The following is a 240727-nucleotide window of genomic DNA, read 5'->3' as shown; positions in this document are numbered from 1 at the left end:
TAGTGAACAACAACAAGGGTTCATTTCTCCCACACCCTGCAAGTCCATTACAAGTTAGCTGCACCTCTACTCCTCGTGGTCCTCCCTCCAAGTCCCAGGCTGATGGAGCAGCCTCTGTCTATTTGGGATGTTGTCAGTCATAAAGGTGGACACAAAAGCGATTATGGCAAACCATGTACTGTCTCCTACAATTTCTGCTCACAGAAGTGGAATACATTACTTCACATTTCATTGACCAGAGGAAGTCATGTGACCAAGCCTGATTCAAAATAGGCTGGGGCAGGGAGGAGCAGCAAACATTAAGTGAGTTTATAATATAATCTGCCATACAAGGTGAAGCAGAATTTAGGGATGAGCTCAAAGCCTGCATTTCATGTAACAGTCAAAGTTCACACAAGATTTGATCTTTCCTTCCCAGAAGAAAGTTGACTCCCTTAACAGCATCAGCTGGACCAATTCCTGGCTGTGGAAGCAGCATCCATCACAAAGTGTTTTCATAGTAAATGAACAGTAAACATTCCACTGCGGGGTGAGAGGGGGACACACTATATTGCCACATACCATAGGCACTACTGTGTGGCTGTTGAGTTCTTCTGGCTAGTTAGAATTGTGGTGTGCTGTAAGTATAAAATATGCACCAAATTTCAAAGCCTTAGAAAAAATGTGAATAATGTTTTTCACATTTCTCCTCAACAACAACAAATAAAATATAATTGCACCTTGAAAGAATAATATTTTGGATATATTGAGCTATTAATATACTAAATAAAGTGTATTAATAAAATTAATTTCACCTTTTTTTTTTTTGAGATGGAGTCTCACTCTGTTGTCCAGGCTGGAGTACAGTGGCACGATCTTGGGTGACTGCAACCTCCACCTCCTAGGTTCAAGTGATTCTCTTGCCTCAGCCTTCTGAGTAGCTGGGATTACAGGCGCCTGCCACCACGCCTGTCTAATTTTTTTGTATTTTTGTAGAGACAGGGTGTCACCATGTTGGCCAGACTGATTTTGAACTCTTGTCCTAAATGATCTGCCCACCTCGGACTCTCAAAGTGCTAGGATTACAGACGTGAGCCACCATGCTTGGCCCTCACCTTTTTATTATTATATTCTTTCACTTTTTAAAAGTGTGGTCCCTAGAAAACTTAAAATTATATATGCAGCTCACATTATATTTTTATTGGACTGTGCTTTCCGAAAATGTAAGACCTTTTTCCTCTCCTTATGTGAAATAAAGGAGAGAAAGATCTCAGTGGTGTTAACAGCATAACTCCTAGTCCTCTTACTCTGTACTGCTTTGGTATGTTTTAGAATGCTTCTATGAAACTACTGCCAAAAACACCATTGGTGTTTTGGGAAGTTCAGGTGTAGTAGGACCCAGGGAGGGAAGAGTACCTGCCGGGAGACTGGCCAATACTGAGAACAAAGTGGAGACCACCACCCTTCCTTTTGTGAATTATTAAGTAAGGATGAATACTTGCCAGCAGATGAATTACTGGAGAGAGATTAACATTCACCAGTAGTGTGAGGCCCCATAGCTTCTCTGATCTCTCTAACCAGAGAATATTAAGAGGTATACCCATTCTGGTTCCAGAAGGAAAAGCCTTCTACAACTGGCTTACATGAGTAAGGGAAGATTATAATTAGATTTGTATGGAGAATGTATGGTGCCAAGGCAGGGGTAGCCAAGAAAGATCCAGTTGGGGAGTGGTAGAGAAAACAATTAGGAGAATATTGTAATGGTCCACGTGAGATGTTGGAAGTTTGAACTAGAGTGTTAATGGTGTTGATCTTTTCAAAATGATAGACATTATGTGTCTATCATTTTCAAAAAACAACTATTCAGCTCTATCAATTGCAGGTCTCTATCAGCCACCATTATTTTCTTTTTACAGGCAAGCAAGAGTTGTTTGTACTCATTGTCTCAGCTTCCTCTCCACCCACCACTCCAGTTCAATATGAACTAGCTTCTGTCTTCATCATTTTATCAAAACATTTCTTGGCAAGGTTATCAGTGACTTGCATTTCACTGACATTGACTAAATGTAATGTCCACATTTAGTCCTATTTTGTTTGATGAAATATAACATTTGACAACATTGTTCACATTTTTTTCTTCAAACACTTTTTTCCCACTATTCTTATTGTATCACAATCTTCTTGGGTTTTTTTTACCCTCGATTTTTCTGGACACTCTAAAGTATCCTTAAACTTCAACTAACTTCTCGTGGATGTGCCTTGGAATTCCATTGTTGGTCCTTTTTTCAATCTAAACATGATCCCCAACCTATCTTATCTGTTTTTAATATTTCAACTCCTATATCCATGCTGGTGTTTTCCAAAGGACATTATTTAGATGTCTTCTAGGCATCTCAAATCGGTCTCCAAAACTAAACTCATTATCTTCACTAACCAATTTTGCCCCTTTCCTGTGACATGTAAGTCACAGAAAGCCATCATCATCCAATTGCTAAAGTCAAAAATCTAGGTATCATCCTTTTTTTACCACTATCCAATCAATATCCCAATTACTATCTATTGAGTCTTCCTCCTAGGCATACCTAGAATCTATTCATTGTCATTCAACCCAGATGATACACTGCAGCCAAAGAATTCCATTAAAGCACCTCTAATTATGTAAACCCTTGTTGGCTCCCTATTTCCTAGGCTAAAGTACAAATTTATTAATGTAATACTTAATTGAAATTAACTATGTTTTATGGTATTAAGCACTGTTCTCAAATCTTTACATTTATTTATTCTCACAATTTAGCATTCCCAGTTTACAGCTGAGGAATTTAAGGCTTCAAGTTGCCCAAGTGTATAGAATGAGTCAATGGTGGGAGAGAGATTCAAGATGGCCGATTAACAGCAGCTCAGGATTGTAGCTCCCAGTAAAAGTGCAGAGAGTGAGTGGACGCCACACTTTCAGATGAATTTTTGTTGCCCACGGACCAGGAGATTCCTGGCAGAGGAGCCCTGCAGGTCACCAGCACGACTCTTTTGGCCGGTGCAGCTGTTTTGCCAGCACCCCGGCGCAGCAGTTCTCAGTACGGAGTATACGAGACTGGGTGCCCTTTTAGTTGGCGTTTGGAGCTCTGGAAAGGCAGAGTCACCCATTCAACTGATTGAAGGGGGGGACGGAAGTGGGGGGCCAGACCGGGAGATTTCTAGGCAGAAAAGTGCCACGAATCTCAATGCTGCTGTTTCAGCTGGCGCAGTACCCCCACAAACAAACAGCAATTGGAAGCACTGAAGATTGAGAGTTTCACAGTAAGCACAGCTGAACCCGGGAAGGTCCAGCTCTGTGGGGGAGGGGTGTCTGCCAAAGGAAACTAAGAAACAGAAAGAAATTTCATCACCAACAAGCTGGACGTCTATTCAGAGACCCAATCTGAAAGTCAGCAATTACAAAGACGACAGGTGGGTAAATCCACAAAGATGGGAAGAAACCAGCGCAAAAAGGCTGAAAATACCCTAAATCAGAATGTCTCTCCTCCTATAGGGGATCGCAGCTCCTCATGCAATCATGAAACGGAATAAGGCCTGATGGAGAATGAGTGTGATGAATGACAGAATCAGGTTTCAGAAAGTGGATAATAAGAAACTTCTGTGAGCTAAAAGAACATGTTCTAACCAAATGCAAAGAAACTAAGTACCTTGAAAAAAGGTTTGACGAAATGCTAATGAGAATAGACAATTTAGAGAGAATATAAGTGAATTAATAGAGCTGAAAAACACAATACAAGAACTTCATGAAGTATGCACAAGTTTTAACAGTCGAATTGATCAAGCAGAAGAAAGGATATCAGAGGTCGAAGACCAACTTAATGAAATAAAATGAGAAGACAGGTTAGAGAAAAAAGGCTAAAAAGGAATGAGCAAAGTCTTCGAGAAATATGGGACTATGTGAAAAGACCTAGTCTATGTTTGATAGGTGTACCTGAATGTGATGAAGAGAATGAATCCAACCTGGAAAATATTCTTCAGGATATTATCCAGGAAAACTTTCCCAATCTAGCAAAGCAGGACAATACTCAATTCCAGGTAATACAGAGAATACCACAAAGATATTCCTCAAGAAGAGCAACAAGGCACATAATTGTTAGATTCACCAGGGTTGAAATGAAGGAGAAAATACTAAGGGCAGCAAGAGAGAAAGGTCAGGTTACCCTCAAAGGGAAGCCTCTCAGACTCACAGCAGATCTCTCAGCAGAAACCCTACAAGCCAGAAGAGAGTGAGGGCCAGTATTCAACATTCTTAAAGAAAAAAACTTTCAACCCAGAATTTCAGATCCAGCCAAACTAAGCTTTATAAGTGAAGGAAAAATAAAATTTTTTGCGAACAAGCAAGTACTCAGAGATTTCATCACCACCAGGCCTGCTTTACAAGAGCTTCTGAAAGAAGCATTACACATAGAAAGGAACAACTAGTATCAGCCATTCCAAAAACATATCAAAAGGTAAAGAGCATCAACATAATGAAGAATTTACGTCAACTAATGGGCAAAACAGCCAGCTAGACTCAAATGGCAGTATTAAACTCATATATATCAATATCAATCCCAAATTTAAATGGACTAAATGCCCCAACCAAAAGAAACAGACAGGCAAATTGGATAAAAAGCCAAAACCCATCAGTATGCTGCATCCAGACCCATCTCACATGCAAGGATACACAGACTCAAAACAAAGGGATGCAGGAAGATTTACCAATCAAATGGAGAGAGAGAGAAAAAAAAAGCAGGAGTTGCAATTCTCGCCTCTGATAAAATAGACTTTAAAGCAACAAAGACCAAAAGGGGCAAAGAAGGACATTACATAATGGTAAAAAGATCAGTGTAACAAGAAGAGCTAATGATCCTAAATATATACATACCCAATACAGGAGCACCCAGATACATCAGGCAAGTTCTTAATGACTTACAGAGACTTAGACTCCCACATAATAATAGTGGGAGACTTTGTCAATATTAGATAATGAGACAGAAAATTAACAAGGATATCCAGGACTTGAACTCAGACTTGAAATAAGTAAACTTAATAAACATTTACAGAACTCTCCACCCCAAATCCACAAAACACACATTTTTCTCAGTATCACATCACACCTATTCTAAAAGTGACCACAAAATTGGAAGTAAATCCCTCCTCAGCAATTGCATAGCATTTCACAGGTTTAAATGAAATATTGGTTGGCTGCTTGTTACTTTCCTCCCTTATTTCTTCCTGTCTCCATTGTTAAGCACATTTATTGGCATAAAAGAGGTTTTTAATACCCATTTTTCGACTGCATTCTAGCCTGGGCAACAGAGCAAGTTTCCTGTTCTCTCTCCCTCTTTCTCTTCCTCTTTCTTTCTCTCTTTTATTCTTTTTTTCTTTCTTCTTCTTCCTTTCTTTCTTTTTCCTCAAAAAAAAAAAAAAAAGAACGAGTCAATGGCAGAGATTGAACTCAGGTTCAATTGAATCAACACCACATCCTTAATCACATGCTTTCTTACATCTTTCATTAATTGACACCTGCTTAGCGCTTCAGCTTCTCCCATTCTCCACTTTTTACATTACACAATGGTGCCATACTATATATCTGCAATTCCCAGAAAAGTACTGCATTATGCAATAGACAAACTGGTATATGATATGCTAAAGAAATCACCAACACAGAGGCATGAATATATTTTTAGACTATTTATTATTTTGTAAATGATGAGAACATGGGAAAAATCAGAAAGACTTCCCTACATGTAATTTTATAGTTTGCATTAATTTTATTTTGAATTTCAAGTGGGAAAGCACCATAATATCTTGGTGCATAGAGCATGTAAATTCCTTAATCTGTTTCTACAAACAAGTCATGGTGTCCTAAATTTTATTCTTTGCACAAAGAGCCCCTTTGTTTTAGAACATTTACCATGCCCAACCCTATCCTTCATCTAACTCCAGGACTTATCTTAAAAATCACTTTCTTGGCCGGGCGTGGTGGCTCACGCCTATAATCCCAGCACTTTTGGAGGCCGAGGTGGGTGGATCACGAGGTCAAGAGATCGAGACCATCCTGGTCAATGAGGTGAAACCCCATCTCTACTAAAAATACAAAAATTAGCTGGGCATGGTGGTGTGTGCCTGTAATCCCAGCTACTCAGGAGGCTGAGGAAGGAGAATTGCTTGAACCCAGGAGGCGGAGGTTGTGGTGAGCCAAGATCGCGCCATTGCATTCCAGCCTGGGTAACGAGCAAAACTCCGTCTTGAAAAAAAAAAAATCGCTTTCTCCAGGAAACCTTCCCTGACTGGGCTGAGTGTTCACGGTGTTTATCCCTGTTACCATTATATCACATTGCATTATTAACAGATTAGGTTCCTTTAAGGCAAAAGCTTTTTTTCACCCACTGTTTTATTCCCCAAATCTAACATAGAATAGATAATACTTTTTAAAATAGTCATTCATCACTTTTTTCCTGTATTATAATTATCATGCTTGAAATGTTGATTGACATTTGTCTGACTCTCAAGGTGTCATGATGTGAATTACTATTCCACAAGAAAAGTTATTTTTTTAAAAAATGGGTTTTCTTTGACATTTGTAACTCTCCCAAAGAAAGAGGAAAAAATAAAATGAACTAGTTAAAAAAAAAAAAAAAGAATTACAGGCTTTTTGTTTGTTTTGTATTTTAAAGAGCTAGAAAGGTAGAGGAGGCCAAAAGCCATTTTACTCATATATCCAGGCACTTGGTAAATTTCTACAGTAATGTCCTCTCTCGCAGTTTGTTCACACTTCCCGTATTCAGGGCTTTGTGTAGTTTCTACTCACACTGATTCTGGATTTGTCCAAGTGACTTGCTTTACTAGTGTGATTAAGGTAAATATGATGAGTTAAAAATAAATGTGATGCAAACAACTCGAAAAGTGCTTGAATGCTGAGGCTGCCATGTGATGAAGTTCCAGTAAGATCCAGCCTGACAACCACCAGGCATGTGAGTAAGACCATCCTAAACCAACCATCTTGCACAGCCAGTGCAAACCAAAAGAACTCCCCATCAACTCACAGAATGGTGAGAAAGAATAAATGTTTTTAATCCACTAAGCTTGGGGTAGTGAACATTGATATAATGCCTAACAAACACACACTGAGAGACTCATGACCTCTACTGACATATATTTTTCTTATAACACAGCTTGAACTTTCATTCCATCATTCATTCAATGAATATCCATGGTCAATTTACTTATAAAAAAGAAATTATTTTTAGAAAAATGAAATGAAAGTAACTCACTGCATCAAAGGAAATGCTGAACAGGCTCCCAAGGCAACAGGAAGCATCAAATCTCTAGAAATCATAGCTGCCAAAACTTGTCCATTCGTGGACTTTTTCTATAGAATGCTCCTGCATTCAGCTGACTCAATAACAATCACCCACCCTGGGTATTGAGATACAAATTATCAGGATAGAGAATCTAATTGACTTTGCTTGAGTATATGCCTATCACTTTGAGTAAGGAAGAGGGATTTATTACAAATAGAAGTTGGGCGATCACTTGGCATGCTAAAAGTTGTGACTTTAATAAAGATAGTACTTAAACAAGAACCAGATTCTAACTCCTTTTCTTCAATAAACTAATAACTTTTTTGCATGTAATTTTCCAGAAGGTAGATATTAATTTATGTTAATTGGAGAGCTGTATGTTTAAAAGACAAATCCAAATAACAAACAAACATACAAATACACAAAACACCCTAACAAAACCTAGTGCAAATTATCATTATATAAGACCCTCTGGGAGCTGAAAAACCAAAAATGATCTTATGAGGTCTTGCATGGGTTTTTCCATCAATTTCAGGTTCTTTAGATACAAATAAATGTGATGCAAACAACTTGAAAAGTGCTTGAATGCTGAGGCTGCCATGTGATGAAGTCCCAGTAAGATCCAGCCTGACAACCACCAGGCATGTGAGTGAGACCATCTTAAACCAACCATCTTGCACAGCCAGTGCAAACCAAAAGAACTCCCCATCAACTCACAGAATGGTGAGAAAGAATAAATGTTTTTAAGCCACTAAGCTTGGGGTAGTGAACATTGATATAATGCCTAATGTGTTCTATTTCCTCTGAGTTTCCCTATCCCCTACAGCCTCTACTCCCCTCTTCCTCTTGAGAGCTCTTCTGATACTTAACTGACCAGCTACTTCTTTATATGAATTTATTGCCAAGTAAATTTTAATCTGCTTTAGATAAGAATTCAGATTTTATTTTTTGTATCCTTTTATATAATTAGTATTTTATTCAATAACTGTTTAAAATTATAAAAACTGAATAGGAGTTTAAGGATAACCTAGTTCAGTATCTTCATATTTACAGATGACAGAATTGGGATCTGGACATATGCAAATACTTTTCCAATGAAGTCAACTGTAAAGGTAATAGAAGAAACAATTTACCTGCTGTAAGATCCAGGGCCAGATTCAATTCCAGCTTTGTTAATTGACAGAATGCAATAGCTATTTAATTTAAAATAGGCTGAAAGAAAACACTAAAATAAAAAAAAAAAACACAAAAGGGAGATATTAAATTACATTATTATTTATGCATTAGTTCATTTTTTCAATATTTGTACTATATATACATGAATGTATCAACAAAAAATTAAAATGTATCTCTAACAAAGGATACAAATGATGGATACATATGGCCTTGGACATTTTGGTAATTATGATTTGGTAGGTATGAGAGGCAAAATGCACAAGGCTGTTGGTACACCTCCTTTTTTTAGTATATTTTTCTATTAAAGTTAGAAGAAGGTTTTAAAAGGTTTATTGATGGCCCAAAGGCATGAATACAAGAAATGTTGGCCACTATTTGTTCTTTCTCATGAAAAATATTTAAACTGAAAAGGAAATACATTATTACACAAGATTCGTTGTTCTTTCATTTTCTCAAATAATGGATGTCTTTAAAACCTTTTCACCTTTTATTGGCTTCGTTTTATTTTTTGGCAATAAGATATATATATATAGAGGAGATTCTTGAAAAACGGCAACTTAGACATAACTCCCTTTTCCTCTCCTTCAACTCTGACATTTGCCTCCCTTGAGCCAAATCCTTGCCAAGTCCTATAGGAAGCTAGGAGAAGGTGGGACCTTGACCTCTGTTGGGGACCCTACTATGGGAAGTTGGTCCACGACTTGCTCCCCCATGGACTAAGTAAACAAGTGAAGAACAGTGGTGTTGGTAGTTTCTGAACCTCCTTAATCCTGAATAGAGTTTGGTTTTCACAGATCTCTGGAAAGACACCCTCCCTTCAACAATGTTGGTATAGCAACATATGAGAGAGTCTGAGATTTCATTTACTCCCAAAAGTCCAAGAAGTTTAGTGGGGATAATGAGTCAGCGCTGCTTATATTAGTTATCTATTGCCACCTAATGAATTACTCCAAACCTTAGGGCTTTAAAGCAACAAACATTTATTACATCACAGTTTCTGTGTGTTAAGGATTTTAGGAGCTGCTTAGCTAAGAGGTTCTGCCTCAAAATCTCCTGTGAAGTTGCAGTCAAGATATGTGCTGTGACCCCAATCATTTGAAGCCCTGTCTGGGACAGGAAAATCTGGGTGCAAAATGGCAGTTGCAGGAGTCCTCATCCACATCATGTGGGGCCTCTTCATAGGTATTTGAGTGTTCTCATGGCATAGCCACTGGCTTTCCCCAAAGCAAGCAGTCCAAGAAAGAGCAAGACAGAGACCACACTGTCTTTTATGAATCAGCCTTGGAAGTCTAACATGGTTACTTCCACCATATTCATTAGTTGTTGGGTACAGTTCACATTCATGGGGAGGAAAATCAGGGCCTGTCTTTAGATAGTAGATGTAAAACAGAATTTGTGGACATACTTTAAAATCATAGCACTACTCTTGATGCTGGGCAAGTACTATGTCAGTGAATTCCCAGGAGTCTCACAGAGAATTGACTGCCCACCTATACTTCCTTTGGGGGTAGAGACTCCAGTAGTGTGCTAGTTAATGTTCAACCAGCAGCTTTCTAGAAAACAAAATGTATAGATGCATATATATATTTTACTGATATGAAGAATGTATAGCACAGAATTTTAAAACAGTAAAATATAAATATTATTTATTGTAAATTCCATGTAACCAACTGTTTTTCACAAAAGGTTTTAGTTTATTTTCCCCAAATGCTTGTGGTTGGTAACATTTTCTTTTCTGCTTTTTTTTTTTTTTTTTTTGAGACAGTCTCACTCTGTTGCCAGGCTGGAGTGCAGTGGCATGATCTCAGCTCACTGCAACTTCTGTCTCCCTTGTTCAAGGGGTTCTCCTGCCTCAGCCTCCCAGGTAGCTGGGATTACAGGCACATGCCACCACGCCCAGCTAATTTTTGTATTTTTAGTAGAGATGGGGTTTCACCATGTTGGCCAGGAAGATCTCAATCTCCTGACCTCATGATCTGCCTGCCTTGGCCTCCCAAAGTGCTGAGATTGCAGGCATGTGACACCGTGCCTGGCCCAATCGGTAACATTTTCTATATCACTTAAAAAAAAAAAAAAATCCTCATTAATTTCCTCCAAGTTTCATGCCTTTCTGAAGAGGCAGATGTCTTATGCTGAGAATCCCTTCCTGTGCCACCCATCCCCTGAAAAGAATCCCTTTACCGTGACCTTGTCTTCCTACAACACAACAGGTCTGATTTTATCCACCATTGGATTAATATATACATATCCACATCTTCTATGAGCAAATTTTCCCTCTCTTCATTTTAGTAGGTTTCTATCCACATTGGAAAGTTAATAGAGATGTGAGTCTGATCTTATTTGTTACTCAAAAAATCTTATTTCTCACCAGATTCAGACTTAGAAGTAGAAGCTCGCAAAGAGAAAAGTCTGCGTCTCTTCGCAGTTTGTTCCTGGCGCCTCTTCTCTTTAGCCTCCTTCATTCTCTTGGCCAAAAGTTTAGCATATCCTGCAGCCTGTTCCTTATTGTTCTCAGTAGCTGCTTCTTCGGAGCAATATGCCGCCGTTTGTGCACAGGACACTTGGAAGTAACAAAACGCTGAATCTTGGGTGCTTTGGTACTAAGTTTTCTACCTTCTTTGTTTAAGGGCTTTCTTACAACATACTGGTGGACATCATCTTCTTTAGAAAGATTGAAACGTTCGCAGATTCTGCTAGCTCTTGTGGGCCCCATGCGACGAGGCACCGTGGTATCAGTCCAGGAATATCCTTCTCTCCTTTTTTTACAATAACCAAGTTGAGAATGCTCACAGTGGCATCCACAGTGCAACCACGAATTGATTTTCTCTTTCTTTCTCCACTTCTCTTTGGTCTGTAACAGGAATGCCCCTTACTCAGTAGCAGGTGGACACGGCCATGGGTCCAGACACCCTGCTTCACGGGGAAACCTTGTTTGTCGTTCCCACCCTGATTCGGACCATGTAACCCTTCCATTCTTCACCCAGAGCATCAGCATCAACTTCTTTGGCCATATGCTTCTCATAAAAAGTAAGAAGTTTGCGTTCGTCTTCCACTTCAATGAGTTTCTGGCAGCCAGTGCCTGGGAAATTGTTCAGCTTCCTCTTGAAGCAGCTGAACCCCTCCGAGGTGCCACGGAAAAGAGGTCTATGTCACATTTTTATGTCCAGACAATCAATGAAACAGTTAAAAAGCCCAGCCTTGTAGCATTTTCCAGTTCCATTGTGTAAATGGCCCCCCCACAGTGTATTACAAGTTACCACTATGATATCATAGAATGCAGAATTGGAAGGAGATTCATAGGAGCACCCCATTATACAATATGTTCACCATACAAATGCAATTGTAAATTACCTGAGGAGCATAATAATAATAAAATGAAGTTAAATAATTAGGAAATGATGATTTTGAAAACTGCATTGTTTTTAATATAAGTAATGTAATTTTAAGTTTATATGTCAGCTTTAATAAAATCTATTTTTCACAACTGGCTTGAAGAATTCTTGAAAAATTAACAATCAGCTCTCATAAACTAGTGACAACTGGGTTCACCCCTGACATCTTTGCCTTCTACCACATGTGGAATTCCCAATATTTCAACAATCAAAATTGAGCTTGTGAACCAATCAAGAAAAATAACATCTTATGTTAGAGACAGCAATTTGAGAGAGGAATGTCAGTCAAAAGAAACAAGGGGAAATTAGAACTTGTAAAAGAGAGATGAAAATTTGAATTGGTTTTTTAAAGGCATCCTGAAGCAGATTTAAGTACAACACCAAAAGTTAAATTTAGTAGATAAACAGAAGGATGAGTTGATCACCACTGAGACACAAATCAATGATCTTGAAGATAAAAACAAATCATAAAAATAAAAATATCTTGAAATTTTGGAAAGTACATCATAAATCAATGCATCAGAGATTGTCATGACAAAAAAATTTATACTCAGAATTATATGTCACTGTTTACTATGCAAATATTTTCTATTTCTCCTAGCTTCCAAATATGCATATGGGCCAGATGCAGTGGCTCATGCCTGTAATCCCAACACTTTGGGAAGTTGAACTGGGCAGATCACTTGAGACCAATAGTTTGAGACCAGCCTGGCCTGCATGGCAAAACTTCATCTCTATTAAAAAATACAAAATAATTAGCTGGGCGTGGTGGTACATACACCCAGCTATTCTGGAGGCTGAGGCAAGAGAATCACCTGGGTTCAGGTGATTCTGCATTCTACATTGGGCTCTGTCTCAAAAACAAACAAAGTCTATGGTATTTTTAATGAACTAAATATTATCATGCTAACACAACACATAGGTTTTATGATTAAGGCAATTCAAAACTCATAATAAATATTAAAACTAAAATCCTCCTATACCTATTGAGGGGCATGCAGAAACTTTTCCTGTTCAACACACTTACATGGCACTATTTAGGGATATACCAAATGGCTCAGACACATAATGAAAACGACTTTAACACTTATATTAAAATGCTAATCTTACTTTCAAATATTAGTGGAATATTAGTATAATTTAACTTTTATAAAATTAGGGAAACTGCAGTTTAAAACTATTCTCCTTAATATTAGCAAATCGAATTCATGGCTTGTACCATGTGCCACTTTTGTTTCCAAATAAACAAAATGTACCTTGATATGCCACTACAGAGCCAGCAGAGGGAGCTCATACATTTTTGTTGTTTACAACTTAATAAAGAAAATTTTCTTTTAAAAGCTACTGTGTTATCTGGAACAGAAAACCAAACACTCCATGTTCTCATTTATAAGTGAGAGTTGAACAATGAAAACACATGTACATAGGGAGGGGACCATCACACACCAGAGCCTGTCGGAGGGTGGGGCGGGGGGTAGGGGAGGAATAGCATTAGGAAAAATACCTAATGTAGATGACGGATTGATGGGTGCAGCCAACTGCCATAGCCTGTATACCTGTGTAAGACACCTGCACGTTCTGTGCATGTATCCCAGAACTTAAAGTATAAAAATAAAAATAAAAAAATACAAGCTACTGTGTTATAACCAATGAGCACCAAGAAAAAAGAAAAAAAAGCTACTGGATTCTGAAAAATAATGTAGTAATTATTTAAATAATAAAAATACATTAGTAAACAAAAAGAACTCCATACTTTAGGTTGAAATGATAAATTTAATTCTAAATAAAAAGATACTATTTATTTTATGTAAAAATGCCAATTAAAATGATATTCTTTGAAGTTATTTCTCTTTTACTATAATTTTTTTAAAGACAGGGTGTCACTCTGTCACCCAGGCTGAAGTGCAGTGGTGTGAGCTCACTGCAGCCTCAAACTCCTGAACTAAAGCAATCCTCCTGCCTCAGCTTTCCAAGAAGCTAGAACTACAGGTGCATGCCACTATGCCTGGTTCATTTTTAAACTTTTTTGTAGAGACAGAGTCTTGCTTTGTTGCCCAGACTTGTCTCAAACTCTTGGCTTCAAGCAATCCTCCCACTTCAGCCTCCTGAGTTGTTGGGGTTACACATGTGAGCCACTGCACTCATCTGCACTCAGCTATTCAATTTATTTTCCTAATAGCCTTTACTTCAAAAACAAATTTTTGTAACAGATTTCTGGAGTAAACTAAAATGGAAACCTTCCAGCTACAAGCATAAAACATAATATATAAAAAATGACAAAGATGACACACTTCAAATTTAATTCTTACACATAAAATTAAATACATAATTTAAACATATTCCCATTCACTCAATTTTCAGGCCCTCCACAGACACAGATAAACACCATTATTAGTTTCTTATGTATACTTTCAGAATTTCTTTATGAATATACAGACATATAGGAAAATAAATCTTATTCTAATTTGTTTTTTCTTATGCAAAAATAGCATATCATACACATTATTCTGTATCTTGCTCTCTTTACTAACATATCTTGGAAACCTTTGCGTATGTCTACAGTAGAGGCTTTACACCTTTTTTTAGATATGTGTAGTTTACAGCAAGCAAACTATAAGAATACATAATAGGTCGGGCGCGGTGGGTCATGCCTATAATCCCAGCACTTTGGGAGGCCGAGACGGGTGGATCACAAGGTCAAGAGATGGAGACCATCCTGGTCACCATGGTGAAACCCCATGTCTACTAAAAATACAAAAATTAGCTGGGCATGGTGGCACGCGCCTGTAGTCCCAGCTACTTGGGAGGCTGAGGCAGGAGAATCGCTTGAACTCAGGAGGCGGAGGTTGCAGTGAGCCGAGATCGTGCCATTGCACTCCAGCCTGGGTAACAAGAGTGAAACTCCGTCTCAAAAAAAAAAAAAAAAAAAAATACATAATAATTAATTTAGCCATTCTCATTTAATAAATTGTTTGAGTTGTTTCCAATCATTTTCAATTTCTTCAAAATGACCTTATATATATTTGCCATTTTCTACATGTGAAGACTATGTGTCTGAAAGATAAAGTCCCAAAAGTGGGATTGCTAGGTAAAGGAACATAAGCATTTGTAATAATGATGGATATTGCCAAATTACTTACTATGAAAGGTCTAGCTACTTATATTCCCTCAGGAGCAATATGTCTATTTCCTCACAATATTTCCAACTGAGTCTTATCTAACTTTTGATGTTTGCCAGTCTGATAGATAAAATATGTATCCTCTAAGTACAATGTACTATTCTTATTATGAATTGAACATCTTTTAAATGTGTCAAAGCCATTTATATTTCCTTTCTGTTAACTTTCTGCTCATATTTTTTGCTCACTTTTGGGATACTTTCCTAGTAAATTTGCAGAAGACCTTTATTGAGTAGGGAGATTACCCTTTGTGATATGTGTTGACACTTTGTTTAGTCATTTGTCTTATGGTATTTATTTGGCATGAAAAAGTTTTCATATTTATGTAGCCAAATTTATCAATTTTCCTTAATGCCTTTTAGATTTGGGGATGATAGAAAAGCCAACCCCACTCCTATAGTATAAAGAATTTTCCCATGTTTTCTTCTAGTATTTTCATGTTTTTTAAATTTTTCATTGAAATATTTAGATTTGGACTTTACTCACAAAGTACAGTGTGAGTTAAGGATCCAATTCTGTTTTTCCAAATGGTTACCAAAATGTTCCATTACCACCTATGTCAAATAGTAAATTTTCTTATGATTTTGATTCTATTTATTTACTTTTTACTCTGATTATTGGTGCCAAATAATATGTTTTATTACTCTGTAATTCTGGACCCTCCTCATTGCTTTTCCTTTTCAGAGTTTTCCTGGCTATTGGACTGTTTAATTTTCCATATGAGTTTTAGGATCAAGCTGTGTATTGAAAACAAAGTTATTTGTTATTTGCTTTTCATAAATATTTTAAATAAAATTTGTAAAAACGTATATATATAATACTAATTCTTGCTTTTCGATTTTTAAATGGCTTTCAGAAGCAGTTTACAGTTGTTTATATTGCACTTTTTCATTTTAATTTTTTGTTCCTATTATAAATTGGATTTTTAAAATTATATATTATGTATATGAGAAAGCTCTTTATTTTCTACCTCACTACCCTCCTGAATTTTTCTATTTTTAAATTTTCTACGTACTAATAGTAATACTAAGAGTGATAGCTTTAAATTCTTTCCAATTTTGTATCTCAACTTTATTTCTCTTGCATTATTTCTTTTTTCAGTAGCTAGACTACAATAATAATTATAGCAATGAGAGTTTGCAGACTTGTCTTGTCCCTGGCTTTAGTGAGAAATGCTTGTAAAGTTTGATCATAATTATGATGCTAACTTTTGGACATATATAGGTATAATTTTCATTGAAAAGAAATATCAATGTTTTTTTTTTTTTTTTGAGACGGAGTTTCGCTCTTGTTACCCAGGCTGGAGTGCAATGGTGCGATCTCGGCTCACTGCAACCTCCTCCTCCTGGGTTCAGGCAATTCTCCAGCCTCAGCCTCCTGAGTAGCTGGGATTACAGGCACACGCCACCATGCCCAGCTAATTTTTTGTATTTTTAGTAGAGACGGGGTTTCACCATGTTGACCAGGATGGTCTCGATCTCTTGACCTCGTGATCCACCCGCCTCGGCCTCCCAAAGAGCCACCGCGCCCGGCGAAATATCAATGTATTTATATTTCATTAAAATTTTTTCAATAATAAGTAGTTGTTGAATTTTGCCAAATGCCTGTTCACCATCTGTGGAGGTCATTATATGATTCAGGATTATATGATTTTCACTGTGTATGTATTAATATTACTATATGTACTAATAAAGATCTGTGAAAGTTGTCAGAATCAAAATGGAGTTATTTATGTTAAAAATCCTGACAAATGGAGCCAGGGAAGGCCATGAAGGGAGGGTTGTCATGCATGAATGCCTGAAAACAGTAACAAGAACTATCACAAAAGACTGCAAAAACCACAACCTTGCACAAAGGGCATTGCAGCCTTACACACAAAAAAATCCTTTTTCGAGGTCGTCTGCCTAGCAACTGCCTATCCAGTCTCAGACTGGTGTCACTCTTGTTATTGATCCTTGTAGCCAAAGATAACTATCTCAAAACAATTACTTAATCCTCCTCATTTTTCCTTAAAAAAAAAAAACTTTTCCTTTTGTTAACTCCTTGAATATACACATAGTTTACTGTGGCACATGTATTCCCATTGCAATATCCATTCACAAACAAATATCATTTTATAAAGAGAGCCTCTCTCTGTGTTATTTAGGTTGACAACTCTAATATTGAAGTTTTCCTGCATTATTGAAATAAATCCCAAATCGTGATAGTTTATTTTTTTATTGCCATGCTGGGTTCTCTGATATCATGTGTTTAATATTTTTTGCACCAATATTCAAATAGATCAGTATACAGGTTTCTCTGCATGTTTTTCAGATAGTGAATCACTATTTACTCACTTTATAAAAGTGAACTCAGCAATTTTTTTTTCCTCTTGCTCTGGAACATTTTAAAGCAGCACTGGAATTATATGATCTTGAAAGGTTTAGTTACATTCCCCTAGAGCTGTCTGGATCTGGGCCTTTTGAAGAGTTAGGTCTTTACTTACTCTATTTCTCCTACAGTAGTTGATCTCTTTAAAAGTTTGCTGTCTTCAGAGTTTAGCTTTCATCAATAATTTTTCTAGAAAATTATACTTCTATTTTAGTTTTTCTAATATTTTGGTGCAGTTTTAAGCAAGCTAGTCTCATGATTCTAAGTTCTTCTGTTTCTTATTTTCCTCTTTATTTTGTATTCTTTTTCTTGATTATCTTAGCTAGTTTATTTAACTGATTTTTCAAATTACTAACTCTATAATTGTATTCTTGAGCTCTACTTTTTCCTTTAGATTTCTCACTAAATTTTGTCTTTATCTGTGTTAATTCCTTTCTTTTGCTTTCCTTTGCTTATTTTGTAATTCCTTGTCAATCTTTTGAGTAAGACACATGATTCACTTGTTTTCATTTTTATTCCTATAACTATTAATGCTAGAAATGTTTCTTCTTGGAATTGCTTGAGAAAATTGTTTTAAAATCCTAGTTAAGGCCAGATGCGGTGGCTCACGCCTGTAATCCCAGCACTTTGGGAGGCTGAGGCAGGTAGATCACAAGGTCAGGAGATCAAGACCATCCTGGCTAACACAGTGAAACCCCGTCTCTACTAAAAATGCAAAAAATTAGCTGAGCATGGTGGCACATGCCTGTAGTCCCAGCTAGTTGAGAGGCTGAGGCAGGAGAATCGCTTGATCCTGGGAGGCAGAGGTTGCAGTTAGCCAAGATCACACCACTGCACTCCAGCCTGGGTGACAGAGTAGACTCATTCTCAAAAAAAAAAAAAGAAAGAAAAATCCTAGTTAAGCTTGCAACAAAGAAAATACTATCCAAATAGTAACAGAAATGAAAAAGAAAATTCAAATCAGAGCCACAAGCTGAGGCTTCTGCCAGTCATGGTTGGGAGGGGGGAACATCTCATAAGTAGAAACCTCAAGCCTTTACTTATGTAGGTTTTTAGTCTTTATTTATACTATTTGTGTGTATGTATTATGAAAACTCATTCCAAAAAACTAAGCTAAAACTAGGTTGGTGATACATCTGGCCTGGATACTTCCAACATTTGAAAATCAGGACACAATGGAATTCCAACAGAGAAAATGTGTTCCAACCAGGATTGCCTCCTAGTTTAAAAAATTACCTTGCTATAAATACAATAGAGATTTAAAACAGCATAAAAAGAATCTTACCTCATGCCAAGATATTTGAAAATTTAGGTGAAAAGGACAATTTCCTAGAAAAACTAATAAGGAAAAATTAGAATTCTGAATAGAATTAGAACTGGCTAAAGGATTGAGTTCGTAATTAGAAATCTACCTACCAACTTACTCTCTGTGACACAAATGCAATTTATCCAATATCCACTTTATCATCGATAAACTTCCATGGTAATGGAATGTTTAGCTGAGCACATTACATTTAATAAGTGTGACAAAAGAGTGAATAAGTCACTATGATATGTAGTAGAATAGTTTTGTTGTTGTCATTAACATGAGTTCCTTATTTGTTTACAGTATGTCTTTATAAAATTTACATATAGTGACATGCACAGATCTTAAGTGCACTATTCCATGAGTTTGAACAAATGACTAACCTGAGAAAGAAAATATAGAAAAATACCATCACCACAAAGTTGCCTCATGTTCTTTTCAGAGTGAATGCCCACCCCTCCACCCAGAGACAACCACTGTTCTAGCACTATGTAAATAGAATCATAGAGCATGTACTCTTTTGCATAAGCTTTCTTTCACTCAGCATTGTTTTAGAGATTTATCCATGTTGTTGTATATATCTGTATCGCATTCATTTTTATTTTTGAGTAGTATTCCATTGCATGAATATACCAACATTTTATCCATGCTCTTTTTGATACTGTTTTGTTTAAAGGATTAAGAATAAAGCTGCTACAGGCATTCTTGTACATGTCTATTTCCAGATACACATTTTTATTTCTTTGCAGCAAAGTTTAGCTTATATTTATGTAAAAATATGTGTATTTCTTATTTTTGAAGGATCTTTTCCATGGATATAAGTTCATAGATTTACAGTACTTTTCTTTCAGCCCTTTAAAAATGTTGTACCACTGTCTTTTGGGTCTCAATTGTTTTTGAAGAAAAGTTGGCAGTCACTCATATCATGGTTCTTCTGTATGTGGTGTGTCATTTTACTCTGACTGCATTCAATATCTTTCTCTTTGATTTGCAGCAATTTGATTATATTATTTTCTTCATATTTTTCTAGTTGGATTGTCTGAGGTTCTTGATTTCGTTCATTTATGTTTTTTTTTTTAATTCTTTTTTTTTTTCTTTTTTTTTTAATTTTTTATTGGATTACAGGTTTTGGGGTACATGAGCAGAGCATGCAAGACAGTTGCGTAGCTACACACATGGCAGTGTGCTTTGCTTTTCTTCTCCCCTTCACCCACATTTGGCATTTCTCCCCAGGCTATCCCTCCCCACCTCCCCCTCCCACTGGCCCTCCCCTTTTCCCCCCAATAGACCCCAGTGTTTAGTACTCCCCTTTCTGTGTCCATGTGTTCTCATTTTTCATCACCCACCTATGAGTGAGAATATGCGGTGTTTCATTTTCTGTTCTTGTGTCAGTTTGCTGAGGATGATGTTCTCCAGATTCATCCACGTCCCTACAAACGACACAAACTCATCATTTCTGATTGCTGCATAATATTCCATGGTGTATATGTGCCACATTTTTCCAATCCAGTCTATTGTCAATGGGCATTTGGGTTGATTCCAGGTCTTTGCTATTGTAAACAGTGCTGCAATGAACATTCGTGTACATGTGTCCTTATAGTAGAATGATTTATAGTCTTTTGGATATATACCCAGTAATGGGATTGCTGGGTCAAATGGAATTTCTATTTCTAAGGCCTTGAGGAATCGCCACACTGTCTTCCACAATGGTTGAACTAATTTACACTCCCACCAACAGTGTAAAAGTGTTCCTTTTTCTCCACATCCTCTCCAGCATCTGTTGTCTCCAGATTTTTTAATGATTGCCATTCTAACTGGCGTGAGATAGTATCTCAATGTGGTTTTGATTTGCATCTCTCTGATGACCAGTGACGATGAGCATTTTTTCATATGATTGTTGGCCTCATATATGTCTTCTTTCGTAAAGTATCTGTTCATATCCTTTGCCCACTTTTGAATGGGCTTGTTTGTTTTTTTCCTGTAAATCTGCTTGAGTTGTTTGTAAATTCTGGATATCAGCCCTTTGTCAGATGGGTAGACTGCGAAAATTTTTTCCCATTCTGTTGGTTGCCGATCCACTCTAGTGACTGTTTCTTTTGCCGTGCAGAAGCTGTGGAGTTTCATTAGGTCCCATTTGTCTATTTTGGCTTTTGTTGCCAATGCTTTTGGTGTTTTGTTCATGAAGTCCTTGCCTACTCCTATGTCCTGGATAGTTTTGCCTAGATTTCCTTCTAGGGTTTTTATGGTGCCAGGTCTTATGTTTGAGTCTTTAATCCACTGGAGTTAATTTTAGTGTAAGGTGTCAGGAAGGGGTCCAGTTTCTGCTTTCTGCACATGGCTAGCCAGTTTTCCCAACACCATTTGTTAAACATGGAATCCTTGCCCCATTGCTTGTTTTTGTCAGGTTTATCAAAGATTGTATAGTTGTATGTATGTTGTGTTGCCTCCGGTGCCTCTGTTTTGTTCCATTGGTCTATATCTCTGTTTTGGTACCAGTACCATGCTGTTTTGATTACTGTAGCCTTGTAGTATAGTTTGAAATCCGGTAGTGTGATGCCCCCCGCTGTGTTCTTTTTGCTTAGAATTGACTTGGCTATGCGGGCTCTCTTTTGGTTCCATATGAAGTTCATGGTGGTTTTTTCCAGTTCTGTGAAGAAAGTCAATGGTAGCTTGATGGGGATAGCGTTGATTCTGTAAATTACTTTGGGCAGTATAGCCATTTTCACGATATTAATTCTTCCTAACCATGAACATGGAATGTTTCTCCATCTGTTTGTGTCCTCTCTGATTTCGTTGAGCAGTGGTTTGTAGTTCTCCTTGAAGAGGTCTCTTACATTCCTTGTGAGTTGTATTCCAAAGTATTTTATTCTTTTTGTAGCAATTGCGAATGGCAGTTCGCTCTTGATTTGGCTTTCTTTAAGTCTGTTATTGGTGTAGACGAATGCTTGTGATTTTTGCACATTGATTTTATATCCTGAGACTTCGCTGAAGTTGTTTATCAGTTTCAGGAGTTTTTGGGCTGAGGCGATGGGGTCTTCTAGGTATACTATCATGTCGTCTGCAAATAGAGACAATTTGGCTTCCACCTTTCCTATTTGAATACCCTTTATTTCTTTTTCTTGCCTGATTGCTCTGGCTAGAACTTCCAGTACTATATTGAATAGGAGTGGTGAGAGAGGGCATCCTTGTCTAGTGCCAGATTTCAAAGGGAATGCTTCCAGTTTTTGCCCATTCAGTATGATATTGGCTGTTGGTTTGTCATAAATAGCTTTTATTACTTTGAGATACGTTCCATCAATACCGAGTTTATTGAGGTCATTTATGTTTTTAACAAATGATTAAGTCCAATGTTTTTTTGGGTTTATACCCCACTTGCTCCTCTTTCTAGTAACCTAATTTATGTATATTAGATTTTTTTTTAATTGTCTCACAGGACCCCAAGGGATTTTTTTTAGTTTAATTTCCATCGTTAGTAGATAATTTTGATTGCTGTATCCTCAAGTTAAGTGACTCTTTCATAATCTCTAAATGGCTGTTAAGCCCACACCATTATTTTTTTAATTGCAGATATTATTTTTTAGTTTTTTTCTCTGATATTTCCTTTTTTCAATCACTATGAGCATATGTTCTCTTATATCCTTGAGCACAGCATAATAGCTGCTTTAAAATCCTCTGCTAATCCCAACATCTGAATCATCACATGGTTGGTCTTCATTGTCTTTTCTTATAAGAATGGGCCATATGTAGTAATTTTCTATGTGTTATAAAAATCACATTGTAGAGACTTTGGATTCTATCATATTTCTTGGAAGATTATAGAATTTTTAAATTAATAAACTTTATTTTTTACAGCAGAATTGATCAGAAAGTTCAGACTTACATATACTCCTGTCCCCACACATACACGATCTCCCCAACTATGGACATTCACACAACATCGGAATATTTGTTATAATTGAACTTATACTGACACATTGTTATCATCCAAAATGTATAGTTTACACTAGAACTCACTTTTGGTGTTGTACATTCTATGGATTTTGACAAATATATAATGACATCTATTCACCATTGTAGTATCATACAGAATAGTTTCACTGCTCTAAAAATCTTCTGTGTTCTGTCAATTTATCTTTCCCTCTCTGCAGCTTTTGGCAACCATTGATCTTTTTTGCTGTCTCTAATTTTGCCTGTCTCAGAGAGTCATATATTTGGAATCATACAGTATATAGCCTTGTCAGATTGGCTTCTCTCACTTAGTAATATGCATTTAAGGTTTCTCTATGTCTTTCGATGACTTGATAGCTCATTTCTTTCTAGTGCTGTACCTCATCTGTTGCCACTTTTTTCCTTAAAAGTTGACTTATATCTAGCTTCTTCCTGATTTTAGTTACTCTCCAGTTCATTCAGGTTTTGTTTATTAAGCAATTTTAAAAATCAGAATGTATATTGAATGGTTATTCTGATGTCAGTGTAGATAATGGAGTTTAGTGAAAAAGATTAGATACAGGAAGCCCCAAGTAACTGGCTAAATGATAATGGCCTGAAATGGGACAATAATAACATAACCAGGTCAAAAGCTAAGGATATCTACAAGCTCATTTTGGCAAAGTTTTGTGATTCTAAGCTGCTGTGATTCTAAATTGACCTATCCAAATTTTTTGTCAGAATATGGAAAAAATGAGATTAAAAAGTTGTAGTAGTGGCCAGCATTATTGATTGCTTTTCACCTACAATTCATAAATGAAGAAAAAAATAAAAAGAAATGCCTATCATCCTAAGTAAAGATATTCTTATACAATTTTTCCTTATATTACAGCTACATGATATCAACCAAAGTATTTCAGGAGGTACCACTGATGTCTGATTGCAGGGAGGTATCACATTAGCTAGAAATTTTGTCAGCTACTAGAAAGAGACCTAACTACAATGACTTAAATGCCTAATAGTTTATTATTTTACATTTAAAAAGTTCAGAAATGGGTGAATATGGAGTTCCATGAAGATAATAGAAATTTAGGCCTTTCTATCTTTCTACCATGCCTTTCTTAATACATGCCTTTCATCTTCAAGGTCATAAGATGGCGAGTGGAATTGCAACTGATGGCAGTGGTGGCCCAGCTGGAGTGGCTGCTGCCATGACGCTGGCTGGAGTAGGGGAGGCGCAGCCATGGCTGCAGGCTCCCCAGAGCTGGCAGGAGCCAGCAACATGCAGAAGCCCCACCCACTTGTGAGTCAGCAGGGTGGGAGCTTTGTGCTCCCCAGTGCAGCTGTGGACCTGGGTATCTCTGCACTCTTGGGGGTGGGAAGCTCCTCTACCCTCACAGGCTTGGAAGTGCCTGCTCCTGCTGCCTGGCCTTTCCCCACTCCTGGTGCCTGCTCCAATTTTGGAGCAAGGTTGTGACCTAGCCCAGGTATTATCGTGACTTGGCTGCATGTGTGTGCACTTTGAGCAGTGCTGATACCAGGCCCCTGCCATTCTGGCTTCCTCTGGACTTTGGGCTCCTACAAGCATGAAAGGAAGAGGGTTACGGGCAGCTCAGTATGGGCTGTAGGCACCCCTAAGCATGAACAGCATCTGCTGTTCATGGATGGCAGGTTGACAGCAGCAGGAGGAGGGCAGGCTCCTGGGAGGAAAGGGGCAGGTTCCTGGTGAAGCCCTATTTTCAAGCCAGGGATGGTCTGAAGCCTGGGGGCCTGGCTGCGACTTCTGTGAACTGGAGTGAGAATTTATGGTACATGCCCACCTATGGACCAATTAGCATGCACTTTTTCCCCTCCGAAGCCCATACAAACTTCGGACTACACCAGAGTTGGCAGATGATGGAACAACCTGCCTGTGGAGAGGAGCTATCCACTGAGGGTCTCCACTGAGCTGTTTTGGCAGGGAGTAAAGCACCTTTTTGCCTTGCTCATTCTCCAGCTGTCTGCATACCTAATTCTTCCTGAAGGCAGACAAGAACTAGGGAACCGTTAACGGCAGGATTAAAAGAGCTGTAATACAAACAGAGCTGAAACATGCCCCTCCTCTCACCATGTTGTGGGTGATGAGGAGAGAAGAGAGAAGAGCAGAGCTGTGGCCCTTTGGGGAGCCCAGACCTAGGGTTTCTCTGAGCCAGGGCTGTGACAACCCCTCTTTGGGGTTCTGTGGTTCCTGGCATCTCCAAGTTTCCAGGTGCCACTGTGTTCCCCTTGTCCAGAAGCAGGTGCCTGCTGCAAAAGCCATGTGCAGTGTTTCATCCAGCTGCAGCCTTGCACAGAGCTGGCACCTATGCCAGTGCCTGGAGCTGCCTGCCCTGCTGCAGCAGCCAATGTTCCTGGGTGTGCAGAGTGGCTAAACCCCACACTTGCTCGCCCACACACCCCTTGCCACTCTGTGCCTGGCTCACACTTGTCAGATGTGGGATCTGGGCTGGTAGTGCGAGCTGAGAGCAGCCTGCCAGGCCGAGTGGGTGGATGAGCCCAATGGGCACAAGTAATATTCAGGCAGAAGGCACTGCTAGCCACAGAGGTTTCTGGCTGCTGCAGCGACACCTTAAGGATCCCATGACGCAACCATTATATGTTCATTCCAGGCAGAAATAAGAAGAAGGGCAAGGAGCAAATGGACTCATCTGGGCTTCTGTTAATAAGAGCTTTCTAATAAATCCCATCCTATAACTTCTGCTTATATCTCTTTGGCCTGTATCTAGTTACATGGTCATGCCTATCTATGAAAGAGGCTGTAAAGTGCATTTTTAAAGTGGGGACCATTGACATCTTGAATAAAACTTATGTTACTGAGAATAAAGGGGAAAATGGAATTGAATAAGCAACGAGCTATCTCTACCACACACACCAAATGATTTTAGTCAGAGCTCCATTAACAAACTTAAGTGAAAAGAGAGGGAGACAGAGGAGGAGGCAGGAGGGCAGAAGAGAAGAAAGAAATATTAGCAAACCTCAGTTATCTCTATACAGGCATACCCAAATCAAGGTGTTTAAATAATCATTAAATAAAAGGAAACTGCTTCCTTTTATTCCTCATCTCTGCTTTCAACAGGGTTCGAAACAGGTTTAGACATATTCCTTTCTCATGTTAGGGAGACAGCTGCTAGAAAGACCAGGCTTCCATTTTTTCAGTTTAGCAATCCCAGTGGAAAGAGATCACCAATTTCTTAATAATTTTGGTATGAGTTATGAGTGGGACTCATGACTCTTGGTATCACATTTCATTTCTTTAGATAGGCCATGTGCTGCTTTCATTGGTCATACCCGTTTCATGGACCCCCATCCCCCTGGGTCAGTCCCAATTATATCAGATCAACTAAGTTGGAAGAGGCATGGTTCCCTAAAAGAAACTCAGCATGCTGATGCCAGAAAAAGGTGAATAGATGGCAGGAAGGCAAAAATAGTATGCCTGATGCAGAGGGTAAAAACTTAGAAGAAAAAAATTATAATTTAGGCACTTCCAGTCTAGAAACGAAAAGGCAAACTAGGAAACATGTTGGAGATTTAATACATTCCTTGTATGATTTTCTGTTGTCTTTAATAATATTCAATGATACATTATCCACAGGAGAAAAATATACCACAAGCCAAATGCTGGTAATACTCTGAATTTTCTGAAAAGCCTTTACAGTTCTAAAACAACCACTGAAATACCAAGAAGCGGATTTGCATAATCACACTATTTTTAGTGATATTTATTTGTGGCAACTACTTTAATACCTAAATCATGAAGATTCAGAGAGATGCACAATCATAAGTTAATCCTGTCAACACCCTGTAATATAAGCTCTCGGGAAAAGATTATGAGGAGAATAGGGCACAAAGCAATGACGTGGTTTTTTCCAAGGTCATGAATTGAATCAGTAGCCAACCAAAGCTGCTGACTCCCAAAATACATGACTCATTCTTTTCCACATTTTCCATACCTTATTTTAGTTTATCACAACGATTGGTCTTTCTTAGCATTTTTTTGTAGGTGATTGGCAGAAAATAAAAATGGCCATATGTTTGAAACTCAGCATCATATGCCCTAGGGAAATAATAAACAAAACAGAGAGCAAAATACTCAAATAAAGAAGCAAAACAGGGGCACATCAAAAAAAAGTCTACGGAGAAAACTTACCCCAGTAGCTAAAGAAAATTGATAGTAGAATATAAATTGAGATATCAGAACTCACAGTGTTCAGTATGACAGTGGGTACACTTAAGACTAACTGCATTTTTTTCTCAGTTAACATAATTTCATACTTACAGAAGTTTCAAGAACTGTACAAAGAATTCCAGAAGAATCTTTATCCAAATTCCCCAAATGTTAACTTTTATTTCTTCTCCTTCTCCTCCTTCTCTCTCTCTCTAAACACACACACACACACACACACACACACACACACAAATATATCTTCTTAGCCATTTAAAAGTAAGTTATAGACATTTTTCCAAAGAAGACACAAAAATGGCCAATAGGTGCTCAACCCTACTAATAATAAAGGAAATACAAATTGAAACTACTATGTGTTATCACCTCACACCCATAAAGATGGCTGTTATCAAAAAGACAAGAGATAATAAGGGTATGAACAAAAGGAAACCCTGGCACACAGTTGGTGGGAATGAAGATTGGCAAAGCCATTACAAAAAACAGTGAGAGGTTCCTAAATAAAAATAGAACTACCATATGACCAAGCAATTCCTCTTCTGTGTATACACCCAAAGGAGATGACATCACCATCTCATAAAGATACCTGCACTCTAATGTTTATGGCAGCATTAGTTGCAATGGTCAAGATATGAAAACAATCTATGTGTCTATTGACAAATGAATAGATAACAAAAATGTGTGTGTATATGTATGCATACACACACATGCATGCACACACACATACAGGAATATTATTTGGCTTTAAAAAAGGGAGAGCCTACCACTTTCCACAATTTGGAACAACCTGAAGAACATTATGTTAAGTAAGTAAGCATAAACAACATTATGTTAAGTAAATATTTTATGACCTCACTTACATGTGGAATTTTTTTTAAAAAAGACCTCAGGCCAGGCACAGTGCCTCACGCTGGTAATCCCATCACCTTGGGAGGCTGAGGTGGGCAGATCATGAGGTGAGGTGATCAAGACCATCCTGGCTAACATGGTGAAAACCCGTCTGTACTGAAAATACAAAAAATTAGCCATGCATGGTGGCGCACACCTGTAGTCCCAGCTACTCGGGAGACTGAGGCAGAAAAATCACTTGAACATGGGAGGCAGAGGTTGCAGAGCCAAGATTGCGCCACTGCACTCCAGCCTGGGCGACAGAGCAGACTCCATCTCAAAAAAAAAGAAAAAAAAAAAAAAAGACCTCAAATACACACAGCTAGAAAATGAAACAGTAGTTACCACGGCATGGGAGGCAAAGTGAAGAAGAAATGGGGAGATGTATGTCAGAAGATACCAAACAGAAGATACGTAGGATGAACAAGTCTAGAGATCTAATGTACAACATGAGGAGTGAAGTCAATAAAATTATATTGCATTATAAATTTTTTTCTTTCTTTTTTTTTTGAGACAGAGTCTCTCGCTGTTGCCACGTGCCAGGCTGGAGTGCAGTGGTGCGATCTCGGCTCACTGCAACCTCCACCTCCCGGGTTCAAGCAATTCTCCTGCCTCAGCCTCCTGAGTAGCTGGGCCTACAGGTGCGCGCCACCACGCCCAGCTAACTTTTAGTAGAGACAGGGTTTTTTAGTAGACACAGGGTTTCACCATGTTGGCCAGGATGGTCGCGATCTCCTGACCTTGTGATCCGCCCGCCTTGGCCTCCCAAAGTGCTGGGATTACAGGCATGAGCCACCACGCCCGGCTGTATTATAATTTTTTAACTAAGTAGATCTTAGCTGCTCTTACCATGAAAACAGAAACTATGTGAGATAATAGATATGTTAATCAGATTCATCAAAGTAACCATTTTACTTACTATATGTATACCATAACATGTTGTAACTCTTAAATAAATACCATAAAATTTATTTTTTAAAAGATAAATTGTAGGTAGAATGACTTTTTCCTGCTGTACACTTCAGTGTGTATTGCCTAAAACCAAGAACATTTTCTTACATCACAGTGTAATTATAAAAATTAGAAAATTAACTCTCATATAATACTATTACTTAGTATACAGTCTTTATTTCTTTACTTGCCAATATTATGGAATTCCTGAGGCTTTCTTTATAGAAAGTCTTTTGTGTATTTCATGAAGCTGGCTTTTTTTTTTTTTTGAGATGGAGTCTCACTCTGTTGCCAGGCAGGAGTGTAGTGCACCATCTTGGCTCACTGCAACCTCCACCTCCCAGGTTGAAGCAATTCTCCTGTCTCAGCCTCCCGAGTAGCTGGGACCACAGACACGTGCCACCACACCCAGCTAATTTTTGTATTTTTAGTAGAGACAGGGTTTCATGTTGGCCAGTATGGTCTCAATCTCTTGACCTGGTGATCCGCCTGCCTCCCAAAGTGTTGGGATTACAGGAATGAGCAACTGCGCCCAGCAGTTTTTTTTTTTTTTTAATCTCATGGTGTTGCCCAGTAGCTGGAACCACAGGCAGGTGTGATCATGCCTGGCTAATTAAAAAAATTTTTTTTTGTAGAGACAAGATCTTGCCATGTTGCCCAAGCTGGTCTTAAACTCCTGGGCTCAAGTGGTCCTCCCATCCTGGCCTCACCAAACTGCTCGGATTACAGGCATGAGTCATGGTGCCCACTTAAGCTGATGTTTTTTAGAGTATGGGACAATTATTTTACACACTATTCTTCACATTGGGGTTTGTCTGATGTTTTCTCCTGATTAGATGCAAGTTACATATTTTTGGCAGGAACACCACAGAAGTGATGCTGTGGTCTTCTCAGTACACCATCTTAGATGGCATTTGTTGTTAATTTGTCCTATTATTGGTGATGCTAACCTTGACCATTTGGCTAAGTTCATGCCTGTCATGTTTCTGCACTTTAACATTATTTTACCCATTATAATTAATAAATGCCTCATGGAAAGATATTTTGAGACTATGTAACTAACCAGTTACTCCTCAAACACTTTCACACTAGTTTTTGTATCCATTGATGAGTCCTGCCTGAATCAATTAGAATGAGTATTTTTAGATTTTATTTATACATAATATTTGTACATATTTATAGTGTACACGTGTAATATTTTGATACATGCATAGAATGTATAATGATCAATTCAAGGTATTTAGGATATCCACCACCTTGAACATTTATCATATATTTTGTGTTTAGAAATATTTCAAATCTTCTAGATATTTTGAAACATACAGTTTATTGTTGTTAATTATAGTCAAACTACCATACTATCAAACACTGAACATGTTTCTTCTAACTGCAGGTTTGTAACCATTAACCTAGAATTAGTATTTTTAAATTATTTTTGTTTCTAAAATGTCATGCTATAGTAAGTGTCAGCACTGTTCCAGAATTTTTATTATAGACTCACTTTTATAATATCCTAGATGGAATACAATTTCAATATGCCTAATAATGAGGTAAAGCCCATAAATGGGCATGCACAATCTGGCTGCAGAGATGAAAATGTTCTAAAGGTGACTTATGGTAATGGTTGTACCTCTTGATAAAGTTATTACAATTATAGAATTTTATACAAGAAATGGGTAAATTTTATAATATATATTTTGTTAAAGGTATAAAAATAGGGAAAAATTGGGTTGAAAATAATAGAATCATTTATGTGAAAACATAAAAGCAAAGGCCAGTGAATGTCATTATTTACACAGATAGAAAATAATTTATACTTAACCAGGGTTTCTTAATTTTCTTTTATATCATGGCAGTCTGCTAAAGCCAATGTGCCCCTATTAAGAAAATGTTTGAAATATATATGTGAAATATATAAGAAACATATAAGATTACAAGAAAAATCAGTTGAAAAAACTACAATTTTTTTTTTCACTTTTCTACTCTTTTTTTTTTTTAATTTTTTATTGGATTTTAGGTTTTGGGGTACATGAGCAGAGCATGCAAGACAGTTGCGTAGGTACGCACATGGCAGTGTGCTTTGCTTTGCTTCTCCCCTTCACCCACATTGGCATTTCTCCTCAGGCTATCCCTCTCCACCTCCCCCTCCCACTGGCCCTCCCCTTTTCCCCCCAATAGACCCCAGTGTTTAGTACTCCCCTTTCTGTGTCCATGTGTTCTCATTTTTCATCACCCACCTATGAGTGAGAATATGCAGTGTTTCATTTTCTGTTCTTGTGTCAGTTTGCTGAGGATGACGTTCTCCAGATTCATCCATGTCCCTACAAACGACACAAACTCATCATTTCTGATTGCTGCATAATATTCCATGGTGTATATGTGCCACATTTTCCTAATCCAGTCTATCATCAATGGGCATTTGGGTTGATTCCAGGTCTTTGCTATTGTAAACAGTGCTGCAATGAACATTCGTGTACATGTGTCCTTATAGTAGAATGATTTATAGTCTTTTGGATATATACCCAGTAATGGGATTGCTGGGTCAAATGGAATTTCTATTTCTAAGGCCTTGAGGAATCGCCACACTGTCTTCCACAATGGTTGAACTAATTTACACTCCCACCAACAGTGTAAAAGTGTTCCTTTTTCTCCACATCCTCTCCAGCATCTGTTGTCTCCAGATTTTTTAATGATCGCCATTCTAACTGGCGTGAGATGGTATCTCAGTGTGGTTTTGATTTGCATCTCTCTGATGACCAGTGACGATGAGCATTTTTTCATATGATTGTTGGCCTCATATATGTCTTCTTTCGTAAAGTGTCTGTTCATATCCTTTGCCCACTTTTGAATGGGCTTGTTTTTTTCCTGTAAATCTGTTTGAGTTCTTTGTCAATTCTGGATATCAGCCCTTTGTCAGATGGGTAAACTGCAAAAATTTTTTCCCATTCTGTTGGTTGCCGATTCACTCTAGTGACTGCTTCTTTTGCCGTGCAGAAGCTGTGGAGTTTCATTAGGTCCCATTTGTCTATTTTGGCTTTTGTTGCCAATGCTTTTGGTGTTTTGTTCATGAAGTCCTTGCCTACTCCTATGTCCTGGATAGTTTTGCCTAGATTTCCTTCTAGGGTTTTTATCGCGCCAGGTCTTATGTTTAAGTCTTTAATCTATCCGGAGTTAATTTTAGTGTAAGGTGTCAGGAAGGGGTCCAGTTTCTGCTTTCTGCACATGGCTAGACAGTTTTCCCAACACCATTTGTTAAACAGGGAATCCTTTCCCCATTGCTGTTTTTTGTCAGGTTTATCAAAGATTGTATAGTTGTAGATGTGTTGTGTTGCCTCTGATGTCTCTGTTTTGTTCCATTGGTCTATATCTCTGTTTTGGTACCAGTACCATGCTGTTTTGATTACTGTAGCCTTGTAGTATAGTTTGAAATCCGGTAGTGTGATGCCCCCCGCTGTGTTCTTTTTGCTTAGAATTGACTTGGCTATGCGGGCTCTCTTTTGGTTCCATATGAAGTTCATGGTGGTTTTTTCCAGTTCTGTGGAGAAATACAATTTTTTTTTGAGAAAGAGTTTCACTCCTGATGCCCAGGCTGGAGTGCAGTGGTGTGATCTTGGCTCACTGCAACCTTTGCCTCCCAGGTTCAAGCAATTCTCCTGCTTCAGCCTCCCCAGTAACTGGGATTATAAGTGTGTGCCACCATGCCCAGCTAATTTTTATTTTTTTATTTTTTAGAGATGGGGTTTCACCATGTTGGTCAGGCAGGTCTCGAATTTCTGACCTTGTGATCTGCCCACCCTGGCCTCCCAGAGTGCTGGGATCACAGGTGTGAGCTGCCATGCCCGATCCATTTTTGTAGTTTTAGTAAAGATGGGTTTTCACCAGGTTGGCCAGGCTGGTCTTGAACTCCTGATCTCAGGTGATCCACCCACCTAGGACTCCCAAAATGCTCGGATTACATGTGTGAGCCACCGTGTCTAGCCCTAAAGTATTTTTATAAGATAGCAAAATATGAGCTTTTAAAATGTATTAAATAACAATAGGTTTAAAATATTGGCAAGTCAAAGTTAAATTTTATTTTTACAACATTCATCAGTGTGAGGCAGTTGTTGCTAAGCATGAATAAGAATAGACTTTGATAAGGCAATGTGCATGTCATGTAAAAAGCCAGTTGACTTCTAGCTTCTGCTTTTGGTATTTTTAGTTCAATTACTGATAATCTAGATTCTTTTTTTATTTTTTTGACGGGGTCTTGCTCTGTTACCAAGACTGGAGTATAGTGATGCGATCATGGCTCACTGCAGCCTCTGCCTCTTGGGATCAAGCCATCCTCCTACTCAGCTTCCCAAGTATCTGGGACTACAGGAGTGTGCCACAAAGCCTGGCTAATTTTTGTATTTTTGGTAGAGATAGGATTTTGCCATGTTGGTCAGACTGGTCTCAAACTCCTGGCCTCAGGCAATCCACCCAGTTTGGCCTTCCAAAGCACTGGGATTACAGGTATAAGCTACCATATCTGGCTTCCTGATTCTTAAAAATATATTACCATAAATGTAATTAAAGTTTCCATAGTTGGCTTAACAAGAATGGACAGGTTCCGTCAAGAAATACTGTCTTAGTCAGTTTGGACTGCTATAGCAAATTACCACAGACTAAGTGATGTTAACAACAGAAACATATTTCTCCCAGTTCAGGAGGCTGGAAGTCCAAGACCAGGGTTCCAGCATGGTCAGGTTCTGGTGAGGGTCCTGGTCTGCATTGCAGACCACTGACTTCTTCATGTATTCTCACATGGTGGAGAACAGAGAGAGAGGAAGAATATTCTCTCCTGTATTTTTATAAGGCCACTACTCCCATTCGTGAGTGCTCAACCCTCATGACCTAGTTACCTCCCTAAAGACCCACCTCCTAAAACCATCACAATGGGGGTTATTATTTCAACATATACATTTTTTGGATGGGACACAAATATTCAGCCCATTGTAAAAATAAAAATTCTCCAAATGTATTGAGTTAAACTTCTGTCATGCAGTTATACAGCTTTACCATTTGCAGGCTCAGCATTGCATTCTGGTTGGCCAGCTCCAGTGTATGACAAGAAGACCGAGATCTAATGCACTGGTGCATTCACTGTGATAGAAAAGTACCTGTAATATCTATTGGTGGCAAGGTCATAGGGACTAAGATTCTTGCCAGCATTCATACCTGAAGGATTTTCTACATTTCAGTTAATTGTTACTGAAAATAAAGATGTAATTTTTTTCTCATTCAATTTCAAGGACCCTCTGAATTCTATCCATGTAGACCTATGTACATCCAAGGACTCCAGGTTAAGAATTCCTGATATAAACAGATAAATTATGACTCTTATATTTTAGCTATTTGATATAGTTATAGAATCCTTAAAGACAGCAAAAAATATACCTATAAAGCCAGGACATTTTAAGAAAAAAGAAAAATTCCTAGTTTTGTCTATGTCAATTCTAAAGCTTTGAAAATAGAATCCCCACTCAGTTTTTTTCAAGATACTACTGCATAAAGTGTGGTCAAATACTTAATGCTGTTTAAAAAAAAATGGTGACGAGATACCTCTTTCAGCTCTTCCACTTCTAGGCATTATTCCAGCCCTAGGGTTTTTCTGCCTTGTCACTTGGGATAGAAAGAAATTGATCTTTTGTTTCTTATTCTTATATCCAGTTTGGGGCTCTATTATTATTAGTTTTTGCATTTTCATATAAACTTTGATGCTGAATTCTTAAACTTATTGTAGGAAGAAGTCATCCAGTTACCTGTTCGTGAGCGGTTATTATTTTCCTATCACAACACTTAGTCCCAAATATGTTATCTAGTCCTTTAGTTCTCTGAAACACATTAGAGATAAGATTTCTGTTACCTATATATTGATCAAAAGTTTCTGGAAGTAAACAGGAATTACAATATAATAAAAATTATATTTGCTGTAAATGAGATTTGTGCTTTAATCCAAATTATGCCAAACTGGTGCTTCTAGGGCTGCTTCTGAGCCTCAGTTGTCCTTACGTGAAAAAGGAATGATAACTTCTTATACAATCTCTATGGTACTTTCTACCTGTAAAAGTTAGTAAGTCATTATCATATCTAACACAGTCATCTAGTGGAGTGGTCCCCAACCTTATTGACACCAGGAAGCGGTTTTGTGGAAGACAATTTTTCCACAGACCAAAATAGTGGGAATGGTTGCAGTATGATTCAAGCGCATTACATTTATTGTGCACTTTATTTCTATTATTATTACATTGTAATATAATGAAACAATTATACAATTTACCATAATGTAGAATCAGTCGATGCCCTGAGCTTGTTTTCCTGAACCTAGATGGTTCTATCTGGGGGTGATGGGAGACAGTGACAGATTACCAGGCACTAGATTATCAAAAGGAGTGGGCAACCTAGATCCCTTGCATGAGCAATTCCCAATAAGGTTTGCACTCCTAGGAGAATCTAATGCTGCTGCTGATCGAGAGGAGGCAGAACTCAGGCTAGGTAATGTGAGCGACGGGGAGTGGCTGTAAATACAGATGAAGCCTGCCACTCACCTCCTGCTGTGCAGCCCAGTATTGGTCCATGGCCTGGGAATTGGAGACCCCCTGATCTAGTGGACACTGTTGGTGCCCACTCCCCTAGCCTTGGCTTATTCCTTAGCTGTTGTCAGTGCTTGCTGTAAACAATTCACAACTGTCTCCATCTCAGGAGAATTTGTCTCTTCTCAGTACAACAGGAAACTAGAGCAGTCACACCTTTAAGGATTATAACCCCATCAAATAATTGACTGACATGAGGCACAAAAGGTGACCCTCTTCCCTGAAGGTGGTCACCCTGAAGGTGACTCTCTTCCCTGAAAGGGCTTTCATGGGACCAGCCTGAAAGCTGTGTTCTAATGAGACTATATTCTTGCTAAGCTTTTTCATCCTGTACTCTCCTGACTCCCACCCCAACTTCTCCTGAGAACATTTTTCCAATTAATCACTTAAATAAGAATCCCCATTTTGGGTTGGGTACAGTGGCTTACACCTGTAATCCTAGCACTTTGGGAGGCCAAGGCAGGCAGTTCACTTGAGCCCAGGAGTTCGAGACAAGCCTGGCCAATGTAGTGAAACCCCGTCCTACTAAAAATACAAAAATTAGCCAGGCATGGTGGAACATGTCTGTAATCCCAGCCAACTAGGGAGGCTGAGGCAGGAGAATTGCAACTAGGGAGGCTAAGGCAGGAGAATTGCTTGAACCTGGGAGGCGGAGGTTGCAGTGAGCTGAGATTAAGCCACTGTACTCCAGCCTGGGCAACAGAGCAAGACTCAATCTCAAAAAAAAAAAGAAGAATCCCCATCTCACGCTCTGCTACTAGGGAACTTAATGTTGATAATATCTTCCCACAGGCATTTATCAAATATTTGCGGACTAACTGAATGAACGAATGAATGAATGGAGTTAATCCTTTTAAAATTAATTGTGAAAGGTAGAGGGACAACCTAAGATTGCTTCATATTCAGCAATAAGTACATGTTGGGGATATTTCTTAGCAAGTACTATAAATAAACATGTCTGTAAATCTGCCTCGGTCCCTTTATGATAAAATTAATTAGTTCATTTACAGGAGTTCCACCCAAATGCTTATTTAATACTCACCAGAGAATGGGCTAACTCTAATCACGGGCTCAAGTAATAAAAGTAATGAACTCAGTATTTAGGGAGGAAAGCAAAACTGACTGCTCATATTCCCAGAGTTTAGCATCTTTAATTAATTATTTATTCCTAATATAAGGGGGTACATTATCAACTTATTAGCAGTACAGTATTAAGAATGTATGAGAAAACAATACACTAAGTGCCCAAAAGTGAGGCTAACTTTCAATTATTCAGTGATAGAGATGAGTAATGTAGATGAGTGGGTTGGAACAGATTATACAGCTTGTTCCAATCCACAGAGAACAGACAAAACTCTCATTTACTAACATATCTTCTTTTAAGTAATACCCCAGGTTTTTATTTCTTTTTTTGTTTTAAATTGATAAAAGCAGCTGTGTAAGCTTTAAAACTTCTTACTGGAGAAAAATTATCTGTAATTACTCCTCAGAACAATAACAAATACCAGAGCCATTCCTGTTTTATAAGAACAGAAAAATCCTGGCTACTGCAGATGGGAAGATAGGTCCATGGGTGCTTGGGCCCTGTTCTCTATTCGGTTCTAGTTATCAATCCTCTGACCCCAAATTATTATTTTTCAGTGGGCGTTCAGTTGGTAATAACCACCTGTTTGGAAATTACTGGGACATTCTCAGTTAAAGGCAGTATAAGTTTCACTATTTTTGCTTTTGTATTTCTTGTGATAGCACAGTTGAACTGAAAAAAAAATCTTGTTTTTCACTAATACTTTTTCTGTAAATAAACTGTATATACATGTTATTGAGGGATTTTATGTATTAGAGTTCAAACAAACACTATCAGATGTATTTTAGCCATCACAAAGGAAAAAAAATCTTCAATTTTCTCATCTGTTTATTAGTAAATATAAAATCTACAAAAGTGGTCTTCAACCCCAATAAATATGAATATGCTAAATGTGAGTGAAACAATCATTTCTTAAAACATTTGTGTTTCTCACAGTGTGTAGGCATTTTCAACATAGGTTGAGAAAAATGTCAAAAACTCCTTGTACTAGTTTGCTATGGCTGTCGTAACAAAGTAACACAGATTGACCCTTAAACAAGAGAAATGTATTTCTCACAGTTCTGGAGGCTAGAAGCCCAAGATCAAGGTGTCCACAGGGTTGGCTGGGTTCTTCTGTGGCCTCTCCTTGGGTTACAGATGGTCACTTTCTCACTATGTCTTCACCTGGTCTTTCTTCTCTGGTGTATGTGCACACGTCTGTCACCTAACCTCCTTTTAAAAAATGTAAGAACATTATTCACACTGGATTAGAGCTCACCCATATGACCTTATTTCAGTTACCTCTTTAAAGGCCCTATTGCTACAGTCACATTCTAGGATACTGGGGCTTAGGGCTTCAATATATGAATTTTAGGGGCAGACACATTCAGTACATAATATTTCTTTATGTTGGTCTTATAGTTTTGACTTTTATCAAGTTTATATGCTAAAAGAAAATAAAAATAAGTACAAATTATTTTAAGAGATATGAATTATAAAATCATCCTTTCTCTAGCTATTGTTTGGAAAATTGTATATACTAAATATGATTCAGTAGTTGTTATAAGCTATATTAGCATTCCATCTGGGTAAAAGCAAATATTAATGAGGCTGATGAGATAAACTGAGCTTTCATTTCCTAAATTCTCCATAAAAATAGAATATAGAACTCTCCGATTAAAATAAATCTGGGTTTTTTCTCTTTTAGAATGGACACATTTAATAATGTTTGAAACAGGTATTTAGAATGACAATATATCATGTGTTTCATAAACGAGTAAGATAATTATATTTTCAGCATAAATATAGATTTATAAATATAATAAATCATATTTCAGCCTAAATATTAAGCATTACCAAATCAAAACTACATTGAGATACCATCTCATGCCAGTTAGAATGGCGATCATTAAAAAATCTGGAGACAACAGATGCTGGAGAGGATGTGGAGAAATAGGAACACTTTTACAGTGTTGGTGGGAGTGTAAATTAGTTCAACCATTGTGGAAGACAGTGTGGCAACTCCTCAAAGACTTAGAAATAGAAATTCCATTTGACCCAGCAATCCCATTACTGGGTATATATCCAAAGGACTATAAATAGTTCTACTATAAGGACACATACACACGAATGTTCATTGCAGCACAGTTTACAATAGCAAAGACCTGGAATACCAACCCAAATGCCCATCGATGATAGACTGGATAGGGAAATGTGGCACATATACACCATGGAATATTATGCAGCAATCAAAAACGATGGGTTCATGTCCTTTATAGGGACATGGATGAACCTGGAAACCATCATTCTCAGCAAACTGATGCAAGAACAGAAAATCAAACACCACGTGTTCTCACTCATAGACGGGTGTTGAACAATGAGAACACATGGACACAGCGAGGGGAGCATCACACACTGGGGTCTGCTGGGGGGAAATAGGGGAGGGACAGCGGGGGGGTAGGGAGTTGGGGAGAAATAGCATGAGGAGAAATGCCAGATATAGGTGCTGGGGAGGAAGGCAGCAAATCACACTGCCAGGTGTATCTATGCAACAATCTTGCATGTTCTTCAGATGTACCAAAAACCTAAAATGCAATAAAAAAAGAAAAAATATTAAGCATTACTATTAAATATTAAATATAAAATAGAATAATAAATATTGAATTATTAAAAGTACATTGTGATATTAGTGAGAACAATCCTGGAAGTGTTTTCACAGGACTAAGTTTTATTGTTGTAATTATAATAAAAGCCACTTCATTTATATGAGAAACTTTCACCTTATAACTAGTGAAAAAATAAAATGTTAGGATGAACTAGGTAGAAGGTTTGGTGTTCTTTTGTAAACAAAAAAGATTAGGATCATCGGAAGTTAATGTCATAACATTTTGGGAAAAAGGAAAGAAGGGAAATATTTGTCTATGTATTATATATGCAAATATGTGATTTGTGTCATCTATTAGAAAAAGATTTTATACCAACTTTATAAAATATGAATATCTTATCCATGGTTTTGGGTTATTACATCAGGTGAAGAGGCTCAGACAGTTGATATTTTTCCTGAAAGTAAGGGAAATATAGATAGGATAATTGAAGAAGGACATAGATATCAATTACAGCCTCATGGCCTATTCCAGAAACAAGGACTGTAGAGGCTTTGCATATTTTCTGTTTGCTTGGTATATGTATGCATTTATTTTAATATATTAGTGATTTTCTTCTTTTTCTTTCATTTAATATTTTACATACAAGTTTCTGAAGGCAACATTTACAATTTAGCCTTTAGATAACAGAGTATTTGGTGGGACTTTGAATGACAATAACCCTTAGAATAGTGTGTCCTGTCATTTTGGGAAGGTTAGAACTTCGCAAGTATGAAGGATAGCTACATCTGGTTAGATGGAAAACTTGAGTAGTTTTGTTGTTGAGTAGAAGTCTAAATGTGTGTAGAAAAGTGTATGTGGAAGCTAAGAAGCCAAAGAGTGGGCTGTACAGTTATCAGTTTATTATCTCTCAGCACCAAATGCACCATTCTTTGCCCTGTTTTATGGTACTGCCGCTGGACTCAACAGTTCCCACTTGCCTGCTAGGGGAATGTTAGACTGTGCCAGTAGGGGACACTGGTGTAACCATGCCAGGCAATAGCAGCAGGAAGACTCTTCCCTTCCAGATTCCAGTCCTTAAATAGTATTATTCAGAGCAGGAGACCAGTAGCCAGCCGTGCAGATGAGCTCTTGTAGTACCCTAAGGCCAAGATCTCTTTACCAGAAGCCACTCTGAGCAGCACTATTGTGCTCACTTCTTTTGGCAACTGTGAGTCTTTTTTTTTTTTTTTTTTTGAGACAGAGTCTCGCTCTGTCTCCCAAGCTGGAGTGCAACGGTGTGATCTCAGCTCACTGTAACCTCTGCCTCCCGCGTACCAGTGATTCTCCCACTCCAGCTTTCTGAATAGCTGTGATCACAGGCGTCCGCCACCAAACCCAGCTAATTTTTTTTTTTTTTTTTTTTTTTTTTGTAGAGACAGGGTTTTATCACGTTGGTTGGGCTGGTCTCAAACTCCTGACCTCAGGTGATCTGCCCACCTCTGCCTCCCGAAGTGCTGGGATTACAGGCGTGAGCCACCACATCTGGCCTGAAAGCCTCTTCTAGAGACTAGAATCAACTTCCACTCTGGCAACCTCATTCACCACCAGCAGGCTGTACCTTAGGATGCAGCTCCCTGTCTGAAGAATCAGAATCTCAGCCTGGTCTCAGGAGGCAGCCTTCTCTTGGCACTCAGTTCCTTTGTTGTCTGTGTTTTCACAGGCAAGAGGTTGGTAGTAGCAACAGTATCTGCTGTTTTACACCTGATACTTCTGTATTCCTTTTGCCCATGTTCACAGATTGCCACCTTGGACTAACAAGTTTTTATATTAAACTTTAGCTTTTAAATAACTGCTGTGGTCCTGTTTCCTGCCTGGACCCTGGCTCATAAACCCCATGAAAAGGAAATCACATACATTTTTTTCCCAAGTAAACTGTCTTTTGCTCATTTGATTTATTAGGATAAAAATACAGGTCCTAAATCAGATTGCATTTTGTTTTATAGTGTATAGCTTTTTCTCTAAGCTCCTGTCTCCAGCAGAAGAAGATATGCTATGAAACCTGACTTTATCTATTATGAAATACACAATAGGAACCTTGATACTTGAATTAGCATTAAGATTTATGAAATATTATTGTAAATAATTGCCAAAGTCATAATACAATAGCTGGAGTGAAAATTGATGATGGTTCATAAATTTTACTGGTCAATAAAATTTGACGCAGCAAGTTCACTAAATTTTTATACAAATGAATCAGCAGCAAGTTCACTGAATTTTCTCTTTTTAGGTCTTTTATTTTCAGAACTATAAAATGCACTGTAACTCTCAGCGGTTAGGAAAAAACGGGCATTTTTGTGTGCGGCAGATCTTTTTAGCAAAAGGATTTGTAATTGATCCATGTCTAAATGCAAGGCAAAGATTTTGGATAGCTTTTTTAAAAAGAAAAAAACCAAAAACAATTTTCACATATAACAGGGCAGAAACTGGCATTGGAATTACACTGAGCTCCCTAATCCTATTAAAACAAGCTGCAAACTCTAGCTGATTCTCTAGGGAACCAGTTGTCTAACTTCAGTGTGCACTAGAATCACCTAGTTAGCTTATCAAGTCACAGATTTCTAGTTTAAACCCTGTTTCTAATTCAGTAGAATTTTCACTCCTACCATATTTTCATGTAATGCTTGTCCAGGATCCGAACTTTAAGAACCAATGTTTTAGAGCAAGAGTTAATCTTCTCCCATTTTCACCCTTTCCTCCTATTTGATCCCAAACTGTTTGCATGTGTTATTATTTTCCTGGGATCTGTATTTTTGGTAGCACATTCTGTCTTCAATGTCTGCAACTCTTTTTCTAGTATTTTTGAAACTTGGCAATTTTTTTATTTTTCTTTTCTTAATCATCTGGCCTAAACATCTCTCATTGCTATAGGCTTTCCGCTGCCTGCTTCAATCCCCAATGTCATGTTGCACTAACTTTCATTGTAGCCCCTTAGTCAATGTCCCTCTTCTCCTTCTCTCCTCCCAACATTCCCTCTGCAAGCACACAGACACACTTTCTAATGCCAGTAATGAATGGTAGAAGCGGGATTTGGAGCGATTAGGATGTGTTGATCTTTTCAAATTAATCCATGCTGAGAACTAGAAGACCTTGAAGCATTCTTTAATAATCTGATTTAGAATCTTCCTTGGGAAATGTCTGGAATGATCTTCTTATCTCTTTTGAATGTTAGATAATCTTTATTTTATTCCTGCCCTGCATCCATCTTTCACAGCCCCTCAAGCACACCGATACACACATAAGTTCTTATTAACATCACTTTGTTTTCCTTACCCTGCTTAATCTATCCTGAAATGTTCTATTCATCTCTGAGATTCGTCTTAATTAAGCATTGCCATTTCTAAGAATCCCTCCTAGATGCCCTTGTCCCATTGGTATAGATAATATGCATCTGGCAACTGACATGGACTTTATGCAAGTTAGCAGACTTCATTTAGATTACTGATATGCTCTTTGCAACCTGTTTTTTTGTGACTTTCTACTCTTGACTAATATTAATTTCAAGATTGTTCATTAAAAGATTTTTCTTCTTTTTTTGGAAAACATGAGAATAAGTATTAAGGAGTATCCTTTCCCTGTGTCAGCACACCACTGACTCTCATTTGGGAACCATCCTGTGTTCAGGTTTTTGCCATGAGACTCAATTGTTAAAAACTGGTTTGCAACATTTCTTCCTTGTTTAGACTTGATACTTTTTTCCTGACCACCATGGTTCTGCTGCTTTTCCTCACTTCCTGTTTGTGACCTCATCTTTGCCTCTTGGCCCAGTGACTGACATGGCTCTTCTAGTACTAACTAGAGGATTATATCTGCCTGTATGTGCCCACACTGAGTAAGCCCTATTCCTGGGACCATAGTTTAGGGTGACAAATTAGTCTCACATAAATTGGCTTAAAGAATATTACCTGTCAGTACTCTAACATATATATGTTATACATTTGATTGTGTAACTTCCAGTGATATATTTTCAACAAAGAATAACAAGATATGAGAATAAAGGCGTTTTCTCAACAAGTTCCATGAGAGAATTAGGTCTTATTGCACTAATGCATCCATGATATACAAAGAATTAACTTCTATCCTATATGTCTGGAATGGTATTAGTTATATAACCATCTTGGGCTAATAGAAAAATTTGTTACCCAAATCATTTTTTATGTTGTGTAGCTCAGATGAGCAGAGAATGTGGCTTCTCGAGTACTCCAGAGGTCATGTGTTTAGGCGGTGCTACAGTCTGAAGGTTTGTGTCCCCTAAAATTCATATGTTGAACACTAATCACAAAGGTGATGATTATAAGAGGGTAGGGCTTTTAGGAAGTTGTTAATGCCTTTATAAAAGATACCTCAGAAACCTGCGTTGCCCCATCCCTCATGCAAGGACACAGAGAGAAGATGCCATCTATGACCCAGAAAGTGAGCTGGCACCTGAGTCTTGGTCTTCTCAGCCTCCAAAACTGTGAGAAATAAATTGCTGTTGCTTTTGAGTCACTCAGTCTAAGGTATCTTGTTATAGCAGCCCGAATGGATGAAGACAGTTGGTAGTAATAGTTTTGTAATTGTCCATAGGAATGTTGTGTCACATCTAAGAAAGTGCCCCATTAGAGCAGAGGAATATTTAAGCTTAAGCTTTAGGATCCCTCACTTGCATGAGCCTTTCCCAAGGCCTTGGGAGAGGTCACAGAAATGTTGAACTTGTCAGTTTTTATTTCTTGTCAAGTAGGGCTCTCCTAAGTAGGGCTCTCCCAACAAACTGTATGAGGCTTTATATGGCATCTAAACCAGTCTTAAGCAAACTATGTTATCTGGATCATCACCCCAGTTCTAGGTACAGTTTTTAAATGTCATAGACACAATCTTGCTACATGGCCCATAAAAATGATTGCCCTTATCCATGTACATTGGCACTGCAATCATTTCTCATTGGTAGTATTCAACAATGACCAGCCTGCAAACGTGTTCAAGGGGTGGCTGGCTGGGACCAACCACATGCACATGCCAGCCTTGAGAATGCATATTTGATTTCTCTCTTGAAGTTCGTCTTCCTCCCTCCCTTTTACCTTCCTTTTTTCTTTTCTTCCTTCCTTCCTGTTGTCAAATGTAACAGAAAAGGAAGAAGAGAGGAAAAGAGGGAATGAAAGAGGCAAGCAGGAAGAAAAGAAACAATTTGCTATGTATAGTATTTAAAAATTAACCTCAGTTCATTATTTAGGCAGGTGGTATCCAAAGACTCCTAGGATTGCCTTAGTTATGTGCTTTTTATTTTCACTATGTATACGTGTGTGTGTGTTTGTGTGTGTGTATACATAATACAACTATGAAGTTTTGAAAGTGAGATTACCAAAAAGTACACTCTGAATCACATTGTTTCTTTTGATATTTCCCCATTCACTCTCCCACTCACATGTAGGCTAAATCAATAACCCCTGAGCATAGAGCATCTACTTAGCATCTACTCAGTATTAGTGTGATTACTGTGCCATTTGAATTATATAATGAGAAATGTATTTCTGTAGTTTTTAACTCTCTTGAATTATATAATAGTCTTATTCTTTTTCCTCTGATCTTTACAAATTTCCTAAATTTAAGAATATAAACTTCAAAATGAAATGACAAAAATGTATGGCCGGGCGCGGTGGCTCAAGCCTGTAATCCCAGCACTTTGGGAGGCCGAGGCATGTGGATCACGAGGTCAAGAGATAGAGACCATCCTGGTCAACATGGTGAAACCGCGTCTCTACTAAAAATATGAAAAATTAGCTGGGCATGGTGGTGCGTGCCTGTAATCTCAGCTACTCAGGAGGCCGAGGCAGGAGAATTGCCTGAACCCAGGAGGCAGAGGTTGCAGTGAGCCGAGATCGCGCCATTGCACTCCAGCCTGGGTAACAAGAGTGAAACGTCATCTCAAAAAAAAAAAAGAAATGACAAAAATGTAAGCTCCTTAATGCGTCTCTCTTATATCATCGTCCATTCTCACCTTCAGACTTTATATTCCAACACAAGTGGGCTGCTCATACTTTTCTAGCCCAGTTGTTTCCTAGGGATGAGTTAACTGCATAGCAAAGGCACATCTTCTATATCCCATCCATCTATGTTCTCCACTGTATGGGGGGTTAAATTGCTAACTGGCATGCCAAGAATTGTGACTCATGAAATATTGGCAAGGGGGTTTTCAATTCTAAAAGGTGGGGGATATTTAACTATGATAAAATATTTAAACTATAACAATAAAATAAAACAAAGAAACAAATATGCTAGGATTAAATTCTTAAGTAAAACAAGTCAAATTTTGCTTGTTCTTACTTATAAGTGGGAACTAAATAATGTGTACTCATGGACATAGAGCATGGAGTAACAGATCTTAGAGATCTGGAAGGGTGGGAGACTGGAAGAGAGATGATGGGTGAGAAATTACTTAGTGGACACAATGTACATTATTCAGGTGATCATTACACTAAAAGCCCAGATTTCACCACTACGCAATAGATCGGTGTAATGGAACTGCACTTGTACCCCTTAAATTTATATAAATTTTTTTAAATATTACTTACTGTTGCATAAAGTACATATTACTTACAAAAAATATTACTTACTGTTGCATAAAGATTGAATGCTTCAAGTTTGCTTGCACTGTCAATACTACTCATTCCAGAAAAGATAGTGTATGTAAAGCTAGGAATAAACAGGTTCTAAACAAGACTCCTAGGATTGTGGCTCTTTATCTTGTTTTGGACTGACGACATTATTGGGAAATATAATCTTGACTGTCCCATAGGAAATAAGATCATCCTGCGCTATTTTTTCCCTAATGGAAAGTAAATATTTTATCTGAAGCAGAATAGAATGTCAATCTTATTTAAATGGTATGCAAAATGAATTTATTGGTTTTAGAGCACTATAGCTTATGCTCAAATAAATAGAAAAAGTACTACAAGAGAAATGACATTTAAAAGGTCACTAAAGAGAAAAGAAGATGAGTCAGACACCACCTCAGCAGAGCTGAAAATTGGGGCAATTCCCCAGAACTCTGTGTGTGGGAGATGGTGGCGGAGAATGTTACCACGAAGCTAAGAAGCCCCTAGTAACAACAGGACGGTGACTCAGGTCAGTGAGTCTTTTCAACAAGAGAGGAAGTAGCTCAGCCACTGCGAAAGAGAGACCTGAGATATGCATCTACATCCATCGTCTTCAAAGGAAAAGGTTAGACTGCTTCTCTCTTATTCTCCTTAAACAACACTCCAGTTGCCACTAATCTTCATGTTAATGCAATTCCACCTATATAAAAACTATAGTTGATTAGCTGGAATGAAGCATGAGTCTGTGATGTTTGTCCCAGCTCAAGCTGGTCTAGAACTTCATAAAGGGAAATTAATACAGCTAGATCATTTGGGGGAAGAGAAAGAGAGAGATACTAATCATGTTTAACTTTATGGTTGATAAGGTACAAACAGTTTTGCCTACTTTTCTGTTCTTTTAAAACAGATATGAAAAAAATTTTAAAAAATGAAAAAAAAACCAGATATGAAAACAAAACAAAACTAAACCCTAAACAAACTACAGAGTGTCAGATTTGCCCAGTTATAAGAGTCATAAACAGGAAACTGAGGAAAATTATTCAGTGGGATGAAGTTTGTGAATCTCAATTATTATTGTGCTTTTAGGTGTCTTGAAACTGAGAAAACTGAGCAAACATCTATTATCTCTCTTACATTGTTGGGACTCAGGACATACCATCCCAAAATATGACTGGAGGAGAAAAGAATATGCCATGCCAAAATATGCTTCTTTGGCATATTTTGAGCTGGTTATTTTGAGAATCTGCAGACACAGGAGTAGCTCTGAAAAGCTCCCCTCGTGTTAGAGAAATTTACATCTATAAAACAATCTAAGTTATCAAAAGTATTTGTATCAGGAAGAGGGCTGCTCTAAACAACTTTTATTACTTGATAGACTTCTATCTGCATAACAAGACAAACTTCATTTACCACACATTTTCCCCCATCACCCTCCCGTAACTTGGTGCCTCCTCCCACAAGAAGCCCCAGGATGCTATATAAGCTTCAATCATCTGGCCTTTCTTTGAGTCTCATGTGTTTTGTGGGGTTTCCATGCATATGCACAAAACTAAAATGGTTTTTCTTCTGTTAATCTGTCTTATGGCAAGTTAATTTATAGCCCAGCCAAAGAACCTACAAGAATGGAGGGGAGCCATTTTTCTCTCCTCTACAAAGCTGTCTGAATTATTTCTGAAGCTAAGGAATCCTGCAGCCAGAAAATTGGAAGACAAACTGAAATCTAACTGGATCATTTGGTATTGGTGAGAGCCCAGTACTAAGAAAATAATCTTATTTGGTTAGAAATAATTGTCCAGTCCATTAGAGTATCTAAGACCTTTTGTTACCTAATCTATAGATTTGACTTATATCTAAATGAAAAACATATCATTATTTTATTCCATAGCATTAAACAAGCACAGTCCTGAAGCCACTTTGAGAACTAAGAAGTCTGATCCTGTTATTACTGGTATCTTCATAGAAAGTGTTTTAGTGTATTAAGTCCTCAGATTTCTCTGAAGAAGGATGCCAACCATCTTTTCCTAACCTGACCCCAAATATTGATATCCTGGCATATACCTTTCCTTCCACAAGATATTGCATCCATAAAAAACAAAGACAAACACAGGATAAAATGAAAAATAACAAGGAAGAGCTCTTAGAAATTACAAGTATAATAGATAAATAAAACTTTTCATAGAAGAGATTAAAGTTAAGAAAATCTCCCAGAGAATCAGGAGAAAAAAACAAAAAAGCATTAGTAGAGAAAGTATAATAGATTCTAATGATCAAACTGTAAGAATGTATGAAGTAAGAGGTGTCCAGAAAAGGAGAAGAAAATTCTTGAAACTGAGGCTATGAGCCTGCAGATTAAAAGGACACTGATATCAGCAGAGTAAATTTTAAAAGATCCATACCAAGGTATACTGTCGTGAAATCTCAGAACATCAAAGATGAACAAATCTTAAAAGTGACTTTAAAATTAGTCCACATGAAAGGGAATAGAAATCCACATGGTATCAGACTTGCTAGCAGCAATTTAGCATCCTAGAGGACGCTAGAGGAAAATGAAGCCATACTTCAAATGTTTGTGAGACAATTATTTTATCCTAGAAAATTAATGGTCAAATATGAGGTTAAATAAAGACATCCCAAGACACATAATTCAAACATATAACTTTTGTAGGAAACAACTGGAGAATATATACCAACAGAAGAGAGAGTATCCATGACAGAGGACTTCAGGGTCCATAAGAAGGAAGCGATCCAATGCAGGCAGGAGGCAAAGGACAGTACCGCGTAATAGCGAAAGAACAACCGGCAAGACCACTATGTAACAAACTAGAAATCAATAACTCAAGATTGGAGTAGGAGGACCGGGAAGAGCCTCCAGGAAAAAACAGAATTGACAGATTATCTGCTATATCTGAGTACTTGAAAAATATTGATAAGTATTTGAGAGATGTGATGGAGCATGTATAAAAATGTTTTGAGAAATTGAGAAATCAGGCAGTTATTAATGCTAAGAAATGATAAAATGTGGCAATTATTATCACTAGGAAAATCAGCGTTTTATTGAAAAAATCTTGGCTCTGAAAGGTCAACATTTACTAATCATAAAAATGTCAATACTGAATATTGACATAACTAAAAATACCAAAGATGGGATATGTCTTATTCATTTCTTCATAATCAGCTTCTATTAACAAGCAAGGTTCATAATAAATGCTCAATAACAGTTTCACAAATGAATGATCTATTAAACACTGTAAAATCTTCTTTGTTTTCTGTCACTAAAAATGTTATTCCTTCTGCTTCTGAGAAGTATTGAATTAACTATCGGGAGAGTGAGAGATATAAAGAAAGTAGGGTTGGTGGTATAAGACATGTACATTTGTATTTATTATTAATCAAATATTGATAATTAAAATTGAAATTGATAAACAAGACATACCAGTATAAGCAGATTGTTTGGAAATATGGAGGCAAATACCAAAACAACCCTGTAGGAGTTGTGTCATTCAAAAGACCACCGTGGTGGTCTAAATAGTAGAAAGAAGAGCTTTACAAGCAGTATCAATTTGCAATCCAGGAAGAGATAGTCTCCGGCATGTACTAAATAAATGTGGTCTCTCTTTGAGGAGGAAAGGGCTGGTTTGTTTTTGATGCCTCACAGCGCTCATATTACACAATATAGTCAAATATATTTAGCAGGTTTGGGGGAAAAGCTATACATATCTATGAGAGGAGCCAAGCACATGTGCACCAGGTAAACATATATGTAACATACATCCCATATTGACTTTGAGTGGAGTTTTAGCATTAAAATGAAGTTTGGCTGTTTATGTCAAAAGGTGAACTATTAGACACAAAGACAGTTTGTGCTCAGCCTCTAAGCTGGCTGAAACTGGATCAAGGTTTACAGTTTCTTATTAGAAAATACTGTTTGTTAGGCCAGTCCTCTGTCCAGTCAGTGTTGTAGTGGTGTGTGTTGTAAATCGTAGTTAGGAGGGGTCTGATAGGAGCTATATGGAATTTAACAAGAATGTGGTTCTTCTTGTAGCCCTAGGAATTTAGAAATCTGCCATGCCAGAGGGCTCTGAATCGTCTACCCACAGGTAACTTTCATTTCCTTAACCTTAGAGTCCATCTTAGTTGATAAAGGGGCATTTATTTTGGCCTCTCAGATCACAGTTGAAAATACTTTCATCTGGGGAATGAGATGGAATTGGGCAAGAGATTACAGGAGTACTATAATTTCAAAATTGTTACTACATTACTTCACTAAGAGTTCTCTCTCTCTCTCTCTCTCTCTTTCTCTCTCTCTCTCAGACACACACCCCTCTGAATTAAGACTTTGAGTATACAAATGTGTCTTGACAAGAGAGAAAACCAAGAATACAGACTAATTTTTATTTTTATTGTAATTGACTTTATGGACCCCACTGACTTGTCAGATGAGAGAGTTAATTCCAGTACATTGTAAGCTCTCTGAAACAGAGCTTGTTGGCTTAAGGTTGGAATGGGACTGGGGTTAGAGATGTTGGAGTGCTTTCAGTGGAAGATCACAAGCCAAGATGCCTGAAGAGGGAAGCAGAAGCACATAACCAGACCTGCCACTAGTCCAAAGAGTGTCCCTGTGCAAATTAGGGACAAAAAAAAATTCCCTTTTTCAAGATATTTTACTGCCAGCAGCCAAATAATCATGGTCATAAATACCAAAATTCAGTGAAGACAATGGATGTGAACAGATCTCCCCAGAATCCAGCATTGCATAACCCTGCAAAACTGTATGCAATCGCCCTGCCTATAACTAAAGATGGGGATAAGACTGATGAGGGTTGTGAGGGCCCTGAAGAAAAACTTTCTCTATCTCATAATTTGCTTAAGATTATTAAAGGAGAATTTTAGGGATAGTCAGTAGATTTTTTTTTTTTTAACTTTTCCTATGGTGCTGAGGTCAATGCTAGTGATATAAGAAATATTTCCTAACCATTCTCTCCCCTAAACCAGGAGCTACAATAATGGGACAAGTGTCTTATTCATTTCTACATAATCAACTTACACTAACAAGTAAGGCTCATTAAAAATACTCGGTGACATTTTGACAAATGAATGACTGATCTATTAAACATTGTAAAATGCGCTTTGCTTTCTGTCACTGAAAATATTATTCCTTCCACCTCTGAGAAGTTAAGACCCAGGGCTCTTGTGGAAACCTGTCTGGGTTTGAGGTCAACACCATCACCTGCTAGTGATATAGCCATGAGGAAGTTACTTAACATTCCTAAGACTCAGTTTCTCATATGAAAGATAACTAAATATAATATCTACTTTATGGAGTTATTGTGATGAATAAATGAAATAATCTTTAGAAAGTATGTCAGAGATTGGCACACAGTAAGCACTCAATAAGCTTTACAGTTATTACTAAGCCAAGCAATACTCATCTTTTAAAATATTTACCATTAACAGCTGTATCAGTTGGGACTTACATTTGGTAGCTATAACAAACAACAAAAATAACATGATCTTTAACTGTTTTTATCTCAAGTAAAATAAATTTGCAGGTTAATGGGTCTGTACCCCATTGGATGGTGCCATACATATCAGAGACCCAGCCTCTTCTTATATTCCTACTGTGTAATTTATAGCATGCTTCTGTCTTCAAGGTTTTCTCATGGTCCAAGGTGGTTGCTGTAGCTCCAGCCACCATGTTTGAGTTCCAGGTAAGAAGCAAGGGAAGAGGGCAAAAGTAACAAAGAGTTTGTGCAATCTGGCTATGCTTCTCTAAGAAGGTTTTCTGGAAATTTTATGTTCCTGTGAAAAGGAGTAGTTTAGCTGATCATATTGCTACCTAGTAAGAAGAGAATCAATATTGGCTTGACAGCTTGTCTCTTTCATAACTGTAAATTAGGACTCTAACATTGCCATCACAATGATGGTTTAATTGATCAAAGCATGACTCCAAAGTTAAGTTATTTTTGTTTTTTTCCCTGTGAAAGATACGCCAAAGCCAACAGAGTGCAGGTTTCCTTAAAGTTTTTTCGTATGAGGGCAATTAACTTTAAGGTACAAAACTAAGATTTTTGAGTTCTGAAAGTAAAACAGGTTGCCAGTCATTTATGTTTTGCATTTAGCACACAAATACGTACAATATATATGTATTTTGTCATTCTGTAAGTTCATGGATCATAGGATATCTCCAAATTGTACAATATATATAAGGAATGAAGCCAGACTATATATAAGGATCAACTCTTTCATGTAATCATTTAAAAATTATATTACTAATAATTAGCCTAGAAAAAATATAATCTGATAATTAACATACCTTTACCCATGAGAATATTCTAAGAACTAAAATGTGATAGACAATAAAATATGAAAAGCATACCTTTTCCTCTATATCTCCTTTACCTCTCTTACATAAAAAAGAGATAATTTAAGTCATGAAGATGAGGGTTTTTTGGAGAGAAATATTATAATTCTCCTATGAGAATTAAAGCTTAATGATAAACACAGAGATATCATGGGCTTGAAGGACTTCAGCACGGTCAAGGCAGATTGGGATAGGAAATGCTGATTTCTGGGGTCAGAGGTGAAGGTGTATGTCTTGGGAAATGAGACAGAAACAGGAGGAAAGATGCAGCTGAGCTTTCATGATCTAATTAGTCCTGATTGTGTTTGTTGCCTTGTTATGAGTGTGTGCTCATGGCCCTGTCTGCTACCAGCAGTGAATCATGCTTACAAACAAATAAACATTAATAAATAAAGATGATTGGCACAGTAAACTCCAACTTTAAGTATTAAGTCATAATCCTCACACCTAATTTTTCAAATTCTCCTATAAAGTTGCCAGATAAAATATGGCATGCTCAGTTAAATTTGAATTTCAAATAACTACGGAATTTTTTTTTTAGTTTATGTCTGCAGTATTGCATAGAATATACTTATACTAAAAAATTATTCATCGTTTATTTGAAATTTAAATTTAGCTGGTGAACTGAATTTTTATCTGCTAAATTGGGTGAACTTACATGAAGAATATCACACAATTGTGCTCACTGGTAGCAGAACTAATATAAAGTTTCTTACCTGAATAGGACATTACCCAATCGTGTTTTTTTTTTCTCTCTCTGCCTTTTTTCCTTTTTTTTTTTTAATTGTACTTTAGGCTCTGGGGTACATGTGCAGATCATGCAGGATTGTTGTCTAGGTACATATATGGCAAGGTGGTTTCATCTTCATCACCCCATCACCACCTTCATCCCCCCATCACCTGTATCTGGTATTTCTTCCCACCCTATCCCTCCCTACCCTACCCACTCCCCACTGTCCCTCTCCTAGCCCTGCCAGCTGACTGCAGTGTGTGATGCTCCCCTCCCTGTGTCCATGTGTTCTCATTGTTTCGACATCTGCCTATGAGTGAGAACATGCGGTGTTTTGTTTTCTGTACTTCTGTCAGTTTGCTGAGAATGATGGTTTCCAGATTCATCCATGTCCCTATGAAGGACATGAACTTATTTTTTTTATGGCTGTGTAGTATTCCATGTTGTATATGTGCCACATTTTCTTTATCCAGTTTATTGTTGTTGGACATTTGGATTGGTTCCAAGTCTTTGCTATTGTAAAGGTGTGCATGTGTCTTTATAATAGAACAATTTGTAATTCTTTTGGCTATATACCCAGTAATGGAATTGCTGGGTCAAATGGAATTTCTATTTCTAGGTCCTTGAGGAATTGCCACACTGTCTTCCACAATGGTTGAACTAATTTACACTCCCACCAACAGTGTAAAAGTGTTCCTATTCTCAACATCCTCTCCAGTATCTGCTGTCTCCAGATTTTTTAATGATCGCCATTTTAACTGGCGTGAGATGGTATCTCAATGTAGTTTTGATTTGCATTTCTCTAATGACCAGTGATGACAAGCACTTTTTTATATGTTTGTTGGCTTCATATGTGTCTTCTTTTGAAAAGTGTCTGTTCATATCCTTCTCCCACTTTTGAATGGGTTTTTATCCAATTTGCCAGTCTGTGTCTTTTGATTGGGGAATTTAGTCCATTTACATTTAATTTTAATATTGTTATGTGTGAATTTGATCCTGCCATTTTGTTACTGGTTGGTTGTTTTGCCCTTTGGTTGGTGTAATTTCTTCATTGCATCATTGGTCTTTACCATTTGGTTCTTTTTTTGCAGTGGCTGGAACTGGTTTTTCTTTTCTGTATTTAGTATTTCCTTCAGGAGATCTTGTAGGGGAGGTCTGGTAGTGACAAAATCTCTCAGCAATTGCTTGTCCATAAAGGATTTTATTTCTCCTTCACTTATGAAGCTTAGTTTGGCTGGATATAAAATTCTGGGTTGAAAGTTCTTTTCTTTAAGGATGTTGAATATTGGCCCCCACTCTCTTCTGGCTTATAGGGTTTCTGCTGAGAGATCCACTGTGAGTCTGATGGGCTTCCTTTCGTGGGTGACCCGACCTCTCTCTCTGGTTGCCCTTAGCATTTTTTCCTTCATTTCAACCCTGGTGAATCTGATGATTATGTACCTTGGGGTTGTTCTTATAGAGGAGTATCGTTGTGGTGTTCTCTGTATTTCCTGTATTTGAATATTGGCCTGCCTTGCTAGACTGGGGAAGTTCTCCTGGATAATATCCTGAAGAGTGTTTTCCAGCTTGGATTCATTCTCCTTGTCTTGTTCTGATATACTAATCAAGTATAAATTAGATCTTTTCACATAATCCCATATTTCTTGGAGGCTTTCTTCATGTCTTTTCAGTCTTTTTTCTCTTTGCTTGCCTTCTCGTTTTATTTCATTGAGTTGATCTTCAATCTCTGATATCCTTTCTTCTGCTTGATCTATTCAGCTATTGAAATTGTGTATGCTTCATGAAGTTCTTGTGCTGTGTTTTTCAGCTCACTCAAGTCGTTCATGTTCTTCTCTAAGCTGGTTATTCTAGTTAGCATTTTGTCTAACCTTTTTTAGCGTCTTTGCATTGGTTAGAACATGTTCCTTTAACTCAGATAAGTTTGTTATTACCCACCTTCTGAAGCCTGCTTCTGTCAATTCATCAAATTCATTCTCCATCCTGCTTTGTTCCCTTGCTGGTGAGGAGTTGTGATCTCATGGTAGGGGAAAGCCTTTCTGGTTTTTGATGTTTTCATCCTTCTTGTACTGGTTTCTTACCATCTTGTTGAATTTATATAGGGTTGATCTCCAGTAGCTGCTTGGGGAGGCAGCCCTTCCTTTGTCTGCCTGCAGAGGTGCTAATGGGCTGCCTCGGATGCAGTGCAGGTGCTGCGTATTTTTCCTGGGTCTTATATTTGCTCAGGAATATTAGGCTGGCTTCTGCAATGGTGGCTGCCCTTCCCCCACTGCTAATCTCATTCGTTCCTGGTCGCTCTCTAACTGAGGCTCTGGGTGCGAAACTCTGAAGTGAGAGTTTTTTTAGCCTGCTAGGCTTTGTGTGGGGAGACACGTCCTGCCATATGGCCTGTTTCCCTGCATTCGGTTCCCCTTCTTTCTGGGGGGCAGGTAGCTCTGTCCTGCTGGCTTTTTGGCTTTCCCAGTGTCAGCCAGTGCTTCTACCTAGATCTATGCTGACAGCCCCGGTGCAGGCCGAAGTTGCTGTTCTGCCCGGTTCAGGCAGCTCGCTGAGGCTTTACAGCAAGGTAAAGATCTCCTGTTCTGTGGGTTCTAGAGGTCTCAGGTGGAGTGTTGTATCTGAACCAAAGTCTCAGAGAGGGAGATTCCCCCAGTCTTCTGGTCAGTTGCACACACCACCCGGGTGGGGCAGTGCCCCACCTTGCCTCAACTTGCCCTATTTGGTTTATACCCACTGTCCAACCAGACCCACAAAATAAACCTGGTACCTCATTTGGAACTGTGGAGACCACCTGGCTTCTGCATCTTTCTCACTGGGAGCTGTGTTCCAGAGATGCCTCTTCCTTTTTTTTTTAAGAGACAGAGATCTTGCTATGCTGCTCCAGCTGGACTCAAACGCTTGGCCTTAAGAGATCCTTCTTGCCTCAGGCTCTGGAGTAGCTGGGACTACAGGCATGTGCCACTCTGCTGGCTTAGCAATAGCACTTTCATCTCTCTTTTATGAGCTCCCATCTCATCTTCTCCATGACCTTTATAGTTTTCTCAAACATCTTAGCTTTCTCAGAAAAAAGAAAAGGGGAAGCGGGGTGAGCTTAAGTAGAATTCCTTCAGCCTGCTCCCAATCCCTCTCTCCTCAAATGTCTATGCCTGTTTTCCTATCTCTGAGTCATTTGTTCTTGTCTCAGATTTGAAATCCTCTTACTGTTGAAAATCTTCCTCTTGCATGGATCCCAGAAACTCAGCTACTCAGGGTTCTAGCTCCACCTCCAACTTCTCACTCCCTGCTGCTTCTCTTTCTTTGGCACATGAACAATCCAGGCTCTTTGATGGATTGTTCAACCAAAGGCCCTCTTGGCTTACTGTCACCTTCTCCCCTTTTTTTGGACACTCAAGCTCTTTGAGAAGCAGTCTGCACTGGTGGGTCTCAAACCTGACTAATCATCAGCATTACCTTGGAAATTGTATTTAAACTATTCATTCAAGATCTCTCTCCAGACCTACTAAATCTCAGGGTAGAACCCTCCTAGCCTAGCCAGTTGTACCTCTTCAATCCATTTGGGCTCTGTCTCTACCTTTGAGTGCCCGCTGGCTCTGCCTGTGGCCCAGGCAGGCATGACTCCTGCTAAGGAGATTGTAGCTCTCGTTCAGTTGCCCTACATGCCTTATGTGCCTCTACTCTCCTGCAACACATTTCCAACTGATCCTCAATTTAAATGTCATAAATTCATACATCTTGTCACATTCCTAATTTGAGTCCTTAAAGAATTTCTCTTTGCCTTCAGGATAAAATCCAAATTCCTTAGCATGCCAAACAGAGCTCCTATTTATGTCGCCACTCCTAACTATGCACCCCAATCATTCACCACTCTTCCCACCCCACAAGAATACTTAATCACCTGCAATTTCTCCAGGCACTGTGGCTTCTCACTTTCCAGGTTTTACTTGTACAACATCAAAGCTGCTTCTACTTGGAACACCTTTAGTCCGTCTCTTAAACCCACTCCTTCTTATCTTTTAAGACACAGGAATTACTCATATGCCTGTCTGCTCCTACTACCAGTAGTGAGCTCCTTGAGAACAGACAAGGTATCTGATTCATTTTTGTGGCCCTCACTGTATACCACAAGGTCATAACATTTAATAGATTGTTGTAGGTGCTTATTAAAAGAATTCTGAGAGGAACCACGGAATGATAACATTAAAATATATTTGAAGCCAACAAGTTATTTCTGAGGGAAGAAGTGTTGGAACGTAAATTAAAATTTCAAAAGGTTACTAAAACTTAGGATATAGATTTAGTAGTGGACAGGATTTCAGAGTTCATATAATCAATTTTACAAATGCTTGTACTTTAAAATATATATATATATATATAAAATGTAACTCAGGGCAGGGTGCAGTGGCTCACACCTATAATCCCAGCACTTTGGGAGGCTGAGGCGGGCAGATCATCTGAGGTCAGGAGTTCGAGATCAGCCTGGCTAACATGGTAAAACCCCATTTCTACTAAAAAAACAAACATTATCCAGGCACGGTGGTGGGTGCCTGTAATTCCAGCTACTCCAGAGGCTGAGGCAGGAGAATTGTTTGAACTTGAGAGGCAGAGGCTACAGTGAGCCTAGATGGCATCATTGCACTCCAGCCTGGGCAACAGAGTGAGACTCCGTCTCAAAAAAAAAAAAAAAAAATGTGGCCGGGTGTGGTGGCTCACGCCTGTAATCCCAGCACTTTGGGAGGCCGAGGCAGGTGGATCCTGAGGTCAAGAGATCAAGACCATCCTGGTCAACATGGTGAAACCCTGTCTCTACTAAAAATACAAAAAATTAGCTGGGCATGGCGGCGCATGCCGATAATCTCAGCTACTCAGGAGGCTGAGGCAGGAGAATTGCTTGAACCCAGGAGGCAGAGGTTGCAGTGAGCCGAGATTGTGCCATTGCACTCCAGTCTGGGTAATAAAAGCAAAACTCCATCTCAAAAAAAAAAAAAAAATGTAACTCAGGTTTACACATACACCTCATTACAAACAACTAGGAGTGTATTTAACTGTTTCCTGTTTTGTTTTGTACCCTTGGCTCTCTCACCTTTCCTCTGTTTATCTTCATCTTTCCTTTAAGTCCTACAATGGCTACGAAATTTTCCTTTTTTAAAAAAAGGTTTACTTTAAGTTCTGGGATACATGTGCAGAACGTGCAGGTTTGTTACATAGGTATACATGTGCATAGTGGTTTGCTGCACCTATCAACCTGTCATCTTGTCATCTAGATTTTAAGTCCCAAATGCATTAGGTATTTGTCTAATGCTCTCCCTTCCCTTGCCCTCGACCCCCTGACAGGCCTTGGTATGTGATGTTCCCCTCCTTGTGTCCATGTGTCGTCATTGTTCAACTTCCACTTATGAGTGAGAATATGTGGTGCTTGGTTTTCTGTTCCTCTGTTAGTTTGCTGAAAATGATGGCTTCCAGCTTCATCTATGTCCCTTCAAAGGACAAGAACTCATTCTTTTTCATGGCTGCATAGCATTCCATGGTGTATATATGCCACGTTTTCTTTATCCAGTCTATCATTGATAGGCAGTTGGGTTGGTGCCAAGTCTTTGCTATTGTAAACAGTACTGCAATAAACATACGTGTGCATGTGTCTTTAAAGTAGAATGATTTATAATCCTTCGGGTATATACCCAGTAATGGGATAGCTGGGATGGCTGGGTCAAATGGTATTTCTGGTTCTAGATCCTTGAGAAATCATCACACTGTCTTCCACAATGGTTGCACTAATTTACACTCCCACCAACAGTGTAAAAGCATTCCTATTTCTCCACATCCTCACCAGCATCTGTTGTTTCCTGACTTAAATAATTGCCATTCTGACTGGCAGGAGATGGTATCTCATTCTGGTTGATTTGCATTTCTCTAATGACTAGTGATGGTGACCTTTTATCATGTTATTGACTGCAAAAATGTCTTCTTTTGAGACGTGTCTGTTCATATCCTTCATCAACGTTTTGATGGAGTTGTTTTTTCTTGTAAATTTGTTTAAGTTCCTTATAGATACCAGATAGTAGACCTTTGTCAGGTGGGTAGATTGCAAACATTTTCTCCCATTCTGTAGGTTGCCTGTTCACTCTGATGATAGTTTCTTTTGCCATACAGAAACTCTTTAGTTTAATTAGATTACATTTGTCAATTTTGGCTTTTGCTGCAATTGTTTTTGGTGTTTCAGTCATGAAGTCTTTGCCTATGCCTATGTCCTAAATGGTATTGCCTAGGTTTTCTTCTAGGGTTTTTATGGTTTTGGGTTTTACATTTAAGTCTTTAATCTATCTTGAGTTAATTTTTGTATAAGGTGTTAGAAAGGTGTCCAGCTTCAGTTTTCTGCATATGGCTAGCCAGTTTTCTCAGCACCACTTATTAAATAGGGAATCCTTTCCATATTGCTTATTTTTGTCAGGTTTGTCAAAGAGCAGATGGTTGTTGATGTGTGGTGTTATTTCTGAGGTCTCTGTTCTGTTCCATTGGTCTATATATCTATTTTTGTACCAGAACCATGCTGTTTTGGCTACTGGGCTAGCAAATTTTCCAATGCATCTAGTAACTCCAACTAGTAACCTTGATTCAAATGATAATATGCTTGTCTATTTGCCTCTATGCTAAATAGGTCAAATGTTTCACAATCCATTGTCCAGCTCTTCCTTCTGGGCTGGGAGTAGGATGTTTCAACAGGGTAAAACAGTATATTTCCTCCTACCTGTGCAAGACATTTATCATCCACCTTTTATGTTTTCACAGTCATTTTTACTATTAATATCTCTATATTAACTAGAAGTTATTAAATATTGAAGCAAAAATGATGTAAACAATATTATCATTTTCTTCAAGGTATACAGGGATTACTTGTATATGGTGTATGTATGCTGGATTTGCAAACACATGTGCAAAATATTAATCTATCTTGTATCAACCTTTATGCACAAGATTTGTCTTCTGTTGCAAATAGGATAGCATTGTTTTTTTCCTCCAATTATTTTTAATGTGGTAATTCACATAACACAAAATTTATCATCTTAACTATTTTTAAGTGTACTGCTCAATAGTATTAGGTACATTCATATTATTGTACAACTGTCATCACCATCCATCTCAGAACTCCTTTCATCTTGCAAAACAGAAACGCTACTCATTAAATAATAACTCTCCATCTTCCCTACCCTACAGCCCCTGGCAACCACGCTTTTACTTTCTGTCTCTATGATTTTGACTAAGTACCTCATATAAGTGGAATCATTTGTCTGTAATCGAATTATTTCACTTATGATCTTGTTCTCAGTGTTCATCCATCTTGTAGCATGTCACAGAATTTCCTTCTAAGTAATATTGTTATAGTATATACCACATTTTGCTTCATTCATCCATGAAAGACACTCATTTTTTCCCCATATTTTAGCTATTTTGAATAATACTACTATGAATATGGGTGTACAAATATCTCTTCTAGACCCTGCTTTCATTTTGGGGGGAAATATTCCCAAAAGTTATTAATAAATTGCTAGATTATATGGTATTTCTATTATTCAGTTACTGAGAAATGGCCATATATTTCCACAATGGCTGTACCATTTTGCATTCCCAACAACAATGCACAAGTATTCTAATTTCTCCAAATCCTTGTTAATGCTTGTTATTTTTGTTTTTTTTTCATTTGTTATCCTAATAGGTGTGAGGGGGTGATTTGTTTTTATTATTAGAATTATTTTGCCTAAATTGATTAACTGGGTAGCTTAAAGTACTTTTGTTTCTACTGATAATTTTTTTGGTTTGCTTCTGAAGCTTTTTGTCGTTGTTAGCAAATGATAGATAAAACATACTGCTTTCATTTCCTGAGTACTGATCTATAGTGTTTCTTTTTTCTCCCTTCAACTTTTAAGTTCCAGATCATCAGATCATCAGTGACCCTAAATTGATGACATAATCACAGTTACTTCCCAACCTTGAAATTTTGTGGGTAGAGTCAGAAAAACTAAGTGTTTTTGTTTTTTAAAAAAGTCACAATTAATGACTATATATTTGATAATATTAAGAATTACTATTTATGCCTTTTTAAGCTATGTTAATGCATATTGTGATTATGTTTAAAAATGTCCTTACATTTTAATGATATGTGCTGTCTTAGTTTGGGCTGTGTAAGAAAGTACCATACACTGAGTGGTTTAAACCAGCAGTCTCCAACCTTTTTGGCACTAGGGACCAGTTTCATGGAAGACAACGTTTTCACAGACAGTGGCAGGTGAGGAGATGGCTGGGGATGAAACTGTTCCACCTCAGATCATCCCAGCACCAGCATTAGATTCTCATAAGGAATGTGAAACCTAGATCTTTTGCATGCACAGTTAACAATATGGTTTGTGATCTTACGAGAATCTAATGCCACCTCTGATCTTACCAGGAGGCAGAGTTCAGGTGGTAATACTCACTTGCCCACTGCTCATCTCAGGCTATGTGGTCCGGTTCCTAACAGGCCATGGACCAGTACGAGTACAAGGCCTAGGGTTTGGGGTCCCTGGTTTAAACAACATATATTTATTTCTCATGGTTCCGGAGGCTGGAAATACAAAATCAGACTGCCAGCTTGGTTGGGTTCTGGTGAGGGCACTCTTCCTGGTTCCAGACTTTTCATTATATTATCACATGGCAGAAAGAAAGTAAAAGAGCTGTCTAGGGCTCCTTTGATAAGGGCACTAATCCAATTCATGAGAGCTCAGCCATGATCTAATCACCTCTCAAAGGTCTCAGTTCCTAATATCACCACACTTGGCATTAGGATATCAGCATAGGAATTCTGGGTAGGCACAACTATTCAGATGATAATGTAAACTAAAATATTTACAGACAAAATAACATCGTATCTCAGATATGCAGTGGAGGGTAGAGGGTGAGAAGAGGGAGGTTATAGATGAAACAAGGTTGGTCATCAATCAATAAATGTTGAAACTGAGTGATAGATTCATGGAGGTTTATTATGCTGGTCTTTCTACTTCTGGACAAATTATAATTTTTTTTTTTTCAAACGGAGTCTTGGTCTGTCACCCAGGCTGGAGTGCAGTGGCGTGAGCTTGGTTGACTGCAACCTCTGTTTCCTGAGTTCAAGTGATTCTCCTGCCTCAGCCTCCTGAGTAGCTGGGGCAAATTATAATTTTTAATTTTAAAGACTGTTTTTTAAAAAGCCGTATTTAATCTGTTTAATTATTACGTATTTGAAAAGATCACATTGGTGAGTATATTGAGAGCTGTTTTTCACTTAATGCAGAAAAGAAAAATGTAAAATAAGAGCTGTATATTATATTCAGATATTGCTTTTCTTGTATTTTATTCTTACCCATAGATGATTGATCATTCTCAAATGATATTAAGTTTGGATCATACTAGTAACAATTTTTTCCTCTTCCCTGCCTCTCCCTCCTTCTTTCTTTCCTTCCCTCCTTCCTTCCTTCCCTCCCTCCCTCCCTCTCTGTTTTCCTTCCTTCCTTCTTCCTTCCCTCTCTCCCTCCTTCCTTCCTTCCTTTCCCAGGATAGACTTGAACTCTGGGCTTAAGCAATTCTTCCGCTCTGCCTCCCAAGTAGCTGGGACTACTGGTGTGCACCACCATGCCTATCTAGAAACAATTTTTAACGTCTAAATATTGCATAATGAGTTGCATAAAGTTGTGGCAAAAACAAACTACTCTTGAATTGATGCATAATCCAAGCATGCCACTCTCTGGCTATAGATACAGTACAGTTCTGTACAATAGAACTTTCTGCAATGATGGAAATGTACTGTATCTACTCTAATACGGTAGCCACTAATCACATATGGCTCTTGAACTGACCAGTGTAACCAAGTGGCTAATACAAGTGTTGAGTAGCTAATGCAACTGGGAAATGAATATTTAAATTTACTGTTTATTATTTATATGTTTAAGCACTTTTCTTTAGAAGATTTGACAAATTATGTTTTTCAGTTAAGATTTGCATCCCTTTGACATTTGAAAAATAACATCACATCCTTCAGATACTGAGCGTCCTTTATCCTCAGAACTGAAATCAGGCAACCTTCTTATATGGTGATCTTATTGTTGATGTCATAATATGCTGCCAATGGTGAAGCAGTGTACTGACATAAGACTGTGTTAAACAAATGAGGCCTGGTTTCTGTTATGAAAGAAAGAAAGCAAATGCTCATTAACATGTTAAGAAGCTCTGGATGTGTAGGAGACATTGCTCTTTCCTAATATTTTACACAAACAGACACACACACCACAGACACACATATACTCCCCCCTTCTTACACAATAATCACATATTAGTCAGTCAAGGGATACCTGTCATAACAGCCCTATACTCAGTGACAGTCCTGCTTTTCTATGGCTTACAGAGTAAAAAGGAGATAACAACATAGAAAGTCCTGCTTTAGTATGGTCAAAGAACAGCCTTCCATATCCAAGGTAAAACAAAGATTACTTTAATAACTTATGAGTTAGTCCAAGTTCAAAAATGAATTCCCTAAAGCAAAATGGCTAGTGATTTGCTCACATTTGTTGCCTGTTACCAAACAAAGGAAAAATGAAAATGCTAAATAAAAATATTGTTAGGACTGAGATGCAGCTTATCAGAATTCAGATCTTTTTCAAGCATTTACTGGTGACACCATCATATATAACTATATATTTTATATACAGCTGATAGGAAAACTTAAATTTAGAAAATTCATTTAAATTTTTAAGCTAACTCTCTGGTACTTCCTTTCTTTCTCCTGTTCCTTCCTCTATCTTTTATCTTTATTATATAGATACCGTATTAGTCTGCTCTATTTAAGTAAACAGGGAATGTCAGCTTTCTGTATCAACTTGGCTAGATTATAGCCCCAATTATTCAAACACTGACATAGGCATTGTGGTGATTTAATAGATGTAATTAAAGTCTTTAATCAGTTGACTTTAAGTAAAGAAGATTATCCTCAATAATCTGGGTGGGTCTGATTGAGTCAGTTAAGAGCAGAACTGAGGATTCCCTGAGGAAGAAGAAATTCTGCCTGTAGACAGCAGCTTCAGCTCCAACCCTAGAGTTCCAGGGTCTGCCCAGTGGATTCTGGATTTGCCAACCTAGCCCACACAATTGTGTAAGCCAATTCCTTGCAATAAATCTCGTAGGATATGTCTTCTGCTGACTCTGTTTCTCTAGCTGAATATTGACTGATAAAGAGTTTTATTTCAAATTCTTCCAACATACTGGAGGAGAATAAAGAGAGGGAAAAGAAGTAGATATTTGATTGTAAAATTGCTCACTTAGATGTCTTCTCTAAAATTATAGAGCTGAACAGATGACAGGAATCTCAGAACCAGTTACATAAGAAACACTATGTGAAGGTAAACTGACGTTCAACCCTACAAACTGATTAAAAGATACACATACATGATACAAGATAAAGAGATAAAACTGGAGTCATTATTGTGCTAATTTTCATTGATAAGTGAAAAGCAATAGTTTCTTATATTTTCTAAAGTGTACTTTAAACTTTAATGTCCAGAAAATGATTGCTAGTGAATTTTCATTAGATAAATTTTCAGATAATGTAATTTTACCTCTTTCTAGTCATTCTACAGGTAAATATACAAAAACCATACATATTCCAAATGCAGTTAATTATTATTAAGATCTGTGATGACAGTAATCATCAATAGCTACCTTGAGTAGTTCTATGTAGTAGAGAAAGTGATAAAAAACTAAAAATCAGTGAAGTAGTAAGAAAAATTTGGAACATTTGCCTACCTGTGATTTAGGCCTGTGTAGATGGCTTTCTGTAAGCAATGGCATGTCTTATTGCACTTTAACTGGTGGGAATCCCAACGAAGAATCCTGGCATTTGGGTGTACAGCTCAATATATCTGATGATATAAGAAAGAGGATGATGAATATTAAGTTGCTAGATCGCATCTGGAGGGAATGGCCCTGCTTCTGGGAAGGTGGGAGGGATTCCCAATGAGAAGCATGTCCCAGGCAAAGAGGTCCCCATGACCTCTATATAGCATCACCCTATAGAACAACATTGAAGTCATTCTTAGTAGAAAGGCTTACAGATACATTACATCCACATGAGAAAATGTTAACAATGTCGAGTACTGAGGGTTATTCTGAAGATGAAACATCAACCGTGTAAAATGATAGTTGTAACTATTTAACACAATTTTGATAACGCTGCTCTATCACTATACATCTTGGTACTTGTCTTAGTTGGGTTCTCCGGGATGCAGATGCTGATAGAAAGTTTTAAGTGCAAGAGATTCACTGGGGCGGAACATCTGTGAAAAGAAAAAGAATTGGGCAGGGGGAGCTGTCACAATATGCTGCAGAGCTGGAAAAGTCTCTGCCAGCTTCACGGGGAACTCTGAAACAAAATTTGTCCCTTAAAGGGCTTCAATGTCTCGCAAAAACAGCCAGAGCCTTGCGCAACTGCCTTGCTCAGTCAGTGGCTGGGTGCCACCCTGAAAATAGCACCTCCTTAGGTTGAAAGCTGAGGGAGACTCTGACAAAGCTACCAAATGGAAGTTGTCTGCCAGCCACATTCCTTCCAGCTGGGCAGAGTGTGCTTTCTTGAAAGGGGATCTGGGCAGCTTATCTCCATGTCTGCCCCAGTACTGCAGAGCAGCACTAGTAAAATTTTGGTTGGCTGTGTGTTTGGAGATGAAAATTGATCAGGCCAGAATGAGAGGTGTTAGTGAAGTACGCTAAAATTCTACACTTCTAGTGAAGTGCACTAAAAACTACAGGAGGTAGTTTATGTGCGGCACCACCACAAATTCCTTAGATAAGTAGAGTTGTCACCATAATACCAGGGATTGAAAATATTATTGGATGTTGCCCAAGGTCTGTAAAATGGTAAAGAATATTGTTATTCCTATTGCATCCCAAGTAAGTTCCTCCTAGAGGGACAACTCAGTGACTCTGCCTGTAATGGTCCATTATAGGTCACATGGGCTTAGTTGTAAAGTGAGCAAAAGAAGCTCAGAACGGCTCTTTTGGGGATGATGAATAAGAACCATTATTTTATATAGATCAGGAAGGTGGGAATTAAAGAAGTTAGACTGGCTCTTTGTGATACATTACTACCTTTTTACGTCTTCTGCACGTTTCACAGTAGTGGTGGCCAGGAAGAGGAAAGAGACAAGGACTCTTGTCCTCTTTTCTTTCTTGGGCACATTATGCTGTCTATAAGCTTAATATAGTGCTTAATATGGTAGAGGCTCTGATGTCTGTCACCACCTACTAGTGATCTGGCATTAGACTAGTTGAGGAAACTCTTTGTGGTTTATTTTCCTTCATCATCTGTTAACCTAGGAGTGCAATTTTGCCTATATCATGAAGTTACGATGAGGATAAAATAATAGATGCATAGTACTGGCTTAGAAAGGGCTCTATACTATTAAGCTGTTGTTCTACTTCTCTTTTCCCTCTTTCTCTTCCTCATTAAAAATATTATTTCCTGTTGAAATTGTTACTCCACTAGATTAGCAAAACATTCAGAGAATCTGGGAGGAGGGTAAAATAGAATCTGTTACTCTATCAGGATTCAAGATGTCTGTTTTTGGTCAGTCTTTGACTTTTACTGTTATGTTCTCAGTGCTGAGTTGGGTGTAAAAAATTGTCTCTGCTCTGAGCAGCAGTCTATTTGAGAAACAAATGAATACATAAATGATTAATGAAAACACATATGCATATAAAATTCAGTGCTAAATAATTCTTATAGACCGTAAGTGATATAGGGATCTAATTTCATTTTGCTGACACTGGCTGTTGTTTTGGTTATCAAGAAGCAATACCATTTGGAGTGAAATTGTGAGAATGAGCACTTATACCAGTAATATCAATAAAATGGCATATGTTTATTGGCTTAGAAACTAAAATACATTAAGATAAAAACAAGGCAAGTTTAAAAATATTTAAGTATGAGATATTAATGCCTTGTCAGCACAGTAATGCTCTCTATTATTAGACATGTCAAAATGGCACAAATAGGAAGAGTTGATGAAGATTTTAAAAAGAACTATGAGGAAGGCTTACATTTTTAGTTGGCAATCTATCAAAGAGTTTCTGTCTTTATCCTATCTTGCTATTTTAACCAGCTGATTAGGCTCACCCAGTGGCAGTATTCATTCCAAGCATCTCCTCTGGACATTCATGAAGGAAATAAATGGGGTTCCAGATCCCTTTTCTTCCCTTCGAAGGCTCTGCTGTAAGGTCATTTAGGGAAAAAGTGGCGTTATCTTAAACACATAGCCGGGCCACATCAAGCAACATCATAGTTTTTGGGTATAGAAAGTTGGTCTTTGAGTTAAAAGGTACTTTTTGCTGCCCTGTCATACTCTTCTACTTACTAGAGAAATATGCTTTATACCCTGTGTGAGAAACACATATAGTATGTCATGCGTGGTTAACCAGACTATGAGATACTATTAACAATGCTCCCAAGTGATTCCTTGCTGTTAAATCCATTGGAATTATTATTACCACAAAATAATTCTATCTGATTTCATTACTTTCTTCTAAAGTCCTCCAAAGTAACCTAGAACTCTAGAGACCTCTGAGAGTTGTCTGGAGGCCTCTTTCTTTGAGAGTTGTCTGGTGAGTCCATTGGATTCTTTTTTTTTTTGAGACGGAGTTTCGCTCTTGTTACCCAGGCTGGAGTGCAATGGTGCAATCTCGGCTCACCGCAACCTCCGCCTCCTGGGTTCAGGCAATTCTCCTGCCTCAGCCTCCCAAGTAGCTGGGATTACAGGCACACGCCACCATGCCCAGCTAATTTTTTGTATTTTTAGTAGAGACGGGGTTTCACCATGCTGACCAGGATGGTCTCGATCTCTTAGCCTCGTGATCCACCCGCCTCAGCCTCCCAAAATGCTGGGATTACAGGCTTGAGCCACCGCGCCCGGCCCATTGGATTCTTAAATCTCTTATTACCAAAAAGTGGAAAAAAGAGTTTAAAAAGTAACCAAAGAGCTGGTGCCTGTAGTCTTAGCTACTCCAGAGGCTGAGGCAGGTGAATAGCTTGAGCAGAGGAGTTCAAGGCTGCAGTGAGCCACGATTGCAACTGTGAACACCCACTGCACTGGAGTCTGGGCAACACAGTGAGACCCCATTTCTAAAAAAAACAACAAACAAAACCAAAAATTCCACAGAGGAATTTCAGAGCAGTGGAAACACTCTGTAGGATACTATTATGATGGATACCTGTCATTACACATTTGTCCTAACTCAAGGAATATACAAGACCCTGAGTTAACCCTGAGGTGAACTATGGACTTCGAGTGATGATGACGTATCAATGTGGGTTCATAGTGTAATACATGTACTACTTTAGTGGGGGGCGGTGATAATGGGGGCGCGGCGTTTATGCTTGTGTAGGAGCAAAGTCAATATGGGATATCTCTGTAACTTCTCAATTTTGCTGTTAACTAGAATTGCTCTATATTAAAAATAGTCTTAAAAAATCCCTTACCTCACGAATGATTTTGAATGATCGTTTTAGGAATGTCCTAGAGATGAATCTCTTCGCCACGTTCTAGGCTGGGTGAGTAATACAAGGAAGTGTCGGGTACCCGGGTGACCTGTCCTCAGGTGTTCTAGGAACGCGTCCCATCCCTGTCAGCTTCTGTCTCTATATGGTGAGAAAGCGCACTGGCTCGTGCCTGCGCGAAACTCGCGCACACCAAAAAGACCAATCAAGGACGGGTCATTCCTCCTCCCACGCGCCTTTTGCGACCGCCCACTCGACAGGTTGACAATCTAGACCGCTCCCCCGGACTTGCCTCACTTTTCCATTTCCACCTACCCAGCTTCACCCTCCCACTGGCAGCGCGGATGGGACGCCGGCGGAGCCACCGAGTCTGCGCGAGCTGTCCGAGCATGCTCAATAGCGCGCGCGGCGTCCCGGAGCTCCTCCGGGGAACCGCGACCGACGCGGAGGTCTCGGCGGCCGCTGCCGAAGCCACAGGAAGTGAAGCGCTTCCGCCTGGAGACCGAGGCGGCAGGAACAGAGGCGGAAGGGGTCCTGCGGCAACGACGTTGTCGGCGGGGGTGGCCGAGGGAGCTGAGCACCGAGGAGACTCGCCCGCTCGGAAGCCGGATCCGGAGCCGGGCAGGATGGATCACCACCAGCCGGGGACTGGGCGCTACCAGGTGGTGAGTTCCCGGCCTCCTGTGCCTTCCGGGACTACTTCCAGCCGCGGCGTCCCGGGAGTCCCTTTCCTCAGGTTATTCCTGGAGGAAACGCTCTGGCTTTTTTTTTTTTTTTGTCTTCTGGCTGGAGCGGCTTCATTCGCCTCTCCTGCGCACCTCTGCTTAGGACTCCTTCGAGACCCTCCCTCTCGCCCCAAGTCTCCTCCTAGCTCCTCACCCGCACCCTTAGCCCCTTGTGTGACACCCTTCCCCCTCACACCTTACAACTTATATGTTTTAATTTCTCACTTTATCATTTTCTTATTCTCTGACTCAGTCACTCCTGAGACATTCTAGTCGATTGTCTACAGGAAATGGGGCTGACTTCAAATACCTGCGCAGAAGGTGATCGCTGTCCTAAATGGGGTGGGTGGGTGAGTGGGTGAAGGTGTAAGTACTGCGTAGGGTGGGATGTGGGTTTGGCAGAAATGTGGGTTAGGAATTATGGATCCGTAGGGAAAGACGAGCCGTAAGGCTGATCCTGTCTCTTGCTCGTTAACCTTGTCATTTTGTCCTTTTCCATTATGTTAGTATTAAAAATGACTATATATTTTTTTGTAATCCCCCCTCCCGTCCTTTTTTGGCTACAGGGGAAACAGAGGTAGGTTTTAGTAGAACAAATTCTAATCTTGTTTTGAAAAATTATTTTTTGTTAAATATAAGGTTTTCCAGCTTAACTGTATAAATTTGGGTAACTGTATTGAAAAAAGTGAAATGTGTTCCTCTATATTTTCAGTGTCAATTTTAAAATATATTTTTCTTGGTGTATTCTGGTGGTGACGTCGGAGATTACTGTTCTAAACCTTACTTAAAAATGGAATGAGCAATAGTTGACTGTGTGGTTGTAGCTAGGTAGCGTGTCATTCCACAAACTTTCAGCCCATTTACTTAGGGAAGAGGAGAAAATCAATACATAGCACGGTTTGTGCAGTTTATGGTTTATAAAATTTTACAGATTTAGATGTATTAGTTCTAGGTTTCAACTTTCAAATCTGTTTGCACATGTAAGATTTAGTTATAAAAGTCACGACTTTCTATTAATAAGTACATTTTGGCAAATATAAAGAACACTGTAAAATGAGATTCTAGTGTATGTAATTTTGCGTTTTTTGTAACATGAAAGCTCATGAGGCTTCCATTTTCAACTGGTTTGCATTCTTTACAACCTCCAAAAGGTCCATATTCTAAATTCTTTGAAAATTGTCAGCTTTTCTCAGAACAACGTGGGAAATACTGTTTCTCCCAGTGTGGAAAGCATTTTTTAGGTTGTCAGTGTACACCCTTTTGATGATTTGAAAGGCATTTCTAGGCATGGAAATGTTAGCAAAAATAAAATGATATAGATAAATATTGAGTAATATTAGCAGTGGAACTTGTTTCATTTTTCTAATCTTTCTATTAGATTCGAAACATCAACCATATTCTCCATAAGTCACTACTCAAAACACTATTTATGTAGCTCTCAGTTTTAAGATACTAGTTTTTCCTGCAACTCCTTTCAAAATAAATGAACATATTTTATTGCTGCTCCTTCCCTCGTTTTTTTCCAAACTGACTATGTGTCCTACATAGACTCTGAATGTTCTTGAGAACAGAGGACAAAAATCAATTCTAAAGATAATGCCTCCCAGTCCCTCTAAAGATAATACTTTAGGTAGGACGTGGATTTGTTTTCCTTGTAATGCAAAAGTGTTAGAGTTACAAAAGTTACATAGTCATTTAATCTAGTATAACTACTCTTGGTTTTGTGTATAATGGCTTGATTAATAACATTTAAGTATATGTCAGAGAAGCAGTTGAACTGACATTTTTGGTAGACTATTTAAACTAGGGATCAACCCAGCTCTGGCTTATATGATGAACACAACTATTTTGTGGTTACCTTTAGCTCAGTTTTGGGGGAAACTCTGGAATGATTAGTAAACTGGAACAGTAAACAACTTGAGTTGTTGAATGTTAAGGGTTGACTAAATCAGGAGATAGGCAAGTATATTTAGGAGTGAGATGGTATGCAGTGTTAACTTTTCACTTATTTAAAGAGTTTCAATGCAGCTTTTCTTACTGGAAAGCTAGCAGTGATGCCCAGGGTCATCAGAATGAGCTACTACCATTAGCCAATATATAGCCTTTATCTAGAAACTGCTTATTCTGTGATCTTTCCCTTGATTGTTAAAAAGTCCCAACATTTATTAAGTAAATCAGTAGATAACAGTTTAGAGCTATAAAAATTCTTGGTTGTTACTCATTAATTTCAGAAAAAGCCAGGTATAATATGTAATTTTATTGTGTTGTGTGAAATTCAGTTTTGTTAGTAAATGAGCAGTGTTGCCAACTGTGACGAAGTTGACTTGGCTTGCAGCTGCTAGACCACATTCTAACTTTGATGTTCTCATTTTATTTTATTATTTATTTATTTTTTGAGACTGAGTATCTTGCTCAGGCTAGAGAGCAGTGGTGTGATCTCAGCTCGCTGCAACATCCACCTCCTGGGTTCAAGCGATTCTCCTGCCTGAGCCTCTTGAGTAGCTGGGACTACAGTTGTGCTCCACCACGCCTGGCTAATTTTTGTGTTTTTAGTAGAGACGGGGTTTCACCATGTTGGCTAGGCTGGTCTTGCACTCTTGACCTTAAATGATCTGTCCCCCTCAGCTTCTTAAAGTGCTGGGATTACAGGCATGAGCCATGGAGCCCAGCTGAAGTTTTCTATTTTATGGACTGTATTTAAGGATTATGGGCTGGGCAAGTTGTCTCACACCTGTAATTCCAGCACTTTGGGAGGCCAAGGTGAGTGGATCTCACGAGGTTAGGCGATCAAGACCAGCCTGACCAACATGGTAAAACCCCGTCTCTACTAAAAATACAACAATTAGCTGGGCATGGTGGCGGGTGCTTGTATTCCCAGCTACTCAGGAGGCCGAGGCAGGAGAATTGCTTGAACGAGGGAGTGGGGGTTGCAGTGAGCCGAGGTTGTGCCTCTGCACTCTAGCCTGGTGACAGAGCAAGACTCTTGCCTCAAAATAAAAAGGATTATGTACCTGTACCAAGCTGACTTCTAAGATTGTACCTGTAGCAAGCTAACTATTTGGTGTACAAGTTAAATTGGCATTGTTGATTGTAGCAGTCATTTCCTGAACTGTATTTCAGAATGATGATAATAAGTGTAACTGAAAGATTTATAAGACATTAGCACATTAAAACATATATTAGCATATTAAAACAATGAATAATTCTGGAGTAAGGAAAGTGATTTGGATTTGTTTAACCAAGCTCTTCCTAATCTTTGTTTGGTTTTGTTCTTTGTTTTTAAAATTTTAAGATTATGTTAACATTTCCAAAATATTTTCTATGGAACATAATTTGAAGTATTTATTCTGCAAAGATCTGAGTTATTTGCTCTTATATCTGGGGAATTAGACTTGCCTTTGATAAATCAGCTGGGAAAGAGGCTTGACTATTAATGGGTAAAAATCCCACAGGTTTTAAAAACATCTGGGCTTATATATTAGATTGTGCTGTTTGCAGTTTGTGAGACCTTGGCTTACTTTACATCTCAGTTTCCTCATATTAGTACCTCCCTGACTAGGATTATTATGAGAAATAATATAATATATGTAAAACATATAAAGACTGATACATGATAAATAAGTACCCTTTTTTTTTTTTTTTTTTGAGACAGAGTTTTGCTCTTGTTACCCAGGCTGGAGTGCAATGGCGCGATCTCGGCTCACCACAACCTCCGCCTCCTGGGATCAGGCAATTCTTCTGCCTCAGCCTCCCGAGTAGCTGGGTTACAGGCACATGCCATCATGCCCAGCCAATTTTTGTATTTTTAGTAGGGGTTTCACCTTGTTGACCAGGATGGTCTCTATCTGTTGACCTTGTGATCCACCCTTCTCGGCCTCCCAAAGTGGTGGGATTACAGGCGTGAGCCACTGCGCCCAGCCTTTAAGTACCCGTTTTACAAGTTAATACGAGTGTGTTAATGTTTCACTGGTTGCTGGCAGAAAAGAGGAGACCTCCAGGTCACAGGCAGATCATTACTCATGGCACAGCAAGCAGCATGAACATCAGCATATTTTTGTAGGTTTTCCTGGCTACCAAATCCCACAAAGAGGCTGGGTGTCCATATGGATGTGTGCAGTGGGTTTGCATCACAGCTGAGGAACTCAGAAACTCAGAACCAAGGGTACAGCTTTTTTTTTAAAAAAGCAAGCAGCAAATATCTTTTTGTTTGTTTGTTTGTTTGTTTTTTGAGACAGAGTCTCACTCTATAGCCCAGGCTGGAGTGCAGTGGTGGAGATTTGGGCTTACTGCCACCTCTGCCTCTCGGGTCCCGGTTCAAGCAATTCTCCTGCCTCAGCCTCTGGGGTAGCTGGGATTACAGGAACATGCTACCATGCTCAGCTATTTTTGTGTTTGTGGTAGAGACAGGGTTTCAGCATGTTGATCAGGCTGGTCTTGAACTCCTGACCTCACGATCCTCCCACCTCGGCCTCCCAAAGTGCTGGGATTAGAGGCGTGAGCCACTGTGCCCAGCCACAAGTAGCAAGTATCTTAGCAGGCAACCAACAAGCTAGTTCACCTCCTCCTGGGATGGCAGTTACACACTGTGGTTGCCCAATCTTTGTTGCCTATGTAACTTCTTAGAAGAAACAACTCAGTATCAGGAAATAGAAAGCTTTACAGACTGGCACACTCAGCAAGAATGTGCAGAGACATTCAGGCCCATGGCTGACTGCCTCATCCAGTAGTACATGTTCTGGATGAGATAATGTATAGTGAGTTTTAGGTATAGTCATTTCATTTTCCATTGGAAAGAAGCCTTGCAGCCTCTTACCTTTCCTTACTCTCTAATCACCTTTTCTTGTCAGCTTGATTCCTTTGATGTCTCTTGTTTGTTTCTTTTGAATTTATCAATGTACTTTATCTGGTTTATATTCTTACCACACCTCTTTTACATAATCAAGGTTACCCACTGCATAATCTAATTAGATACTTTTCAATTCTTATGTTGCTTGATTTCTTTGTTGTATTGATAGTATGAAGGTTCTTTTTGAAATTCTGTCCTTATTCTAGATACTATTAATAAGAAGTTTTTTACTTCTCATGACTTTTTCTGACTTGTTTTGTCTTGACAAGTGAGAGTGAACTCTTTTTGTACTTAATCCATTTTCCTTAAATGTTTATACTTTATCTGGCATGGAATAGTGTAATAATCGATTACTTTCTTCCTCATTTGACCATCCTTCAGGAATCGTTTGCACTATGTGAATTATATTTGTAGAATACAGGTTGGGTATTCCTAATCCCAAAACCCCAAATCTGAAATGCCCCCAAGTCTGAAATTTTTTGAGTATTACAAGGATATCACAAATGGAAAATTCCACATTTATGTATTCAACACAAACTTTGTTTCATGCACTTACAATTACGTTCATTTTTGGGTCCTATTCCCAAGATATTTCATTATGTATGTGCAATATTCCAAAATCCAAAAAAAATCTGAAAACCAAAACACTTCTGGTCCCAAGCATTTTAGATAAGAGATACTTAACCTGTATAAATTTGATTTTTGTTCTTTTGCTCAAAAATCTTCAGTTGCCCCTTACTGAATCCACCCCCAACATTTAATAACATTTAATATTAAAACTTTCAAATATATAAAAATGTTGAAAGAAGTGTACAGTTAACCTCCATAAAAATTGTAGGCTGTACAGTTTTTAACAGTTTATTATATTTGTGGTGTTGTGTATGTGTCCATCTATTTTTTGATTTTTTCAGAGTAAGTTGCAGGTATCTGTGTGCTTCCATGCAAGTCACATCTTTATCATTAGCTTACATTTTAATATTAGTTTGTGGTTCTTTTTCTTTGGGGTAAAATCAACATATATTGAAATGCACAAATATGACCTGGTGGATGAACTTTGGCAAATTCATATACCCATTAACCCAAACCATCTTTGACATGTAGAGCAGAGATCAGCAAACTATGGTCCAACTCCTGGTTTTGTATATTTGTTGGCACACAGCCATGCCCATTCATTTACAGTGGTAAGGTTGAGGACATTCATATACTGCGTAATGACTTCTCAGTCAATGAAGGACCTCATATACTGGGATCCCATAAGATATGTTTAGATAAATACAGTTGTGTTACAATTGCCTACAATATTTAATAGAATAACGTGCCATACAGGTTGGAAGTCTAGGGGCAATAGGCTAGACCATATGGCCTAGTGTGTAGTAGGCTATATATACCATCTAGATTTGTATAAGTACACTTTCTGATGTTAGCACAGTGATGAAGTTGCCTAACAAAGAATTTCTTAGAATGCATCCTCATCATTAACTGGCATGTGACTGTATTTGAGGCAGAGCCCACAAAGCCTGAAATATTTCCTATACCATAGACTGGTTTAACAGTATACTGGGTAAAAGAGGAAAAATAGTATTCTTGCTTATTAACAGTCTATGGTCCTAAGAAAAATAACATTCTTGCTTAATAAAAATAATTTATTTTTCATGGTTTTGGAGGTTGAGACATTCCCAGGTGTGAGCCAGGTTGGTTCCCTGGTAAGGGCTCTCTTCTTGGCTTGTAGATGGCCACTTGATGTCTTCACATGGTGGAGATAGAGTTCTGGTCTCTCTTCCCTTATAAAGACTCTCATCCCATCATAGGAACCCCAACCTCATCACCTCATCTAAACCTAATTACCTCCCAAAGGCTCTGACTTCAAATAGCATCACTCTGGGGATTAGGGTTTCAACATACACAAACATTCAGTTTGTACCACTGCCCTTTACAGATACATTTTACTGACCTGATAGAGAACATTACCATCACCCTAGAAAGTTCCCTTATTATCTTTACTAGATCAGTTCCTACCCCCCAGGTGACTGTTCTTTTTTTTTCACTTCAAATTACCTAGTTTGGCCTATTCTAAAATCATACAGCATATATTCTATAAAACTTCTTTCATTCAGGATGAAGTTTTTTAGATTGATCCGCGTTTTTGTGTATATCAGTAGCTCATCCCTTTTTATTGTTGAATAGTTTTCATCATATAAATCATATGAATACATTGTAGTTTGTCTGTTGCTGTTGATGGATATTTGGGTTGTTTCTAGTTTTCTTTTGCTGTTAGGAGTAAAGCTGTTATATTCTTGTTCAGATCTTTTTGTAAAGCTGTTACGAATATTCTTATACATATCTTTTTGTGGACATATGTTTTTATTTTCCATGGGTGGAATTACTAAGTAATAGGGTAGGTGTATATTTAAATTTTATAAGAAACCACTAGCCTTTTTTCCAAAGTAGTTATACCATTTTACACTTCCACCATCAATGTATGAGAGTTTCGGTTGCTCCACACACTTGCAACATTATGCTGCTGTCAGGTCTTTTTAATTTTAACCATTCTGGTGGGTTTATTAAATTTTTGAAGTTTAAAATTCCTCTTCTTAGCATACAGGTTTTTTTGAATGGGCCTTCTCTACTTGTGTAGTGACATATCTCAGCAATCTGTCTTCTTAATTTCTATACACTGATTTCTCATCTAAAGTTCTGTACTCTCCCTGGTTTGTTTGCCTTACAAAATCCTGTTCTCAAAAACTCCTTCGAATCTATAATTGAAAGAGAGTGGTAGAGAGAGTTTCTTACCTCTGTCATCAGCATCAAGGCAGAAGAAAGTTAGGATAACTTGTTATACTGAATTATGTGTTTGTGTGTCTTTCTAACCCTCTGGACTACTGCTTTTTCTCAAAGGTGTGTCAGGGTTCTATGAATGTCTAATGTTTATTTCAACTTTCAAATGGATCTTTACATGTTGAGAAAATTAATTGAGGAAATTTATACTCAAAATATGTTGTATGCTAAGTAGTACACCAAGTTGTATACCAGTACTCAGATGTGGTATATCAAGTTGGTGTATAACTTGAAGACTAGTATTATGTTAATTTGGGTTGCCAGGATAAATTACTTTTAAACATACTCCACATTAAATTTTTTTTGCCATTTTTGTGCATGCCATGATATTAACTATAAATATATTATTTTTTGGTTCAATTTAGCTCATTAAAAAAATTATACAAATGAGTACACACCTGAACGGTGCTGAATCAAATGCTAGCCTTTGCTTAGGCACATTTGAGCGGTACACGATCTAGTACTGGAGTAATATACGTGTAGTGGCAAATAAATGCATCAGAATTGTATCATTAAAATATCATTATAATTTATAGCTTATTTTATGCTTTTGAATGCCCTTTGTTAATTTATGCTAAAGATAAGATATGGGAGCAGTTTTTAGATAGCATTGTTGATAATGAAACAAAGATTTTGTAAGTCATTTATCTGATATATAATAGCTTATGAGGTACTTCTGTCTGCTTTGGTTTTATTCTGTTTTAGATGTTGGTGAATAAGATAGTTGCTAAGTTTTTGTCTCATGGCTTATGCTTTAGTGGAGGGGGTACAGATAGATAAATAAGCCTAACTTTAGATAGTAATAAATTATTTGAAGAAAACAAAGCAAGTTGATGGAATAAATAATAAATTCTATCAATTATGAAATAGCAATAACAGAATAGTAATTACATTATATTAATAAAATGCTGCTAAATGCTTTATACATATTAGCACACTTAATCCTTCTACTTCTGTGAAGTAGATAATGTCATTATCCTCATTTTGCAGATGAGAAACATGAGACACAAACAAGTTAAATAATAGGCCCAGCTGTGATGGAGCTGGTATTCAGACTTGGGTGTTTTAGTTGTATATTGCTATATAACAAACATCTCTAAATACAAACATTTTATTTTCTTTTAAGATTCCATGGGTTGAGTGTGATCGGGAGATGTTGGTTCTACTCCACATAGTGTTAGCTGGGGCTAGAACCATTTTGGGACTTGCTTGGGTTGGAGTTTCAAAGATGGCCCACTTACTTGGCTGCAGTTGATGTTGTCTGTTGTCTGTTGTCTGGGAGCTCTGCTGGGACTGTTGACTTGAGCATCTCAGTTCTCCTCTGTGTGCCCTCAGCTTCTCACAGTATAGAAGGAAGAGGAAGCTGCCATTCTTAAGGCCTGGGCTTAGAAATTCATAATGTCATTTTTGCGGTATCCTATTGGTCAGAGCAGTTGCAAGACCCCCCCAAATTCAAAGGGTGAAGAAGTAAATTCCATCTGCCAGTGGGGGAGAAGCATGCACGTGCATGGAGGGAAGAAAGTGATAGTGGTCATCTTTGAAGATGATGTACAACGCCAATTTGACCCCTTAGTAGATAGGGATCAGCTTAGTCCAGGAACTTCATCCACTGTGAAGTTGTGACAGTCAGGCAGAATTGATTGAAATGTGAAGATCTAGTTCTAGTTGATGAGTATTGTAAATATGATAATAACCTGTAGTGGAAATGAGTTTGTTGGTTTAAAATATAGGAGGAAAGCTGTATGGCTGCATGGTTTAAGATATAGGAGGAAAGCTGTAAGGTTGTTTTGCATCCCTCACTTGCACCTAGTAAGCAGGCAAGCATCTAGTCTGTCCTTAGAATTGGGAGGGATGTGAGTGGATCGTAGAAGAGAATATAATACGCCTTGTGAGAATGGCAAAGACAGGTTATTCAAATATGGTGGAATCTTCATTCTGTTGGTGTGATTGCCTCATTGAAGTCATTCTTGACTACCTTATTTAAAATCACTATATCCCATTCACAGTACTCCTCATCACTCTTTCCTATTTGTTTTTATCCAGAGTATTTAACCACTGTCTGATATTCCAAATATTTGCTTATTTATAGCCTGCCTCCTTTCTTCCTCCCTGAATTTAAGCCTCATAATGGTAGAGAGATCTTTGTTTTGCTCACTATCCTATATATCTTTCCATACCTGACATGTAGAACTTTGCATATTTGATAAAGATGAATGAATGGTGCTAGTTCAAGGCCAATTTTATAGACATATAACCTTGCCTATGTTATTTTATTCCTTTTTATATTTGTTCTATCACTGCTACTGAGACCTGGGCTCTTTAAGGTGGGGGTGATGGTGGTGGTTGTTTTTTTGCATTCTCTTCCAGCTTAAAATATGTTGCTTAGTCTTCCTCTGTCTCTCTTTCTCTGAATGTTGTCCTTTACAGTTGTTCAGTAAGTAGCCAATGAAGTCACATGCAGTGGCCCTGCTCACCACCATCGTAAACTGTGGAGTTGTGAATGCTGGTCGTGTACTTAGGAACTGTTTTCTTCTTAATATTTTCTTAATATCTGACCTACATTCTAAAACATTGCTCAATTGTATATGTATTGACAATGTATTATTTTAGGATTTTGTATATATTCTGCATATATGTAGGCTTGACAAGTTTAAATGACTGTAGAATGGTGTGGAATCTTTTGCTGATGTTTAGTCATTGTAAATTTACTGACAAGATCATTGTAATTAAGGCTATGCGATTGTAAATCATTGTATGTCTTTGTTTTCAGGCCATGTTGTTATGGTTTCTTTCAGATGTTTGATCACTTAGCTGGAATTAGGGTGTGGGTAAAATTCTTGTTAAAGACATGCCAAATGCAAGTTGGGAAATGCTGCAGTAGTCTAAGATTTACTATCAGATTATTTCAGGGTTTTGACCTGCTTGCTTTTAAGATTTGTTTGAACATGTACAGTTTAATATTTTAAAAGTTCAGGAATGTGCTGTGGTTTAGTTTGTCTATGATATTTCTCCAAAATTACTCATAACTTTATGTAAAGAAATTGTGCTGTTTGGACAGAGGCTTTGAGAATAAGGAAGTGACCTGGAGCTCATTGTGTAAAAGAATCTTAATGTGGTGGTATTAACCCCTTTACTAATTTTGGCAGTCTTAGGACATATAGCCTGTTGGATATTGGACTGAGGAAATCCAATAGTGTAGTGACACCTTTTTTTTCTTTCTTTACAAGTGCTCAAAGTGACAGCTTTTATAGAACATTTGTTCTCCTCACCTCGAGAGAGCTTTCATCTATATCAGATGACTATTTATGTGATTTCTTTCAAAAGGAAAGAGTCTTGAAATAACACTTGAGACTTTTTTTTTTTTTGAGGCAGAGTCTTGCTATGTCACCCAGGCTAGAGTGCAGTCTGGTGCAATCACAGCAGTGCAGGCCCAACCTTCTGGGTTCACCCAGTCTTCCCACCTCAATCTCCCAAGTAGCTGAGACTATAGGTGTGCATCACCATGCTTGGCTAATTTTTTTGTTTTTTAAAGACAGAGTCTTATTATGTTGCCTGGTCTGTTTTCAAGCCTTTTCCTGCCTTGGCCTCTCAAAGTGCTGGGATTACAGGCGTGAGCCACTGTTCTTGGCCACACTTAATAGCTTGCTTTGTGGCTTTTAAATATATCTTTCCCATTTTTTCTTTTCTCCCTCCTTTTTCCAGGCCTAATTTCTATTCTGTGTTCAGATCTATATTTAGGTGTTATTTTCTTCAGAAAACATTTCCTTTCCTTTTGCCTCCCTACCTCTGTTTCTCATTCTTTACTTTTAAGTTCTGTGTGTTCTTTTAACAGTGCACTTACCCTTGTTATAGCCCTTATTTCATGGTGTGTATTTCCCCACTAAATTGTAAACTCAGTGGGAAGTAGGGCTTAGATCTGTCCTGTTTATAATCGTTTATGTCATTGTTCTGGCCCTGTTAGAGCTGTAAAAGAAATACTTAATAAATAAATAAATGAATGCCTTTTCTGAATGATTCCAAGGCTGTGCATGTTGATACTGGTGTATTTTCTTATGTTTATAAAGCGATATATAGTTTTACAGAATTCTGTGCTATAAAAGTGATAATGTTTTGCACAGCCTACATACTGTTGATATTCTTGATGTTCATAATTAGGGTATATCTTTTGCTCTTATAATAATGCTGATCAATCAGTTTAGATGAATTCGGTATTTTGCATAATTCCTCTTGTAACCTGTGGCTTGCATTTGCAAGAAAGTAACCATGGTTAGGCTATTGGTCTACCCATGGAAAAGAGAAAAGGAAACTGTTTCCAGATACTGTGGAAGTAGGGGAGTCCTTAGTGATAATTTTCTTCAGTCTTCTCATTTTACAGAAGACTATCCGAGGGAGGTTCTGTTCAAGGTTATGCAGCAAAGCTTACAGGACAGATTTTATTACCGCAAACATAGCAACAGAGTTAAAGTACGTCAAAGATCTTGGGAAATAAAGCCTTTATGATAGCTAATTTTCTTTTAATTATGGCTATGCCAGATGTAGGGAACATGGATGGTATAGCATAAGAATTTGGTATCACCTAGCGCAATGAACCCAGCTGATTGTATAGCACCCACAACTCAGGAATCTTTCATTCGGCTGGATTTAGCTTGTAGGTATTTTCTTTAATTGCCGTATTAAAAAATATATATATCAAATAGTACATGTACAGTTTTAAAAGTCCAAGCACCAAAAGACGAATAATTAAAAACAAGAATCTCCTTTTTCACCCTTTCTCCTGCAAGTTTTTCTCCTTGGGAGGAAGAACCAAAAAAAACCTTTAACTATTTTAGCTGCTTTATTTTACACTGTATTTTTAACATATGCAGTTTCAGCCAATCATTTATTTATTTTTATTAATTTTACTTTGCTTTCTTACATGTCCTTGCTTTCCTTACCCAAATCATGATCTTTGTAGTCTTACCTCTTGGTTTCAAATCTTGGCTTCTCAAAGACAATGTGACCTTGGGCCAACTATTCTATGTTGTAGTTTCCTCATCTATAAGGTAAGGACAGTACAGAATTCTATCTCAGAATTATTGTGAGGATTAAATCTATGAAAACCATCTAATTTTTGGTTAAATCGGTGACTAGTACTTACATTTTATGACTGAAAATACTAACTAATCACTGAGTTAAGTATATTTTGTATAACTTTAAAAAATATTTCATGGAATTGCTTAAGTTTTATTTCTTTGGTTGTCTATATATCTATTGTTAATTTTTTGTATATCCTGTGGTGACTTCCAAAACTTATTTTTCATATTAATTTTACATGGTCAAAGGCATCGGATTAGTTTCTTTTTTCTTTGAAGACATTCTTCCTAGAGCCCTCTATCCTCCGATTTCATCTATACTGTTTGCTCTCTAGGCCTGATGCACAGCTGTCCTGCTGAGACTTTTCCCTTTAGATGTGTTGTATTTCATATTTATCACATTCTAAGTCTTTTGTTGTTTTTAGTTTACTCTTTTATTTTGGTGGAGCATATTTTCCAGTAGGTTCCTAAGAAAGGATACCTGGGAGGTTAAACATTTTTTAAGACATTGAATTTGCTGACCTAAAACTCATAATATTGCCATCATTTTAATGTCTCTAATACTGGTGGTGATAATAACCTCTTTTTCATTCCTAATATTGGAGATTTTCTGTATTCTTTTTCCTTAAATAGTCTAGCTGTGATTTTCTCAATCTTAATGATCTTTTTAAAGAATTATCTTTTGGTTTTGTTAAATTTCTGTGTTCTGTTACTGATTTCTGTTTTTACCTTACTGTTTTTCTCTTTCTGCTATGTTTTACTTTTGTGTGTGTGTCTAATTTTCACTTACTTGATATTTTTCTAGAAATACTATTTTCTAGTTTGATTTTGTTCACTTTAAATATTTTGAGACTATTGTGGCCCACTAAATCCAACTTGATAATATATTATGTGCACTTAAAAATAATGTATATTTTTCAATTGTTGGAGATAGAGTGTTCTAAAAATGTCAGATTAGGTTGGTTCATAGTATTGTTCTGACCTTCCATGTCTCTACTGATTTTTTGTGTTCTACTAATTGCTGAAGAAGACTTATTAAAATATGCCATGATTTAATGATCCTTTAATGATCTGTTTTTATTTTCTAAATTTTGAGGCTCTTTTATGACATGTCCCACTTTATCTCTGATAGTGAGCTTTGTCTTCAAGTCTATTTTATATGATTTTAATTTAGCCTTCTTAGTTTATATTTAGGTTGTGCAAAAATAATTGCATTTTTTTTTTGCCATTTCAATTGAAAATACTTTTGCAACAACCTAAATATTTTTGTGTGGTGTATTTTTTTCTGTTTACTTTCAACCTACCTAGGTCCCTTAAATGTTTCTTTTGTTGATACCTTATAGTTGGGTCTTACTTTAAACAGCTTCTGCCTTCTTATTGGAGTGTTTGCATTTAATGTAATTGTTGATATCTTTGGTTTACGTCTACCGTTATATTGTTTTTTATTTGTCTTTTCTGCTTTTTTTTGTTTTTTATTTGTCTTTTTATCCTTTTCTGTCTTCTTTTGGATCATTTGATTTATGAAAAAAGTTATAGTGTCCTTTTCAGTATTTCTTTTGCCTTTTAACTTTCCATGTTTGCTCTTTGAGTACAAGAAACTGAAAGTTAGACATGTATATTTAACATTAATCCTGTATTACTTCATATGAAATGTAGAACTTCCTAACCATATAGGTCCATTTACTATTCAGCTCCTTCTAAGTTCAGTGTGATAGTTGCCATATGTATTATGTTGGAAATCCCACCAGATAATATTATCATTTTTGTTTTAAATCATAACATTTTTAAAAACTTGAGGAAAAATCAATTCTTTATATTTTCTTAGCTATTTACCATTCTCTGTTTCGTATTCGTTTCTGAAGACACAAGTTTCCCTGTATTATTAATTTCTTTTTTTTTATTGCATTTTAGGTTTTGGGGTACATGCGAAGAACATGCAAGGTAGTTGCATAGGTACACATGTGGCAGTGTGATTTGCTGCCTTCCTCCCCTTCACCTATATCTGGCATTTCTCCCCATGCTCTCTCTCCCCAACTCTCCACCCCCTGCTGTCCCTCCCCTGTTCCCCACTACAGACCCCAGTGTGTAGTGCTCCCCTCCCTGTGTCCATGTGTTCTCATTGTTCAATACCCGCCTATGAGTGAGAAAATGTTGTGTTTGATTTTCTGTTCTTGCATCAGTTTGCTGAGAATGATGGTTTCCAGCTTCATCTATGTCCCTACGAAGGACACAAATCCATCGTTTTTGACGGCTGCATAATATTCCATGGTGATTCCATGGTGTTTATGTGCCACATTTTCCTGTCCAGTCTATCATCAGTAAGCATTTGGGTTGGTATTCCAGGTCTTTGCTATTGTAAACAGTGCTGCAATGAACATTTGTGTGCATGTGTCCTTATACTAGAACGATTTATAATCCTCTGGATATATACCCAGTAATGGGATTGCTGGGTCAAATGGAATTTCTATTTCTAGGTCCTTGAGGAATCGCCACACTGTCTTCCACAATGGTTGAACTAATTTACACTCCCACCAACAGTGTAAAAGTGTTCCTATTTCTCCACATCCTCTCCAGCATCTGTTGTCTCCAGATTTTTTAATGATCGCCATTCTAACTGAATGGTGTGAGATGGTATCTCAATGTAGTTTTGATTTGCATTTCTCTAATGACCAGTGATGATGAACATTTTTTATTAATTTCTTTTTAATATGAAGAACTTCCTCAAGAACTGCATTTAAGTGTAGATTAATAATTGCTAGTCAATTCTCTGAACTTTCCTTAACCTGAAAATGTCTTTATTTTGCCATCATTCCTTAAGTATCTAGATATGTAAATTAGGGTATAGAACTCTTGGCTGAGTATTTGTCTGTTAGCGCTATAAAGACATTCTTTTATGATAAAGAGTGAAATGGCTTTTGACCACTATGTTTTCTGTTGAGAAAGCTCTAATTATTTGAATCAGTATTTCTCTATATGTAATGTATTGGTTTTTACAGCCTGCATCTAGTAACTTCTCTTTATCTTTGATTTTTCAAAGTTGTGTAATTATATATTCAGGTATAATTTTCTTTAAATTTATTCTGTTTTGGCCTCACTAAAGTTGAATTTATAAATTTACTTCTTTTACTAATGTGAGGAATTGTGGCCATTATTTCTTCAAAATTTTTTTTCTGCTCTAATCTCTCTCATTTCCTTCATGCCCCAAATTCTACATTTTAAAAACTTCTTTTTTTTTAAATTTGAGACAGAGTCTTGCTGTGTCGCCAGGCACCAGGCTGGAGTGCAGTGGCACGATCCGGGTTCAAGCAATTCTCCTGCCTCAGCCTCCCGGGTAGCTGGGACTACAGGCGCATGCCACCACACCCAGCTAATTTTTTTTGTATTTTTAGTAGAGATAGGGTTTCACCATGTTGGCCAGGATGGTCTTGATCTCTTGACCTCGAGATCTGCTGCCTTGGCCTCCCAAAGTGCTGGGATTACAGGCTTGAGCCACCGCGCCCGGCCACAAAACTTTTAAATGGTTTAAACTCACCATGGGTCTGTTATATTACAATTTTATTAGATCTTTTTTCTTTTCCACTTTTTATAATTGATATATTTTATTATTTAATTTTACCATTTCTTTCCTCTTAATTGTGTCATTAATCCCATTAGTGAATTTTTATTTAATGTGTTTGTTTTTCTGTTTTAAAACATTTATTTGGTTAATTTTTTATATTTTCTATTTGTCTGCTGAGATTCCCTGTCTTTTAGTTGATTTCAAGTAATTTTGTTTTGATTCCTGGAACGTAGTTATTGTGGTTGTTTTATAGTCCTTATATGTTAACTGTAACCTGAATTGTCTTGTGGTTGGCATCTACTGATTGCCTTTCCCCTGGAGAATGATTTCTACTTTGAATATTCTAATAATTTTAGATTTTATTTTGGATCTTCTGAATGTTTTACTATAGTCCTCTGGAAAATGTTGGTTGTTTTGTTTTAGCAGGCAATCAGCTCTCACAGATTAAGATTGTAAGCTGGGTCTCTTACACTGTATGCAGTGATTCAAATCTTAGCTCAGTTCCTCAGTCCTATAATCAGTTTTGGATCAGTCCTACATGTGCATGGCTTAAAGGTTAATGGTTTCCCCTTACTTTCTGGCTTGCATGGGCTCCATTCCATGCTTCCTCTGGCTAGAATAGGGTTTCTGTTGGAGTTTAGCAGCCTATACCTCTGTTCCTCTCCATTAACTATGGCTTTACCTTAGAACAAAGCTGCAAAAAGAAAGGGAAACTTACCTGGTGCAGGTTACTTCTCCAAGTTTTAGCTTTCCTCTACATCCCTGCCTGTCTTTTTAAATATTCACATGGCCAGGTAGTTGTGTTTTTTTAACTTTTTAAGATTATTTTTGTATTTTGTCCTGAGTTCATAGTTGCTCTCAGTTGGGAAAGCTGGACTGTAGGGGGCTACTGCCATGCCAGAACTAGAGCCAACTATAGAGTTTTGAGACCGCATTAACTTTCCCCTACTTTCCCCCTAGTATTTTTGTTGTGTTTTTGATTCATGTTGGAAGTTTTCTTTAAATTTGGGTGTTCTATGCTCATTTATATTCTCTCTCTGTGTGTGCATGTGGGGTGTGTGTGTGTGTGTTGTCTTTGTGTGTCTGTCTGTCTGTATACTTGTTGATCTGTGGATTTCAATGTTTTATCATGTCTGGGTGAACCTGCTTTTTCTGTGGGAGCATCCCAAATTTCAGTGTCTGCAATTTAGTTAGGAAGCTGTAGTAGCATAGATTAGGGTAGTGGTACTGAAGAGAATTGGATGGATGGATTCAAAGTTGTATGTGTATGTGTGTGTGTTTGAGTGTGTACATTTAAGTCAGCATTACAGATACTCATAAAGGTCAATTTGTGCTTAATCGGAGGGACAGGGTTGATTACTGCCTGTGAATTTTTATTGGAGACATCTTAAAATAGCAAGTGCTTGAATTTAGAGATGGTAAAACCTGGATGTGAATCTTTTTGTCTTGTTCATCTTAGTTTCTATTGCACACGAATGAAGTAATGAAATTCAGGTTTATACATTTTTACTAGAAAATACTAGTCACATTGTTTTCTTTGAAAAACCTCAGTATGGCAGTGTTTTTAAATTGACTAGTGCCTTTAAAATTATGGCATTATAATGATCACTATAACTTGAAAATGAGTATTATTTATGAAAAAAAAAAAAAGAAATATGAACCTTTCAAAACAAAAAGCACTAGGCATGCATGGGTTCACCAGAGAATTCTTCTGTCCTAGTCTGATTTTGTGCTGCTGTAACAGAATACCACAGACTGTGTAGTTTATAAGAAAAGAAATTTATTTCTCATTCTTCCAGATGCTGGGAAGTTCATTATTAAAGGTACTGGCATTCAGTGAGGGCCCTCATGCCATGTCATCCCGTGGCAAAAAGTAAAAAGGCAAGAGAATATGAGAGAAAGAAGAAGGGAGCTGAGCTCATCCTTTTATCAAAAACCTACTCCTGCACTGATTACATTAATCTGCGCAGGACAGAGCTGTCATGATTGAATCACCTCTTGGAGATTCCATCTCTCAACACTGTTGCACAGGACATTAAGTTTCTATCACAGGAGTTTTAGAGGACATGCTCAAACCATAGCGTTCAAGGAAGAAGTTTTTAGTTCTCTATAGTCTTTTCCAGAAAATTGAAGAAAAAGAAATGCTTCCTAACTCATTCTCTGAGGCCAACATTACCCTAATATCAAAGCCAGACAAGACATTATATTATAAGAAATCTACAGAACAATAGCTCTCATAAGTGCAGACATAAAAGTCCTCAACAAAATAACAAGTAAAATCCAACTAGGTGTAAAATTAATTATACACCATGACTGAATGGGATTTATTCCAGATATGCAAGGCTGGTTCCACATTCAAAATTAATTATTGTAATTCATTACATCAGTGGCTAAAGAAGAAAAAAAAAATCACATGATTATATAACAGGTTCAGAAAAAGCATTAGATAAAATCCAACAACCATTCATGATAAAATTCTTAGCAGTCTAGTGATAGAGAGGAACATCCACTAAAAACCTATATCGAACATCATACTTTGTAGTTAGTACTGAGAAACTGAAAGTTTTCCTGATAAGAGCAAGAACAAGGCAAGGACATTCCCTTCACTGCTTTTTAACATCATACTAGAAGTTCTAGCTAATACAATGTTACAAGAAAGGAAATAAAATTATAGATTGAGAAGGAAGAAATAGAATTATCTTTGTTTACAGAGGAGTTGATTATGTAGAAAATCTGAAAGAATTGACAAACCAAAATAAAACAGAACCCTTCTGGAACTAATAAGTGATTATAGCAAGAATGCAGGCTAAGTGGTTAATATACAAAAGATTGTTTTCCTAAATGCTAGCAATGAAGAAGTGGAATGTGAAATTAAATACTGTTAGCATCCCCCCCCCAAAAAAATACTTAAGTAAAAATCTAACAAAATATGGACAAGATCTAATGAGGAAAACTATAAAACTTTGAAAAAACATCAACTAAATAAATAGAAAGATATTCCATGTTCATAGATAGATAGACTCAATATCGTCAAGATGCCAGCTCTTCACAACCTGACTTTTAGATTCAGTGATATCCAAATTAAATCCCATCAAGCTATTTTGTGACTGTTGATGCACAAATTCTGTAATTTACGTGGAGAGGCAACAGATTCAGAATAGCCAACTCAGTATTAAAGGGGAAGAACAGATTTGTTGGACTGACACTACCCAACTTCTATAGAGGTATGGTAATCAGGACAATGTGGTATTGGCAAAAAAAACAGACAAATAGATCAGTGAAAGTGAATAGAGAAGCTAGAAATAGACCCACAAAATTAGAGTAAACTGGTTTTAACAAAGGAACAAAGGCAACACAGTGGAGCAAAGATAGTCTTTTCAACAAATGGTGCTGGAACAGCTAGACATCTACATGCAAATAAATAAATAAAAAAGAACTTAAGACGGGGTGCCATGGCTCACGCCTGTAATCCCAGCACTTTGGGAGGCCAAGGCAGGCAGATCATGAGGTCAGGATTTTGAGACCTGGCCAACATGGTGAAACCCCGTCTCTACTAAAAATACAAAAATTAGCTGGACATGGTGGTAGGTACCTGTAATCCCAGCTACTCAGTAGGCTAAGGCAGGAGAATTGCTTGAAACTAGAAGGCGGAGGTTTCCGTGATCCAAGATCACACCACTGCACTCCAACCTGGGCACCAAGAACAAAACTCTCTCAAAGAAAAAAAAAATGAAGTTAAACACAGACTTTTATACCCTCTGTATAAATTAACTCAAAATGGGTCACAGATCTAAATGTAAAAGGCAAAACGGTAAAACTCCTAAAAGGTAACATAGGAACAAAGCTAGATGACCTTAGATATGGTGATGACTTTTTAGCTAAAAAGAGGTAAACTAGATTGCATTAAAATTAAAAATTTCTGTTCGGTGAAAGATATTGCCAAGAAAATAAAAAGTCACAGACTAGGAAAGAATCTTTGCAAAAGACATACCTGATAAAGGACTGCTATCCAAAATATACAAATACTTTTAAAATAAAACCCTATTAAACAGGATAAAAACATTAGACACCCCACCACAGAAGATATAGAGATGGCAAGTAAGGAATGAAAAGATGCTCTACATCTGGCCGGGCGCGGTGGCTCATGCCTATAATCCCAGCACTTTGAGGGGCCAAGGCGGGTGGATCACGAGGTCAAGAGATCGAGACCATCCTGGTCAACATGGTGAAACCCCGTCTCTACTAAAAAAATACAAAAATTAGCTGGGCATGGTGTTGCGTGCCTGTAGTCCCAGCTACTCGGGAGGCTGAGGCAGGAGAATTGCTTGAACCCAGGAGGCGGAGGTTACGGTGAGCCGAGATCCTGCCATTGCACTCCAATCTGGGTAACAAAAGTAAAACTTTGTCTCAAAAAAAAAAAAAAAAAAAAGAGAAAAGATGCTCTACATCATTTTGAAATGATGGTTAAAACAGCGAGTTGCCACTACATACCTATTATGATGGCCCAAATCCAGAACGCTGACAACAACAAATTCTTGTGAGGATGTGGAGCAACAAGAACTCTCATTCATTGTTGGTGGAAGTTAAACTGGTACAGCCTCTTGGGAGGATAGTTTGGCAGTTTCTTACAAAGCTAAACATACTCTTCCCATACTATCTAGCAGTCATGCTTCTTGATATTTACCTGGAGTTGCCAGCTTACAGTCCATTCAAAAACATGTGCATATATGTTTATAGCAGCTTTATTCATATTTGCCAAAACTTTGAAGCAACTAAGATGGCCTTCAATAGGTGAATGGATGGATAAACTGTGAGACATAAAGACAACGGATTATTATTCAGCACCAGAATGAAATGATCTATTCAATTACAAAAAGACAGGGAAGAAATCTAAATGCATATTACTAAGTGAAAGAAACCACTCTGAAAAGGCTGTATACCATGTGATTCAAACTGTATGACATTGTGGAAAAGCAAAACTATGGAGACAGTAAAAAGATCAGTGGTTGCCAGGTGTTAGTGTGGAGGGAATGGTTGGAGCACAGAGGACTTTTAGGATAGTGAGAATACTCTGTATGATACTATAATGGTGGATGCCTTATACATTTGTCAGAAACCATAGAAACAACACCAATAGTGAACTCTAATATAAACTATAGACTTTGGGTAACAATGATGTGTTATTGTAGGTTCATCGGTTATAACAAATGCATCATTGATGGGAGATGTTGTTAATGAGGGAGGCTTTACCTGTGTTGGGGAAGGGGGTATATGGGAAATCTCTGTACCTTATGCAGACTTTTACTCTGGATCTAAATCTCTAAAGTGAAGTCTGTTAAAAAATGTGATTTGGTGAATCGGTGTAGGAAGACATATGATTGCTAACTTTGAGAGAGGGAAGCAGAAAGGGTGAGTGATAGGGTGTGTATGCGTGTTCGTCTTTGATATTCTGAAGTTATTCAGATTATGTGTTTAGATTTAGCGGTCAACTTTGGAGTTTTTGCTTTGGCATATAACACTTTGATGGATCAACCCCTTAACTATCATCTGTAGTGGTATCTTGGCATTTGCTATGCTTCCTGGATGAATCACTAACAACAGTATGTCTATGTAATTGATGTTACTGTATTTAGTTTTGCTTGAGTATTCTGTTGTTAGCTTCTCTTAGTTTTTTGAGGGAAGAATGAAACTTTCTGTGAAGGAAGTTGGGGTTTCAGGCCTGGTCCTTACTGGTTTTAACTCCTTGGTTTTATGTTGACTTTTCCTTTATTCCTCTTGCTGACGTCATACTTATTATGGCCTTGCCTCAGAGTTTCTAGTTGTTAGAAACTAGAAGTGTTAGGGATTCATGAGGTGGGATTTTCACCTATCCTGCACCCAGCATTGTTCTTGGAACATACTAACCGGGCTTTTAGTAAAGGTTGGCTGAATGATGGATGATTAACTGACTGAATGAAAATGCATGAATCACAGAAAGAAAAAGAGGCTCAAGGAGATTAATAACACCAAAGTTATCCAGCTGGTAGGTGGTAGATGTATATCTTAAATTTAGATTTCCTGGTATCAAATCATGTTCTTTTTTTAATTTATTTATTTAGTAACTAGCTGTTCTTCTAAAGAGATGTGAAATCAAATAAGACAGTACATCATGCTAATTTTTAGAAAGGACAAAAGAATTCTTTTAACAGTAACTCTAACAGTATTACATGGAGTTAGTTGCTTTAATGCCCTTGCAAATGAAACTTAAACCAAACCAATTACACTCCATCCAGCTTCATTCCAGTCCTGTGTCAGAGACAGTATCCACAGCTCTGGATTTAGTTTTAGATAAGACTCTTTAAAGTTGGCTGAGGAGAATAAAGCCCCTTACAAAAGAAATAGAATGAATGGTCGAAGACAGGGAAAATCAGAAAGGGATAGTTATGAGGAAGCTAAAGAAAAACTAATTGGAAGTACAGTTAAGTGTGTTGGATGTATTAAATATTTAAATGCTATGAGGACTGAAAATAGGCTTTTGGATATAATAATTAGAAGGTCATTGTTCTTAGCAAAAGACGTTTGGGTGAAAGCCACATGGTAATGAATTGGTGAGGAAATAAAAACTGAAAGTGCAGAAAATGGGAACATATACATATATATATATTTCTTTTCAGGATGTTTGTCACAAAGGAAAGAAAGGAGCTATGAAAATAGTTCAAAAAGCAGAAGAAAATGTATTTTTAGCTAGGGGCAGGTTTTTTTTCTTTTTAAAGTATGGTGTGAATAGAATATACATGTGGGTAGGGAGAAAGAAGTCAGTGTTGAAAGGAAGGAGAGAGAATTTAAAGAAAAAACAATCCTTTGGGAGGCAAGATCTTCTGTGTACAGTTGTCTGGCATTTGGGAGTGAAGAACATAAGTTAGGATGGATGCCATAATGCTAAGTTTAGAGCTGCCAGGGAGAGAAGTTGAAGGAATTTTTGCTTGAAAGCTTATTTTCTCCATGAAGTATGAAGCAAAGATTTTGACTGATATTCTCATGGTTGAAAGTGAAGAATGGTGGAGTTGGAACACCTGCCATGGTGACAGTGAACTCTGATGGCCTTGGTGTACTTGGAACCTAAATTTACTGTGGCAGCAATCTACATAGTCACGTGATTTGTTTTCCTCCCTCCACCAGAAGGCAGTAGACAGACTTATCTCAAATTGAGTCTTAATGGGATAGATGTGGCCAAGGTTAAGAGGACTAGAGAATTGAGCATGCAGTTGAATGTCATGCAAGTTTTCCATTTTATAGTTCAGGCTACATAGGATAGAAGGTAAAACCAGGTAGCTGGGAATAGAGGAACCAGAGAATAGGTTCAGTGGAAGTAAGGAATGAGAAATATTGAGGCCAGGAGGTTAGGATTGAGAACTAAGTTGTATGCATGTAATGTTTTTGAGAAGAAGCAGTTCTAGATGATGACTAGTTCAGGGATTCTGTCAGAGGGTAGAACTGACAGTAGAGAACTGAGGTTTACTGGACCACTCAACTCTAGATATTCATCATTGCTTCTTGTTTTATGGCTGAGGTGTTAGGATGATTTAGTTGTCTTGTATTGTAGTAAGATTTAAGGTTGAGGCAGTGATATTGTGGGTGGGGAGCTGGCTTATAAATCTTACTCACTGGGAATAATTTGGACTCCTGCCTATGCCACTGATAAGAATAGGGTGATAGAAGGTCTGGCAGGCTGTACAGACAGTGTGAACTTCAAAAGAGCCTTTTGATCTGGAATTGAAAATATCCAAGAAAATTTTCCTTGTCTTCCTGTTCCCAGATAAGGGAGAGATGTGAGGATTAGCACTCTTATTTGAGAAGGGTTTGAGGGATGTAGTGCCATTCATGGAAGGTTGAAGTTCGATTAAATGTGGAGAGATCATTTTGTAAAATGGCTGAAGGCATAGAGGAGTTAATTATCATACACAGATTCTAGAGATAGAATGAAAACTTTTAGATACTGAATTGTAAAGTTTTAATGTATTTGTTTTTATACAGTATATTCTACTTTCTTATTATATGGCATTTTGCTTTTTAAACTTTATTTAAAAATAATTTTAGAATCACAGAAAAGTGGAAAAAATAATACAAAGGATTCCTGTGTATATTTTACTGTTTCCCTAAATAATATTTTACCACATTTGTTTTGTGATGAGTTCTTTATATGTATTTACATACAAGTACATTTTTTCCCTGAAACATTTTAAAGTAAATGGCCGAAGTGATGCTTCTTTCTGTCTAAATATTTAAGTGTGTATTTCTCAAAAACAAAGACGTTCCCTTATATAGAGTACACTTATCAAAAATCTATAACATTCTTGCAATATTAAACATATTTCACCAGTTTTCCTACTAATGTCACATAGGAAAAGAAAAAACATTTTTATAAAAAATTGGGATCTGGTCTATGATTAGACATTACACTCAGTTATCAAGTCTCTTTACCTGGAACAGTTCTCTAATTTTTGTTGTTGTTGTTGTTGTCTTTTGTTACATTAATGTTTTAGAAAGGTTCAGGTCAGTTATTTTATAGCTCTTTTAAATTATACTTTCACTCACTGATTTTTTTTTTTTGAGACGGAGTTTCACTGTTGTTACCCAGACTGGAGTGCAATGGCACAATCTCAGCTCACCGCAACCTCTGCCTTCTGGGTTCAAGCAATTCTCCTGCCTCAGCCTCCCGAGTAGTTGGGACTATAGGTGCGCACCACCACGCCCAGCTAATTTTTGTATTTTTAGTAGAGACGGGGTTTCACCTTGTTGACCAGGATGGTCTCGATCTCTTGACCTCGTGATCCACCCGCCTCGGCCTCCCAAAGTGCTGGGATTACAGGCTTGAGCCACCGTGCCCGGCCTCACTCACTGATTTTAAAGTTCATTTGTGGTTCTTGCCTTAAATAGTTATGACTTTAGTGGTTGTCACATGGTAATTTCCTAATTCCATCTTTTTTCTATGTTTATTAATTAAAGGAAGAGTTTTCCCTTGCTCCCAATTTGTTCATTTATATCAGTGTGAATTCATGGATTCATGTTTTATCCTATGAGTTATAATCTGATACTGTCATAATTTATTTTGAGGCTCAGATTATCCTTGATTTGGGCAGCAGGAGCCTGTTCCATCTGGTCTTGGGTCCTTGTAACACTTTCTTGGCATTTTTGTACTTGCTTAACCATAGAGCATTTAGATAATGTGAATATGTCTGACTTCTAGAGTTTAATTTGGGTTGAAGAAGCACTGTTTACACTTATACATGGGTCATCAGTGGAAGAAAACTGACCAATACAACAGTTACTGCCACAATAGCTTACTGCTACTGTGCCAGGTGCTTAATGAACATTTTCTCACAGAGTTGTTTGTGGAAAGGTTATTAGAATGCTTTATTAGCTGGATTGTTGACTAAATCAGTTGGAACGTTGGTGGCATGTTGCTCACAGTGTGGGTGTGTCATCCTTACAACTGGAGTTGTAAAGAATGAGTAGTTGCAGGTGCAGTGGCTCAGAGTCTTGGGAGGCCAAGGCAGGGGTATTACTTGAGCCCAGGAGTTCAAGGCCAGCCTAGATAATGTAGCAAGACTCTAGCTCTACAAAAAAAGTAATAAATTGACCAGACATGGTGGTGCCTACTTGTCTCAGCTACTCAGGAGGCTGAGGTGGGAGGATTGTTTGAGCCCAGAAGTTAGAGGCTGCAGTGAGCTATGTTTGTGCTACTGCACTCTAGCCTGGGCAACAGAGCAAGACCTTTCCTTAAAAAACAAAAAAACAAAAAAGCTCCCAAAGAATAGGTAGTATTAGAGTGAAAACAAATGCCATTTTAAATTATATAAATGAATATAATGTGGCTAATAACTAGTTATAGCAAAAGGGCACTATGAGGGAAATTCTTGTAACAAGTGGTAAAGAGAAAACAAAAAGCCATTACAAATCATTTTAACCTCTAAGCTGCGTTTATTAAAAAATCATCACCCTATAATGGACATACTGGTATTCTCTATGTATTACTACTGTTAAATTATTGATGGCAACCAACATTATATCTGTCTTTATGTATTTGACTTTGTTGTGAAGATGAAAGTAATTATCAGAAGTTTTGAATGGCTGTAGAATCTGTTATGATCTTATTATCGTTGAGAAATTTAACAAATATGAGTTTTCTAACCTGTGGAGACTTACTTCTTTCAGCACAGATAAAAATCTCTTTAACATGTTACCTTCTGTCCTACATTAAACACAAAAAGATATGTTCTGTTCTTTATTCTAGGGAACTTGAAAAAAATACAGAAAAGTGAAAAAAAAAGAAAAGAAAATACAACTTGTAAACAACCATGCTACCTATTTTGCCTATTAAGAGTCATTTAAAAACTGTTAACATTTTTGTCTTCTTTAAAATTGAAATAATGTATGATTCTCACAGACACACACAGAGATAACTTCGTTACTTTAACATCTTTTCATGAACATTTTCTTACACTATTAAATATTCTTCCAAAACATAATTTTAACTATCTTGATACAGTGTGTTTGTTTAACTCTTCTATTTTGGATAAGTAGTTTTGTGTGTGTGTGTGTGTGTGTGTGTTTCCTATTATTGTAACATTATGAACAACATTTTAAAGAACTCTTAAGTTTCTGGTTAGTTCCGTAAGGGGTATAGTTTTAAAATGGGAAGTGTTAGGCTGATGTGTGTGAGTTTTGTGTTAGAAAAAAAAGTGATACATAATTTACTTTTTAAAAATACAGGCAGTACATATAAGTATAAAGAGACAAGCAGTCTAGGCACCCAGATCTTACCAACCAGTAATAACCTATGTTAACATTTGGCGAACATCATCTTATTTATGCTTATATATAGACAGAAAGGAATAATTTCATAATTATGGGATTATGCTATTTAAAAAATAAAAATTTAAATTATGATTTTGTTTGAATTTCATAACAAGGGAAAAATACCTTAAATTCTAGGTAAATGCTGAACTCTAGGTAAAGGTTTCTTTGCCACAGAACTCTTAGGTTCTGTAAGATTTCACTGAAGTTAGGAAAATAGTTTATAAAAAATAGTAGGAAATTGGAGTATTTTTAAAAACTGCATGTTAAAATTTAGATATTAGCTATTAAATCCCTGCTGTGAAAGATGAAGTTGAGTGGTATTAATATACATTCTGCCATCTCTTTCTTCAGTTCTGCGTTTTATGTTGTTTGTATTTTTGCTTTTTCAGGGCATATAATAATTGCTTTCTGTTTACCAGAAGTTAGTCTTTAGCTGTATGTTTAGCCTTAGTTCTATATTTAAATGGATTCAGTGCTTCCCATCATTATCTTTTCCATAGCTTTTCTATTTCTGTGGCTTTTGTTCTGATTGAGTTTTTAGTTGTCTTGTTTTCATCATGTTTTCTCAAGGCCACATGGGTGCTGTGTATTGCCTTGTTTCATGTTTAAAAATGCCTATTAATGGAAGACAACTTGGTAGGATCAACTTTTTAAAAATTTAAACATTAAAACTATGAAACATTTCAAACATAAAGACAGTTCTCTATCCACCATGGAGATAATAGATGTTAACATCTTGCTGTATTGGTTTTGAGATCTTTTTTTTTAAAGTAATAAAATAAAGCCTTACACTCTATACTTTTCCCATCTCTTACTCCCCTTAACATTATCCTGAAGTTGATATTTATCATTTTTGTGACTGTTTTTCTGCTTTACTTTTAACACTTACCTGTATGCCTTTATATAATATGTATTTTCATTTTAGATTATGTGAAAGTATATTTGTTATAGTATTCTGTTGTTTTATGCTTTTTGAACTTGCTTTCTTCATTTGGCATGTTTTAAAGATTTATCTGTGATGGTTAATATAGATGTAATTTGTCTTGTAAATCATGGGATAATAGTTATTTATTGCTTACTGGCTAGAAAGTTGTTTTAAGTTTCTCATTCTTACAAATATTGCTGCCTTGAACATTCTTGTACATGTGTATTTCCATGTGAGAATTTCCTAGTGTTAACATTTAGCAGTGGAACTGTTGGGTCCTGCACACTTTCACCTTTACTAGTGTTATTGGAAAGGAGTATGGATCCAGACCCCAAGAGAGGGTTCTTGGGTCTTGTGCAAGAAAGAATTCAGGGCAGTCCATAAAGTGAAAGCAAGTTTTTGGAGAAGTAAAGAAACAAAAGAATGGTTACTCCATAGACAGCCCTTATGCTGGTTGTCCATATTTATTATTTTCTTGATTATATGCTAAACAGTGGGTGGATTATTAAAGCCTTACCTTTTTAGACCACATAGGGTAACTTCCTGATGTTGCCATGGCATTTGTAAATCGTCATCCCTCTGGCTGGTGGGAATGTAGTAGTGAGGATGACCAGAGGTCATTCTCTTTGACATCTTGGTTTTAGTGGGGTTTAGGCAGCTTCTTTACTACAGACTGTTTTTTATTAGCAAGGTCTTTATAACGTGTATCTTGTGCCAACTTTTTATCTCATCCTGTGACTAAGAATGCCTTAACCTTCTGGGAATGCAGCCCAGTAGGTCTCAGCTTTATTTTACCCAGTTCCTATTCAAGATGGAGTTACTCTGGTTCAAACACCGCTGACAGTAGGAATTACCAGATTGTTCTTCACGGTGATTGAATTAATTTATTCTCTTACTAGCAATAATTCAACTCCAACTCTCTTCTTTCCAACATGTAATTTTACTTCCTTAATTACTAGAAATATTTTATTTGTATTGATTTACATTTCTTCTGTGTGCTGTTGTTTAATATGTTTCACCTATTAAAATTCTTCTAGAGTTAGCCTTTTTACTATGTAACCCAAAAAGTATCTGAAACAAGTCTCAATTAATTTAGGAATTTATTTTGCCAACCTTAAAGACATGCTGGTGACACAGCCTCAGAAGGTTCTGACAACATGTGCCCAAGGTGGTTGGCTTACAACTTGGTTGTATACATTTTAGGGAAACATAAGACATCAATCAGTACATGTAAGATATACATTTATTTGGTCTGGAAAGCTGGGACAATGAGTAGGGGGGCAATGGAGAGTGGGGCTTCCAGGTCATAGGCGGATTAATAGATTTTCTGATGGCACTTGGTTGAGTTATTATCCATAGACCTGGAATCAATAGAATGGAGTTATGATAAGAGGTGGTGGGGACCAAGGCTTTATCTTGCAGATGAAGCTAACAAGTAGCAGGCATCAGGGAGAATAGATTGTAAATGCTTCTTACTAGAACTAAATAGTCCGTTCTGTCAGTCTTAAGGTCTGTGTTGATTTTAATGAGAATGAGGCATGTCCACTCCCTCTTCTCATCATGGCCTGAATTAGTTTTACAGGTTAACTTTGGAATGCCCTTATCTAAGAGGAGGAGTTGTATTACTGTTCTCTAGAGGGACAGAACTAATAGGAGGTACATACACACACATGCACGCGTGTGCGCGCGTGCACACACACACACACGAGAGTTTATTAAGTATTAACTCACATGATCACAAGATCCTACAATAGGCCTTGTGTCTGCAAGCTGAATAGCAAGGAGAGTCAGTCCAAGTCCCAAAACTGAAGAACTTGGAGTCTGATGTTTGACGGCAGAAGCATCCAGCACAGGAAAAAGATGTAGGCTGGGAGGCTAGGCCAGTCTTGTCTTTTCACATTTTTCTGTCTGCTTTATATTCTAGCTTCACTGGCAGCTGATTAGATGGTATCTACCCAGTTAAGTGTGGGTCTGCCTCTCCCAGTCCACTAACCCAAATGTTAATCTCCTTTGGCAACACCATCACAGACCACCCAGAAACAATACTTCACATCCTTCAATCCAATCAAGTTGACATTCAGTATTAAACATCACAGGAGTCCATTCAGATGGTTGGGGGTTTTTAATTTTATTTTTGGTATATGCCAACTTGCATAAAAAGTTGTCTTTGGGCCAGGCACACTGGCTCACGCCCATAATCCCAGCACTTTGGGAGGCCAAGGCGGGCAGATCATGAGGTCAGGAGTTCAAGACCAGGCTGGCCAATATGGTAAAACCCCGTCTCTAATACAAAATACTAGCCAGGTGTGGTGGCGTGTGCCTGTGATCCCAGATTCTAAGGAGTGCCGCGGTCCAGCTGGGCAGGCTCAGGGGATCTCGAAGGTGAGCTAGGCGTCGGCTGAAGAAGGAGACAGCACGACTTGCAGGTTGTGTTAATCAAAAGATGTGTGTGTGTTTATTACAGGCAACTTATGATTTTTATACTTTTAATTTTGGCAGGTGAACAGATGAATCAGGAAATTCAAACATTAACAGGGTTTTGTAGTTACACTTCAAAAAAATGACATTGTATTATGATTCACCAGAATAATCAGAAGAGTTTGTTTCAAAGATGATTCCAAGGAAACGTTTGATATCTACATTCTACTGTTTTTAATTAACTTTCTTTTTTCTTAAAGGTTATTAATTTATGATTAACTTGTGTTAGCCATTATGCTTTTATAACTAAATGTTAAAGTCATTATAAAACAGATTAAGAGTTAAATTTTGACCAAGTGATAGACATTGTCCATTCTATCTTGAGGGATGAGTGGATAATCCTAGGAGACAAGAACATCAAACATTGGCAACGCATATTATTAACTATGGTTACAGGTAGAGGTCAATGGAGTTCAGACTACGAGGTAGAGGACAGCGTGGAGATTCATGCTTTAACTGTTTTAGTACAAATATTCTTTATTGTTTTGTTTTAATTCACCAAGGAAATCCTGTTCTAGCAAGCCCTTTCATAAATGTTAGGGAATGATAAAGGACACTGTTTATATTAACCATTTTTATTCCATCCTTGTTACTTACTTCTGTGTAAGGTAGAGAAGGATCAGTAAGTCTAATTATTTTCTAATTAACTTTTGCTCCTTCAGGGGGATGCTAAAATCTATTCCCTAGCTTATAAGCTACCCAAGGAAGCCTCTGGGCAGTGGGAAGTAAATTTCTAAGTTTTTATTCTTTCCTTATTTCTGGGAATAGGTGTAGGGGTGACTGGCTCCTGGAGTATTTTCACCTGTTGTAATTCAAGCATAAACTGCTTTATGTCTTTAATGAATTTAGGGTCTTTCCTCAAGTTATTAAGTATACTGTGGTGACATCTGGGGCCATTAGTAGTAATGGGGATTTCTGAGGTGCTAGGAGTATCACTGGAAAATTGGGACCCTAAGGTGACATCAGCTGAGTACACAATTTTTTGATTAGCAAGAAAAATGATTAAGCAGACAATTCCCAAGAACCCACTGATCCACCCAAAAAATTGCATCCCCATGCCTCATCCTTTTCCAGGAAAGAGTCTTCTTTGAAGCTTGTCTCCCCATATCCAGACTTTGTCAAGCAATATGGTCAGAAAAGGACATGGCAAAGGAGGCTGAGGCAGGAGAATTACTTGAACCCAGGAGGTGGAGGTTGAAGTGAGCTGATGTGGCACTACTGCACTTCAGCCTGGGTAATAGAGTGAGACTCCATCACCAAAAAAAAAAAATTGCCCCTTTTGTTACTTATTTTTTTTTTAACAGTATACTTTTTCTTTCCTACTTTCTTCTTCTTTTTTTTTTTTTTTTTTTTTTTGCAGTATACTTTTAACAGTGTACTTTTTAAATACACTGATGCATTTTCTACTGTATTACAGAAGTTTTAGGGAGTTAATCCCTAATCTGTTGACTTTAGCCTACTCTTTGATTCTGTGTTGGCAGAAGGTGAGCCCACGGTGATTTTTTTTTTAACCCTCTTTACTATTGGCTGGGTAGGGGCCAAGGGAAAACTTCCCTATTGCCTTCTGAAAATTCTTTGAAAAATCAGCTGACTAAAGGCAGATTAATAGGAAAAATGGAGTAAAAAATTTAATAAGATGCACGCAGGGGAGAACCACAGAGTGATTACTCCTAACCCTGCAATGGATTCAGAAGCTTATATACTGTCTTGAGGTTATAGAAAGAATGGGGGCTTGGATTGTGGCAAAAGAGGTTATGGTGGCAAAACAGGTAATGGGATGGAGAGAAGAGGAGGACTTGGCTAGCGAAGGTGGTCTTGTTGGCCGGGTGCAATGGCTCAAACTTGTAACCCCAGCATTTTGGGAGGTCAGGGCAGGCGGATCATCTGAGGTAAGGAGTTTGAGACCAGCCTGGCTGTAATCCCAGATACTTGGGAGGCTGAGGCAGGAGAATCGCTTGAACCTGGGAGGCAGAGGTTGCAGTGTGCTGAGATTGTACCATTGCGCTCCAGCTTGGGCAACAGAGCAAGACTCCATCCCCCCAAAAAAAGGTCTTGTTATGTAGATGAAAGCTCATGGGTTGCAGCCCTCAGACAATAGATAGTGAATGTTTCAGACCTTTAAAGGTGTCAGATTCTCGGTTAAACTTTCCTGGATTAGACATGGAAAGGCCCTCAGTGAAAGCCTGGCTGCATCAATGTAGATTTTCTCTATAGATGCAAATCTCCCACAGAAGACAGCTTTTCAGGGCTACTTCTGTTTGCAGGCCCTCTGAATAGCAGTCTCAAATTATGTCAAACAAGTATAATTGGGGTAAAATACTTTGATTTCCTTAGCTGTCTCTTCTAGCTATGGTAAGCATGGCCATCCCTAACATAATATTGTAAACACTTGGCTGATGTGGGGTTGGTATTTGTATTCTTGTTTAGGATACATATTCAGTGACCTGTGGTTTTTAGAAACCATTGTTTAATTTAATAAATTTTTAGGGACAGATATTTACTTACTAAATTATGCTGACTGCCTCTTAACGATTGAATAATGAAATATTTCAAGTTTATATATGTAAAGCACTGTGGGAATCATAGAAATCTGTGAAGTGCGTAATACTGGATCATGAGGTGTTCAGTGCATATTGCATCCATTATTTTACTAAGCTCCCATTTCCATGAGAGAAAAACTCTAGAAGGCTTAGAGGACAGTACATTTAATACGAAGCCAGTTCTATGCCTTATACTCTTCTACCTGATTTAAGGGATACCAAGATGAACAAAGCATACTTCCTAAATATCAAAAGCTAATGATCTGATTGGGAAGGCGGACACATTCTCAAATCTAATTAGAGATTGCCAGGGTTCCTAAGCCCCCAGGGGCTCATAAAGCAGCGCAAACTTGCAAGTGAATGTTTCCTGAAGGAAATGGTTGCAATTAGAATTTACTAGTTCTTGTTTTCTGTTCTTCTCCTAAATAGTTTTGCTTTTAAAACCTCTTAATGTTCAGATTCTGATTGCTGAATTTTTTGATATTTTTCTATGCTTTAATGTTTCAGTCTTTTATTATTATGTATATATTCTTTACACAATTTTACTTTTAAAAACTTTATCAGCCACCCTATTTGCTAATTTTTGGTACATGCAAATCAGAAATTTTCTGGAGAATCTGTCAAAGTGTTCTTACTTAATTTGATTAGGGAAAGAAAACCTTTGATTACTAATTACCATTGTCATTATATTATCAATGCCTTTGTTGGATAGAATACTAGTATGTTAGTTTGTAAAAGCCAAAGCATTGGAATATTTTGAAAACTTAAAAATTTAAATAGTTTTACAAACCCAAACACTATTATATAAAATGTCTTCTCTTTTAAAAATTGCATTGAAGCAGCTTTGTTATCAAGCACATGGGCTTGCTTCCTGATAGTGCACAAAGACCAATACTATGTGGCACTGACTTTTGAGAAAAGAAAGGCTTTACTGCAAAACTGGTAAGCAAGAAGTAGGAACAGATTCAAATCAATCTCCCCAGTTTAGGTTCTAATGCAACTTGTAAGGGATCAGAGGGCCAGGAAAAGGATATTGGCTGGGCAGGGTCTAATTGGAGAGCTTCCAATTTGACCATTTGTGGAAAGGTATACTGATGTGGATTATAGCCTCAGATCTTCCTGGCCAATGAACCCCTGTTTTTTGGTTGCATCCCAGTATTCTTGGTTCTGAGGGGAGAATGCTTTGGTTAATGGGAATTGCTAGAAGTCTAGCTAGCTTTTTCTATTGCACATGCCCAGGCTACATGACTTGCAGTCTCTGATTCTGTTACTGAAAAGGTACTTGACATTTTGTTATTGATAGAGTAGGCCCAGTTTTGGCTGGTCCTGTGGTTGTAGTTCTCCATTTGGGTTTCTAAATTATGATCTCCAAGCCACTTAAGGAGGAAAATCTTAAAAACTAGAATCCCTCTATGTTGTCATTTTATTAAAATATAATTTGATGGAAGCCATATTTGTCTTGGAAATTAGTCAGCTCTGTTACTTTACATGAATATTAAAATGTGCCATGGTCTTTCCTCTAATTGGATCATTTTAGGTTATCTTATCCCTACCTTTGACCCAGGTATCCTGCCCAGGAGGAGAGCTGTGCTGATTGGGAACCAGTTGCCATGCCAAAGGGGTATCCTGATTAATGTAGTTGGGTTTAGCCTTGGAGTAGGGTGGGTTATTCCCACAGAAATTACTGTGGACTAACAATGAAAGAGTTATGGAAAGGATTTTAGGGAGACAATCACATGTCTACTCTAAGACACAGCATAGTCACCAGCAAATACATCTCAAAAAGTTCCATGCCTTGATAATATCAGGATATTGTACTATGGAGAGACACAAACTTGTTAGTTGCCAGACTTTAAAAAAATGTCATCTTGTAAATTTAAAATATGTCTAACACATATTGTGATATAAAACTATAAAAAGTGAGGTGAACATCATCCCATGATGAAACATATAGACATTTATGACATATATGGGGCATTTCATGCTAAATTGATGGGAGCTAGATTGTTGGATTATCAGAAGACTCTGAGAGGGTGAGTGGAGCCCAGTGGGGAGCAGTGTCCTGGAAGACAGACTACCTTAGAGGAAAGAAAGCATGAGAAGGTGCCAGCCCAGCATGCTCAGATGTTTTTCTTTCCTTTATGTTTTTTTCTCTTCTTTTTTTTCTTCCATTAAGGATTAGAGATCAGCAAGCTGTTAGTATGTTCAGATCATATTGACCTATTGGTAAAAAGGCATAATTGTAGGACAGATTTGTAAATACTTTTTTCCGTAGGTAAGATCTGAGTAATATAGAATTTTGAAGAGAGTATGTTTTTGTTGATATTTTGTAAGATTTCAAGAAGCGTATCTCTTTTAATTAAAGAAGTGTGAACGCAACTAATGAATGTGCCATATAGAGCGTGTTGTATTCCAGGAGGGAATCTTGATATTTAGTATTATATTTATGTTTCAGTTTTAACATATGAAAAGGAATTTGACCAGAGTTGTGGTTCTTTTGAAAATAGAAATTTATATAAGATCTTTATCCCACCCGTTTATCTTCTTTTTTCCTTGAAGGTCTTTGAGAAGTTAATAGTCTTCAGCTTCTCTCCTTTAATTTATTACATTGGTGCAAAAGTAATTGTAGTTTTATCATTAGAAGTAATGGCAACATCCAAAGGAAAGTAGTAACTAGCTGTTAGAGATGTCAAAATACTTGTGTTAGCAAGGTTTTTCTTTCTCAGGGCTTTCCATCTCATGTTATTATGACTGGTGACCTATATTATATTTTATTTTAACCAAAGCTGAATCAGAGTACTTTTGGGGACTTACTTTTATTTAATATTTTCACAGCGTTCAGCAAGACAGACATAACCTCTACTTTTGGAGAGCTGTTACTTTAGCTGGGAAAAAGATTATAAATGAATGATTACATAAATAAAATTTCTATTGTGGTAAGTGCTCTGAACAACTTAACCCTAGTTAAGATTATATCAAAGAGTTCTAACATACTTTTGGGAGACAAGAAAGGCTTTCCTGAGAAGTTGATTTTAAACTGAAATCTGAACAATATGTGGAATTAGCTAAGCAGTGAGGGTTGGGAGGAAAATAATTGAACATATACAGATGCAGATTCCTTTTTTGTATGTGATTATTTTTAGCGTTGTTTAAAGAAATGGATTAGTTAGTGGATATACAGGTCTGGAGCTCAGAAAAACAGTCTAGTATGACAATATAAGTTTTGCTTTCTATTCTTTCATCACTTCTTGTGTCCTTAATTACCCCCCTCCTGATATTTTTTAAAAATGATACTGTTTCTGATTTGTGTTCTTCAAAGTTGTTTGGTTACAATTCCAGATTATATCATTTTCAATAGAAATTGGGCATCTGGATTGGTGGTGGTCTTTGTGTAGACCATAAAATGCAGTTGTGTGTGGCTGAACAATGGGGATATGTTCTGAGAATGCAATAGGTGATTTCGTCATTGGGTGACCAGCAGAGAGTGTAATTTCACAAACCTAGATGGTATAGCCTAGTAAACACCTTGGCTGTATGGTATAACCTGTTGTTCCTAGGCTATAAACTTGTACAGCATGTTACTGTACTGAATACTATAGGCAGTTGTAACACAATGGTGAGTATTTGTATATATAAATATAGAACAAGTACTGTAAAAGTACAGTATAATCTTGTGAGACTACTATCTTACATGTGTTTTATTGTTGAACTAAACATTATTATGTGGCACACAACTGTAGATATGTTCTGTCATACTAACAAGAAATGTTTTTACTAGCAGACGATATACCTGTGTTATATTATAAAATTTAAAACCACATCACTTTGTTTTCAAAACAAGAAGCTGAAAATTAGACTTGATTTACTAACTTGCAGTTTTTTTCATTAATATTTATTTTCAGCTTACAGATTTGTTTCCTAATGGTTCATATTTTTGTCATATATTGGCTCCCTCTAGCAGGAAAGTGTCTAAAGTGGGAAAAACATTTGGAAAATAATCCTAAATTTAAGAAAATTATAATTTGCTAAATTGAGTGTGTATATGAGAATGACTGCCATAAGTCAGTTTTATTGGTAGAAAATCTAGCTCCATATGGTAGCAGGACTATTTAATGGGTCCCTTTCTTCTGAGTTGTTGGTTTAGAAAACTTAGGCTATCTGCAGAGATCTCTTATCATCTGCTGTTAATTTCTAGGAGCACAGATGAGTAGCTCACTTTCTTCTTGGGTAACATCAATGAGTAGCTTCACTCTGCTGTTTGATTTTATTGTAACTCTAATCTTTTTTTCCCCCCCTAAACCAGGTGTTAAATAAGATGACACAGAATGATAGAAATCACTCTAGGTTTTTTTTTTTTTTTTTTTTTTTTTAGGGTTATAGTATCTTAGAGGGAACCTTTGTCATCTACTCTAATATTCTGCTGAGGACAGGAGATTCATGATATGTAGATTGACTATTTAATTTTATAACATTGGAACGTGATGAATTGGGTGGGACCCTGGAACAAGTATAAAGTGGAAGTATCTTGGGAAAAGCAGGTGTGTGCTCATTCTGGTTATTCCACAGCCTTGCCAGATCATCATCCAAACTCTGCTTGAAAGTATTTGTTGCCCCACTAAAAATCTAGTGCCATGGGCAGCTCCAATAGTAAAAAAAAAAAAATTTTTTTTTTTTTGAGACAGAGTCACTTTGTCACCCAGGGTGGAGTGCAGTGGTGTGAACACTGCTCATTGCAGTCTCCATCTGCCAGGTTCAGGTAATCCTCCTGCCTCAGCCTCCCAGGTAGCTAGGGCTACTTATTATTTGTAGAGACAGGGTTTCCCTGTGTTGCCCAGGCAGGTCTTGAATTCCTGGGCTCCAGCGAGCCTCCCATCTTGGCCTCCCAAAGTATTGGGATTATAGGTGTAAGCCACCACACCCAGCCATGTTTTTTATTGAGCTAAAATTTATCTCATTGCAACAATTCTTATTCCTGGCTCTGCCCTCTGATACTAAATATAGTAATAATATGATAGTATATAAATTCATTAGCTTTTTAGATCACTTTTTTTTTTACAACTTTAAAAATGATTTCTTTTAAATTGCAGTTCTCTTCCTGTAGGTCCAACCTACATCCAAATTAAAACAGAACAGAAATGAGAAGACAAATGAAAAAAAGCCACACTGCTAGCTGACCCACCAGGCTCTAATACAGTGCACTGCTTGCCAAGCAACACTTGATAGCACATCTACACATTCTTTTCTTGGTACTTTTAGGGAACATTCAGTGAGGACTCTAGCTTCTCAAAAGCAAAACATCCAGTTATTACATTTATGTTTTATCACCTTAAGATAGTATGAAAGGTTATTATATAGAATACATGCCAATAAAAATAAAAGAAACAATCTTTATACCCTAGAAGGCTGTATTTCCAGCTAGAGTTAATTATAATGCTTACAGTTTGTTTAGCATTAAAAATGCTCAGTATACATCTATAAAGACTAGCTACAAATACTTTTAAGACAGCTTTGTGGTTATTTTTTCTTTAGATGAAAAGAAAAAAATTGCAGTTCATTCATCATGCAACTTTTCACCACCCTGGTTGATATATTAAAGAGAGTTTAATTTTCATGTGCTGTATTGCCCACATTTTTTCAGGAAGCTCATAAATGATAGCTTTTGAGGTGGTGTATAAATGGGGCACAGGGCCTAGTGCATCATTGTATACACTTAGATCCCCTCTTCTGCCTCCCTTCTCCCCCGTTTTTTTCGGTTTGGTAATTGTTAATGATTGTCAAATAGAACCATTGGACAACATGATTAAGAGAAATTATTCTCAAGTGGAATTATCTAATTTGATAAACATTTTATTTTAACCCTAATAATGGATTTGTTTAAAAGGCAAAGTTGGTTAATTCATAGAGGCAATTTTATTGCTGGCAAATATATTAAAATTACAGTATTTTATTTAAAGTAAATTGAAAGTTGCATGCTATGTAGGTAGAGGTTGTTGACTGAGTTACTGGGTTTTACTGTTGGTGCATGGCAGTATTCAGATATTATAATTTTGTCAAAATAAAACTATAGGTGTTAGGTAGAGCAGTTGAAATAAATTGAGGCATGTTTTATAGCTTTATTTTGGAGCTTATATATAAAAGTGTTTGCAATTATTCCTTTCACTGTAGTTATTTGAGTAAATTTTGACAGTTTTTGAAAATAAGTTTTCATTTTGGGGAGCACATGTGTTCAATGTGGTAGGAGTTTTTTTTTTGTTAAGAAACTGGAAGAGTGCTGTTTTGCATACAAGGTTTTTCATTTGTAAAGCTCACTGTATCTACATTTGCAGCTTTAATAAGAGATGTGGAAAAGTGGTTTTCCCTTTTTGACACATTCATAATTAATTGTTTCAGCGATGTTAACAAGTAAATATCTGTACTGTAGTTTTATTTGCCTTATGTTGCTCATCTAACATTTTTGGTCTTAAAATATTATCACTTAAATATAATTAAGTGAGGAATTCTCCTGGATATCTTGTAGTAGGAAAACATGGGAGATGCTTTTTAATACCAGGTGCAACGTGTTGCTAGTCAAAAGGGTAGTCATTTAGTGCCTGCTTGGAAAAGTGCTACAAGTAAATATAAATTTCATAAGGCTCATAATCATAAAATTCACTTGTGAATATTTGGTCTTAGAATTCAATTTCTGTGAATTGATTTAATTATATAAATCTTATGTTTGTGGAAAGAGTGGTCTTAGTAGCTTCAGAATTGGTTTTAGACATGTTTATGACAGTTTCGTTAAGTTATAATACATTTACTCTCTTACAAAAATGTTTTGCTAGTGTGATCATTTACCAACACGTGGAAAAAGCAATATAGTAAATTGAACTCTTGTTTTACTTTGCATTTATTTATTTATTTTAGAGATGAGTGACTACTGATTGGATTATTAGAGAGTAGCACATCATTTCTGTTTGAGGTGATGAAATAAAGTAAACCAAATAAAAGGGAAGAAGCGGGAGAATAGTATTTGTTAAATCCTTCTGTGTTGTTGGTTGTTATATTAGATGCTTTTCAAATATTATTTTACTACCCTATGAGGATTTTGGCTGCATTCAGAGCTAATAGGTGAACACTAAGTCATGGAGAAGATTTTATCAGAGGTCCTAGAAGGTAGAGCAGTAATTTACATGCTTTTCTTTCTTTCATTCTTTTTTTTTTTTAGACAATGTCTTGTTCTGTCATCCAGGCTGGAGTGCAGTAGCGTGATCACAGCTCACTGCAGCCTTTTCTAGGCTCAAGCATGTGATTCTCCCACCTCAGCCTCCTTAGTAACTGGGACTACAGTCATATGCCAGGCCTGGCCAATTTTTGTATTTTTTTTTTTGGTAGAGATTGGGTTTCACCATATTGCCCAGGCTGGTCTTGAACCCCTGAGCTCAAGCAATCCTCCTGCCTCAGCCTCCCAAAGTGCTGCTGGGATTACAGGTGTGAGCCACAGTGCTCAGTCTAAATCCTATTTTTCCTAAATTCCAAAGTTTGTGTTCATTTTGCTACATTATAACATTCAAATTTGTATGTATACTACCTGTATTACAAAATTTATTTGGGGGATTATTTTTAACATTGAATTTCTTAGAGTAACAAATAAATTAAAATATGAAAATTAAATAATATGGAAAACTAGTAATTTCTTTAGAAATCAATATTCCAGTTTTAAAATTATCTTAAAAATTTTTAATAAGGCCTTTTGGTAAATATATTTAAGGATCAAAGTACTTCTTGATGAATTACTTTTTATAGTATCGATGCCTTTGACTCATTAGTTTGTCTGCATATAGTTATTACCAATTCCTGAAGAATGACTATTTCGAAGGTTACCATAAATGAAGTAAAAGGTGTTCAGTTATGCTGCTTGGCTTTGATTCCTTACTTTACCCTTTCTTATTGTTGTGATGCTTGGCAAGTTAGTCTCTGTACTCCCTGTTTGTTTGCTGTTTTTCTTTTTTTGGTGATAACAGTCTCTGTTTCCTAGGATCTCCTAGGTTGTTGTGAAGATTGAGTTAAGGGATTAAAGAATTCGTTCTTAATAACTTTTTTGAGAACAGTAAATTCTAGCAATGATGAACATTTGCTAGAATTTTATATACACATCAACTCATTTTGCTTTAGTAATGTTTTTTTTGGTTTGTTTGCTTTTGAGATGGAGTCTTGCTCTGTTGCCCAGGCTAGATGTAGTGACACAATCTTGGTTCACTGCAGCCTCCACCCGCTGGGTTCAAGAGATTCTCCTGCCTCAGCTACCCAAATAGCTGGGATTACAGGTGTGTGCCACCACAATAGGCTAATTTTTATATTTTTAGTAGAGACAGGGTTTCACCATGTTGGCCAGGCTGGCCTCAGATGCCTGGCCTCAAATATCCACCCACCTTGACCTCCCAATGTGTTGGGATTACAGGTGTGAGCCACGGTGCTCAGCCTTGCTTTAGTAATTTTTTTTTTGTACTTGGGAAATCCTACTTATAGTGCTCCACATTTTAAAAATGTTTATCTGTTTTATTCCGTTTCATTAATTCAGCTTTCATTTCCAATTATTCTCAATTCAAATGTAGTAGAGATGGTATTGTGGCTATGTTATTAGGATTTTTGCTTTTCTTTGTAGTATGTAATAACTCAACTGTCACAACTGCATACTTCCTCTTCCCCATAGCACCAGACCTTCTCCTTGTACAGTCTCTCCTGTTTCAATAAATGGCTTCACCAGGCCAGAAACTGTGGAGTCTTCTTTTGGTACCTGATTTTAAAGTTATAGTAGGTCCCCTTATCCAAGGGTTGTGGTAGACCCTTGATATCTACTGTAGGATCATATGAATTTGAATCTATTTTGAATAATAATTTTTTCTTTATGAATTCTTAACAGTTTGAACTTCCCTCTTTATTGTAAAGAAACTGAAAATTCTGATCTTAATGACTACGTCTTTACAAATTGTTTTTCAAAAACTTTGAAATACTTGTGTGATTTTGTATACTATCTAAAAATGCCGTTTTACTTTGTGTTTGGCCAAAAAGTGATCCTGTGTTTGAAATGATAAAATCAGCTTAAAATTTAAAAAATAAGTAACATACATTGGTGTTTTCTTTTTCTTTTGTTTTCTTAGCTTCTTAATGAAGAGGATAACTCAGAATCATTGGCCATAGAGCAGCCATCTACTTCAAATCCAGCACCACAGATTGTGCAGTCTGCCTCTTCAGCACCAGCACTTGAAACTGACTCTTCCCCTCCACCGTATAGTAGTATTACTGTGGAAGTACCTACAACTTCAGGTATCAAACAGCTAGTAATGTTTTTATTAGTTCTTTTTTTCTTTTTTTTACATTTTGGTTTTGTGTATTAAGTCTGTTAACGGGCTTATAAAAATATATGCACGTGAATATTTATGTGTATACATACTGTGTGTACATATAAATATACAAATGTATACACACATATATATGCGTGTATGTATTTATGTGTACATACTTTATGGCCATAAAACAAGATACTGATGAGTGTGAGTGAGAATGTGGTATGTATAACTGTAGGTGAAGGGTGTAGGTGGTGTTATCCCATACATATGATGATTATTCTTGACCACAAGGCAGTAATTTATGTTTGCTACTGTTATCTTATTCAGGTCAGTCTAAAGAACTAATCTATTTTTCTGGCTACAATTTTTATTTCCTCAGCAATGATAAATTATTCAGTTGGATCATTTTTTATACTAGTGTGATTTCGTATACTATCTAATTTGATGATTGTTTAATTTTGTATGTGATAACTGCTCTAGTCTAGTAATTTCTAAATCTAAATAACTTCTCTAAATATTTTGTATACTCATTATGAAATGTTTTCATTGTAAAAACCAGTTATTCAAAAACATTTTAACAGAAAACATTTTTCACTAGAATTTATCATTCTGTAATTAATGTCATCTACTGCTCTCGAATTAATGCCAAATTTCTCTGGTTGTCATTTTGCATCTGGAATCTATAAACTCAGTATTTCTCCTACCAAATTCATTTACTTTTTTTGTGTAGTTACTGAAAATTATTTTTTCGTGGTGTCCTCACTAATGAAATTAATACATGCTTACTCCTTTTATTTGCATAAAATGTTTATTTGGGCCGGGTGCGGTGGCTCATGCCTGTAATTGTAACGCTTTGGGAGGTTGAGGTGGGCGATCATGAGGTCAGGAGATCACCACCATTGTGGCTAACATGGTGAAACCCAATTGTTACTAAAACTACAAAAAATTAGCCGGGCATGGTGGCACATGCCTGTAGTCCCAGCTACTTGGGAGGCTGAGGCAGGAGAATCGCTTGAACGCAGGAAAGTGGAGGTTGCAATGAGCTGAGATTGTGCTACTGCACTCCAGTCTGGGTGACAGAGTCAGATTCCATCTCAAAAAAAAAAGTTTATTTGATGAATATGCTTGCTCATTGCTCAGTTTCATGCACAGTTTTTATGTTGATATCCAACCATTTTGTCTTTTGCTATAAGATTTAATAGCTGGTTTGATGGCTGTTAAAATTTATTACATGCTAAATAATAATTCATTATTTTACAGGTTTTTACAATTTAAATAATATGACTTTGCTACCTTACATTTAAAAAAAATTTATTTGATTTGAATCTTTAAGAAAGAGAATAAGTTGTTTTCCCAATGATGTTTATATCTGAGTAATGGAAGATGCTATTAATAATTCTAAGAGTGAAATTGTGATCCTTTTGTTGTGACTACCGTTGCTATTGCTGTGTAACAAACCACCCCAAATGTGATAGAGTAAAATAGCAATCATTTATTACTTTTAATTCTTACGGTTCTGGGAGTGGTCTGGGCTCAACTATGCTATTCTCTCCTGGAGTCTTATGTAATTGTTGTCTGATGGTGATTGGGGTTTGAATTATCTCAAAAGCTTCCTTTTTCACATTTTGGGTGGTTTACACTGGCTTCAGCTAGGACCACAGCTGGGGCTACTGGCCAAGACAGTTATATGTGGCTTCTTGTTGTGGCATACACTTCCTCAGTAGAGTGTTGGCTGGGTTGCAAGAACAAACATTCTGAGAGAAAGTCAGATGGAAGGTATATCACCTGTTACGATACTGCCACTTTTGCTATATTTGGTTGTTAGAAATGAGTCACTACGTTTAGTCCTTATTCAAGAGGAGAGGAATTGATCTCTACTTCTTGGTGAGAGGAGTTTTAAAGAACTTGTAGATTAACTTTTAAAACTCAGAACTGCATACTTTCTCATCCCGATAGCCCCAAACCGTCTCCTACAGTCTCTCCTCTGTTTCAATAAATGGATTACATAGGCCAGAAACCTTGGAGTCTTCTTTTTGGTACCCGATTTAAAAATTATAGTAGGACCCCTTATCCAAGGGAGATGTATTCTCAGAACCCCAGTGGATGCCTAGAACTACAGCTAGCACTAAACCCTATAAATACTGTGATTTTTCTATACATACTCTGTTTCTTTTTTTGAAATGGAGCTTTATTCTTCTTGCCCAGGCCAGAGTGTAATGGTGCTATCTTGGCTCACTGCAGCCTTCACCTACTGGGTTCGAGTGATTCTCCTCACTCAGTCTCCTGAGTAGCTGGGATTATAGGCATGTACCATCACACCAAGCTAATTTTGTATTTTTAGTCGAGATGGCTTTTCACCATGTTGGTCAGGCTGGTCTCGAACTCCTGACCTCAGGTGATCCGCCCACCTCGGCCTCCCAAAATGCTGGGATTACAGGCATGAGCCACTGTGCCCGGCCCATACTGTGTTTTTCCTATTTACATAATTATGATGAAATTTAATGTTTAAATTAGGCACAGTAGGAGATTAACAACAAATAATAAACTAGAACAGTTAGGGCAATATACTGTAATAAAAGTTATGTGAGTGTAGTCCCTCTTTTTTTTTTTTTTTTAAATTTTTTATTGGATTTTAGGTTTTGGGGTACATGAGCAGAGCATGCAAGACAGTTGCGTAGGTACACACATGGCAGTGTGCTTTGCTTTTCTTCTCCCCTTCACCCACATTTGGCATTTCTCCCCAGGCTATCCCTCCCCACCTCCCCCTCCCACTGGCCCTCCCCTTTTCCCCCCAATAGACCCCAGTGTTTAGTACTCCCCTTTCTGTGTCCATGTGTTCTCATTTTTCATCACCCACCTATGAGTGAGAATATGCGGTGTTTCATTTTCTGTCCTTGTGTCAGTTTGCTGAGGATGATGTTCTCCAGATTCATCCATGTCCCTACAAACGACACAAACTCATCATTTCTGATTGCTGCATAATATTCCATGGTGTATATGTGCCACATTGTTCCAATCCAGTCTATTATCAATGGGCATTTGGGTTGATTCCAGGTCTTTGCTATTGTAAACAGTGCTGCAATGAACATTCGTGTACATGTGTCCTTATAGTAGAACGATATACAGACTTTTGGATATATTCCCAGTAATGGGATTGCTGGGTCAAATGGAATTTCTATTTCTAAGGCCTTGAGGAATCGCCACACTGTCTTCCACAATGGTTGAACTAATTTACACTCCCACCAACAGTGTAAAAGTGTTCCTTTTTCTCCACATCCTCTCCAGCATCTGTTGTCTCCAGATTTTTTAATGATCGCCATTCTAACTGGCGTGAGATGGTATCTCAATGTGGTTTTGATTCGCATCTCTCTGATGACCAGTGACGATGAGCATTTTTTCATATGATTGTTGGCCTCATATATGTCTTCTTTCGTAAAGTATCTGTTCATATCCTTTGCCCACTTTTGAATGGGCTTGTTTTTTTCCTGTAAATCTGTTTGAGTTCTTTTAAATTCTGGATATCAGCCCTTTGTCAGATGGGTAGACTGGGAAAATTTTTTCCCATTCTGTTGGTTGCCGATCCACTCTAGTGACTGTTTCTTTTGCCGTGCAGAAGCTGTGGAGTTTGATTAGGTCCCATTTATCTATTTTGGCTTTTGTTGCCAATGCTTTTGGTGTTTTGTTCATGAAGTCCTTGCCTACTCCTATGTCCTGTATAGTTTTGCCTAGATTTCCTTCTAGGGTTTTTATGGTGCCAGGTCTTATGTTTAAGTCTTTTTTTTTTTTTTTTTTTTAATTTTTTATTGGATTATAGGTTTTGGGGTACATGAGCAGAGCATGCAAGACAGTTGCGTAGGTACACACATGGCAGTGTGCTTTGCTTTTCTTCTCCCCTTCACCCACATTTGGCATTTCTCCCCAGGCTATCCCTCCCCACCTCCCCCTCCCACTGGCCCTCCCCTTTTCCCCCCAATAGACCCCAGTGTTTAGTACTCCCCTTTCTGTGTCCATGTGTTCTCATTTTTCATCACCCACCTATGAGTGAGAATATGCGGTGTTTCATTTTCTGTTCTTGTGTCAGTTTGCTGAGGATGATGTTTTCCAGATTCATCCATGTCCCTACAAACGACACGAACTCATCATTTCTGATTGCTGCATAATATTCCATGGTGTATATGTGCCACATTTTTCCAATCCAGTCTATTATCAATGGGCATTTGGGTTGATTCCAGGTCTTTGCTATTGTAAACAGTGCTGCAATGAACATTCGTGTACATGTGTCCTTATAGTAGAACGATTTATACTCTTTTGGATATATACCCAGTAATGGGATTGCTGGGTCAAATGGAATTTCTATTTCTAAGGCCTTGAGGAATCGCCACACTGTCTTCCACAATGGTTGAACTAATTTACACTCCCACCAACAGTGTAAAAGTGTTCCTTTTTCTCCACATCCTCTCCAGCATCTGTTGTCTCCAGATTTTTTAATGATCGCCATTCTAACTGGCGTGAGATGGTATCTCAATGTGGTTTTGATTCGCATCTCTCTGATGACCAGTGACGATGAGCATTTTTTCATATGATTGTTGGCCTCATATATGTCTTCTTTCGTAAAGTATCTGTTCATATCCTTTGCCCACTTTTGAATGGGCTTGTTTGTTTTTTTCCTGTAAATCTGCTTGAGTTGTTTGTAAATTCTGGATATCAGCCCTTTGTCAGATGGGTAGACTGCGAAAATTTTTTCCCATTCTGTTGGTTGCCGATCCACTCTAGTGACTGTTTCTTTTGCCGTGCAGAAGCTGTGGAGTTTCATTAGGTCCCATTTGTCTATTTTGGCTTTTGTTGCCAATGCTCTTGGTGTTTTGTTCATGAAGTCCTTGCCTACTCCTATGTCCTGGATAGTTTTGCCTAGATTTCCTTCTAGGGATTTTATGGTGCCAGGTCTTATGTTTAAGTCTTTAATCCATCTGGAGTTAATTTTAGTGTAAGGTGTCAGGAAGGGGTCCAGTTTCTGCTTTATGCACATGGCTAGCCAGTTTTCCCAACACCATTTGTTAAACATGGAATCCTTTCCCCATTGCTTGTTTTTGTCAGGTTTATCAAAGATTGTATAGTTGTATGTATGTTGTGTTGCCTCCGGTGCCTCTGTTTTGTTCCATTGGTCTATATCTCTGTTTTGGTACCAGTACCATGCTGTTTTGATTACTGTAGCCTTGTAGTATAGTTTGAAATCTGGTAGTGTGATGCCCCCCGCTGTGTTCTTTTTGCTTAGAATTGACTTGGCTATGCGGGTTCTTTTTTGGTTCCATATGAAGTTCATGGTGGTTTTTTCCAGTTCTGTGAAGAAAGTCAATGGTAGCTTGATGGGATAGCGTTGATTCTGTAAATTACTTTGGGCAGTATAGCCATTTTCACGATATTAATTCTTCCTAACCATGAACATGGAATGTTTCTCCATCTGTTTGTGTCCTCTCTGATTTCATTGAGCAGTGGTTTGTAGTTCTCCTTGAAGAGGTCTCTTACGTTCCTTGTGAGTTGTATTCCAAGGTATTTTATTCTTTTTGTAGCAATTGCGAATGGCAGTTCGTTCTTGATTTGGCTTTCTTTAAGTCTGTTATTGGTGTAGACGAATGCTTGTGATTTTTGCACATTGATTTTATATCGTGAGACTTTGCTGAAGTTGCTTATCAGTTTCAGGAGTTTTTGGGCTGAGGCAATGGGGTCTTCTAGGTATACTATCATGTCGTCTGCAAATACAGACAATTTGGCTTCCACCTTTCCTATTTGAATACCCTTTATTTCTTTTTCTTGCCTGATTGCTCTGGCTAGAACTTCCAGTACTATATTGAATAGGAGTGGTGAAAGAGGGCATCCTTGTCTAGTGCCAGATTTCAAAGGGAATGCTTCCAGTTTTTGCCCATTCAGTATGATATTGGCTGTTGGTTTGTCATAAATAGCTTTTATTACTTTGAGATACGTTCCATCGATACCGAGTTTATTGAGGGTTTTTAGCATAAAGGGCTGTTGAATTTTGTCAAATGCCTTCTCTGCATCAATTGAGATAATCATGTGGTTTTTGTTTTTGGTTCTGTTTATGTGGTGAATTACGTTGACAGACTTGCGTATGTTGAACCAGCCTTGCATCCCCGGGATGAATCCTACTTGATCATGATGAATAAGTTTTTTGATTTGCTGTTGCAATCGGCTTGCCAATATTTTATTGAAGATTTTTGCATCTATGTTCATCATGGATATTGGCCTGAAGTTTTCTTTTCTTGTTGGGTCTCTGCCGGGTTTTGGTATCAGAATGATGTTGGTCTCATAAAATGATTTGGGAAGGATTCCCTCTTTTTGGATTGTTTGAAATAGTTTTAGAAGGAATGGTACCAGCTCCTCCTTGTGTGTCTGGTAGAATTCAGCTGTGAACCCATCTGGACCTGGGCTTTTTTTTTGTGGTAGGCTCTTAATTGCTGCCTCAACTTCAGACCTTGTTATTGGTCTATTCATAGTTTCAGCTTCCTCCTGGTTTAGGCTTGGGAGGACACAGGAGTCCAGGAATTTATCCATTTCTTCCTGGTTTACTAGTTTATGCGCATAGAGTTGTTTGTAATATTCTCTGATGATGGTTTGAATTTCTGTGGAATCTCTGGTGATTTCCCCTTTATCATTTTTTATTGCATCTATTTGGTTGTTCTCTCTTTTCTTTTTATTCAATCTGGCTAGTGGTCTGTCTATTTTGTTGATCTTTTCAAAAAACCAGCTCTTGGATTTATTGATTTTTTGAAGGGTTTTTCGTGTCTCAGTCTCCTTCAGCTCAGCTCTGATCTGAGTTATTTCTTGTCTTCTGCTGGGTTTTGAGTTTTTTTGATCTTGCTCCTCTAGCTCTTTCAATTTTGACGATAGGGTGTCAATTTTGGACCTCTCCATTCTCCTCATATGGGCACTTATTGCTATATACTTTCCTCTAGAGACTGCTTTAAATGTGTCCCAGAGGTTCTGGCACGTTGTGTCTTCGTTCTCATTGGTTTCGAAGAACTTCTTTATTTCTGCCTTCATTTCATTGTTTACCCAGTCAACATTCAAGAGCCAGTTGTTCAGTTTCCATGAAGCTGTGCGGTTCTGGGTCGGTTTCTGAATTCTGAGTTCTAACTTGATTGCACTATGGTCTGAGAGGCTGTTTGTTATGATTTCAGTTGTTTTGCATTTGTTGAGCAGTGCTTTACTTCCAATTTTGTGGTCAATTTTAGAGTAGGTGTGATGTGGTGCTGAGAAGAATGTGTATTCTGTGGATTTGGGGTGGAGAGTTCTGTAAATGTCTATCAGGTTTGCTTGCTCCAGGTCTGAGTTCAAGCCCTGGATATCCTTGTTGATTTTCTGTCTGGTTGATCTGTCTAGTATTGACAGTGGAGTGTTAAAGTCTCCCACTATTATTGTGTGGGAGTCTAAGTCCTTTTGTAAGTCGTTAAGAACTTGCCTTATGTATCTGGGTACTCCTGCATTGGGTCCATATGTATTTAGGATCGTTAGCTCTTCTTGTTGTATCGTTCCTTTTACCATTATGTAATGGCCTTCTTTGTCTCTTTTGATCTTTGTTGCTTTAAAGTCTATTTTATCAGAGATGAGAATTGCAACGCCTTCTTTTTTTTGCTTTCCTTTTGCTTGGTAAATCTTCCTCCATCCCTTTATTTTGAGCCTTTGTGTATCCTTGCATGTTAGATGGGTTTCCTGTATACAGCACACTGATGGGTTTTGGATTTTTATCCAATTTGCCAGTCTGTGTCTTTTGATTGGTGCATTTAGTCCATTTACATTTAGGGTTAATATTGTTATGTGTGAATTTGATACTGCCATTTTGATGCTAAGTGGCTGTTTTGCCCGTTAGTTGTTGTAGATTCTTCATTATGTTGAAGCTCTTTAGCGTTCAGTGTGATTTTGGAATGGCTGGTACTGGTTGATCCTTTCTATGTGTAGTGCCTCTTTTAGGAGCTCCTGTAAAGCAGGCCTGGTGGTGACAAAATCTCTGAGTACTTGCTTGTTCGCAAAGGTTTTTATTTTTCCTTCACTTCTGAAGCTCAGTTTGTCTGGCTATGAAATTCTGGGTTGAAAGTTCTTTTCTTTAAGAATGTTGAATATTGGCCCCCACTCTCTTCTGGCTTGTAGTGTTTCTGCCGAGAGATCTGCTGTGAGTCTGTTCGGCTTCCCTTTGTTGGTGACCCGACCTTTCTCTCTGGCTGCCCTTAGTATTCTCTCCTTTATTTCAACCCTGTTGAATCTAACGATTATGTGCCTTGGGTTTGCTCTTCTTGCGGAATATCTTTGTGGTGTTCTCTGTATTTCCTGCAATTGAGTGTTGGCCTGTCTTGCTAGGTGGGGGAAGTTTTCCTGGATGATGTCCTGAAGAGTATTTTCCAGCTTGGATTCATTCTCTTCGTCCCCTTCTGGTACACCTATCAAACATAGATTAGGTCTTTTCACATAGTCCCACATTTCTTGGAGACTTTGTTCATTCCTTTTTGCGCTTTTTTCTCTAATCTTCGTTTCTCCTTTTATTTCATTGAGTTGGTCTTCGACTTCAGATATTCTTTCTTCTGCTTGGTCAATTCGGCTATTGAAACTTGTGCATGCTTCGCGAAGTTCTCGTATTGTGTTTTTCAGCTCCTTTAATTCATTCATATTCCTCTCTAAGTTATCCATTCTTATTATCATTTCCTCGAATCTTTTTTCAAATCTTTTTTCAAGGTTCTTAGTTTCTTTGCATTGATTTAATACATGATCTTTTAGCTCACAAAAGTTTCTCATTATCCATCTTCTGAAGTCTAATTCCGTCATTTCGTCACAGTCATTCTCCGTCCAGCTTTGTTCCCTTGTTGGGGAGGAGTTTTGGTCCTTTCTAGGAGGCGAGGTGTTCTGGTTTCGGGTGTTTTCCTCCTTTTTGCGCTGGTTTCTTCCCATCTTTGCGGATTTGTCCGCTGGTCGTCTGCGTAGTTGCTGACTTTTAATTGGGTCTCTGAGTGGACACCCTGAATGTTGATGATGAAGTATTTCTGTTGCTTGGTTTTCCTTCTACCAGTCTAGCCCCTTCGCTGTACGAGTGCTGAGGTCCGCTCCAGACCCTGCTTGTCTGGGGTGCACCTCTAGCAGCTGTGGCACAGCGAGGGATGCTACCAGTTTCTTTTTCTGCTATCTTTGTCCCAGGATGATGCCTGCCTAATGTCAGTCTTTTGGATATAGAGGGGTCAGGGAGCTGCTTGAGGAGACAGTTTGTACTTTATAGGGGCTTAATTGCTGAGCTGTGAGCTCTGTTGTTCATTCAGGGCTGTTAGGCTGCTATGTTTGATTCTGCTGCAACAGAGCTCATTAAAAAAACCCTTTTTTTTTTTTCTCAAATGCTCTGTGTTGAGGGGTTTGGGCTTTATTTTTGGATGTCCATTGAGGTCCTGCCCAGCTAGGACGCAGACTAGCCACTGTTTGCCTGCCGAGGCTCCGCCCTGCTGTCCTGAGGCTCGCCCTGGCTCCGCTGTTCTGCTGTGTTCTCTGCCACGCCCTGCGGCGGAGTCTCTCTGTTGTAGCGGGTTGCCTCGGCAACGGCAGGCTGCGTCAGCAGTGGGCGTGTATCTCAGTTGGGGCGGGTTGCCTGGGTAATGGTGGACGCCCCTCCCCTACAGAGCGTCTTGGGCCATCTGCCCGGGGCTTGTTTGAAATCGTGGTTTTGTTCATCCCACTAGGCCACCCCTAACGCTCTGTCCCTGCAATCCCCTGGGCTGGCCTACTGTCCAAGTCTAGCTCAGTCTCAAGTCCAGCCCTCTCACGTCTCTGGTTGCCGGTTCAACAGGGCACCCGGACAAGCGCGCCTTGTGGGGAGCGCTGGGCAGGGCCGGCCGCCGCCACCCCGGCTGCCGGCTTCGCCAGGCGGAGGTTCTGCCTGGCGTCCCGCGTCTCCTCTTCACTTGGGAATTTCCCCGTTCTGTGGGCAACAAAGATCAGTCTGGAAATGCAGCTCAGACTCACCTCTCCGCGGACACAACGAGAGCTCCAATCCTGGGTTGTTCTCACAGCACCATCTTGAGTCCCCCCTAGTCCCTCTTTCTCTCTCTTGAAATATCTTGTTGTACTCTTCTTAATGTGATGATATGAGATGATAAAATGCTTATATGATGAGATGAAGTGAGGTGAATAATGTAGGCATTGTGATGTAGTGTTAGACGTAGGCATTGTGATGTAGTGTTAGGCTGTTATTGACCTTCTGATGATATGTCAGACACAGGATTGTCTAGGTGATCCTGGACTGCAAAACCATCATGATGTCGATGAGTGTGGATTCTTGATAGTTGAAGGTTATTTTGCCAAAACCTTTTGGAAGAACGTTGTAACTGGAAGTTGTTGTCTCTTTTCTGTTAACTCATTGAAGTGTTGCTGCAGAGGTTGTAGTGCTTCAGTGATCATATGGGTGTCTTTGATACTGTGTTCCATTGAGGATCACATTCTATAATTTTGACATTTAATGTCTACACAATTTGAAACACTTCAGCAAATTTTGGTAATGGCCACATTACTGATTCTGCTTCATTTTCTTCTTCCTCTTCTTCTTTGTCTGTAGATGACCCTAACTCTTGCATGTCCTCATTTATTAACGCATCAGCATTAGTGATTTCCAGCACTGTATTATGTCATGTTAGGGTCTGTATCAATTGCTGACCAAATATGATTAAATACTAGGCAAGTGTATGTGTTCTTGACAGACCAGATGATGCATTGGTCAAGGAGCTGAAGCAGTGAGGTTATATTTGGAGGTCAAAATAAAACCTTGACATTTTCATTTTCGTAGCAAACAGATTCAGGATGGTCAGATGCACTGTCTATTATTAGTAGGACTTTAAATTTCAGCTTTTCTTCTTTCAAGTAGTTTTTCACTTCAGGATGAAGCATTGGTGGAACCATTCCATAAACAAGATGGTTGTCACTCATACTTTATATTGCCAGAATTTGGGCAGATAATTTTTCATTTTTTCTTTGAGGGCACATGGATTCTTCACTTTGTACACTATGCTTGGCTCTGTCACATGCCCTGCAGTGTCTCCACACAGTACCCAAGTTAATCTGTCCTTCTATGTTTTATGCCTTGATGCCTCCTTTGAACTTTGATAAATGTCAGTTCTATGAGGCAGCTTCTCCCAGAAAGCCCAGTTTCATTGCAGTTGAAAACTTGTTTAGACGGTATCCTTTCTCCTTAATCAGCTTCTTCAGCTCTGCCAGAAATGCGACTGCAGCTTCTTCATTAGCAGACACAGACTCTCCAGTAGTTTTATATTTTTCAGTCCAAACCTAATCCTCAATCTGTGTGACTATTTATTTGCAGTAAATGGCTCAGTGTCTCTAGTTTCAGGAGATTCTTTGCTGAGATCTCCGAATAGGCTCGGTGCCTTCTGGTGCAACACATTGCCATCAATCAGAACATGTTTCTGCTTATGTCCTTCAACTACGAATTTAATTCCTCTTCCATCTTAACTAAGCACTTATCACATACTCTGGCCAAAACTTTAGCAGTTTGAGATGTGACAGCAAAACTAGCACAAATTTCTTTTTCCTTCACAATTTCACAGATAGAAGAATCTTTTTTACTGTAGATCTTAACAATCTCAGCCTGCAATTTTTGTTCTTTATTAAGGCAAGAACTTTCACTTTTTCACTTAAAGTAAGTACTTTACTACTTCTCCTTGGCATATCTGAATTTCCAGCATCTCTGTTCTTGTGTTTTGCAGCCATTGTTAAGTAAAATAGAGTTACTTGGATACAAGTACTGCAGTACTTCAATTGTAGATTTGATAAACTAGAGCTGCTAAATGACTGATGGGTGGGTAGTGTTGACAGCATAAATACACTGGACAAAGGGATGATTGATATCCTGAGCAGGACACAGTAGGTTGGTGTGAGATTTATCATGTTATTCAGAACAGTGCACAGTTTAAAACTTATGAGTTGTTTTTTTCTATAGTTTTCTATTGAATATTTCTGGATTGCAGTTGACCATGGGGTCACTGAAACTGTGGAAAGCAAAACCATGCATAAGGTGGAACTACTGTGTATGGCATTTCTCTTTTAATTTTTGATGAAATGAAATATGTTATTTCTTTAAGCTAGTCCAGCTCCATGTTCTGAAATACATGTTTTTTCATGTCATGTTCTAATCTATTCTGGATTTAGATTTGTGAATATGTTAAAGTATTTGCAATATTAGTGAGATCTATAACTTCATGCTCTTAGTAGATGGAGAGAAGAGGTGGAACTGCTAAAATTTCAGACAGAAGATGCTGGTAGTTTGAACTAGGGTGCTGGTGGTGAAGAAGAGTATGTGGATTCAAGCAATATGTAGGAAGTAAAAATCAATGCCTTGGTGACATTGGATAAGGATGAGGGAAAAGGGGTTAAGAATGATGCCCAAGTATTACTGAAAAGGAACAGGTTTAGGATGAAGATCAAAATGTTATTTTTTGTCCATGTTGAATTTTAGGCGCCTTTGAGAACTAAAGAGGAGATATCAAATAGGTAGTCAAGTGATAACAAATAGACCCATATCAAATAAGCCTGAAATTCAGAGGAGAGGTTTGGGCTGGAAATAAATGTTGCAGATCAACTGTGTATAGTTGGTAGTTAAATTCTTAATCCATGAATAAAATAGCAGGGGAGAGAGTAGAGAAGAGGAAGAAGTTGTCTATGCTGAGAAACTACAATATTTAACAGTGAGTAGAGGAACATAAGCGAGTCAGCAAAACAGAAGCTGGAGAGGTATGAGAAACATTAGGATAGAGTCATCCAAGGACCTTCGGGAGAAAGAAGTTAGATAAAGGGTAACAGGAGAACCTTTAAGACTAACAATACAAGTAAAGAAGAACTATTAGGCTGGTAGGAGAGGACTCTGAAAAGAATATTCTAGAAGCCAAGAAAGGAAAGAATTTTTTAAAAAGAAGTAGCTGGTCAAGAATTTAAAAAGATTATACCTAGCACTATTGTGTGCTTACTGCATACCTGTCCTTTCTCCAAGTTCTTAGGTATATAGCTCATTGATTTTCCAGCCGTCCTGGATAAATCACATCTGTAAAAATAAGATCCATTTTACAGAGGAGAAAACTAAATCATGTTAAATAACTTGCCTGTGTCCACATAGCTTCTCATTGGTAAAGACAGAATTCAAATTCAGATGTATCTAATTCTAAAGTATACAGTCATGCTCTGTAATTGCAGTGTCCTATGATTTTATTTGAAGAACAGTGGTGACTTGCTGTAATGGATTCTTTGGAGTGTTACAGATAGAAACCTGGCATATAATGGGTTAAAAAGAGCACAGATAGGGAGGAAGCAAAGAAAGCAAGTGATTTTAATAACTACAAATGGAAGCATCACACATGCTCAAAATAGGGGAATTATTAAATACATTTTGAAATGATAGTATGTTCAAATATTGCATAGTCATTAAAATTACATTTTTTGAAGACTTTACTGTATCACCTACTTTGAAATAGCAAAGTTAAAAAGTAGAATATAAAATGACATACATGATGTGATCCCCATTATTTAAGAAATAGGTGAATATTGCCATGTAAAGGAAATTCCAAGATATGTTAAAAATAATCACTTAGCCTAGATGTTACAATTGGGTTCTTCTCACTTTGTTTAAAGATGTATGCTCATGCTGCATAACAACATTTTGACCAGTGACAGACTGTATATACAATGGTGCTGAAAAATTTCTGTCATCTAGAAACATGGTAGCTGTCGTAAGGTTGCATTACTCATGTGTTTGTGGCAGTGTTGGTGTAAACAAACCCACTACACTATCAGTTGTGTACAATTCTAGCACATACAATTATGTACAGTATATAATACTTGATAATGGTAATGACTGTATTACTGGTTTGTATATTTACTATACTATTATTATTTTAGAGTGTTTTTCTTCTACTTATGAAAAGCAAGTTAACTGTAAAACAGCCTCAGGCAGATCTTTCAGGAAGTATTCCAGAAGGCATTGGTTATCACAGGAGATGACAGCTCCATGTGTGTTATTGCTCCTGAAGACCTTCCAATGGGACAGATGCAGAGGTGGAAGATAATGATGTCGATGATCCTGACCCGGTGTAGGCCTAAGCTAATGTGTTTGTTTAAGTTGCAGTTTTTAACAAAAAGCTAGCCAAGCATGGTGGCACGTGCCTATAATCCCAGTGTTTTGTGAGACTGAGGTGGGAGAATCACAGCCTGAGGTGGAAGTTTGAGATCAGCCTGGGCAACTTGGTGAAACCCCCGGTCAACAAAAAAATACAAAAATTAGTTGGGCGTGGCAGTGCACACCTGTAGTCCCAGCTACTTGGGAGGCTGAGGTAAGAGAACTGATTGAGCTTGGGAAGTTGAGGCTGAGGTGAGCCGTGATTGTGACACTGCACTCCAGCGTGGGTGACTGAGTGAGACCTTGTCTCAAAAAAAAAAAAAGTTTAAAAAGTTAAAAAAAAATTAAAAAATAGAGAAAGGATTGTGGAATAAGGATTTAAAAATTATTTTTGTACACTGTACAGTGTGTTTGTGTTTTAAGGTAAGTGTTCTTATAAAGGAGTCACAATGTTAAATTTAAAAGTTTATGAAGTAAAAAAGTACAGAAAGCTCAGATTTATTACTGAAGTAAGAAAAATATTTTAAAATAAATCTAGGGTAGCTTAGATGTACAGTATTTATAAAGTCTCTGGTAGTGTATGGTCATGTCTAGGCCTTCAGGTTCACTTGTCACTCACTGACTCACCCAGAGCAACTTACAGTCTTATAGGCTCCATTCATTATAGGTGCCCTATCCAGGTGTGCCATTTTTTAATATTTTATACCATATTTTTACTGTACTCTTTCTATGTTTAGATATATTTATATAATACAGGTACTTAACACTGTGTTGCGGTTGCCTGGAGTGTTGAGTATAGTAACATGCTGTACAAATTTGTAGTCTGGGAGCAATAGGCTATATGCCATATAGCCTAGTTATGTAGTAGGCTCTATACTCTAGGTTTGTATAAGTATACTCTGTGATATTCCACAAAGACTCAGTTGCTTATCACATGTCTCAGAACATATTCGTGTCAGTAAGTGATGCATGAATGTATTTAAAATGTGGACTGTGCTAGATTTTGCAGAGATTATAGTCACCATTAGATTACTTTTTGGCTAATTTTTATAGAACTGAGCAATGTAAATAATTATACCTGACATTTGTATAATGCTTCACACTTTACAGAGTCCTCTTGAATACTCTTCTATTTTATCCCATAATGGCAAGTAACAGCCCTGCTGTATCAGTTTTATGGATGAGAAAGTATAGCTTCATAGTGCTTAAGTGATTTGCTTGAGGTCACACAACTTCTAAGAGGAGAATTTGGACCTGGAGCTTGCCAGACTTTAAATCCTCTGGTTGCGAACCACAGTCTTGAAAGGGTAGAAGAAAAATAAGTAAAATTTAGAAGTGAAAAGCTGTAGCAATTCAGTTTTCCTACTCAACTTTCGTCTATTAGTAGGAGGGCTTTTTTTTTTCTATCTTGAATATTAAAACCTTTCAAAAATTTACATTCTTGCTATTAGAAGAGATCACATCTCCTTGGATAATGTGTGTTCTTACAGTTTTTAAAATTTAAAATTTTAATGTTACTGCCTTAAAATTTGTGTTTCTACTTAGATTTTGTTTCTACTCTATTTTCAGAACTAAGGAAATCTGTTTACTTGACCACTTGTGTTTTTACATCCTGGTAATCTTTTCTAAGAATTTGACTCTTGTCTCTTGTGTTTGATAACATTCAGTATTATATTGCTAGTACCAATTCCATATGATTAGATGAAAAATGACCTAACTTCAGATCTTTAGCTCTTATTGATAGCATTAAAAATTGTTTAAAACTTATATGCATGAAAATGCAGAAGTATTGCTAGAGTAAAATGTGTTTTTAGGTTAGAAATTCCAGAAATTCTGATAGAGAAAATTGTAAACAAATAAAAAATACAGGCATACTTCAGAAATATTGCTAGTTCATTTTCAGACTACTATAGTAAAGCGAATATCTCAGTAAAGAGAGTCACACGATTTTTTGGTTTCCTGGTGTATATAAAAGTTATGTTTACACTAAACTCTTAAGGGTGCAATGGCATTATGTTTAAAAAATGTACATATCTTAATTTAAAACTTTATTGCTAAAAGATGCTAATAGTCATCAGAGCTTAAGTGAATTGTAGTCTTTTTCTTGGTGGAAGATCTTGCTTCAGTGTTGATGATGGCTGCTGACTGATCAGGGTGGTGGTTGCTGAATGTTGGAGTGGCTATGGCAATTTTTTTTTTTTTGTTTTTGTTTAGAAACAGGATCCAGTGGTACTCTCATACCTCACTGTAGTCTTGGACTCCTGGGCTCAAGCAAAATCCTGAGTAGCTGGCACTACAGGGACAGCTATTTTTTTTTTTTTAATTTAATGGCTTTAAAAATGGAATCTCCCCATGTTGCCCAGGCTGCTCTCAAACTCCTGGCCTCAAGTGATACTTTTGCCTAAGCTTTCTGAGTAGCTGGGATTACAGGTGCAAGCTACTGTGCCCAGCTCCAGCTGTGGCAATTTGTTAAAATAAGACAGCAGTGAAGTTTACTACACCAATTGACTCCTTGTTTTATGAAAGAATTATCTGTAGCATGCAGTGCTGTTTATGGCATTTTACCCACACTAGGACTTCTTCCAAAACTGGAGTCAGTTTTCTCAAACCCTGCCACTGCTTTATCAGTTAAACTTACGTAATCTAAATCCTTTTTTGTCATTTCAACAATGTTCACAGCATCTTCACCAGGAGTATCTCCCATCTCAAGAAATCACTTTTGTTGCTCATCCATAAGCAACTTTTCATTCATTCAGGTTTTACCATGAGGTTGCAGAAATTCAGTCACATTTTCAGGCCCCACTTCTAATTCTACTTCTTGTTTCTCCACTGAAGTCTTGAACCCCTCAGTCATTTGTGAGGGTTGGAATCAACTTGTTCCAAATCATGTTAATGCTGATATTTTGACCTTCTCTCACGATCCTGAGTGTTTTTTATGGCATCTAGAATAGTGAATCCTTTCCAGAAGGTTTTCAGTTTACTTTGCCCTGATCCATCAGAGAAATCACTATCTGTGGCAGCAATTGCCTTATGAAATGTATCTCTAAAATCATAAGACTTGAAAGTCAGAATGACCTCTTGATCCATGGGCCACAGAATGGATGTTGTATTAGTAGGCATGAAAACAACGTTAATCTTCTTGTACATCCTACAGAGCTCTTGAGTGACCAGGTGCACTGTCATTGAGAAGTAGTATTTTGACATCTTTTTCTTTTTTTCTGAGCTTTCAACAGTGGTCTTAAAATATTCAGTAAACCATGCTGTAAACAGATGTGCTGTCATCAGGCTTTGTTGTTCCATTTATAGAGCACAGAGTAGACTTAGCATAATTCTTAAGCGCTCTGTAATCTTCATAATGGTAAAAGAGCATTGGATTCAACTTAAAGTTCCCAGCTGAATTAACTCCTTGCAAGAGAGTCAGCCTGCCCTTTAAAGCTTTGAAACCAGGAATTGACTCCTCTCTCGCTCTGAAAGTCCTAGAAGGCATCTTCCAATTGAAAGCTGTGTCATCTACATTGAAAATCTGTTGTTTAGTGTAGCCACCTTTGTCAGTGATCTTTGCTAGATCTTCTGCATAATTTGCTGTGGCTTCTACGTCAGCATTTGCTGCTTCATATTGCACTTTTATGAAGATGGCTTCTTTGGTTAAACCACATAAACCAACCTCTCCCAGCTTCCAACTTTTCTTCTGTACCTTCCTCTCTTTTCTCAGTCTTCAGAGAATTGAAGAGAGTCAGCACCTTTCTCTGGACCAGGCTTTGGCACATGGGAATGTTGTGGCTGGTTTGATCTTCTAACTGGAACTAGAATTTCCTACATATCAGCAAAAAAGTAGTTTCCTTTTCTTATTACTTGTGTGTTCACTGTAGTAGCACTTTTATTTTCCTTCAGCAGCTTTTCCTTTGCATTCATAACTTGGCTGTTTGGGGTGAGAGGTCTGGCTTTTGGTGTATCTTGGCTTTTGACATGCCCTCCTTGCTAGGCTTAATTGTTTCTAAGTTTTTGAATTAGAGTGAGAGACATGTGACAAAACATACAACATTTATGTTCTATGGGCATGCTTTGCAGTGCCCCAAAACAACTACAATAGTGACATCAATGATCACTGACCACAGATCACCATAAAAGATATAATAATAGTACTGGAAATATTTGAAATATTGCTAGAAGTACCAAAATATGACAGACACACAGAGTAAGCACATGCTCTTGGAAAAATGGTGCTGATATACTTGTTCAATGCAGAATTGCCAAAAACCTTCAGTTTGTAAGAAAAACAGTATTTGCAAAATGCATGAAAGCAAAGTATATAAAACTAGGTATCCTTATATGAAACTACTGTAGTTGTAATGGAGGAAAATACAAAAGTGATGTCAAACAACGTGGTGCATGCTACTTTTAGAATCTACCTTTTTTTTCGTGTCATTGACTCTAGCATAAGTCTAATGACTTGATTGACCTGTAGCATTTGACTTTACTACTTAAGTTGTAATCAGTGATGTGGTTTTATTTTTAAAATAAACAGTCTGTATCTTCTATTGTAATGTATTTTTGGAGATTATATTTCAAAAATTTGGGAGCGAAATACTTCATAAAAGAAAATCTAAAGAACTAAATGGATAAAGGAAAAATGGGAAGAGAAATGGACAAGAGTGAAAAAAGGTAAAACTTGTATCTTTTAGCAAAGGAAAATACTGAGTTTGCTTAAGAGATTGCTGAAATCAACATGTGTAAAAAAGTTACCCCTTATATGTTATCAGAGCAAAGTATTTACGGTCAGGAGCTCCCTGTATCTGCCACTTAATGTTTAGTATTGTGCAAGTCACTTAATTTTTCTGAACCTCAGAGATGCTAAGATCAATGTATATAGAAGTGGTATATGAAATGGTTGTACTATGTAAATGTTTGTTATTGTTATGATTCTTGACCTTTTCTTTTTGCTTTTTTGGCTGTGAGATAGTGGGCAAGTAAACTATGTTCTTTGTGCACACTATTAAGCACATATAGGATGCTCATGTATTGTGAGATTCTTACTTCTCTTGTCTGGCACTCCTTTTCAGAATCTCATTCTGGAGGTTCTTGTTTAGTGTGTTAGCCTTTAAATGGTATTTATCCATTCCTTCTCTTTATAATAAATTTGGACTAAACTAAGATATACGATTATAATATTAATTTATATATGTTATAGCTTATAACATAGTACTATATAATAGCAATAGTAGTCATGTATTAGTGGCCTATTGTAAATGATTAAGCTATGGCTATGGCTACAAAATTAAATAGTGTTTGCTGGTTATTCTTTTTGAATTCTTTCTGCAGATACAGAAGTTTACAGTGAGTTTTATCCTGTGCCACCTCCCTATAGTGTTGCTACCTCTCTTCCTACATACGATGAAGCTGAGAAGGCTAAAGCTGCTGCAATGGCAGCTGCAGCAGCAGAAACATCTCAAAGAGTAAGAAAATTTTATCATTTCTTTCGATAAAATTATTTTTGTTAATTGATATGTACATTAGTAATGCTAAAAATAGCTCTGTGTATAAGTACGTATGTAGACTTTTTTCCCGAACATCATGGGTTTGAACTTCACAGGTCTACTTGTATGCAGATTGTTTTAAATTAATATATTGGAAAAGTATTTTGGAGATCTGCAGCAATTTGAAAAAACTTGCAACTAATTGTGTAGCATAGAAATATAGAAAAAATTAAGAAAAGTCATGTCATGAATGTATAAAATATATGTAGATACTAGTTTATTTATGTGTTGACTGTTTATGTTATCAGTAAGGCTTCTAGTTAACAGTAGGCTGTGAGTAGTAAAGTGTTGGAGAAGGCAGCTTTATACTCAAGTTTTCTACTGCATGGGGGTGGGTCAGTATCCCTAGCCCCTGTGTTCTTGAAAGGTTACTACTGTTGCTTATGTGTGTTGTCATTTTTGTTGAAACTGGCATTTTCCTAGTTAAATTCACCTTCTCTACTCTTGACTTCCTCTTTTCTGTTGATCTTCTTCACTTATCCCTTCCTAAATTTTGATTTCAGGCACCTCATGTGCTAGCCTTCACCTCCCATCCTAACTCACTCACTCTGGTTACCAACACTTGAACAGTTCTTCTCTTTGCCTGGACCTCAAGTTCATTGACTTCCATGCTGTCCATGTACAAAGTTTGAATTCCATGGTCTATTTATTTTAATTGCGAATCATCTTTTTTTTTCTATTCATGTTTTCTATATTAGCATAGTCAGTTTACTGACTGTGAAAGAACTCAAGGTAGCTGAAAAACACAGAAATGTTACAAGGCCTTCAAATTATTTTTGTCAGCTGTTTTTTTAAATAACATATTCTACTCTAGAATTTTGGAATAATGATCAAGCATTCTGTCTTCTTCATCTTCCTTTCTTAGTAATAGAATAAAGGAAGATGAGGAAGACAGAATGCTTGCTCATCATTTAAAAAATAACATATTCTAGATACATGTAAATTATTCTTTGTTCTGGTAAAAGGAATGGCTGTCTCAGTAATGGAGAGTCTGTGAGAAACACATCTGCTATTCTGTAGCCAGGTAAGAGGCAGAAATTATTTACATTTTAGTGTGGCTGCAAAGAGGGCTACAATTTTTTGCATTTTTTTTCCTGCTTCAGACTTGAGAGATGTCATTTCAGATCCCTGGATTCATCCCATTTTATTCAGGGAAAAGATGAAAAAATCAATTCACCCAGGAAAGCTAGAATTAGGTAAGGAGTCAAGGGAGAGAGATGTGCTTCCATGTATGGCATTCTCCTCTAGCTGCTATGAGGTCGGAGCCCAGTGAGCTGCTCCTCTGAGAGATGAGCATGTGCCCTGGATGTATTTCTTTCATCAGCAACCACCGTTTTTATGCCTGCTCCCACTACCCTCCTCGAGCACACACAGGGTTAAACGTCATCATAAATAGCTTTGGACACAGTTATGAAGGTAAAGACAGAAAACTCTGAATTTATTTTTCATGCCTTTTCCCTCACAGAGGAGGAAAGTAAGTCTCAACACAGTGGCATAATATAACTGAGTCAATAAGGATTTTTCTTGCTGTGAGAGGAACATCTTAGAGAAGGAGGATCGATCTAAATAGGGAGTTTCTGTCTAAATCAGTTCTAGGTTGCTTAGAACACATGTATTTGTAATGCACATGTATAGCTCTCAGAGAAGTAGATTCCTCTCTATCTATGAAAGTCCTAATAACTCCTTTTCTCAGGGGATGTTTCCCTGGAGACCTTGACAATGGCAAAGGTCCTTAAAGAGTATTATGGACCTTAGATCCTTTACTGCCCTAACTTGCATACAATAGGATAGAATTCTAAAGGCAACCTAGGAAGCATTAAGTCTTGCTATGTGTGCTTTGAAGAAAGGATTTTACCCCTTTTGGAGAGAAAAGTCTGAAGTGTTCCTGTTCCATTCCCTCATTGTCATCATTTCCTGCACCCTGTTTTAGAAAGTAATAGTAATTCTCAGCTGGAATTGGAACATGTCCATTAAGAAAAGTTCTGTTTTCATCTGCTTCTGATGTCACTGTAACCCCAGCTTAGGAGCATTGTGGAAACATTCATAGTCAGCAAAGTATTAATAGAATTGTGTACAAAAGACTAACATAGGTCTTCTAAAAAATCTTTTAAATTTACTAGTGCTTCCTAACCCAGTGCTTCTGCACCCTCTTTGTGCGAAGTATGAATGTTTGCATATGAGTCTGCATACCCGATTCAGATAAAAAACTGGTCTATGCTTGAAAATTGCTAGGAAAGTAGATTTTAAACGTTCTTGCCACACAAAAAAATGATAAGTGAGGTACTGTACATGCTAATTAGCTCAATTTAGCCACTCCACAATGTATACACATTTTTAAACATTGTTGCACATCATAAATATATGCAGTTTTTGTCAATTACAAACAAAATTTAAAAATTGAAGAAAAGTCTCATCTAATTAGCATTTGAGTACATTCAGTTGTAAACGAGTCTCAGCTGGGTGAGTTGAAAGCTTATTTCCTATATCAACTCTCATTGGGACAGTATAGTCAAGAGACTTTTGGCTCAAGCCTGTAATCCCAGCACTTTGGGAGGCCGAGGCGGGTGGATCACGAGGTCAAGAGATCGAGACCATCCTGATCAACATGGTGAAACCCCGTCTCTACTAAAAATACAAAAAATTAGCTGGGCATGGTGGTGCGTGCCTGTAATCCCAGCTACTCAGGAGGCTGAGGCAGGAGAATTGCCTGAACCCAGAAGGCGGAGGTTGTGGTGAGCCGAGATGGCGCCATTGCACTCCAGCCTGGGTAACAAGAGAAACTCCGTCTCAAAAATAAACCTACTGTTTTTTACTATTTCCTATTTCTAATGTATAGAATTGCCTCTATGTGATGGAATGGTTAAGTAGATTTCTGAAAATGACAACTCATTTTTAATATTTATATGAAAAATGCTAATTCCAGACCATTAATTTTATAAAATGTTTACAACATGGCTTGTTCGTGAGGTAGGCTCATTTCATAATCTTATAATGGGTAGGGTTCTTTTTTTGTAATTTATTTTAAATTGTTGCAGTAACTTGTTTTTTGACATTAGAACTAGCACTGGATAAATTTGAGCAACTCCAGGACGGAGATCTTGCATTTACATTCCCAGTACCTAGTTATTATCAGGCACATTTTTGTTTTTTAGTAAATGACAGTTGATTAAGTTAAGGAATGCTTTCTTTGTATTAGCCAATGTGGCAAAATAGGAAGAAGAAAATAATATAGGTGTTCTATTACAGCTATTTTAAAATATTTCAATGTCTTTACCAGTTTTAGGATTTTCAAATTAATGTTTAATGTAGTTGAAATTATTGCCTAGATACCATTTTATTTTTTAAACATCTTAATATATATATTTTCCTGTTATTTAATAGTTGAGTAAATTCCCTGGAATCAATATGCTATTGAAATTTAGTAGTGGCCATTCCACTCTAGTGAACAATTAAGAGTATTTTCAAATGTTTGTGTGTGGTTTTTTTTCCATTGTTAAAATTATAAAAGACATCTTTGGGCATATTGCTGTGGCTCACTCCTGTAGTCTCAGTACTTTGGGAGGCTGAGGCAGGCAGATTGCTTGAGTTCAGGAGTTTGAGGCCAGCCTGGGCAACATAGCGAGAACTAATTTCTGCTTAAAAAATAAAATCAGGAGGATGTGGTGGTGCGCCCCTGTAGTTACAGCTACTTGGAAGGCTGAAGTGGGAGGATCACTTGAGCCCAAGAGACTGAGGGTGTAGTGATCCCACATCAAGACTGCAGTGAGCCTTGATTGTGCCACTGCCCTCCAGCCTGGGTGACAGAGTGAGATCTTGTATTAATTTTTTTTTTTCTAAATGATGACTTTTGATAAAATCTCTGTACCCATTTTTTTCTTTTTAAAATCGAGGCATTCTCACTCTGTTGCCCAGGCTGGAATGCAGTGGTGCTATCTCGACCCAGTGCAAACAGACTTTTGATGAAATCTCTGTACTGATTTTTTAATTTTTTTTAACCGAGGCAGAGTCTCACTCTGTCGCCCAGCCTGGAATGCAGAGGTGCTGTCTCGACTCAGTGCAAATGTCGGCTTCCCCAGTTGAAACAGTTCTCCTGCCTCAGCTTCCCGAATAGCTGGGACTACAGGAACATGCTACCATGCCCGTCCAATTTTTTTTCTATTTTTAGTAGACATGGGGTTTCACCATGTTGGCCAGTCTAGTCTCAAACTCCTGACCTCAAGTGATCTGCCCACCTCGGCCTCCCAGAGTACTGGGATTTGCAGGTGTGAGCTACGATGCCTGGCATGGACACATGTTTTAAAATGCACAGTATGAAATATATTTTTGTAATCACACTGATAGTTTTTTGTTCTTACTGTGCTTTAATGCTTATTTCTTGAACTAATTTGAAATTATATAAAATTTTATAAATATTATAGTCATGGCCAGTTATTAAATTTAGTGTATAAAGTTTACCTATGATACATGACTGCACAATTTAAGGAATCTTTGTGCCCAAATAATAAATAATATAAAATGGTTTTGAAAGTTTTTAAATTTCAGGATAGCAGTATGCCTAGTGAGACTACCGTCCATGATTGTATGGAAAGAACGTAGTGTCCTGGATTCAAGTACTACCTTGACCCTCCTAATTATGTGATCTTGAGCCTAGCCCTAGCTTCTCAGACTGTCTCCCAAAATTGAATTATTCACACTCAGCTGAGATGATGTATGGTATTAGTCCATTTTCACCCTGCTGTAATGAAATACCCAAGACTGAGTAATTTATAAGAAAAGAGGTTTAATTGACCCACAGTTCTGCAGGCTGTACAAGAAGCATAGCAGCTTCTGAGGAGGCCTCATGAAACTTACAATTGTGGCGGAAGGTGAAGGGGAAGCAGGCACATTTTACAGGGCATGGAAGGCACATTTTACAGGAAGAAGAGAGAGATTGGAGGGTTCATGCCATACACTTTTAAACAACCAGATTTCACAAAAAACAGTCACTCACTTACTATTATGAGAACAGGGGAATGATGTTAAACCATTAGAAACTACCCCCATGATCCAATCACGTACCTCCTACCAGGCCAAGCCTCTGACTATTGAGGATTACAGTTGAACATGAGATTCGGATGGGGACACAGATCAAATCATATCATTCTGTCCCTGGCCCCTCCCAGATCTCATGTCCTTCTCACATTTCAAAATACAATCATGACTTCCCAGCAGTCCCCAGAATCTTAACTCATTCCAGCATTAACTCAAAAGTCAATAATCCAAAGTCTCATCTGAGACAAGGCAAGTCCCTTCCACCTATGAGCCTATAAAATAAAAAACCAGTTAATTATTTCTAAGATAAAATGGACCTATAAGCATTGGGTAAATATTCTGGTTCCAAAGGGAGAAATTGGCCGACAAAAGGGGTTACAAGCCCCATGGAAGACCAAAACCAAGCATGGCAATCATTAAATCTTAGAGTTTCAAAATCTTTTTTTTGAGACAAGTCTCCACTGTGTCGCCCAGGCTAGGTGCAGTGGTGTGATCTAGGCTCACTGCAACCCCCGTCTTCTGGGTTTAAGCAATTCTCATGCCTCAGCCTCCTGAGTAGCTGTGATTACAGGCAGGTGCCACCATGCACAGCTAATATTTGTAGTTTTAGTAGTGCCAGAGTTTCACCATGTTGGCCAGGCTGGTCTTGAACTCTTAGCCTCAAGTGATTTGCCTGGCTTGGCTTTCCAAAGTGTGGGATTATAGGTGTGAGCCACTGCACCAGGCTAATCTTTAACTCCATGTCTCACATCCAGGGCATACTGGTTCAAGGTTCCCAGGCCTTGGACAGCTCTGCCCCTGAGGCTCTGTCCCTGAGGCTTTGCAGTGTACAGCTTCTGCAGCTGCTTTCAAGGGTGGCACTGAATGCCTGAAGCCTTTTCAGAAAAAAAGACAGCCAATGCCTCTACCTGGAAGACATGTAGAAACATGATAGACTTGTGAAAATTATCTCCCAATGTAGTCTGCTATTGATGGACATTTAGATTGTATCCAGTCTTTTGCTGTTATTAACATTGCTGCAATGAATTATCTTTAATACATCATTTTTATAAGAGATAATATGTGTGTGTGTATATATATATATCTGCAGTATATTTTAAGAACTGGAATTGCTGGATCATAGGGTGTGCACATTTTTATTTTTGATAATTATTGCAAAATTGCCAGCCATAGAAGTGGTACTAGTTTATACTCCAGCCCTGATTATGAAAGTTCATTACTAATGCAGCACTGTCACATGTATCTTCCTGATACCATTTTTGAGTTTGATGTTACTAATCTTTTATCTTTTTTGTTTATCTTTAAAGTTACTCTTTTTGAATGTGACCATGAAGTAGTACTTGCTAATAACACTTATTGATTACTTACTCTGTATCAGACATTGTACTTATTTCATTTGTCTATACAACAAATTGAGAACATTAGATTTTGTTGAAGTTCTTATACTTACATTTAAGATGATAAAGTGGTAATTTTTTAGTGAGCTATTCCAATGTAACATGTTTTACAGATTCAGGAGGAAGAGTGTCCACCAAGAGATGACTTCAGTGATGCGGACCAGCTCAGAGTGGGGAATGATGGCATTTTCATGCTGGCATTTTTCAGTAAGTAATCTTTCCAAACTATTTTATTTTTGTTTTTGTATGTATTGGCTGTATGTGTATTAAAGTAACATGGTGAGGACAAGCAAATATTGTTAGCATGTGTCTACCTTGCTTAAAATGTAAATGGTTTCTGATATTGGACTAATGGATACAGTGATCATATGTTTAAATATAAATCTTAGAACTTATTAAACTCTTGCTGGATAATTATGCATTGCAGCCATTATGAAGATGCTGACATGTAAAAGTATATATATAAGCATATTTAAGCTATTTCAGATTTTTAAAGAGAAATGCTGCTATGTTGGTGCCCATTCAGTTCCGTAGGAGCATGTAGAATGAAACTATAAATTCTGCTTTTGGGGCAGAGGATTTCCATTTGAGTGTCCTTAAGCTAGAAGGATTGGAAAAAGGGATATTTTGGGCAACTGGAACAGTGTCACTTGAGACGGATGGTTATGAAAGTGTAGTCTTATTTGCAGGAATGGTAATAAGTGAGAGATTAGAAACTAGATAGAGTTAAGTTAGAGATAAGTAACATTTTAACAACTTGCAGAATTCTTAGTATTTGACTTATAAAGTAAATTGAATCTTCCTGAGGGAAGACTATGTCATATTCTTTCTTATTTCAGTTCCTAATACAAGGATTGGCATAGTAAACTCATTAAATAGTAAGATGCCCAGTAAACTGTTTAAATTACGAAAGCCAGTGGTAGAAATCTAATATTCATTTAAGTAAGTTGATTAGTTTATTATATAGTTAATTTCTCTTCTCAACCTAGTTAAATGATCAAGCTTTCATTCTTAGATAGAATGCTGATTTAATTCAGTTTACTTCTAAGCTTTATTATGATCATAAAACTGAGAAATAACTTTTTAAAGTGCCACATTCAGCTTTAAAAAGTAGAAAACACTAACTTCATGAGTTGTCACTTTTGAGTCTGGAAGTTAATGTAAACCTTGTCTTCAGTTTTGAAATGGTTTCTGATTCCCTATTTTCATCTGCTGAAGAAAAGAGCTGGAGAGGGATGAGGGAGGAGGGCAGGCACCTCTTCAGATTACTAATTGTAATATTCAGGTTGTCAACCAGCTAATGTATATGCAATATTTAAATCTTAAATTGATTTTCTAGTTAGATATGTTAGGTATAATAAAAAAGGAATTGAACTCTGGTTACAAATGAGTGCTGTTTTGTAATATTAGTCTTGTGAATCTTGGTTTTTATCTTAATTTTGGTTTAACTGGTAGTTCTATATATTAATAACACTTTAATAAACTTCCCACAGTTTGTTTACAAAAAGAGTAGCTTAAACATTAATTGCTTTCATAGTTATTATACCTTTTAAGAAACCTTAATTAGAAAAGAAAGGATGTAAATATATTGTACTATTTTTAGTATAAGCACCTGTTTCTTGGGTATAAAAACATGTTATTTGGCACCTTTTAATTATTCAACTCAGAATTTCTCCATTTCGTTCTTTCACTTACCACCAGTATCTTCTTTTTATTTTTATTTCTTAGATATGAAGGCCTTGCACTGCTGTGTTATAAATGCATGCTAACTTAGACACACTGGATGACTTTATTCTTAGCCAGTGATAGTAATATAATATGATGTAAATGTATATATTTATATTTAATATAAATTATATTTTACTCAATTTTTCCTTGTTTCTACAACTCATATATATAATGCTTCCTGTTTTATAAATATTGTACCAATATTATAACAGTAAATTTATATTATTACCTCTATTAACTGATTTTTTTTTCCTGGTAGGCTATTGGCTTGGAGTTTATTTGCTTGATAAGCATAGATTTGTTTGTCATCACTACCATCTAGTGGCTGTTTTTCATATTGCAACTTGCTATATTTTCCATGCATCTTAAATATCTAATAGCTACTGTGGATAAGGTCTAGAAACAGATTTTATTTTTAATGTGGTTTATTTATAACTTAAGCATTTCAAGGTTATATAACTTGCACAAGTAAAATTATAGTGAATATCAATAAGACTGTTTCAATTAAAACCTTTGGTGGTTTAATTCTTTCCTTCTTTGTTTTCAATGTTTTACTTCACATAACCCTAAAAAAAGTTTACACTTAAATTTGGTAAGTTAATTGCATATTCTTGTTCAGAAAATATAAAGGAAGAAGTGCTTGTAATAATGTTTTTGCTTCTTACATCCTATAAAAGTGTTATTATAAAACGTCTCAGATACATGCTTTCTATGCTTATCTCTGATCTTATTTTTAAGAAATTTGGTTATTTGCCAAACACTAACAATGAAAATTTAGTTTACAGATAATTGATACTCTACAGAAATGACCTTAAACTTTAGTACTTTAAAATGTAATAGGCTCTTATTTGGCTCTGTTAAGAAAACTTTTCTTCTGAGGCTTAGCCATTTATACCATGTGTGAATCTTCACATCAGCATGCCATGGTAATGAGTAATCACCTGCATTGTTCCCATTTTAGACTTGAGGGAAACATAAAGAGAAGGTATTTGTAACTTTAAAAGAATTAGAAGAGTGTTTTTTGAAATGCGAATTCTGATTTGCAAGAAATTTCCAAACTGTCTTCCAAAGTGGCTGTACTACTTTGTATTCCCACCAGCAGTGAATGAGAGTTCCTTTTGCTCTGTGTCCTCGCCTGTATTTGGTGTTGATTTTGTTTTTTTAATTTTAGACATTCTAATAGTTTGGTGTTGGTATCTCATTGTGGTTTAATTTTTATTTACAATTCATAATGTTAAGCATCTTTATTCAGTTCATTCTTCTGAGCACCTACCATATAGTAGTCAAAAAGTTACAGTTTTTAAAGGGGTTATCTGGACACTACACATCTTGGAAAACAAAACAATGATGACTTAATCTGCCCATGAAAAGCTATTTTTTTACGTAGCTGTTAGATGACATTACATAGCATAAGTAAATCCAGAAAAGGAGCATCTAAGATTTGTTAACTATACCTGAAGAAACCCATAAAATATTTGTGAAGTATTAAATTTTATTGTTTTTCTTTTTCTTTTTTCTTTTTTTTTTTTTAATTGAGCTGGAATCTTGCTCTGTCACCCAGGCTGGAGCTCACTGCAACCTCTGCCTCCCAGGATCAAACAATTCTCCTGCCTCAGCCTACTGAGTAGCTGGAATTACAGGCACCTGCCACGACACCCAGCTAATTTTTGTATTTTTAGTAGAGACAGGGTTTCATGTTGGCCAGACTGGTCTCCGACTCCTGACCTTACCTGATCCACCTGCCTCGGCCTCCCAAAGTGCTGGGATTACTGGCATGAGCCACCGTGGCCAGCCTGCTTTACGTTTGTTTAAAAAGCCAATTTTGTTGACTGATTGCTTAGGCTGGACTTCTTGGGGTGGAACCAAACATGAGCTACGGTGTGATCTGGTTTTTAGCTAGTTTAAAACTGCAGTTTCAACCGTTCATGATAAGCTTTCAGGAATGGGTTTCTGTTGGCCAAACTGACAAGAAACCAAGCTTACTCATTTGTTGATATACTGTATAGCAGATAACCCATTTGCAAAAAGTAGGCTATAGTCCAAAAGGAAGGCTTAACTGGCAGAGTTTAAAAAAGGGAGCTGCTGTTTCCATTGAGCAGTGAAATATTATTACTATGTCTCTGTTAATTTATTTCCAAATTGCGGTTTGTAAGATAACTGTTTCTGTTGCTTTTAGTGGCATTTATTTTCAACTGGCTTGGATTTTGTTTATCCTTCTGTATCACCAATACCATAGCTGGACGGTATGGTGCTATCTGCGGATTTGGCCTTTCCTTGATCAAATGGATCCTTATCGTCAGGGTGAGTGTTTTGATAACATGTATCTATTTTATCTCTAAAATGAGAGGTATGAAATTTTCTATGTAGTTCATAAATGGTCACTTTGTTTTCATGAATTCAGTTATTTCAAGGCTTATTCTTAAATCCTATACTTAATTATTACAGTGATCTCTGTGGTATGAACATTTTATAACTTTATCATATGAGAAGTTGTTATTATAGTGGAAAGAACTTTGAAATTAGAAAAATTTAAGTTTGAATCTCATCTTTTTTATATGTCTTTTAACTTTAAGTTACTTAATTGTTCTAAGCATTAGTTTCTTCATAATAGGGTGATGATAGCTGCCTTGCAGGATTTTTACGAGGTATGGAAATAATGTAATTAAAGTACCTTACCCAGTTACTGCACAAATATGCATGATTTACTCAGTAAATCATGGCTGCTATTATTGTAATATAGTGCAGGTATGCCTAAAATCAGTTAAAACATAAACATTTTTCATTGAGTCACATTATCATGAACTTAAATATCTTCTCACTCTTTTCTTTTGAAAACACTGAGAGCTCAAAAGTAAAGGCCTATGAAGTGGTTATTAGAACTCTTTTTTTCCCTTATGCTTCTTCTAAGCCTTTCTTATTTTCCGGTTGTTCCTTAAAGTTACCCTCTGCCACCTTATAATTTACAAGATGGTGTGGAGGGAGACAATGATAACCCCTTTTTTTCCCCCATCTTAACAACTTCTCTAGTCCCAAAATAGTTTTCTGTGAAAATTGCATAGGCATTAGTGTTGTTAGCATGAACATCCCCCAGCTCTTTACCTTTGCCTTTTGAAGGCCTCTTTTGACTTCTTTTTATAAATGTTTCTTCCTAGTTTTTTTTTTTTTTGCAATAAGATCTAGAAGAATGATCAAGAGTGGCCTTATTTATTGTTTAATAAGTCTTCTGAAAAGTTACCTACACATATTAAATGCTGTTACACAATTAATAACTTAAAATACTTACATTCTATATTTAAACATTCATTTCTAATTGAATGAGCTAAATCCTCCTAAAATTTTTAGTAGAATCATAGATCAAATATATTAGTTTCTCTTAAATATGTTCAGACACTTTGATAATATATTTATATTATTAAGTTGATTTAAAAGTACCTATTATGAAAATATTAATGCTTATAGATGTAATATATTTCTTCATTAGTTTAAAACTTATTTTATAGCTTCCCAGGGTTTCAGTAATCTTAGCGGAGCCACAGGTTTTGGTTATTGATCAATTAATTCTTGGTTGGGACCTGTGGACTGATTTCTTCTAAGATAATTAAAATTTGAGTCATCATAAGAACTATCCCCTGGCAATCTGTTGTTTTAATTTTATTGCAAAAAATGTACAGTGGGTTCCTAACACAAGTGTAAATCTATTAGATGTTACGGAACATAAAAGATAATGACACAATCCCTTCTATTGCAGAAATTGGTGTTAAAAAACCTCAAGAGTTGGATCTAGATAAGTCCAGTGTTGGTTATGATACTAATAGAATTAGGCTATTATTCAAATAGGATTTCTCATCTAAATCACAGACCACAGAAAATGATATGAGGACTATTTTCTCAATTCTCCCAAAGTTAGTAAATTGCTAGTATCATTCTAGATATATAAGAAAGAAGTTAATGCATCCTGTATAACTTGTTGCCCTTAGAGTATTACAGCTTAATTTTCTCATAGGAACCTCAGGTTGAGAAGCGATTAGATTATCTAGTTATCAACTCTAGTTGATGTGTTAAGACGGGGAACTTAATTCAAAGACTGGAGTTTCTTACAGTTTGTAAGGTGTATATATACTAGCATCAAGTTTGATCACCAGGACAGTTTAGTTTCGCTTAAAATACTTTTACTGAGTTAGAGTTCATGTCAGGCCTTTAGTGTGCATCAAGAAGTGTTAGAAGAATTTGAAAAAATCTTTTGTATAAAATAACAAGTGCCATTCACTTAATCCTTAGTGTGTGCCAGGCATAATTTGTTACAATCAACAAATTTTCACACTTTATCTGTATCTCTGATGCTGACCATGATCTAGACATTTTATTGGTGATGAAACTAAGAATAAAAAGCGTCTAAAAATTTGCTCAAGGTCCCACAGTTTTTAATGTGAATTAATGTGAATTAGAATCTATGTTGGTCTCAATTCATTGCCTATTTTCCTACTTCTATACTGCCTCGGTTACACTGTATTTATGCTCCAAGTAATACATTCCTCTTAGAGTTTAGTGCTGAGAGGAAAGTTTTCTCCTAAAAACCTGGTGTTTCCTTTCATTAGAAAATAAGTAATTTATAAATTATACTGCTGCTCTCCATTTTGTTTCTGAGCTGCCACGAACCTTGGATTTTGTGTAAATATCTTTAGCGTAGGCTTTTGATACTACTTCAAAGGTTTTTATTGTTTGGTTAGAAATATATATATGTTTCACTAAAAACGAATCAGATACATTTTGAAAGTAGATAGGATGTAAACAATGAAATACTGGTGTTATATTATTACAGTAAAATCAGGTGAATTCTTAATGTTCGTTAATTTATTTTCCAAAATTGGATTTTGATAGCCTGTGATTAGCCGATCAACATGATTGGTTTACTTATTTTAAAAAAAAATTAGCTTAGGCTTATGATTTTAGTATTTTAAAACATTTTTGTTAACATAGTGATGAGTCCAAAAGCATTTCTTTACCCTTTCTACATAGCGAATCCTTCTCTTTGACATCAGAGTGAAGGTAATTATATTTTTCACTTGGGAGTAAATAAGAAATAGCTTTATGGTAAATATGTTTGATGATGAATGACTCTCTTCTTGATTTTCAGGTTGCCTGTTACTGGGTAACACATGGAAATTTAAAAAGTATTACTTTGGTTCTTTATTCTTTTTTTGTTCTTACAGCCTTTAAGACCAGTATGAAAATGTTTGATTTCTAATTGCTAATCACCTGAATAAAAAATAGTATAGTGTAGTCTTCTATAAGCTGTATCTTTTCAATTTTAAATCCCTCCTTCATTGTACCTATTTTAAAGATGTAGGTATATGTGGGATTTGTGTGTTTAGTAGTACTTTGAAATTTTAAGTCTCTAAATTACTATAAATTAATAAATGGTTTATTTATTAATTGAAAATACTTCCTGAGAAAATACTTGAAAGGCTATACAGACTTAGGTAATCTTTATTTAATATGCTTCCTAAATGATAACATTATTTACAATTTGTAAGCATTTTTTATTACTGCCAAAGTCTAGGATTTTTAAGCTTATATGAAAATTACCAACAAATAATTGGAAATCTTTACATATAAAGGTACAAACACTTTTAATTAACATCAGATTTGAGAACAAGTCTGCATGTAACTAAATCATTTTTAGTTACATCAGATTCAGTTTGCAGACCAGTGGAAACGGTGGGTAAACACAAGCTAATTTTTAGTAGTTTTATAGTAGGCTATATTAAACACTTTTTAAAAAGTAATCATTTGAGAGGCACTGTTTTAGGTGGTAAAGTTATCTGAAGTAACTGAAGAAAATTAGATTGATTAAAAAAAACTCTTTTAAAATTAATGAAGTGTGATGTCTAGAGTCTAATCAAGGAAAAGATACCTGTGTCCAGTATTGTCAAACTCTGCCTTCTGTCTGTCTATTCATATTCCTACACCACAGAGAATGTAAAACTGTCTACCATGGCCACTAAGAGGAACTGTTGAAATGCCACTTTAAGGTTCATTTAGCTGTTCTCAGTTCACTGCTGGGAACTGAATGCTAGAGCATCTAGTTTGAAAATACTCTAATAAGTTGGGGTTCTTTATGTACCTAGAATTTTTGGCAGTGATTAACAGTAGGGGGTGTACAGAAGGTCAGAAGCTCTTCTTTTTGGAGGTTAGTAGAGCATCCCCATCTGATAAGATTAATGTGCTTTTGGTGTTAATATCTGAAGCAGTGGGTTGCTGTAGTGTGTTCGGGATGGTAGTTGTGGTTTTGAGAGATTATGAAGAAAGGACTGATGTGAACTTTTTAATGAGAAAATGTGTGATTCAGACATATAGCATTTACTTTTATTTCTTGTGGGCAGTTTGAAACTTTTTTGTTTGTAAAGGATTTTGTGTAAGTTTTTTTACTATTGCATGAGATGATTTTTTTCTCAAATAATTCATATATGTGTATGTCATTAAGTATTTTCATTTTTCCTTTGTGCTGTTTTTAAGTGTTAAAGATTATTTAAGGTAAATCGTTCTGAAACTGAAGATAATGTATGATTTTCAAATTCAGGTGTACAAATTTGGTTAATATGTTTATGTTCACTCCATAGTTTTCTGATTATTTTACTGGATATTTCAATGGACAATATTGGCTTTGGTGGATATTTCTTGTACTTGGTAAGTTTATTCTTAATACATTTAGTTTAACTTTGATATTCCCCAGAACTGTAAGATCTAAATAAACTATGTTGCAATTTTTGTGGGAATTATTTTTCTACTGTAAAATTCTCATATTCAAACAGTTGCATCTCACATTTTTAAGCAATTCTATTCTACATAGCACCATAGATTTCTTAGATTTAAAAGCCAGAGGCTATCAGTGTAAAGAGTCAATGGCAGGATGATAATAGAATGTTACAAAATTTTAAATAACAGTGTGATAAAAAAAAATATCTTTAGCGTTTGTCTCAGAAAATATATACAAATAACTTATTTTAATGATCTTAGAGAATTTGAGAGTTGGGTAGTTTGGTGGTTCTATCCATTCTCTTATTTTTGGATCATGAAAACATTCTTTATGCATTTGAAATGTGCCTTGAATTAATCATTAATCAGCCAGGCATAACGAAAAACTTCATGCCTAATGATCACAGTACTTCTGTTGAGTTGTCTTCCTATAAGGCATGTCTTTGTATTAATATTGATGGAATTTTATGAATTTTTAATTTTTGTTCCCTTTTGTTTTTTATGTTCGATGTAAGCTGATTAAGTTAATCTTTAAATCACATTATACCTTTAATTCACATTTCAGATATATTTGTGACATAAGGAATACATTTTGTTTCTAGTTAAGGTTGAAAGCCCACGTTTCACTCAGAATTGCATCAGAAAGTAACAGCACTTCAGTAGGTGGCAGTCTTCTCTCTGAGTTTTTATTTAGTCATACTGTTGAATCTTTAGGATCTTTTGGGAAACAATTTTTTTTCTTAGATAAGGTCACTTAATTCTTTCATAACTATAGTTTGAGATAATTTTAGTGTTGTGACTTTGCCGAGATGCCTCTGGAGCTGAAGCTAGTTTTAGGTTGTTGTGTTCTGACTGCTGGAATGCTATGTTCTTTATTGAGTTTCTTGGCTAAAAGTGAAAAGGTTTATAAAGTCTACTAAGTATTTAAGCATATTAAATGAGTACATTTGTGTGTGTGTGTGTGTGTGTGTGTGTGTGTGTGTTTGTAATTTAGAGACTGGAGGAATCTTAGGGAGGTAATTATGAGCAGAGTAGAATACAGAGGACAATGTCAGTTTCACTTCAGAGCCATAATCTAGTATTTGTTTATTTCGGGGAATGTGCAAATGTAATCAGTGATAAAAACGTTGCTCTCACGTAGCTGAAAAGAATGTTGAGGACTTTGTAGAATGCTGAGAAACAGTAGCCACTGAATGATTGGTTTTTAGATATGAACTGGCTGGCTTCTTTTAGAAAATGCTTGAAAAGTAAAATGTGTGTTAGAAACAACAGCTTTAGAGACAAAGAAAGGGATCTCACATATAAATTGGTTTACATTTTTCAATAATATTTTTACATGTGGATAACAGTATTATTGTCTTTTAACAACATCTGGAAAAGCATGAGGGTAGAATTCAGAGGGAGTCCTAAACAGAGGGAGGTAGGATATAGGAAGCAGATTAGATGGGATTTAGCTGAAATTTATACCATTTAAGTCATCATTTGTATCTCTCTTCTATCTTTCCTCCACTTTACTGCACACGTGCTTCTTCTTTTTTTTTTTTTTTCCCTCTTTTTTTTATTGCATTTTAGGTTTGGGGGTACATGTGCGGAACATGCAAGACATTTGCATAGGTACACATGTGGCAGTGTGTTTTGCTGCCTTCCTCCCCTTCACCCACATTTGGCATTTCTCCCCAGGCTATCCCTCCCCAGCTCCCCCCACCGCCTCGCTGTCCCTCCCCTCATCCCCCCAATAGACCCCAGTGTTTGGTACTCCCTTCCCTGTGTCCATGTGTTCTCATTTTTCATCACCCACCTATGAGTGAGAATATGTGGTATTTCATTTTCTGTTCTTGTGTCAGTTTGCTGAGAATGATGTTCTCCAGATTCATCCATGTCCCTACAAACAACACAAACTCATCATTTTTGATTGCCGCATAATATTCCATGGTGTATATGTGCCACATTTTCCCAATCCAGTCTATCATCGATGGGCATTTGGGTTGGTTCCAGGTCTTTGCTATTGTAAACAGTGCTGCAATGAACATTCATGTGCATGTGTCCTTATAGTAGAACGATTTATAGTCCTTTGGATATATACCCAGTAATGGGATTGCTGGTCAAATGGAATTTCTATTTCTAAGGCCTTGAGGAATCGCCACACTGTCTTCCACATTGGCTGAACTAGTTTACACTCCCACCAACAGTGTAAAAGTGTGCCTATTTCTCCACATCCTCCCCAGCATCTGTTGTCTCCAGATTTTTGAATAATTGCCATTCTAACTGGCGTGAGATGGTATCTCAATGTGGTTTTGATTTGCATCTCTCTAATGACCACTGATGAGGAGCATTTGTTCATATGTTTGTTGGCCTCATGTATGTCTTCTTTTGTAAAGTGTCTGTTCATATCCTTTGCCCATTTTTGAATGGGCTTATTTCTTTCCTGTAAATCTGTTTGAGTTCTTTGTAAATTCTGGATATCAGCCCTTTGTCAGATGGGTAGACTGCAAAAATTTTTTCCCATTCTGTTGGTTGCCGATTCACTCTAGTGACTGTTTCTTTTGCCGTGCAGAAGCTGTGGAGTTTGATTAGGTCCCATTTATCTATTTTGGCTTTTCTTGCCAATGCTTTTGGTGTTTTGGTCATGAAGTCCTTGCCTACTCCTATGTCCTGAATGGTTTTGTTCAGATTTTGTTCTAGGGTTTTTATGGTGCCAGGTCTTATGTTTAAGTCTTTAATCCATCTGGAGTTAATTTTGGTGTAAGGTGTCAGGAAGGGGTCCAGTTTCTGCTTTCTACACATGGCTAGCCAGTTTTCCCAACACCATTTATTAAACAGGGAAATTTTTCCCCATTTCTTGTTTTTGTCAGGTTTATCAAAGATTGTATGGTTGTAGATATGTTGTGTTGCCTCCGATGCCTCTGTTCTGTTCCATTGGTCTATATCTCTGTTTTGGTACCAGTACCATTCTGTTTTGATTACTGTAGCCTTGTAGTATAGTTTGAAAGCTGGTAGCGTGATGCCCCCCACTGTGTTCTTTTTGCTTAGAATTGACCTGGCTGTGCGGGCTCTCTTTTGGTTCCATATGAAGTTCATGGTGGTTTTTTCCAGTTCTGTGAAGAAAGTCAGTGGTAGCTTGATGGGGATGGCGTTGATTCTGTAAATTACTTTGGGCAGTATAGCCATTTTCACGATATTAATTCTTCCTAACCATGAACATGGAATGCTTCTCCATCTGTTTGTGTCCTCTCTTATTTCATTGAGCAGTGGCTTGTAGTTTTCCTTGAAGAGGTCCCTTACGTTCCTTGTGAGTTGTATTCCTAGGTATTTTATTGTTTTGGAGCAATTGTGAATGGCAGTTCATTCTTCATTTGGCTCTCTTTAAGCCTGTTATTGGTGTATAGGAATGCTTGTGATTTTTGCACATTGATTTTATATCCTGAGACTTTGCTGAAGTTGCTTATCAGTTTCAGGAGTTTGGGGGCTGAGGCGATGGGGTCTTCTAGGTATGCTATCCTGTCGTCTGCAAATAGTGACAATTTGGCTTCCACCTTTCCTATTTGAATACCCTTTATTTCTTTTTCTTGCCTGATTGCTCTGGCTAGAACTTCCAGTACTACATTGAATAGGAGAGGTGAAAGAGGGCATCCTTGTCTAGTGCCGGATTTCAAAGGGAATGCTTCCAGTTTTTGCCCATTCAGTATGATATTGGCTGTTGGTTTGTCGTAAATAGCTTTTATTACTTTGAAATACGTTCCACCGATACCAAGTTTATTGAGGGTTTTTAGCATAAAGGGCTGTTGTATTTTGTCACATGCGAAATACGTTCCACCGATACCAAGTTTATCGAGGGTTTTTAGCATAAAGGGCTGTTGTATTTTGTCAAATGCCTTCTCTGCATCAATTGAGATAATCATGTGGTTTTTGTTTTTGGTTCTGTTTATGTGGTGAATTACGTTTATAGACTTGCATATGTTGAACCAGCCTTGCATCCCTGGGATGAATTCTACTTGATCATGATAAATAAGTTTTTTGATGTGCTGTTGCAATCGGCTTGCCAGTATTTTATTGAAGATTTTTGCATCTATGTTCATCATGGATATTGGCCTGAAGTTTTCTTTTCTTGTTGGGTCTCTGCCGGGTTTTGGTAACAGGATGATGTTGGTCTCATAAAATGATTTGGGAAGGATTTTCTCTTTTTGGATTATTTGATATAGTTTCAGAAGGAATGGTAACAGTTTCTCCTAGTGTGTCTGGTAGAATTGGGCTGTGAATCCATCTGGACCTGGGCTTTTTTTGAGTCGTAGGCTCTTAATTGCTGCCTCGACTTCAGACCTTGTTATTGGTCTATTCATAGTTTCGGCTTCCTCCTGGTTTAGGCTTGGGAGGACACAGGTGTCCAGGAATTTATCCATTTCTTCCAGGTTTACTAGTTTATTTGCATAGAGTTGTTCGTAATATTCTCTGATGATGGTTTGAATTTCTATGGAGTCTGTGGTGATTTCCCCTTTATCGTTTTTTATTGCATCTATTTGGTTGTTCTCTCTTTTCTTTTTTATCAGTCTGGCTAGTGGTCTGTCTATTTTGTTGATCTTTTCAAAAAACTAGCTCTTGGATTTATTGATATTTTGAAGGGTTTTTCGTGTCTCTATCTCCTTCAGTTCAGCTCTGATCTTAGTTATTTCTTGTCTTCTGCTAGGTTTTGAGTTATTTTGATCTTGCTCCTCTAGCTCTTTCAATTTTGACGATAGGGTGTCAATTTTAGATTTCTCCACTCTTCTCATATGGGCACTTATTGCTATATATTTTCCTCTGAAGACTGCTTTAAATGTGTCCCAGAGATTCTGGTATGTTGTGTCTTCGTTCTCATTGGTTTCGAAGAACTTCTTTATTTCTGCCTTCATTTCATTGTTTATCCAGTCAACATTGAAGAGCCAGTTCAGTTTCCATGAAGCTGTGTGATTCTGGGTTAGTTTCTGAATTCTGAGTTCTAACTTGATTGCACTGTGGTCTGAGAGACTGTTTGTTATGATTTCCATTGTTTTGCATTTGCTGAGGAGTGCTGCTTTTTATAATGATTAGTTGGGGTACAAATTTAGTTTGGGACTTCATATTTCGAATTCACAAACTCCTTTTCTTTCTGGTGAGGAAAGTCATACACATACAGTAGATTCTTCTGTTTTTGTTTCTGGACCCCCCTACTCCAATTTCCTGGTTAAAAATTTACTGGAGTTAATAAATGTTTCCCTAAGAATCATATGCTTAGTATTTCAAAGGCTTATACTAATAATGGTAATGTTTTATATTTATCTTATATTTTTTATTTGAAACTTTAGAGAATTTCACAGGTATTGTTTTTTAAATCATTAAACATACCTGTGGTTATTTTAAAATACTATTTTACAAAGGAGAAAACTGAGATAGATATAAGATGTATCCCAAATAGTGTAAATCACTAGAGTGACTCTTCCAAGTCATCTTTTCTAACTCATCTTAACTTTTATTATGTTTTTTATTATTACCTCAAAATAAGAACTCATAATTAAAATATGTACAAAATGCACATATCTTCAAATACAGATTTCACAGGTGATAGGCACTTGATATTGCCATACAGGCTTGATTTTGTCTCCACAGTTGTTAGCAACCACATGTATATTTTTTCTTTTCATTTATTTAAATAAGTAAATATATCTTAGTTCACTAAGTGAACTAAGTTACATTAATTGAAAAGATCGGTACAGTGTAACATGGGGTGTTAATGAGTTGAATCAGTTTAAGTGCATCAGGTAACTACTATTTAAGAAAATCACTTAAATGTATGTTTTTATGTAATTCTGGATTTTTATAGCTAGATTTGCTTTAATTTTAGTACATCTAGGCTTAACAGATTGAAAGATTATATCTCCTTATGACAGTTTATCCTTATAGTGTAAAATATATTACAGAATGAATGGAAGTCTGCAAATAAAATTCCTTAAGCCAAGAGGATCTTGTTTATAATTGTCTATTTTAAATTTATCTTGCCCCTTTCTGTATAAGAACATAGTATATCCGTATTGTTTCAACCTTTTCAGGCCTGCTCCTTTTCTTCAGAGGATTTGTTAATTATCTAAAAGTCAGAAACATGTCTGAAAGTATGGCAGCTGCTCATAGGACAAGGTATTTCTTCTTATTATAGAGGTAAGAAATATTAATCTATGAATTCTGTCTATTCCCTTTATGTATTCAGATTTACCAGATACATATTAAATGCCTAATGTGTATTCATGATTTTTACTGTTAGAATATTTAATATCTCTTAATACTGCAAACAGTCAGCTTATTGAAATTTAATAAGTCATATACCTTTTTAGATGACTTTTAGATTCTTAAAATTGAATGTCATAGATTTTAATTTTTAAAATACATAATGAGTGAACTGAAATTTTAAATCAGAATTTTAAAACTTCTCTATAAAGATTAACCATAGAATGTATGTGAAGTAAGTACCAGCACAAAATTTGAAGGCTTGAAAACAAAACAACATATCTCATAGTACTTACACTGAAGGAAAGGGCATTTTTATATAAAACAATGTGAAATTCACCTAGATAATCTGGTGGAGAAAAAATATCTGTGATTGAAAAATAATTTGTCTTGAAGTCCTTTTAATAATCTGGATCAAGGAATAAAAGTCAGGTGGAGAAAATAGTTCTGTTATTGATTTCTTAATGTGTGTTAGTTTTTATCAACAATGAAGGCTACAACTTGAATAAGTGGAAATACGAAGAAATGAATAGCGGTTGTCTGACTAGTTTTCCAGTGAGTTCCTAGAGGCTGTGTTTGCAGTAATAGTATTTATTTATTGTGCAGTGGGAGTATCTTCACATAAAGTAATCTCATACTGTATTGTTTTCTAAAGCTGTACCATATCCTTTATGCCTATAAATAATGTAAAGTTTTAAAGCATTTGAACTCCATAACCAGAATGTCTACTAGTACTTAACTTCTGAATGTAGGACTGAAGGAACAAAGTGTTTCAAGTATACTAAAACAAAATATCTTTTTTCTAATAAATAAATTGTATCCTTTGTGATTTGGTTGCTTGCATGTTATTTATAATTGATATGTTATACATAAGCTTATGTAATTTACTTATTTTTTCTAGAGTACAGTGAATACACTTGTATTTCTAGATCATGTTAAAGTATCATTTTAAGTGTTCCATTAAAGACTCCACCAACGACTCCCAAAGATGTCACTTTTTTATTTTAACAAGGAAAATACCTTTGCAAACAGTGGCATTAAGAATTTTCAGTATTAATGATAAGATAAAAGGCGAAGTAATTTTGCTATTTTACTAATTTGTGTGATTATCTTGTATGCATTTTGAAGAGTATAAAATACAGTGTAAATATTTTCCAGATGTAGTTCTACTGTAGAAGTTTTACACTTTAGAATATATTCTGACATAAAGACTTTGTTATCTTTATCAAAAGAATATTATATACCTGATATAATTCTTCTGTAAAATGTGTTTTATTATACTATGACTTAGATAAACACAACTTAATACATTTTAAGACTGATTCTTTCTTTGTCTCCAGACTGCATCAACCCGACATTCCTTTCTTATACCAATGTGAAATTTCCAGATCATCGGTAAACCTACAACTTTAATAGGATAGAAGACTACTAATAGCAGAAGACAAATTAGTGAAGAGAAGACAGAGCTTCAAAATTGAATGGCAGGGTGGTGTATGTTTACAGGCCACTTCTGTTCATTCTTTAAGTACCTATATTTCATTTGTTTTGCACATATGCATATGTGCCCATTTAAGAGATTTGCATATACTTGAAAGAAATCATAACGTTGTAGGACTGAAGTCCGGTCACATTTGGTTAATCGGTATTTGATGTAATTGAAAGTGGTGAGTGATAAACAGTCTTCCAGCATGTAAATGCCATTGACTTTTGACCTGACATTTAGCATAATAAAAATGAGATTATTAACCATGTCAAATGATTTAGTTTCTGGCTCTTAGATTCATCTGGTAATTCTACACATGAAACATCTTTTGTTATATAAAATTTATTGAAATCTGCAGTACTGATTATTAGAAAGGATTTGTCAGATTTTTGAACATGACATTTACATTATTATTTAGGAAAACTCTTCCTGTAAATAATCATGCATAACTTACTTTCTGCAATGTTATCTTAGAAATTGTGTCCAGATATCTTTCATTAATTTTAAATTAAGTGAACTAAATATGTATATGTATATGTATACATGCATACACACACACACACACACACACACACACACACATTTAGAAACCTAAGTGTTAAAGATAGAATTTGTTTTTGGACAAATTTTAAGAAAACGTGGGTGTACCGAATGCCCTTTATAAGAAAAAGAAAAATTTTTTTTAAGGGACACACTAGTTCTAGGGATTTTCAAATGAGAAGCTGGGTTTTTAGGATTGCCCATCTTAGAGATTCTTGCAGGAAGAGATTGTATTAGAAATGATATTTATTTCATTTAAGATAATTTTGAAAGCTAATTTTCTAAATAAGATAATTCTCATTTGTGTTTGTCTTTTAAAAAGCCAATAAAATATCTTTCAGTATTATTGTAATAATTTTTTTAGAGTTTAATTTTTAAAGCTTAGCATTTAAATCTTGTGCTATTAATTGCTTCTTGCTTTATGACTTTAGGATTACCTTGTAAAAAACATATCCTGAAATGAGATATGCAAAACACTTATTTTCACATTATGGAAATGTTTGTGGCTTATAGGGGTGTGGGTTCTGTGTGTGTAGTGAGAGTGCAGAACCATTATTACAACTGGAATTTAATTTGCATTCATAAGCTACTATATTTCCCATCTTACAAATTATTTTATGTCTCATCTGTTTTTCCTTTTGGTTATATCTTTAATTTTGAATACCAACATTTAAAATGATGGTATATTATCTTCTAAACTTAAAAATTATTTAATACACCTATATAGAACGTATAAAATTGACTTCTTATTTATTATTAGACATTACTACTAAAACGTACATCTAACTATTAAGGGACATTTTTCCATTTCCAAAAAATAAAATTTATTATGCTTTATAACCTCTTTTGTATTTCTCTGTATTTTCTAATTTTTTCATTGTCTTTGATAAATAAAACATAGTTTTGTTTTGCTAATATAGTCTATTTTTTGTTTTGTCTCAGTTTACTTTCCTGCATAGAATTTTATTGTTGATTGAAGTACCTGTGTTACACCCCTTGAAGTAAAACAATAGCATGGGGTAAAGAAAGATATTTAGTTTAGTTGCCTAATTTGGAAATTAATAAAATTAAGCTGTACTAATAATGTATTCAAACTCATGGTGGATCTCTTGCATATTAGTTTCTTACAGACCTGTACTTTATTCTCTCAGTAATTTTTAAATGAAATTAACCTTTGCTACATGGTAATTTAAAATTACTAAGAAGATTAGCTATCTAACATCGACTTATTAAAATTTTATTTTAGCTTTTATGGTATAAATGCTTGTTTTCTGAATATGGATATGTTACTTTTGATCCAACATCAAAACTTCGCTTTTTGTTTTGACTTTTCCCCGCCAAATCTGTAAGGTTCAAGTGTACATATTGATCTTAATTCTCTGTAACTAGCATAATTCAAAGGTAGCCTTAAATCTCATCATGTAAGCAAGGGAATTAGAATGTTATTTTCCAAAACTTGATGTTCTCCTTCAGACGTATCAAATCCTGCATACTTCATTTCCTGTGTGCTTGAACAGCTGCTCTTGTGTTTTGGGGACAATTGATCATCTTTGCACTCTGCCTTAAAGATTGAAAACTCAAAAATCTTGTTAGGTGATCGAAACATTTTTGAGTGTGAACTGGGGCTTGGAAGTTAATGCAAAAATTTTTTGAATTATTTCTCTTGTAAATGAATAAGCTAGTCTTGGCTAGGATAATCCATTTATATGTATTTATGCAATAAACTGAATTTTAAAGCAGAAGTACACTTTTCTATATAGTGTATGTGGGATAGATTTTAGAAGTTTAGATTAAACTATAGATCTCATTACATTCAGTTAAAATGAAAATCTCTGCTTAATAGAAAAAAATACTAATCTTTAGTCTATTATTTTGAGTCTATAAGATATATGTCATTTTAGACATGCCTTTGAGTTGTTAACAAATTTTTACCTGTTAAAACAGTAATCACTAATATTTCCAGTAAAATCTCTCCTAACAGGAAAAGTGGAGCTCAAAATATCCAATTGGAGAAAAATTTGGAGTCTCTTCATTTAATGTCATTGTTTTCATCTAGTATGTACTATTTCAAGAAGTGCAAAACGTAATGCCAGTGAATGTCATACAGTACTTAACAAAGGTAACATATATCCTTAGTTTGCTCGAAACAGTCCTCGTTATTCCTGTTTTCTCAGCTTAATAGTGTCACGTCTTACTCTCAAAGTGTTCTAATTTGGAGGATAAGTTATATGATCATCCTGTGTATAATTGTAGACTGCACCAAGAAGTGACTACTTTAGCTCCACTGTCCTTTGAGGGATGGAACTGGGGTAAGGGCAGGAGCCAGTATTATCACCACGGTGTTTTCTAATCGACCATTTGGCCTGTAGAAGAGGAATAGTATTTTTTTTTTAGTAGTTGTATTTGAATGATTCCAGCGTATGGTAAATACTAAATGGAATGGCTTTTATATTTTTAACTGCTGTTAAATTTTATGTTAACATTTATTGTTTATTAGTTATTTAGTTCTTCAAATAGTCATATGAAATATTAGCATATATTTGATAAAGATCAACTGTTAGATGATAATGTGCCATTCATTATCATAGGAATGTCCTAGTCCATATATAAAACATGCTGGCATGTATTTTACTTGTTAATAAAGTTGTATAGATGTGTAAGTGTCAACCTGTGATGTATCCTTTTCAAAATCAGTTTAAGATACACATATTATTGCCATTTTGCCCTTACTAAACTGTTTATGTGACAAACCTTTCAAGACTGAAGATGAAAACAACACTTGTGAAATTAGGTTGGAGTTGCAACATATTTTAACTTCTCAGCTATTTGTATGTCAGGAGGTAGACTGTGGTTTAATTTTAATAAACACAAATGTTAGCTTTTTGAAAATATTTTATGTTCATTTCTGCTTTGTAAAGTATCATTGCTCACCTAGGTCAGACTTGCTTATGGGTGTGGATTCTTATTTGGGACATAATGCCTAACATGCAGAATTTTCTGCAAGTAATTAAGAAAAATAGATAACTAATTTCACACTTTTAAAAACATGTTTTTAAAGTTCATTTTAAGCTCAGAATATTTGCTTCATTTACTTTTTTAATGTTTTTGAGGTTATATTTCATTCTTTTTGTTTTTGTTTTCATATATTGAGTTACTTGCTTCTAAAAAATTACTCTTATTTTAATAGAAACTATTATTTAAAAAAAATTCAGGCCGGGCGCGGTGGCTCACGCCTGTAATCCCAGCACTTTGGGAGGCTGAGGCAGGTGGATCACGAGGTCAACAGATCGAGACCATCCTGGTCAACATGCTGAAACCCCGTCTCTACTAAAAATGCAAAAAAATTAGCTGGGCACGGTGGCGTGTGCCTGTAATCCCAGCTACTCAGGAGGCTGAGGCAGGAGAATTGCCTGAATCCAGGAGGCGGAAGTTGCGGTGAGCCGAGATCGCGCCATTGCACTCCAGCCTGGTAACAAGAGTGAAATTCCGTCTCAAAAAAAAAAAAAAAAAAAAAAATTCAGCAACTAAATAGAGAAGATAGTGGTATTACCCCTTTAACAACTGAGGTTATAGCAAACCAAAGTAATACTTCCAATTCACAGAATCATAGAGAGGTTTTCTATCTCTTCATGCTTGCAAACAACCACTTTATTACTCCCTAGTTAACTTTGTATTTGCTTCTTATATCTTCTCTCCTGCAACTGGAATTAAAGCAAAAGTTACCTAGATGACATTTGATCTTAAGGGATGCAATTAGGTGAAGAGGGGAAGGCAGTTGCCTGTTTACCAAGTAGTAAAGCATTCTAACTGGTAGGAAGAGTGGAAGTTTGCACAAATCTCTCCAGGCAGAGGGGTAGGGAGCCCCAAGGCCAGTAGTCCCTTAGATTTTCACTCCGAATTGATTTAGATGATACTACTTTATAACTAGTGACACATTTATTTTGCTCAAAGAGCCACTGCACTGAAATCCTTGTTGGGAGTGATCAGGAAATAAGTTTGTAGGTCTGTTTCAGTGTCGAGGATAAGTCGCTTCATCAGCTTTCTATTATAATCATAGATCAACGTTGGGTTTATTTTCAAAAATGCCTATTATGTCAAAAGAAAATACTTAGATGGGAATCAAGTTCCCCAGACTCTACCCTGATGATACTTTGGATCATTTTGATATTTTTGAGTGCCTGTTAATAGTTCTTGAAGGGATGATGCTGTTACTACCACATAGAATCCATCTTATACTCTGTTCCTCTTTCCACTTCAAAAAAGAAAACCTTAATTGCTATCTCTTTCCTTTCATCCTCTTTAATTTTGATCATCTTGGTTTTCATAGTTCTATATGTGAATTCTGTCGACGCACTTATGAGACTGTGCTGGGAGTATTAATTTTTAAGTTACTATCCTCATTGGTAGATATCTTACTCAATTTTGCATGTCACCTCCCCCCCCCCCCCCCACCTATGCACAAAGCTCAGTACTTTTAATGAATGGTTGGATAGGATGGATGCCAGTGCGAGGGTATGTGTATGTACTGGTATAAATAAAATGCCTTCTGGCCTTTAAGAGTCTAATAGAGGAAGATTTATAAACAGGAAAATTGGCTAATATTGAGGTAGGAACTAAAATCATGGGTCAGAGCAGTTGAACTCCAGGAAAAAAAGGGCACTCTTCACTACAGAGGTGACATTGGAACTAGATCTTAAAAGTTAAATAAAAGTGTGCAGTATGTCCAAGCATTTAATATTTTCATATTTTTCCCTCTTTTGCATGATGTTCTCTGCTTTCCCTCATTCTCCTCAGAAGGAAGGAATTATTTTTCCAATTCTCGTAACACTTCTGAGGCTCTTTATTAAAGCACCTTCTACTGTGTATCACAGTACTTTGCATTCATGCCTCACCACTCTGCTTGAGGGCAGGATCCATGTGAGGTGTAGAGTCATAGCCTCCAATGATCCTAGTACATAATAAATACCTTTAAAAGATCAAGTTCAAGATTTTCCACATCATTGTGAGCCACTCACTTTACCACTGCAGATGTCCACAGTGGTACAGACTTCGTCTTGCCCAGATGCACTGTACAAAGATGTAGAATAATTGTGAGCATCTTTTTCACATATCTCCCAACTTTATCTCCCTCTCTAGAAGGAACCACTGTTAACAATTTATTACACTCCCTTACAGAAGTTTTCCAAGTAGATTTCTGCCAGGATGATCCTGTGTTCTATTATGTCAGGGTAACTTCTGGTTATGAAGGTGAGAGGATCCCAGGTATAATGTCTGAAAAAGTGTACTTCTTGCTTTGTAATTATAGCATACAGCTCTCAGGGGAGAGTACTGTTTCTTTATTGCAAGCATAGTTTATTTACTGAGAAACCAAGGTTTATTTTCTTGGTCTTTTAGTCTAAGATGAACAATGACTTGTGGTTTCAAGGCTTTTGGGAGCTGAACTGTTCCAGGATCTGATATATGCAGCACATAAACCTCCTACTTTATCAACTTCTTACAACTCCATTTGGTGAGAAGTTCTCTGAAACCAGGTCATTTAGAGGAAAAAGGTCAGGGTTGACAAGGTCCAGCCTGTATAGGATGAGAGAAGACTTAAAATGATGCTGGGTTTAGGCCAGGTGCACTGGCTCATTACTGTAATCCCAGCACTTTGGGAGGCTGAGGTGGGTGGATCACATGAGGTCAGGAGTTCAAGACCAGCCTGGCCAACATGTGAAACCCCGTCTCTATGACAAATACAAAAATTAGCTGGGTGTGGTAGTGGGTGCCTGTAATCCCAGCCACTTGGGAGGCTGAGGCAGGAGAATCACTTAAACCTGGGAGGCAGAGTTTACAGTGAGCCAAAATCACACCACTGCACTGCACTCCAGCCTGGGCAACAGGGCAAGACTCCCTCTCTAAATAAATAAACAAACAAACAAAACAAGCTGGGTTTAAAATGAATTCCCCTGGTTTAGGACCACTGCACTCCAGCCTGGGTGACATAGTGAGACTCCTTCTCTAAATAATTAAATAAATAATGCTGGGTTTAAAATTAATTCCCTTTTTTTAGGACTACTGCACTTCGGCCTGGACAATAGAGCGAGACTCCCTCTCTAAATAAAAAAATAATAATTCTGGGTTTAAAATGAATTCCCTTTGTTTTAGGACCAACATGTATCTCAGGATGTGGCAATCACTGTTCTCTGCCTAAACCTACAGACATTTAGAAACCTCTGTATTAGAGTTCTCCAGAGAAACAGAACCAATAGGATCTGTGTGTGTATGTATGTATATATGTATGATCAATAGATCCATCTATCTACCTGTTTATTTATTACTGGAATTGTCTTACCTAATTCTGGTGACTGAGAAGTCCTACCATTTGCAGTCTGCAAACTGGAGAACCAGGAAAGCTGGAGGTGTAATTCACTGGACAGAAGCCTGAGAATTGGGAGAGCCTATGGCGTAACTCTCAGTCCCAGTTGGAATGTGGGAGTGGTTGAGGAAATAATATAAGTCTGGAGTTCAAAGGCCCTAAACCGGGAGCTCCATTTTATAAGGGCAGGCAGATAATTGACCCCTCTTCCATATTTTTGTGCTATTTTGGCTCAATGGATTGGATGATGCCTACCCACATAGGTGAAGGCAGATCTTCTTTATTCAGTCTGCTGATTGAAATGCTAATCTTTTCTGGAAACACCCTCACAGACCACACCTTGAATAATTAACCGGCTATCTGGCCATCCCTGACCTTGGTCAAGATGACACATAAAATTAGCCACCACACCCTTCTTTCTTCCCAAATTATTCCTACCTGGGTGCCAGTATGATATCTGGAGGTGAAGAAGGACCCAGATACACCGTTTGGGTTCTCTGTACTATGTACTCAGTACTGTGTACTGATAAACAGTTTGGATTGTTCTTAACATGACTGAAGTAAGTAATACCCTCAGTGGCTAAGTGGATCACAATGATGTGCAAAATCTTGTACCTTATTTTTTAAAGGTGCTTACAGTAAATAACCCCCATTCCCTAGAATTTACAAGAGAGCTGCTTAGGCCTTCACAAGCCATGAACATGAAAAAAGAAGAGTTGCAAGTCTTACCTTCCCACAGGGGTTACTGACCAGACTCCTTATGCATGGTTATTGATTTTCAATCAGCTTACTACTATGGCAGTAAGTAGTTTAAGTAATGGGTTTATATCTGCTTGACTGTCACTCCTTCATTCTCTTTATTCTTTAATTGTGTTCCAGTTGGGAACTGCATACTTCCCAGTCACTTCTAGAGATGGGCTTATTGAAAATGTCAGCAGCCATGATTTCAACAACTGTCTCAAAGGTCATTCCATGCTGTCCACATTGACCACCAACACAACTTTGCCAAGGGAAGCAGGTGCCATTTTCTTTTTTCTCTTTCTTTCCCCTCTGCTCTCCTCCCCTCCCCTCCCCTCCTTTTTTTTTTTTTTTTTTTTTTTAGTCACCTTCCTGGCTGGGAAAGCAGGTGTCATTTTCAAATCTCCACTTGGAAAAACAAATCAGAATGGCCGTGTGAAATCAGCACTCCCTTTTACACTAGTCCAGCTCCCAAATGCATGATGTTGGGTTTTCAGAGAAGAGTTAAAGAAAATATGGCAGGAGTGAGGCAAGATGACTGACTAGAAGCAGCTACAATGTGTGACTCTCACAGAGAGAAACACAAGGGGTGAGTAAATACAGCACATTAAGTGAAACATCTAAGTACTCGCATTGGGACTTATCTGGGAATCCGCTCAACCCATGGAGAACAGAGAGAAGCAAGACAGAGTGACAGCCCACCCAGGAGTGACGTGGAAACAAGAGAACACTGATCCTTGGACCAGGGAAACAGTGAGTGGATGTGCAACCTCAGGAACGCATGCTTTTCTTATGGATCTTTATAACTCTCAGATAAGGAGATCCCCTCCTGAACCCATTTCACCAGGGCCTTGGGTCTGACACAGAGCTGCATAGAGTCTCAGCACAATAGCTACTCAGGCATGCACAGAGATCCAAGAGTCTTACATACTTGCGATCTGGGATTCCTGACAAATATGAGTGGAACTCAGGCAAGGCAGGAGGTCTGTACATACCCCTAGGTACATACCCAGGGGGCTGAGCTGTGTTGGTCTATGGGCCTACTTCCATGGCACCTCACAAGATAAGATCGACTGGTTTGGAATTCCAGCCAGCCACTGGCAACAGTGTAGCACCTACCTGAGACGGAACAGAACTCCTTGGGAGAGGGGCAGGCCACTGCCTTTGCTGTTTGGATGACTCAGCCATTTTAGCCTGCCGGCTTTGGAGAGTCCAAACAGACTGGGTGTGGAAGGGATCCCCTAGCACAGCACATGCTCTAGCAAAATGTGGCTAAACTGCTTCTTTAAGTGAGACTCCACTTCATTCTTCTGCACTGAGTGGGACCTCAGCCAGGTCCTCCGGCCACCTCCTACAGGTGTGTTTGGGCTGGCAACAGGTTTGTGCCCCACTGTGATGGAGCTCCTAGAGGAAGCGGCAGGCTACCATCTTTGCTGAATCACAGCCTTCACTGGTAATCCCTCCAGATACTGGAAAGTCTGAGGCAACTAGGATCTGGAGTGGAACCCCAGCAAACCACAGCATTCCTATGGAAAAGTGGCCAGACTGTTAAAAACAAACAAACAAACAAAAACCTCATCCAGACATCAGCAACCTCAAAGATTGAAAGTAGATAAGCCCACAAGTCAGTGCAAAAATGCTAAAAACTCAAAAATTCAGAATGCCCTCTTTAAATAATAGCAACGTCTCTCCAACAAGGGTTGGAACTGGGCTGAGGCTGAGATGGATGAAATATGACAGAAGTAGATTTAAGAATGTGGATAAAAAATGTCACTGAGCTAATGGAGCACATTGTAACCCAATGCAAGGAAGCTAAAAATAATGATAAAACAGTGTAGGAACTGACAGCCAAAATAGCCAATATAGAGAAGCACATAACCAACCTGATAAAGCTGAAAAACACAAGAACTGCACAATGCAATCACAGTTATTAGTAGCAGAAGACACCAAGTGGAGGAAGGAATCTTAGAACTGGAAGACTGTCTTTCTCAAATAAGACAGGAAGACAAGAATAGAGAAAAAAAGAATGCAAAGGAATGAACAAAACCTCAGTGAAATACAGGATTATGTAAAGAGACTGAATCTATGCCTGATTAGGATACCTGAAAGAGATAAAGAGAATGGAACCAATTCATATTTCAGAGTATCATCCAGGAGGACTTTCCCAACCTAGCTACATCATTCAATATTCTAATTCAGAAAATGCAGAGAACCCCAGTAAGATGCCCAGTGAGAAAATCATCCCCAGGACACATAATCTTCAGATTCTTCAAGGTCAAAATGAGAGAAAACATGTTAAGAGCAGTCAGAGAAACAGCATGGTACTGGTACCAAAACAGAGATATAGACCAATGGAACAGAACAGAGGCCTCAGAGGCAATGCCACACATCTGCAACCATCTGATCTTTGACAGACCAGACAAAAGCAATGGGGAAAGGATTTTCTGTTTAATAATTGGTGTTGGGAAATCTGGCTAGCCATATGCAGGAAGCTGAAACTGGACCCCTTCCTTACATGTTATACAAAAATTAACTGCAGATTGATTAAAGATTTAAATATAAGAACTAACACCATAAAAACCCTAGAAGAAAATCTAGGCAAAACCATTCAGGACGTAGACAGAGGCAAGGACTTCATGACTAAAACACCAAAAGCAATGGCAACAAAAGCCAAAATAGACAAATGGGACCTAATTAAACTTAAGAGCTTCTGCACAGCAAAAGAAACAACCATTAGAGTAAACCAGCAACCAACAGACTGGGAAAAAGTTTTAGCAATCTACCCATCAGACAAAGGGCTAATATCCAGATTCTACAAAAAAACTAAAGCAGATTTACAAGAAAAAAACAAACCCATTCAAAAGTGGGCAAAGGATGTGAACAGACACTTTTCCAAAGAAGACAAATATGTGGCCAGCAAACATGAAAAAATGCTCATCATCCCTGGTCATTAGAGAAATGCAAATCAAAACCACATTGAGATACTATCTCATGCCAGTTACAATGGCAATTATTAAAAAATCTGGAAACGAGATGCTGGAGAGGATGTAGAGAAAAGGAACACTTTTACACTGTTGGTGAGAGTGTAAATTAGTTCAACCATTGTGGAAGACAGTGTGGCGATTCCTCAAGGACCTAGAAACAGAAATTCCATTTGACCCAGCAATCCCATTACTTGGTATGTACCCAAAGGATTATAAATCCTTCTGTCATAAAGACATATGCACATGTATGTTCATTGCCACACTGTTTATGATAGCAAAGACCTGGAACCAACCCAAATGTCCATCAATGATAGGCTGGACAAGAAAAAATGTGGCACATATACACCATGGAATTGTATGCAGCCATAAAAAATGATGAGTTTCTGTCCTTTGTAGAGGCATGGATGAACCTAGAAACCATCATTCTCAGCAAACTGACACAAGTAAAGAAAAACACCGCATGTTTTCACTCATAGGCGGATGATGAACAAGGAGAACACTTGGGCACAGGGAAGGGAACAACACTCACAGGGACAGGTTAGGGGGTGGAGGTGGGGGATGGGAGGTGGAGAGGATGGGGAGGGATAACACTGGGAGAAATGCCTGATGTAGGTGATGGTGGGGGGGGCATGGAGACAGCAAACTACCATGGCATGTATGTACCTATGCCACAAGCCTGCAGGATGTGGGGCGTGCACATGCACCTCAGAGCTCAAATACAACAACAACAATAATAATAAAAGACCAGGTCACCTGCAAAGGGAAGCCCATCAGACCAACAGCCAACCTTTCACCAGAATTTCTATAAGCCAGAAAAGCATGGAGGCCAATATTCAATATTCTTAAAGAAAAGAAAATCCAACCCAGAATTTCATATCCAGCCAAACTAAGCTTCATAAATGAAGGAGAAATAAGATCCTTTACAGGCAAGCATATGCTGAAAGAATTTGTTACCACCAGACCTACTTCACAGGGGTTCCTGAAGGAAGCACGAAATATGGAAAGGAGAAAACCATTACCAGCCATTATAAAAATACACTGAGGCACACAGACCAGTGACAGTATAAAGGAATCACATAAACAAGTTTGCAAAATAACCAGCTAGCATCATGATGATAAGAAGAAATCAATACACTAACCTTAAATGTAAATGAGCTAAATGCCCCAATTAAAAGACACAGAGTGGTAAGCTGGATAAAGAACCAAGACCCAAGATATGCTGTCTTCAAGAGACTCATGCAAAAACACACATAGACTCAAAATGAAGGGATGGAGGAAAATTTACCAACAAATGGAAAACACAAAAAAGCAGGGTTTGCAACCCTAGCTTCTAACAAAATAGACTTTAAACCAGCAAAGATAATAAAAGACAAGGCCATTACATAATGGTAAAGGAATCAATTCAACAAGAAGAGCTAACTATCCTAAATATATATGCACCCAATACAGGAGCACCTAGACATATAAGGTAAGTTCTTAGAGACCTACAAAGAGAATTAGACTCCCACACAATAATAGTGAGAAACTTTAACACCCCACTGACAATATTAGGTCATTGAAACCAAAAATTCACAAAGATATTCAGTACCTGAACTCAGCTCTGGATCAAGTGGACCTGATATGTACAAAACTCTTCAGCTCAAAACAACAGAATATACATTTTTCTTATCACCACAAAGCATGTACTCTAAAACCTATCACATAATTGGAAGTAAAACACTCCTCAGCAAATGTAAATGAATGGTAACACACAGTTTCTCAGAGCACTGAGCAATCAAATTAGAACTCAAGATTAAGAAACTCACTCAAAAGCACACAACTACATGGAAACTGAACAACCTGTTCCTGAATGACTCTTGGGTAAATAATGAAAATAAGGCAGAAATCAAGAAGTTCTTTGAAACTAATGAGAACAAAGAATTTGTTCCAGAATTTCTGGGACACAACTAAGGCAGTTTTAAGAGGAAAATGTATAGCATTAAATGCCCACATCAGAAAGCTAGAAAGGTCTTAAGTTAACAGCATCACAATGGAAAGAACTAAAGAACCAAGAGGAAACAAAGTCCAAAGCTAGTAGAGACAAGAAATAACCAGAATCAGAGCTGAACTGCAAGAGATAGAGACACAAAAAAAATTCAGAAGATCAGTGAATCCAGGAACTGTTTTTTTGAAAAAATTCATAAAATAGACTGCTAGCTAGACTAATAAGAAAAGAGAGAAGATTCAAATATAGTCAGAAATGATAAGGAGGAGTATTACTACTGGCCCCACAGAAATACAGACAACCATCAGAGAATATTAGAAACACTTATATGCACATAAACTTGAAAATTCTAGAAGAAATGGATAAATGTCTGGGCACATCCACTCTCCAAAGACTGAACCAGAAAGAAACGTAATTCCTAAATAAACCAATAATGAGTTCTGAAATTGAGGCAGCAATTAATAGCCTACCAATTAAAAAAGGCCTAGGACCAGATAGAGTCACACTTAATTCTAACAGATGTCCAAGGAAGACCCAATATCATTTCTACTGAAACTGTTCCAAAAAATTGAAAAGGAGGGACTCCTCCCTAACTCATTCTATGAAGCCAGCATCATCCTGATAATCAAAACTTCACAGAGGTACAACAACAACAAAAAGAAAATTTCAGGCCAATATATTTGATGAATATCAATGCAAATATCCTCAGAAAAAACTGTGGAGCATATACACCATGGAATACTATACAGCCGGATTATGTCCTTTGCAGGGAGATGGATGGAGCTAGAGGCCATTATCCTTAGCAAACTTAACGTGGGAACATAAAACCAGATACCACATGTTCCCATTTATAAGCAGGAGCTAAATTATGAGAACACATGAACACTTAGAGTGTACAACAATGCACACAGGGGCTGAAGAGAGGGTGGAGGGTAGGAGGAGGGGGAAGATCAGGAAAAATAACTGATGGATACTAGGCTTTATACATGGGTGATGAAATAATCTGTACAACAAACCCCCATGACATGTTTACCTATATAACAAAGCTGCACATTCTGCACATGTACCCCTGAACTTAAAAAGACAATGGAGAGATACACCTCTTGCCTGATCAGGTTTCAGATTCTGAAGTAGACCCAACTCTGTAGAATGTAGTTAAAATGCATAGAAAAATTCTGGGACTATTTACAATTTGCTAACAGTAGGTGCTAACTCTCTTCTTTGTTCCTACTGCCCTTACTTCTTGACCTTTCTTCCTTTTCCCCTCCTTCCTTTCTCACCATTTTCTTCTATCATTGCCTGAAGTCAGGAGTAAAGCCCAAATATTAAAAAATCTGGCAGAGGCCTGGTGCAGTGCTCACATCTGTGATCCTGGGGCTTTGGGAGGCCAACGTGGAAACTGAACTCTTGGTGGAAAACCAAGAGTTCAGGGCTATAGTGAGCACTCATCATGCCACTGCACTCCAACCTGGGCGACAGAGACCGTGTCTTTGGAAAAAAAAAAAAAATCTGGAAGGGAATTTAAAAAATTACTTGTAATATGAGTGTATTAACTTTAGTCATTCACAACAGCAGTACACAGCATTTTTGTGCTGTAATATCTGGGGGAAATGAATTAAGGCACTTTTTTTTTTTCTTGTTTATAGCATCTGCTTTTGCCTATGTGGAAGTTTTTTTTTAATGTAAAACAAAAGCTCTTGATTAAACGCTACAATCTACCTAACTGTTGAAGTAGGGATAAAGTGACGTATAATGATACTTGGAAACAAACGAATTGGGGTCAGGGAGTTGAACAATGAGAACACATGGACACAGGGAGGGAACCACCACACACCAGGGCCTGTTGGGGGGTGGGGGACTAGGGGAGTGATAGCATTAGGAAAAATACCTAATGTAGATGGGAAGTTGATGGGTGCAGCAAACCACCATGGCACGTGTATGCCTATGTAACAAACCTGCATATTCTGCATATGTATCTCAGAATTTAAGGTATAACAGCAATAAATTTAATAAAGAATTGGGATCTGTTCTATTTTGATTTAAAGTAGGCAACCAGCCTGTATTAATGGCCATTAGCTGTCTTCTAAGATGATTTTACAAATAGAGGAAATGTCTTATTCATTTGTCCACACAAAGCAAAGCCACTAAGCCCCATTTCATTTCTTTCTTATTGTTTATTTTGTCTTTCCTCTGGACATTATATACAAAATATGAATTAAATTAAATCTGAATAAACAAGGACTAAACTAGGAAAAGTTACTATTCATCTATGTTTAATTAGTAGATCAGCTGTTATTACAACCTCTCAAATGTGCATATTTATGAGGAAGAGTAGTACAATAAAAATAAGTTACCATTTCTTTTTTTATCGTTCCTTCAATCCTTTTCAAATTTTGAAACCTCCAGCAAACAATTCAAGTACAGTTTGTTATTAAAAAGCTATAATGTGCCAAAGAAAAGTCATTCTTTTTCCATATGCTCTTTACAGAATCAGAATAATCTTTGCAACAATAAACTAATGTGCTCCTCTAATTGGAAAACTTCAGTCATCTTTTTAAAAATTCCAGCAAAATTTAACATCGTTTTGTAAATTTTCTAAAGAAAAAGGAAATCATTCATAATCCCATTATCTTGGTATAATGTTCATTTTGGCATATTCCTTCCAGGCCCTTGACCACACACACAGTTGTTGTTATTTATTCAGGTAAACTTGCATTCTATTTTTCTTAACTGTTTTATCTTAAATTCTACTTTTATACAATTGTTGTAATTATCATTTGTAATCATTTGAGTAATTTGCTTTGTGGGAATTGAACACATGGAAAAAATTCAACAGAAGAAATAATTTACAAAGATGCTCATGGTAGCCTTATTCAGGAAAATAACAGGATGAGCACATGCCTTTTCTGGCAGTAGTAAATCATGGCCTGTAACACTGGATGGAATATGATGTCAGTGCTTTCGACAGTAGCCAGAAGAATGAAGATTCTAATCACGGCTCTTGGTCAGCTCAAGGGCTCTAACAGTCAAGCTGAATTTCACGAGAGGTTGATTCATCTTTCAGTGCTGCCTCCTGTGTCAGGTCTCTTAAAAATACCTCACTTAATAGATTGAATGTGAGGAGAAGCCTAAGGACTAAGGACCAGGAATGGCCCTACCATTTGTGGACATTTAGAACAAAATAAAAGTGACACAAACCCCCATATTTGGCAGTGCTACAAGCAGAAATGATTTATGGATGTTATTCTTTCCATTTATGGAGGTTATTCTATAAGGAAGGACTAATGTGCTGCACTGACTTAGGTCACCTGGCTGTGGAAACCAGAAGAGGAGACAGGTAAAGAAACAATGTGTAGAGACTGGATTAAACTGCTTTGAAATGCTGGGTGCTGGCAGCCTGAGCAAGGCTGGTTGAATTTAGCTCAGAATTTTCAGCTGCCTGTGCTGAGCACAAACTGTAATTGTTTCTTAAACACAAAGAGCCAAGATTCTGATTGATGCCAGGGTGTCTTTGAATTCTGATCTATGTTCACATAGGCAGGGCTAAATGGCCAAGTCGAATTGAGGTGTTGGGTTTTCATTGGATAGAGCTGGATATTGTTCCTTGGGTGCTTTTCAAATACTCAGTTGCACTGGAAATATGTTTAAGAAATATTTTAACTGATGTCATTACCTTTAATAAAGACTCTCAAAATTTGTCAAAATAAAACCTCCAAATAAAGAGGACAGGTTTGCTGTTCATTGATACATCATTAATAAATGTTCCATTTCACTCATTTATGGTAAGTTAAAGGCAAGTATCTTGTAGTTTTAATGGCATACTTATTTTAAAATAAAATATCAAGAATAATTACAAACTTTTCTTCAGTGCAAAGAGATGATAGCCTGAAATGTTAATCTGTGCTTTATTTTCAACTATAATCAGGGACAAGTGCTAAGTTGCATAGGTCTAGCTCATCAACATTTGTGAGCTGATTTCAGAAAGAACACTCCATCTTATGTGTGTTCTATATGTGTTTGAAGTGGGATGTGGAAAGTCTTGTATAATCAGGGAAATAGAGGCCAGCACCCCAGTCAAAATCTGATTTAACCCAAGACATTGTAGTAGGGCTTTTCTTTCTAAGGTCAATTCTTTCTTTGCATTACATCAAGATATTATTATAAGAAGAATGATTTGGGACTCTTTCAGTTTTAAGTACCAAAAACCAATGTAGCTAACTTAAGGAAAAACAATGGAAAGATTTTAGACTGGCTCATGAATTCAAAGATTCTTGAAAACTGGGCTTCAAGACTCCAGTGGGAACTTCACTACATGAGTTTCTTTCTCCCCACATTATGTCTCAGCTACTAAAACTCCTTGCCTGTGCATTTTACATTTTGAATTTCCAAAAGACAAAATCAGATTGGCCTAGCTTGGGTCAGTTATCCACCTTTGAGCCAATTATCTATGGCCATGGGACTATAGAGAGACAGCAGCTGAAATAGCATGTTCATGGTTTATGAGGAGGGCTCTCTCTTCTCATAGAAACAGATACAGAGTAATCATAACAGGGACCCAGCATTTAGAATTTACATTTTTCCACAAAGGGGAAGGCAAAAGCCCAGTTTTAGCCTATTGGCTCTTCTGAATCAAGGTCTTCATTTAACTCAGTTTTACATTACAGTATTTTTTCTCTGCAGAGGAAACTACTGTAAAGTAGCGACATTTATATCATAAGAACACTGTGGAAATTAGAGTGGCAGCCCTTTCCAAATGTATTAAATCTTGATGGAACTCATCTCTAAAGTGAAAACCTCCTCCCCAAAGGTTGATATTTAAACTTTTATATATATTTTGAGATATTTTATTTAAATGTGTAAGATTCTGATATAAATTTTTGACTATGTCTTTATACTAATAACTATGTAGAGACATTGAATCTCATAGGCTGCAATTTAGGTGTGTAAAAAATACTTTTCCAGAAAATGGGCCAAGATAATTGACTAGAAGCAGCAGTGATCAGAAGCTCCTATTGAAAAGAACCATACCTGCACTGTCAACCAAGGTATCCAGGTTCTCTCATCAGAACTGACTAGGAAGCTGGCATGATCCACAGAGAAGAAGGAAGAGCAATGTGGTGCCCATCTGAGAGCCACACAGGGCAAGGGTGCCCCCACCCCACAGCAGAGGGAGGCAGTGAGTGAGCATGTTATCCAGTCAGGAAAACTGTGCTTTTTCCATGGAACTGTGCAACCAGTGGATTGGAAGATCCCACTCACAAACCCATGCCAGTGGGGCCTAGGGTCCTAACCCCAGAGCCACATAGATTCTCAACAGCCTCTCAGCTAGAATCTGCTTAAGCCTGCCAAGTTCCTGGTGGGAGGGGCAACCAGCAGCACAGCTGTGGCTGCTTGCTGTGTAAGCCCTTAGAGCTCCTTGGGGGAGGGGCAGCAGCCAGCACTGTGACTCATAACTGCCTAAAACTTGCTAAGCTCCCTGGTCAGGGGAAGGATGGCATCCAGCTATATGGCTCCAGGCTATGCTTTTCCCCTGCTGGAGCCAGGGAGGCTACATGGCTTGGTCCCAAGAAGTGTCCCCCACAGCCCAACACACTGGCTGTGGCAGACTGCAGCCAGAGTGCCTCTTTAGTCCTGATCCTGAGGCCTCCCTGCAGGAACTCCAGCAACTCCAGCTGGAGGCTCAGGGGCAGAACCCTGATCTCTCTGGGCTTCAGTCTCTGTGGACAAGCAGACTTAGCCTTTCCTCCTGCTAATTCTGAGGAATCTGGGCAGCCCAGATGAGTGGGTTTTCCCCAGCAAAGCACACCCCCTCCAACAAGGGATAAAGTGCTTCATTAAATAAGTCCTGTTCCCCATGCCACCCAACTGGGTGAGACCCTCCAAGAGGGGTTGTCAGACACCCTATACAGGAGTGATCCTACTGGCATTAGGCTGGTGCCCCTTGAGGTCAGAGGTCCCAGGAGAAGGAGCAGGCACCCATCTTTGCTGTTCTCCAAACTTTTTTGAGTGACATTTCCAGGCATGGGAACAAATCAGATAAATAGGGCCTGAAGTAAACCCCCAGCAAACTGCAGCAGCCCTATGGAAAAGGGACCTGACCATTAAAAGAAAAACAAGCAGAAGGCAACAATAACAGCATCAACAACAACAAAATTCCCCCATAAAAAGCCCATTCAAGGGTCAACCCCAAGACACATAATCATCAGATTCTCCAACTTTGAAATAAGGAAAAAATGTTAAGGACAGTCAGAGAGAAAGGCCAGGTCACCTACAAAGAGAAGCCTATCAGACTAACAGTGGACCTTTCAGCAGAAACCTTAAAAACCAGAGGAGATTGGGGGTCAATATCCAGCCCAGAATTTCATATTTAGCCAAACTAAGCTTCATAAGCAAGGAGAAATGAAATCCTTTTCAGACAAGCAAATGCTGAGGGATTTTGTCACCACCAGGTCTGACTTACAAGAGTTCCTGAAGAAAGCACTAAATGTTGAAAGGAAAAACAGGTATCAACCACTGCAAAAATACATGAAAACATGAAGACCAATGACACTATGAAGAAACTGCATCAACTAGTGTGCAAAATAACCAGATCGCATCATGACAGGATCAAATTCACATATAACAATACTAACCTTAAATGTAAATGAGCTAAATGCCCCAATTAAAAGAAACAGAATGGCAAATTGTATAAAGAGTCAAGACTCATCGGTGTGCTGTATTCAGGAGACCCAACTCATATGCAGAGATGCAAATAGGCTCAAAATAAATTTACCAAGCAAATGGAAAACATTAAAAAATAAAAGCAGGGGTTGCAAACCTAGTCTCTGACAAAGCAAACTTTAAACCAACAAAGATCAAACAGACAAAGAAGGGCATAACATAATAATAAAGGGATCAATTCAACAAGAGTTAACTATCTTAAATATATATATGCACCTAATAGAGGAGCACCCAGATTCATAAAGCAAGTTCTTAGAGACTTACAAAGAGACTTAGGCTCTCATACAATAATAGTGGAAGACTTTAACACCACACTGTCAAACAGATCAATGAGACAGAACTAACAAGAATATTCAAGACTTGAATTCAGCTCTGGATCAAGTGGACCTAATAGACATCTACAGAACTCTGCAGCCCAAATTAACAGAATATACATTCTTCTCAGTGCCACTTGGCACTTATTCTAAAATTGACCACATAATTGGAAGTAAAACACTTTTCAGCAAACAGAAAAAGAAAAAAACTGAAATAGTAGCAAAAAATCTCTCAGACCACAGTGCAATCAAATTAGAATTCAGGATTAAGGAACTCAGTCAGAACCACAAATTACAAGGGTATTTAACAACCTGCTCCTAAATGACTCCTGATAAATAATTAAGGCAGAAATCAAGAAGTTCTTTAAAACCAATGAGAACAAAGAGACAACATACCAAAATCTCTGGGACACAGCTAAAACAGTGTTAAGAGGAAAATTTATAGCACTAAATGCCCACATCAGAAAGCTAGAAATACCTCAAATTTACACCCTAACATCACAATTAAAAGAGTTAGAGAAGCAAGAGCAAATAAATGCAAAAGCTAGCAGAAGGCAAGAAATAACTAAGATCAGAGCAGAATTGAAGGAGATAGAGACACAAACCCACTAAAAATTTTAACAAATCCAGGAGCTGGTTTTTTGAAAACATTAACAAAATAGACAGACTTCTAGCTGCACCAAATAGAAGAAAAGAGAGAAGAATAGCCACAATAAAATATGATAAAAAGGCTATTACCAATGACCCCACAGAAATACAAATTACCATCAGAGAATACTATAAACACCTCTATGCAAATAAACAAGAAAATCTAGAAGAAATGGATAAATTCCTAGACACATACACCCTCCCAAGACTAAGCCAGGAAGAAGTTGAATCTCTGAATAGACCAATAACAAGTTCTGAAATTGAGGCAGTAATTAATAGCCTACCAACCAAAAAAATCCCAGGACCAGATGGATTCACAGCTGAATTCTACCAGAGGTACAAAGAGGAGTTGGGACCATTCCTTCTGTAACTATTCCAAACAACTGGAAAGGAGAGACTCCTCCCTAACTTATTTTATGAAGCCAGCATCAACTTGATACCAAAACCTGGCAGAGACAAAACAACAAAAAAAGAAAACTTCAGGTCAATATCCCTGAAGAACATTGATGCGAAAACAAATCCATGAGCACAGCAAAAAACTTATTCACCTCAATCAAATCAGCTTCATCCCTGGGTTGCAAGGCTAGTTCAACATATACACATCAATAAATGTAATCTGTCACATAAACAGAACCCAAGACAAAAACCACGATTATCTCAATATATGCAGAAAAGACCTATGATAAAATTTAACATCCCTTCATGTTAGAAACTTTCAATAAACTAGGTATTGATGGAACATATCTCGAAATACTAAGAGCTTTTATGACAAACCTACAGCCAATGTCATACTGAATTGTGAAGCATTCCCTTTGAGAACCAGCATAAGACATGGGGGCCCTTTATCGCCTCCCCTATTCAACATATTATTGGAAGTTCTGGCCAAGGTATCAGGCAAGAGAAAGAAATAAAACGTATTCAAATAGTAAGAGAGGAAGTCAAACTGTCTTTGTTTACAGATGATATGATTCTATATTTAGAAAACCCCATCATCTCAGCCCAAAATCTCCTTAAGCTGATAAGCAACTTCAACAAAGTCTCAGGATACAAAATCCATGTGCAAAAATCACAAGCATTCCTTTACATCAACAATAGACAAGAAGAGAGCCAAATCCTGAATGAATTCCCATTCACAATTGCTACAAAGAGAATAAAATACCCAGTAATACAGCTAACAAGAGATGTGAAGTACCTCTTCAAGGAGAACTACGAACCACTATTCAAGGAAATAAGAGAGGACACAAACAAATGGAAAAACATTCCAGCCTTATAGATAGAAAGAATCAATATTGTAAAAATTTACAGAGTAATCTATAGAGATTCAATGCTATTCCCATTAAACTACCATTGATGTTCTTCACAGAATTTTTTAAAAACTACTTTAAATTTCATATGGAATCAAAGAAGACCCCATATACCCAAGACAATCCTAAGCAAAAAGAACAAAGCTGGAGGCATCACACTATCTGACTACAAACTATACTGCAAGGCTACAGTAAGCAAAACAGCAAGGTACTGGTACCAAAACAGACATATAGACCAATGGAACAAAACAGAGACCTCAAAAATAAAACCACACATCTACAGCCATCTGATCTTTGACAAACCTGACAAAAACAAGCAGTGGGGAAAGGATCTCCTATTCAATAAATGGTGCTAGGAAAACTGGCTAGCCATATGCAGAAAACCGAAACTGGACCCCTTTCTTAAACCTTATACAAAAACTGACTCAAGATGGATTAGTTCTGCACATGGTGGCTCAAGCCTGTAATTCCAGCACTTTGGGAGGCCGAGGCGAGTGGATCACAAGGTCAAGAGATCGAGATTATCCTGTTCAACATGGTGAAACCCCGTCTCTACTAAAAATACAAAAAAAAAAAAAAAAAATTAGCTGGGCATGGTGGCGTGTGCCTGTAATCCCAGCTACTCAGGAGGCTGAGGCAGGAGAACTGCCTGAACCCAGAAGGCGGAGGTTGTGGTGAACAGAGATCACGCCATTGCACTCCAGCCTGGGTCACAAGCGTGAAACTCTGCCTCAAAAAAAAAAAAAAAAAAAGATGGATTAAAGACTTAAATGTAAAACCCAAAACCCTAAAAACCCTAGAAGAAAATCTACACAATACCATTCAAGGCATAGGCATGGGCAAAGACTTCATGATGAAAATGCCAAAAGCAATTGCAACAAAAGCCAAGATAGACAAATGGTATCTAATTAAACTAAAGAGCTTCTGCACTGCAAAATAAACTACCCTCAGAGTGAACAGGCAATGTACAGAATGGGAGAAAATCTTTGCAAGCTGCCCATCTGATAAAGATCTAACATCCAGAATTTACAAGGAACTTAAATAAATTTATAAGAAAAAAAGCCATCAAAAAGTGGGCAAAGGATATGAACAAACATTTCTCAAAAAAAAAAAGACATTTATGCAACCAACAAGCATACGAAAAAGGGCTCAACATCACTGATCATTAGGAAATGCAAATCAAAAACCACAATGACATACCATCTCACACCAGTCAGAATGATGATTATTAAAAAGTCAAGAAACAATAGATGCCGGAGAGGCTGTGGAGAAATAGGAACACTTTTACATTGTTGATGGGAATGTAAATTAGTTCAACCCTTGTGGAAGGCAGTATGGTGATTCCTCAAGGATCTAGATCTAGAAGTACTATTTGACCCAGCAATCCCATTACTGGGTATATACCCAAAGGAATACAAAGGAATAAATCATCCTGCTATAAAGACACATGAACCCATATGCATTGCTATTTACAATAGCAATGTCATGGAACCAACTCAAATGCTTATTAATGATAGACTGGATAAAGAAAATGTGGTACATATACACCATGGAATACTATGCTGCTATAAAAAGGAATGAGACCATGTCTTTTGCAGGGTCATGGATGAAGCTGAAAGTCATCATCCTCAGCAAACTAACACAGGAACAGAAAACCAAACACTGCATGCTCTCATTCATAAGCGGGAGTTGAACAGTGAGAACACATGGACACAGAGTGGTGAACACCACACAAGAGGTTCGTTGGGGGGTTGGGGGCAAGAAGAGGGAACTTAGAGGATGGGTCAATAGGTGCAGCAAACCACTATGGCACATGCATACCTATGTAACAAAACTGCATGTTCTACACATATATCCCAGAACTTAAAATTTTAAAAACGTATATTTTTTCCAGAACTAAATTTCTTTATTGAGCCTTTATTCCATAAATGACATAAAACTAATGCTAGTGAAGTAGAATTTCTTCTGCCAATTCAGAACATTTTCCCCATTCCTTTTCCATTTCTCTGAGATTGCTTCTAATGTGCAAATGGATCTCTAACATTTAGGCATGGCATCCGAGGGCATCTGACCAACCCCTGCCCTCATCTGTCCATGCTGGGATATCTTGCTGGTCCTTGCTCTCACTGGCCCCTAGCGTAGGACATCCATCTATGCTAACACTCACCAATGACCTCAGTCCCATCTGGTCTTCAGTTTAAACTCCTGAACTATTTATTTCTCCATGTCACCCTTGTGCTAACCTTGGGGCTCTGCAGGCCCAACAGCCTTCTCTACCTGTTTCTGTGACCGTCTTAAAAACAGGTCAATGTTTTGGATGTTATCAATGTCATGTTGCCTAGATACTATGACCCACAACATGATATGGGAGAAATTGGAAACCTCACCCCTCTCCTAGATCCCACCTAGAAACAAGCAAAGTTGCAATGCATTCCTGTGCGGAGTCCTTTATTCCCTCATAACATCTTCTAACCATGGCTCTTCTTTTCTATTCTTCCCCCAAACTGCAGAAATACTATCTAGTCTATGAAATTGGGCTCCCTGGATCTGGTTCCAATATTCTTCTGTGCCTCTCATCTTTGGCATAGACTTCAGGGTTCTGACTTTTGAGATCAACTCTCTTAGAACTCAAAACCTTTTTCTCTTATACTACTATCCTTGCTATGAATGTCGAGGTTGTGTTTGAGAATTTGAAACTGAATATTGACTTTTTATTAGTTAAGGCCTCTACTTGTTAAAGGCCTTAGCTAACAAAAAGTCAAGAAATGGCTGGGCACAGTGGCTCACACCTGCAATCACAGCACTTTGCTAGTCTTTGCACTGGTATAATGAACATACCTTGAGAACTGTTGCTTCCCTGCTGTCTGCTGAGGGAGCACATGGCAGGAAGTCACAAGAAAGACCAAGGAATAAAGCACAAATTCTGTAAACTGTGTACTTTTTACTATTACAAAAGAAATAATAAAGGGGTTTAGAGAGCACATATGGCCCAGTGCATCTTTTCTTTTTCTTTTTTTTTTTCTTTTTTTTTTGGTTTTCAGCTCTGTCCCCTGGAGTGACCCATCCAGACCAGTGGGCAATGGCTTGCCCATCAGGAAACCCCTCATCCCAGTCAGTCCTGTTACTTTTGATTTTGTCTCTTTTTCCTTTTTCATGGATACTGTAAGTATACTATTTAGGTAGAAGGAAATACAACTTAAATATTTTAATTATAAAGTTTTATTCATAAAATTTAAAAGTTTGCAGAATGAACTTCGAGCTGCCTGTTGCCTGTCTGACATGTAAAAAGCTTGGAAGTCATCACAGCTTGACTTATGGATCACAATAAGACAAAGCTGAACAAACTGAAAACTCACAAAACTAACAGTTCTTCTTAGATCCATCAGAGGATTGAGGTAATGGGGCAAAATGTTGCCCACAAATTGGAGAGATGGGCAAGTATAGAGAATCATAGCTTACTGTGAGCAGAAGCCAGTATTGGGGTAGGAAACTTGAACTACAATTGACAATTATTGGATAAACTTAAGAGTTAAACATTCTGGGGGATCAGTTTTAGGGGTTTCCCATTTTTTTGTGTGTGAATTTTAACTCCAGGAGCCCCACTGGGTTCTCAGCATGAAGATTGGAGAAAAATCTGCTTGTGTTTCTAGTAGAGTGAAAGGGAGTGGCCATTTTGAAATATGCTCAGAACATTCTGTTCCTTTTAAGGAAAATTATTATTCCAGAGCCTAATCATCAGGGGTTTCATTAGAGCCTAACTGCCCTAGAGGAAGGGAAATATACAACTCCATCCCCCTATATCCTTTCTATCTAACTTAACAAGGAAAAATATTGACAAGCACTGTGAAGGTCATAGCACAGGGACACAGGCTTACAAAGACAGAGACCTAATGAGTGGAGAATGTTTCCCCTCTCCTATGCATTACCACACATTACCACCACATAAATCAGGCCCCTGTATATATAACAGGGAATTACACCTGAAAGGACTGTAAACCTCAGACTCTATTTAAGCAAAAGTCTCTAGGGAAGCCCAAAGACAACAGGGGAGGAAAAAATGAGAACACTAGGAAAATTTTAGCTTCTGACACCTACGTCTACAGCAAACGATTAATACAGCCTAACTCCTAGTGAGACAAACATAAAAATCTCACATTAAAGACCTATTTACTTTATCACATCCAGCTATCAACCAAAAGTTATGAGCTCCATGTGGCTTGGGATTCTTCCAAACATGGTGGCTGGGTTCCAAGGTTAATCATCCCATGAGTAAGATTATATGAGTTTGTATGAGAGAGACAGAGAGAGGGAGGCAGAAGGCATTGCTTTATATGATCTAGCCTCAGAAGTCATGCAGCTTTATTTTTGTAACATACTATCAGTTGGGACAATTACAAGGTCTATGTGCTGATATACCTTGTAAGAAGAGCATCTGGGATGGGATAGATATTAAGTGTGGCCACGTTTATGAAATACAACTTGCCAATTATGTGTCAGGCCTTGTTAATGCCTTGTTCTATGCTTTTTTTTTTAGAATATTTACTTATTTCTTTTAGATGATTGAATAGAAACTAATGTTAGCAATGTTCTTTTTAGTTTCTGTTCTATATCATGTTCTAAGGAGTCTAAAAAAGCAGAAAGTTATTGGTTATCTTCTTTCATGGTTCAAGATGGTTTACTTGTTTAATATTTTATTGGGAATCAACTGCCAGGCACTAAAGCTAGGTGTGGAGGAGAGAGGTGAACAAAACCAAAACGGTTTCTGCTCACATGAAGATTGTGGTCTGGTTGGTGACAGAATAATGCATAGTGGTCATCATTTTTATGTGCAGAGTCAAGACAGAGTTGAAATAATAGAATCATAGATCGATAAGGGTATGAGAGTCTTTCATGAGCACCTCCCTTCTTCCATGGTGGTCATGTAGACTAGATGGTTGACCGTTCTGTTTTTAAAGCTATCCAAGATATAAAGGAGGAAGTTTACTGTTAAAGGCTTATTGCAATTTAAGCTCATCCCTCTCTTTTTTGTTCTGTGTGAAGCTGTAGAAGTAATTAGTGCCTTCCTTCCAAAAACTTGTTATGTAGTAAGTGAATGTATTGAATCACACATTTACTCTTCCTTTTTCTAGCTAAACTTTGTCAACTTTTTGAGCTTTTCTCATAGGGGTATTATTGTAATATTGGGGTTCAGGGTGTCCTCAGCTCCGCTGAGAGGATGTTTCTCCAGGATCTTGGTCTCCTGCACTTTCAAGAATGAGAGAGGGGACAACAGCACAGTGCACAGTAACTGCCAGACTCAAAAGTGTTTGTAGCAAGTGATTTATTTAAAGCAGAGAGAGAAACAGGAGGAGAGATAAAGAAACAGCTAACTCACACTGAGTTAGAGAATCCAGAAAGATGGAATCCCGGAGAGGGAAGCAGCTTCGACACTGAGTGGAAGGGAATTGAGAGAGAGATGGAGTTTAGGAGGGGAAGACAGGCTTCGACGAGAGAGTGTGGAAGGCAACTCCAGAGGGAAAATCCAGGAGAGAGAAGGATGGCTTCCATGAAGGGAGTGTTCATGGAAGGGGACCCAAACGTGGAGTCTGAAGGGGTGTGGAAGAAGGGGACTTTTAACCTGGGAGGAACCTGCACCTTCTCTAAGACCCCTGGCCAATGAAAGGAGTTCCTTAGAACTTCCGCTGGAGTGATTGACTCTTAAGTTTCTTCCCATGCCAGCAAAATTCAAACATAAACTGTTAAATCTCCCAGATGGAGAGAGATAGGGGTGGGGCATGGTGCTGGGAAGTTCTTGCCCTTAAAATTACACTCCCTTGTGGATCCAGAAAGAGAATACATCCCCTCATTTTCTATTCTTTAAGTTTAATATTTCAAATTTGTTTTTCTGTAGGGAAACTCAAACCGTCCACAGGAATTTGAGGAAATCCAAAAAGCCAAAGAAAGTGAAAGGATAACTTTTTGGCTTACAAATGTGGCCTTTCTTGGGGGGTACACACTGCCATTAATAGCTTTTAATGTGACACCATATTGTCTATATGTATTTGAAGGCAGGACAGTTCAATGATTCTTCTACTCCTTCTCTTTCTTATGTGAGTTCCAACTGGTATTTCTGTTTATTAGAGATAGGATCTTGCTCTGTTGCTCAGGCTGGAGTGCCATGGTGCAGTCATGATTTATGGAAACTTTGAACTCCTGGGCTCAAGCAATCCTCCCACCTCAGCCTCCTGAGTAGCTGGGAATACAAGATGCATGTCACCATGCCTGGCGAATTTTTAAAGAAATTTTTAATTTTTGAAGAGATGCTGTTCTCAGACTCCTAGGCTCAAGCAGTCTTCCTGCTTTGGCCTCCCAAAGTGTTGGGATTTATAGGTGTGAGCCACTGTATCTGGCCTGAATTGATGTTTTTAACTTTGCTATAGTTTTTGCTTTGTTCTTCAATGTCCTTATACAACCCTACTATCAGAATTAATACCTTATTGAAAGAGGCTCTGGAATTCTATTTTTCTATTTTGATATTTAAAATATTTTGGCATCCTTTTTGACCTAGGATTGAGTATTTGAATTTAATGTGTTTAGACAAACCAGTTCTAAACACCTTGGACCTAGTTTCATTCACTCAGCACATATTTATTGATGATTAACTAATCATCAATATACATGATAGGCATTGTTCAAGGTCCTAGAGATTTAATGCTAAGCAAAAACTGGCATCGTCTCTGCCTTCCCAGAGTCTACAGATTCTGGTGGGAGAGCCACTAATTGATTCATAGACTTCTTAGGAAGATGCTTGCTTCCTAAGAGGCAGAACAGTATGCTTGCTCTTATGGAAAGATTTGAGGGTTGGGACAGAGAACCCAACGTTTTTTGTCAAATAACCTTTTAATTTCACATCAGTTTTAACTTAGAGAAAAACTGAGAGTCTATAAGACCATTCTCATACACCCAGTGCAGGAGTTTCCCTTCTTACTAATATCTTTCATTAGTTTGGTACATTTGTTACAATTCATGTGACTATATTGATATATTCTAATTAACTAAAGTCCATACATACTTCATTCAGATTTTCTTCATTTTTCACATAATATTCTTTTTCTGTTCCAGGATTTCATCTAAGATACCACATTATTTGTATTCAGCCATCATGTCTTCTTAGCTCCTCTTGGCTGTTAGTTTCTCTAACTTTCCTTGGCTTTGGTGACCTTGGCAGTTTTGATGAGGACTGGGCAGGTGTTTTGTAGTATGTCCTTCAGTTGAAAATTTTCTGATGTTTTTCACACAATTACTTTGAGGTTAAGAGATTTTTGGGATGAAGACCACAGAGTTCAAGCTCCATTCTTTTCACATCAGTTCAAGGGTATATATTGTTAACATGAACAATCACTGCTGATGTTGACTTTTATTCTCTATCTGAGATAGTGCTTCTCACGCTTCTCCACTGTGAAATGACTTCTACCTCCCAACTGCAATTTGGAAGTAAGTAAGTATGCAAAGCCCATACTTAAGGAGTGGAGAATTTTGTTCCACTTCCTTGAGGACACAGTAGCCCCATAACTTATTTGGTATTTTTCTGCATGGGAGATTTGTCTTTTCTCTCCTGGAAACTTGATTTTAATAACCAGCTTTGTCTTTGCCATCTCTGCGACTTCTGGCAAGTCCCTTTACCTTCAGTTTGTTTCCTTATTTTTCAACTCTGTCTTCATGTAATTTTGTGAGGTATGGTAAGGCAAAATACTTTGTGATTTATGGAGTATGACTATATGAAGGTCTTAGTAATTGTTTTTCCTAAGTCAGATTCCTCATCCTCCCAGAGAGATCCTCTTATGGAGGCCACCTAAACAATGCTTTTCCATTCAAGGGTATCAGGAGCACTTGAGCAGTTGTTGCTGGAAGAGGAATTATGGCCTCCTCCATAATTAGGGGAGGGTGGAGGCTGGTGATTTCTGCCTTGGGGACAGGCAGGTCCAAGTAAGGAGTCCTGCGAATTCCTTCCCTTTCTGCCCGGTACACTCCCAATCTGGGGTGATTGCTGCGGTTAAGATTACCCAATATAGATGTTTGAAGGCTGTTAACCAGGTCAGAGGTATGAGAAAAAGAAAGGCTTTTTCTTATCATGTGCTATGAAGAGAGTCTGAGGTCAGAAGCATTTTGGGTCAAGGATTTCATTAACAGCTTTCTTCCCCTACCCTTTTGGGTTTACTTCTGCCTCAGACTCTCTTGAGCGTATGTTTGGTTTCAGTTTTGTGCCAGTTTCTAACACCATAGCAGGTTGTGATTAGGATGACTGTCTTTATAAAAGTTATTTGAAAGTCAGGTTTGAACAAGACACTCACACGTTCTTTGCAAAGGATGTTAAGCTTGTCGACTGGAAGCCTGCCTGCCAGAACAAGATCTTCTGCACACACCAGAAACAATCTGCTATTGTCTCCAGGGGTAAAATGGTGCCAACAAAAAAATCAAAATTTTAGCCAAATACTGCATTAACTGCTTCACCACTGAAGGTAATTATGGGAAGGGATTGAGAAGGTAAAAACCTCTTTTGTTTTCAGCCTAGAAATACACACACTGCACAAATGTGGTACCCAGAGCACAGCTGCCCTGTTAGACCAGAGCAAGTGGTTCATTCCCCATGCAGGAACTTGTCAGGGTTAGAGCTCTTCCTTTATTCTGAAAGTTCTTAATGATGCCAGGGGAGGAGGCTGAATGTCCCCGCCGCCCCCACCCCGTTTCCGCTGTGCTGATCTTGGTCCCAGAAGCTGTTACCTCAGAGACGGTTCCATGCCAGGACTTTGGGGAAGATAGAAGAGTGTGCATAGCTTTTAGGACATTCTTCAGGGAAGAGCACAAAATGCAGTGTCTATGGCGAAAACCAGGGAAAGAGAAGAAAGAGAGCAAAGACCAAAAAAGTAAACTGAAACAGGTAATGGGGAAGCTTGTCTTAATTTTATTAATTCTTTAATTTGTGGCTTAATGAATGTGGGGGCAGAAGAAGATAGGACAGGTAATTACAATTGTCAGAGCCCCCTGTCCCATTTTCTCCCCTAACTTCTGATGAATAAAAATAAAGGACTATTGATTAAATCTATTTGGGAACTCCATTTACTTGCTTCCCACAGTCTGTGTTGGCGTCTGACCCCTACAGTAACAAAATGGTGATATTCTGAGCCCTTATTATTCACCTACTGGGTCTGTCCTAAATTTCCCATCTTCACACACAATTCAGCTTTACCATTAAAAAAGTCAAGTACTGTTTGGGCGTGGTGGCTCTTGCCTGTAATCCCAGCACTTTGGGAGGCTGAGACAGGTGGATCACGATATCAGGAGTTCGAGACCAGACTGGTCAATATGATGAAACCCCATCTCTACTAAAAATACAAAAATTAGCTGGGCATGTTGATGCGGGTCTGTAGTCCCAGCTACTCGGGGAGTTGAGGCAGAATTGCTTGCACCTGGGAGGTAGAGGTTGCAGTAAGCCGAGATTGTGCCACTGCACTCCAGGCTGGGCAACAGAGCAAGACTCTGTCTCAAAAAGAAAAAAGAAAAATTTAAGTACTGTTCAACAATTCCAGATTCCAAGAGTTCTGAGAGGCCCTGGCTTCATGAACAATCACTAAGTAGTAAAGAAATGAACCTCTGGGTGATGGTCGAAGTTCCCTCTTAGTAAACAAGGACAACCCACTCAGAACAACAGCCTTCAGAGGAGAAGCTTATTCCTGAGTTACCAAGATTTCTAGCCGGGTCCCCTTCCAGTTTCATGTGTTATAAATTCATCTGTGATACTTTATGAACTACATGTGGTTGAGGGCGGGGATGAAATTTGCCCTTGTTTTAAAGTTTGTGTCTGATCATTTCAATATCTGAATCACTACAGTTTCTTAGTTGTGTCTCTGGGTGTGTCTGATAATCTTTCATGGGAGTCTGGACATTGTGTGTGGAAAATGGTAGAGGGTCTAGATGATGTTCAGTTTCTTCAGAAAGAATGGTTTTTAGCTTCTGGAAGGCTATTAGTATAGCAGCAGATCACATTCATCTAATTAGGGAGCAAGCTGATTTGAGGCTGTGCCTGTCTTTAAGGCTTTGACTATCTTGGGTTCACCCTATGTCTAGGGTATAGAAAGTCTCAAATGAAACCCTGGATTGTTTACGTGATGATATGGTTTGGCTCTGTCCCCACCCAAATCTCATCTTGAATTGTAGCTCCCGTAATTCCCATGTGTTGTGGGAGGGACCCTGTGGAAGCTAATTGAATCCTGGAGGTGGTTTCCACCATACTGTTCTCTTGGTAGTGAATAGGTTTCATGAGATCTGATGGAAAATCCCTGAGAAAGGGATTTTCCCTTTCTCTGGGCTCTCATTTCTCTTTTGCCTGCCGCTATATAACATGTTCCTTTCACCTTCCGCCATGATTGTGACACCTCCTCAGCCACATGGAGCTGTGAGTCCATTAAACTTCTTTTTCTTTATAAATTGCCCTGTCTCTGGTATGTCTTTATCAGCAGCATGAAAACAGACTAATATACCTAAGCACCTCCACCTGACTGGTCCCTGAACTCCATTTAAAAACATTCTCCTGGCTGGGCATGGTGGCTCACACCTGTAATCCCAAAACTTTGGGAGGTTGAGGCTGGTGAATCACCTAAGGCCAAAACTAAGACCAGCCTGGCCAACATGGTGAAACCCTGCCTCTACTAAAAATACAAAAAAAAATTAGCTGGGTATGGTCGTGTGCACCTGTAGTCCCAGCTACTCAGAGAGGCTGAAGCAGGAGAATCACTTGAACCCAGGAGTCAGAGGTTGTAGTGAGCCAAGATCACACCATTGCACACCAGCTTGGGTGACAAAGGGACTCCATCTCAAAAAAAAAAATCCCCCTAGCACACTGAGATTTCCAATTGCTCTGCTCAGTTTTTCAGCATCCTAGCGAGTACTTCTTGGATCAGCTTGTCTCCCTCTTGGGCTAAGCCACAAATAAATGGATGACTGTCTCAGGAGGAATAGTAGCTTAAATATCAAAGTTATTCTCTTTAGAGAATCTTGGCTTTTCTCAACACGGGACTCTTGATGGTCTTGAACTTGAGTTTCGGTCTCTACTGCCACATGGTATTGCTAAAAGCTTTGCTCAGCTTCTCAGCCTCTCTGCTTTGGCTCAATTTTTTCTTCTGTCAAGGCTTTTTGCCCCTGAAGTTTGCCTACATTCATAGTTCTTCAATGCCATTAAATAGGGTTGTGTGTTTGTGTATATTCTTCTATTTTTCTAGGACTAGTAGAATAATTGCTCTGCTGTAAGTCAGAAAGCAAAGTCCTGCCCTTGTTTGAAGTACCACAGTTGGAAATGCTTTATAGTTTTGCAATAGACTGAATGATTATGTTCTCCCCCTGCCCCCTGCCCAAATTTCTATGTTGAAATCCTAACTCCCAAAGTGATGGCATTAGGAGGCAAGGCCTTTGGGAGGTGATTAGGTCATGAGAGTGGAGCACTCATAACTAATAAGAGATCATAACTAACCCCTTAGTGGGATTAATTCCCTTACAGAAGAGACCTGGAGAGATCCCACTTACCCTTCCACTATGTGAAGACAATGTGAAGACTTCCATCTGCCATCGCCAGACAGATTTGGTGTCTGGCAAGGAAGTGAGACTTCCCCAGACTCCACACCTGTTAGCACCTTGTTCTTAGACTTCCGTCCCTCCAGAAATGTGAGAAATACATTTCCATTGTTTGTAAGTCACCCAGTCTAAGATATTCTATTATAGAAGCCAGAAAAGACAAAGGCAAGTTTTCTTTCTTGTCTGCCTTTTTTCCAACCTTTAGTTTTAACCCAAGGAACCAAAAAATATACTTGTTCTGACTTTACCTATAATTTAAATGTAAGAGGTGTTATATTTGGGATTGTGTATGTGTTTCTAACAAACAGGAGTTTGTATTTCTTACTTCTCCCATTGTGACTTACAGAGTAGATGCTCTAGAATAACTGTGGAATAAATGAATGTTGTGGTTACCATCTTACTCATGAGAAATTCCCCCTCCCTGGGAATCCAGCTGAATCACTTAGGGTGCCAGCCAGATGGAGATTTCCTGCTGGAGAAAAGACAGACCATCTGCATTTCTCCTGAGGCAAAGGGGGAGAGGAAGCCAAGAGACAACTCATTTCAGTTATCTTCTGCTGTCAAATGAACAGGATGACTCTCGTCTCAAAGTCCCTTCCAACACTAAGAGTCTGTGCATCTATTAGTGAACCCATTCCTCATTCTTTGTTCCTTTATTGAGGATTCTGTTAAAGACTGTGTGCCACGTCTGCATCTTTGTTTTTGTCAGGCCATGCCCATGCTCAGTGGCCCTGTGGTAAGGAAGACTTCAGTGTGGGCAGTCATTTTTGGATTAACTTTGTTCACCACCGTATTATTTCCTAGGGCTGCCATAACGAACTAACTTGAACTTGGTGGCTTATAACAACAGAAATGTATTATCTCACAGTTCTAGAGGCCAGAAGGGAAATCAAGATGTTGAAAATGTTGTTTCCTTCTGGGGCCTCTAAGGAAAAACTACCGCAGTCCTTTCTCTGAGCCTCTGGCGGCTGCTGGCAACCCTTGGCCGATTTTAGAGGCATCACGCCAATCTCTGCTTCCATCTTCCAATTGACTTACTCTCTGTGTCTGCTTCTCTTATATTGGATTTAGGGCCCTAAATCCAGAGTGAATTAATCAAGATCCTTAGCTAGTTGTATTGACAAAGACCAGCATTCCCAAGTAAAGTCACATTCTGAGGTTCTAAGTGGATATGACTTTCTGAGTTACATTTTTCAACCTACTGTAACCACCAACATCAATCTTAAAACAATAAGCTTTATGAGGGCAGGAATGGTGTCTGCTTTATTCACTACAGGGTCCTCAATGCCTAGTACATTCAAGGCACTTAATATTTAATAAGTGATTGAGGTTGAAATAATAGGAACTCATTACATGTTGCCAGAGACATTCAAATTAAGACTTCATTCATGGACCAATCTAGGATGCTTGCTCTTAGAGTTTTTGATATGTTTATATAAGCTTCTATGCCTCATTGGACAGATGGAAGTGTAATCTACTATTGAAAACAGTATTCCTTTGTAGTCTTCTTTAAAAAAATGTATCCTCAAATTCCTACTTTTACTTTCTCTCTTCTCTTTCTTTGTTTTCTTCCTTTTTATTTTCTGTTGGATTACCAATTACTAGTCCTCTGTTTTCTTCTCAGTTCTTTTTTCAACTCCTTATAATTGTGCTTTTGAAAGGCATGTGACTAGAATGATATGTGTATGCGTGTATGTATGTGTGTGTGTGTGTGTATATTTATATATATACATACTAGTATTTTTATATAAATTATATATATTAAATATTAGTACATATTCCTAATATGTATTAGTCATATATACACATGTATATATATATATATATATAATGACTTAAATATGATTTAAGTCTTGTATACTTAAATAAGATTTAGACCGAAGGAGTCTGAAACATTGGGCAGAATCTGAGAAAAGAAGGTGATACTTAATTAGCAATTTTATAGTTTATCTGAAGAAAGGAGAAGCAGCTCATTTTATATTTTAAATGAGTCATAAGAGGAAAAGAATTTCATGTTTTCCAGGATACAATCTTTTAATGTAATACTGTCTCATCTTTTCCAACTATTAAACTAGGACATAATGAGTGAGATGACATTATACATAACAAGCTGCTAGTCATGCAACTCAGAAATCCTTTCTCACGCCATTTCCTGCAGAGTGAGATTGTATGGATGCCTGCAAGTATCTAAACTTGCTGCACTGTTTGAACATCGCCATTACCTTTCCAAGCCTCAGATCTAGTGCTTTGATTTGATTTCTCAAGCTCCTTAAAGCTTCTTCTATGCCAGTTTGATGGTATTTAGGAATCTTGATGAATATGCTCATTATCTAATACAAAGTGACATAAAACACTCCTGCCATGAACTCTGCCACATAACCATACCCTGCTGAACTCCCGTGATTCATTCGTACTAGATTAATAGCATTTATGTTATTCATATATCTCTGTTGACCTTGATCTGCTAGAAACTCCCTCCTTTTTATCTCTGTTCCATACTGGGGAGGTTTTGTCCCACATTAACAATGGTTCTTTTGTACATCAAAGCACACACCCCCTCAACATCCCAAGTTTTAATTTTCTTTGCATGCATAATATGTATCTCTCTTCTGTTCACTGTCTGTTACTTCTTACCTATGTTTAATTGATGGATAATAGAATTTTCTACTCATTTTGCAAAAGAAAAGTACTTAAAATTAACCTTTTAGTATCTGAATAAAAGAAACTGCAGCTGTGTGAATAAAAATGTTCACAGAAATGATTTTTCCTTCTCTTTTACAGATTAAAAAAGTACAGACTATACACTTAAGCAGAGATCTGGTCTCATATACTTTCACTTGCCTCGCATCTTTCAAATAACAGTATTTATTTATCTTGGAAAACAAGAGTTTTAACCAAACTGTAATATCCCTATTTGGGATTGAATATTAAAAAATTATATATACAATTTTTCAATGAGTAGCAATAAAGACATTGATTAAAGTTTTGTGGCAATAATTGAGTTTAATTCAGTGAATCAATTCTGCCATACCTTTCAGGAAACATCGTTGAAAGGTACTTACTGAATGAAAGGCAAACAAAATCAGCAACAAAATCTAAACATTAAAACCTCATAACCAGGAATCATTTTGTAATGCCTACCTTCCCTATTCTCAATAAAACATCCTTAATTGTAAAGCATCCCCCCATGGTCATGTTTATGTTCAATTAGCTTATTTCTTTTTATAATCAGTGAATATTAATCTGGTATTTAGTAGTTCCATGTAAGATACTTGTAACTCAGCTTACCAGCAATTACTGTAGTGGCACCAGTTGGTAAATAAAAGCTTTTTAGCACTTCTTTCATGGAGTCTGATTCAGAGTGTTCAAGCAGCCTCTTTTTACTTGGATTCAAATCTTCATTTAATGTGTTTATTCTTCTGGTGTATCACTTCTATGAGAAGGTAGTCCATCACCATTATTGATGGCAAGATGTGTAATGAGAATGAGCTACCTTACATGGTTTTTAATTATTCAAATTTTCAAACTTTAGTATGTATAAATATCACCTGGGCAGCTATGTAAAAATGCAGATTCTTGAGCTTTCCCCATTTTGGGAAATGCTGACTTTGTAGATCTGGGGGTAAGGACCCAATATATGTTTTTAAAAAGCAGCCCTGTTGATTCCAATGTGCTTGGCTATGGACCATACTTTGAGAATCACTATTGTAAACTATGATGGAGCCAAGAGCTTAATTCTATTGCGGATGGGCTTAGAATCTGAAGGTTTGAAAGATGCAATGGAACTGTGTCCTGTATACATGAAAGTTGAATCTAGAAACAAAAATGTATAAAATATATAAACTAAGAAGAAGAAATACTTCACAGACTTGGCTTTTAATACTTTGCCAAAAGCAGGAAGCAGGAACCCTTTGGAAAGTAATATGGAGTAATGAATCTTCTTGGATGTAGGACTGGTAGGGTATTTTCTTCTTTCCGTCAACTGGGCTGATTTAAAAGGAGTTGGGCCCCGTGATTACACATGCAAAAGAATAGGACTAAAGGCTAAAATTGCTCCATGAGAATGAAATTATTCACCCAACCATTTGTATTTGTTTTTGTTTAAGTCTTCCCATAATTGTGCCATAGTGATACTTTAGAAATGAAATGTTTCAAATCATTAGATAGGTTCTAAACTCCTCCATGATAAATTGCTCACTTTCCCAGGTAAATAGGTATGGGGATGTTCATAGTCTGCATTAACATAATTAGTGTAGAAGTTACTTTAAAAAATTAGGTCATATAGTTAATCGTTTCCATCTACATTTGTCTTTAGTTAATTAAGTGAGATAATATATGTGAAAGGACCTAACAGAATCTGGCACGTGTTAAGCACTTGTATCCAGTTGCCCATTTAACAACTCCTCTTCGTACTTTGCAGCATGTCAAACTCAAGCCATATTGAACCATTTTTTCTGTCTCTTTTCTAAACTGATCCCTAAACCACACAGTTATTCAAGCCAGAAACCTTTGTTTCAGCCCTAACATCTCCTTGTTCATCTCCCCTCCAAATTCTATTGACTTCCTAAATACGTCTTAAACCACATATTTCATTTATTCATTGCTTTTGAAATAAAGAGTGAACCAAACAGTTTTGTCTCATACAAAGTTTTTAGGTGGGTTATGAGTGATGCTCCTCATGTCCCAAGAGCTTGGTACCTACAAGGAACAGAAAGGGTGAGTGTGCAAGAGGAACAGGGGCCATAACAGAAAGAGCTCTTTAAGCCGTGTTAAGAATTCTGAAATTTTATCCTAAGTACAATGGGAAAGGTTTGAAGAGTTTTGATCATGGGCATGACACAGTCAGATCTGTGTTTTACAAAAATTGCTCTTCCATGTCTCTCCAACCCCATTTATCATAATACGAAGCCTGATCACAACCATCTGACCTCAGGAGTATTACATCTGGTCTCCTTGCCTTATTCCTTTCCCAAATGCATACTCCACATTGCAACCAGACAAAGGAAACAGAACAAACAAAACCTCTGTAAATCTGATTACATACTCTCCTGTTTCAAATCTTTTAATGATTTCCCAGTGCCCTTAGGATAAAATCCAAATCCCTTGATAGGGTTTCCAAGGCTTATGGTTAGCGTTGACCTTTCTAGCCTCTTCTCTCAACACTCTCTCTCTCTCTTGCACTCCAGGTACACTCAACTTCTTTCAGTTACCCTAACAAACTGTCCTGTCACTCAGACCTTCCTGTTCTCCATGCCTGGGCGCCAACCCTGTCTAGCTCTGTTTGGGCTGGCAAATTTGCTAAGCTTCACTTGGCTCGAGGTGATTTTTTCTAACCCTTGACTATGTGAGGTCCCTGCAAATAATCTTTTCTAGTTGCAACATTGATCACATTTGTCTGCTAGACTTAAGCTCTACCAGATTTCTTCAACCACAGATCCTTTCACAGAGCCTGCCACCTGGAAGGTTCTCAATACACATCTGCCTAATGAATGAACAAACAGTACCTATTGGCTTCCTTCTAAAGAGGTGCTTTGGAAAAAGGAATACTCTATGTTCATAATGATACTTCTGTTTTGAGTTTGTATGACAACTATCAGTAGAGCTGAAAATAAAGGTTAGTGAGTTAAAATTTAGACAGGGATGTGGGATCTGATAGATGCAAATGAGAAAGGACAGACAAATGAAGAATTATGTTTATTCTAATTGAGTGATACTAAGTAATTGTTATACACAATTTCATCAGTTGTATAAGATTTCACTTATTCCTTTCACAATCATAATAGTTAATATGTTTTAATTTTATAAAGTGCTTTTTATACATATGATTCTTTTTTCTTAACAACCCTATGCTAGTATTATCCTATTATAAATTAGAAAATTGAGGCCTAGCAATAATGCGAAGTGACTCCTCAGCAGTAAATGGCAGATTGGGACTTAAATTCATTTCCTGACCACAAATCCCACTCTTTTCAGTGATAGCACATCCCTTCCCTAAATGTCTGGAAGTAAAATAATAATAATAAATAAGTTGGTTACTTCTGGGCATGGTTTTATGTACAAAATTATTTAACCCGTTAAAAGTCTAAAACAAATGGGAGGGAAAGAAAGACAATAGGAAAATGACTGCTATGGCTGGGAATCAAACCAGTTTCTGAAATATTTGCCTGCAGAAGCAGTAACAGCAGTGCAATGGTGTGCTACCTACTGGGATTCTCCTTAAGCAGGCTGACCACCTGAGAAAGAAGAGCCTTCTGGACGGAGGCTTTCAGCTGCTGTCACAATTTGCCATTCAACAGTCAGTCAATAGTGACAGTGAGATTCTCCAAGGCACTTAAGCAGGCTAAAAGAAAGATCTAAGGCAGAGGTTAAAAAACGAGAAAAGAGATAAAGCCCTGATGAAACTTCTAACCTATGGGGGAAATGGATACGCCCTCAAAACCTCTACCAGCGTAAGAATAGCTAAGACTTAATTAAGAACAGATGGTTTAATCAAGAGTCTCTGCCAGTGGTCCTCAACCTTGGCTGCACATTAGAATCACCTGAGAAACCTAAAAATTTCTGACACCCAGACTGCAGCCCAAACCAATTATATCAGAATCTTTGAAGGTGGAGCCCAGGCATCAGTAATTTAAAAAACTCTCCAGGTGATTCCAATGTTTGAGGCAACATTAAAGGGTAAGAAACACAGCCCAGAATACTCTTCTTTTGCTAATTCAACAGGAGTTATCCCGGTCTTAGTTTTATGACCCCCTTATGCTGTGTTTCTGATTATTTTAAGAAGTGCTGAAAAAGTTTCTAAATATTGAACTGAAAATTCATATGAATCCGCTTTAATTAGATGAGCAGACTACAGTGGACAGTATCCACTAGAGCACCCATAAAAGCCCAGCACAGGGCCAAGGGCTCTATCTAAATTATCATCTGGTTCCATAATAAGTGAACTGAGATTTAGATAACTATGTTACCTGCCTAAAGTCATATAACTGGTAAAGGGTTGCAGAGACTTCTATGGTTTGAAAATGTTGTCGCCTACAAAATTCATGTTGCAACCTGATCACCCAGGTGATGGTACTAGAAGGTGGGGCCTCTTGGAGGTGATAGGTCATGAGAGCTCCTCCCACGTGAATCAGTTAGGGAGCTTATAAAAAGGGCTTGCAGGAATAGGTTTGCCCTTTTTTTTTTTTTTTTTTTTTGCCAAGCGAGGATGTAGTGTTCCTCCCCTCCAGAGAATGCAGCATCAAGGTGTTGTGTTGGACCCCTTCGAACTTCAGCAGGGATGGCACCAGGTTCAAGGGGCTGAAGAAGAGACCCAGGGTTAGCAAACAAGACATAGAGTCTTACTGGGGCGGGAGGAGAGGGTAACTTACATACAGAAATGGTTCAGTGGTGGCAGGCTGAACGGGAGAACCACGACCACTTGCAAAAGGTATGCAGTTATACAGCACCTTCAGTTAGCACCCTCCCCTCCCAACCCCAGTAACCTCCATGTGGCAACCCTCAATTTGTAAGTCACATTATTAGTCAGGGGAGTCTAGCATACAGGGTCATTCTTAGGGTGTGCTAAGTTATTGCTGTCAGGTGCATCTACTACACACAAGCTACCATCTTGAAAGCAGAGATTTAGCCCTCACCAAACAATTAAACCTGCAGGCAACTAGATCTTGGAACGACCAGTCTTCAGAACTGTGAGTAAAAAATTTCTGCTCTTTATACAAATTACATAGTCTTAGGTATTTGGTTACATCAGCACAAATGGAGTAAGAGACAGAATTGGAACTTGTCTGCTTGATTTTATAGTCGCCAGCTCGTAAACCATTCTGTATAATCACTGGGCAAGAGATGATATTAGCAGCAAATGATGTATCCGCAAATGTTGGGACTTGCCAGAACTCACACTAGAGATAATGTGTTGTAGGCTTAAGCTTCATTTCTACTACTGCTTTCAAAACCGATAAAATTTGGTAATAAAAATGGGCAACAATGCTTTTTATAACTTTTATGTATTTATTCACACATATATGCCCATGTAACAAAACTGAAAGGGTTCAAAGGGGATATTTAGTGAAAAGTAAATCTTCTACTTTTCCCTATCCCTTAGCTACTCAGTTCACCCAGAGGCTGTGGTTTGGGATATTTTATTGCATTTCAATAAGGAATATGAAATGACTGTTGTTGGTGAAGATGCTTTGAGATTAATCTCCTGCGGCTGGGGAGAGGATTAGCAAAATTAGTCTGTTAGCGAAATAGAAGACAGGCAACAGTATCTGTCGTGTTTAAATAATCTGTTACTTATTTAGCAAAATGCGCTACTGATGACAATTTCTAAACTTCTGCTACAGTGAATATCTTTATATACATGTAATTTTGCAAGTGTTTCTGTAAGATAAGTTTTCAGAGGTGGAATATCTGGCCGAAAAGTATATGCACTAAAATTTGAAAAAAAATAATTTCAACTTTTATTTCAGACTGAGTAAGTATATATGCTAGTTTGTTACCTGGGTATATTGCATGACACTGAGGTTTGGGATATGGTTGATCCTGTCACCCAGGTACTGAGCATAATACCTAATAATTTTCAACCCTTTTCCCCCTTAGACCCTCCCTCATCCAGTACTCCCCAGTCGGTGTCTATTGTTGCCATCTTTATGTCCATGACTATCCAATGTTTAACTCCCACTTATAAGTGAGGATGTGGTATTTGGTTCTCTGCTCCTGTATTAATTCACTTAGGATAATGACCCCCAGCTGCATTCATGTTGCTGCAAAGGACATGATTTTGTTCTTTTTCATGGCTGTGTAGTATTCTATGGAATATTCCATGGTGCATATGCATTTACTTTCTTTATCCAATCCACTGTTGATAGGTGCCTAGATTGGTTCTGTGTCTTTGCTATGGTGAATAGTGCTTCAGTGAATGCATAAGTGCATGTATCTTTATAATAGAATGGTTTATATTCCTTCTAGTATATACATAGTAATGGGATTGCTGGGTCAAATGGTAGTTCTGTTTTTAGCTCTTAGAGGAATCATCATACTGTTTTCAACAATAGTTGAACTAATTTATACTCCCATTAATAGCATATAAACATTCCTTTTTCTCCACAGCCTCACCAGCACTTGTTATTTTTTGACTTTTCATTAATAGTCATTCTGACTGGTGTGAGACAGTATCTTACTGTAGTTTTGATTTGCATTTCTCTGATTAGTGATGTGGAGCATTTTAATACTGTTTATAAAAACTGTAGCTTTAAAATGGATTTAACCCCTAGAAAAGGTAATGTCCCTTGACCACCATTATAATTTCAGAAATTTTGTAGTTATTTTTACTGTTTAACTTTTAAATTTTTATTTAAATTTTTATTCAGTTGTTTATCAAATTAAAAAGTTCCATGTGTATCATTATTATTAGAATTAATTTAAATTTGTAAACAAACATGGAAATTCTAGTTGACATTTTGCCTTTCTATCAAAGGGAACAGTATATGCACTTTTCACTTTTTTCCCTTAGTTTTTGTTTTTAATCTAAAGAATATTTGATTCTCTTTCTCAAGGGAAATTTACCTTTAGGAAATAGAAAAACATATACTTTTTTGTTGTTTGTTTTTGGTCTTTAGATTTGGCTAAAATATCCCCTGAACTCATTCACCAATTTTATGACAAAATTATAATGGAAAAAAAAAGGAAGTTTGCTTTTATAAAGTTCTATGAGCGGTTGGTCCTGGATCACAGCAATGCCAAATCTGCTTTTTCAGTGTTTTGCAAGTTCTAGGGTATCCTGTGGCTGTTTTCCAGGGATTAGTATACCTTATGTGGTTTAGGACTTCAACAGCAATGGTGAGGTCCCCAGATCAAGCACCACCTTTACATTTCATAACCAGCATTCAAAGAGGGCAGCCTAAACAAATACTTGCTGACTTGTTTAAATCTTGTCGTAAATTCTGCAAATAAAACCTGAAACTTCCTGAAATCAACTCCCTGGCTAATAAAAACATCCTTATCAATGTTGGGCATATGCTATAATCACAGTGTCACTGTTTGGAGAAGTACATAGATTACGGCCAAATATCCTTTTCAGTTTTTGAGGAGTCAAATGCACATCTTATGAAACAGTTCTGACTTCTCTGCATGCTCCGTCTTGCCATGAAATAAAGTACTTCCTCTCACAGCTAAACAAACTTTCTTTATTCCTCACTGCTTTAAGATTTGAGAGTGCCTCTTTCTAAGAGGTATAATTTAAAATTATTATACACTATTATACGTGAGAGTTTTAATTGAAATTACTCCTGTTTGCAGCTCCTAGGTTAATACATCTCTTCTAGGGATCAGGATTTTTTTCTATATTATATATAAACATATGCAAACATCGATGTACTTTGGGGATGAATGGAAAATTAAAGGTTAATGTAAATTAACTTTATATCATGCAAATATTTAATTTGAGAAAGCATCCTGAAATGTATTTGCAACTTTCTTATTTCTTGCTGTGGAGCTGCACAGAATTCAATCAGGGCCCATGGCAGCATTAGAATTCAAGATGAGTTTCATGCCTGTTTAAAAGTGGAAGTGGAGGGTACTGGCTGCTCTTAATTTATTTAATGCAGCACACGTTTGGGAACTCATTCTACTATCTTCCCATTAACTTGACCAGCTCTAAGTGTTCTTGTTGTTTGTTTTGTTTTGATTTGTTTTTTTCTTCCTTCAGGAAGAATCAAAGGAGGAGTGATTATTTTGGTTACTTGGTTTCAAATCCAAAATAAAACAGAGGTATGGGCTAGAGAGGGATGGATGAAGATCATACCGAGGTTCATGTGTTCAGAAGTCAGTGACGTCTGAGCAAATACATGAATTCCTGAAAGGGAGTAAGCCACATGAAGAGCTGGGAAAAAAAGGGTTTTAGGCAGAGGAATAGTTAGGGCAAAGGCCCTAAGGTAGAGTCAAGCTTAGTGTATTCAAAGGACAGGAAGGCAGCCAAGGTGTCTGGCACCTGAAGTACAAAGGTGAGAGGAGTTGGAGATGAAGTTCAAGAACAGATGTGGTGTGCAGGTGGCCCCTGATGATTCCACCTTCTGGAATTCATGCCTTTGTGTAATCCCTTCCCTTGTCTTTGGGCCAGACTTGGTGACTCTCTTTTAACAAACAGATTATGGCAAAAGTGATACAGTATCACTTCTGGGATTAGGTTGTAAAAAACTGACTTTTTGCTCTCTCCCTGTATTAGTCTGTTCTCATTCTGCTAATAAAGATATACCCAAGACTGAATAATTTATAAAGGAAAGAGTTTTAATGGATTCACAGTTCTGTATGGCTAGGGAGGCCTCAGACACTCAACTTCTGACCTTTTCCTGTTTATATCTCCATGTGGATATATTATCTACAATAATGGTGGAGGGCAGAAAAGGAAAGGCACATCTTACATGGTGGCAGGGAACAGAGCTTGTGCAAGAGAACTCCTATTTATAAAACCATCAGATCTGTGAGACTTATTCACTGTTATGAGAACAGTATGAGGGAAACTGCCCCCATGTTTCAATTATCTCCACCTGGCCCTGCCCTTGACATGTGGAGATTATTACAATTCAAGGTGATATTTGGGTAGGGACACAAAACCAAACCATATCATTCTATCCCCCCTGGCCACTACCAACTCTCATGTCCTCACATTTTAAAACTAATCATGTCTTCCCAACAGTCTCCCAGAGTCTTAATTCATTTCAGGATTAACTCAAAAGTCCATAGTCCAAAGTCTCATCTGAGACAAGGCAAGTGCCTTTTGCCTATGAGCCTGTAAAAATCAAAAGCAAGTTAGTAACTTCCTAGATACTATAGGGGCATAGGCATTGGGTAAATACACTAGTTCCAAATTGGAGAAATTGGCCCAAGTGAAGGGGCTATAGGCCCTATGCAAGTCTGAATTCCAGTGGAGAAGCCCAATCTAAAGCTCTGAAATGATCTTTGACTTCATGTCTCATATTCAGGTCATGCTGGTGCAAGAGGGGGACTCCCACAACCTTGGGCAGGTCTGCCCCCTGTGGCTTTGTAGGGTACAGTCACCTCCTGGCTGCTTGCATGGGCTGGCGTTGAGTGTCTCTGGCTTTTCCAGGTTGTGTGGTGCAAGCTGTGGGTGGCTCTACCATTTTGGAGCCTGGAGGACAGTGGCCCCCTTCTCACAGCTCCACTAGGCAGTATCCCAATAGGAACTCTGTGTGGAGGCTCCAATCCCACATTTCTATTTTTTAAATGTTTTTTTATTTCCATAAGTTATTGGGGGAACAGGTGGTGTTTCGTTACACGAGTAAGTTCTGTAGTTGGTGATTTGTGAGATTTTGGTGCACCCAATACTTGAGCAGTATACACTGCACTTATTTGTGGTCTTTTATCCCCCATCTGCTTCCCACCCTTTCCCCCTGAGTCCCTAAAGTTCATTGTGTTTTTCTTATGACTTTGCATACTCGTATCTTAGCTCCCACATGTGAGTGAGAACATATGATGTTAGGTTTTCTATTCCTGAGTTACTTCACTTAGAATAATAGTCTCCAGTCTCATCCAGGTCGCTGTAAATGCCATTAATGTATTCCTTTTTATGGCAAATTTTGTTTTATTATCTATCTGTCTACACACACACACACACACACACACGCAACAGTTTCTTTATCCACTTATTGATTGGTTCCACATTTTTACAAGTGCAAATTGTGCTGCTATAAACATGTGTGTGCAAGTATCTTTTTCATATAATGACTTATTTTCCTCTGGGTAGAAACCCAGAGTAGTAGGATTGCTGTATCAAATGGTAGTTCTACTTAAGGAATCTCCACACTGTTTTCCATAGTGGTTGTACTAGTTTACATTCCCACCAGCAGTGTAGAAATGTTCCCTGTTCACTGCATCCATGCCACCATCTATTAGTTTTTGCTTTTTTGATTATGGCCATTCTTGCAGGAGTAAGATAGTATCTCATTGTGGTTTTGATTTGTATTTCCCTGATCATTAGTGCTACTGAACGGTTTCTTCATATGCTTATTGGCCATTTGTATATCTTCTTTTGAGAATTGTCTATTCATGTTCTTAGCCCAATTTTTAATGAGATTGTTTTTTTCCTTGCTAATTTGTTGGAGTTAATTGTAGGTTCTGGATATTAGACCTTTGTTGGCTGTATAGATTGTGGAGATTTTCTCCCACTCTGTGTGTTGTCTGTTTACTCTGCTGACCATTCCTTTTGCTGTGCAAAAGCTCTCTAGTTTAATGAAGTTCCATCTATTTCACTTTGTTTTTATTGCATTTGCTTTTGGGTTCTTGGTCATGAAATCCTTGCATAAGTTAATGTCTAGGAGGGGTTTTCCAATGTTATCTTCTAGAATTTATGGTTTCAGGTCTTAGATTCTAAGTCCTTAATCCATTTTGAGGTAACTTTTGTTTAAGGTGAGAGATAAGGATTCAGTTTCATTCTCAAACATGTGACTTGCCAATTTCTCAGCACCATTTGTTGAATAGAATGTCGTTTTGCCACTTTGTTTTTGTTTGCTTTGTCAAAGATGAGTTGTCTGTAAGTATTAGAGTTTATTTCTGGGTTTTCTATTCTGTTTCAATGGTCTATGTGCATATTTTTATGCCAGTATCATGCTGTTTTGGTGACTATGGCCTAGTACTATAGTTTGAAATCGGTTGTGTGATGCCTCTAGATTTGTTCTTTTTACTTAGTCTTGCTTTGGCTATGCAGGCTGTTTTTTGGTTCCATATAAATTTCAAGATTTTTTTTTCTGATTCTGTGAAGAATGATGGTATTATTTTGATGGGAATTGCACTGAATTTGTTGAATGTTTTTGGCAGTGTAGTCATTTTCACAATATTGATTCTACCCATCCATGAGCATGGAATGTGTTTCCATTTGCTTGTGTCATCTATGATTTCTTTCAGCAGTGTTTTGTAGTTTTCCTTTTAGAGGTCTTTCAACTCCTTCGTTAGGTATATTCCTAAGTATTTTATTTTTATTGCAGCTACTGTAAAGTGGTCAAGTTCTTGATTTGATTCTCTGGACACTGTTGATGTAAAGAAGAGCTATTGATTTTGTTTCCAGAAACTGCTGAATTATTTTATCAGTTTTAGGAGCTTTCTGGACGAGTCTTTATGGTTTTCTAGGTAATCAATAATCAGTAAACAGTTTGACTCCCTCTTCACCAATTTGGATGCCTTTTATTCCTTTCTCTTGTCTAATTGCTCTGGCTAGGACTTCCAGTACTATTTTGAAGAGGAGTGGTAAGAGTGAGCATCTTTGTTTTGTTTCAGTTCTCAGAGGGAATGCTTTTAACTTCCCCCCATTCATTATTATGTTGGCTGTGGCTTTGTCATAGATGGCTTCTATTACATTGAGGTGTATCCCTTGTATGCCAATTTTGCTGAGAATTTCAATCATAAGGGGATGTGGACTTTTGTTGAATGCTTTTTGCATCTATTGAGATGATCATGTGATTTTTGGTTTTGATTTTGTGTATGTGGTGTTTCACACTTATTAACTTGCTCATGTTAAACCATCTGTGTATCCCCACTTGATCATGGTGGATTATCTTTTTGATATGTTGTTGGACTTGGTTAGCTAGTATTTTGTTAAGGATTTTAGCATCTGTGTTCATCAGGGATATTGGTCTGTAGTTTTCTTTTTTGGTTATATCCTTTCCTGATTTTAGTATTAGAGTGATACTGGCTTCACAGAATGATTTAGGGAGGATTCCCTCTTTCTCTATCTTGTGGAGTAGTGTCAATAGGATTGGTATCATTTCTTCTTTGAATGTCTGGTAGAATTCTTCTGTAAATCCACCTGGTCCTGGACTTTTTTTGTTGGTAATTTTTTTATTACCATTTTAATCTTGCTGCTTGTTATTGGTCTGTTCAGAGTATTTAATTCTTCCTGATTTAAGCTAGGAAGGTTGTATCTCTCCAGGAATTTATCCATCTCCTTTTGTTTTTCTAATTTATGAACATAATGGTGTTCATAGTAGCCTTGAATAATCTTTTGTATTTCTGTGGTGTCAGTTGTAATATCACCCATTCCATTTCTAATTGAGGTTATTTGGATTTTCTCTCTTCTTGGCTAATCTTGCTTAATGGTCCATCAGTTTTATTTATCTTTTCGAGGAGCCATCTTTTGTTTCCTTTATCTTTTGTATTTTTGTTTGTTTCAATTTCATTTAGTTCTGCTTTAATCTTGGTTATTTCCTTTACTCTGCTGGGTTTGGGTTTGGTTTTTTCTTGGTTTCTCTAGTTCTTTGAGGTGTAATCTTAAATTATCTGTGCTCTTTCAGACTTTTTGATGCAGGCATTTAGGACTATGAGCTTTCCTCTTAGCACTGCCTTTGCTGTATCCCAGAGGTTTTTACAGGTTGTGTCACTATTGTCATTCAGTTCAAATAATTTGTTAATTTTCATCTTGATTTCTTTTTTGACTTGATGCTCATTCAGGAGCAGGTTAATTTCTTTTTTTTTTTTTTTTTTGAGACGGAGTTTCGCTCTTGTTACCCAGGCTGGAGTGCAATGGCGCGATCTCGGCTCACCACAACCTCCGCCTCCTGGGTTCAGGCAATTCTCCTGCCTCAGTCTCCCGAGTAGCTGGGATTACAGGCACTCACCACCATGCCCAGCTAATTTTTGTATTTTTAGTAGAGACGGGGTTTCACCATGTTGACCAGGATGGTCTCGATCTCTTGACCTCGTGATCCATCCGCCTCAGCCTCCCAAAGTGCTAGGAGCAGGTTAATTTCTATGTATTTGGATGGTTTTGAAGGTTCTTTTTGGGGTTGATTTTCAGTTTGTTCCACTGTGGTCTGAGAGAGTACTTGACATAATTTCAATTTTCTTGAATTTAATGAGGCTCATTTTGTGGCCTATCCTATAATCTACCTTGGTGAAATTTCCATGCACTGTTGAATAGAAGGTATATTCTGCAGTTGTTAGATAGAATATTCTGTAAACATCTGTTAAGTCCATTTGTTCTAAGGTATAATTTAAATCCATTGTTTCTTTGGGACTTTCTGTCTTGATGGCCTGTCTAGTGGCATCAGTGGAGTATTAAAGTCCCTCACTATTAATGTGTTGCTATTTTATTTCTTAGATATATTAGTAAATTGTTTTATAATTTGGGAGCTCCAATGTTAGGTGCATATATATTTAGGGTTGTGATATTTTCTTGTTGGACAAGGCCTTTTATCATTATATAATGACCCTCTTTGTCTTTTTAAACTGCTGTTGCTTTAAAGTTTGTTTTGCCTGATATAAGAATAGCTACCCCTACTTGCTTCTGGTCTCCCTTTGTATAGAATGTCTTTTTCCATCCCTTTACCTTAAGTTTATGTCATTCCTTATGTGTGAGGCATGTCTCTTAAAGGCAGCGAATGGTTGGTTGGTAAATTCTCATCCATTGTGCAATTGTGTATCTTTTAAGTGGAGAATTTAGGCCATCTACTTTCAACATTAGTATTGAGATATGAGGTACCATTCCATTCATCATGCTATTTGTTGCCTGTATACGTAGTTTTTTTTTAATTGTATTTTTGTTTTATAGGTCTGTATGATTTATGTCTTAAAGAGGTTCTGTTTTGATGTGTTTCCAGGATTTGTTACAAGATATAGAGGTCATTTTAGCAGTTTTTGTGGTGCTGGCTTGGTAGTGGCAATCCTCTCAGTATTTGCCTGTCTGAAAAACACTGCATCTTTCCTTCATTTATGAAGGTTAGTTTCACTTGGTACAAAATTCTTAGCTGATAACTGTTTTGTCTGAGGAGGCTGAAGGTAGGGCCCCAGTCCCTTCTAGCTTGTAGAGTTTCTACTGAGAAATCTGTTAATTTTATGGGGTTTTTCTTTATAGTTACCTGGCAATTTTGCCTCACTTAAGATTCTTACCTTTGTCTTAACTTTAGATAACTGATGACAGTGTGCCTAGGTGATCTTTTGTGATGAATTTCCCAGGTGTTCTTTGAGGTTCTTGTATTTTGACATTTTAGTTCTCTAGCAAGGCAGGGGAAGACTTCTCATTTGGTTCAAATTGTTACAAAGTTCAGTTGGATGTTTCCTTCTCCTTGTGGCTTTTTCCCAGTGCCTCTGGTAGCCATCCTCAAAGATTCCTGTGAGGTGAGGCAGACATGGCTTGCTAGGGGACCCAGAAAGCCCACAGGGATTTTCCCACTGTTTCCCCTACCCCTGTATTTCACTCAGCTCTCTAAACTGACTCACCTCCAGGTAAGGTCAGAATCTTCTCCTGTGGTCTAGACCTTGCGGGGGTTCTCCAGTGACAGTGTGTGTTTGGGGGTAGATAATATCCCTTTCCCATTTCCACTGTTTGGAGGAAGGGTCTGTGGTTTCTCTTGACTTTCCTAATGTATTCCTGCAGTCATTTTGCAGCCAAAGTTCATGCTGCAAGCCTTCATATGCTGTTCTGTCCTTCTGAGTGGGAGCTTAAATCTAGTCCTGCCTCCTGTCTGCCATGATCTCTCCATCTAGAAGTTAGTGTTAGAGATCAGGAAGTCCAAGATCAAGAGGTCAGCACATTTGGTTTCAAGTGAGGGTTCAATCTTTGCTTCAAAATGGCATCTTGTAGCTGTGTCCTCATGTGGGGAAAGGACAAACCCCACGTTTCCCTTCCATACTGCTCTAGCAGAAATTCTTCATGAGGGCCCACCCCTGCAGCAAACTTCTCCCTGGACAACCAGGGGTTTCCATATACCCTCTGAAATCTAGGCAGAGGTTACCAAACCTCAATTACTTGCTTCTCTGAATCTGCAGTCTCAATACCATGTGGAAGCTGCTAAGACTTGTGGCTTTCTCCTTCTGAAGCCATGTCCTGAGCTGTACCTTGTCCTCTTTTAGCCATGGCTGGGGCAGCTGGGACACAAGGCACCAAGTCCCTAGGCTGCACACAGTGGGGGACCCTGGGCCTGACCCATAGAACCATTTTTTTCTCCTAGGCCTCTGGGCCTGTGAAGGGAGGGGCTGCCACAAAGGTCTCTGACATGCCCTGGATACATTTTCCCCATTGTTTTGGTGCTTAACACTTGGTTCCTTGTTACTTACACAAATTCCCGCAGCTGGCTTGAATTTCTTCTCAGAAAATGGCTTTTTCTTTTATATATCTTATGCTCTGCTTTCTTTTTAAACATAAGTTCCTGTTGCAAACCATATATTTTTGAATAAATAAAACTGAATGCTTTTAACAGCACCCAAGTCATATGTTAAACACTTTGCTGCTTAGAAATTTTTTTTTTTTTTTTTTTTTTTTTGCCAGATACCCTAAATCATCTCTCTCAAGTTCAAAGTTCTACCATCACTAGGGTAGATGGTAGAACTTGGCAAAAGAGATTTTGCCTAGTCTCTTTGCTAAAACATAAAAAGGGTCACCTTTGCTCCAGTTCACAACAAGCTCCTCTTCTCCATCTGAGACCACCTCAACCTGAACTTTATTGTTTATATCACTATCTGTATTTTGGTCAAAACTATTCAACAAATCTCTAGGAAGTTTCAAACTTTCCTTTTTTTTGTCTTCTTCTGAGCCCTCAAAACTGTTCCAACCACTGTTACCCAGTTCCAAAATCATTTCCACATTTTTGTGTATCTTTACAGCAGCTCTCCACTCTATCAGTACTAATTTACTGAATTAGTCTGTTCTCATGCTGCTAATAAAGACATACCTGAGACTGGGTTATTTATAAAGGAAAGAGGTTTAATGGATACACAGTTCTACTTGGCTGGGGATGGCCTATCAATCATGGCAGAAAGTAAAGGAGAAGCAAAGGCATTTCTTACATGGCAGCATGGAAGAGAACTTGTGCAGGGAAACTCCCATTTATAAATCCATCAGATTTCATGAGACTTATTTACTATCCTGAGAATAATATAAGGGAAACCACTCCCTGTGATTCAGTTGTATCCACCTGTCTGCCGTTGACATGTGGGCATTATTACCATTCAAGGTGAGATTTGAGTGGGAACACTGTCACATTGTATCATTCCTTTTCTTTCTCTCTTTCTGGCCCTTTTTGGCTCACCCCTTCTGGTGAAGCAAGCTGCAATGTTTTGAGCAGCTCTGTGAGATGCTCTATGGAGAGATCTGTGATCTATATCCAAGGAACTAGACTTGGCTTTTGGCCAATAGCCAGTGGATAACAAGGCCCTCAGACCAACAGCCCACAATGAGCTGAATCCTATCAACTACATCATGAGTGAGCTTTAAATGGGATCTACCCCAGTTGAGCACTGAGATGACTTGCAGCCCTAGGTAATACCTGGAATGCAGCTTTAAAGAGGTCCTGACATGGAGGATCCAGTTAAGCTGTCTTTGAATATACAGAAACTCAAATAATAAGTGTTGTTGTTTCAAGACACTAAGTTTTGGGGTAATTTGTTATGCATATAAATAATACAGGTAGGGTCAGATCATGAGATTTATGGGCCATGGTAAGGAGTTTGTATTCACGTTGCAGTACAGGGAAGGATATGACCACATTTTAAAAGATCACTTTGACTGCTGTGTGGGTAACAAACAGTACAGGGGCAAGAGTAGAAGCAGAAGAACTAATTAAGAGGCTCTCACAGAGGTATAAATGTTTGGAAATAGTGCTGATGTGACTTACTGGGGATTGGATGTAGGGGATAAGGGAAACAGAAGAATTACAGTTGACTTTTATGATTTTGGCTTGATTAACTGGATAGATGAAGGGGCCATTTGCTGAAATAAGGTTAGAGAAAGCGTTAAGTTGGGGTGGATATGGGCATATTCATGTTGAAGATAATATATTCTCATGGAGATATAAATGGGGAAAGGTCAGAGGTTCAGACATGCCTGAATATGTCTGGAAGATGGGTGGGGCAGTTCTTTGGGTGAATCTACTTACATGAATGCTCAGAAGCCTTTTGAGAAAGAAGTAGCCTAGCCTAAGAGAAGTCAAGATGCTCTCATTCGAAAGAAAAGAGGAAAGGTTAGCATTGGTAAGCCTATGTATATCACCTTATCTTTTAGCTTAGGCCACATGTGCTAGGGTAAGGGGGATACAATAACAGCCTCAATAAAAATAAGCACTTTTAATAACATCTCCACTGATTAAACCTCTATCACTCCATGGGACAGAAGTTCTACAGAAATGGGAAATGGTGGTCCCAGCATAGACATCAGCACTTACGATATGAGGCAGCCTTGACTTGCACATTGATAGGTCTCAGCAATGTTATTGGTGGTGCTGACCACTGGTAATGACCACTTCTGTGAGCTGCAGTAACATGGCTGTCACTTTTGTCCTCAGTAGTGATAGAAGAGAAAATGGTGGATGCCTCATTTAGCCAAGAAGGCCCTTCTTAGGAACTTTCTTTTGTTTAGGAATTTGAAATGAGCTGAGCTTTCTCAGTTGGGATAGAATTGGACTTCTATCAAGAACCTATTTTTACCTTTAGGACATGTTTTCTCGTAAACAGGAGATGTAGAAGAGTCATTTAAAAAGAAAACTTTATATATTTGTTGTAAAACTTGTCAAGAACATTAGCTCTCAAGGCATACAATGTACATATATAAAATCCTAGATGCTATTACTACTATTTACTATTTAGACAAGAAATTGATGTGCTTTATGTTTTGAATGTTTATGTTCAAAGGAACATCATAGGTGTTCCTTTTTCATCTCAAGAAAATCATGAATACATTTTACTCTCAATTATGTTTATACTTATGGTTGACATACTTGCTTTCTCCTTAATTATTTTTATTTTGTAACTTCATGTCTTAACCTTGTTAATATTCTTTTACTGTATGTCCTTTCAAGTTTTTTTCTTCCAAGAAAAATGAGTGTGTTAAATAAAACACACTCATTTTAGGATGATTCAATATTGAATTATCAATGTCCTTAGTATTTTTAATACCATACAATATGGCATAAATATTTTTTCATATGTCACTCTTTAAATACTTGTCATTTCAAAGCAGGAAAAAAGATTCAAACTATTAGATTGAACTCCTTTTTGTGTTTGACCCCACCGCACAACCTTTTTTTTTTTTAAAGGTTTGGTACATTGAGCTTTTTGAGAGCTAACTGCTTTAAGAAAAGGGGAGGTGAGTAGTTTTTTCTTTCTTTTTATGAGAAAGTTAACTGAGTAGAAAGAGTATGAAAATGTTAGCAAATGTGCTCCAAATATTTGCTCTAATATGCTTAAAATGAAACTTTTAAAAAATGTAATGTTGATTATTTTTTCTAAACTCTCCTTGTTTTTAAAATTTCTTGTCATTGCATATATTATTACTTTTCCTGAAAATAGAATGTGTTACTTCTAATATGACTCGTGAATCAATGACCAGCAAACTTGATAGTGTAGAAAAAATTTTATATATTAAAATTTCAGATGTGATAAGATGAAATTATGAATAGGGTAGATACACATTGTATTATGCTACTACTTCTGAACCCTTACCTACCATTATATTTTTCTGTTGAAATTAATATTATATTTCATTCAACATTTAGAAAAACTGATGAGAATTGAAAGCCTGAAAGAGATTCTCTTGTTAAAATTAGATGATGCTCTAGCATCTCTTTCAAGTTGGTATTCCGAGACCTGACCCTAAGGCTTAATTGGGATGAGTCAGTTACTGCCTAAAAATGTTCAGATGAGTTCCCTACTGCTTGAAAATCAAGAGTTGGCCATATATTCACCTCGTAGGGGTGTTAAGTTTTGAACTGCATGTTTTTCAAGTGGAACACTAATCACTTAAATTTGCAATCTGGCATTTATGCTCTGTGCTAACCTACCTTTGGGGAAAACTTTTCAGTCAGTTTAGGTGGCAGAATTAAAGACAGCCTTAAAAAGCAATCAGATTCTTACATTATCATTTCTTCTCTATCAAAAATAAAATCAATCTAAATTTTTAGTTGGCAGATATATTTAGCATGCATTGTTTTGTTATTTCTGTCCTCATTCAATATGTTTACTAGTTAGCTGACTTTTACATTGCTAATCCAATATCCATGCCCCCTTTTTTGTTATTATCTGCTTTTATATAGAATGATATAAGAAGAAATTACCCCAGAACCAAGAATAGAAGTATAATAAAAGAGGTTGGGTTTGTCACCTTAAAATATTGAGTATTTAATAAAATTTGAATTTATTTACTTTTTCTGAGGTCAGTGCTAATTTCAAATAGCATCATAAAATGGTGCTGAAAATATTATGAAAATAATGTGCTTGCATGTGCCAACCTGCATCTAACAGAATACCCCACATATAGTAGAGGCTCAGTAAAAATTCATGGATAATTTAATATGTCTGACTTGAGATTTGACAATGAACACAACTTTGAAAGTTAAATTTGTTTTTATTTGTGTCCATTCAACAAATTCTTTTTGACAGGTATACTTCAATAACTAGGGATGTAGCTGACCTCAGGGATTTCAAAGACCAAAACACTGTTGTTTGGTCTCTCTTCTTCCTGCTCTGTTTCTCTCTGCTGGTTGCCACATTCTCCCTATTTCAGATGAACTTCCTTCATGTGGTAAGAGCAGGAGTTCATGGCCGTAAGCTGCTTTAGAGACCCAGAGGGAAGATGGATCTCCTCTCTTTATAGGGCCCATTTATAGCATCCCAGAGAAGGACTCCATTCCTATTGGTCTGGCTGGGACTATGTGTCAATTCATGGCCCAGGTATGATGGCCAAAGAGATGCATTGCTGGCTAGGGCTGGGCCACATGTCCACCTTTGTGGCTAAGGGAATAAATTATTGCAATTAGCAGTTAGAGACACATAGAATATGGGGGGAAGGTGGGGAGATGGTGGTAGTTTACTAAAAGAAGTAGAGGTGTTATAAGAAGAACATTGAAAGTTCATCTAGGCAGACAAATCAGATATCTCTGACACATGTTCCTGTTTGCTGGGGTCTGCTTAGATAGTGGTCTTTCTGCTCTGAGTGCATCAGTAAAGTTGGGGAGAAAAATACAAATGTTGACTAATGGCAATTAAAAGGGGGAAAGCTCTAGTGGGGAAGGCCCCAGATACCACAGTCTAGAGGAAATATTTTGCTTGGGGAAGCCTAGAATCCTTTCTAAGAGATGGTGGCAAGAAGAATGAATGGGAGATACCAGGGAGAATGTAGCATTCAATACATATTTGTTGGCTGCATGAATAAAAGAATGATAAAATCGCATTTGAGGCAGAGAATCAGCTTATAAAAAGGTACAGGCTGTGAATGGCTGTCGTATTGGGAAATGGTGAGAAAGTCATTGTGTCTCTCCTTTTAAATGAGAGGTATTTGGGCCAGGGACAGTGGTTCATGTAAATCCAGCACTTTTGGAGGCTGAAGAAGGAGGATCTCTTGAGGCCAGGAGTTGAGACCAGCCTGGGCAACATAGTGAGGTTCTGTCTTTACAAAAAAAGACAAGTCCTGGCTACTTGGGAAGCTGAGGCAGGAGAATCACTTGAGCCCAGGAATTCCAGGCTGCAGTGAGCTATGATCATGCCACTGCACTCCAGCCTGGGGGCCACAGAGTGATATCCTATCTCTAAACTTGACGAACAGATGGACAGATGGATGGAGGTGTTTTAAAGAGAAGGTAATGGGAAGAGCTGAGTCTTGAGGGCTTACGAGATCCATTCATTTATTCAACAACTATTTACTGAGCCCCTATGTGGCAGGTACAGATAATACAATGATTTAAACAATTACATTGAATTTTATTCAGTATGTGATAAGAAGAGTGACATGATCAGAAATGAGTTTCAAAAGATAATTCTGGCAGCAATGCATGAATGTACCTTACAAAGGAAAATTAAGACACTTATTTTTGTGTGTGTGTGATTTATTTATTCCACTCTAGTGTGCCCACTTCTTGAGTCTTTTAATTCCTTCCTCACCATCTGTCTTGATAATTCTGGCATTTCTATTTCATTTAGTGGGGGCTGTCATTTTCTCCAAGCTTCCTGGAGCCACCCTACTGGTGTGTTTGGATTGTCTCCCTGGATCCTTGCTAATGTGCTGACTTCTTTGTCACAGAGGAGCACTGCCATGACCTAAACTTCCGCATCCAGTTTATGTTCTGCTCCTGGTGATCTAGTACTCTTAGACTCCAGGCCTTATGTACTCTTCTGATTTCTGTGGGTCCTTCTTTGGGTCCTGTGGCAAGATTAAGGTAAAATCCTTTTGCTTTCTTAGCAGACCCAGTACTTCTTCAGTGGGATTATATTTTGACTTGGTTATTGGTCTTGTGGCCAGAAGGTGGGAGTTGATCAAGAGTGTCCTGTGTGCTTGTGTGTGTGTGTGTGTGTGTGTGTGTTTAATCTTGTAAGGCAGAAGTCTCTTAATAATTTTTAAGAAAGGAGAGGGTCACTAGACTTTAACTGGGAGGAGTGGGCCACTTCTGCAGGCCCAAAGGGCTCAGGAAAAATTGAGGATGTAAGATTTTTGAATGTATCAATGCAGATATCCCATATCTTAGCTTCCCACTACTTCTCAGTCAGGGCCCTGACCTTGGTGTAGCCAATAGGTCAGAGTTGAAAGTACAACTTCTTTTTGAGCTCTGCTAGTCCTAAATTGCATCATGAATCTAACCCTCTCAAGCTTTTCTTGCCTAATGATATGGCTTGGCTCTGTGTCCCCACCCAAACCTCATGTTGAATTCTAATCGCCAGTGTTGGATGTGGGGCCTGGTGGGAGGTGATTGGAACATGGGGATAGCTTCTCATGGTTTAGCACCATTCCCCTAGTTCTGTGTCATGACAAAGTTCTCATAAGATCTGGTGGTTTGAATGTGTGTAGCACCCTTACCTTCCTTTGCTCTCTTCCTCCTGCTCTGGCCATTTAGACGTGCCTCCTTCCACCATGATTGTAAGTTTCCTGAGGCCTTTCTAGCCATACTTCCTGTATAGCCTGTGGTACCACAAGCCAATTAAACCTTTTTTCTTTATCAATTACCCAATTGCAGGTAGTTTTTTATAGCAATGTCAGAATAGACTAATACAATATCTAGTTGTAGGAAAAAAAAAAGAGAGTCTGTTTATATACTGCCTAGGGAGGGCCCCCTCCACCCTGCTTGAATAATTATACTTTAATTAATGATTATTCTTAGATACTTACTATCTTTCCCCAAGAATTCAGTTTATCCCAGCAAGGTGAACTACAAATTCCTGCTATGCTGCATCAGCCCATGCCTTCCCTTCTACTGGTACACAGGTCTAGCTCTCCACTGAGAAAATTTTGGCAATTGCACTGCTACTTGTGCCAGGGGCTCTCTGTGCTCCCCCGACTACCAGTGAGGGGGTTCTATGAGCAGGCCAACTAGTGATACAGCTGATATAACATCCCACTTTAGAGTCAGCTTCCCTGGACCAACATCTGAGACAGATTTAGGTGCAAGAACTTTAATAGAGAGTGCATGAGTTCAACATCTGGTGTGACTGTTAGAAGCAGGATTGTACCCAGAAGTTGAACTACAATGAGCTTGCAACAAAACTCTCAACTAATCCCGAGGTCTCTAATGCCTTTGATTGATCAGTCATTAGATACAAGGAGTGGGTGAGGGAGCTGTTTTTAATGCAGAACTATGTCTGGAGATGGATGCAGCTGAGAACTGTGAGAACTGTTGGCTACTAATGCACAAAACAACTGGGGAGTAAATTCTCGAGCAGAATCTGGGCCAGCATCTGGGACCTTCAAGCATTCATTGGGAGTGGAGAGGTGGGCGAGTCTTCCCTTACTATTGAGTTTAGTCTTCATTCTGTGGAAAGAGGTACAGGAATCACAAGTGGGCCGATTATCTTAACAATAAGAGTGTTAAAAGGATAAAAAATGTGTAGAAAAGATGTAGAAAATAAATTGCCTTTTCTCTTGAACAAAAGCTGGAAGTTCTCAACATGGAGTATGTTCAGTAAATTGGTCTGACTTTCTAAAAGCTAGCTATAGTGAACACTTTATTTAAAAGTTTCCTACAGAAAAGTAATAACTTTTTTGATGAGTTTGATAATCTGTACATTCTGGGTTCCTTTTTTTCAGACTATGACTGAAAGAGTAGCTTTTATAATGTGATTTTTGAAAACGTGAGGTTTCATAGGCACACAAATGCTGCTTCGTAAGAGTCATGGAGGAGACTATGCACAGACTCCAAAGAGTGTGCTAAATTTTCTTCTCTGATAGGACTAAAACCAATTTAGTACATGTTTTATAACAGCTCATTCATAATTTCTAGGGTTTTTGGAGAAAGCAAGATGTTTGCTTTACCGATAGCATTTCTTCTATATGTAATATTAATTTTTTGCTAAGTTATTTTGTTGCCTTCTTTTTTTTCTAACAAACTCTGATTATATCAAAATACCCTTCCAAATCTTTATATAATTCCTTAGTTTTGTATACTTCTTATTTTTATATACTTTTTTGTTGTGTTAAATGATAGGCATATTAAAATTTATGGAGTTTATTTGAGCAGACTGATTTATGAATTGGGCAGCTCCAAACAGACCACATGTGGTTGGAGCCTCTGCCTAAGGTGAATGAGGGGTAAGGCTTTTATAGGGTGAACATGGAAGCAAAGCAAAAAAAATACTTGATTGGTCAAAATGGAGCAGTACCCTTATTTGGATTATTTCAGTGGAAAGTCCTTAGTTAGACATTAGTAGACAGTTTCTGCTTGGTTATACTTAACTTTTGTTATACTGTTTATACAGAATTGGGTTTCAGTTTGTTTACATAGGAACCCAGGGTTCGGGAGCCTCCTCAGTCAAATGGCCTCCCAATTATTTTAACAGTTATTATTGCCTACTTTTAAATATGAGGACACTGAGACTCTTTAGAATTTGATGAGTTGCTAGATTCCCCAATTCTGCCTTCCAGAGCCTGTCACCTTTTCTAATACTACCAGACTTTGTATTTATTTATAGTTTCTTGCAGCCAGATAATTTAGCAGTTTACCTATAATTCAGATTCAGAAGAAGGGGGAGGAGGGGGTGGAGGAGGGAGAGTGTGAGTCCTTCTGAAATGAATCCGATTACATGGCATAAAAGAAGTTTCATTTGGCCTTGGGCAGTGGAGCACCTTGGACCCACCCTGGATATAGAAAGGGAGAAAAAGACCAAAGGGATGTGAAGAATTCAAGAGATTTACCCCAGGGTAAGGAAGTGATTCTGATGAAATGGCAACTGAAAACCACATTTGTTCTGGGAGCTTGAGACCAGGAAAGAAATGGACATTTTCTTGGAAATAGTTCAGACAAGAAGTCAGGAAGATGATTGAGGGGTTGAAGGCACTGACTTAGGAGGACAGGTTAAAGGAATTAAGTAGGTTCACCTTGGCTTAGAGAAAGCAAAGATAGGCTTTGATAACCATCTGCAATTATTTGGATGTTTAAATATCAAGGAAGGCAAAGTGCTACTTGGGGTGGAACAAAGGAGTATAATTACGTGAAAATTAAGACAATGAAAAACCTGAGTTTGAAACAATTTGTGTTTACAAGAAAGTTCACAGCAGGTCTATTATAAACTTTGTGGCATTAAAGGACCATTTTACAATAGACAAAACTACAGTACATTGTTTTATTACCTCAAAAATAATCTTGTTATGCTGTAAATTGTATTGAACTTGAATTCAGATATTAGCTATGCAAAATGCTATGGGATTATACTAAACAGATTATATTGCTATTCAGCTAGGCACCAGGGACACTCCTTTTGCCATTTATTTGTGGCCTGCAAGTGACCCAAGGTGACCAGAAAGGCACTGGACATACCCTCCAGGAAAAGGTTCAGTGACCAAAGGGGGAAGCTGAACACCAGAGAAACCTGGAACAGTCAGTGCTGGGGCAGGGGCTGGGCAGGGTTGTGATTTACTCTGTGTTCCATGATAAAGGAGCTATGAATGTCAAACAAATTCTGTGCCCTTGATTTGAATTACCTTGGTTTATGGATTCTGTCTTTGACTCTTCTGCTATTTTAAAGTGTAATCTTTACGTCTTTGTGTATTATATGCTGCTTCTGTAAGCTGGTCAGAAAATGCTCATATTTTATAAATATTTGCATTTCTTAATTATTACTTATAAAGTATTTTGAGATAGTATATGGAATTCCTAATATGTGCTTATTTTCACCCATACTCTTGTAACCTGGATGTTGATTTACTTTTGAGAGGAATGTTACTGTTGAGACAGAGCAGGGGACCCCTCTTAGGGTCTTGTTGGTCCCCCAAAGCAAGGTGATAAAGGAAAATCTCAAACTTTCTTTGAGGGAAATTCCAGGTACCTAGCTAGCCTTGAAAAGAAAATAAGCAGCTTCGTAAGTAAGAAGGTAATAGTAACTTAAAACAATCACCAAGGAAGTTAGAGTCAGGAGATGGTCTTGTTCCCTGTAGAAACTAAAGCTAACATCTTAACCATGTCACTGAGTTATTTTTCAGAACCCAGCCCCACACCAAATAGATCCACTGAGGCGTAGACCTCAGATAAGGGAAAACTAAGGACTGAACTCTAAATTTTTTCCTGGGGAGCCTAGAGGAGGTCATGCCTACAAGCCAGAGCTAACATTCTTTTCTGCTGATCTCAAATTTTGAGGCAAAGCTTTGCCTTCTTAACCAATTATAAATTAGAAAATCTTTGAGTCCACTTAGGATATGGGGGTCTTCACTTCTAGATGTCCTGTCTTCTTAGGTCAGACTAATGTTTAGCCTCCATGTATTGACTATAACTTTGCCTGTAACCTCTGCCTCTCTGCTTTTAAAAATTCTTCCCTGTATGCCATCAGGGAGTTTGAGTTTTACACATGAGCCACCTAATTCTCCTTGACTGGCATCTTGCAATAAATGCCTCTTTATCTCATGACTATCCTGATGTCAGTGTTTGGCTTTGCTGCACCAGGCATGTGGGCCCCAGTTCTGTTCAATAACACCGTGGTGAAGGATTCGTTCTTTTTTTATTTTCAAATTCTTGTGGACCAATACTTTTTAGAATACAATAAAATTAATTATGAGAAAAATGAAATTAAAAACCTCTAAGACATACAAACCACCAACCCTTGGTGTACTTGTTTTTATATTTAGCAGGGAAAATTTACACTGTAAATTGTTACAGTTTCTCAGCACTTACAGTTCCATGCTCCACATGAAAATGCCTGGTTTTACTTTGGATTCTGCCATTTCTTGATCATGTTTCCTTGGGAAACACATTTACCCACCCAGAGTATGAGTTTCCTTGTCTCTGAAATGGACATAACAATTCCTATCCTTTGGGCATGGCGAAGATCATGGAGCAGGAAGGAAGGGAGTTCAGCTTGTAACTAGCGAGATTCTAATGACACAGGACAGGGCGTGTGGGCAAAGTGGATCCTATGGTTGTGATGTAATTGAGAAGGTTCTCATTCATTCATGGCAAACAAGTGTGTTGTTTATCCAGTTATATTTCTTACATTTAAGGAACTGTCTTAAGTTCTGAACTGTTTAATTTTGAATGTTTTTCATTTGGGAATTTGTTTTCATATTTTACTGGCCAAGGACCCACTGATAAAAGTCTCAAGAAGTTATATGTAACAGAGTAATTTTGGAGCTTTGTTAAGCTATTCACATTGGCCTCTTGCTCCAGATTCTGACATATCCCTCTCTTCCCAGGCTGGGATATACTTCTTCTAAGTTAACATGTTATGCGTCTTCCCCAGGATTTTGGCAGGTATCCCACAGTACATACCAAAACATCAAAGGAGTTAAAGAATGCGGGTAAGGCAAAGTTGTTTAGCTTTGAAATTTCTCACAGGACATTCTGATACCCCAGCCTTCAACCTCATTTGAAGACAATTACTTGAACACTCTACATAGTGTTAGTTAGTAGGGCTCACAGGTAATTTTCAGGGACTCAGAGGTTGAGAACTTAAGAAGTATAGGTGTTAGTAGCATGAGAAGTACCTGCAGATTAACTGGGGAAATAAACTGGGAGCAACTAAGTAATATGGAGGCCATGACATAGCCTGAACTATGATTGTGTGTTAAAGTAACAGATTCACCGTCATTAAGATTTAGGTAAGAGGAAGACATGCTTAGCTTTCAATGGGCAGGAACCTGCTAAGTGATTGAACTTTCAGTGAAGTATATAGTGGGTCTGAGTTTGCTTGGCTGTTTTTCAGATTTTCTGTGCTTTAAAGATGTTGTGAATCATAGAATGTCTTCTGTTTCTTGGAGGAGCTGCTGTGAACCTTCCATAAAAGGTGGTATGCCATTTTACTACTTTGTTTACAAAATTTATTCATATTTGTGCATTCATTCAATTACTCATTTAATAAATTCTTAGTCATTAAATGCAAAAGAAAATATTAACAAAATGAGATGATTGATACATCCTTTCATAGATTATTTTGTGATTTTGTTATATGACAAGTGGTATATATATCCAAAAGAAAACCTCAACCAACATTCTCAAATAGTAACTTAGAATCACAAAGCTGCTGAGAAAATATTACACATGCAGTTTAATCTCATATCTTTCTTTAGCACATATTTATTAGATTCTTATGGTTCTATTGGTTTAAGACTTTGTGAAGTGGTTTGGAAAAAGGTATGGCTAAAAATAAGACATCTGAAATGAAATCATCTAGTGCAGTAATATAGAGCGAGGAGTTTCTAAAATTTAAGTTCACTGTTCAGGAGGCAGTGTGGGCTTAAGATTCAAACAGAACTAAGTACTTATTGGGGCTTTCTAATTTCCTAGCTGTATGACCTTGGGACAATTAAATAATTTATCATATCTCCAATTTTTTCACTTGTAAAATAGAGCTAATCGTCCCTTTCTTAAATAATTGTTATAAGGCTTAAATAAGAAAAAATATAAACACAACTAGTATGTTGCCTAGTAAAAGGAAGTTACTAAGTATGAGTTTCCCTGCCCTTTAGGGGGCTTCTAAGATTTCAGATTTGCAGAGTCAGTTCATTTGTGACCATTGATGAGACACTTAAACTGATAAAAAAATTATGCAGTCTACATATCCTTGAATAAATGAAGATGACAGAGTCAGATTTCTGCATCTCAGTATACCAATACCATGTTTCTATTTCAGTGAGAAAATAGTTTAACCTCAAGTTTAATCATTTGATTCATATCTTAATAGTATTTCAACAGTCCTTTTGTTTGTTTTATGTTTATTTTATGCTCTACAAAAGTACAATGAGATCGATTAAAATTGGAGTAATTTTAAAGTTAACTTGAATGTTGTAGTCAGGGGCTACTATCCTGAATCTTGTAGCACTGACCGTTTCTGGCAGATCTTTTCATGGTTCTCACACAGGAAACAGTAACAGTGTTTATTTCAACAACGCTATTTAGGAGTTAATGTAGTATGAGTAGAGTAAGTCTTCACTCAACGTTGTCAGTGTGTTCTTAGAAACTGCAAACTTCAAGTAAAACAACATGTTATGAAACCAGTTTTACTCCAGGCAATTTGTTTCCTCTCATTAACTTTATAACAAAATGACATTGAATAAAACAATTATTTGAAGACCTGTTGCACTTGTTTTTATAGCAATTTGCCTTTAAAAAAAATGCTTATCCATGTTCTGATACTGTTACATTTAGTCTTTACATGTCTAGATTTAGTCTTTATATGTCTAGAACTTTTCAATGATATGTTTCTCTTCTTTCCTTATGTGTCCTTGTATTTAAAATGAAAACTTTAAATCTACCTATTATTCTTAATGAACTTCAGGATATAATGCTAACTGTCGTAATCAGTTCCTTTTCTTTTAGAGAAGCTGTTAGTTATCTTTCCTCGGTATCACAGGCTTATATCCAGACAAGGCCAACCAACGGATATTGAGTGAGTGTTAGTTGCTTTAACAAAATGTTTTGAGTGATATAACTGAAGTTGTATACCATTAAATAACAACAAAAAGCGCAAAACAAGAGAAGTTTCTAAGCATGAAGTATAATGTATGGGGAATCTTCTTTTAAAATATAATTAAAAATTTTAGTAGAAATGTGTATCACATTTTTGTGGATGATCATTCCAATCTCAGTCTTACTCAGTTTTTTCCTTTAGCAGAATGTGAACCACTTGAGTCTGCAGTTTATTTTTTAAATGATTGTGGCTGTGAGACACAGTTAGACATGGGATTAAAACAGAAACACTAGTCCACAGTAGCATTATTCATAATAGCCAAAAAGTAAAAGCAACCCCAATGTACATTGATTAATAAATAAATGGATAAAGAAAATGTGGAATACATGTAACAGAATATTATGCAAGCTTGAATGGGAAGGAAATTCTGACACATGCTACCACATGGATAAACCTTGAGGACATTTTGCTAAGTAAAATAAACCAGTTGTAAAAGACAATTACTGTATAATTCTGCTTAAAGGAGAAACCTAGTGTAGTCATACTTGCAGAGACAGAAGATAGAATGGCTGTTACTAGGGGCTTGGGAAGTGGGGAGATGGGGACTTGTTTAATGGGTGTAGGGTTTAGTTTTAAAAGATAAGAATTCTGGAGATTCATTGTACAACAATGGAATGTACTTAACACTACTTAACTGTAAACTTAAAAATGGTTAAGATGGTAAATTTTATGTTGTGCATATTTTACCACAATTTAAAAAATGACTCTAGTTTAAAAAAAAAAACACAAAAAAGACTAAAAATAATTGGGCTAGGTACTGTGGCTCATACCTGTAATCCCAGCATGTTGGGAGGTTGAGGTGGGAGGATAGCATGTAGCCAGGAGTTTGGAACCAGCCTAGGTGAAATAGTGAGACTCCATCTCTATTTTAAAAAAGATAGCTGGGTGTGTTGGTCTTGTGTGTCTGTAGTCTTAGCTATCAAGGAAGCTGAGGCAGGAGGATTGCATGAGCCTAGGGGTTCAAGGCTGCAGTGAGCTATGATCTTGCCTCTGTACTCCAGCAGCCTGGGAAACACAGCAAGACCCTGTCTCTTAAATAAATAAAGACAAAAAAATGCACTGTAGTCTACAAATCTCTTTTTCCTCTCCACTTTATGACCTTACATATTCCACTGTACAACTTACAAACTCTAATAACCTTAGTATCAGGATATCAGGAATGTGATTTGTACAATTAGAAATGTTGTCTGTCCATGTGACTCTTATTGCCAGTAACACAATTATGTAAACAGGGTTGTTGGGAGGTTAAAAAAGGCTGCTAGAACTTACTAGTTTGCTGAAACATAGAATGCATCTATCAGTTTTCTGTGATCTTGGCCATGGTAGAGGACACACCTCATTAACTTTTTTGCCATCTTTTCTTCAGTGTGTTTTCCTCATGGGTTTTGGTTTCTGTCAGTCAGTGTCACAGAGCACTTCCGGCTTCATCCCTACTTGACAAGGTTAAGTCAGTTGATGCTCTGCAGTTCTGTTGAGCTTTATTTTTCTTAGATTTCTCCTGATAACCATGGAGTGAACTCTAGAGTATGTGTTAGGAACTGAAAAGAAGCCAAAATGTTCTTATTAGAGTTTGTATTCCCACATTCGCTAATGTTCTGAGGTCAACAATGTGCCAGTGTCTTCTCTGAAAAAAATATAATTAGGATAAAAACATTTTAAAAAACTTTGCCCTATATTAAACAAAATTCAAGTATAATCTTTACTGATGAGGTCTGCTTTTTAAGCTATCTTCAAAATCAACCTATTTAGAATTTCTATTGCCTTCTAACTTCTTAGACTACAACTAGGCATTTATTCTCTATCTTTTTGCTTTGACATATGCTGAGCTAATATGGAAATTACTATGATCAGTTTGAGCTTTAAGCTTTGACAGATATTTTAGGAGTATTTGCATTTTAAATTAAGTGTTAAAATGAGGAGAGATAATGCTTACTTCAATTGTTATTTTGTGGTAGACAGACGTAAACATGACCAGCAGATACTTTGATTAAGATCAGATTATAGCAGAGAAATAAATGTAATCCTTTGTACTAATTACGGCTCGTTTCCTATTACAAAGAGGATGAGTGTGGTCGGCTGCTGGTTTGCTACTCTCTTAGCACACTACTAATCATCTCTTTTGTCCACTTCAGCTGATGCATTGTTTTCTCAGCATTTGAAGACAGGTATACTGAAAGATCAGTGACCTTCATTTTGCTAAACTAGAGCAGATTATGAATAATTTCCATAAACCAAAGTCCAGTGATTTTCAGTGGTTTGTAGGACCATAAGAAAAAACTTATCCTGAGAAGTTTATTGTGAAGTAAAGCAACTTTCCAGAATTCATCTTGGGGAACAGGTAATCAGGATAAAGATGTATCACTTGTGTATCATAAACAGTTCTTGCCATGAAACACAATGGCAAATTTTGCCAAAATCTAGGGTTGGAACAACGTGATATATTATTGGCATGGAAGATGTGGAGGGAAGAGAGTGAAAACTGTGATGGAATTGTGTGAGGCACAGTTCTTTCCCATAAATTCATGGATACAGGAACAAGTTTAGGTTCAATCCCAGGGAGAAGATAATATGTAAGTTTTCATTTGCCAGGGAGAGGTGATGGTGTACCTCAGACATTTCTTTTTTAGTGAAGGCAATATTCTGCATCAAAAATAATATGGTTATGGTTATGAATGTGGGTTTTGTATCAATGAAAAGAGCCACTGAAACTTGAGCCCAAAGGAACACAGATTGAACTCTGGAGGAACTAGCTAAAACTAAAAGCTTGGGTCCTATCTCCAGTGTAAACGTTAAGTGAAAACTGGCATCTGGCTACTTCAAGAAAAGAATCCATTTGCAAGTGTACCGAGATGCTCAAGTCTCACTGACCCAGGAGAGAGGTTGTAGGTAGAAAAGAGCATAATAGGTAGCTGGAATGGGGTGAGGGCAAGTGGGAGCTTTCATGAAGTCATGTGAGGTGAACTTGATGGATGCTATGGGCTTGGTATTTTTTGTCCTTTCTCCCTTGAAGCCAGTTTGAGTTCTACCTGCAGATTTAACCTTTCCTGAAGTCTGAGTCCATTTCTGATTTTCAGTGGGAGATTCTTCTAGATGGGGGTTTCTCAACTCGGCAGTAAGTCATTCCTGCTGATTAGGTGGAAGTTCTGGTAACCGGGCTTCACTCCCTCAATCTAGATTCATATCCAGCTCTACCATTCAGCAAATAATCCAGAACAAGCTACTGAACCTTTGTGAGTCCCAGTTTCTTTCTGTGTAAGGTGCTCAAAAATAGCGGTCTAGGTGAGATCACGTATCTCAAGTAGCAGACACACCGTGGGTATTTAGTGCTGGTTCTTTTCCTTTTTGACAGCCTCGTTGTTCATTTGGGAGTTACAATAACCATGGAGAGAGAACAGGACAGGGCTAGAATTCCTATTCTGTACATAAAGAAACTAAGCCTTGGAGGGATGTGAGTTACATCAAGTGGCTACTGGGCAGAGGAGGAGGCAGCATGAAAAGCCAAGGCTTCTTCTGACTTCTGTTAATACCATTTTCATTCAGAGGTGCTGCTTTTACCCTCGACCAAAAAGAAAGAAAAAATCAAGATACATTTTGCAAGAAAGCATCTGCCATCAGTTGTTATTTATTATTTTTAACATGTTGGTCAAAGTGGCTAAATAGCTCGTTCTTTTTTCTTTGCTCAGTTCCTGCTGCTGATCTTTTCATGTTCATTTATCCAAGCTGAACGCAAATGCCACTTGGGAAGGAATAAAAACCATTTGGCAATAACCAAGCTGTATTTAGTTTTTACTATGTAGCAGGCCTTGAAAATATTTTAAATGTTTACTTATTTATGACCTTCATCCACATTTTAGGATGATAAAATGGAAATAAAGAGAACTTACATGAGCCCATGTTTGTAGAGCTGGTAAGTGGCAGATTGTGAGTTTGACCCAAGTCTCCCTGGCATCAGAGTCCAAAACTGCTTATTTTCTTAATTACCTCTTTATGCAAGTGCTTAGTACACTTGTAATTTATTGCCATCTGTCCTAGCATTTTATATTGGTAAGTTAAATACCTGTTTATATTCGCTTGAACTGAAGAGGGCAGAGCCTGCCCAAAATAAAAAGAAGACTGGATTTCCAACTTGATGCCAACTGGATCAAATTGGAAAACTACTCTGCTGCAACCTCGGGCTATTTTTATGAAAAAGGAAGGATGACTCAGAGGGTAGAACCAAGAGCATAGCCTAGAGTCAGGAGGCACTGAGAATTATTCATAGGGAGGAGGACTTGACTGGCCTATAATCAAGAAAGTGGTCCTGGCTTGTTCAGTAAGATAGAGACAGAGAAAAAGAATGGAGGGAAAGAAGAGGATAGGAAAGGACACTAGAACCATATCATTTATTTTAGATTTTATGATTATTCACATATAAAGTCCCAAATAATTTATCAATAAATTATTAGGTTTCATAGGTTAAGATTAAATTCTTAAGGCCTTCAGGTTGATGGCCAAATAACTTTCAAAGACAAAATAATTAGACTGACATTAGACTTTGTTGTTGTTTTCTTAGACAGTTTCACTCTTGTCACCCAGGCTGGAATGCATTGGTGTGTTCTCGACTGTCTGCACCCTCTGTGTCCCAAGTTCAAGCATCCTCCTGCCTCAGCTTCCCTAGTAGCTGGGATTACAGGTGCCCACTACCACACCCAGCTAATTTATGTATTTTTAGTAGAGATGGGATTTCACCATGTTGGCCAGGCTGGTTGGTCTCAAACTCCTGACCTCAGGTGATCCGTCCACCTGGACTCCCAAAGTGCTGGAATTACAGGCATGAGCCATTGTGCCTGGTTTCATTAGACTTTTGAAAGCTTACAGACAAAGTAAAAGAAGAAAGCACATTGAGAAAAAATCTGTGAAAAAAAGTGAAAGCCGAGGATGTTTTTTATTCAATTAAGGTATCTGTCAAATACGAAGTCTATAGAAAAACAATTCTCAACATACAAGAACTTAGGAAATTCTGTACTCATCATCTTTTCTTGAGGAATTTACTAGAGGATTAAATCTAACTGAGAGCTAGTTGGAAAAAGTTCAGCAAAAGAACTGATGGTGAACACTTGAAAATACGTAATGTGCATCTAAGACTAAATGTAAGTAAGAATGAAGATGAAAATGAATTTACAAATGCCATATACTGTAATGACACAGAAATAATGCATCAAAAAATTGGGAGATGAAGGGGAAAAGAAAATGGAAAAAAGCTCATTGTTGTATAGGCCATAGCTGAACATAAAGGATACTGGTGTGGAATCTCAGATCACTGGGAGAAAGACAGGCTTTTAACAAATATGCTGAAATAACCAGATCTCCATTTAAAAAACATTAAATTTAAATGTATACTTTGTACCATACATAAGAATAAACTGCAGATAGATTAGGATCTAAAATGTAAAAAATACAAAATCATACATGTACTGGTATAAAATATGAATGAACTCTCATTAACCTTGAACTCTTATTAACCTTGATATAGGGAAAATCATTGTAACTATGACTCAAAATCCAGAGACAAAAAAGATTGAAAAATCTGTCTATATAAAAATAAAACAATTTAAATAGAAAAGCAACCATATCAAAAGCAACATCAAAAGGCAACTGATCAACCAGAAGAAAATTCACCACATGTAGCAGAGACAAAGAACTCTTAAAAATTGAGGGACACAAGATCAAAAACATAACAGAAAAATTCGAAGAAACATGAACAATTTACATTAAAAATGATACAAAAGTGGTCCTTAAACATTTAAAGCGGTTCAAATTAAATCATAATTAGAGAAATGCAAACTATAACAGCACAGAGATAACATTTCTCATTTTTAGAGTGGCAAAAATTAAGAAGTAATGACATTTTGTTTGTGAGATTGTGCAGAAATGGGCATTCTCATTGCTAGTAGGAATGCAAATTGGTACACGTCTTCTAAGGAAATCTATAGTGAGACCTAACAAAACTACATATTATCTTACTGTTTGACCCAGAGATTTCCTTTCTAAGCAACTGTCCCGACTATAAACCTCCAACAATATGAACATTCATATGCATAAGACTATTCACTGAGATATTATCACTGTAAACTAGTGGGAATATAGATGTCTAGGCATAGTGGAATATTATCATCAATTATGGTATATGCACCCAACAGACAACTACATAGCTGTGAAATAGAAGGAGGGTAATTTCTGGGAAGTGACTAGTGATTTTCAGGATATACTACTAAGTGTGAAAGCAAACTTCTAAAGAGTATGTGAAGTATGACAGCAACGATATAAGAAAAAAGGAAATATAAGGAAGTACGTATCTGCTAGTTGGTGCAAAAAAGTAGGATAAATCTGTAAACAGGAAGATTGGTTATTTATAGAGGTAAATGAAAAAAGGGTGGAGAGAAAGAAGGAGTAGGAGTAGGACAGTGTGGATTAGGAAGAGGTATACTCTTCAATGAATCCAACTTTTCTATAGCTTTGACTCTAATAGCCATAGTAATGTTTCACATACTGAAAACATGAAGCTAACCAGGATTTACAGATATCAAAATGGAATATAAATAGCAAAAAGAAAAGAACCTAATTGCATTACAAATAAATAAAACTTTACTGAAGAAGATGGAAAAGGTAAGGCTTGATCTAAGTAACTCTGAAAAAGTGTATTTTAACTGGATATTATAAGGTCAAAAAATGAAAGCAGAACCAAAGAGAGTCTTGTGCACAAACACTATACTCTAGTAGTAAATCTGTAAGAGTATGGATTAATAATTCAGTAACTATTTTCTGTGTATAACAGGATTGAAGGAATAAGTGAATGCATGATAGATGATGAGAGTCATGTTTCCCATGATCAGAAATACATAAAAATAAGGGAAAGGGGAAGGCTGGAATGAATTTTGTGCGGATTGATAGTGTCATTATGGACTCTATTTAATATATATGCTTACAGATATAGAAATAGAGATGTATGTATGAGTTAGTACACATGCATATGTTTCTTACCTGTACATATTCAGAAAGCATAGGGCAATGGCACCACAGCAGCAAAAAGTAAACCTAGCACTTAAATCTGTTTCCGAATACTGTTCTCCAGTAAGAGGAACTAGGGATTCTCTATTTGACTGCACGTTTGAGCCAGGGAATATACAAAGTTAACTTATACCATTTTGTGGTAGCAGAAAAAAAAATGAAGTGATTAAGAAAAAAAAGTGAAAAAGGAGGGGGCATGCCAAAAGGACGCAGAATCAAACTGAAGCAGTTCCCTATGGCCCAAACTAGACAAATCTGAAGAACAAAATGCTTATAATAGTGTTGAATTTTAGTCCATAGATTAAAATAGATATTCATAAGTCTATATTGACAAATAAATGGGATTAAGGGAGGGTCTTGGCTTATGGAAGAATGGAAATCTATAAATTGGAAGACATGACAGTGATACAAATACCATATTAGACAAAGAGTTTAGTAATTGTAGCAAGTAAGATCTGCCAATAGATGCTAACATCAATGGATAAGTTTGAAGAGGAGTAGGACATTAGCATAGTCTCAAAGTATCTATGTCAAGATATTTATCAATTATAAGGGAGAGAATAGTAACATTACAGTGGAGATACCTGGAAGGTACCACTTTAACCAAATAATCATGGTTAAGATATTGACACTATGAACCTTTTGAGATGAAGAGAAATGCCATCACATCTATGGCATTTGACAAAAATGCATAATCCCATTTCAGTCATCAGAAACATGAGAAAGTTCAAAACTGAGATACACTTTACAAAATAACTGACTAGTACTCATCAAAAGTATTAAGTTCAGAGAAGTCTGAGGAACTGTCACGGATTAGGAGCGATGAAGAACACACAACAGTTAAACGAAATGTAGGAATGTGGATTGGATCCTCAAACGTAACATGGACCTGAGTGGGAAAAACTAATGAAATGTTAATTTTTTCAGTTAATAGTATTGTATCAATATTAATTTCCTGGTTTTGATAACTGTACTCTGATTGTGTAAATTGTTGACATGAAGGAAATCAGGGTGAATTAATTCCAGTGGATTAAACCTTTTATGTGAAAGGCAAAACTGTAAACATTTCAGAAGATGGTATTGACGCATAACTTCAGTATTGAAGCCGTTGGGAAAGAATGGCTTTATTAAAGAAGAAGCCAAAAATTCAAACTATAAATGTAATACTTGATGAATTACCAATTAAAATTAACAGCTTTCAATTCTAAAAGCAGAATAAAAAGATGATCCAAATCAAAGGGAAAATAATATGAACATATATAACTAATAAATAATTGACTATCAACATATAAAGAGTTCTTACTAATCAAGCATTGAAACACAAATTTATTCAATAGTAAAGTAAGTAAAAGCTATAAATAGGTTTTCATAGAAAACAATATATGACTGGCTTAAACATATTAAAAATATTTAATTTCATTGGTAATCCCTAAAATGAAATACACAACTCTAATGAAATGCTATTTAACTCTCATCAGACTGACAAATATGAAAAGTTAGATACTGTTAGGCTGGGCATTGTGGCTCATACCTGTAATCCCAGCATATTAGGAGGCCGAGGTGGGTGGATCACGAGGTCAGGAGTTCAAGACCAGTCTGGACAGCATGGTGAAACCCTGTCTCTACTAAAAGTACAAAATTTGGCTGGGCATGGTGGTGTGTGTCTGTAACCCCAGTTACTTGGGAGGCTGAGGCAGGAGAATTGCTTCAACTGGGATCCCAGAGGCAGAAGTTGCACTGAACCAAGATCACGCCACTGCACTCTAGCCTGAGCTACAGAGAAAGACTCTGTCTCAAACAACAACAACAACAACAACAACCGGTTAGATACTGTTAAATGTTGGAAAGAATATAGATCAATGCGAATCTCATTCACTTCTGGTGGGAGTGTTACTTGGTAGTCTCTTTGCAAAACTGTCTAGCCTTACCAGTAAGAGCAGAATTTGTGCTTAGGATATGATCAACTCTTCCCCTCCTTCGTATAACTCCTGGAAAATTTCCTGCACAAGTGCATTATAAGACATATACAAAAATGTTCATAGCAGCATGATTCTGAGTAGTCAAGAACCAGAAAAATTTAAGTGTTTACCAACTATAAAATGTACAAATAAATATTGATATATTTATATTATAGGTTCATAGCATGGTGTATAGTATAGCATATAGTATATGTTATGTACATAGTAAACATAAATGAATGAAAGCTGCAAGTGTCAATATGGATGAATCTTAAAATCTGTTGAGTGAAAGGAGCAAGCCATGTGAGCACACATTCTATATGATTTTATTTACACGGAGCTAAGCAAAAACAGTAATTGTCAGTGATACACATACATTAAAGATACACATATATATTAAGAAACTTATGAAAAGAAAGAAGTGATTAATGAATTTATCACAGTAATTGTCCCTAGACGGAAATAAAAGGTTATCAGGGAGGTATACCCATGGGTTCTTTAATCTATTGATAACATTTCTTTATGTTCTATATGAAACAAAAATAAAATAATGTTTTATATTCTGTTTGGCATTTATATAGCATATAATAAAAAACAGTTTTAGAGGAAACAAAAATATTGCCTGAAACATAACTACTAATTTATCAAAAGCCTTTGCTCTTAGGATTTTCTTTGTAGCTTAGAGATAAATACATAGAACGTAGTGTCTCACTGATTTGTTACTTAAAATGAATCAGTATTTTTAAAGACATTTCACTGTTTAAGAATGGGCTTAGGAGTTTCAAGGCTTCTTCTCTGATCAAGAAAAAAAAAGTGAAGATAATAACTTGGCTTTGGTTCCATCCCACACTTAAGTTACTAAGGAACATTAGTCCACACTCGGCCATCTGCCATGCAATGTGCAGCCAGGGCAGGGAAAGTAACTCATGTGAATTCAGAAACTTATCTCTCTGACATTCTGGCCCAGAAAAGAGAACCAGAAATAGAGTACTACCCATTGAGCCAACATTTTCCCACAGTCTGTCTCAAATTTCATAGCCCTTGTTAAGTAAGTTGATAATATCAGTCCTATTCCCAGTGAGCAAATGTTAATGTCATTTAAATAAAATCTGAGGAAAGGATTTGAACCAAAAAAATAACTCAAAGTATTGAGAGATCAACGGTGGAGAATATAGGATGAAACGCAAATTACTTCCTCTACTATTTTGCAAATTACTTAATCCTGTACTTGAGGGAGGGAAGGCAACTAAGGTCTGACATCAATTTTTCTCCTTTAAGCAGGTACAAACCTCTCTAGAATGTCCATTTAATCTTCTTATTTCTCTGTTTCCTTTCCTGTTTCTTTGTTTTATTCTTCCCAGTTTTTTTTTTTTATCTCAATATTGTTAGTTGCAGGTCCATTCAGTAGGGACTAGTGAAGGTTAAAGATGAAGTACGGTGATTTGCTTTTTTCCTTTTGTTTCAACTACTGATGACTACAGGCTGGGTGTGAGAATAGATACCTCAGTTTTTAATGCCACTTGCCTCAGGACCTAGAAACAGAGTAAGCAAATATGTGGCCTAAATTGTGCGCCTCTGGTGGAACACCTTTCTGTTAAACATGTTTCATTTAATGTTAAGTAAATGTGAAAGAAACAGCAGAACTTGAGGAAACAACAAAATGGGACGTGAGTATGGTCCATTTTCACGTCTGAAGTTCCAGTTCCATGAACACAGCTTACAACTTTGTTTGAACATGTAAGGGGATTAAAACATCTATATTCTAAATTATAAAACATTATATTCTGTGAGTTGGAGATAAGATTTTTTGGTGTTCCAGTTCTAGGAGCAAAATGAATAATTCTGCATGATTGTTGAAAGGAATAGCAGATAAATTGTATAAGTCATTATATTTTGAGTGAGCTCTACTCATGCTAAATAAAAAGTCACAGTAATTTCCTATAGGAAAAAAAATGGGTATATATTGTCCTGTAGTTGGAATTTTTGACCAACTTTCATGTGCATCTCCAAAGCCATATACTAACACGAAGAAGTGAAATTCAAGACATTGAGAAAGAATGATGATCAGGATGGGAAGATACATCTGCAAAAATATTTTCTACTATTTGCTTGAAAATTTCCCAACAAAGTATATTTACGGAGGACTACTGTTAAAATACAGATTACCTTGGACAATTAAGACATTAGGTACCAAGACTTGTATAATAACAGTCCAGTGTGGCTATCGTTTTCAAAGTAAGGAGCCAACATAAGAAAAATGTGAATGAGGGGGCCACGGTGGCTCTGGCCAGTTGTCCTGGTGCTTGAGGAGGTGAGGCCATGAGTTTAAGGCCAACGTGAACAACGTTACATGCTCTCATTGATTGACCAAAAAAAAAAAAAAAAAGTGAATGAGTGAGCATTCTACAACATGGTAAGAGAGAATTAGTATAAATTGTACTGAGAGCAATCCAGCTTGATACTTTACTTTTAGATCCTTTGTTACACTTCTGGTAGAGTTTTTCATTTTAATACAGGATCAAGCTTTAAATTAAAGGGATTAGGTTCTCATGGGGAGGGGGTGGCATTTCAGGCTTCACGCAGTGGGTGAAGAGTTATCTGGAGGAACACTGAAGCATTTTCATCCCTTTCAAAGTCACCCTGTAAGAAGACAGCTGCTTACCCCTGTTTTGGGCTGGAGGGGCGGTGATTATACTTTAGTGAAAGGATGATAATAAGCTTGAGGCTCACTATTTTTTGCAGCATGTAGAAAAATTCTGAAGGCAGTTTACAAAAGCAGAGTTCAAAGTTCAAATAGGTAGTTAGCTCCCTGAAGTAAATATTAGGTTGGTGCACAATTACGGGTTTTGCCATTACTTTTGCACCAACCTAATGCTTTGTAGCACAGCACACATCTTTATGTTTGCTCTAGTGTATCTGAAAAGAGTCTCATTTAAATGTTTCCCCCTCTTAGGAAGCTTGCCTCATGGAAACAAGGAGTAGGAAGAGCACAGAGTATCTTTAGTTAGTTAGTTAATTAATTAATTAATTAATTTGAGACGGAGTTTTGCTGTTGTTACCCAGACTGGAGTGCAATGGCACGATCTCAGCTCACTGCAACCTCCACCTTCTGGATTCAAGTGACTCTCCTGCCTCAGCCTCCCGAGTAGCTGGGACTACAGGCGCGCACCACCGTGCCCAGCTAATTTTTGTATTTTTAGCAGAGACGGGGTTTCACCTCGTTGACCAGGATGGTCTCAATCTCTTGACCTCGTGATCCACCCGCCTCAGCCTCCCAGAGTGCTGGGATTATAGGCGTGAGCCACTGCGCCCGGCCTGAGTATTTTTAGTTTTTAGGATGGAGTCTTGCACTGTCGCCCAGGCTGGAGTGCAATGCCACCATCTTGGCTGACTACAACCTCCACCTCCCGGGTTCAATTCCCTGAGTAGCTGGACCTACAGGCATATGACACCACGCCCAGCTAATTTTTGTATTTTTAGTAGAGATGTGGTTTAACCATGTTGGGCAGACTGGTCTTGAACTCCTGGCCGTGAGTGATCCAGCCACCTTGCCCTCTCAAAGAGCTGGGATTACAGGACTAAGCCACTACACCCAGTAGCACCAAGTTTTAAAGAGGAAGGCAACACTGTTTGAAAGTGGCTCTCTGCCTTCTGGCTGTGTTCCCCACATGCCCTTTTCTCTATGTACATGCCTCCCTTCGTGTCCCTCGCTCTTTTATAAGGATGCCAGCCATGGTGGATTAGGCCCTATTCTTAGGACCTCATTCAGTCTTCACTACCTCTTTAAAGGCCTTATCTCTCTAAATAGAGTTACATCCTAAAATACTGGGGTTTAGAATTTCACCATAAAAATTTTGAGGGCACACAATTCAGTTAATAACAGTATATAACAGGCAGATCACAGAAAGGGAAACCTGTATGATCATTAAATATGTGAAAGGATGTATATTAAAAGTATCTCAATAAAATGCCATTTCATATGTATTAGTTTGACTAATTTTGAAGGAATATAGAGTGAAGAAACCCAAAGGAACAACTGAGAAGTATAAATTGGTACCATCACTTTGTAGAGTGATTTTGCCATCTCTAGTAAAGTTGATATTTTTAATCCAGAGATTTCACTTATAGATATATACCCGGAGCCTAAACAAATATTTTATGTTGGTGTACAAGGCAACATAGAGATGTTGACTGCAGTGCTGTTTTTAAGAGCAAAATTAGAAGCAACTTAAGTAGCCAACAAAAAGGAAATAAAGTGCAAGCCTTCAGTGGAATGAACCAGATCCATATATATTTATGTAGCCAAGTCTCAAGAGCAAAATTTTGTGTGAAACAAAGACTATTTTAGTTGGAAAGAAAAGTGACTTTCACACTTACTAGCTGGTTGACTTTGATTTAGTCTCGGAGCCTATTTAAACCTCAGTTTTTGTACTAGTAAAATGAGAATAATAACACCGATTGTGTAGGGTTGTTCTAAAATTTATTAGAGAAAACTTTGAGATAATGTAATGGTTGAGATAGACGAGATTCCAATATTTAGGGGAAAATAAATAACACTGACCATACCTGGCTTAGAATAGGGAAATAATGAATGCAATATTGGTACATGTGAGGTTAACCCAGACCAATTGCTGTGATCCTTCAAATAATTATTTGTTAGAAAAATATATTAATGAAGTACTTTACATTGATGTTGTCTTCAACTAAAATACAATGTTAAGGAGAAACAGATTCTTCCTCAAGGAATCCTCAATCCCAACTGTATTATATTTATGTGATACAGATACACACACACACACACACACACACACACACACACACGTTTGCTACTTGTTGGTACTTTTCATTGTTGTTGTAACATTGATGCCATTTTTATTTGCTGGACTGGGGTTTTTGTAATTATTTTTCTCCTAATGAAGCACAGGTATAATTCCATGTTGTCTGAAGAACCACAGGGTATGTCTAAGAACACTGCCCAGGTGGCTGTCATTGGTGTTTCACCATTTAACCTAGTCCTTTTACCTATTATTATTTTTTTTAATTTTTATTGGATTTTAGGTTTTGGGGTACATGAGCAGAGCATGCAAGACAGTTGCGTAGGTACACACATGGCAGTGTGCTTTGCTTTTCTTCTCCCCTTCACCCACATTTGGCATTTCTCCCCAGGCTATCCCTCCTCACCTCCCCCTCCCACTGGCCCTCCCCTTTTCCTCCCAATAGACCCCAGTGTTTAGTACTCCCCTTTCTGTGTCCATGTGTTCTCATTTTTCATCACCCACCTATGAGTGAGAATATGCGGTGTTTCATTTTCTGTTCTTGTGTCAGTTTGCTGAGGATGATGTTCTCCAGATTTATCCATGTCCCTACAAACGACACAAATTCATCATTTCTGATTGCTGCATAATATTCCATGGTGTATATGTGCCACATTTTTCCAATCCAGTCTATTGTCAATGGGCATTTGGGTTGATTCCAGGTCTTTGCTATTGTAAACAGTGCTGCAATGAACATTCGTGTACATGTGTCCTTATAGTAGAACGATTTACAGACTTTTGGATATATACCCAGTAATGGGATTGCTGGGTCAAATGGAATTTCTATTTCTAAGGCCTTGAGGAATCGCCACACTGTCTTCCACAATGGTTGAACTAATTTACACTCCCACCAACAGTGTAGAAGTGTTCCTTTTTCTCCACATCCTCTCCAGCATCTGTTGTCTCCAGATTTTTTAATGATCGCCATTCTAACTGGCGTGAGATGGTACCTCAATGTGGTTTTGATTTGCATCTCTCTGATGACCAGTGACGATGAGCATTTTTTCATATGATTGTTGGCCTCATATATGTCTTCTTTCGTAAAGTATCTGTTCATATCCTTTGCCCACTTTTGAATGGGCTTGTTTGTTTTATTCCTGTAAATCTGTTTGAGTTCTTTGTAAATTCTGGATATCAGCCCTTTGTCAGATGGGTAGACTGCGAAAATTTTTTCCCATTCTGTTGGTTGCCAATCCACTCTAGTGACTGTTCCTTTTGCCGTGCAGAAGCTGTGGAGTTTCATTAGTTCCCATTTGTCTATTTTGGCTTTTGTTGCCAATGCTTTTGGTGTTTTGTTCATGAAGTCCTTGCCTACTCCTATGTCCTGGATAGTTTTGCCTAGATTTCCTTCTAGGGTTCTTATGGTGCCAGGTCTTATGTTTAAGTCTTTAATCCATCTGGAGTTAATTTTAGTGTAAGGTGTCAGGAAGGGGTCCAGTTTCTGCTTTCTGCACATGGCTAGCCAGTTTTCCCAACACCATTTGTTAAACATGGAATCCTTTCCCCATTGCTTGTTTTTGTCAGGTTTATCAAAGACTGTATAGTTGTAGATATGTTGTGTTGCCTTCGGTGCCTCTGTTTTGTTCCATTGGTCTATATCTCTGTTTTGGTACCAGTACCATGCTGTTTTGATTACTGTAGCCTTGTAGTATAGTTTGAAATCCGGTAGTGTGATGCCCCCCACTGTGTTCTTTTTGCTTAGAATTGACTTGGCTATGCGGGCTCTCTTTTGGTTCCATATGAAGTTCATGGTGGTTTTTTCCAGTTCTGTGAAGAAAGTCAATGGTAGCTTGATGGGGATAGCGTTGATTCTGTAAATTACTTTGGGCAGTATAGCCATTTTCACGATATTAATTCTTCCTAACCATGAACATGGAATGTTTCTCCATCTGTGTCCTCTCTGATTTCGTTGAGCAGTGGTTTCTAGTTCTCCTTGAAGAGGTCTCTTACGTTCCTTGTGAGTTGTATTCCAAGGTATTTTATTCTTTTTGTAGCAATTGCGAATGGCAGTTCGTTCTTGATTTGGCTTTCTTTAAGTCTGTTATTGGTGTAGACGAATGCTTGTGATTTTTGCACATTGATTTTATATCCTGAGACTTTGCTGAAGTTGCTTATCAGTTTCAGGAGTTTTTGGGCTGAGGCAATGGGGTCTTCTAGGTATACTATCATGTCGTCTGCAAATAGAGACAATTTGGCTTCCACCTTTCCTATTTGAATACCCTTTATTTCTTTTTCTTGCCTGGTTGCTCTGGCTAGAACTTCCAGTACTATATTGAATAGGAGTGGTGAGAGAGGGCATCCTTGTCTAGTGCCAGATTTCAAAGGGAATGCTTCCAGTTTTTGCCCATTCAGTATGATATTGGCTGTTGGTTTGTCGTAAATAGCTTTTATTACTTTGAGATACGTTCCATCGATACCGAGTTTATTGAGGGTTTTTAGCATAAAGAGCTGTTGAATTTTGTCAAATGCCTTCTCTGCATCAATTGAGATAATCATGTGGTTTTTGTTTTTGGTTCTGTTTATGTGGTGAATGACGTTGATAGACTTGCGTATGTTGAACCAGCCTTGCATCCCTGGGATGAATCCTACTTGATCATGGTGAATAAGTTTTGTGATTTGCTGTTGCATTCGGCTTGCCAATATTTTATTGAAGATTTTTGCATCTATGTTCATCATGGATATTGGCCTGAAGTTTTCTTTTCTCATTGGGTCTCTGCCGGGTTTTGGTATCAGGATGATGTTGGTCTCATAAAATGATTTGGGAAGGATTCCCTCTTTTTGGATTGTTTGAAATAGTTTTAGAAGGAATGGTACCAGCTCCTCCTTGTGTGTCTGGTAGAATTTGGCTGTGAACCCGTCTGGACCTGGGCTTTTTTTGTGTGGTAGGCTCTTAATTGCTGCCTCAACTTCAGACCTTGTTATTGGTCTATTCATAGTTTCAGCTTCCTCCTGGTTTAGGCTTGGGAGGACACAGGAGTCCAGGAATTTATCCATTTCTTCCAGGTTTACTAGTTTATGTGCATAGAGTTGTTTGTAATATTCTCTGATGATGGTTTGAATTTCTGTGGAATCTCTGGTGATTTCCCCTTTATCATTTTTTATTGCATCTATTTGGTTGTTCTCTCTTTTCTTTTTAATCAATCTGGCTAGTGGTCTGTCTATTTTGTTGATCTTTTCAAAAAACCAGCTCTTGGATTTAGTGATTTTTTGAAGGGTTTTTCGTGTCTCAATCTACTTCAGCTAAGCTCTGATCTTAGTAATTTCTTGTCTTCTGCTGGGTTTTGAGTTTTTTTGATCTTGCTCCTCTAGCTCTTTCAATTTTGACGATAGGGTGTCAATTTTGGATCTCTCCATTCTCCTCATATGGGCACTTATTGCTATATACTTTCCTCTAGAGACTGCTTTAAATGTGTCCCAGAGGTTCTGGCACGTTGTGTCTTCGTTCTCATTGTTTTCGAAGAACTTCTTTATTTCTGCCTTCATTTCGTTGTTTACCCAGTCAACATTCAAGAGCCAGTTGTTCAGTTTTCATGAAGCTGTGTGGTTCTGGGTCGGTTTCTGAATTCTGAGTTCTAACTTGATTGCACTATGGTCTGAGAGGCTGTTTGTTATGATTTCAGTTGTTTTGCATTTGTTGAGCAGTGCTTTACTTCCAATTTTGTGGTCAATTTTAGAGTAGGTGTGATGTGGTGCTGAGAAGAATGTATATTCTGTGGATTTGGGGTGGAGAGTTCTGTAAATGTCTATCAGGTTTGCTTGCTCCAGGTCTGAGTTCAAGCCCTGGATATCCTTGTTGATTTTCTGTCTGGTTGATCTGTCTAGTATTGACAGTGGAGTGTTAAAGTCTCCCATTATTATTGTGTGGGAGTCTAAGTCCTTTTGTAAGTCATTAAGAACTTGCCTTATGTATCTGGGTGCTCCTGCATTGGGTCCATATATGTTTAGGATCGTTAGCTCTTCTTGTTGTAGCGATCCTTTTACCATTATGTAATGGCCTTCTTTGTCTCTTTTGATCTTTGTTGCTTTAAAGTCTATTTTATCAGAGATGAGAATTGCAACTCCTGCTTTTTTTTGCTTTCCATTAGCTTGGTAAATCTTCCTCCATCCCTTTATTTTGAGCCTTTGTGTATCCTTGCATGTGAGATGGGTTTCCTGGATACAGCACACTGATGGGTTTTGGATTTTTATCCAATTTGCCAGTCTGTGTCTTTTGATTGGTGCGTTTAGTCCATTTACATTTAGGGTTAATATTGTTATGTGTGAATTTGATACTGCCATTTTGATGCTAAGTGGCTGTTTTGCCTGTTAGTTGTTGTAGATTCTTCATTATGTTGATGCTCTTTAGCATTCAGTGTGATTTTGGAATGGCTGGTACTGGTTGATCCTTTCTATGTGTAGTGCCTCTTTTAGGAGCTCTTGTAAAGCAGGCCTGGTGGTGACAAAATCTCTGAGTACTTGCTTGTTCGTAAAGGATTTTATTTTTCCTTCACTTCTGAAGCTCAGTTTGGCTGGATATGAAATTCTGGGTTGAAAGTTCTTTTCTTTAAGAATGTTGAATATTGGCCCCCACTCTCTTCTGGCTTGTTGTGTTTCTGCCGAGAGATATGCTGTGAGTCTGATGGGCTTCCCTTTGTGGGTGACCCGACCTTTCTCTCTGGCTGCCCTTAGTATTCTCTCCTTTATTTCAACCCTGTTGAATCTGACGATTATGTGCCTTGGGGTTGCTCCTCTTGCAGAATATCTTTGTGGTGTTCTCTGTATTTCCTGCAATTGAGTGTTGGCCTGTCTTGCTAGGTGGGGGAAATTTTCCTGGATGATGTCCTGAAGAGTATTTTCCAGCTTGGATTCATTCTCTTCGTCCCCTTCTGGTACACCTATCAAACGTAGGTTAGATCTTTTCACATAGTCCCACATTTCTTGGAGTCTTTGTTCAATCCTTTTTGCGCTTTTTTCTCTGATCTTGGTTTCTCGTTTTATTTCATTGAGTTGGTCTTCGACTTCAGATATTCTTTCTTCTGCTTTGTCAATTCGGCTATTGAAACTTGTGTTTGCTTCGCGAAGTTCTCGTATTGTGTTTTTCAGCTCCTTTAATTCATTCATATTCCTCTCTAAGTTATCCATTCTTGTTATCATTTCCTCGAATCTTTTTTCAAATCTTTTTTCAAGGTTCTTAGTTTCTTTGCATTGATTTAATACATGATCTTTTAGCTCACAAAAGTTTCTCATTATCCATCTTCTGAAGTCTAATTCCGTCATTTCATCGCAGTCATTCTCCGTCCAGCTTTGTTCCCTTGCTGGTGAGGAGTTTTGGTCCTTTCTAGGAGGCGAGGTGTTCTGGTTTCGGGTGTTTTCCTCCTTTTTGCGCTGGTTTCTTCCCATCTTTGTGGATTTGTCCGCTGGTCGTCTGCGTAGTTGCTGACTTTTCGATTGGGTCTCTGAGTGGACACCCAGAATGTTGATGATGGAGTATTTCTGTTGCTTGGTTTTCCTTCTACCAGTCTAGCCCCTTCCCTGTACGACTGCTGAGGTCCGCTCCAGACCCTGCTTGTCTGGGGTGCACCTCTAGCAGGTGTGGCACAGCGAGGGATGCTACCAGTTTCTTTTTCTGCTATCTTTGTCCCAGGATGATGCCTGCCTAATGTCAGTCTTTTGGATCTAGAGGGGTCAGGGAGCTGCTTGAGGAGACAGTTTGTACTTTATAGGGGCTTAATTGCTGAGCTGTGAGCTCTTTTGTTCATTCAGGGCTGTTAGGCTGTTATGTTTGATTCTGCAGCAACAGAGCTCATTAAAAACCCCTTTTTTTTTCTCAAATGCTCTGTGTTGAGGGGTTTGGGCTTTATTTTTGGATGTCCGATCAGGTGTCCTGCCCAGCTAGGACGCAGACTAGCCACTGTTTGGCTGCCGCGGCTCCGCCCTGCTGTTGTGTGATTCGCCCTGTTCCTGCAGGCTCTGCTGTGGTCTCCACCACGCCCTGCGGCGGAGTCTCTCTGTTGTAGCGGGTTGCCTCGGCAATGGCAGGCTGCGTCAGCAGTGGGCGTGTATCTCAGTAGGGACGGGTTGCCTCGGCAACGGCAGGCTGCGTCAGCAGTGGGCTTGTATCTCAGTAGGGACGGGTTGCCTCGGCAATGGCTTGCTGCATCAGCCATGGGCGTGTATCTCAGTTGGGGCGGGTTGCCTCGGTAATGGTGGACGCCCCTCCCCCTCAGAGTGTCTCGGGCCGTCTGCCCGGGGCTTGTTTGAAATCGTCCCACTGGGCCAACCCTAACGCTCTGTCCCTGCGATCCCCTGGCTGTCCCACTGTCCAAGTCTAGCTCAGTCTCAAGTCCAGCCCTCTCACGTCTCCGGTTGCCGGTTCAACGGGGCACCCGGACAAGCGCGCCCTGTGGTGAGCGCTGGGTAGGGCCGGCTGCCGCCACCCCGGCTGCCGGCTTCGCCAGGCGGAGGTTCTGCCTGGCGTCCCGCGTCTCCTCTTCACTTGGGAATTTCCCCGTTCCGTGGGCAACAAAGATCAGTCTGGAAATGCAGCTCAGACTCACCTTTCCGTGGACACAACGAGAGCTCCAGTCCTGGGTTGTTCTCACAGCGCCATCTTGAGTCCAATCCCCTTTTACCTATTTTTTTAAATGATGAGAAACTTTTGCTTAATTACACTCATAGGTATGTCATAGATGATGAGTAAAGTAAAATTGATGGCAAAGATGGTATTTTGCAAGAGTTGAGTTCTATCAAAAATTTTGGTTGCTTTGCTGAAACCTATTCTCTTCCTCACCTGCCCCTAATTTAGCTCAGATCCAAAATTAATTGAAATCCATTTCTAGGTTTCTTCAGTACTTCTGAAAGAAATACTCAGTACTTAGCTGGGTAAGTTCTACAGCAGATATCTTCTTCCACAGTGACAGCAGTGCTATACATGGTCCTCCTAAAGGAACTGTGCTGCTAGAAATACAAGCTTTTCTTGCCAGGTGGTGTTGTTACCAAGTATAGCCCTCCTCTGCCTGAGACTTTGCTGGTCATTATTGGAGTAAGGTCTTTGGAACCCTGTAAGAGACTGACCTACAAACTGAGAATGGTCAGAACATACATGAAATCGAGCTCTGACCTACAATCTGCAGCAGCCAGCCAAGAACTTGATTATTTAGTCATCAGCTCAGGATGCCAGCCTGTCTATAAGTCAGACTTGTAGGAAGTCAGAAAAGTATGTCTAGCAACCAGCTAGAAACCTAAACAATAACCCCTGCAACCATCAGCTACAGGTGCCAGGACTTGACTAATAACATCCTCTCTTATTTTTGTCTCTGCATCCTACTTCAGACCAACCCAAGAAAATTTAATATATACCCTAACTTACCACATAGGGTGCTTTGCTTCTAGACAGCCCACCTAAAGCTTTCCCATGCCAATAGCCTCCTGAAGCTGCCTCTTTTTCCCCCACTATAAGGCTTTTCCACTCCTTTGAGTTTCTGTTTACAAATGAATTATGGTGGCTAACCCTCACTCTAGCTCTGAATAAATAGCCTTTACCTGTTCTCATTTGCTTGGTCTTCATTTATTTCCATGCCTGGCTCCTGGCACAGGTCACCATGGTTTGTCAGGCGGATTCTTATATAAGTCTCATACCTAATGAAAGATGCCACTTCTCAGGGCCAGGGGTTGCGTCCTCAGTCTGAAGTTTTAGGACCCAGGTTGGCTACTTCTTTCTCGCTCTCGTCATGCACTCAGAGATCAGGCTGCATTCAACTTGCTAGAAAACAAAGAGCTGATTCTGTCTCTCCTTGTCACACTGGATTGCCTACTGGGCAGGGCCTAGATGTCAGATACCACATGCCTCTTAATATGGGGCTTGGGGTACACTCCCCTCCCCGCAACACAGCCAAGATGCTTTTTTTTCTTTTTTAAAACGTAGGGAAAATCAAAGTTCAATTGAAATGGTTGGCATATCCTCTTATCAAAATTAAACTTTGTCTTACTGACATTCAAATAGCTTCTTCGTAAGTCACCTGAATGTTTTAATCAGATAGATAATTAGTATCTGAATGGCTCAAATTAATCTTTCCTATCACTGAAAATCCTCAGGACTGAACACTGTGTATTGCCTTTAATACATTATCTGGTATAGGACAAGCTGTGTGTGTGTGTGTGTGTGTGTGTGTATG

The 240727-nt window shown here is 37.7% G+C and overlaps 1 protein-coding gene, 1 long non-coding RNA gene and 1 pseudogene across 7 annotated transcripts; 1 reads left to right on the top strand and 2 right to left on the bottom strand.

Moving 5' to 3' along the window:
* Positions 1-5329: 5329 nt before the first annotated feature.
* Positions 5330-23896, bottom strand: LOC100401799 (small ribosomal subunit protein eS6 pseudogene; annotated as a pseudogene). The gene is made up of 4 exons (XR_008479694.2): positions 23784-23896; positions 10846-11621; positions 8435-8526; positions 5330-5407 (listed from the first exon to the last, which is right to left on the bottom strand). The product of XR_008479694.2 is annotated as a small ribosomal subunit protein eS6 pseudogene (transcript).
* A 6778-nt stretch (positions 23897-30674) lies between these two features.
* LOC103796765 (uncharacterized) lies at positions 30675-68578 on the bottom strand. Of its 5 annotated transcripts, none has more exons than XR_008479673.2 (5): positions 68215-68578; positions 66856-66949; positions 64491-64606; positions 37468-38974; positions 30675-32244 (listed from the first exon to the last, which is right to left on the bottom strand). It is a non-coding gene; the product is annotated as an uncharacterized LOC103796765 (long non-coding RNA). The 5 variants fall into 5 exon arrangements; XR_004741737.3 differs by lacking the exon at positions 30675-32244 and having other exon boundaries at positions 37226-37622; positions 38568-38974; XR_013522653.1 differs by lacking the exon at positions 30675-32244 and having other exon boundaries at positions 37226-38974; positions 68215-68373; positions 68548-68578.
* Positions 68528-157124, top strand: NDFIP2 (Nedd4 family interacting protein 2). Its single transcript, XM_003731919.6, has 8 exons — positions 68528-68897; positions 111189-111354; positions 130855-130988; positions 137611-137704; positions 141402-141526; positions 145846-145912; positions 152041-152146; positions 153553-157124. The coding sequence occupies exons 1-7, from the start codon at positions 68577-68579 to the stop codon at positions 152142-152144; spliced, it is 1011 nt and encodes a 336-aa protein (XP_003731967.2). The 5' UTR covers positions 68528-68576; the 3' UTR covers positions 152145-152146; positions 153553-157124.
* Positions 157125-240727: the final 83603 nt, after the last annotated feature.

Source organism: Callithrix jacchus, chromosome 1 (genome assembly GCF_049354715.1).
Source record: "Callithrix jacchus isolate 240 chromosome 1, calJac240_pri, whole genome shotgun sequence".
Taxonomy (NCBI): Eukaryota; Metazoa; Chordata; class Mammalia; order Primates; family Cebidae; genus Callithrix; species Callithrix jacchus.
Note: the sequence above shows the minus strand (reverse complement) of the source record. Positions and strands in the feature narration are given on the sequence as shown.

Coding starts and splice junctions, on each gene's coding strand:
- NDFIP2 (XM_003731919.6), top strand. CDS start 68,577: ATGGGACGCCGGCGGAGCCACCGAGTCTGCGCGAGCTGTCCGAGCATG. Junction 68,898..111,188: donor GGACTGGGCGCTACCAGGTG/GTGAGTTCCCGG, acceptor TTGTTTTCTTAG/CTTCTTAATGAAGAGGATAA. Junction 111,355..130,854: donor GGAAGTACCTACAACTTCAG/GTATCAAACAGC, acceptor TTCTTTCTGCAG/ATACAGAAGTTTACAGTGAG.